Source organism: Staurois parvus, unplaced genomic scaffold (assembly GCF_062004578.1).
Source record: "Staurois parvus isolate SC_StPar_1 unplaced genomic scaffold, SC_StPar_1.0 ptg001478l, whole genome shotgun sequence".
In the NCBI taxonomy this organism is placed as follows: Eukaryota; Metazoa; Chordata; class Amphibia; order Anura; family Ranidae; genus Staurois; species Staurois parvus.
The window spans coordinates 186,516-474,873 of NW_028319274.1; the positions used below are offsets into that span (position 1 = coordinate 186,516).

The window sequence follows — 288,358 nt, forward strand, 5'->3', positions numbered from 1 at the left end:
AAAAGCTCCTAAACGTGCGTTTATCAGCCGCAGTGTACATGAGCCCCTAGTTGCTTGTTTTGCAGAGATGCCTGCAGGGTCACTTTAAGGGCGCGTTCACACTTGTCTTATTGGTTTTTAACGCTCCCCAAACGCCCTATGCGCGGTTTTGAGGCATTTGAACCGCACCACAAACACCTATAATGAAGTTAAATGGCAAACGCCTCGCAACTGCGTAGCAAACACCCAGCAAATGTCTGCCAGGCATTTGAGGAGCGGCACCATAGACTTGAATGGGAGGCTTCAACTCCTCCTGACTGGACATGAGGCGTCAGTTTTGCCGCAATGTGACACTAATGCTTCAGTGTGAACAGTGCTGTGTGCTACCATATGCAGAATTTTCATAGGCATTTGGGAAGCGTTAAAAACACTTCCCAAATGCCTGTCTGACGCCTGCTGGCAAAGCTAGTGTGAACGGAGCCTAAGCGAATTACAGGCCAATGTTTTAAACAAATTTGTTATACTTTCCTATCTATTTACTAATCCTAACCACAGAGGAATTCACAATAGTCAATGCTGACTGAGGGGGTGAAGTTCCGCTCTAACTGGTCACGGCTTGACTCTCATTCAGGGTGTCAGGCCGCACCACAGCCAAAGCATGCCTTGTTACCCTGTATTAGGATCACCATCGGAGGTGACACCATCACTCCCAAAGACTAAAGTGCCACTAGTACTGTGTGGGCATTGGGGGGGTCTTCTTCCTGATGACATCATTCTCATGAGCCTTTATTAGTCTGACTCCTTCATTGATAAATCTCCCATTCTGTCCTCTGCACTATTACTGCCCACATAGTCTTGGAGCCCTGTGTGTTCTCTCTCGTATTGTCTTCATTACCCGGCCCTGAGTCCTGGTACTGACCCAGAAGTCATATCTGTAGTCTACAGCATGGCCCAGATAAAATTCAGCACCGCACACTCCCAGCCCTGACCACATGGCCTCCTGCAAACCCACCAACCTGGCTGCCCACCCCCCAACCTGACCACTCAGCCTGCCTACACTGGCCTAGTCACATGACCTTGTACATCCTCTGGTCTGACCTCATGGCCTGCCTGCACACCTTTGTACCTGACTATACCATCTGCCTACACACTCTGCAGCCTGACCTCATGGCCTGCCTGTACACCCTCTTGCCTGACATCATGACCTACCTGCCGCCCTCTGAGCCTGACCTCATGATCTGCCTGCACACCCTCTGGCATGAGCTCATGACCTTACTTCACACCCTGTGGCCTGACCTCATGATCTGCCTGCACGCCCTCTGATCTGGCCTCTTGACCTGCCTGCACACCCTCTGGCCTGACCTCATGACCTGCCTGCACACCCTTCAGCCTGACCTCACGACCTGCCTGCACACCCTTCAGCCTGACCTCATGACCTGCCTGCACACCCTTCAGCCTGACCTCACGACCTGCCTGCATGCCCTTTGAACTTGCCTCATGACCTGCCTGCACACACTCTGGCCTGACCTCAAGCAGTGGTATATTTAGGATTTGTGCTGCCCTAGGCAACACAAAAATCACCCCCCCCCAACATTGACCAACAACACCCCTGCCCCACCACAAGAGAGCCTTCCACTACCACTACCCCCATACACCAGCCACCATCCGCCACGGCAAGACAGAGAAAGACGCTCACCTTCACAGCTCTGGATATTCATGGGAACAAGAATGGGGTAGTGCATACACCTTCATGAAACCAGCAGTCTCTCTCAGAACCCACCAGGTCCCCATGCAGCACATGTCCCTTCCAAGGGGAAGAGCTGCCCCCCTGAAAAATGCCGCCCTAGGCAAATGCCTTGTTTGCCTTGTGGTAAATACACCCCTGATCTCAAGACCTACCTGCATGCACTCTGGTCTGACCTCATGACCTGCCTGCACATCCTCTGGCCTGACCTCATGACCTGTCTGCACACCCTCTGGCCTGACCTCATGACCTGCCTACATGCCCTTTGAACTTGCTTCATGACCTGCCTGCACACCCTCTTGCCTGACCTCATGGGTTGTCTGCACACCCTCTTGCCTGACCCCACTGTATGCCTGCAAACCCTCCAGCCTGACCTTATTATCTTCTTAAACACTCTTCAGCCTGACCACATTGCCTGCCTGTGGAACATGTCCTACCAATAAGGACCACACTCTTCTCCAGGAACCAAATACTTCTTGTTATGATGATTAAAGCTTTATTCAAAATATTAGAGAACATTAAACAGAAGACAGTTCTGATCTTTACGTTGAATTCATAGGATTATAAATGAAGTCCGGTAGCATAGGTAATGAGATCCATCCCAGATTGGGTAAAGGAAGCAACCAATAGGAGATATAAGCAGTGCAGAAGATAACCAGCCACCCATCATTATTCAAGATGCTTAGCATAAGTTGATGCCTTTTTGTGGCTTTCTCTAATGTCTGAAAATGGAAAAGAAAAAGTCTATTAGTTTCATAAAGAACTGACAGGTCTTAAATAAGTATCAGTGTGTGCTGGGGGAGAAGAGGGCAACAATGTGTGTGTCTATAAGGAGATATATACTATATTGCCAAAAGTATTGCCCCCGCCCTCCCAATCATGTGATTCAGGCGTTCCAATCCCCTCCATATCATGTGATTCAGGTGTTCCAATCCCCTCCATATCATGTGATTCAGGTGTTCCAATCCCCTCCATATCATGTGATTCAGGTGCCCCAATCCCCTCCATAGCATGTGATTCAGGTGCTCCAATCCCCTCCATATCATGTGATTCAGGTGTTCCAATCCCCTCCAAGTCATGTGATTCAGATGTTCCAATCCCCTCCATATCATGTGATTCAGGTGTTCCAATCCCCTCCATGGACACAGGTGTATACAATCAAGCCCCTAGGCATGCAGACGGCTTCTACAAACATTGGTGAAAGAATGGGTCGCTCTCAGGAGCTCAGTGACTCCAAGCGTGGTCCCGTGATAGGTGGCCACCTGGGCAATAAGTCCATCCGTGACATTTACTGGCTACTAAATATTCCACGCTCAACTGTTAGTGGGATTATAACAAAGTGGAAGCAACTGGGAACAGCAGCCACTCAGCCACCGAGTGGTAGGCCACGTCACATGACAGGGCGGGGTCAGCGCATGCTGAAGCGCACAGTGCGCAGAAGTCACCAACTGTCTGCAGAGTCAATAGCTAAAGACCTCCAAACTTGGTGTGGCCTTCAGATGAGCCCAACAACAGTGCGTAGAGAGCTTCATGGAATGGGTTTCCATGGCCGAGCAGCTGCATCCAAGCCTTCCATCACCAAGTGCAATGCAAAGCGTTGGATGCCGTGGTGTAAAGCACGCCGCCACTGGACTCTAGAGCAGGGGAGACGTGTTCTCTGGAGTGACCAATCATGCTTCTCTGTCTGGCAATCCGATGGACATGTCTGGGTTTGGAGGTTGCCAGGAGAACGGTACTTGCCTGACTGCATTGTGCTGAGTGTAAAGTTCGGTGGAGGGGGGATTATGGCGTGGGGTTGTTTTTCAGAGGTTAGACTTGGCCCCCTAGTTCCAGTGAAGGGAACACTTAAGGTGACATTTTGGACAATTTCATGCCCCCAACTTTGTGGGAGCATGAAATTGAGTGATTTTATATTGTAATATTGTAAATGTAATGTAATAACAATTATTCTTAAAAATATTCCCTCCTGGCTCCTCCTACCCAGCGGTGTATTTAGGTTTTGAGCTGCCATAGGCAACACAAAGATCGAACGCTTCCTCCCTGGCGAAGAGAGCCTGACACCAACCAACACTGCCCCCCTGTGGAGAGAGCGTGACAGTGACCAACAACACCCCTGCCCCATTCCCCACCTGAGAGAGCCTATCCACTAACACCCACCCCCCCCCCCCCCCCCCGCCAGCCCCACATGGCAAAAGAGAGAAAGACACTCACCTTCACAACTCCGGACATCCCTGGGAAGGACAATCGGGCTCTGCATACACCATCAAGCAGCCCACAGCCTCTCTCGGATCCCACCTGGTCCCCATGCCACATATGACCCTTCTTCCAGGGGGCAGTGCTGACCCCTACAAATCGCCACCCTATGCAAATGCCTTGTTTGCCTTGTGGTATATACGTCCATGCTTCATAGCATGTTTACAAAAGATCTGGTTCAATGTCTTTTATAACACGTGTTGGTCCCTCACCTCCGGCTGCCCCGTGTGATGGAGCGCTCGACAATGGGTGTGAGTTCCTGTAGCCGTAACATCACCCATCGCCCCTCTGTTGCTGGAGCACCCTCTACTCCCCTGCAGCAGCCACTCTCTGACACAGGGGAGCCATAGTTGTGGGATCACGTGACCAGACTGGAGCGGATTAAGGCCCAGCTCTTCTGAACACCTTTTCTCCTGGTAGGAGAAAAGCAGCTTAAAAACCATTTAGGCGTTCATTCATTCCATTGACCAGAATATTCATTTATTAAGGCCAATGAAATGAATGAACCTCAAGCGCTAAACACTCCCAGCATGTAAGCACTTTTTTGGATCAAATGCTCCTTTGCTCGATGCGCAATCGATGCTTTTTTTTTCAGCCTATAAACGCTTCTTTTCTAATATGCCTGTAAATATCTGTGTGCACACACGGGCTAACATGGGGGGAGGGGATTTAGAGACTGAAATAAAATGCGGGTAAAAGTGCATTTTTTTACGTCCCGTGTGCATGAGGTCCGAAAATAGTGGGAGGAATTTGTAATTTTTTCAGAAAAAGCAATTGATTTGGTACAGTCACTATATCGATGACCTGTAATGGTGTAGGGTGGAGTCAAGGAGCTCTTGGATGATTTTTTTTTTTAGATTATTTAAACAAGAAGGATTGCACTTCTCATAGGAGCAGAACAGCAAACTTATTACCCTTTTTGGATGTCACTTTGAAATTTGAGGCAGGGACACAACTGGTCTCCACCACCACCATCTTTCGGAACCCCCTTGCTGGCAACTCCACACTTCTTGCATCAAGTTTCCACCCTACACATAGTTCATTCCAGCTAAAGAAAATATTTCTACACCTTCCGCGGGTCTCTCAGGCCCTTCCAGACCTCTGGGAGACCCATGTGACCATCTAGCACTTCCACCGGCTGCCCATAGACCTTAGATCATTTAAACAAGAAGGATTTAAATCTGCACTTCCAATTGGAGAAGAACAGCAAAGTTATTACCCTTTTTGGATGTCACTTTGATATGTGAGGCAGGGACACAACTGGTCTCCACCACCACCTTTAAAAACCCCAGTGCTGGCAACTCCACACTTCTAGGGTCACGTTGCCGCCCTACATAGGATGTAATCTACACCCGAGGGACAGTTAATTCCAGCTAGAAGAAATGGTTCTACACCTTCCACTGGTCTCTCAGGCCCTTCCGCCCCTCTGGGAGACTCAAGCAACCATCTAGCATTTTCACCGGCTACCCATAGACCGTAGATCATTTAAACATGAAGGATTTAAATCTGCACTTCCAATTGGAGCAGAACAGCAAAGTTATTACCCTTTTTGGATGTCACTTTGATATGTGAGGCAGGGACACAACTGGTCTCCACCACCACCTTTAGAAACCCCAGTGCTGGCAACGCCACACTTCTAGCGTCAAGTTGCCGCCCCACTCATAGGATGTAATCTACACCCATAGGAGAGTTCATTCCAGCTAGAAGAAATGGTTCTACACCTTCCACGGGTCTCTCAGGCCCTTCCGCCCCTCTGGGAGACCCATGCGACCATCTAGCACTTCCGTCGGCTGACCATAGAGGTAATCAGAGATCAGAACGGCTCCAATCACCTCAATGGTCGGAAACCGCAAGCGACGCACATTCATCACTTCCCTTTCCCAGAAGTAAGTGGCGCCATTTTTAAATTGGGAAAACATATGATCAGACCGATCTTGGTGTGATCAGATGCTGTTAAGGGCAGAGGAGACATCTGGGGTCTGATAGACCCCAGAACTCTCAGTAAAGGGTGCCTATCACTGCCTATTGCTATCACAGGATATTTACTGTAAAGTCCTAGTCCCTGTGTCAATATTGTAATAATAATAATAGTGTCATCAACTTCACCTCAGACTGACATGTCAACTTTTGCAACAATGTTTTCTGCTGGATTTGAGGATATTGTCAATATTAATCGCTTCCCTTCCACCCTATTGCAGATGTACTGCTACAGGGTGGCAGGACTGCACAAAATCACATATATATATATTTCCGGGTTGGGGGCACACGCGCCAACCATCTGCTCCACCATTGGAAGCTACAGATGTCAATCACTGGGTTCCGGCTGGAGACCCCCGCCAGCACCCAGCGATCGCAGAGTAACACTGACAGGGGAGAGACCTGCATGTAAACAACACAGGTCAATCTCCTGCCAGCAAGGACATGCTGCTTTGTATCTTTCTGCACAGCAAACAAAAACACAGCAGCATGTGTCCCTAGTAAACCACAAACAGGGCATCATGGAACACAGCACACAGGTAACCCTTTGATCGCCCCGCATGGTAACCTCTTCCTGCCCGGTGCCATTAGTACAGTGTCAGTGCTCTTTATTAGCACTGATCACTGTATTGGTGTCACTGGGGATGTCAGTGGCAGTTAGTCAGTTCCCCCCCCCAGTGTCAGAATGTCCGCCACAGTCCCACTATAAGTCGCTGATCTCCGCCATTACTTGTATAAACGAAAAAAATCCCAGTATCTATCCCGCCATTTGTAAACGCTATAACTTTCACCTAAACCAATTAATTTAAAAGGATTGGGATTTTTTTTTTGTAGCAAAGACACCGAGCAGAATACATTTTGGCCTAAATTTAGGAGGAAATTTGATTTTTTTTTTTTATTGGATATGTTTTATAGCAAAAAGTCAAATATATACTGTATGTATATATATTTTTTTTTTTTCAAAATTGTTGGTATTTTTTTGTTTCTAGCGCAAAAAAAAAACGCACAGGTTTTCAAATACCACGAAAAGAAAGCTCAATTTGTGGGGAAAAAAGGACATAAATGTAATTTGGGTGCAACGTTGCATGACCGCGTAATTGTCTATGTAACGCAGCGCCGTATTTCAAAAAATGGCCTGGTCAAGAAGGGGGGGGGGGGGGTAATCCTCTGGAGGGGTTAAGAAACATTTATTTACCTCTGGTATACTGCATGACAAAAACGTTTACAGATTGGGGAACATGGCTGCCGGGTCTCAAGCAGTAGGGCTCCCATTCTAAGAACTTTATGGTCCCCCCGTTACTACAGATCAGAAGGGAAGAGTAGAAAGACTCGGATGCACAGGGGTCTTCCTGGTGTGGACTGAATGCCTGTAGATACTGCAGAGTGCATAGGAAAGGTACGACTGTCACACCCCCCGGGATTGGGGAGAGCTTTCCCATAAAGCAATATATTATCTGTTCCACCACCAGGGTGATCTGTGTCAGTGATCGGCAATCTGCTGTATATTGGGTGTCCAACCTACCCTTTGTAGATACCTATGTCAGGGCGTTTTTGGGATGGTGTGAACTCTAAAGTGACCATCCAATGTGTCAAATCAATTCATGAAACTTCACAAGGGCAATATGTCCTTTTTTAAGTATATAAAGGGTGTGTCCTGCGGATGGGGAGGAGTTTTACATCGCATGATATTCGAGTGGATTTTCAGGCTTCACGGAGAGTCCCTCTGGGCTTGAATCACCGGGTCATTAGATTATAACTCACTATAGAACCTTCCAAGGACATTTTATAATAACATCCTCTGCCAAGTCATGGTGGCCAATGGACATATTGTCCAGTACTGTGATTTATCCCTAAATGGGGGAGGAAAAAAAAACACTTTTCCTGACTTCATGTTACGTGTGCAAGGTTGGCTTCATCCGATAGACTGAGAGGAGAAGGAAACCTTTAAGTCCTGGCAGGCAAACATATGTAATAAATAAATGTAATAAGAATATTCCTCCCACTGACACCAATGATGGGGCACTATTCCTTCCACTGACACCAATGATGGGGCACTATTCCTCCCACTGACACCAATGATGGGGCACTATTCCTTCCACTGACACCAATGATGGGGCACTATTCCTTCCACTGACACCAATGATGGGGCACTATTCCTCCCACTGATACCAATGATGGGACACTATTCCTCCCACTGACACCAATAATGGGACACTATTCCTTCCACTTACCAACAAAGGGGCACTATTCCTCCCACTGATACCAATGATGGGGCACTATTCCTCCCACTGACACCAATGATGGGGCACTATTCCTTCCACTGACACCAATGATGGGGCACTATTCCTCCCAATGATACCAATGATGGGGCAGTATTCCTCCCACTGACACCAATGATGGGGCACTATTCCTCCCACTGATACCAATGATGGGGCACTATTCCTCCCACTGACACCAATGATGGGGCACTATTCCTTCCACTGACACCAATGATGGGGAACTATTCCTTCCACTGATACCAATGATAGGGCACTATTCCTCCCACTGACACCAATGATGGGGCACTATTCCTCCCACTGATACCAATGATGGGGCAATATTCCTCCCACTGACACCAATGATGGGGCACTATTCCTTCCACTGACACCAATGATGGGGAACTATTCCTTCCACTGATACCAATGATAGGGCACTATTCCTCCCACTGACACCAATGATGGGGCACTATTCCTCCCACTGATACCAATGATGGGGCAATATTCCTCCCAATGATACCAATGATGGGGCACTATTCCTCCCACTGACACCAATGATGGGGCACTATTCCTCCCAATGATACCAATGATGGAGCACTATTCCTCCCACTGACACCAATGATGGGGCACTATTCCTCCCACTGACACCAATGATGGGGCACTATTCCTCCCACTGACACCAATGATGGGATACTATTCATCTCACTGACACCAATGATGGGGCACAATTCCTTCCATTGATACCAATGATGAGGCACTATTCCTCCCACTGACACCAATGATGGGACACTATTCCTCCCACTGATACCAATGATGGGACACTATTCCTCCCACTGACACCAATGATGGGACACTATTCCTCCCACTGACACCAATGATGAGACACTATACCTCCCACTGATACCAATGATGGGGCACTATTCCTCCCACTGATACCAACGATGGGGCACTATTCCTCCCACTGATACCAACGATGGGGCACTATTCCTCCCACTGACACCAACGATGGGGCACTATTCCTCCCACTGATACCAACGATGGGGCACTATTCCTCCCACTGACACCAACGATGGGGCACTATTCCTCCCACTGAAACCAACGATGGGGCACTATTCCTCCCACTGACACCAATGATGGGGCACTATTCCTCCCACTGACACCAATGATGGGGCACTATTCCTCCCACTGACACAAATGATGGGGCACTATTCCTCCCACTGATACCAATGATGGGGCACTATTCCTCCCACTGACACAAATGATGGGGCACTATTCCTCCCACTGACACCAATGATGGGGCTCTATCCCTTCTACTGACACCAATGATGGGACACTATTCCTCCCACTGATACCAACAATGGGGCACTATTCATCCTATTAATACCAATGATGGGGCATTGTTTACTCCCACTAACGCCAGGACATTTTTTTCTCCCGCTGGCCACAGTCTAGCCCCCTTAAAGTCTCAAGGACAGTACACTGGCCCTTTGCCTATAAAGTTTGTAGACCCCTGCCCTACATAGCTAGAGGTTCTCAGGAGATTTGCTGCCGCTACAAGCTGACAGAAGTAGCAACACCATCATCCTAACTTCTTTCAGCTTAGCTCGAGGAGTGGTGACAATCCAAATCTGGAAAGCAGAAGAGAACCAGGAGGAGGTGAGGGCTGTGCTCTCTCTCCCCTCCATCTCCTCCTCCTGCCACTGCAGAAATCCTGCAATGGGACTGTGCAGGGTTTGCTTACCCACGACCATTTCCTCTCAGCAAAGAATGTGGGTTGGGGGCAGGTAAGTAAACTCTGTAAAGTCCTGATCTTACAGTCAGCAGTGTCCCTGAGCCAAGATCCAATACCTCTGCAGCAGTGATTTGTGCTGGGGGGAGGCTTTCTGCTCATGGGGAGATTTGGGGGGAGGAGGGATTTGTGCTAGGAAGAAAACTTTTTCGCTGTGGGGGGGGGGGGGGATTTATTTTAGGAAGGGGGATTAGGGGGAGGATTTGCGCTAGTAGGGGTAATTGGGGGGGGGGGGTAAATTGTTCTAGGAGGGGGGATTTGGGGATATTTGTACTGGGGGAGGATTTGTGCTCATGGGGAAATGTGGTGGGAGGATTTAATCTTCGGATTACCAAAGATTTGTGCTGGGAGGGAGGATTTCAGCCGGTACTAGACTGCCTTGTCCTGACACTGCCCAGACATATATTTTAAAGGTACAATCTCACATCACTGACACTGTATCTTAGAGTTTTGAAAAGTTTTCTTAGAATTTGTAAGAGCTTTTTTTTCAGTCTGTATAAATCAGTAAATTATGAAATACATGACAGAGATACACACAGTACATACCCCATAAGGTCACTGTGGTGGGCTCACGCTGTCATCTTTACCATACTTTGCCCCCAGTCTTCTTATTATATCCTTGGCTTCATGCTCTTTCATTGGTGTTTTGCCCAGGAAAGGCTGTAGGACATCACAAGGAGTCAGGCTCCTCAGAAGGTGTGACATCGGGAGCTGAAGCCGTCCATTGGCAGGAAGGTGAAAGGCGACCACCAGCTCGATCCACACACAGCGAGGTTCATAGGCACGCTTTTTACGCCAGGGCTCATTTTTGCCAGAACGAGGAGGGTCCGATGGTCTCACCTTGCACCTTTCCTCTGAGATCTCCAGCTTCAGAGATCTGGAGGTGGATTCTGGCCTCCAGAACAATGTTTCTTCCATCCAATAGACAAAGGGCGGAGGTTCAGAGATGTGCTGGGCAGACGGCACAACTGGAAGGTCATTGAACTGGTCGGTGTTGGGACTGTGAACTACAATGTAGTGAGCAATCTCCTGTTTGTAGATATCGGTCCCCAGAATCCTCAGTTGAGGTTCCTCACCTCCACAATGCTGAGTCTTGTAGAAGGACAGAAGGTTGGACAACGGGAAGGAAAGCCTGAAGTTGCCGTACCGAGAAGCAGATTTATCAAATGCTGGAGAGCTGGCATATTGTTCCTTTATCTCTGTCTGGAATCTCTCGGCATTTCTTACATGTCGGACTTTGTCATAGGCCTGCTGGCGAGCGCTCTCAATGTCATCTGGATGGATGTCTGCACTCCAGAATGACAGGTCTTTAAATTCTTCTCTCTCGTGGTCTCCTCTTCCCTTAAAAGAATTTGATTCCAGAATTTTTTGTAAGGGTTCCAAATCGGTGACATGCTGCAGAGTCATGATGGGGAAGTCTATTAGTAGACGGAGAGAGAGATCGGTGCGAACACTGTCAATGTTCTCTTTCATGGTTTTCCCGACTTTCTTTATGTCATGTCCCAGAGAAGTCAGGTCTCTATAAGTCTCCTCGATGGACAGTAATTTTCCAGACTTGTAGTATCCTCGGCAGTTTCTGGAAGTTTTTATCTCCTTCAGATGGGACTGCATTGCGGCCAGGTATGTCTCAGCTCAGTATAAGCGTTCAGAACAGTTACAGATCTCTTATGTACAGAAAAAGTTTGAATTTGGTAACAGAGAACAGTCACACCCAAAATTCAATTTACAGGCAGAAAGTAAGAACTGGAGGAATCTGAACTGACTTCATTCCAGAAAATTCACAATTGCGATTCAGAAAAGAGAATGCGGATATAACTAATAACTAAAACTATATAACCAATGTGGCCAAAGGGCGATGTCCATTCAACTGGTGGATTCTGTGACATCGATGTCCATTCCACTGGTGGATTCTGTGACATCGATGTCCATTCAACTGGTGGATTCTGTGACATCGATGTCCATTCAACTGGTGGATTCTGTGACATCGATGTCCATTCAACTGGTGGATTCTGTGACATCGATGTCCATTCCACTGGTGGATTCTGTGACATCGATGTACATTCCACTGGTGGATTCTGTGACATCGATGTCCATTCAACTGGTGGATTCTGTGACATCGATGTCCATTCAACTGGTGGATTCTGTGACATCGATGTCCATTCAACTGGTGGATTCTGTGACATCGATGTCCATTCAACTGGTGGATTCTGTGACATCGATGTCCATTCAACTGGTGGATTCTGTGACATCGATGTCCATTCAACTGGTGGATTCTGTGACATCGATGTCCATTCAGCTGGTGGATTCTGTGACATCGATGTCCATTCAGCTGGTGGATTCTGTGACATCGATGTCCATTCAACTGGTGGATTCTGTGACATCGATGTCCATTCCACTGGTGGATTCTGTGACATCGATGTCCATTCAACTGGTGGATTCTGTGACATCGATGTCCATTCAACTGGTGGATTCTGTGACATCGATGTCCATTCAACTGGTGGATTCTGTGACATCGATGTCCATTCAGCTGGTGGATTCTGTGACATCGATGTCCATTCAACTGGTGGATTCTGTGACATCGATGTCCATTCAGCTGGTGGATTCTGTGACATCGATGTCCATTCAGCTGGTGGATTCTGTGACATCGATGTCCATTCAACTGGTGGATTCAGTGACATCGATGTCCATTCAAATGGTGGATTCTGTGACATCGATGTCCATTCAACTGGTGGATTCTGTGACATCGATGTCCATTCAGCTGGTGGATTCTGTGACATCGATGTCCATACAGCTGGTGGATTCTGTGACATCGATGTCCATTCAGCTGGTGGATTCTGTGACATCGATGTCCATTCAGCTGGTGGATTCTGTGACATCGATGTCCATTCAACTAGTGGATTCTGTGACATCGATGTCCATTCAATTGGTGGATTCTGTGACATCAATGTCCATTCAACTGGTGGATTCTGTGACATCAATGTCCATTCAACTGGTGGATTCTGTGATATTACTGCAAGAGGAGAACTAGAAACCTTTCCTAAAGTGTATTTAGCTACTTCAGTATCCGCAGAACGGTCTGTTGAGACACCCAACACACACACAGATCTCCGTCTGGCAGATCTGTTACCTTTGCAATCTGCATACAATCTGCCAACAGACAGTGCAATTGCATACAGATTGGCAATGAGCTTGACCGAGCGTTTAAAGGCACTAAAATACAATCCAATCTAATCTCTCCAATCTAATCTCTCTGGAGATATGAGCCCGAGTTTAAAAACACAGAAGTCACTAATTAATTTTAAGATTTAATTTCCCGAAGTGGGCAGTGCATAAAATATGTACAAAGTATAAAAAGTTACAGAAATACAAGAAGACACACAAATGACTATTCACTATAAAATAATAGGGAATAGAAGACAGAAATAAAACTTCACCAGGATTTACCCTGCGACTGGAGCAAGTCAGAAAATCAGCAATCCGTTGGTCGATCAACCAGCTCCATACGAATTACCATGTCCCAATGTCCGGGTACTCCATTTATGGGGATATGGACGTAGGCGGGACATTAGTCCTCGGCCAATTGACCCTGGGGGGCTGCTCCTGTACCCACCCACAGGATGTTCTGGGTGCTGACCTGCCCAAGTTAAATCGGACCAAGACCGCCTTGAAACACCATGTTGGGGATTAGATTTCTGACACCAGCACATCAGTCCAATCACGACAGTACCAAACACTGTTCGACTGTCGCACTCCAGCTCCACCAAACCATTTCCTGCATTTTCCTGGCCTTCTACCTAATCCACAAATATGTTTTTTTTACATCAGTGTGATGCACAGGGTGCCCTATCAGAAGGAAGCATTTCCATCTCTCTGCATTTAATATTTTAGCTGTTATGAGAGATGAAACATATTCCTTTGATCTATGTAAATACTTTCAAGCTCCCCAGACAGATCAAAGCCCCCCTGGTCATCTGCAGGGGAACTGTCTGGAGCCATTTCCTTCAAACCAGTTTCCCCAGAAGGTGACAAAACCTTATTAGCCCCAAGGTGTCACTTCCAGAGGAATCCGGGCTTTTCAGACTCTAATTGATGACCATCTGTGTCTGAGTACTTCTGACTGAATATTTCTATAATGACAAGGACTGAAACTACATCTACGATTACATTGCCATATCTTATCTACTCAAATCTTACATGTATGTTACAATTAATGTAGGCCAATATGTAGCCTGCTACATTTCGTAAAAAAAACAAAAAAAAAACAACAAATCAGTGTATATTATTTAGTCTGTAGAAAAGTTATAGACTACAAACTATGGCATATACAGTATATATATATATATATATATTTTTTTTTTTTTTTTTTTTTGAAAATTGATCAGCCCTGATGTACTTACGAATCTCACTTCTAAAATGCCAGGACAGTACAAATACCCCCAAATGACCCCTTTTTGGAAAGTAGACAGTTCAAGGTATTTAGTAAGAGGCATGCTGAGTTTTTTGAAATTGCAATTTTTTTGTTACAATTTTTTGGAAAATGAAAAATAGTTTTTTACAATTTTTTCTTTTACATACTATTACCAGTGCAGTACAATGTCGTTATGTAACTGGTGTGGCGGTGATCAGGGACACTGACTGGTGACAGTATGTAAAAAAATGTTTTTTTCAATTTTTAATATTTATTTTCTTTATTACAATTTTGTTTTTTGGGATTTTGTGACCATAGCAATACAGTATTACCATAGTAACCCTGCAATACTCTGGGGAGGTCATCAGGATTTTTTTTTTTTACTATGAGCACTTATAACAATGATAATCACTGTTATAAGCAACCATTTTTTTCTGAATGAAATCCATTCATTCAGTGTACTATTGTGATTGGCCACAGCTAATCACATGGTTCAGATTTGCTGTAATTGGCCTTACCTGTATCATGTGATCACTGTGAACAATTACACAGATCCACACAACAGCATACCTCCCAACTTTCTGAGATGGGAATGAGGAAAACCTACTAGCAAACGTACGTAGGCACCATTGATGGGACACAGTTCCTCCCAATGAAGCCAGTGATGGGGCACAATTCCCCCCAATTTACATCAACAATTGGGCACAATGACACCAATGATGGGACACAATTCCTCCCAATGAAACCAGTGATGGGGCACAATTCCCCCAATTTACATCAACAATGGGACCCAATGACACCAATGATGGGGCACAATTCCCCCCAATTTACATCAACAATGGGGCCCAATGAGACCAATGATGGGGCACAATTCCTCCCAACGAAGCCAGTGATGGGGCACAATTCCCCCCAATTTACATCAACAATGGGGCCCAATGACACCAATGATGGGGCACAATTCCCCGCAATTTACATCAACAATGGGGCCCAATGACACCAATGATGGGGCACAATTCCTCCCAATGAAGCCAGTGATGGGGCACAATTCCCCCCAATTTACATCAACAATGGGGCCCAATGACACCAATGATGGGGCACAATTCCCCCCAATTTACATCAACAATGGGGCCCAATGACACCAATGATGGGGCACAATTCCTCCTAATTTACATCAACAATGGGGTACAATGACACCAATGATGGGGCACTATTCCTCCCAATCATACAAATGATGGGACGCTATTCCTACCAATGACACCAACAATGGGGCACAATTACACCATTAATGGGAAACAATTCCTCCCAATGACACCAAGGATGGGGCATTGTTTACTCCAACTGATGCTGGGACATTTTCTACTCCCGATGGTCACAGTGTGGCCACTATAATGTCTTAAGGACAGTAAACTGGCCCTTTGTTTAAAAAGTTTGGAGACCCCTGCTATAGAACATGAATTTCACACGTGGGTAAGATGACATGTTGTTCCTCCAGCTGTAAGGAATTCAGTTCAGACTGAAATGGCAGCTCAGAGATGACATAATCTTATTAATCTCAATGCCTGCGCACTACTTTGTTGTCTTCACAAAGTCGGACACAGATCAGACCCTGCTGCAGCCTTTCCCCTTGTGACTTGCTACAATGTGCTGCTCACTGGAGGAGAGAAGACTGAGGAAATGCTACCTCCTGCCTGAAGCAATGATGATATCATCTGCGGCTAGGCAAAGTCCCCATTAAAGGATGTCTTTTTACCAGGGCTTTTTTTCAGCAGGAACATGCAGGAACGCAGTTCTGGCAACACCAGCACTGAATGTATGTAATGGCAAGGGGTGCTGGTGTGTGTTGGAAGGTCTAATGATGCTGGCTGCTGGGGGAGCTATAGTTACTAGAGGGGATTTATTTTTGCGTGGTCAATTGGTGCCGGGACGGTCTGTTGTTGCTGGTGGGGGATCTATATTTGCTGGGGGAGAATTTTTGCTGGAAGGGATCTACTGTTGAGGTAGGGTTCTGTTGTTTTTGGCTGCTGGAGAGCCTATTGATGCTGACTGCTGAGGGATTTGTTGTTACTGCTGAAGGTCTACTGTTGCTAGGATTGTATTTTGTTACAGGGGTCCATTATTGCTGAGGGAATCTATTGTGCTGAGGGAATCTATTGTTGCTGGTGGGGTCTATTGCTGCTGGCTGCAGGGGGTACATTTCTTTATGGCTTTTCTGGTTATTATTAAAAAATTCCATACAAATTCTACAAAATAATACTTGGCTCTGGGAGGTGGGTAGGGAGTGGAACCAAGGGAAGGTGCTCGGAGGTAGGTAGGGGGTGGAACCAAGGAACGGTGCTCATGGCTGGGTAGTGGGTGGAACCAAGGGATGGTGCTCAGAGGTGGGTAATGGGTGGAACCAAGGGAAGGTGCTCGGAGGTGGGTAGGGGGTGGAACCAAGGGATGATGTTCGGAGGTGGGAAGGGGTGGAACCAAGGGATGGTGTTCGGAGGTGGGTAGGGGGTGGAACCAAGGTAAGGTGCTCAGAGGTGGGTAGGGGGTGGAACCAAGGCACGATGTTCGGAGGTGGGAAGGGGTGGAACCAAGGGATGGTGTTCGGAGGTGGGAAGGGGTGGAACCAAGGGATGGTGTTCGGAGGTGGGTAGGGGGTGGAACCAAGGGACGGTGCTTGGAGGTGGGTAGGAGTAGAACCAAGGGAAGGTGCTTGGAGGTGGGTAGGGGGTGGAACCAAGGAACGGTGTTCGGGGGTGGGACGGGGTGGAACCAAGGGATGGTGTTCAGAGGTGGAAAGGGGTGGAACCAAGGGACGGTGTTCGGAGGTGGGTAGGGGGTGGAAACTAGGGACGGTGCTCGGAGGTGGGTAGGGGGTGGAACCAAGGGACGGTGCTCGGAGGTGGGTAGGGGGTGGAACCAAGGGAAGATGTTCAGAGGTGGGAGGGGTGGAACCAAGGGACGGTGTTTGGAGGTGGGAAGGGGTGGAACTAAGGGATGGTGTTCGAAAGTGGGTAGGGGGTGGAACCAAGGGACAGTGCTTGGAGGTGGGTAGGGGTAGAACCAAGGGAAGGTGCTTGGAGGTGGGTAGGGGGTGGAACCAAGGAACGGTGTTCGGGGGTGGGACGGGGTGGAACCAAGGGATGGTCCAAGGGACGATGCTCGGAGGTGGGTAGGGGGTGGAACCAAGGGACGGTGCTCGGAGGTGGGTAGGGGGTGGAACCAAGGGACGGTGCTCGGAGGTGGGTAGGGGGTGGAACCAAGGAAAGATGTTCAGAGGTGGGAGGGGTGGAACCAAGGGACGGTGTTCGGAGGTGGGAAGGAGTGGAACCAAGGGATGGTGTTCGGAGGTGGGTAGGGGGTGGAACCAAGGGAAGGTGCTCGGAGGTGGGTAGGGGGTGGAACCAAAGAACGGTGTTTGGGGGTGGGAAGGGGTGGGACTAAGGAATGGTGTTCAGAGGTGGAAAGGGGAGGATCCAAGGGACGGTGTTCGGAGGTGGGTAGGGAATGGAACAAAGGGATGGTGCTCGGAGGTGGGTAGGGGGTGGAACCAAATGACGGTGTTCGGAGGTGGGTAGGGGGCAGAGACACGAAGTAACTCAGAAGGGGGAGTTCCTGCACCTAGTTTCTGAAACAAAAAGCCCTAATAAAATTGTACATTGTCATATGTAAAAAGAACAAATACAACTTGTGTGCACCTCACAGGGTGACATAAAACCCTTCCTCACGTAGAGGGTGCAGTGACCAAGTGGTAAGGCGTTGGTCTGAATCCTGACACCTCAGCTGTGTTAACAAATGTTAATCTGACACACATCAGCTTCTGCCACAGCCTCTCACCTTGTGATGTGTTTGAACAAAGTAGCAATGTACAGTCAGATCACTGGGAGAGGAGAGACTGAGGGAATGCCACCTTCTGCCTGAAACAGACTGGTTATATCATCTGTGCCTAGGCAGAATCCCTGTAAAAGGACAGCTTTTTACTGATAAAAGAGGTGGAGCTTTTCTGGAAAATGCTACTAATGCTTTCATAACATAAAACAATTTGTCCAATAGAGGGCGTAGTGGCAGGGTGGAATCAAACAATAGATGGAAGGCTCAGTGAGCAAGGCTAGGCCCAAATATACTAGAGACAGATTGTGTTGTCATATGTAGAAAGTACAAACACCAAATACAACTTGTATGGAGGAATTGAGCTGTAATCTGAATAGAGGAAGGCCAGTGGATGTGTGTATCTGGATTTCACCAAATCATTTGATACAGTACTCCATAAATGCTTAATTTACTAATTGAGTTGTCCCTGACACTAATATAGCCCCAATCCAGCTATTTTCATTTTCTCCACTCAAAGATGAAACAGAGGGGGGGCACTCCTCCGCCGCGCACATTTCCTTGTCGATCGGCCTCCTGGGGAGTTGATCCTGTCCGCCACCTTTGTCCTCACCCTCTGCCTCCCTCCCCCCCCCCCCCGCTGTCATGGGGAAAAAAACGCGGCCTCCCGCGCCTCCAGTGCTCAGCTCCAGAGCCGACCTGCCTATGAGGCCTACTCAGCAGCTGAAGCCACGGCCTCAATTTTGGCCGCATCCCTGCCGCGGTCCTCAGGCTCCCCGGACGTCTCTTCAGACCTGGAGAGCCCCAACAGCCCCCTGTGCAGGGCACCAACCCCCCACAGCCCTCCTTGCAGGCCACGGACCACCCACGGCGCTCGGGGGCCGCAGACCACCCACAGCCCTCCATACAGGCCGCAGGTCACCCACAGCTCTCCCTGTGGGCCATAGATCACCCACAGCCTCCACTGCGGGCCGCAGACCACCCTCAGCCCTCCATGCGGGCCGTAGACCACCCACAGCCGCCCTTGCGGGATGCGGATCTCCTGGCCAGGTTTAAAACCATGCTGCAACAGGAGCTTCACACCGCTACCTCCAGACTGGCGAATCATCTCACCAAGGAAATTCGCGAATTGGGTAGCCGCACTAATGTGCTTGAAGATAAGATGGACGCCGCGGCTACGGTGATCGAAAATCACGAACAGGACCTTTCAGACTTGCAAAGAGAGCTTGACGAGGCTCTCTTGCGCTTGGAAGACTTTGAAAATAGGTCCCGTCGTGGTAATCTTCGCCTACGTGGCCTGCCCGAAGCCATCGTTGACCTCACGTCCACTGCCACCGCGCTTTTCCAAGAATTGGATCCGGCAATACCAATAGACTGTCTGGAGTTTGATCGCATTCATCGGGCCCTGGGTCCGAGGAGGTCTGAGGGTCCTCCTAGGGACATCATAATTAAATTCACTTATTACCGCACGAAAGAATCGCTACTTCGTTCTGCGCGAGACAAGCAAGATCTTCACTTTCAAGGTCATTCATACCAGCTATTTGCGGATCTATGTTTTTGATGTTGCTTATTTTTTGTTTTGCAGATTGCAACATCTTTCTATGCAATATTGATCTGTACTGTTGGTGATCCCTGATTCCCGCCGGCCCCTTACAGTCCGATTATAAGTTGAATTTTTCATTTTATCCCCCCCCCCCTTTTTTTTTTCGGTGTTATTGTACCTTTTTATATATACTGAGGGCCTCCCTGGCTCATGGTCCCATGCCTTATATGATTGGTGCCAGCTTCCGATCTAACGGGGTCGTGAACCAGGGATACCTAGTTTCTATTTTTTTGATATGTCTGTGTACCTGTTTACATTTTTTTATGTATTATGGTGTCATATTATGCATTATTAAGGTAATGTACTTGCATTGTCTTTTTGCCTGTTTTGTTCCTCCCCCCCCCTTTTTTTTTTTCTCCCTTCTTTCCTTCCCCTCCCCATGAAGGTTTTATGTAGTATGTTGGTTATGAAGCACCTCTGTGCCCAGTGGTAGAGCCACCCACCAAATAGATTTCAACACAAATTGTTTTTCACTTGCTGAAGGTGATTTCGCACCACCAACGTGGTATCCTCTTATTGCTGGGTGATTCGAATGTTGCTCTTAATTCCTCTGTCGATCGCCATTACCCGATGGCAGGGACCACTAGCCACGACCTCAGGAATCTAAATTGCGTGATACATTGCAAGCTTATGGTCTGGTTGATGTATGGCAATGCATCCTACGTCGCGGGAATACACTTTTTATTCGGCCCCACACTTGCGCTTTTGCAGAATAGATCACGTTTTCATTTCCTTTCATCATTTTTCTTTAATTCAGAATATTGTCATGTCGACCTCACCCTGGTCGGATCATGACCCACTGGTCTTTTCGCTAAGTCTTTCTGGTATGGCTCGGACCTCTTTTCGGTGGAGACTCCATGAATCCCTGCTCACCACTCGGGCTTCTTGCTCCCCGTTTCTTTCGCACATCCAATCCTATTTTACGGACAATGTGGGTTCTGTATCCTCGGCCGGCACTCTGTGGGAAGCTCAAAAGGCTACCATTAGGGGTCATCTAATTCAAATTGCCTCCTTCAGGAAACGGGCCAGAGAGAAGAAGATGCTGGAATTGACCTCGAGATTGGCCGTGGTGGATGCTACTTGGAAAGCCTGCCCAACTACGGCCAATAGGAAGGCTCAAGATGTGGTGGCTGCTGAACTTAATCTTCTTTCCACTATACGAGCTGAGAAGGCCTTACGTTGGGCCGGTCATAGGTTTTACACAAGCACCAATAAACCGGAGCCAATGTTGGCCAAGAAACGTAATTTGTTTGGTCACACGCATGGCCTCACCTCAGACCCTGTGAAAATTACTCATAGATTTGCAGATTTTTTGTCCTCTCTCTATCAAAAACCGAACACCGAACATGCTGATAGCATGCATGTTCGGCAACATGCTGTTGCCGAACATGCTGATAGCTTTTTTGCTGAGCTACGCCTACCCTCTTTATCAGACACGGCCCGAGATGCCCTGAATGCGGATATCTCTGAATCTGAACTCTACCAAGCCATCAAATCCGTAAAGGCCTCCAGATGGGTTTTCTGGGCTCTATTATAAAAAATTTGCCACCGTTCTGGTTCCTCATTTGATGGCCTTTTTCAATTCCTTGAAGCAGGGTTCCCGACTTTCCTTGGAGTCTCTTCAGGGACATATTACTATGATCCCTAAGAAAGCTGAAGATGCCTTTGACCCGCAAGCTTTCAGACCGATCTCTCTGCTAAACGTGGACTTGAAGATTCTGGGACAGATTCTGAGCACCCGAATTAACAAGTATCTAATCTCACTTATTCATCGTGATCAGGTTGGCTTCGTACAAGCTGCTGATAACAAAGTCATCCATCTCATTCATATTTTACATGGCCGCAAGATACCAGGGTTTCTTTTATCCCTAGATATTTATAAAGCGTTCGACTCACTTTCCTGCGAATATTTTACATATTTGCTGTCTAGATGGGGGTTTGGTAACACATTCCTGGCTTGGATCTCGGCCTTATATTCGTCTCCCTCGGCCTCGGTTAAATATGCAGGTTTTTTTCCCCATCCTTCTCTATTTTTAGGGGCACAAGACAGGGATGTCCATTATCACCTGCTCTTTTTGTTCTCGCTCTCGAACCTTTAGCTGCAGCCATTCGAAATCACCCGGATATTTCTGGTGTCCCCTATGCCGGCATTCAATAAAGGGCCAACTTCTATGCAGATGATGCCCTTTTGGTTTTAACCAACCCTCTCATTACTCTCCCTAATCTCCAGGCCATATTGGACCATTTCTCGACTATATCTGGCCTTTGCATCAATTTGTCTAAGACCACGGCATTGAATATTATGCTCCGTGCTGACCTGGTTGAACGGTTGCAGACTCAATTTTCCTACCGTTGGGCGTCCCATTCTCTGGCTTATCTTGGCGTTACTCTTACTCCCTCCTACTCTGCCTTATTTTTGGCCAATTATTACCCTTTACTGCGATCCATTACTTCCCTGCTTCACTCTTGGCGGTTTCCTTCTTTATCATGGATTGGCCGGATACATGCTGTTAAGATGACTGTTCTACCGAAGATCTTGTAATTTTTCCGTACTCTCCCTGTTCATGTTCCTGCATCTTTCCTTCGTGTACTACAGAGTCGGATTCTCAGTTTTATTTGGGCTCGTAAATGTCCCAGAGTGCCTAGAGCCACTTTGTATACCCATAGACTACGGGGAGGTTTGGGAGTTCCACATGTTTCTAGATACTATTTGGCGGCTCAGATTTCCCAGTTGTCTATGCTTCATGCCACAACAGATATTCCATTGTGGGTACTCTTGGAACTACCCAACTGTTCTCCGCTTTCTTTAACTACATTGCTTTGGCTCCCGCCTAAGTTGCACCCTCCGGATTTGAGCCTTATTATGCTTCACATTTTGAGAATCTGGGACTCTGTTAAATATTCGGGGAATTTAATTTCGCCATTCCTACCCCTTTTGCAGATCACTCACAATCCTTTATTTCCGCCAGGCCTAGAACATACCTCTTCTTTCTCTTGGTGGACCTCCCATGGCTTTGTTATTGTATATGATTTTCTGAACGCATCTTGGGAGTCTCTTCGAGAATCTAGGGGGGTCCCGCCGCGCTAATATTATCGGTATTTGCAATTGCGCCACTGGGTCCTATCCCTCTGTCGTACCTCTACATATCCTTACCGCAAAACGCCCTTTGAACACGCTTGTCAGCATTCCCCAGGGTCCCCTGGCCTTATTTCGGTAATATATGCCTCCCTTAACAGTAGGTCTTCTTCATCGCCTCTGTCTTATGTTTCTCAATGGGAACGAGATCTGGGTGTTTCGACTGTGGCGGAGGATTGGTGTAAGGCCTGGGATACGGTGGCGAAATGTTCATTTAATACAGTCACTCTTGAGGCAGCCTACAAAGTTCTACTTTGGTGGTACTGGGTCCCGGCTCGGACTGCTCACTTTAATCCGTCTAGCGGAGATAGGTGTTTCCGGAACTGTGGTCTACGCGGGGACGTCTTGCACATTTGGTGGTCATGCCCACAATTGATCGGCTTCTGGTCTAGGGTTTTCGGTTTGCTTCAAACGCTATTTCATATTACGGTCCATAGGGATACAAGGGTGGCCCTCCTGCATTGCCCAATTTTGGGTCTGTCTAGGTCTCAACAGAAATTGGCATCCTACCTATTCATTTCGGCTAAACATACTATAGCTCAAGCTTGGAGAACCCCTTTGGTAGCCTTCCAAGGGATGAGGACTCGGATGAATGCTATGTTGTTCAATGAGCAGATGTCTACCATTCTTCATGATTCTCATCCGAGATTCCTTAAGGTTTGGGAACCTTGGATACCCTATTCCTTGCCATCCCTGCCTCCTACTAGTTATGGCCTCCTATAGTCCCTGCTGGTGTTAGCCCCAGATCCGTGATCCCTTTAATTTCCCTTCTTTCATGTTTTCTTTCTGATTCCCTTTTGTTTTCTTTTCTTGCTATTTTCTTCTAATTTCTTTTCTTTTCCCTTTTTTCTAATATAATGTTGGATTATTGCTGCTCTTTGGCTCGGCTGTTTGCCGTCCCTTTTTGATGTCTTCGGACTTTTTTGTTATTTGACTATTACAAGGCAGCAGGATGTTCCTGTCTATGTTATTGTTCCGCTCTGCCCCTGCGAGGGCTTGATATGTTCTTAAAAATCAAAACTTTCCTAATAAAAATATTGAAACAGAAAGGAGAAACAGAGTACAGGGGCGGGGTTTCTTTTTTTGACTGATCACAATGATAGCCAATCACAGGCTACTACAGCAATCATCATCAATCAATTTGAAATGTAGACCCTAAGCCCGGGTTTACACTACAGCGGTAGCAGAAAACCCATGTGATTCGCACAGAAACCGCACCGCATTCCTGTACAAATCACATGCGATTTGTGTGCGGTGCGATTGGAGTCGTACATTTTGAATGGATCTATTCACAGCGCATTCGCACCAAGCGCACAGTGCGCAGAAGTTGCCAACTGTCTGCAGAGCCAATAGCTAAAGACTTCCAAACTTGGTGTGGCCTTCAGATGAGTCCAACAACAGTGTGTAGAGAGCTTCATGGAATGGGTTTCCATGGCCGAGCAGCTGCATCCAAGCCTACCATCACCAAGTGCAATGCAAAGCGTCAGATGCCGTGGTGTAAAGCACGCCGCCACTGGACTCTGGAGCAGGGAAGATTTGTTCTCTGGAGTGACCACTCATGCTTCTCTGTCTGGCAATCCAATGGACGTGTCTGGGTTTGGCAGTTGCCAGGAGAACGGTACTTGCCTGACTGCATTGTGCCAAGTGTAAATTTTGGTGGAGGGGGGGATTATGGTGTGGGGTTGTTTTTCATAGGTTGGGCTTGGCCCCCTAATTCCAGTGAAGGGAACTCTTAAGGTGACATTTTGGACAATTTCATGCTCCCAACTTTGTGGGAGGAGTTTGGTGATGGCCCCTTCCTTCCAACATGACTGCCCACCAGTGCACAAAGCAAGGTCCATAAAGACATGGAGGAGCCAGTTTGGGGTGGAGGAACTTGACTGGCCTGCACAGAGTCCTGACCTCAACCCCATAGAACATTTTTGGTATGAATTAGAGCGGAGACTGCGAGCCAGGCCTCCTCCCCCGAAATCAATGCCTGACCTGACAAATGTGCTTCTGGAAGAATGGTCCAACCTTCCCATAGACAACCTCCTAAACCTTGTGGACGGCATTTCTTATCTCTTCCAGTAACAGAAAATTACTAAATACTATGCTGGAATCAAACAATTGATGGAAGAATCACATTGTATTGTCAGATGTACAAATACCACATATGACTTGTCCGCATTTCTCATAGGGTGACATAAAAGAACTTCTCCTATAGAGGGCACAGTGTCCAGGTGTTTTGGACTCGGTCACCTACAGACCATTTACCGTGATCTACCAGTGAGCCAAATTAATATAGAATTACGTGCACGTGGAAGAAAGACACTGACACTGTTGCAGTTTGCCAACTTCCTAAAATTCTGTTTTATTGAGGAACTAACAGTATCATTTATAGGGCTTATGATGCAGGCAAAGCATATACATTGATTGGGTGAAAAGTCCACTGGGTTTCTGCGTGTTCTTCCATCCGTGTTGATATCTTAATTATCATCATTGTTCTGTCAACTTATATCTGATTGTTTTCTTAAGACAGTAAGGAATTTAAAGAGCAAGAAGCAGATAGTAGCAAGACTATAGAATTGTCATTTTACTGATCATCTAATAAAACGTGGCTGTCTATCACAATCCACTACAATCCCCCCTTAAAATGGCTATTTTATTCCTGACTGTCCCTATGTCTTCTGATGTCCTGACTGCCTGGTGGCCCTCCCCTTGGAACTCTTTTAAGACGCATATAGAGCCCCTGAGTGGCTAATCCATCCCTAGAGTCTCGATACGTCCTGAGAAGGCCACAGTCAGGCACTGTCTTTCCCTGCTTGTAGTTGTCTGTTGGGGGGGAAAGTTGTAGCATTCCCTCTTTTTTATAAGTCTGAAATATGATGATCAGGGGCCACGGTCTGTAAGGGAGTATAGGATTCCCTTTCTTCACAGGGGAGTTCAACATTGTTATAGTTCAGGAATGTAGGGGAGATCTCGTTCACAGCTTTCCCTATTAGCCTCTTAATGCAAGGGATCACACAGCAGGCGACTATTGCCATTAGAATGATAATACCCAGGATAACCACCCCTGCTTGGGCGAGGGCTTTCTGCCAGCCACTCAGCCATCCAAACCACTGATCCCAGGGATGTGTAATACCTGAGTTTTCCTTAAGTTCATTTGACAGGTCCTCCAACCTCTTGATGGCCAGCGTCACCTTCCCATTTGGGCCTGTGTTATCTGGGATATACGTACAGCAGGTCATGGTCTTTGGTATCATTTTACAGACCCCCCCTTTTTCAGCTAATAACATATCGAGTGTCATACGATTTTGAAAGACCATGTTAGAAGTAGCCTCCAACTGCTCTGCTATCCCCTTTAGGGCATCTCGTGTGTAATTTACAAACCGTTGTTGATTATAGTAAATGTAGTTTATCCAATCTACATTCTTGTTCTCAGTGATGAAGAGGAATAGGGATTCAAATCCTGCGGCCACCTGGTCTCTGGCCTTGAATTCATCGGGTACCCCCCTTGGGACTCCCATTGCGTCCATATAGACATAGGGGTCAAAACTCCCTTGTGGGGCACTCCGTTTCTGCTTGTTTGCATGGGGGGGGGGGTTGGGCACCCCCTTAAGTAATGGATTTGAGAGGATATGCAGTGGCATTATGGCCTTGGCAAGGGTACATTCCCCTCTCCATTTCCCTGTCAGTCAGTCCTAATCTTCTGATCACCACAGATCCAGAATATATCCCCTAATGATATGACCTGGTTCTGGGTTCGATCTGACCAGGCTGTACTATAAGCAGCGCAGAATCCCTTTGTGAAATTCCCCAGGAACCTTCCTCCTCCCTCGTAGTTGGCATAGCAGGTATAATTACCGGGATATATAGTTATCCCATTTGGCCCATTTGGGGCCTTTTCGTCTCCTTGGATTAGGGGGTAACGCTTCTTCCAGTCCTCACATAAAGACTGGTTCGTAGAGATGTTAGTATACAGGCTTAAGACACACTCCTCTATGGAATCTGGTAGGGTTAGTGACACCGTCCCCAGATGTGGTCTGGCATGCCCACACACATAGCAGTTGGACTTATTATGAGAGTTTGCATTGTATCTCATCCATTCTAACCACAGATTAGTGTCTGAGAATCCGGTCTCTACTGCCATAGTGTCCTCAAAGGATGGGCTTGCCAGAGCCACCATTTCTCCCAACTCCTGAAATTTAGGCATCAAGGGATTGGGAGAAGGGAGAGAATGATTAAGGGGGGCCAACCACTCTTTTGAAAGGTACAGTATCTTTCAGTTGGAACTCACAATGGTGGATTGTGCCACCTCCGGGGTATAACACCCCTAGAAGGTAAGTTCCCTGATCTCCTGGACTGGGGTTCTCTATGGTCAGAGTAAGGGGGATGGCTACAGTGAATTGCTTGTTCATTTTTGTGGATCACCTATCTACCTTAGGGGTGGTGAGTGAGTGTCATTCGGGAATTAGAGATTTTCCATACCGGTCAAAGTGCTCTACTGCACTTTGTGGCTTATTCCCCCAATCCGGTCCCGTTTTCCATCCCACTGATCCCCAGTAGCCACAATCTGCCCCCAATAATTATCTGTAACACATATATATATTGTGGAGGCAATGGGGACAGGTGTGTTCTTGCACAAGCTATGATTGAAGAAAAATGTTGCTACTTGTATGTTCGATGAATTATACCAAAACTGTTATCAGGCCACTCTGTTCGGGTGTCCCACCTTCCCTTGTGATTGCCATTCTTTGTCCCCCACCCATTCCCCAAAGCACATACAAAAGGATATATGCGTATACTCTCATGTTTCTAGTTGTCTTCTTGAGGTGCAGCTTTCTTGCAGTGAGAGGCGTGGATCCAGGTACTCTTTCCTTCTAACTTCACTGAGGTGGCCATCACCAGGAGCACCTGGAAAGGACCATCATATCTGGGTTCCAATGTATGTTTCCGCAGAAACTTCTTGACCAAGACCCAGTCTCCAGGTTGCAAAGTGTGCGTTCCAGTGTCCAGCTCAGGATCTGGAATGGAGGAGAAAACTTGCGCATGGATATTAGTCAACACACGTGCCAAAGATATCACATACTTTTCAATGAGTCAGACTGCAACTGTAACTGTTGAGGATAGTAGGTACCCAGTCTAGGGGCGGACCCAAACAAAATCTCATAGGGAGATAACCCATGACTCCCCCTTGGTGTGTATCTAACACTGAAAAGAGCAATAGGCAAGCTGTCCGGCCATCCTATGCCTACTTCTTGGGCCATTTTTAACATTCTTTACTTCAGGACCCCATTCAGGTGTTCTACCTTCCCACTACTCTGGGGATGATAGGGTGTGTGAAACGCAAGTGTGACCCCCAGAGCCCCCAGATCTCTTTTGTGACATTGGCAGTAAAAGCTGGTCCCTGATCGCTTTCAACCACCTCGGAAACCTCATATCTGCAGACTATCTCCGTGAGCAGCTTCTTGGCCGTGGTTCTTGCCGTCTGGTTGGTTACTGCGAACGCCTCTGGCCATCCTGAGAACATATCCACCACCACTAGGGCATATTCAAATCGTCCACTTTTCGGCATCTGGATATGGTCTATCTGGATCCTCTGAAATGGATATAGTGCCCTGGCCAGATGTTTGCTTGGAGGTTTTTCAGGTCTTCCAGGGTTGCACTTGGCACACACAACACAAGACTTACAGAATCTGTCTGTGTAAGGCATAATTCCGGGTGCCATGTAGTATTTATTGATCAAAGAGTTCATTAGCTTGGACAGGTGTGATGCCCCATGTGCCCACTGCACTGTGGCCGGATATAAGGATCTGGGAAGCAAAACCTTCTTCCCCACCACCCACAACCCTTTGTCCTCAACTGCTCCTTTCTGCATCCATTCCTTCCTTTCTTCTTCTGAAACGTTATCCTGGGCTTCCTGGAGTTGGTTGTCCTTGGGCTGATGAATTAACACAGGCACCACCTCACTGCACCTCTCTTCATCCTCTTTCTGCTCCCTGACCGCAGCTTGCTTAGCAGCCATGTCTGCCAGATGATTTCCTTTTGCTTCCATAGTGGTCAATTTACTGTGGGCCTTCACCTTCAGTATGGTCACTTGAGCTGGTAGTAAGAGTGCTTCCATAAGGTGGTTGATCGCCTTTCCATACTTTACAGGAGTCCCAGCTGCCGTGAAGAAGCCCCTCATTTTCCAGATTAGGCCAAAATCAAATGCAACCCCCAGTGCATATCTGGAGTCCGTGTAAATGTTAGCTGTCTGTCCTTTTGTTAATTCACAGGCTTTGGTGAGGGCCCTCAGTTCAGCCTCTTGTGCAGACATAAAAGGTGGAAGAGGTCTAGCTTGCAGTACCATTGTGTCAGTAGTCACAGCATATCCAGTGTGGTAGGTGCCAGCATTATCTGCAAAGCGGGATCCATCCACAAAAAGTATTAGGTCAGGATTTGATAGGGGCGTGTCATGGACTGTTGGTAGGTGTGTAGTTTCTGCCTGCATAAGTTCCAAACAGTCATGTAGCACATCCTCTGGTGCCATGTCTTCAGTGTCTTCTTCTGTTTCTTCTACCCCCCCCCCGGAAGAGAAAGAAGAGTTGCAGGGTTTATCTGGGTGCATCTGACCAGGGTGACATGATCAGGTAAAAGGAGGGAGCCTTGCAGTCGCAGATGCCTGGCGGCAGGTAGATGTTTTGGTTGGGTTTGGTTCAGTATTGCGGTAATGTCATGGGGGGCCAGAAGTGTGAGTGGATGTCCTAAGACCAAATCTGCCATTTTATCCAGGAGAAGATGAGCAGCAAAGACAGCCCTCAGACAGGAGGGACCACCTCGTGCAACCGGGTCTAGCCTGCAGGAGTAATAACCCAGGCCGGAGGCGACCCCCATGGCGTTGTGCCAGAACTCCTGTTGCATGACCCCGTCTCTCAGCCACAAAAAGTTTGAAGGGCTCATCATAATCTGGTAGACCTAGTGCAGGTGCAGTGGAAATGGCCCTTTTCAGGCGATGGAAGTCAAGTACAGCTTCTTCTGTCAGGAAGAAGGGTTCAGATTTCAGGGCATCATAAAGGGATTGCATCAAGATGGAGGCTTCTGGGATCCAGGAACGACAATAGGAAACCAACCCTAGGAAAGCATGCAGGGCTTTTGGTCCCTGAGGTATTGGGACATTCTGGATAGCCCGTACTCTATCTGCGTGAGGTGAGGAGTGGCTTGGGAAATGCAATGTCCCAAGAAGATGACAGAAGTTTGGCACCACTGTAACTTGTCCTTGGAAACCTTGCAGCCCTGTTCAGCCAGGTGGTGGAGAAGGCTCAGAGAGGTGATTTTTCCTTCAGAGTGTTTGGTGGCACATAGGAGCAAGTCGTCCACGTATTGGTGCACTATGACTTCCGGGTGTGACTGTTGCCAGGTGCTGAGGATGGTTGCCATGGCCTTTGTAAATTGGCTTGGTGAATTTTGGGCCCCTTGGGGCATAACTCTCCAGGTATACTGTCGGCCGGCATGGGTAAAGGCGAAGAGGTACATGCAGGAGGGGTCCAGTGGGACACTGAAGAAGGCATTTGCCAAGTCAATAACTGTGAACACTTGGGCTGTGGGAGGTACCCCTGCAAGCAAGGTGTGGGGGTTTGGCACAATGGGGGTTTCCAAAATAGTTGCCTCATTGACTGCTCTCAGATCTTGAACCATGCGATATTTGGTGGGCTCACTCTTTGGAGTTCTTTTCTTTACTGGGAAAAGGGGTGTATTGCATGGGGACATACAGGGAATCAATGCCCCGTTTTCCAGAAGCACACTGACTTGTTTGGAGATGGCGTCCATCTGGGCCTGCTTCAGAGGGTATTGAGGCTTCCTTGGCAATGGTGCTCCAGGCTTAAGCTGGACCAACACTGGAGTAACTTTCAGATGGCCAATATCCTCAGGGCCGGTGGACCAAAGAGTGAGTGGCAGCTCCTGTAAGACCTGTTCTACATGGTCTGGTAAGGGGCGGCCTGAAACTTCTGGTAGAGACATCATCAGTGGTAATGAACACAGAGCTGAATGGTGCCATTTGGTTGGTAGGATATAGTTGCTTGCAACCTGGATAAGACATCAGCTCCCAGTAGGTTCAACGGGCAAGTGTTTGACACCACAAAGCGAGACAGAAGATTGGGTAAGGTGCCGATATGTAGAGGTTTTGTAAGCCAACTGCGTTGTGGGCAGCCGTCCACTCCAACACAGGAAAACATCAATGTTTGAGAGGTCTGTTTCACTGGGTAGATCTTCTCTCCGCAAAACGCTTCTGGCTGCACCTGTGTCCACTAAGAATTGTGTAGGATGTCCCTCAATGGGGACAGTGACCTTTGCTAGAGGCCCACTAGCACAATGTCCCTGAGAAGAAACAGTCATAAGGGGAGAGGACACAGGCTTGCCCCTGTCCTATTGGAGAAGGTTTAGATGTTCTTGGGTAGGATCTGTCCATGTGGGTCCTGGAGGTGGTGGAGGTGGTGGCAAATCAGACTCTTCCCACCCTGAATTGTATTTATTGGGTCGCCGTGGACGTCTGGGAGCTCTGCATTCTCTTCTGAAATGTCCAGGCTTTCCACAATTGAAGCAGACGGGTGAGTTCCTTCTGGGGACTTGTTCTCCGGCTGACAACATGAGTGGTGTTGATTTCCGGGTCGTCTGGGCCACTTCCAGACCTTTTGCCACCAGCAGTAGTATATCCAGGCTTAGGGTGCGATATTCCGGGCAGGCGACTATCAAAGCCTTGCGGACAGACTCCTTTAGTCCTGATACAAACGCTGAGGCCAACATTTGGGTATGTACCTTGTTATGGACACTGAATCCCAGGTCCGTAAACACCTGTGTTAGTCTGGTATGGAATTTTTTCACCGACTCAGTCTTGTCTTGGGTAATGTCCTGCAACGTGGTGGCCTGGTCCGCCAGTCTCTCTCTGGCCCACTGCTGCAACTGGTCACAGAAGGAAATTCCCGAGGCATAAGTGGTGTCCTCATTTGGCTTTACTCTGGTGAGGTCCTTTTCCATTATAGGCCAATATGCATCCCCAGCCTTGATCTCACACAGACTGACTAAATCCCTCCAGGCTGTGGAATAGGTCTTATGGATCTGGGCTATACGCCAGTAAAAAGGCATCGGGTGTTTCTTCGGGTCCGGGAGAGTTGTGACCAGCGAAGATGCTTGGGATGGGGTGAAGGCCACATACATGATAGGGGCATCAGGTATGGGGGAAAGTAGGGGAGTGGGGGACTGAGCCATTGTGCATGTCCCCATATCAGACTCATACATAGGTAGTCTTTGCCGGGGGGAATGCGTAGTCTGGGCAAGTGGTTGGATGAGCGGCTTGGTTTCCGGACCTGGACTGCGGCCTTCCAGGGGTGGGTAGTCCTGTTGGGGGCAGATGGAGCTGGCATCATCTGCCTGTGTGACCCAGCGATCCACCGTGGCTGCTGTCACTTCTGGGGCCCTTCTATCTATTTGGGGGGTCAGGGAGTCCGGGTCAGTAAACTTCCAGTCCTTCCATGTCCTGGGCATTTTTGGTTTAAACTGGTCTGAGGTTACTACAGGCATTAGGGGTGTGTGAAGTGCCGAAGGTGGTTGGGAGCCAGAGACAGTAAGCACTGGGCAAAGGGGGGCAGCTGGCATGAGGTGTGTATGGTATATCGGTGTGCTAGGCCCAGAGACAACATGGCTTCCGGTGGCCTCACTGGGCGCCGCCATCTTTGATGAGGGCGAAAGGGGCGGGGGCGGAAATGGAGGTGACTGAGTTGGAAGCATCGGATATTGCATAGTCAGCTTCCGGTTACATCCCTTGCAAATCTCCTCCCACCCTGGATTTTTAACTGAACACCCCTTACATATCCGGAGGTTTTGACTACACGGTATGCAAAAATCTGAACTCTCGGGGTGGGGCCTTCCTGTATTTCCACATGCCTCGCACCTCCAGGACGGGCCATCATCATAGGGGGGTGGCGCCTTGCCGGGCGCGTCTCCTTTCCTGTAATCTACATATACAACTCCCCCATCCTGATGCAGCTTTTGCTCCACCCACCCCTCATGGTGTAGGGCGCGGGCCACATTAAACCAAGTTTCTGCTGTGTTTAACATGTTATGCTTCATTAGAAGCCCTTTCTTCTCTTTACACAGTTTCCTCCACCAGTTCACAAGCAAATGAACTGTTCTCTGGCTTCGTAAGTTTCTGTCCCATTTTGTTTTACTTCCCTCCCGGGGACCCTAAGGTGGACCCCAAAGCCGTCACTCTCTCTTGTTCTGAAAGTGCTCTGTCGTGAGACGGTTTAAGCAGAACCCACGCAGCACTAACCCCCCTGCTTCTCCAGTGACTTCCCTATTTTTCAGCTCCACTGAGAGTAATGTACATTAACCCTGTAAACCAATATATCAGGAGCTACGATACGAGCGTCACTGTACTACTACTTGTACTACTTTCACCAATCCCCACTCTCCTTCATGTACACCAAACACACAGCGTGACCATGACATAGTATTTCAGACACGCCTGTTGGGAGTAAAATTTTTAATTCTTCCCCACAAGACCAATCCCTGGCTGTGGTTTTTTCCCCCGTGTCGTCATTACTGCGACTGCGAGTCCCCTCTTGTCGCCATTACTGCGACTGCGAGTTCCCCGGCAGCCTCTCTCCAATCAGGGTGTATCCTGTCCACTCCTGATGAGGAATATTGTGCCGTAATTCTCCCCTCCCTCACAGGCGCATCAACAACAACCAATCACACTGGTACACACAGACAACACAAAAGACAAAACATATCACACTGGTAGATGACGTTACACAGACAGGTGGGTTCAAAGGAGCCCCGGGCAAGTACCTGTCCTTTGCTGCTGACCAACGGACAGCCAGACGGGTGAGTAGTCCCGCTGGGTGATTCCAGACTACACAGGTAAGGAATTATTAAACATAAAAATTCACTTACCGCTTTAGGAGGTGATCAGTCTCCACGTCTGGAATGCTCCACGGTCCCCCTCATCCACTCTCGGTCGGCTGGTCCAGTGTTCAGAAAACCCGGGCCCCACGCGTTGGTGCGCCAAAAAGTTTTGTACTAGGTCACCTACAGACCATTTACCGTGATCTACCAGTGAGCCAAATTAATATAGAATTACGTGCACGTGGAAGAAAGACACTGACACAGAATGCAGTTTGCCAACTTCCTAAAATTCTGTTTTATTGAGGAACTAACAGTATCATTTATAGGTCTCATGATGCAGGCAAAGCATATACATTGATTGGGTGAAAAGTCCACTGGGTTTCTGCGTGTTCTTCCATCCGTGTTGATATCTTCCAATCATTGTCCCCAAAGAGACTCATTCCCTTTTATGGGGGTTGTTTACGTTAAAGTCACCTCGGGTGAGACTCCGGATGAAGGCGCCATCTTAATTATCACCATTGTTCTGTCAACTTATATCTGATTGTTTACTTAAGAGAGTAAGGAATTTAAAGAGCAAGAAACAGAAAGTAGCGAGACTATAAAATTGTCATTTTACTGATCATCTAATAAAACGTGGACTGTCTATCACAATCCAATACACAAGTGGTAAGGTGTTGGTCTCATAAACCAAAGATCATGGGTTCAATCCCAGATCTCATGTACTGAGCACTATAAACATTGGTGATAATTTAGTGAACCACATAAACATCACTTACTGGCTAACATGATGTGTTTCCTCAGTGCAAAGAAACTAGTTCAGACTGACAGTATACCAGTTGCTAGAATAGAAAATGGAAGGAGCCATCTTTGTTCAGTCACTGTCTACTTCCTGACTGAGATGACGGCTCAGAGATGACACAGTCATAGTTACAGTGGGGCAAAAAAGTACTTAGTCAGCCACCAATTGTACAAGTTCTCCCACTTACAAAGATGACAGAGGCCTGTAATTGGCATCATAGGGAGACCTCAACTATGAGAGACAAAATGAGAAAAAAAAATCCACTCAATCACATTGGCTGATCTGGAAAGAATTTATTTGCAAATTATGGTGGAAAATAAGTATTTGGTGAATATGAAAAGTTCATGTCAATCCTTTGTTATATATCCTTTGTTGGCAATGACAGAGGTCAGACGTTTCCTGGAAGTCTTCACAAGGTTGGCACACACTGTTGCTGGTATGTTGGCCCATCCTCCATGCAGATCTCCTCTAGAGCAGTGATGTTTTGGGGCTGTCGCTGGGCCACACGGACTTTCAACTCCCTCCAAAGGTTTTCTATGGGGTTGAGATTTGGAGACTGGCTAGGCCACTCCAGGACCTTGAAATGCTTCTTACGAAGCCACTCCTTCGTTGCCCAGGCGGTATGTTTGGGATCATTGTCATGTTGGAAGACCCAGCCATGTTTCATCTTCAATGCCCTTGCTGATGGAAGGAGGTTTGCACTCAAAATCTCACAATACATGGCCCCATTCATTCTGTCCTGTACATGGATCAGTCGTCCTGGTCCCTTTGCGGAGAAACAGCCCCAAAGCATGATGTTGCCACCCCCATGCTTCACAGTAGGTATGGTGTTCTTTGGATGCAACTCAGCATTCTCTCTCCTCCAAACACGACGAGTTGTGTTTCTACCAAACAGTTCTATTTTGGTTTCATCTGACCATATGACATTCTCCCAATCCTCTTCTGGATCATCCAAATGCTCTCTAGCAAACTTCAGATGGGCCCGGACATGTACTGGCTTAAGCAGAGGGACACGTCTGGCACTGCAGGATCTGAGTCCCTGGCGGTTTAGTGTGTTACTGATGGTAGCCTTTGTTACGTTGGTCCCAGCTCTCTGCAGGTCATTCACTAGGTCCCCCCGTGTGGTCCTGGGATTTTTGCTCACCGTTCTTGTGATCATTTGGACCCCACGGGGTGAGATCTTGCGTGGAGCCCCAGATGGAGGGAGATTATCAGTGGTCTTGTATGTCTTCCATTTTCTAATTATTGCTCCCACAGTTGATTTGTTCACACCAAGCTGCTTGCCTATTGCAGATTCAGTCTTCCCAGCCTGGTGCAGGTCTACAATTTTGTTTCTGGTGTCCTTCGACAGCTCTTTGGTCTTCACCATAGTGGAGTTTGGAGTGTGACTGTTTGAGGTTGTGGACAGGTGTCTTTTATACTGATAACAAGTTCAAACAGGTGCCATTGATACAGGTAATGAGTGCAGGACAGAGGAGCCTCTTAAAGAAGAAGGTCCAGGTCTGTGAGAGCCAGAAATCTTGCTTGTTTGTAGGGGACCAAATACTTATTTTCCACCATAATTTGCAAATAAATTCTTTCCAGATCAGCCAATGTGATTGTCTGGATTTGTTTTCTCATTTTGTCTCTCATAGTTGAGGTCTCCCTATGATGCCAATTACAGGCCTCTCTCATCTTTGTAAGTGGGAGAACTTGTACAATTGGTGGCTGACTAAATACTTTTTTGCCCCACTGTACATAGTTAGTCTGGCTGAAAAAAGACAAAAGTCCATCCAGTTCAACCATAGAAAAAGAAAGTTATAATCCTACACCCACAGATGATACAGAGGAAGGCAAAAAACCCAGCAAAGCACGATCCAATTTGCTCCTGCAGGGAAAATATTCCTTCCTGATCCCCCGAGAGGCAATCGGATATTCCCTGGATCAACTTTCCCTATAAATGTTATATCCAGTTATATTCTGTGTATCCAAGAAAGAATCCAGGACTTTCCTACAGCAATCCACTGAGCTGGCCACAACCAACTCTGGAGGGAGTCTATTCCACATTCTCACCTTTTCTCTGATACTTGTGTGTCTATGACACCCCCTACATTTCGTATCCCTTCAATTCACCGAATATTACTAAATATTGTGCTTGGACTGAAACAATCGATGGAAGATTCACATTGTATCTTTAGATGTACAAATGCCAAATACAACTCGCGTACACTATTCAAATTTGATATAAAGCTGCTCTAGCTATAGAGGGCGCAGTGGCCAAGTGGTAAGGCGTTGGTCTCTAAAACCAAAGATTCATGGATTCTAATCCCCATCTGTGCCTGGTTCTGTAATCCCCAACTGATTGATTGATAGATGGCTAGTTAGTGAGCCACCAAAAATGGCTACTAACATCTATTTCCTTCAAATACAAGGTGTGATGAGAGTCACTTATGTTGGGGGGCCCATGGAACACAGCTCACTTTGGAGCTCTGTCTCAGCTCCCCATATCCCAATTATGTGTAAGTCACCCTGTGCCTGTTAGGGGTGCACCGTGAAATGTCCTGATATTGTGTAGACATGTATAGGTGGGGGGTTGTTCATTGTTTAATGCCATGTGGCTGCATCCCATTGTTCTATGCTTGGGAGCAAACTATTATGGGATGTTTGTGTATTGGCTTGGTGGGAGGTGACTGCTGTGTGTCTCTTGTTACTAAATGTATTTCCCTGCCCTGTGTATATATCCTGTGTCTGTGTTAATATAAACCAGTCCATTTCCTGTTTTAATACAAGTCTGGTGCTGTCTCATCCTGTTGTGTCAGTGGTGGTGTCCGTGGATCTGTGTTTGGACAGGAGAGTGGGAGTCTAACGGAAATGCCCAAGTGCAGTCGGGGTCCGGTTCCGTTACACAAGGAGATTAGCTCAGGCTGACCCAGCACATGCCAGTTGCAAGAATTGGACAAAGCTGGAACCATCATTGTTCAGGTGTCATCCAGAGCCACTGTCCACTTCCTTGACCAGAGGACTAAAGATGGCTTGTAAGTCCCACTAAACCAATACCTACCCCCCCATCCTTAACCTAAGTAACCACACTGACCAAAAATGGAGTTAATGGCTCAAAACCGGCCTTTTATTACAACCATCAATAAATAACATTTTGACCCTCTCCTGCCCACCATATAGTACAATGACAGGAGCAAGGCGGTTCTCTCGTTCTGGGAGGATGTCATATGATGTCCTCCCACTCTAACCGGCTCCCAGAGTGTGCAGTGCGGTGATCTGTGGTGCGCTGTGTCCTTCGGTAGGCAGGAAGGGGGTAGAAGTGCCCGGTAGGCAGGAAGGGGGTAGAAGTGTCCTGTAGGCAGGAAGGGGGTAGAAGTGCCCGGTAGGCAGGAAGGGGGTAGAAGTGCCCAGGAGCCAGGAAGGGGGTAGAAGTGCCCGGTAGTCAGGAAGGGGGTAGAAGTGCCCGGAAGGCAGGAAGGGGGTAGAAGTGCCCAGGAGGTAGGAAGGGGGTAGAAGTGCCCTGTAGGACGGAAGGGGGTAGAAGTGCCCTGTAGGCAGGAAGGGGGTAGAAGTGCCCGGAAGGCAGGAAGGGGGTAGAAGTGCCCGGTAGGCAGGAAGGGGATAGAAGTGCCCGGTAGGCAGGAAGGGGGTAGAAGTGCCCTGTAGGCAGGAAGGGGGTAGAAGTGCCCTGTAGGCAGGAAGGGGGTAGAAGTGCCCTGTAGGCAGGAAGGGGGTAGAAGTGCCCTGTAGGCAGGAAGGGGGTAGAAGTGCCCGGTAGGCAGGAAGGGGGTAGAAGTGCCCGGTCGGCAGGAAGGCGGTAGAAGTGTCCTGTAGGCAGGAAGGGGGTAGAAGTGCCCTGTAGGCAGGAAGGGGGTAGAAGTGCCCTGTAGGCAGGAAGGGGGTAGAAGTGCCCGGTAGGCAGGAAGGGGGTAGAAGTGCCCGGTCGGCAGGAAGGCGGTAGAAGTGTCCTGTAGGCAGGAAGGGGGTAGAAGTGCCCTGTAGGCAGGAAGGGGGTAGAAGTGCCCGGTAGGCAGGAAAAGGGTAGAAGTGCCCGGTAGGCAGGAAGGGGGTAGAAGTGCCCGGTAGGCAGGAAGGGGGTAGAAGTGCCCTGTAGGATGGAAGGGGGTAGAAGTGCCCTGTAGGCAGGAAGGGGGTAGAAGTGCCCTGTAGGCAGGAAGGGGGTAGAAGTGCCCGGTAGGCAGGAAGGGGGTAGAAGTGCCCAGGAGGTAGGAAGGGGGTAGAAGTGCCCTGTAGGACGGAAGGGGGTAGAAGTGCCCTGTAGGCAGGAAGGGGGTAGAAGTGCCCGGAAGGCAGGAAGGGGGTAGAAGTGCCCGGTAGGCAGGAAGGGGGTAGAAGTGCCCAGGAGGCAGGAAGGGGGTAGAAGTGCCCTGTAGGCAGGAAGGGGGTAGAAGTGCCCGGTAGGCAGGAAGGGGGTAGAAGTGCCCAGGAGGCAGGAAGGGGGTAGAAGTACCCTGTAGGCAGGAAGGGGGTGACAGTGCCCGGTAGGCAGGAAGGGGATAGAAGTGCCCGGTAGGCAGGAAGGGGGTAGAAGTGCCCGGTAGGCAGGGAGGGGGTAGATGTGCCCAGTAGGCAGGAAGGGGGTAGAAGTGCCCAGGAGCCAGGAGGGGGGTAGAAGTGCCCTGTAGGCAGGAAGGGGGTAGAAGTGCCCGGTAGGCAGGAAGGGGGTAGAAGTGTCCTGTAGGCAGGAAGGGGGTAGAAGTGCCCGGTGGGCAGGAAGGGGGTAGAAGTGTCCTGTAGGCAGGAAGGGGGTAGAAGTGCCCTGTAGGCAGGAAGGGGGTAGAAGTGCTCTGTAGGCAGGAAGGAGGTAGAAGTGCCCAGTAGGCAGGAAGGGGGTAGAAGTGCCCTGTAGGCAGGAAGGTGGTAGAAGTGCCCGGTAGGCAGGAAGGGGGTAGAAGTGCCCGGTAGGCAGGAAGGGGGTAGAAGTGCCCTGTAGGCAGGAAGGGGGTAGAAGTGCCCTGTGGGCAGGAAGGGGGTAGAAGTGCCCGGTAGGCAGGAAGGGGGTAGAAGTGCCCTGTAGGCAGGAAGGGGGTAGAAGTGCCCTGTGGGCAGGAAGGGGGTAGAAGTGCCCGGTAGGCAGGAAGGGGGTAGAAGTGCCCTGTAGGCAGGAAGGGGGTAGAAGTGCCCTGTGGGCAGGAAGGGGGTAGAAGTGCCCTGTAGGCGAGGGGTTAAATAACATAAACACAGATTAAACATATGTTCCTGCAAGGTCCCAATAGGCATCAATAAAATGAATACCTGCGTCCTGCTTAACTAGGCCTCTAGCTGCAACATCACCGACTCGGAGATACCACAGCAGATACCCCCAGTGGCACAACTGGAAGCCGTACCTCAGACGGGTTCCTACAAGGTGCCTTTTCTTGGGCCCACCTTAACCAATGAGGACCTTGCACCCCGCCGGACGTCCCCCAGCACCAACATGGCCAACCACCACCCAGACACACCATCAAACAACGGGCGGGAGGGAAGTTTGCCTTGTGAAAACTCTCTACAGACTAAAGACCCCTGCCACACCCTGTCAGACCACCGCTCCTAGCTCCCCCCACTCCTTTCTTAAAACTATTTAGACTCCCCCTTATGCTAATGGCACTCTCCCAACCACCTTTAACCCCTGTCATGCCGGCCCTTCATTCAGGTCTTCTTTCTTCTTACTCCGGGCCTTCCCGAATGGAAACACAATCATGTAAATCCTGATGTCTTATCTGTGTTGACAAATGTCTGACACAGATCAGCCACATCTTGTGACTTCCTTGAACAAAGTTACAATGTACAGTCTGTTCACTGGGGGAGGAGAGACTAAGATAAAGGTTTCGGACCGGTGACATCATCTAAGCCTCGGCAAAGTCACTGGACTGGTGACCCAAGGATGAATTGGACCTGTTGCCGTACATGTGAGATGTATTGTGTGCTTTATTACCATTCATAACACCAAAGTGTAAGATGGAAAACATGTGGAATGTCTGTGATGAAAGTGGACCTGTCATCAGATATTTGTTTCCATGATAAGTCCAAGCTGAGTGATGTGCCATTGTAACACTTCCAGCTATTTCTGACCTGCAATAAGATATGGTGCTTGGAGCCAGACAATAGATGGAAAATTCACACTGTAATGTCCTGTGTACCAAATACACATTCATCTCCTGTGCAACAGGGCAACATAAAACCACCCAACCCAACCCAAGGGCATAGTGGCCAAGTGGTAAGGCGTTGGTCTCGTAAACCAAAGATCATGGGTTCAATCCCCATCTGTGCCTGATTCTGTAATCCCCAATCATATGAGTTCTTTTAACAGTTGTGATAAAAATGGAGAAGCCTCACTTCTAGTTATGAGGACATAAGAATGAACACAACACATCCAGAGCCACCATCAACCTCCTGGACTGAGATGCTGGCTCCATCATGTGATCAGCAGCAATGTCTCGTGACTTCTGATGATTAGTATGAGACCAGGAGCTGTCACAGCTGTGTACTGACAAAACTCTGGAGCAAATATATGTAGCACCTTAAAGGGAGTGTGAGCTCGGTGTCAGCAAGTTAGGAGACCACAGAGGACAAAGCAGTGTATAACTGTCCATCAGCAGGGCGATTTCAGTGAGCAAGGCTAGGCCCAAATATACGAGAGACAGACTGCATTGTCATATGTAGAAAGTACAAATACTATGTACAACTTATGTACATTCTAAAAGACATTCATCATGGTGGGCGCAGTGGCCAAGTGGTAAGGCGTTGGTCTCGTAAACCAAAGATCATGGGTTCAATCCCCATCTGTGCCATTAACTGACATCAATAATGTCAGTGGGTGGAATAGTGCCCCTACATTTGTGTCAGTGGGAGGAAGAGTGTGCTATCATTGGTATCAGAGCTGTGCATCTCCAGCAGAAATGCTGGAGCACATATATGTTCTTACTGTTATCGGCTCAGACGTTATGAAGCACATTTAGGTTTGGACGCTTCCAGGTGGAGATGGTCGGCCAGGAATGTGGATTGTGTTGTCTGACATTGAATGGGAGTCATCTAATATGAAGTGGCCAAGACAGGAAACTCCGAGCACCAGAGAGGGCGCAGTGGCCAAGTGGTAAGGCATTGGTCTCGTAAACCAAAGATCATGGGTTCAATCCCCATCTGTGCCTGATTCTCTAATCTTATGTTCTCTTAACAGTTGTGATAAAACTGAAGAAGTATTGTAGTTATGAGGACATGAGAATGAACACAACACATCCCTCTAGACTGAAATACCATCAACCTACCAGACTGAGATGCCAGCTCAGAAATGACAAAATCATCTCAAGTCTGGTGCCATGTCTTGGCTGTGTTCACAAATGTCTGACGCAGATCAGCCCCACCTTGTTGATTTCCACAATGTACAGTCTGAAAAGAGGAGACTGAGGTAAAGGTTCCTCCTGCCTGCAGCAGACTGATGTCACCTCAGCCTAGGCAATGTCACAGGCTGAAGCACAAGGACCACTTGTGAAAAATGTACTGTTGTATATTGTGAGATGTCAGAATATTTCTAACATGCAGATTTGTAAAGTTTGATTTTGTTCAGATTGATCACGGTGACAGCCAATCACAAGCTATCACAGCAATCATGTGATCTGACTTCTGATGATTAGTATGAGACCAGGAGCTGTCACAGCTGTGTACTGACAAAACTCTGAAAGACATATATGTAGCACCTTAAAGGCAGTGTGAGGGTGCAGAGGCCAAGTGGTAAGGCGTTGGTCTTGTTAACCAAAGATAAAGATCATGGGTTCAATCCCCATCTGTGCCTGGTTCTGTAATCTTCAACATGTTTGCCCCAAGTGTGCTCAACATTAGTGTGGACCACAAAAAACATCAACCGATGTAAGCCTAACTTTTATTTTACCTACGGGGATAGAAGGTGAATGTGAGTGATATCATGTGAGGTGGTTTAGGTGCACTTGTGTTAGTGTTCTTGCACTTACATTTATTTGAACACCTCAAAAAGTGTGGGATGAATAGTGCCCCATCATTGGTGTCACTGGCACCAAAGAGGGGGCACTATTCCTCCCACTGACACCAATGACGGGGCACTATTCCTCCCACTGACACCAATGACGGGGCACTATTCCTCCCACTGATACCAATGACGGGGCACTATTCCTCCGACTGACACCAATGACGGGACACTATTCCTTCCACTGACACCAATGACGGGGCACTATTCCTTCCACCGACACCAATGACGGGGCACTATTCCTTCCACCGACACCAATGATGGGGCACTATTCCTCCCACCGACACCAATGATGGGGCACTATTCTTCCCACCGACACCAATGATGGGGCACTATTCCTCCCACTGAAACCAATGATGGGGCACTATTCCTCCCACTGACACCAATGACGGGGCACTATTTTCCCCACTGATACCAATGACGTGGCACTATTCCTCCCACTGACACCAATGATGGGGCACTATTCCTCCCACTGACACCAATGATGGGACACTATTCCTCCCACTGACACCAATGATGGGGCACTATTCCTCCCACTGATACTAATGATGGGGCACTATTCCTTCCACTGACACCAATGATGGGGCACTATTCCTCCCACTGATACTAATGATGGGGCACTATTCCTCCCACTGACACCAATGATGGGGCACTATTCCTCCCACTGACACCAATGATGGGGCACTATTCCTTCCCCCACTGACACCAATGATGGGGCACTATTCCTTCCCCCACTGACACCAATGATGGGGCACTATTCCAACCACTGACACCAATGATGGGGCACTATTCCTCCCACTGACACCAATGATGGGGCACTATTCCTCCCACTGACACCAATGATGGGACACTATTCCTCCCACTGATACCAATGATGGGGCACTATTACTCCTACTGATACCAATGATGGGGCATTATTCCTCCCACTGCCACCAATGATGGGGCACTATTCCTCCCACTGACACCAATGATGGGGCACTATTCCTCCCACTGATACCAATGATGGGGCACTATTCCCCCCACTGACACCAATGATGGGGCACTATTCCTTCCACTGATACCAATGATGGGACACTATTCCTCCCACTGACACCAATGATGGGGCACTATTCCTCCCACTGATACCTTCTAGCCCAAATCCCCTCAATCCTCTCTTCTAACACAACCCCCCATCCTATTTCCTAGCACAAATCTCCCCAATCCCCTCCTAGCACAAATTCCCTCAATCCACCTCCTAGAACAAATCCCCCCAATCCTTTCTTCTAACACAACCCCCCCCCCCATCCTTTATCCTAGAACAAATCCCCCCCAATCCTTTCTTCTAACACAACCCCCCCCATCCTTTATCCTAGCACAAATCCCCCCTCCTAACACAAATCCCCCCAGTCCTCTCTTCTAACAACCCTTCCCCATCCCTTTTCCTAGCACAAATCCCTCAATCCCCCTCCTAGCACATATCCCCCCAATGCTTTCTTCTTACACAGTTTCCCCCCCATCCTTTTTCCTAGCACAAATCCCCCCCAATCCCCCACCTAGCACAAATCTCCCAAATTCACCTCCTAGCACTTATCCCCCCCAATCCTCTCTTCTAACATAACCCCCATCCTCTTTCCTAGCACAAATCCCCCCAATCCCCCTTCCAAGCACAAATCCCCCCCTCCTAAAACAAATTCCCCTAATCCTGTCTCCTAACACAATCCCCCCATCCTCTTTCCTAGCACAAATCCCCTAATCCCCCCTCCCAGCATTACTCCTCTTCCTTTATTCCCCCCACCTAGGAAAAATTCCCCCAAATCCCTTGTCAGGGCTCCGGGTATGACCAGAGATGTGTGGACTGACCAAACCAAACCAAAACCCCCAACAGATAACAAAAGAACAATATTAAGCGTAGTCGGGCAGGCCAGGTCGGTAGCAAACGGGCAGGCAAGGTACAAAGGAGCAGGCAGAGCGTAGTCAGACGGGCCGGGTCAGGAACAATCAGGCAGACAAGGTACAAAGGAGCAGACTGGAGAGTGGTCAGGAATAGCAGCGGTAAGGACAGGCGGAGTACAATCAGAGTCAGGGATCAAGCAGGATCAGACAGGATGCAGGTACAGGGGCTCTTGGGAAACATACACCAAGGCCCTGATTGCAAGTCTGGCCATTCCTTATATGCACCTCCTATAATCAGCCTCAGGTGTTTTGGCTGACTGCAGGAGTGAGCCTCTTGTTGCTGAGAGCACCCGCTGGCCAGCCCTGGTACTGCAACCCACAAGGCAGGTGAGTCCCACCACTATTGGCAAGTCCATTCCTGACATCCCTCCTCTAGCTAAAATCCCTCCAAAATACCCTTCTCAGCATAAACCCCTCCCACCTTACCCAAATCCCCCCCCCCCTTAGCACAATTCAGAAACACAAATCAGTTGCCAGGCACAGTGTCCATGGAAAGACCAGCCTGGGGGGAGGGGCACAACTGAAATCTGCACCCTCCTAGATCCGGACATGGCGTAAAGTAGAGAAACCAGCATCGGTGGCTGCACCCCTAGGAGGCAGTGCGCCCTGGGCAGCTGCCTAGTTTGCCTAGTGGTAGCACCTGCCCTGCACATAAGTATCACTTATTGACTAACATGACGTGTGTTTCCTACCATTGCATAGCCCACCCCAGCACCCTCCTAGATCCAGGCATGGCGTAGAGTAGGGAAACCAGCAGCGGTGGCTGCACTCCTAGGAGGCTGGAACCATCAGGCATCATCCATAGTCACCATTTCCTTCCTGGACTGAGATGATGGCTCAGATGACACCCTGGTGCAGTTGTTGCTCTTGGTTGTGCTGTCAATTGTCTGACACAGATCAGCCACACCATGTGATGTGTTACAATGTAGAGTCTGATCTCTGGAGGAGAGGAGACTGAGGAAATGCTTCCTTCTGCTTGCAGCAGACTGATGACATCATCTCAGCCTATGCAAAGTCACTGCAGCTCAAGGACGGCTTGTGGAGCTTTTCTGAAAAAGTGATGGTGTTGCTGTATATTGTGAGATGTCAGTAATTTCATTGTGCAGATCAGTAAAGTGATTGAAAGTTCTACTTCCATTATAAATACGTCCATCGTTCTTTTATGGTATTCCTCCCATGGAGACTCACATTGGCCTCCTGATTTTCTAGAACAGTTTTTCTTGGTCGGGGTGCCACCTTGAGGTGGAGTGCGCACCTTGTTGGAGGAGGATAGGAAGTTGTTGGAGGAGGATAGGAGGCCATTGGAGGAGCATTGTAGGTTGTTGGAGGAGGATAGGAGACTGTTGGAGGAGGATAGGAAGTTGTTAGAGGAGGATAGGAGACTGTTGGAGGAGGATAGGAAGTTGTTAGAGGAGGATAGGAGACTGTTGAAGGAGGATAGTAGATTGTGGGAGAATAGGAGGTTGTTGGAGGAGATTAGGAGACTATTGGAGGAGGCCCTAAAACATGTTTATTATCCATAGTCAAAGTGGACCTGTCATCAGATACATTATTTGTGTCCATGCTGAGTAATGTGTCATTGTAACACTTATTTATGACCTGTCAGAGATCGCAGTGTAGGATCCATCCTCTGTGTGATACTTGTGTATCTATAACTTATCTCTTCCAGTCACAGGATAATACTAAATCCGGATCTGGAATCAATCGATGGAAGATCCACATTGTATTGTCAGATGTGCAAATACCAAATATGACTTCAGTGCATTCTCACAGCCATGACATAACACATGTGATCCTATAGAGGGCGCAGTGGCCAAGTGGTAAGGCGTTGGTCTCGTCAACCAAAGATCATGGGTTCAATCCCCACCTGTGCCTGGTTCTGTAATCCCGAATCTCACGTACTGAGCATTATAAACATTTGAAATAAACTAGTAGACCACATAAGTAGGTCTGGTGCTGGACAATTTTGTTCCCCAGGCAAGATCAGCCACCTGTACTCCCCCACCTTCCCAAAAAAAAAAACATAACCTGTGGTTCTACCTCACCCCTCCCTGGACACATCCTTTTTCCCCTCAAATTTTCCTCCTTAGCACAAATCCTCTCCCCCAAATGCCCGCCCCTAGCACAAATCCCCCTAAATCCCTCCTAGTAGAACCCCCTGCAAATTACCCTTCCCAGCACAAATCCTTCCTCCCCACTCAAATCCCCTCTCCTAGCACAAATCCCCCTCTCCTAGCACAAATCCCCCTCTCCTAGCACATCTGCTCCCAATTCATAACACAAATCCTCCCCCATCCCCCTCCCCTAGCATACATCCCCCCAATCCCCCCCCCTAACACAAATCTCCCCCAAAATCCCACATTCTAGCACAACCCACCCAATCCCCCCCTAACACAAATCCCACCAATCCTCTCTTCTAACACAACCCCCTCCATCCTTTTCCTAGCACAAACCCTACCAATCCCCCCTCTTAGCACAAATCCCCCCAATCCCCCTCCTAGCACAAATCCCCCCAGGTAGCAAAAATCCTCCCTCCTAACACAACCCCCCCAAATCCTCTCTTCTAACTCAACCCCCCATTCTTTTTCCTAGTACAAATCCCCCAAACCCCCCCCCCTTAGCACAAACAAATCCCCCCAATCCTCTCTTCTAACACAATCCCTCCCCATCCCTTTTCTTAGCACAAATCCCCCCAATCCCCCTCCTAACACAAATCCCCCTCCTAACACAAATCCCCCCAATCTCCCTCCTAGCACAAATCTCCCCAATCCCCCCCTCTTAGCACAAATCCCTCCAATTCCCTACCTAGCACAAATCCCCCCTCCCAGCATTACCCCTCTTCCTTTATTCCCCCACCAAGGAAACATTCCCCCAAATTCCTCCTCTAGCTAAAATCCCTTCAAATTACCCTTCTCAGCATAAACCCCTCCCACCTTACCCAAATCCCCCCCTTAGCACAATTCAGCAGCACAAATCAGTTGCCAGGCACAGTGTCCATGGAAAGACCAGCCTGAGGGAGGGCACAACTGAAATCTGGGTGGGCATAGCCCACCCCAGCACCCTCCTAGATCAGGATATGGCGTAGAGTAGGGAAACCAGCAGCAGTGGCTGTGCCCCTAGGAGGCAGTGCGCCCTGGGCGGCTGCCTAGTTTGCCTAGTGGTAGCACCTGCCCTGCATATAAGTATCACTTATTGACTAACATGATGTGTTTCCTACCATTGCGAGGAAGAAAGTTAAGACTGACACAATATATACCAGGAGAAGGCTGGAACCATCCGGCATCATCCAAAGTCACCATTTCCTTCCTGGACTGAGATGATGGCTCAGATGACACCCTGGTGCAGCTGTTGCTCTTGGTTGTGCTGTCAATTGTCTGACACAGATCAGCCACACCATGTGATGTGTTACAATGTAGAGTCTGATCTCTGGAGGAGAGGAGACTGAGGAAATGCTTCCTTCTGCTTGCAGCAGACTGATGACATCATCTCAGCCTATGCAAAGTCGCTGCACCTCAAGGGCGGATTGTGGAGCTTTTCAGAAAAAGTGATGGTGTTGGAGGAGGATAGGAGACTGTTGGAGGAGGATAGGAGACTGTTGGAGGAGAATAGGAGGTTGTTGGAGGAGGAGAGGAGACTGTTGGAGGATAGGAGGTTGTTGGAGGAGGATAAGAGACTGTTGGAGGAGAATAGGAGGTTGTTACAGAAGGATAGGAGGTTGTTGGAGGAGGATAAGAGACTGTTGGAGGAGAATAGGAGGTTGTTACAGAAGGATAGGTGACTGTTGGCGAAGGATAGGTGACTGTTGGAGGAGGATAGGAGATTGTTGGAGGAGGATAGGAGACCGTTGCAGGTGAATAGGAGGTTGTTGGAGGAGAATAGACTGTTGGAGGACAATAGGAGGTTGTTGAAGGAGGATAGAAGATTGTTGAAAGAGTATAGGAGGTTGTTGGAGGAATATAGGAGGTTTTTGGAGGAAGATAGGAGATTGTTGGAGGAGAATAGGAAATTGTTGGAGTAGGATAGAAGATTGTTGAAGGAGAATAGGAGATTGTTGGCACAGGATAGGATGCTTCAGAGGTGGAGAGAAGGCTGTTGGAGGAGAATAGGAGACCGAATGGAGGAGAATAGAAGAATGTTGGAGGAGGATAGGAGATTGTTGGAGGAAACTAGGAGGTTGTTGGAGGAGGATGGATGGATTTGAGGGCCACCATCTGCTCTCTAGCCCTAGGCCTGTCTGGGAGTGGGACGTGTTCTGTATAAGGCTGGCCATACACCAGTAGAATTTAGTGAATATTTGTAGTTATAAGAAGGTTTGTTGGATGATCTAATCATTAGTGGGGATAATCGGCATTTGTATCCAACCAATCATGAGAGAATACCACTAAATACAAAGATCAGATACCACTTGTGTGCGTTCTCAGAGTGTGACATAAATCAGCTTCCCCTATAGAGGGTGCAGTGGCCAAGTGGTAAGGCGTTGGTCTCGTAAACCAAAGATCATGGGTTCAATCCCCATCTGTGCCTGGTTCTGTAATCCTGGATCTCATGTACTGAGTACTATACACATTGGTGATCAGTGACCCGGATAAACGTGATTTATGGTTAGGATGACACATTTTTCTTCCAATTACATGGTCTACCAGCTCTGAGGAATAAGCGATAAGTCCATACTGACAGTCGGACACCCCGCCACACCCGTCATGTCCATCTCTACCGTTCTACAAAGCTTTACATTCATGCCATGTTTGGGAGTATGTTTTCATCCTCTTTACTTTTCCTAATCCTTGGATAATGCACCTCCTGTTTTGCGCCATGGATTTGCGCCTCCTGTTTGCTCTTTTTTCAGTTGTTGAGTTCCCTATCTGAGGAGGGCAGCATCTCCAGCAAGGACATTAGTTCAGACAGATACAATATATACCAATGGCCAGATTAGGCAAATAGGAGCCATTTTTGTTTAGGTAACACCCAGAGACGCCCGGCACTGAGATGGGGGCTCGGAGATGGCACAATTGTGTAAACCCTGGTGCCTGTCTAATTCTTATCTGTGTTCACAGATGTCTGACACAGATCAGCCCCTGCTGCAGCCTCTCACCTTGTAACTTACACTGTACAATCTGATCACTGGGGGGGCTCTGATGGGTAATAGTAAATTAGTACATAGAGCCCCCCTGTGTGTCATGTGATCTCAGTATAAATCCAGCTGTTCTGTGAAGCCCTCAGAGGTTTGTTAGAGAACATTAGTGAACAAACAGCATCATGAAGGCCAAGGAACACACCAGACAGGTCAGGGATAAAGTTGTGGAGAAGTTTAAGGCAGGGTTAGGTTATAAAAAAAATCTCCCAAGCTTTGACCATCTCACGGAGCACTGTTCAATCCATCATCCGGAAATGGGAAGAGTACGGCACAACTGCAAACCTACCAAGACATGACCGTCCACCTAAACTGACCGGCCGGGCAAGGAGAGCATTCATCAGAGAAGCAGCAAAGAGGCCCATGGGAACTCTGGAGGAGCTGCAGAAATCACAGCTCGGGTGGGGGGAATCTGTCCAACTAATAGGGCAACTATTAGTCGTGCACTCCAAAAATCTGGCCTTTATGGAAGAGTGACAAGAAGAAAGCCATTGTTGGAGGAAAGCCATAAGAAGTCCCGTTTGCAGTTCCCGAGAAGCCATGTGGGGGACACAGCAAACATGTGGAAGAAGGGGCTCTGGTCAGATGAGACCAAAACGGAACTTTTCGGCCTAAAAGTAAAACGCTATGTGTGGGGGAAAACTAACACTGCCCATCACCCTGAACACACCATCCCCACCGTGAAACATGGTGGTGGCAGCATCATGTGGTGGGGATGCTTTTCTTCAGCAGGGACAGGGAAGCTGGTCAGAGTTGATGGGAAGATGGATGGAGCCAAATACAGGGCAATCTTAAAAGAAAACCTCTTAGAGTCTGCAGAAGACCTGAGACCGGGGCGGAGGTTCACCTTCCAGCAGGACAACGACCCGAAACATCCAGCCAGAACTACAATGGAATGGTTCCGATCAAAGCACCTTCATGTGTTAGAATGGCCCAGTCACAGTCCAGACCCAAATCCACTGGAGAATCTGTGGCCAGACCTGAAAATTGCTGTTCCCAGACGCTCTCCATCCAATCTGACAGAGCTTGAGGGATTCTGCAAAGAAGAATGGGCAGAAATGTTCCTCTCTAGATGTGCAAAGAGACATCCCCCAAAAAATGCAGCTGGAATTGCAGCCAAAGGGGGTCCTACAAAGTATTGACTCCGGGGGGCCGAATACAAATGCCGCCACACTTTTCACAGATTTATTGTCACAAATGTTGGAAACCATTTCTCATTTTCCTTCCACTTCACAATTATGTGCCACTTTGTGTCGGTCCATCACATCCAATCCCAATAAATACATTGTAACATGACAACATGGGGGGGGGGGAATACATTGTAACATGACAACATGGGGGGGATACATTGTAACATAACAACATGGTGGACATTTCAGGGGGGAGGGGGAATACATTGTAACATGACAACATGGGGGACATTTCAGGGGGGAGGGGAATACATTGTAACATGACAACATGGGGGACATTTCAGAGGGAGGAAGACTTTTTCAAGGCCCTGTGTCAGCAGCAGAATTTTAGTGTCGATAACTAAATCCAGTGCTGATTGCTTTCAGTTGTCGGGTGGCTCCTATATCATGGTCCCCAGATCTCTGTGTAGGGTCAGAGTGTCATTGTGTCATATTTAACACAGTGTGGTGCAGAGTTTACACTGTGTTCTTCACCACAGGGGGGTATGTAATGAAGGTTGAGGCTGGGAGGGGTGGTCTGTAATGGGGTGGGAATCTGTACTGGGGGGTTAGGCTAGGATGGGTGATCTGTACTGGGGGGTTAGGCTAGGATGGGGAATCTGTACTGGGGGGTTAGGCTAGGATGGGTGATCTTTACTGGGGGTTAGGCTAGGATGGGGGATCTGTACTGGGGGGGGGGGTAGGTGTAGGATTGGGGATCTGTACTGGGGGTTAGGTTAAGATGGGGGATCTGTACTGAGGGTTAGGTTAGGATGGGGGATCTGTACTGGGGGGTTAGAGTAGGATGGGGGATCTGTACCGGGGGTTAGGCTAGGATGGGGGATCTGTACTGGGGGTGTAGGCTAGGATGGGGGATCTGTACGTGATTTATATCTAAGATGACATGTATTTCCTCCAATTGCAAGAAAATTAGAGACTGACAGAACACAAACCACTTACCAGAATAGGAGAAGGCCGGAACCATCTTTGCTCAGTCATCACCCAGAGTCACCGTCTACTTCCTGGCCTGAGATGTTGGCTTCGAGGTGACACAAAGACCAAATAAAACCAGTGTGTGTCCTCAGAGATGACATACATCAACAGCTCAGGTAGAGGGTGCAGTGGCCAAGTGGTAAGGCGTTGGTCTCGTAAACCAAAGATCATGGGTTCAATCCCCATCTGTGCCTGGTTCTGTAATCCCGGATCTCATGTACTGAGTACTATACACATTGGTGATCAGTGACCCGGATAAACGTGATTTATGGTTAGGATGACACATTTTTCTTCCAATTACATGGTCAACCAGCTCTGAGGAAAGGGACTCGTCCCCGAAACGTGTCAGAAAGCCGACCATACTGACAGTCGGACACCCCGCCACTGTTATGTCCATCTCTATCGTTCTACAAAGCTTTACATTCATGCCATGTTTGGGAGTATGTTTTCATCCTCTTTACTTTTCACACACCTTGGGTAATGCACTCGGGGTTTGTGTCTCCTGTTTGCTCATTTTTCAGTTGTTGAGTTCCCTATCTGAGGAGGGCAGCATCTCTGAAAGGCCATCCATAGGTGATTTTGGTCCTGGTTCCCCCCGCTTTCCTTTGGCATTTGATCCCTGGAGCGCTGGAGAGTTTATGCTGTTTAATGGTTCCCCCTGACTGCAGCAGATGGCATCATCTCAGCCTGGGGTTGGATTGGTGGGGGGTGTCTGTAATGAGCAATTAACTGGAGGGAGGGAGTCTGCACTGAAGGGTTCATCTCATGGGGGTGGGCGGAATCATCACTAAGATGGGAGGGGGGGTCTGTTTGAGGGGTTTGGCTGAGAGGGTTGGGTCTGTCCTAAAGGGTTAGGCTGGGAGGGGGTCTGTACTAAGGGGTCAGGCTGAGAGGGGGGTCTGCCCTGAGGGGTTAGGCTGGGAGGGAGGGGGGTCTGTCCTGAGGGGTTAGGCTGGTAGGGGGGTCTTCCCTTAGGGATAAGGCTGGTAGGAGGGGTCTGTACTGAGGGGTTAGGCTAGGAGGGAGGGGGGGATCTCTCCTGAGAGTTAGGCTGGGAGGGAGGGGGGTCTGTCCAGAGGAATTAGGCTGGGATGGGGGATCTGTACTGGAGGTTAGGCTAGGATGGGGAATCTGTACTGGGGGGTTAGGCTAGGATGGGGGATCTGTACTGGGGGTTAGGCTAGGATGGGGGATCTGTACTGGGGGGGTTAGGCTAGGATGGGGAATCTGTACTGGGGGGTAGGCTAGGATGGGTGATCTGTACTAGGGGGTTAGGCTAGGATGGGGGATCTGTACTGGGGGTTATAGTAGGATGGGGGATCTGTGCTGGGGGGGTTAGGCTAGGATGGGGGATCTGTACTTGGGGTTAGGCTAGGATGGGGGATCTGTACTGGGGGGGTTAGGCTAGGAAGGGGGATCTGTACTGGGGGTTATGCTAGGATGGGGGATCTGTACTGGGGGTTAGGCTAGGATGGGGGATCTGTACTGGGGGGTAGGCTAGGATGGGGGATCTGTACTGGGGGTTAGGCTAGGATGGGGGATCTATGCTGGGGGTTAGGCTAGGATGGGGGATCTGTACTGGGGGTTAGGCTAGGATGGGGGATCTGTGCTGGGGGTTAGGCTAGGATGGGGATCTGTGCTGGTGGTTAGGCTAGGATGGGGGATCTGTGCTGGGGGGTTAGGCTAGGATGGGGATCTGTGCTGGTGGTTAGGCTAGGATGGGGGATCTGTGCTAGGAGAAGGCTGGAACCATCTTTGCTCAGTCATCACCCAGAGTCACCCTCTACTTCCTGGCCTGAGATGTTGGCTCTGAGGTGACACAAAGACCAAATAAAACCAGTGTGTGTCCTCAGAGATGACATACATCAACAACTCAGGTAGATGGTGCAGTGGCCAAGTGGTAAGGCGTTGTTCTTGTAAAGCTAACATCATGGGTTCAATCCCCATCTGTCCCTGGTCCTTTAGTCCCCAACTTTATCTTTCGAGTACTATAAACATTTGTGGTAAATCAGTGGACCACATATGTATATATATGTCACTTGTATTGCCTCTGCAGTTCTTTGCTTTTGTTCACAAATATCTGACACAGATCAGCCCCTGCTGCATGTCTACAGGCTGCTATGTAGCTTTATACTTTTGTGTGTTCTCAGAATTGGACACAAAATCTCCCAGTCTTTAGAGGGCGCAGTGGCCAAGTGGTAAGGCGTTGGTCTCGTCAACCAAAGATCATGGGTTCAATCCCCATCTGTGCCTGGTTCTGTAATCCCGGATCTCATGTTCTGATTATTATGAACATTTGTGATAGACTAGGGAACCCGATAATCATGTTCATAAAAGGGAACATTTGGCTCGCAGTGACCAGAACACAACTTCAGTTCCCCAATTATCTCCAGCCCCCAGTACACCCTCCATGGACGGGAGGTACAATCAGGCTGGAGGAGGTACATATAGGTCATCCAGCCTGTGTCAGGTTAGGGGCTCACAATGTGGACACAGCAACTTCCCCCCAAATCACTCCTTTTTAGACAGTCCAAAGTATTTAGTAAGAGGCATGGAGAGTGTTATTGAAGTTTTATTTTTTGTCACAATTTTTTTGGAAAATGAAAAAATGGAAAAACAAAATTGTCCCTTTTATTTTCTACATACCATCACCAGTGATGTACGGCGTCATCATATGACTAGTATGGCGTGATCCGGGTCACTGGTGACAGGATGTAAAAACAATTGTATCCATTTTGTTCTACATTTTTTTTCTTTTTTTTTTTACATTTTGTTAACACTCTGAGCAGAACAATATCCCGTTACCATAGTTACATTGTACTACTACTGATGACTGCTTATAGGAAGGAAATTCACTTCTACAAGAAAGTATTGTTACTGAATGAAATCAATTAATTCCGTGTGTATGGTTGTGATTGGCCGTGATTGACTACAACTAATCACATGGTACAGATAGGCTGTAATTGGCCCAGTCTGTACTATGTGATCACTGTGACCAATCACAGCTATCAACACAATTGTACACAATCAATGGCATGAATCAGAAGTTTTGTGTATAAGGCCGGCCATACACCAGTAGAATTTAGTGAATATTTGTAGTTATAAGAAGGTTTGTTGGATGATCTAATCATTAGTGGGGATAATCGGCATTTGTATCCAACCAATCATGAGAGAATACCACTAAATACAAAGATCAGATACCACTTGTGTGCGTTCTCAGAGTGTGACATAAATCAGCTTCTCCTATAGAGGGTGCAGTGGCCAAGTGGTAAGGCGTTGGTCTCGTAAACCAAAGATCATGGGTTCAATCCCCATCTGTGCCTGGTTCTGTAATCCCGGATCTCATGTACTGAGTACTATACACCTTGGTGATCAGTGACCCGGATAGACATGATTTATGGGTAGGATGACACATTTTTCTTCCAATTACATTGTCTACCAGCTCTGAGGAAAGGGACTCGTCCCCGAAACGCGTCAGCAATACGTCCATACTGACAGTCGGACACCCCCCGCCACACCCGTCATGTCCATCTCTACCGTTCTACAAAGCTTTACATTCATGCCATGTTTGGGAGTATGTTTTCATCCTCTTTACTTTTCCTAATCCTTGGGTAATGCACTCGGGGTTTGTGTCTCCTGTTTGCTCTTTTTTCAGTTGTTGAGTTCCCTATCTGAGGAGGGCAGCATCTCCAGCAAGGACATTAGTTCAGACAGATACAATATATACCAATGGCCAGAATAGGCAAATAGGAGCCATTTTTGTTTAGGCAACACCCAGAGACGCCCGGCACTGAGATGGGGGCTCGGAGATGGCACAATTGTGTAAACCCTGGTGCCTGTTCAATTCTTATCTCTGTTCACAGATGTCTGACACAGATCAGCCCCTGCTGCAGCCTCTCACCTTGTAACTTACACTGTACAATCTGATCACTGGGGGGGCTCTGATGGGATGAGAAGACTCAGTTAAAGGGGGGCATCTGATGTGAAGGTGGCTTCAGATTTAAAGGGGGGCTCTAATTATATTGGCAGATGCACAAAGTACAAATGTCAAATTGTGTGCAATCTCACAGGGTGACATAGAACCATCTCTCCTATAGAGGGCGCAGTGGCCAAGTGGTAAGGCGTTGGTCTCGTAAACCAAAGATCATGGGTTCAATCCCCATCTGTGCCTGGTTCTGTAATCCCGGATCTCATGTACCAAGTATTATGAACATTTGTCACAGACTAGGGAACCCGATAATCATGTTCATAAAAGGGAACATTTGGGTTGCAGTGACCATAACACAACTTCAGGTAACCAATTATCACCCAAAGTACACCCTCCATGGACGGGAGCAGGGGCGGACTGACCTATTTGTAAACTCGGTGAGGGCACGGGGTAATTAGGGGGCCCCATGAGATGCCCCTGGTACCTTTTTCATAGGCTTTTTTGACTTTGGGCTTGGACACAGGGGCCCCATGATCCCCTATTGCCTGGTGGCCCCATGAGTTGTCAGTCCGCCCGTGGACGGGAGGTACAATCCGGCTGGATGAGGTACATGTACGTCATCCAGCCTGTCTCAGGTTAGGGGCTCGCAACATAACAGGCATGGAGAGTTTTCTTGAAGTTGTATTTTTTGTCACAATATTTTTGGAAAATGAAAAAACTAAATTTCCACTTTTTTTTAACTTTTTTTACATTCACAATCTGAGCAGAGCAATATCACGTTACCATAGTTACATTGTACTACTACTGATGACTGCTTATAGGAAGGAAATTCACTTCTACAAACAAGTATTTTTACTGAATTAAATCAATTCATTCCGTGTGTATGTCTATGATTAGCTGTGATTGGCCACAACTAATCACATGGTGCAGATAGGCTGTAATTGGCCCAGTCTGTATTATGTGATCACTGTGACCAATCACAGCTATCAACACAATTGTACACATTCAATGGCATGAATCAGAAGTTTTGTGTATAAGGCTGGCCATACACCAGTAGAATATTTGTAGTTATAAGAAGGTTTGTTGGATGATCTAATCATTAGTGGGGATAATCGGCATTTGTATGCAACCAATCATGAGAGAATACCACTAAATACAAAGATCAGATACCACTTGTGTGCGTTCTCAGAGTGTGACATAAATCAGCTTCCCCTATAGAGGGCGCAGTGGCCAAGTGGTAAGGCGTTGGTCTCGTAAACCAAAGATCATGGGTTCAATCCCCATCTGTGCCTGGTTCTGTAATCCCGGATCTCGTGTACTGAGTACTATACACATTGGGGATCAGTGACCCGGATAAACATGATTTATGGTTAGGATGACACATTTTTCTTCCAATTACATGGTCAACCAGCTCTGAGGAAAGGGACTTGTCCCCGAAATGCGTCAATTGGCAGACGCACAAAGTACAAATGTCAAATTGTGTGCAATCTCACAGGGTGACATAGAACCTTCTCTCCTATAAAGGGCGCAGTGGCCAAGTGGTAAGGCGTTGGTCTCGTAAACCAAAGATCATGGGTTCAATCCCCATCTGTGCCTGGTTCTGTAATCCCGGATCTCATGTACTGAGCATTATGAACATTTGTGATAGACTAGGGAACCTGATAATCATGTTCATAAAAGGAAACATTTGGGTGATCATAACACAACTTCAGTTCCCCAATTATCACCGGCCCCCAGTACACCCTCCATGGACGGGAGGCACAATCAGGCTGGAGGAGGTACATATAGGTCATCCAGCCTGTGTCAGGTTAGGGGCTCACAATGTAAGAGGCATGGAGAGTTTATGTGAAGTTGTGTTTTTTGGAAAATTAAAAAGCAACATTTTCACTTTTTTGTGCATAATATCACCAGTGATGTACGGCGTCATCATATGACTAGTATGGCGTGATCCGGGACACTGACTGGTGACAGGATGTAAAACAATTCTATCCTTTTTTTTCTACCTTTTTGTTTTCTTTTTTTTTTTTTACATTTTGTTAACACTCTGAGCAGAGCAATATCACGTTACCATAGTTACATTGTACTACTACTGATGACTGCCTATAGGAAGGAAATTCACTTCTACAAGAAAGTATTGTTACTGAATGAAGTCAATTAATTCCGTGTGTATGGTTGTGATTAGCTGTGATTGACTACAACTAATCACATGGTACTGATAGGCTGTAATTGGCCCAGTCTGTACTATGTGATCACTGTGACCAATCACAGCTATCAACACAAATGTACACAATCAATGTTTGTGTATAAGGCTGGCCATATACCAGTAGAATTTAGTGAATATTTTTAGTTATAAGAAGGTTTGTTGGATGATCTAATCATTAGTGGGGATAATCGGCATTTGTATCCAACCAATCATGAGAGAATACCACTAAATACAAAGATCAGATACCACTTGTGTGCGTTCTCAGAGTGTGATATAAATCAGCTTCTCCTATAGAGGGCGCAGTGGCCAAGTGGTAAGGCGTTGGTCTCTTAAACCAAAGATCATGGGTTCAATCCCCATCTGTGCCTGGTTCTGTAATCCCGGATCTCGTGTACTGAGTACTATAAACATTGGTGATCAGTGACCCGGATAAACATGATTTATGGTTCTGATGACGTGTTTCCTCCAATTACATGACATTATCTCAGACAGACACAACACATATCACTTGTCTGATTAGAAGGTTGGCGCCACCTTTGTTCTGGAAACATCATTGCCTTCAGAAGTCACCTAATTAGAGAACAGAGTCCCCCTGTGTGTCATGTGATCTCAGTATAAATCCAGCTGCTCTGTGAAGCCCTCAGAGGTTTGTTAGAGAACATTAGTGAATAAAAAGCATCATGAAGGCCAAGGAACACACCAGACAGGACAGGGATAAAGTTGTGGATAGGTTTAAGGCAGGGTTAGGTTATAAAAAAATATCCCAAGCTTTGAACATCTCATGGAGCACTGCTCAATCAATCATCTGAAAATGGAGCATATGGGAGAACTGCAAACCTACCAAGACATGGCCGTCTGCCTAAACTGACAGGCTGGGCAAGGAGAGCATTCATCAGAGAAACTAACACTGCACGTCACCCTGAACACCCCATCCCCACCGTGAAACATGGTGGTGGCAGCATCATGTTGTGGAGATGTTTTTCTTCAGCAGAGACAGGGAAGCTGGTCAGAATGGATGGGAAGATGGATGGAGCCAAATACAGGGCAATCTTAGAAGAAAACCTGTTTGAGTCTGCAAAAGACTTGAGACCGGGGCGGAGGTTCCCCTTCCAGCAGGACAACGACCCAAAACATCCAACCAGAGCTAAAATGGAATGGTTTGACCACCTCACGGAGCACTGTTCAATCCATCATTCAAAAATGGAAAGAGTACGGCACAACTGCCAAGCTACCAAGACATGGCCATCCACCTAAACTGACAGGCCGGGCAAGGAGAGCATTCATCAGAGAAGCAGCCAAGAGGCCCATGGGAACTCGGGAGGAGCTGCAGAGATCACAGCTCAGGGGGGAGAATCTGTCCTCAGGACAACTATTAGTCGTCACTCCACAAATCTGGCCTTTATGGAGGAGTGGCAAGAAGGAAGCCATTGTTGGAGGAAAGCCATAAGAAGTCCCGTTTGCAGTTTGGGAGAAGCCATGTGGGGGACACAGCAAACATGTGGAAGAAGGGGCTCTGGTCAGAGGAGACCAACATGGGACTTTCTGGCATAAAAGCAAAACAATATGTGTGGGGGAAAACTAACACTGCCCATCCCCCTGAACACACCATCCCCACCGTGAAACCGTGGCAGCATCATGTGGTGGGGATGCTTTTCTTCAGCAGGGACAGGGAAGCTGGTCAGAGTTGATGGGAAGATGGATGGAGCCAAATACAGGGCAATCTTAGAAGAAAACCTGTTAGAGTCTGCAAAAGACTTGAGACCGGGGCGGAGGTTCCCCTTCCAGCAGGACAACGACCCGAAACATCCAGCCAGAGCTACAATGGAATGGTTCCGATCAAAGCATCCTCATGTGTTAGAATGGCCCAGTCACAGTCCAGACCCAAATCCAATGGAGAATCTGTGGCCAGACCTGAAAATTGCTGTTCCCAGACGCCCTCCATCCAATCTGACAGCTTGAGGGATTCTGCAAAGAAGAACGGGCAGAAATGTCCCTCTCTAGATGTGCAAAGAGACATCCCCAAAAAGACTTGCAGCTGGAATGGCAGCCAAAGGAGGTCCTACAAAGTATTGACTCCGGGGGGGGGGGGGCCGAATACAAATGCCGCCACACTTTTCACAGATTTATTGTCACAAATGTTGGAAACCATTTCTCATTTTCCTTCCACTTCACAATTATGTGCCACTTTGTGTCGGTCCATCACATCCAATCCCGATAAATACATTGTAACATGACAACATGGGGGACATTTCAGGGGGAGGGGAATACATTGTAACAAGACAACATGGGGGACATTTTAGGGGGAGGGGGAATACATTGTAACATGACAACATGGGGGGGGAATACATTGTAACACAACAACATGGGGGCATTTCAGGGGGGAGGGGAATACATTGTAACATGACAACATGGGGGGGGGGATACATTGTAACATGACAACATGGGGGGGAATACATTGTAACATGACAACATGGGGGACATTTCAGGGGGAGGGGGAATACATTGTAACATGACAACATGGGGGACATTTCAGGGGGGGAGGGGGATACATTGTAACATGACAACATGGGGGGGAATACATTGTAACATGACAACATGGGGACATTTCAGGGGAGGGGGAATACATTGTAACATGACAACATGGGGAACATTTCAGGGGGGAGGGGAATACATTGTAACATGACAACATGGGGGACATTTCAGGGGCAGGGGGAATACATTGTAACATGACAACATGGGGGGGGAATACATTGTAACACAACAACATGGGGGCATTTCAGGGGGGAGGGGAATACATTGTAACATGACAACATGGGGGGGGATACATTGTAACATGACAACATGGGGGGGAATACATTGTAACATGACAACATGGGGGACAATTCAGGGGGAGGGGGAATACATTGTAACATGACAACATGGGGGACATTTCAGGGGGGGAGGGGGATACATTGTAACATGACAACATGGGTGACATTTCAGGGGGGAGGGGAATACATTGTAACATGACAACATGGGGGACAATTCAGGGGGGGGGGAATACATTATAACATGACAACATGGGGGACATTTCAGGGGGGGGGAGAATACATTGTAACATGACAACATGGGGGACATTTCAGGGGAGGGGGATACATTGTAACATGACAACATGAGGGACATTTCGGGGGGGGGGGGGAGGGGAATACATTGTAACATGACAACATGGGGGACATTTCAGGGGGGAGGGGAAATACATTGTAACATGACAACATGGGGGACATTTCAGGGGGGAGGGGGATACATTGTAACATGACAACATGAGGGACATTTCGGGGGGGGGGGGGGAATACATTGTAACATGACAACATGGGGGACATTTCAGGGGGGAGGGGAATACATTGTAACATGACAACATGGGGGACATTTCAGGGGGGAGGGGAATACATTGTAACATGACAACATGGGGGACATTTCAGGGGGGGGGGATACATTGTAACATGACAACATGGGGGGACATTTCAGGGGGGGGAATACATTGTAACATAACAACATGGGGGGGCATTTCAAGGGGGAGGAAGACTTTTTCAAGGCTCTGTGTCAGCAGCAGAACAATTTCAGTGTCATTAACTAAATCCAGTGCTGATTGCTTTCAGTTGTCGGGTGGCTCCTATATCATGGTCCCGAGATCTCTGTGTAGGGTCAGAGTGTCATTTTCACATATTTAAGACAGTGTGGTGCAGAGTTTACACTGTGTTCACCACAGGGGGGTATGTACTGAAGGTTTAGACTGGGAGGGGTGGTCTGGAATGGGGGGGGGATCTGTACTGGGGGTTAAGTTAGGATGGGGGATCTGTACTGGGACTTAGGCTAGGATGGGAGATCTGTACTGGGGGTTAGGCTAGGATGGGGGATCTGTACTGGGGGTTAGGCTAGAATGGGGGATCTATACTGGTGGGTTAGGATAGGATGGGGGATCTGTACTGGGGGTTAGGCTAGGATGGGGGATCTGTACTGGTGGGTTAGGATAGGATGGGGGATCTGTACTGGGGGTTAGGCTAGGATGGGGGATCTGTACTGGGGGTTAGGCTTGGATGGGGGATCTGTATTGGGGGTTAAGTTAGGATGGGGGATCTGTACTGGGGGTTAAGTTAGGATGGGGGATCTGTACTTGGGGTTAGGCTAGGATGGGTGATCATTACTGGGGGTTAGGCTAGGATGGGGGATCTGTACTGGGACTTAGGCTAGGATGGGAGATCTGTACTGGGGGTTAGGCTAGGATGGGGGATCTATACTGGTGGGTTAGGATAGGATGGGGGATCTGTACTGGTGGGTTAGGATAGGATGGGAGATCTGTACTGGGGGTTAGGCTAGGATGGGGGATCTGTACTGGTGGGTTAGGATAGGATGGGGGATCTGTACTGGGGGTTAGGCTAGGATGGGGGATCTGTACTGGTGGGTTAGGATAGGATGGGGGATCTGTACTGGTGGGTTAGGATAGGATGGGAGATCTGTACTGGGGGTTAGGCTAGGATGGGGGATCTGTACTGGTGGGTTAGGATAGGATGGGGGATCTGTACTGGGGGTTAGGCTAGGATGGGGGATCTGTACTGGTGGGTTAGGATAGGATGGGAGATCTGTACTGGGGGTTAGGCTAAGATGGGGGATCTGTACTGGGGGGGTTAGGCTAGGATGGGGGATCTGTACTGGGGGTTAGGCTAGGATGGGTGATATGTACTGGGGGGTAGGCTATGATGGGGGATCTGTGCTGGGGGGTAAGCTAGGATGGGGGATCTGTACTGGGGGGTTAGGCTAGGATGGGGGATCTGTACTGGGGGTTAAGTTAGGATGGGGGATCTGTACTGGGGGTTAGGCTAGGATGGGTGATCATTACTGGGGGTTAGGCTAGGATGGGGGATCTGTGCTGGGGGTTAGGCTAGGATGGGGGATCTGTGCTGGGGGTTAGGCTAGGATGGGGGATCTGTACTAGGGGTTAAGTTAGGATGGGGGATCTGTACTTGGGGTTAGGCTAGGATGGGTGATCATTACTGGGGGTTAGGCTAGGATGGGGGATCTGTACTTGGGGTTAGGCTAGGATGGGTGATCATTACTGGGGGTTAGGCTAGGATGGGGGATCTGTACTGGGGGTTAGGCTAGGATGGGGGATCTGTACTGGGGGTTAGGCTAGGATGGGGGATCTATACTGGTGGGTTAGGATAGGATGGGGGATCTGTACTGGTGGGTTAGGATAGAATGGGAGATCTGTACTGGGGGTTAGGCTAGGATGGGGGATCTGTACTGGTGGGTTAGGATAGGATGGGGGATCTGTACTGGGGGTTAGGCTAGGATGGGGGATCTGTACTGGGGGTTAGGCTAGGATGGGGGATCTGTATTGGGGGTTAAGTTAGGATGGGGGATCTGTACTGGGGGTTAAGTTAGGATGGGGGATCTGTACTTGGGGTTAGGCTAGGATTGGTGATCATTACTGGGGGTTAGGCTAGGATGGGGGATCTGTACTGGGACTTAGGCTAGGATGGGAGATCTGTACTGGGGGTTAGGCTAGGATGGGGGATCTATACTGGTGGGTTAGGATAGGATGGGGGATCTGTACTGGTGGGTTAGGATAGGATGGGAGATCTGTACTGGGGGTTAGGCTAGGATGGGGGATCTGTACTGGTGGGTTAGGATAGGATGGGGGATCTGTACTGGGGGTTAGGCTAGGATGGGGGATCTGTACTGGTGGGTTAGGATAGGATGGGAGATCTGTACTGGGGGGGTTAGGCTAGGATGGGGGATCTGTACTGGGGGTTAGGCTAGGATGGGTGATCTGTACTGGGGGGTAGGCTATGATGGGGGATCTGTGCTGGGGGGTAAGCTAGGATGGGGGATCTGTACTGGGGGGTTAGGCTAGGATGGGGGATCTGTACTGGGGGTTAAGTTAGGATGGGGGATCTGTACTGGGGGTTCAGTTAGGATGGGGGATCTGTACTTGGGGTTAGGCTAGGATGGGTGATCATTACTGGGGGTTAGGCTAAGATGGGGGATCTGTGCTGGGGGTTAGGCTAGGATGGGGGATCTGTGCTGGGGGTTAGGCTAGAATGGGGGATCTGTACTGGGGGGTAGGCTATGATGGGGGATCTGTGCTGGGGGGTAAGCTAGGATGGGGGATCTGTACTGGGGGGTTAGGCTAGGATGGGGGATCTGTACTGGGGGGTAGGCTATGATGGGGGATCTGTGCTGGGGGGTAAGCTAGGATGGGGGATCTGTACTGGGGGGTTAGGCTAGGATGGGGGATCTGTACTGGGGGTTAAGTTAGGATGGGGGATCTGTACTGGGGGTTAGGCTAGGATGGGTGATCATTACTGGGGGTTAGGCTAGGATGGGGGATCTGTGCTGGGGGTTAGGCTAGGATGGGGGATCTGTACTAGGGGTTAAGTTAGGATGGGGGATCTGTACTTGGGGTTAGGCTAGGATGGGTGATCATTACTGGGGGTTAGGCTAGGATGGGGGATCTGTACTGGGGGTTAGGATAGGATGGGTGATCTGTACTGGGGGTTAGGCTAAGATGGGGGATCTGTACTGGGGGGGTTAGGCTAGGATGGGGGATCTGTACTGGGGGTTAGGCTAGGATGGGTGATCTGTACTGGGGGGTAGGCTATGATGGGGGATCTGTGCTGGGGGGTAAGCTAGGATGGGGGTTCTGTGCTGGGGGGTTAGGCTAGGATGGGGGATCTGTACTGGGGGGGTTAGGCTAGGATGGGGATCTGTACTTGGGGTTAGGCTAGGATGGGGGATCTGTACTGGGGGTTAGGCTAGGATGGGGGATCTGTACTGGGGGTTAGGCTAGGATGGGGGATCTGTACTGGGGGTTAGGCTAGGATGGGGGATCTGTACTGGGGGGTTAGGCTAGGATGGGGGATCTGTACTGGGGGGTTAGAGTAGGATGGGGGATCTGTACTGGGGGGTTAGAGTAGGATGGGGGATCTGTACTGGGGGTTAGGCTAGGATGGGGGATCTGAAAATGATTTATATCTAAGATGACATGTATTTCCTCCAATTGCAAGAAAACTAGAGACTGACAGAACACAAACCACTTACCAGAATAGGAGAAGGCCGGAACCATCTTTGCTCAGTCATCACCCAGAGTCACCGTCTACTTCCTGGCCTGAGATGTTGGCTCCGAGGTGACACAAAGACCAAATAAAACCAGTGTGTGTCCTCAGAGATGACATACAGACATCTACTATATAGAGGGTGCAGTGGCCAAGTGGTAAGGTGTTGTTATTGTAAACTTGAGATCATGGGTTCAATCCCCATCTGTCGCTGGTTCTTTAGTCCCCAACTTTATCTACCAAGTGCTATAAACATTTGTGGTGAATCAGTGGACCTCATATATATATATGTCACTTGTATTTCCTCTGCAGTTCTTTGCTTTTGTTCACAAATCTCTGACACAGATCAGCCCCTGCTGCAGCCTCTCACCTTGTGACTTGTTATATTGTACAGTCCGGTCACTGGAGATGAGGAGATGGAGACTAAGGTTCCTCCTGCCTGTATCAGACTAATGACAGCATCTCAGCCTAGGCAAAGACTGACTGTTGGAGGAGAATGGAGGTGGCTGGGAATGGGATGGATTGGAGGTCTACAGGCTGCTATGTAGCTTTATACTTTTGTGTATTCTCAGAATTGGGCACAAAATCTCCCAGCCTATAGGGGGCGCAGTGGCCAAGTGGTAAGGCGTTGGTCTCGTCAACCAAAGATCATGGGTTCAATCCCCATCTGTGCCTGGTTCTGTAGTCCCCACCCTAATGTACTGATTATTATGAACATTTGTGATAGACTAGGGAACCCGATAATTATGTTCATAAAAGGGAACATTCGGGTCGCAGTGACCATAACACAACTTCAGTTCCCCAATTATCACCGGCCCCCAGTACACCCTCCATGGATGGGGGGCACAATCAGGCTGGAGGAGGTACATGTATGTCATCCAGCCTATGTCAGGTTAGGGGCTCACAATGTGGACACAGCAACTCCCATGACGATACAACTTCCCCCCAAATCACTCCATATTAGACAGTCCAAGGTATTTAGTAAGAGGCATGGAGAGTGTTATTTTTTGTCACAATTTTTTTGGAAAATGAAAAAATGGAAAACCCAAATTGTCCCTTTTTTTTCTATATACCGTCACCAGTGATGTACGGCCTCATCATATGACTAGTATGGAGTGATCCGGGACACTGACTGGTGACAGGATGTAAAAACATTGTATCCATTTTGTTCTACATTTTTTTTTTATTTTGTTAACACTCTGAGCAGAGCAATATCCCGTTACCATAGTTACATTGTACTACTACTGATGACTGCTTATAGGAAGGAAATTCACTTCTACAAGAAAGTATTGTTACTGAATGAAATCAATTCATTCCGTGTGTATGGTTGTGATTGGCCGTGATTGGCCACAACTAATCACATGGTACAGATAGGCTGTACTTGGTCTGTACTATGTGATCACTGTGACCAATCACAGCAATCAACACAATTGTACACAATCAATGGCATGAATCAGAAGTTTTCTGTATAAGGCTGGCCATACACCAGTAGAATTTAGTGAATATTTGTAGTTATAAGAAGGTTTGTTGGATGATCTAATCATTAGTGGGGATAATCGGCATTTGTATCCAACCAATAACCACCAAAGCTAATGGCCACTACTCAGTGCTCCTACTCCTTGACCTCTCCGCGGCCTTTGACACTGTTGACCACCCCCTCCTCCTTAATAAACTACTCTCCCTTGGCATCAGAGACTCCGCTCTCTCCTGGTTCTCCTCCTATCTATCCCAACGCTCCTTCAGCGTTACCTATAATGCTACCACCTCCCCCTCTCTCCCCCTCTCTGTTGGGGTCCCCCAAGGCTCTGTCCTCGGGCCCCTTCTCTTCTCCATCTACACCTCCTCCCTTGGCAAACTGATACACTCCCACGGCTTCAACTATCACCTCTATGCTGATGACACTCAAATCTATCTCTCTACCCCTCGCCTCACCCCTTCAGTCTCCCCCCGAATCACCCACCTACTGAACGATATATTGGATTGGATGTCACTCCACTTTCTCAAATTAAAACTTTCCAAAACCGAGCTCCTAATTTTCCCCCCAGCCCGTGCCCCCCCCCCCCACCCTCTCCATCACGACCAACAACACCACCATCAGTCCCACCCCGCAAGCCAAAGTCCTAGGTGTCACTCTAGACTCCAATCTATCCTTCCAACCCCATGTCCAATCTCTGACAAACTCATGCAGGCTCCACCTCCGCAACATATCCAAAATACATTCGTTTCTAACCCCAGAGACCACTAAACAACTCGTTCACTCCCTTATTATCTCACGTCTGGACTACTGCAACTCCCTCCTCCCCGGCCTACCTCATCACAGACTATCCCCGCTTCAGTCTATCCTGAACTCAGCGGCTGGACTCATCCACCTTACCAACCGCTCCGCTTCTGCCACCCCCCTCTGTCATTCCCTCCACTGGCCTCCACTCAGTGTCCTCCACCCCCCTCTGTCATTCCCTCCACTGGCCTCCACTCAGTGTCCTCCACCCCCCTCTGTCATTCCCTCCACTGGCCTCCACTCAGTGTCCTCCACCCCCCTCTGTCATTCCCTCCACTGGCTCCCGATTGCCCAACGCATTAAATTCTGAAAAACTACTAACATTGACATACAAAGCCATTCACAATGTTGCCCCAAACTACCTCACCGACCTGATACCCAAATACCACCCTACCCGTAATCTTCGCTCCTCACAAGACCTCCTACTCTCTAGCTCCCTGGTCTCCACCTCCCATGCCCGACTTCAGGACTTCTCCAGGACTTCCCCCATCCTCTGGAACTCACTACCCCAATCCATTTGACTGCCACCTACCCTCCTCACCTTTAGGCGCACCCTGAAAACCCATCTCTCCAGGGAAGCCTACCCCACCCCCTGCTAACTCCTCCACTCCTCCTATCACTCCATCCCCCACATCCACTTCCTCCTGTACCACTATCCCCTCCCTCCTAGATTGTAAGTTCCAAGGGGCAGGGCCCTCGAACCCCTCGTGTATTGTATTGCTACTGTATTGTCTCATGTTCTGTCCCCCACTATAATGTACAGCGCTGAGCAAACCTTTTTGGCGCTATATAAATCCTGTATAATAAATAAACCAATCATGAGAGAATACCACTAAATACAAAGATCAAATACCACTTGTGTGCGTTCTCAGAGTGTGACATAAATCAGCTTCTCCTATAGAGGGCGCAGTGGCCAAGTGGTAAGGCGTTGGTCTCGTAAACCAAAGATCATGGGTTCAATCCCCATCTGTGCCTGGTTCTGTAATCCCGGATCTCATGTACTGAGTACTATACACATTGGGGATCAGTGACCCGGATAGACATGATTTATGGGTAGGATGACACATTTTTCTTCCAATTACATGGTCTACCAGCTCTGAGGAAAGGGACTCGTCCCCGAAACGCATCAGAGGCCAACCATACTGACAGTCGGACACCCGCCACTGTTATGGCCATCTCTACCTGCAATGGAACCGACCCAGACTGTGCTTGAGTACTTCCGTTAGAATACAGCTTCCCCGTCCAAACACCGACAACAGACACCACAGCCGACCATACAAGACTAGACGACACCAATCTTGAAGTAAACTAGGAAGTAGACTAGTTTATTTGAACACAGATACAAGATATATACACTCAGGGGACAATCCCCCCTCCCTGCATAATGACACAGGGCGGGGCAATCTGCATTTAGTAACAAGAGATGTACAGGTATTCAAACTTCACACCAGCAGACAGTCCCATCAGGAGGGAGGGCTGCTGGAGACACCCCCCACTAAGCTAATACACATAAACACATACATCCCATAATAGTTTGCTCCCAAGCCAGACAAACAATAGAACAATGGGATGCAGCCACATGACATTAAACAATCAACAACCCCCCACCCCACCTATCTCCTAATCATGTCTACATAGTCTGAGACAAAGCCCCCCTGTGCTGGGGGATTAGGCTGGGAGGAAGGGGGGGTCTGTCCTGAGGGAAGTTAGGCTGGGAGGAAGGGGGGGTCTGTCCTGAGGGGGGTTAGGCTGGTAAGGGTGTCTGTCCTGAGGGGTTAGGGCGGGAGGGGGGTCTGTCCTGAGGGGTTAGGCTGGGAGGGGGGGTGTCTGTCCTAAGGGGTTAGGCTGGGAGGGGGGGGGTCTGTCCTGAGGGGTCAGGCTGGGAGGGGGTATGTTCTGAGGGGTTAGGGCGGGAGGGGGGTCTGTGCTGAGAGGTTAGGTTGGGAGGGGGGTATGTCCTGAGGGGTTAGGCTGGGAGGGGGGGTCTTTCCTGAGGGGTTAGGTTGGGAGGGGGGGGGTCTGTCCTGAGGGGTTAGGCTGGGAGGGGGGGCTGTCCTGAGGGGTTAGGCTGGGGGGGGGTCTGTCCTGAGGGGTTAGGCTGAGAGGGGGGTCTGTCCTGAGGGGTTAGGCTGGGAGGGGGGGTCTATCCTGAGGGGTCAGGCTGGGAGGGGGGATCTGTCCTGGGGGGTTAGGCTGGGAGGGGGGGGGTCTGTCCTGAGGGGTTAGGCTGGGAGCAGGCGTCTGTCCTGAGGGGTTAGGCTGGGAGGGGGGGGTCTGTCCTGAGGGGTTAGGCTGGGGGGGGGGGTCTGTCCTGAGGGGTTAGGCTGGGAGGGGGGGTCTGTCCTGAGGGGTTAGGCTGGGAGGGGGGGTATGTCCTGAGGGGTCAGGCTGGGGGGGGGTCTTTCCTGATGGGTTAGGCTGGGGGGGAGAAGAGAACGCAGGTCACTACAAGGACTCATAGAAGACAATTGTTACATTTTGCACATAAATGCTCCTCAACCCAATGCAGATCTATTGAGAACAGAAGATTTGTATTCCTTTGCCCCTTACATGGACCCCCAGCATTGTGTGAGATTTCCTGCATTGTAATACATGTATATATGTGAACAGCCCTTACAGGTAACCTGACGAGTATTTCCATCCAGCAAGGACATTAGTTCAGACAGATACAATATATACCAAGGGCCAGAATAGGCAAATAGGAGCCATTTTTGTTTAGGCAACACCCAGAGACGCCTGGCACTGAGATGGGGGCTCGGAGATGGCACAATTGTGTAAACCCTGGTGCCTGTTCAATTCTTATCTATGTTCACAGATGTCTGACACAGATCAGCCCCTGCTGCAGCCTCTCACCTTGTAACTTACACTGTACAATCTGATCACTGGGGGGGCTCTGATGGGATGAGAAGACTCAGTTAAAGGGGGGCATCTGAGGTAAAGGTGGCTTTAGATTTAAAGGGGGGCATTGATTATATTGGCAGACGCACAAAGTACAAATGTCAAATTGTGTGCAATCTCACAGGGTGACATAGATCCATCTCTCCTATAGAGGGCGCAGTGGCCAAGTGGTAAGGTGTTGGTCTCGTAAACCAAAGATCATGGGTTCAATCCCCATCTGTGCCTGGTTCTGTAATCCCGGATCTCATGTACTGAGCATTATGAACATTTGTGATAGACTAGGGAACCCGATAATCATGTTCTTAAAAGGGAACATTTGGGTCGCAGTGACCAGAACACAACTGCAGGTAACCAATTATCACCGGCCCCCAGTACACCCTCCATGGACGGGAGGCACAATCAGGCTGGAGGAGGTACATATAGGTCATCCAGCCTGTGTCAGGTTAGGGCTCACAATGTAAGAGGCATGGAGAGCTTTCTTGAAGTTGTATTTTTTGCCACAATTTTTTTGGAATATTAAAAAACTAAATTTTCACTTTTTTGTGCATACCGTCACCAGTGATGTACGGCGTCATCATATGACTAGTATGGCGTGATCCGGGACACTGACTGGTGACAGGATGTAAAACAATTCTATCCCTTTTTCTCTACATTTTTTTCTTTTTTTTTTTACATTTTGTTAACACTCTGAGCAGAGCAATATCCCGTTACCATAGTTACATTGTACTACTACTGATGACTGCTTATAGGAAGGAAATTCACTTCTACAAGAAAGTATTGTTACTGAATGAAGTCAATTAATTCCGTGTGTATGTTTGTAATTAGCTGTGATTGGCCACAACTAATCACATGGTACAGATAGGCTGTAATTGGCCCAGTCTGTATTATGTGATCACTGTGACCAATCACAGCTATCAACACAATTGTACACAATCAATGGCATGAATCAGAAGTTTTCTGTATAAGGCCGGCCATACACCAGTAGAATTTAGTGAATATTTGTAGTTATAAGAAGGTTTGTTGGATGATCTAATCATTAGTGGGGATAATCGGCATTTGTATCCAACCAATCATGAGAGAATACCACTAAATACAAAGATCAAATACCACTTGTGTGCGTTCTCAGAGTGTGACATAAAACAGCTTCTCCTATAGGGGGCGCAGTGGCCAAGTGGTGAGGCGTTGGTCTCGTAAACCAAAGATCATGGGTTCAATCCCCATCTGTGCCTGGTTCTGTAATCCCAGATCTCATGTACTGAGTACTATACACATTGGTGATCAGTGACCCGGATAAACATGATTTATGGTTAGGATGACACATTTTTCTTCCAATTACATTGTCTACCAGCTCTGAGGAAAGGGACTCGTCCCCGAAACGCATCAGCGGGCCAACCATACTGACAGTCGGACACCCCGCCACACCCGTCATGTCCGTCTCTACCTGCAATGGAACCGACCCAGACTGTGCTTGAGTACTTCCGTTAGAATACTGCTTCCCCGTCCAAACACCGACAACAGACACCACAGCCGACCATACAAGACTAGACGACACCAATCTTGAAGTAAACCAGGAAGTAGACTACTTTATCTGAAAACAGATACAAGATATATATTCACTCCGGGGACAATCCCCCCTCCCTGCATAATGACACAGGGCGGGCCAATCTATATTTAGTAACAAGTGACACACAGGTATTCAAACTTCACACCAGCAGACAGTCCCATCAGGAGGGAGGGCTGCTGGAAACACCCCCCCACTAATCTAATACACATAAACACATACATCCCATAATAGTTTTCTCCCAAGCCAGACACACAATAGAACAATGGGATGCAGCCACATGACATTAAACAATCAACAACCCCCACCCCACCTATCTCCTAAACATGTCTACACAGTCTGAGACAAAGTCCCCCCAATATTAGAACAGATCACCCTGTACCCCTAACAGGCACAAGGGGACTTACACATAAGAGGGATATGGGGAGCTAAGACAGAGGTCTCCCCACCTCTCCAAAGTGATTTGTGTTCCATGGACTCCCCACCCAGAGTCACTCCCATCACAGTACCGTTCTACAAAGCTTTACATTCATGCCATGTTTGGGAGTATGTTTTCATCCTCTTTACTTTTCACACACCTTGGGTAATGCACTCGGGGTTTGTGTCTCCTGTTTGCTCATTTTTCAGTTGTTGAGTTCCCTATCTGAGGAGGGCAATATCTCCGAAAGGCTATCCATAGGTGATTTTGGTCCTGGTTCCCCCGGCTTTCCTTTGGCATTTGATCCCTGGAGCGCTGGAGAGTTCATTCTGTTTAATGGTTCCCCCTGACTGCAGCAGATGGCATCATCTCAGCCTGGGGTTGGATTGGTGGGGGGTGTCTGTAATGAGCAATTAACTGGAGGGAGGGAGTCTGCATTGAAGGGTTATTCTCAGGGGGGTGGGGGGAATCATCACTAAGATGGGAGGGGGGTCTGTCCTAAGGGGTTTGGCTGGGAGGGTGGGGTCTGTCCTGAGGGGTTAGGCTGGGAGGGTGGGGTCTGTCCTGAGGGGGGTTAGGCTTGGAGAGATGGGGGTCTGTCCTGAGGGGATAGGCTGGGAGGGATGGGGGTATGTCCTGAGGGCAGTTAGGCTGGTGGGGGGTCTGTCCTGAGGGGTTAGGCTGGTAGGGGGGGGTCTGTCCTGAGGGGTTAGGATGGGAGGGGGGTTTGTCCTGAGGGGTTAGGCTGGGTGGGGGGAGGTCTGTCCTGAGGGGTTAGGCTGGCAGAGGGGGTCTATCCTGAGTGGTTAGGCTGGGAGTGGGGGTCTGTCCTGTGGGGTTGGGAAGGGGGTCTGTACTGAGGGGTTAGGCTATGGGGGGGGTTAGTCTGTTGTGAGGGGTTAGGCTGGGAGGGGGGGACTGTCCTGAGGAGTTAGGCTGGGAGGAGGGGTCTGTCCTGAGGGGTTAGGCTGGGAGAAGGAGGGGTCTGTCCTGAGGGGTTAGGCTGGGAGGGGGGGGGGTATGTCCTGAGGGGTTAGGCTGGGAGGGGGGGGGTATGTCCTGAGGGGTTAGGCTGGGAGGAGGGGGGGTCTTTCCTGAGGGGTTAGGCTGGGAGGAGGGTATGTCCTGAGAGATCAGGCTGGGAGAGGGGTATGTCCTGAGGGGGTCAGGCTGGGAGGGGGGGTATGTCCTGAGGGGTTAGGCTGGGAGGGGGGGTCTGTCCTGAGGGGTCAGGCTGGGAGGAGGGGTCTGTCCTGAGGGGTCAGGCTGGGAGGGGGGGTATGTCCTGAGGGGTCAGGCTGGGGGGGGTCTTTCCTGATGGGTTAGGCTGGGGGGGAGAAGAGAACGCAGGTCACTACAAGGACTCATAGAAGACAATTGTTACATTTTGCACATAAATGCTCCTCAACCCAATGCAGATCTATTGAGAACAGAAGATTTGTATTCCTTTGTCCCTTACATGGACCCCCAGCATTGTGTGAGATTTCCTGCATTGTAATACATGTTTCTATGTGAACTGCCCTTACAGGTAACCTGACGAGTATTTCCATCCAGCAAGGACATTAGTTCAGACAGATACAATATATACCAAGGGCCACAATAGGCAAATAGGAGCCATTTTTGTTTAGGCAACACCCAGAGACGCCCGGCACTGAGATGGGGGCTCGGAGATGGCACAATTGTGTAAACCCTGGTGCCTGTTCAATTCTTATCTATGTTCACAGATGTCTGACACAGATCAGCCCCTGCTGCAGCCTCTCACCTTGTAACTTACACTGTACAATCTGATCACTGGGGGGGCTCTGATGGGATGAGAAGACTCAGTTAAAGGGGGCATCTGATTTGAAGGTGGCTTCAGATTTAAAGGGGGGCTCCAACTGTATTGGCAGACGCACAAAGTACAAATGTCAAATTGTGTGCAATCTCACAGGGTGACATAGATCCATCTCTCCTATAGAGGGCGCAGTGGCCAAGTGGTGAGGCGTTGGTCTCGTAAACCAAAGATCATGGGTTCAATCCCCATCTGTGCCTTGCTCTGTAATCCCGGATCTCATGTACTGAGTATTATGAACATTTGTGATAGACTAGAGAACCTGATAATCATGTTCATAAAAGGGAACATTTGGGTTGCAGTGACCAGAACACAACTGCAGGTAACCAATTATCACCGGCCCCCAGTACACCCTCCATGGACGGGAGGCACAATCAGGCTGGAGGGGGTACATGTATGTCATCCAGCCTGTGTCAGGTTAGGGGCTCACAATGTAAGAGGCATGGAGAGCTTTCTTGAAGTTGTTTCTTTTGCCACAATTTTTTTGGAATATTAAAAAACTAAATTTTCACTTTTTTGTGCATACCGTCACCAGTGATGTACGGCGTCATCATATGACTAGTATGGCGTGATCCGGGACACTGACTGGTGACAGGATGTAAAACAATTCTATCCCTTTTTCTCTACATTTTTTTTCTTTTTTTTTTTACATTTTGTTAACACTCTGAGCAGAACAATATCCCGTTACCATAGTTACATTGTACTACTACTGATGACTGCCTATAGGAAGGAAATTCACTTCTACAAGAAAGTATTGTTACTGAATGAAGTCAATTGATTCCGTGTGTATGTTTGTGATTAGCTGTGATTGGCCACAACTAATCACATGGTACAGATAGGCTGTAATTGGCCCAGTGTGTACTATGTGATCACTGTAACCAATCACAGCTATCAACACAATTGTACACAATCAATGGCATGAATCAGAAGTTTTCTGTATAAGGCCGGAAACCAGTAGAATTTAGTGAATATTTGTAGTTATAAGAAGGTTTGTTGGATGATCTAATCATTAGTGGGGATAATCGGCATTTGTATCCAACCAATCATGAGAGAATACCACTAAATACAAAGATCAGATACCACTTGTGTGCGTTCTCAGAGTGTGACATAAATCAGCTTCTCCTATAGAGGGCGCAGTGGCCAAGTGGTAAGGCGTTGGTCTCGTAAACCAAAGATCATGGGTTCAATCCCCATCTGTGCCTGGTTCTGTAATCCCGGATCTCATGTACTGAGTACTATACACATTGGTGATCAGTGACCCGGATAAACATGATTTATGGTTAGGATGAAACATTTTTCTTCCAATTACATGGTCAACCAGCTCTGAGGAAAGGGACTCGTCCCCGAAACGCGTCAGTAAGCCGACCATACTGACAGTCGGACACCCCGCCACACCCGTCATGTCCGTCTCTACCTGCAATGGAACCGACCCAGACTGTGCTTGAGTACTTCCGTTAGAATACTGCTTCCCCGTCCAAACACCGACAACAGACACCACAGCCGACCATACAAGACTAGACGACACCAATCTTGAAGTAAACCAGGAAGTAGACTACTTTATCTGAAAACAGATACAAGATATATATTCACTCCGGGGACAATCCCCCCTCCCTGCATAATGACACAGGGCGGGCCAATCTATATTTAGTAACAAGTGACACACAGGTATTCAAACTTCACACCAGCAGACAGTCCCATCAGGAGGGAGGGCTGCTGGAAACACCCCCCCACTAATCTAATACACATAAACACATACATCCCATAATAGTTTTCTCCCAAGCAAGACAAACAATAGAACAATGGGATGCAACCACATGACATTAAACAATCAACAACCCCCACCCACCTATCTCCTAAACATGTCTACACAGTCTGAGACAAAGTCCCCCCAATATTAGAACAGATCATCCTGCACCCCTAACAGGCACAGGGAGACTTACACATAAGAGGGATATGGGGAGCTAAGACAGAGGTCTCCCCACCTCTCCAAAGTGATTTGTGTTCCATGGACTCCCCACCCAAAGTCACTCCCATCACAATACCGTTCTACAAAGCTTTACATTCATGCCATGTTTGGGAGTATGTTTTCATCCTCTTTACTTTTCACACACCTTGGGTAATGCACTCGGGGTTTGTGTCTCCTGTTTGCTCATTTTTCAGTTGTTGAGTTCCCTATCTGAGGAGGGCAGCATCTCTGAAAGGCTATCCGTAGGTGATTTTGGTCCTGGTTCCCCGGCTTTCCTTTGGCATTTGATCCCTGGAGCGCTGGAGAGTTCATTCTGTTTAATGGTTCCCCCTGACTGCAGCAGATGGCATCATCTCAGCCTGGGGTTGGATTGGTGGGGGGTGTCTGTAATGAGCAATTAACTGGAGGGAGGGAGTCTGCATTGAAGGGTTATTCTCAGGGGGGGGGGGGGGAATCATCACTAAGATGGGAGGGGGGTCTGTCCTAAGGGGTTTGGCTGGGAGGGTGGGGTCTGTCCTGAGGGGTTAGGCTGGGAGGGTGGGGTCTGTCCTGAGGGGGGTTAGGCTTGGAGGGATGGGGGTCTGTCCTGAGGGGATAGGCTGGGAGGGATGGGGGTATGTCCTGAGGGCAGTTAGGCTGGTGGGGGGTCTGTCCTGAGGGGTTAGGCTGGTAGGGGAGGGTCTGTCCTGAGGGGTTAGGATGGGAGGGGGGTTTGTCCTGAGGGGTTAGGCTGGGTGGGGGGAGGTCTGTCCTGAGGGGTTAGGCTGGCAGAGGGGGTCTGTCCTGAGTGGTTAGGCTGGGAGTGGGGGTCTGTCCTGTGGGGTTGGGAAGGGAGTCTGTACTGAGGGGTTAGGCTATGGGGGGGTTAGTCTGTTGTGAGGAGTTAGGCTGGGAGGAGGGATCTGTTCTGAGGTGTTAGGCTAGGAGAAGGAGGGGTCTGTCCTGAGGGGTTAGGCTGGGAGGAGGGGGGGGGGTCTTTCCTGAGGGGTTAGGGCAGGAGGGGGGTATGTCCTGAGGGGTTAGGCTGGGAGGAGGGTATGTCCTGAGAGATCAGGCTGGGAGGGGGGTATGTCCTGAGGGGGTCAGGCTGGGAGGGGGGGGGTCTGTCCTGAGGGGTTAGGCTGGGAGGGGGGGTATGTCCTGAGGGGTTAGGCTGGGAGGGGGGGTCTGTCCTGAGGGGTCAGGCTGGGAGGAGGGGTCTGTCCTGAGGGGTCAGGCTGGGAGGGGGAGTATGTCCTGAGGGGTCAGGCTGGGGGGGGTCTGTCCTGAGGGGTTAGGCTGGGAGGGGGGGCTGTCCTGAGGGGTTAGGCTGGGGGGGGTCTGTTCTGAGGGGTTAGGCTGGGAGGGGGGGTCTGTCCTGAGGGGTTAGGCTGGGAGGGGGGGTCTATCCTGAGGGGTCAGGCTGGGAGGGGGGATCTGTCCTGAGGGGTTAGGCTGGGAGGGGGGGGGGTCTGTCCTGAGGGGTTAGGCTGGGAGCAGGCGTCTGTCCTGAGGGGTTAGGCTGGGAGGGGGGGGGTCTGTCCTGAGGGGTTAGGCTGGGGGGGGGGTCTGTCCTGAGGGGTTAGGCTGGGAGGGGGGGTCTGTCCTGAGGGGTTAGGCTGGGAGGGGGGGTCTGTCCTGAGGGGTCAGGCTGGGAGGAGGGGTCTGTCCTGAGGGGTCAGGCTGGGAGGGGGAGTATGTCCTGAGGGGTCAGGCTGGGGGGGGTCTGTCCTGAGGGGTTAGGCTGGGAGGGGGGGCTGTCCTGAGGGGTTAGGCTGGGGGGGGTCTGTCCTGAGGGGTTAGGCTGGGAGGGGGGGTCTGTCCTGAGGGGTTAGGCTGGGAGGTGGGGTCTATCCTGAGGGGTCAGGCTGGGAGGGGGGATCTGTCCTGAGGGGTTAGGCTGGGAGGGGGGGTCTGTCCTGAGGGGTCAGGCTGGGAGGAGGGGTCTGTCCTGAGGGGTCAGGCTGGGAGGGGGAGTATGTCCTGAGGGGTCAGGCTGGGGGGGGTCTGTCCTGAGGGGTTAGGCTGGGAGGGGGGGTCTGTCCTGAGGGGTTAGGCTGGGAGGGGGGGTCTATCCTGAGGGGTCAGGCTGGGAGGGGGGATCTGTCCTGAGGGGTTAGGCTGGGAGGGGGGGGGGGGGTCTGTCCCGAGGGGTTAGGCTGGGAGCAGGTGTCTGTCCTGAGGGGTTAGGCTGGGAGGGGGGGGTCTGTCCTGAGGGGTTAGGCTGGGGGGGGTCTGTCCTGAGGGGTTAGGCTGGGAGGGGGGGTCTGTCCTGAGGGGTTAGGCTGGGAGGGGGGGTCTGTCCTGAGGGGTCAGGCTGGGAGGAGGGGTCTGTCCTGAGGGGTCAGGCTGGGAGGGGGGGTATGTCCTGAGGGGTCAGGCTGGGGGGGGTCTTTCCTGATGGGTTAGGCTGGGGGGGAGAAGAGAACGCAGGTCACTACAAGGACTCATAGAAGACAATTGTTACATTTTGCACATAAATGCTCCTCAACCCAATGCAGATCTATTGAGAACAGAAGATTTGTATTCCTTTGTCCCTTACATGGACCCCCAGCATTGTGTGAGATTTCCTGCATTGTAATACATGTTTCTATGTGAACAGCCCTTACAGGTAACCTGACGAGTATTTCCATCCAGCAAGGACATTAGTTCAGACAGATTCAATATATACCAAGGGCCACAATAGGCAAATAGGAGCCATTTTTGTTTAGGCAACACCCAGAGACGCCTGGCACTGAGATGGGGGCTCGGAGATGGCACAATTGTGTAAACCCTGGTGCCTGTTCAATTCTTATCTCTGTTCACAGATGTCTGACGCAGATCAGCCTCTGCTGCAGCCTCTCACCTTGTAACTTACACAGTACAATCTGATCACTGGGGGGGCTCTGATGGGATGAGAAGACTCAGTTAAAGGGGGGCATCTGAGGTAAAGGTGGCTTCAGATTTAAAGGGGGGCTCCAACTGTATTGGCAGACGCACAAAGTACAAATGTCAAATTGTGTGCAATCTCACAGGGTGACATAGAACCATCTCTCCTATAGGGGGCGCAGTGGCCAAGTGGTAAGGCGTTGGTCTCGTAAACCAAAGATCATGGGTTCAATCCCCGTCTGTGCCTGGTTCTGTAATCCCGGATCTCATGTACTGAGTATTATGAACATTTGTGATAGACTAGGGAACCTGATAATCATGTTCATAAAAGGGAACATTTGGGTCGCAGTGACCATAACACAACTTCAGTTCCCCAATTATCACCGGCCCCCAGTACACCCTCCATGGACGGGAGGCACAATCAGGCTGGAGGAGGTACATATAGGTCATCCAGCCTGTGTCAGGTTAGGGGCTCACAATGTAAGAGGCATGGAGAGCTTTCTTGAAGTTGTATTTTTTTGCCACAATTTTTTTGGAATATTAAAAAACTAAATTTTCACTTTTTTGTGCATACCGTCACCAGTGATGTACGGCGTCATCATATGACTAGTATGGCGTGATCCGGGACACTGACTGGTGACAGGATGTATAACAATTCTATCCTTTTTTTCTTTTTTTTTTCTTTTTTTTTTTACATTTTGTTAACACTCTGAGCAGAGCAATATCACGTTACCATAGTTACATTGTACTACTACTGATGACTGCCTATAGGAAGGAAATTCACTTCTACAAGAAAGTATTGTTACTGAATGAAGTCAATTAATTCCGTGTGTATGTTTGTGATTAGCTGTGATTGGCCACAACTAATCACATGGTACAGATAGGCTGTAATTGGCCCAGTCTGTACTATGTGATCACTGTAACCAATCATAGCTATCAACACAATTGTACACAATCAATGGCATGAATCAGAAGTTTTCTGTATAAGGCCGGAAACCAGTAGAATTTAGTGAATATTTGTAGTTATAAGAAGGTTTGTTGGATGATCTAATCATTAGTGGGGATAATCGGCATTTGTATCCAACCAATCATGAGAGAATACCACTAAACACAAAGATCAGATACCACTTGTGTGCGTTCTCAGAGTGTGACATAAAACAGCTTCCCCTATAGAGGGCGCAGTGGCCAAGTGGTAAGGCGTTGGTCTCGTAAACCAAAGATCATGGGTTCAATCCCCATCTGTGCCTGGTTCTGTAATCCCGGATCTCATGTACTGAGTACTATACACATTGGTGATCAGTGACCCGGATAAACATGATTTATGGTTAGGATGACACATTTTTCTTCCAATTACATTGTCTACCAGCTCTGAGGAAAGGGACTCGTCCCCGAAACGCATCAGTAAGCCGACCATACTGACAGTCGGACACCCCGCCACTGTTATGTCCATCTCTACCTGCAATGGAACCGACCCAGACTGTGCTTGAGTACTTCCGTTAGAATACTGCTTCCCCGTCCAAACACCGACAACAGACACCACAGCCGACCATACAAGACTAGACGACACCAATCTTGAAGTAAACCAGGAAGTAGACTACTTTATCTGAAAACAGATACAAAATATATATACACTCCGGGGACAATCCCCCCTCCCTGCATAATGACACAAAAAGGGCCAATCTATATTTAGTAACAAGTGACACACAGGTATTCAAACTTCACACCAGCAGACAGTCCCATCAGGAGGGAGGGCTGCTGGGGACACCCCCCCCCCACTAAGCTAATACACATAAACATATACATCCCATAATAGTTTGCTCCCAAGCCAGACACACAATAGAACAATGGGATGCGACCACATGACATTAAACAATCAACAACCCCCACCCCACCTATCTCCTAGACATGTCTACACAGTCTGAGACAAAGCCCCCCCCCCCCAATATTAGGACAGATCATCCTGCACCCCTAACAGGCACAGGGTGACTTACACATAAGAGGGATATGGAGAGCTGAGACAGGGGTCTCCCCACCTCTCCAAAGTGATTTGTGTTCCATGGGCCCCCCACCCAGAGTCACTCCCATCACAATACCGTTCTACAAAGCTTTACATTCATGCCATGTTTGGGAGTATGTTTTCATCCTCTTTACTTTTCACACACCTTGGGTAATGCACTCGGGGTTTGTGTCTCCTGTTTGCTCATTTTTCAGTTGTTGATTTCCCTATCTGAGGAGGGCAATATCTCCGAAAGGCTATCCGTAGGTGATTTTGGTCCTGGTTCCCCCGGCTTTCCTTTGGCATTTGATCCCTGGAGCGCTGGAGAGTTCATTCTGTTTAATGGTTCCCCCTGACTGCAGCAGATGGCATCATCTCAGCCTGGGGTTGGATTGGTGGGGGGTGTCTGTAATGAGCAATTAACTGGAGGGAGGGAGTCTGCATTGAAGGGTTATTCTCAGGGGGGTGGGGGGAATCATCACTAAGATGGGAGGGGGGTCTGTCCTAAGGGGTTTGGCTGGGAGGGTGGGGTCTGTCCTGAGGGGTTAGGCTGGGAGGGTGGGGTCTGTCCTGAGGGGGGTTAGGCTTGGAGAGATGGGGGTCTGTCCTGAGGGGATAGGCTGGGAGGGATGGGGGTATGTCCTGAGGGCAGTTAGGCTGGTGGGGGGTCTGTCCTGAGGGGTTAGGCTGGTAGGGGGGGGTCTGTCCTGAGGGGTTAGGATGGGAGGGGGGTTTGTCCTGAGGGGTTAGGCTGGGTGGGGGGAGGTCTGTCCTGAGGGGTTAGGCTGGCAGAGGGGGTCTATCCTGAGTGGTTAGGCTGGGAGTGGGGGTCTGTCCTGTGGGGTTGGGAAGGGGGTCTGTACTGAGGGGTTAGGCTATGGGGGGGGTTAGTCTGTTGTGAGGGGTTAGGCTGGGAGGGGGGGACTGTCCTGAGGAGTTAGGCTGGGAGGAGGGGTCTGTCCTGAGGGGTTAGGCTGGGAGAAGGAGGGGTCTGTCCTGAGGGGTTAGGCTGAGAGGAGGGGGGGTCTGTCCTGAGGGGTTAGGCTGGGAGGGGGGGGTATGTCCTGAGGGGTTAGGCTGGGAGGGGGGGTATGTCCTGAGGGGTTAGGCTGGGAGGAGGGGGGGGTCTTTCCTGAGGGGTTAGGGCAGGAGGGGGGTATGTCCTGAGGGGTTAGGCTGGGAGGAGGGTATGTCCTGAGAGATCAGGCTGGGAGGGGGGTATGTCCTGAGGGGGTCAGGCTGGGAGGGGGGGGTCTGTCCTGAGGGGTTAAGCTGGGAGGGGGGGTATGTCCTGAGGGGTTAGGCTGGGAGGGGGGGTCTGTCCTGAGGGGTCAGGCTGGGAGGAGGGGTCTGTCCTGAGGGGTTAGGCTGGGAGGGGGGGTATGTCCTGAGGGGTCAGGCTGGGGGGGGGTCTTTCCTGATGGGTTAGGCTGGGGGGGAGAAGAGAACGCAGGTCACTACAAGGACTCATAGAAGACAATTGTTACATTTTGCACATAAATGCTCCTCAACCCAATGCAGATCTATTGAGAACAGAAGATTTGTATTCCTTTGTCCCTTACATGGACCCCCAGCATTGTGTGAGATTTCCTGCATTGTAATACATGTTTCTATGTGAACAGCCCTTACAGGTAACCTGACGAGTATTTCCATCCAGCAAGGACATTAGTTCAGACAGATACAATATATACCAAGGGCCACAATAGGCAAATAGGAGCCATTTTTGTTTAGGCAACACCCAGAGACGCCCAGCACTGAGATGGGGGCTCGGAGATGGCACAATTGTGTGAACCCTGGTGCCTGTTCAATTCTTATCTATGTTCACAGATGTCTGACACAGATCAGCCCCTGCTGCAGCCTCTCACCTTGTAACTTACACTGTACAATCTGATCACTGGGGGGGCTCTGATGGGATGAGAAGACTCAGTTAAAGGGGGCATCTGATTTGAAGGTGGCTTCAGATTTAAAGGGGGGCTCCAACTGTATTGGCAGACGCACAAAGTACAAATGTCAAATTGTGTGCAATCTCACAGGGTGACATAGAACCATCTCTCCTATAGAGGGCGCAGTGGCCAAGTGGTGAGGCGTTGGTCTCGTAAACCAAAGATCATGGGTTCAATCCCCATCTGTGCCTGGTTCTGTAATCCCGGATCTCATGTACTGAGTATTATGAACATTTGTGATAGACTAGAGAACCCGATAATCATGTTCATAAAAGGGAACATTTGGGTCGCAGTGACCATAACACAACTTCAGTTCCCCAATTATCACCGGCCCCCAGTACACCCTCCATGGACGGGAGGCACAATCAGGCTGGAGGAGGTAAATATAGGTCATCCAGCCTGTGTCAGGTTAGGGGCTCACAATGTAAGAGGCATGGAGAGCTTTCTTGAAGTTGTATTTTTTGCCACAATTTTTTTGGAATATTAAAAAACTAAATTTTCACTTTTTTGTGCATACCGTCACCAGTGATGTACGGCGTCATCATATGACTAGTATGGCGTGATCCGGGACACTGACTGGTGACAGGATGTAAAACAATTCTATCCTTTTTTTCTTTTTTTTTTCTTTTTTTTTTACATTTTGTTAACACTCTGAGCAGAGCAATATCACGTTACCATAGTTACATTGTACTACTACTGATGACTGCCTATAGGAAGGAAATTCACTTCTACAAGAAAGTATTGTTACTGAATGAAGTCAATTAATTCCGTGTGTATGTTTGTGATTAGCTGTGATTGGCCACAACTAATCACATGGTACAGATAGGCTGTAATTGGCCCAGTCTGTATTATGTGATCACTGTGACCAATCACAGCTATCAACACAATTGTACACAATCAATGGCATGAATCAGAAGTTTTCTGTATAAGGCCGGCCATACACCAGTAGAATTTAGTGAATATTTGTAGTTATAAGAAGGTTTGTTGGATGATCTAATCATTAGTGGGGATAATCGGCATTTGTATCCAACCAATCATGAGAGAATACCACTAAATACAAAGATCAGATACCACTTGTGTGCGTTCTCAGAGTGTGACATAAATCAGCTTCCCCTATAGAGGGCGCAGTGGCCAAGTGGTGAGGCGTTGGTCTCGTAAACCAAAGATCATGGGTTCAATCCCCATCTGTGCCTGGTTCTGTAATCCTGGATCTCATGTACTGAGTACTATACACATTGGTGATCAGTGACCCGGATAAACATGATTTATGGGTAGGATGACACATTTTTCTTCCAATTACATTGTCTACCAGCTCTGAGGAAAGGGACTCGTCCCCGAAACGCGTCAGTGGGCCAACCATACTGACAGTCGGACACCCCGCCACACCCGTAATGTCCGTCTCTACCTGCAATGGAACCGACCCAGACTGTGCTTGAGTACTTCCGTTAGAATACTGCTTCCCCGTCCAAACACCGACAACAGACACCACAGCCGACCATACAAGACTAGACGACACCAATCTTGAAGCAAACCAGGAAGTAGACTACTTTATCTGAAAACAGATACAAGATATATATTCACTCCGGGGACAATCCCCCCTCCCTGCATAATGACACAGGGCGGGCCAATCTATATTTAGTAACAAGTGACACACAGGTATTCAAACTTCACACCAGCACACAGTCCCATCAGGAGGGAGGGCTGCTGGAAACACCCCCCCACTAATCTAATACACATAAACACATACATCCCATAATAGTTTGCTCCCAAGCAAGACAAACAATAGAACAATGGGATGCAACCACATGGCATTAAACAATCTACAACCCCCACCCCACCTATCTCCTAAACATGTCTACACAGTCTGAGACAAAGTCCCCCCAATATTAGGACAGATCACCCTGTACCCCTAACAGGCACAGGGAGACTTACACATAAGAGGGATATAGGGAGCTAAGACAGGGGTCTCCCCACCTCTCCAAAGTGATTTGTGTTCCATGGACCCCCCACCCAAAGTCACTCCCATCACAATACCGTTCTACAAAGCTTTACATTCATGCCATGTTTGGGAGTATGTTTTCATCCTCTTTACTTTTCACACACCTTGGGTAATGCACTCGGGGTTTGTGTCTCCTGTTTGCTCATTTTTCAGTTGTTGAGTTCCCTATCTGAGGAGGGCAATATCTCCGAAAGGCTATCCGTAGGTGATTTTGGTCCTGGTTCCCCCGGCTTTCCTTTGGCATTTGATCCCTGAAGCGCTGGAGAGTTTATGCTGTTTAATGGTTCCCCCTGACTGCAGCAGATGGCATCATCTCAGCCTGGGGTCAGATTGGTGGGGGGTGTCTGTAATGAGCAATTAACTGGAGGGAGGGAGTCTGCATTGAAGGGTTATTCTCAGGGGGGTGGGGGGAATCATCACTAAGATGGGAGGGGGGTCTGTCCTAAGGGGTTTGGCTGGGAGGGTGGGGTCTGTCCTGAGGGGTTAGACTGGGAGGGTGGGGTCTGTCCTGAGGGGGGTTAGGCTTGGAGGGATGGGGGTCTGTCCTGAGGGGATAGGCTGGGAGGGATGGGGGTATGTCCTGAGGGCAGTTAGGCTGGTGCGGGGTCTGTCCTGAGGGGTTAGGCTGGTAGGGGGGGGGTCTGTCCTGAGGGGTTAGGATGGGAGGGGGGTTTGTCCTGAGGGGTTAGGCTGGGTGGGGGGAGGTCTGTCCTGAGGGGTTAGGCTGGCAGAGGGGGTCTATCCTGAGTGGTTAGGCTGGGAGTGGGGGTCTGTCCTGTGGGGTTGGGAAGGGGGTCTGTACTGAGGGGTTAGGCTATGGGGGGGGGTTAGTCTGTTGTGAGGGGTTAGGCTGGGAGGGGGGGACTGTCCTGAGGAGTTAGGCTGGGAGAAGGAGGGGTCTGTCCTGAGGGGTTAGGCTGGGAGAAGGAGGGGACTGTCCTGAGGGGTTAGGCTGAGAGGAGGGGGGGTCTGTCCTGAGGGGTTAGGCTGGGAGGGGGGGGGTATGTCCTGAGGGGTTAGGCTGGGAGGGGGGGGTATGTCCTGAGGGGTTAGGCTGGGAGGAAGGGGGGGTCTTTCCTGAGGGGTTAGGGCAGGAGAGGGGTATGTCCTGAGGGGTTAGGCTGGGAGGAGGGTATGTCCTGAGAGATCAGGCTGGGAGGGGGGTATGTCCTGAGGGGGTCAGGCTGGGAGGGGGGGTCTGTCCTGAGGGGTTAGGCTGGGAGGGGGGGTATGTCCTGAGGGGTTAGGCTGGGAGGGGGGGTCTGTCCTGAGGGGTCAGGCTGAGAGGAGGGGTCTGTCCTGAGGGGTCAGGCTGGGAGGGGGGGTATGTCCTGAGGGGTCAGGCTGGGGGGGGTCTTTCCTGATGGGTTAGGCTGGGGGGGAGAAGAGAACGCAGGTCACTACATGGACTCATAGAAGACAATTGTTACATTTTGCACATAAATGCTCCTCAACCCAATGCAGATCTATTGAGAACAGAAGATTTGTATTCCTTTGCCCCTTACATGGACCCCCAGCATTGTGTGAGATTTCCTGCATTGTAATACATGTTTCTATGTGAACAGCCCTTACAGGTAACCTGACGAGTATTTCCATCCAGCAAGGACATTAGTTCAGACAGATACAATATATACCAAGGGCCACAATAGGCAAATAGGAGCCATTTTTGTTTAGGCAACACCCAGAGACGCCTGGCACTGAGATGGGGGCTCGGAGATGGCACAATTGTGTAAACCCTGGTGCCTGTTCAATTCTTATCTCTGTTCACAGATGTCTGACACAGATCAGCCTCGGCTGCAGCCTCTCACCTTGTAACTTACACAGTACAATCTGATCACTGGGGGGGCTCTGATGGGATGAGAAGACTCAGTTAAAGGGGGCATCTGAGGTAAAGGTGGCTTCAGATTTAAAGGGGGGCTCCAACTGTATTGGCAGACGCACAAAGTACAAATGTCAAATTGTGTGCAATCTCACAGGGTGACATAGAACCATCTCTCCTATAGAGGGCGCAGTGGCCAAGTGGTAAGGCGTTGGTCTCGTAAACCAAAGATCATGGGTTCAATCCCCATCTGTGCCTGGTTCTGTAATCCCGGATCTCATGTACTGAGTATTATGAACATTTGTGATAGACTAGGGAACCTGATAATCATGTTCATAAAAGGGAACATTTGGGTTGCAGTGACCATAACACAACTGCAGGTACACAATTATCACCGGCCCCCAGTACACCCTCCATGGACGGGAGGCACAATCAGGCTGGAGGAGGTACATATAGGTCATCCAGCCTGTGTCAGGTTAGGGGCTCACAATGTAAGAGGCATGGAGAGCTTTCTTGAAGTTGTATTTTTTGCCACAATTTTTTTGGAATATTAAAAAACTAAATTTTCACTTTTTTGTGCATACCGTCACCAGTGATGTACGGCGTCATCATATGACTAGTATGGCGTGATCCGGGACACTGACTGGTGACAGGATGTAAAACAATTCTATCCTTTTTTTCTTTTTTTTTTCTTTTTTTTTTACATTTTGTTAACACTCTGAGCAGAACAATATCACGTTACCATAGTTACATTGTACTACTACTGATGACTGCCTATAGGAAGGAAATTCACTTCTACAAGAAAGTATTGTTACTGAATGAAGTCAATTAATTCCGTGTGTATGTTTGTGATTAGCTGTGATTGGCCACAACTAATCACATGGTACAGATAGGCTGTAATTGGCCCAGTCTGTATTATGTGATCACTGTGACCAATCACAGCTATCAACACAAATGTACACAATCAATGGCATGAATCAGAAGTTTTCTGTATAAGGCCGGAAACCAGTAGAATTTAGTGAATATTTGTAGTTATAAGAAGGTTTGTTGGATGATCTAATCATTAGTGGGGATAATCGGCATTTGTATCCAACCAATCATGAGAGAATACCACTAAATACAAAGATCAGATACCACTTGTGTGCGTTCTCAGAGTGTGACATAAATCAGCTTCTCCTATAGAGGGCGCAGTGGCCAAGTGGTAAGGCGTTGGTCTCGTAAATCAAAGATCATGGGTTCAATCCCCATCTCTGCCTGGTTCTGTAATCCCGGATCTCATGTACTGAGTACTATACACATTGGTGATCAGTGACCCGGATAAACATGATTTATGGTTAGGATGACACATTTTTCTTCCAATTACATTGTCTACCAGCTCTGAGGAAAGGGACTCGTCCCCGAAACGCGTCAGCGGGCCAACCATACTGACAGTCGGACACCCCGCCACACCCGTCATGTCCGTCTCTACCTGCAATGGAACCGACCCAGACTGTGCTTGAGTACTTCCGTTAGAATACTGCTTCCCCGTCCAAACACCGACAACAGACACCACAGCCGACCATACAAGACTAGACGACACCAATCTTGAAGGAAACCAGGAAGTAGACTACTTTATCTGAAAACAGATACAAGATATATATACACTCCGGGGACAATCCCCCCTCCCTGCATAATGACACAAAAAGGGCCAATCTACATTTAGTAACAAGTGACACACAGGTATTCAAACTTCACACCAGCAGACAGTCCCATCAGGAGGGAGGGCTGCTGGAGACACCCCCCCCACTAAGCTAATACACATAAACACATACATCCCATAATAGTTTGCTCCCAAGCCAGACACACAATAGAACAATGGGATGCAACCACATGACATTAAACAATCAACAACCCCCACCCCACCTATCTCCTAAACACGTCTACACAGTCTGAGACAAAGCCCCCCCCCCCCCAATATTAGAACAGATCACCCTGTACCCCTAACAGGCACAGGGTGACTTACACATAAGAGGGATATGGGGAGCTGAGACAGGGGTCTCCCCACCTCTCCAAAGTGATTTGTGTTTCATGGGCCCCCCACCCAGAGTCACTCCCATCACAATACCGTTCTACAAAGCTTTACATTCATGCCATGTTTGGGAGTATGTTTTCATCCTCTTTACTTTTCACACACCTTGGGTAATGCACTCGGGGTTTGTGTCTCCTGTTTGCTCATTTTTCAGTTGTTGAGTTCCCTATCTGAGGAGGGCAGCATCTCTGAAAGGCTATCCGTAGGTGATTTTGGTCCTGGTTCCCCCGGCTTTCCTTTGGCATTTGATCCCTGGAGCGCTGGAGAGTTCATTCTGTTTAATGGTTCCCCCTGACTGCAGCAGATGGCATCATCTCAGCCTGGGGTCAGATTGGTGGGGGGTGTCTGTAATGAGCAATTAACTGGAGGGAGGGAGTCTGCATTGAAGGGTTATTCTCAGGGGGGGGGGGGGGGGAATCATCACTAAGATGGGAGGGGGGTCTGTCCTAAGGGGTTTGGCTGGGAGGGTGGGGTCTGTCCTGAGGGGTTAGGCTGGGAGGGTGGGGTCTGTCCTGAGGGGGGTTAGGCTTGGAGGGATGGGGGTCTGTCCTGAGGGGATAGGCTGGGAGGGATGGGGGTATGTCCTGAGGGCAGTTAGGCTGGTGGGGGGTCTGTCCTGAGGGGTTAGGCTGGTAGGGGGGGGTCTGTCCTGAGGGGTTAGGATGGGAGGGGGGTTTGTCCTGAGGGGTTAGGCTGGGTGGGGGGAGGTCTGTCCTGAGGGGTTAGGCTGGCAGAGGGGGTCTGTCCTGAGTGGTTAGGCTGGGAGTGGGGGTCTGTCCTGTGGGGTTGGGAAGGGGGTCTGTACTGAGGGGTTAGGCTATGGGGGGGTTAGTCTGTTGTGAGGAGTTAGGCTGGGAGGAGGGATCTGTCCTGAGGAGTTAGGCTGGGAGGAGGGGTCTGTCCTGAGGGGTTAGGCTGGGAGGAGGGGGGGGGGGGTTTTCCTGAGGGGTTAGGGCAGGAGGGGGGTTTGTCCTGAGGGGTTAGGCTGGGAGGAGGGTATGTCCTGAGGGGTTAGGCTGGGAGGGGGGGTCTGTCCTGAGGGGTCAGGCTGGGAGGGGGAGTATGTCCTGAGGGGGTCAGGCTGGGAGGGGGGGGGTCTGTCCTGAGGGGTTAGGCTGGGAGGGGGGGTATGTCCTGAGGGGTTAGGCTGGGAGGGGGGGTCTGTCCTGAGGGGTCAGGCTGGGAGGGGGAGTATGTCCTGAGGGGTCAGGCTGGGGGGGGTCTGTCCTGAGGGGTTAGGCTGGGAGGGGGGGCTGTCCTGAGGGGTTAGGCTGGGGGGGGTCTGTCCTGAGGGGTTAGGCTGGGAGGGGGGGTCTGTCCTGAGGGGTTAGGCTGGGAGGGGGGGTCTATCCTGAGGGGTCAGGCTGGGAGGGGGGATCTGTCCTGAGGGGTTAGGCTGGGAGGGGGGGGGGGGGTCTGTCCTGAGGGGTTAGGCTGGGAGCAGGCGTCTGTCCTGAGGGGTTAGGCTGGGAGGGGGGGGTCTGTCCTGAGGGGTTAGGCTGGGGGGGGGGTCTGTCCTGAGGGGTTAGGCTGGGAGGGGGGGTCTGTCCTGAGGGGTCAGGCTGGGAGGAGGGGTCTGTCCTGAGGGGTCAGGCTGGGAGGGGGAGTATGTCCTGAGGGGTCAGGCTGGGGGGGGTCTGTCCTGAGGGGTTAGGCTGGGAGGGGGGGCTGTCCTGAGGGGTTAGGCTGGGGGGGGTCTGTCCTGAGGGGTTAGGCTGGGAGGGGGGGTCTGTCCTGAGGGGTTAGGCTGGGAGGGGGGGTCTATCCTGAGGGGTCAGGCTGGGAGGGGGGATCTGTCCTGAGGGGTTAGGCTGGGAGGGGGGGTCTGTCCTGAGGGGTCAGGCTGGGAGGAGGGGTCTGTCCTGAGGGGTCAGGCTGGGAGGGGGAGTATGTCCTGAGGGGTCAGGCTGGGGGGGGTCTGTCCTGAGGGGTTAGGCTGGGAGGGGGGGCTGTCCTGAGGGGTTAGGCTGGGGGGGGTCTGTCCTGAGGGGTTAGGCTGGGAGGGGGGGTCTGTCCTGAGGGGTTAGGCTGGGAGGGGGGGTCTATCCTGAGGGGTCAGGCTGGGAGGGGGGATCTGTCCTGAGGGGTTAGGCTGGGAGGGGGGGGGGGGGTCTGTCCTGAGGGGTTAGGCTGGGAGCAGGTGTCTGTCCTGAGGGGTTAGGCTGGGGGGGGGGTCTGTCCTGAGGGGTTAGGCTGGGGGGGGGGTCTGTCCTGAGGGGTTAGGCTGGGAGGGGGGGTCTGTCCTGAGGGGTTAGGCTGGGAGGGGGGGTATGTCCTGAGGGGTCAGGCTGGGGGGGGTCTTTCCTGATGGGTTAGGCTGGGGGGGAGAAGAGAACGCAGGTCACTACAAGGACTCATAGAAGACAATTGTTACATTTTGCACATAAATGCTCCTCAACCCAATGCAGATCTATTGAGAACAGAAGATTTGTATTCCTTTGCCCCTTACATGGACCCCCAGCATTGTGTGAGATTTCCTGCATTGTAATACATGTTTCTATGTGAACAGCCCTTACAGGTAACCTGACGAGTATTTCCATCCAGCAAGGACATTAGTTCAGACAGATACAATATATACCAAGGGCCACAATAGGCAAATAGGAGCCATTTTTGTTTAGGCAACACCCAGAGACGCCCGGCACTGAGATGGGGGCTCGGAGATGGCACAATTGTGTAAACCCTGGTGCCTGTTCAATTCTTATCTCTGTTCACAGATGTCTGACACAGATCAGCCTCGGCTGCAGCCTCTCACCTTGTAACTTACACTGTACAATCTGATCACTGGGGGGGCTCTGATGGGATGAGAAGACTCAGTTAAAGGGGGCATCTGATTTGAAGGTGGCTTCAGATTTAAAGGGGGGCTCCAACTGTATTGGCAGACGCACAAAGTACAAATGTCAAATTGTGTGCAATCTCACAGGGTGACATACTACCATCTCTCCTATAGAGGGCGCAGTGGCCAAGTGGTGAGGCGTTGGTCTCGTAAACCAAAGATCATGGGTTCAATCGCCGTCTGTGCCTGGTTCTGTAATCCCGGATCTCATGTACTGAGTATTATGAACATTTGTGATAGACTAGGGAACCTGATAATCATGTTCATAAAAGGGAACATTTGGGTTGCAGTGACCATAACACAACTTCAGGTACACAATTATCACCGGCCCCCAGTACACCCTCCATGGACGGGGGGCACAATCAGGCTGGAGGGGGTACATGTATGTCATCCAGCCTATGTCAGGTTAGGGCTCACAATGTAAGAGGCATGGAGAGCTTTCTTGAAGTTGTTTTTTTTGCCACAATTTTTTTGGAATATTAAAAAACTAAATTTTCACTTTTTTGTGCATACCGTCACCAGTGATGTACGGCGTCATCATATGACTAGTATGGCGTGATCCGGGACACTGACTGGTGACAGGATGTAAAACAATTCTATCCTTTTTTTCTTTTTTTTTTACATTTTGTTAACACTCTGAGCAGAGCAATATCCCGTTACCATAGTTACATTGTACTACTACTGATGACTGCTTATAGGAAGGAAATTCACTTCTACAAGGAAGTATTGTTACTGAATGAAGTCAATTAATTCCGTGTGTATGTTTGTGATTAGCTGTGATTGGCCACAACTAATCACATGGTACAGATAGGCTGTAATTGGCCCAGTCTGTATTATGTGATCACTGTGACCAATCACAGCTATCAACACAAATGTACACAATCAATGGCATGAATCAGAAGTTTTCTGTATAAGGCTGGCCATACACCAGTAGAATTTAGTGAATATTTGTAGTTATAAGAAGGTTTGTTGGATGATCTAATCATTAGTGGGGATAATCGGCATTTGTATCCAACCAATCATGAGAGAATACCACTAAATACAAAGATCAGATACCACTTGTGTGCGTTCTCAGAGTGTGACATAAAACAGCTTCTCCTATAGGGGGCGCAGTGGCCAAGTGGTAAGGCGTTGGTCTCGTAAACCAAAGATCATGGGTTCAATCCCCATCTGTGCCTGGTTCTGTAATCCCGGATCTCATGTACTGAGTACTATACACATTGGTGATCAGTGACCCGGATAAACATGATTTATGGTTAGGATGAAACATTTTTCTTCCAATTACATGGTCTACCAGCTCTGAGGAAAGGGACTCGTCCCCGAAACGCGTCAGTAAGCCGACCATACTGACAGTCAGACACCCGCCACTGTCATGTCCGTCTCTACCTGCAATGGAACCAACCCAGACTGTGCTTGAGTACTTCCGTTAGAATACTGCTTCCCCGTCCGAACACCGACAACAGACACCACAGCCGACCATACAAGACTAGACGACACCAATCTTGAAGTAAACCAGGAAGTAGACTACTTTATCTGAAAACAGATACAAGATATATATTCACTCCGGGGACAATCCCCCCTCCCTGCATAATGACACAAAAAGGGCCAATCTATATTTAGTAACAAGTGACACACAGGTATTCAAACTTCACACCAGCAGACAGTCCCATCAGGAGGGAGGGCTGCTGGAAACACCCCCCCACTAATCTAATACACATAAACACATACATCCCATAATAGTTTTCTCCCAAGCCAGACACACAATAGAACAATGGGATGCAGCCACATGACATTAAACAATCAACAACCCCCACCCACCTATCTCCTAAACATGTCTACACAGTCTGAGACAAAGTCCCCCCAATATTAGAACAGATCACCCTGTACCCCTAACAGGCACAGGGTGACTTACACATAATAGGGATATGGGGAGCTGAGACAGGGGTCTCCCCACCTCTCCAAAGTGATTTGTGTTCCATGGACTCCCCACCCAAAGTCACTCCCATCACAATACCGTTCTACAAAGCTTTACATTCATGCCATGTTTGGGAGTATGTTTTCATCCTCTTTACTTTTCATACACCTTGGGTAATGCACTCGGGGTTTGTGTCTCCTGTTTGCTCATTTTTCAGTTGTTGAGTTCCCTATCTGAGGAGGGCAGCATCTCTGAAAGGCTATCCGTAGGTGATTTTGGTCCTGGTTCCCCCGGCTTTCCTTTGGCATTTGATCCCTGGAGCGCTGGAGAGTTTATGCTGTTTAATGGTTCCCCCTGACTGCAGCAGATGGCATCATCTCAGCCTGGGGTCAGATTGGTGGGGGGTGTCTGTAATGAGCAATTAACTGGAGGGAGTCTGCACTGAAGGGTTATTCTCAGGGGGGTGGGGGGAATCATCACTAAGATGGGAGGGGGGTCTGTCCTGAGGGGTCAGGCTGGGAGGTGGGGTCTGCCCTGAGGGGTTAGGCTGGTAGGGGGGGACTGTCCTGAGGGGTTAGGCTGGGAGGGGGGTCTGTCCTGAGGGGGGTTAGGCTGGTAGTGGGGGTCTGTCCTGAGGGGTTAGTCTAGTGGGGGGGAGTCGGTCCTTAAGGGTTAGGCTGGGAGGGGGGGGTGTTTCCTGAGGGGTTAGGCTGGGAGGGGGGGGGGTCTGTCCTGAGGGGTCAGGCTGGGAGGGGGGGGGCCATATTGAGGGGTTAGGGTGGGAGATTTTCTTTCGGCATTTGACCCATGTGTGGCCGGTTTTAGATTCTTTTTCAGCGCTGCAAAACAAAAATAATTGCACAATAAACAGAAGAATGATATTGTATTGTCATATGTACAAGTGCATTCTCATAGGCTGACATCAAATCACCTCTCATGTGTAGGGCGCAGTGGCCAAGTGGTAAGGCGTTGGTCTCGTCAGCCAAAGATCATGGGTTCAATCCCCATCTGTGCCTGGCTCTGTAATCCCGGATCTCATGTACTGAGTACTATAAACGTTGGTGATAAATTTACTCTGTATTTTATTCATGCAGATTTGTTTTACTTCCATTATATATACACGGCTCAAAAAAATGAACGGAAGACTCTGACAACCCATCAGATCCCAATGGGGAGGAATCTCCTGCTGGATCTCTATACTGACATGGACGGGGGATGGGTGATGGGGGGGGGGACGCCCCATCGTTGGATGGAAATGATCGACCTACAGAGGACTGAATTCAGAGACACCCCGAAAATCAAAGTGAAGAAATGATGCAGCAGGCGAGTCCATTTTGAAATGTCATTGCAGCAACTCAAAATGGCCCTCAGTAGTCTGTGTGGCCCCCACATGCTTGTATGCATGTCTGACCGATCCCACTCCAGCATCCACCTATCTTCCTCCAAGGGTCGCCTATCCTCTACAACAGCTGCCTATCCTGCTGTAACAACCAGTCAGCTGGCTGTTCCGAGTCTGATCTGTGGCTTGTTTGTAGTACACCACTATAGTGTTGGTTGGGCTGTTCAGTGCAGTCCTCACTTGGATCATCTTAGTTCAGCTGGCCATAGATGGATCAAAATTTGGTTGGTTTAGGTGCCCCCGACTACTTCCCAAGATGTCGGCTTAGCGATGCCACAATCATGTCTGTGCAGTTTTTTACTGTGTGCACAAATGTCTGATACAGATCAGCCCCTGCTTCAGCCTCTCACCTTATGACTTTTTACAATGTATAGTCTGATCACTGGGGGGAAGGGAGACCTCAGAGGACAGATAACATCTAAGCCTAGGAAAAGTCACTGAACTGGAGCACAAGAATAGGTCTGGAGCTTTTCTGAAATTGCTGTTGAATGTTGAGAGATGTCAGGAATGTATTCATCCAGATAGGCAGCTGTTGAATTAGAATAGATGGTGGATAGGATGCTATTGGAGGAGAATAGGAGACTATTGGAGGAGGACTGGAGACTATTGGAGGAGGACTGGAAACTATTGGAGGAGGACTGGAGACTGTTGGAGGAGGATAGGAGACTGTACTGTTGGAGGAGGACTGGAGACTGTTGGAGGAGGATAGGAGACTGTACTGTTGGAGGAGGACTGGAGACTGTTGGAGGAGGATAGGAGACTGTACTGTTGGAGGAGGACTGGAGACTGTTGGAGGAGGATAGGAGACTGTACTGTTGGAGGAGGACTGGAGACTGTTGGAGGAGGATAGGAGACTGTACTGTTGGAGGAGGACTGGAGACTGTTGGAAGAGGATAGGTAGCTGCTGGTGGATGATAGGATGCTGTTAAGCATAGATGTTGGAAGATGTTGGAGGAGGATAGTGACTGTTGCAGAGGATCGGTGGTTGTTGGAGGAGAATAGGAGGCTGTTGGAGAAGGATAGACTTTTGGAGGAGGATCTGTTGCTGTTGGAGGAGAATAGGAGGCTATTGGAGAAGGATAGGAGACTGTTGGAGGAGGATAGGAGACTATTGGAGAAGGATAGGAGACTGTTGGAGAAGGATAGGAGACAATTGGAGGAGGATATGAGACTGCTGGAGGAGGATAGGAGACTGTTGGAGGAGGATAGGTGGCTGTTGGAGAAGGATAGGAGACTGTTGGAGGAGGATAGAAGACTGTTGGAGGAGGATCAGTGGCTGTTGAGGGGGAATAGGAGGCTGTTGGAGTAGGATAGGAGACTGTTGGAGGAGGATCAGTGGCTGTTGGTTAGAAGACTGTTGGAGAATAGAAGGTTGTTGGAGAAAGAATTAGTGGCTGTTGGAGGAGGATAGGAGGCTGTTCAAGAAGGATAGGAGGCTGTTGGAGAAGGATAAGAGACTGTTGGAGGAGGATCAGTGGCTGATGAAGGGGAATACGAGGCTTTTGGAGAAGGATAGGAGACTGTTGGAGGAGGATCAGTGGCTGTGAAGGGAAATAGGAGACTGTTGTAGGAGGATAGGAGGCTGTTGGAGGAGGATAAGAGACTGTTGGAGGAGGATCAGTGGCTGTTGTAGGAAGATAGGAGGCAGTTGTAGGAGGATAGGATGCTGTTGGAAAAGGATAGGAGACTGTTGGAGGAGGATCAGTGGCTGTGAAGGGAAATAGGAGGCTGTTGGAGAAGGATAGGAGACTGCTGGAGGAGGATAAGAGACTGTTGGAGGACGATCAGTGGCTGTTGTAGGAAGATAGAAGGCGGTTGTAGGAGGATAGGAGACTGTTGGAGGATAGGAGACTGTTGAGGAGGATCAGTGGCTGTGAAGGGAAATAGGAGGCTGTTGGAGGAGGATAGGAGGCTGTTGAAGGTTAGAAGACTGTTGGAGAATAGGAGGCAGTTGGAGAAATATTTGACGGCTGATTTAGGAGGATAGGACATTCTTGGAGGGGGATCTGTGGCTGTTAGTGGAGGATTGGTGGCTGTTAGTGGAGGATTGGTGGCTGGTGAGGGACAATCGGTGGCTGGGAATGGGATAGATCGGAGGGCTGTGTGTCAGCACTATACTGTCTGAGAGAGGGAAGGTTTGTGCCTTAGGCTGGCTATACACCAGGAGAATTTATTTAAAATGTTTAGTTTAAGAATGTTCGTTTGGTTTTCTATCATTAGTGGGGTCATTTCAGCATTTTTTATTACAGTGATGAGATAATAACACAAGAATACCGACACCAAATACAACTCGCGATTTCTCAGAATGTAAAGATAAAAATAGTTGTCTTGCAGAGGGCACAGTGGCCAAGTGGTGAGGCTTTGGTCTCGTAAACCAAAGATCATGGGTTCAATCCCCATCTGGTTCTGTAATCCCCAATGTTATGTACTGAGCACTATAATTGTGTTTGATACTTTAGTGAAACATATAATCTCCTTCATAGTTCCCAGAAAATTCATGTTTAACACTCCCTTTGCTATTTGTCAGAAAAGGAGAAGGTCGGCGTCATATTTGTAGCACTATCATCCAGAGTCGCCTTCTACTTCCACAACTGCGATGGTGCATTGAGGTAGCTGTGTTCACAAAAGTCTGACACAGATCAGCCTCTGCTGCATCCTCTCACTTTTTGACATTGTTACAATGTAGAGCCTGATCACTGGGGGAGAGGAGACTGAGGAAAAGGTTCCTCCTGCCTGCAGCAGACTGATGGCGTAATCACAGTCTAGGCAAAGTCACTGGACTGGAGCTTGTAAAGCTATTCTGAAAAAAAACAATTGTTGCTGTTCATTGTGAGATGTCAGGAGTTTATTGATGCCGATTTGGATAGTTACTGAAAGTTCTACTTCCATTATAAATACGTCCAGTGGCATCCCGAGGAAGGTGCGGGGGGTGCGTGCCGCACTGGGTGACACCTACTGCACTGGGTGACACCGTACCTGCTCCATGAAAAGATAAGTTGTAAAGAAAGCCGATGATCCCTGCAGGATGGATCGGATCTGCGGATTGGGGAGGATAGTGGATCGGACTCCAATCCATTATACTCAATCCGCAGATCCAAACCATCCTGCGGGGATCGTCGGCATGCAACCTATACGGGGTGACACCGGACCAGGGGCGGACTGACCATTTGGAAACTTGGGCACTGCCTGAGGGCCCAGGGTCAGTAGGGGGCCCCATGAGATGCCCCTGGTACCTTTTTCATAGGCTTTTTTGAGTTTGGGCAAGGACACAGGGGCCCCATGATCCCGGGGGGCCCCATGAGTTGTCAGTCCGCCCCTGCACCAGACCCTCTTCATGAAAAGGTAAGTTTTAAAGAAAGCCGACGATCCCTGCAGGATGGATCGAATCTGCGGATTGGGGAGGATACTGGATCGGACTGTGATCCATTATGCTCAATCCGCAGATCCAATTCATCCTGCGGGGATCGTCGGCATGCAACCTATACGGGGTGACACCAGGACCCGCTCCACAAAAAGGTAATTTGTAAAGAAAGCCGACGATCCCCGCAGGATGGATCAGATCTGTGGATTGGGGAGGATAATGGATCGGAGTCCGATCCATTATGCTCAATCCGCAGATCTGATCTGTTCTGCGGGGATCATCGGAGGGGGTGTCACCAACCCTAGAGACACCCCTGAATACGTCCACCCTTTTTTCCTCAGGAGAAGAAGTGTCTTAGGACTACGAAAGCACCCTTCCTCCTTTCCATAACATAGGGGGAGGTGTTTTGTAGTCTACAGAGATAGTTGGTAACAGTGTAACTGCTAAGAATGCAGCATGGGCAGAGAGCCCAGAGGGTTATCAGCTCATAAGATTTCTGGCAAAAAAGGAGAAAATAATAAAAGTTCATTGTTAGGGTTTACTAACACCCCACCCACCAACCTCTGACAATAAACATGACTGTCCCTTAATCCTGAGCCGCCCATAACCTCGGCAACCCAACTAAAATAATCACAAAATTGTCAAGAAATGGCCAGGGGAGGACTGACAACTCATGGGCCCCCGGGCAATAGGGGGTCATGGGGCCCCTGTGTCCTTGCCCAAACTCAAAAAAGCCTATGAAAAAGGTACCAGGGGCATCTCATGGGGCCCCTTACTGACCCGGGCCCTCGGGAAGTGCCTGAGTTTCCAAATGGTCAGTCCGCCCCTGGAAGTGGCGAGTGAGTGACAGGATATATAAATCGCACCACATCCCTGAAATTTCAAAAAGGTTGAACTAGATAGTGTGGGATTTTCAGGGTGCAACATGAGAATGATGAACAGATTTAAAAACCACAATAAATTTTATGCAATCTTACAAAAAAAGGGAAAGAAAAAGAGTAAATAATTACAATACTGTAAAAACAAAAATTGAAGCTTGGCTGTATTGTTGCAGTGACTCCCTACATGTTTCGCCCAACAAGGGCTTCTTCAGGGAAGAGAGAGAAAAGCTTCAACCACAATACAGTCTACAATATATCAAAAAGAATAGACATAAACAACGGAGTTATGACATCCATCCACACGATGAACATAATCATCAAAAGTATAAAAGAACACGCCGGCTCACCCCGGATGTCAGGCTGACGGAGCTTCTACCGCATATCAAGATGCATATCAAAGAACTTAGTCGGTCTATGCGTCCGCGCCATTGTAGAGGATATAATAGGGATCAAATATCCATCTACACAGAGGTATAAATAAGTGAAAATCAATTAATTAAATTTTTACCAATATGAGGCAAAAAGAGAATCAGATAGAGAGAGAGAGAACACCAGGTGATGTCACATCATTGAAATAATTAAAAAGTAAAAAATAAATGAAAAATTAATTTAGCTGCAAATGATCACAATTCAGGCAATAGAAGAAACAAGAAAGCAGTTTTTGACTCAAATTGTTGATAAAATAATCACAATATATGACAAGAGTTATCATTTTTCAGAAAAGCTCTACAAGCCATCTTTGTGATCCGGTTCGGTGACTTTGCCTCGGCTGAGATGCTGCCATCAGTCTGCTGCAGGCCGGGGAGGTATCTTGGGCAAGGAAGAAGATGGGGACTCTGGGTGATGCCACACCAAAGATGGCTCCAGGATTCTCCTGTTGTGGCAATTATTGTTTTGTCTGAGCTAATTCCATGTTGATATAACCTTAGTCTTGTTTATGCAGCTCACTGACTCTTTCCAAAACACAGTACATTAATTAGAACCAGGCACAGATGGGGATCGAACCCATGATCTTTGGTTTACGAGACCAACGCCTTACCACTTGGCCACGGTGCCCTCTGTTAGGGATGAGCGTTCATGTCAAACTCTGAGAACGCACACAAGGTGTATTTGGACTTTTTGTTGTATTTTTGTGACATCTTCGTGTCACTGCTACCAAATCTGATTTTACGCCGCTAATAATTAGAATATGAAACACCCCTTCTTAAACTAAAAATCATAACTGCATTTTAAATATACTGAACCCTTGATATCTGGTTTACAAGACCAACACCTTCACACATGACTACCACACTTTTTGTAGGGGAGAGACTTTTGTGTCACCCTTTGAGAATGCATGAAAGTTATATTTGAACCTTACATCTCTTTGATTTTTTTTATAACTTTGCAGTGCTGAAAAAGATCCTAAGTGCAAAAACAGTGTGCACCAAAACCACTTCACATTAGATCCCTCACATTCTCTGCACCTCCCTCTCTAGATGAAATAAAAGTTGGGCATACACCAGTTACACCTATTACCCACTCACAAAGAAATGATCGGTCTAAAAATCAAATGTTCGGTGTATTGTAACACTGAGAGACAGAATACAACAACAAATTCAGCAGAAATGCGTCTAACAAATGATGACTGATCTGCATGTTCATGAGGGAAAGAAGGATTTGATCCTCTATCATTCAGCAGGATTTCTGGCTACCAGGTGTCTTTCATATAGGTAACAAGCTGAGATTAGAAGCAGTCTCTTAAAGGGAGTGCTGCTAATCCTATTTTGTTCCCTGTATAAAAGACACCTGTCCACAGGAGCAATCAAACCATCAGATTCCAAACTCTCCACCATGGCAAAGACCAAAGAGCTGTTCAAGGATGTCAAGGATGGCCAGCAGCAGGATAGTTTCAATGAAGGATAATAGGTGTAACTGGTGTGTGCCTAACTTTTATTCTATCTATGTGGAGAGGGAGGTGTGAAGAATGTGAGTGATATCATATAAATGGTGTAGGTACACACTGTTGTTGCACTTAGATTCTTTTTTTAGCACTGCAAAACAAAACAAATTGCACAATAGACGGAAAATTGATTTTGTATTGTCATATGTATAAGTACATTCTCATAGGCTGCCATCAAAACACCTATCATGTGTAGGGCACAGTGGCCAAGTGGTAAGGCATTGGTCTTCTGAGCCAAATGTCATGGGTTCAATCCCCATCTGTGCCTGATTATCATCTCCCCAAGCTAACGTGTCTGGACTTTATTCATGCAGATTTATAAAGTTTTACATCTATTATATATACACGGCTCAAAAAAATGAACGGAAGAGTTTGAAATCCCATCAGACCTCAATGGGGAGGAATCTCCTGCTGGATCTCTATACTGACGTGGACGGGGGATGTGTGAGGAATGTAAGGATGTCCCATCATGTGATGAAAATGATCGACCTACAGAGGATTGAATTAAAAGACGTGTATGGACCCCATGTGCTTGTATGCGTGCCTGACCGATCCCACTCCAACATCCATCTATCTTCCTCCAATTTACAACAGCTGCCTATCCTGCTGTAACAACCAGTCAGCTGGCTGTTCCGAGTGTGATCTGTTGCTCGTTTGTAGTACACCACTATAGTGTTGGTTGGGATGTTCAGTGCAGTCCTCACTTGGCTCATCTTAGTTCAGCTGGCCATAGATGGATCAAAATTTGGTTGGTTTAGGTGCCCCCGACTACTTCCCGAGATGTCGGCTTAATGATGACACAATCATGTCTCTGCAGTTTTTTACTGTGTGCACAAATGTCTGATACAGATCAGCCCCTGCTTCAGCCTCTCACCTTATGACTTTTTACAATATACACTCTGATACCTGGGGGGTAGGGAGACCTCAGCAGACAAATAACATCTTCTAAGCCTAGGAAAAGTCACTGAACTGGAGCACAAGAATAGGTCAGGAATGTATTAATTCAGATAAGCGGCTGTTGAATTAGAATAGATAGTGGATAGGATGCTATTGGAGGAGGATAGGAGACTGTTGGAAGAGAATAGGAGACTGTTGGAGGAGGATTGGAGACTGTTGGAGGAGGACAGGCGGCTGTTGGAGGGGAATAGGAGGCTGTTGGAGAAGGATAGGAGACTGTTGGAGGAGGATCAGTGGCTGTTGGAGGAGGATCAGTGGCTGCTGAAGGTTAGAAGACTGTTGGAGAATAGGAGGTTGTTGGAGAAAGATTTAGTGGCTGTTAAAGGAGGATAGGATGCTGGTTGAGCAAAATAGGAGACTGTACTGCTGGAGGAAAATTGGAGACTGTTGGAGGAGAATAGAAGACTGTACTGTTGGAGGAGGATTGGAGACTGTTGGAGGAGAATAGAAGACTGTACTGTTGGAGGAGGATTGCAGACTGTTGGAGGAGGATCGATGGCTGTTGGAAGAGGATAGGTAACTGCTGGAGAATGATTGGATGCTGTTGAAGGAGGATAGGTAGATGTTAGAAGAGGATAGGAGACTGTTCCAGAAAATTGGTGGTTGTTGGAGGAGAATAGGAGGCTATTGAAGAAGGATAGGAGACTGTTGAAGAGGGATCAGTGGCTGTTAGAGGAGAACAGGAGGCTGTTGGTGAAGGATATGAGACTGCTGGAGGAGGATAGGAGACTGCTGGAGGAGGATATGTGTCAGGAATGGACTTGCCAATAGTGGTGGGACTCACCTGCCTTGTGGGCTGCAATACCAGGGCTGGCCAGTGGGTGCTCTCAACAACCAGAGGTTCACTTCGGCAATTAGCCATCACCTGGGGCTGATTGCAGGTGTATTTAAGGGATGGCCAGACCTGCAGTCTGTGCCTTGGTGTGTGTTTTTCCATGGGCCCCTGTACCTTGTAACCTGCATTCCTGTTTCTGCCTGACTTGTTGCCGACCCTGCCTGATCCTGACCTCTGCTGACTTCTCCTGTTTGATCCCTGGCTTGTGACCCCGACCAATCTCTCCGCCTGCTCCTCCTGTACCTACCTTATCGACCCGGCCTGCCTGACTACGTTGTGCTCTATATGTGTATGTACCTGTGTATCTATATCAGTTTAGGTTTGGGTTTGTTTCACCTTGTTGTATGTATTTGTGTTAGCTTGGGGTTTGGTGCACTGCGTTTATGTTTGTATTGTTAGTCTCAATAAATTATATTATTTACTATATCTGAAGCCTGCGTTTCCCTGTGTCAGTCCACACACTTCTGGTCACACCCGCATCCCTGACAATATGAAACTGTTGGAGGAGGACAGGCAGCTGTTGGAAGGGAATAGGAGGTTGTTGGAGAAGGATAGGAGACTGTTGGAGGAGAATAGGAGACTGTTGGAGGAGGATCAGAGGCTGTTGGAGGAGGAGGATCAGATGCTGTTGAAGGTTAGAAGTCTGTTGGAGAATAGGAGGCAGTTGGAGAAAGATTTGATGGCTGTTGGAGAAGGATAGGAGGCTGTTAGAGGATAGGAGACTGCTGGAGGAGGATCAGTGGGTTGCTGGAGGTTAGAAGACTGTTGGTGAATAGGACGTTGTTGAAGGAGTGTAGGAGGCAGTTGTAGGAGAATAGAAGACTGTACTGTTTGAAGAGGATTGGAGACTGTTGGAGGAGGATCCGTGGCTGTTGGAAGAGGATAGGTAGCTGCTGGAGAATGATAGGATGCTGTTGAAGGAGGATAGGTAGATGTTAGGGGAGGATAGGAGACTGTTCCAGAGAATCGGTGGTTGTTGGAGGAGAATAGGAGGCTGTTGGAGAAGGATAGGAGACTGTTGGAGAAGGATTAGTGGCTGTTAGAGGATAATAGGAAGCTGTTGGAGAAGGATAAGAGACTGCTGGTGGAGGATATGAGACTGCTAGAGGAGGATATGAGACTGTTGAAGGAGGACAGGCGGCAGTTGGAGGGGAATAGGAGGTTGTTGGAGAAGGATAGGAGACTGTTGGAAGAGAATAGGAGACTGTTGGAGGAGGATCAGAGGCTGTTGGTGGAGGAGGATCAGTGGCTGTTGAAGGTTAGAAGACTGTTGGAGAATAGGAGGCTGTTGGAGAAGATTTAGTGGCTGTTTGAAGAGGATAGAAGGCTGTTGGAGAAAGACTGGGTGGCTGTTGGAGGAGGATAGGAGGCTGTTGGAGAAGGATAGGAGACTGCTGGAGGACGATAGGAGACTGTTGGAGGAGAATCAGTGACTTTTGAAGTTAGAAGACTGTTGGAGAATAGGAGGCAGTTGGAGAAAGATTTGATGGCTGTTGGAGGAGGATAGGAGGCTGTTAGAGGAGTATCAGTGGGTTGTTGGAAGTTAGAAGACTGTTGGAGAATAGGAGTCAGTTGGAGAAAGATTTGACAGCTGTTGGAGGAGGATAGGAGGTTGTTGGAGGATAGGAGACTGTTAGAGGAGTATCAGTGGGTGGTTGGAGGTTAGAAGACTGTTGGAGAATAGGACGCTGTTGGAGGAGTATAGGAGGCTGTTGTAGGAGGATAGGACACTCTTGGAGGGGGATCGAAGGCTGTTAGTGGAGGATTGGTGGCTGATGAGGGAATGGGATAGATCGGAGGGCTGTGTGTCAGCACTATACTGTCTGAGAGAGGGAAGGTTTGTGCCTTAGGCTGGCTATACACCAGGAGAATTTATTTAAAATGTTTAGTTTAAGAATGTTTGTTTGGTTTTCTATCATTAGTGGGGTCATTTCAGCATTTTTACCACAGTGATGAGATAATACCACAAGAATACCGACACCAAATACAACTCGTGATTTCTCAGAATTTAAAGATAAAAGTATTTATCTTGCAGAGGGCGCAGTGGCCAAGTGGTAAGGCATTGGGCTTGTTAAACCGAAGATCATGGGTGTAATCCCCAGCATAAAATACTGAGTTCTATAAATGTTTGTGATACTTTAGTTCAGGTTTAACGTTGCCCTCGCTATTTGTTTCGCCCTCAACAAGGGCTTCTTCAGGGAAGAGAGAGAAAAGCTTCAACCACAATACAGTCTACAATATATCAAAAAGAATAGACATAAACAACGGAGTTATGACATCCATCCACATGATGAACATAATCATCAAAGGTAATAAAGAACACGCCGGCTCACCATGGATGTCAGGCTCGCAGAGCTTCCACCGCATATCAAGATGCATATCAAAGAACTTAGTCGGCCTACAGTTGCAAGAAAAAGTATGTGAACCCCTTGGGATTACGTGGAGTTTTGCATGAATTGGGCATAAAATGTGCTCTGAACGTCATCTAAGTCACAACAATAGAAGAACACAGTCTGCTGAACATAATACTACACAAACATTAGATGATGCCATGATTTAATTGCACATAACATGTAAACATTCACAGTGCAGGGAGGAAAAAGTATGTGAGGCCCTAGCTTAATGACTTCTCCCAGAGCTAATTGGAGCCAGGAGTGAGCCAACCTTGACTCCAATCAGTGTGATGATATTGGATGTGTTGCTGACAGCTGTCCTTCCCTTAAAAAACACACACCTGTTCTGGGTTTACTGGTTTCAAGAAGCTCTGTCTGATGTGAACCATGCCTCGCAGAAAAGAGCTCTCAGAAGACCTACCATCAAGAATTGTTGACTTGCATGAAGCTGGAAAGGGTTACAAAAGTATCTCCAAAAGCCTTGATGTTCATGTGTCCACGGTAAGACAGACTGTATACAAATGGAGAAAGTTTAGCACTGTTGCTACTCTCCCTAGGCATGGTCGTCCTGTAAAAATGAGTGCAAGAGCACAGCGCAGAATGCTGCATGAGGTAAAGAAGAATCCCAGAGTGTCAGCTAAAGGCCTACAGAAATCTCTGGCACATGCTAGTGGTCCAAAATGACTCCAGATTGTTGTGCAGGTCTGATCTGCAACTACAGGAAACGTTTGGTTGAGGTTATTGCTGCCAAAGGAGGGTCAACCAGTTATTAAGTCCAAAGGTTCACATAATTTTTCCTCCCTGCACTGTGAATGTTTACATGTTATGTGCAATTAAACCATGGCAACATCTAATGTTTGTGTAGTATTATGTTCAGCAGACTGTGTTCTTCTATTGTTGTGACTTAGATGACGTTCAGAGCACATTTTATGCCCAATTCATGCAAAACTCCACGGAATCCCAAGGGGTTCACATACTTTTTCTTCCAACTGTATGTGTCTGCGCCATTGTAGAGGATATAATAGGGATCAAATATCCATCTATACAGAGATATAAATAAGTGAAAATGAATTAATTACATTTTTACCAATATGAGGCAAAAAGAGAATCAGATAGAGAGAGAGAGAACACCAGGTGATGTCAAATCATTGAAATAATTAAAAAGTAAAAAATAAATGAAAAATTAATTTAGCTGCAAATGATCACAATTCAGGCAATAGAAGAAACAAGAAAGCAGTTTTTGACTCAAATTGTTGATAAAATAATCACAATATATGACAAGAGTTATCATTTTTCAGAAAAGCTCTACAAGCCATCTTTGTGATCCGGTTGGTGACTTTGCCTCGGCTGAGATGCTGCCATCAGTCTGCTGCAGGCCGGGGAGGTATCTTGGGCAAGGAAGAAGATGGGGACTCTGGGTGATGCCACACCAAAGATGGCTCCAGGATTCTCCTATTCTGACAATTTTGCTTTGTTAGTCTGAACTAATTCCATTAGTTCCACTAAAACTTTAGTCATGTGTATGTGGCTCACTTAGTTTTTCCAAATCTTTATAGTACTTGGTACATTAGGTGGAAGATTAATATATAAGGCACAGACGGGGATTGAACCCATGATCTTTGGTTTACGAGACCAATGCCTTACCACTTGGCCACTGCACCCTCTATTGGAGCAAAATCCTTAATGTCAAACTCTGAGAACGTACACAAGTTGTATTTGGACTTTTTGTTGTATTTTTGTGACATTTTCATGTCACAGCTACCAAATCTGATTTTTCACCACTAATAATTAGAATATGAAACAACTCTTCTTAAACTAAAAATCATAACTGCACTTTAAATAAACTGAACCGTTGATATCCAGTTTACAAGATCAACACTTTAACACATGACCACTGCACCTTTCGTAGGGCAGAGACTTTTGTGTCACCCTATGCGAATGCATGCAAGTTATATTTGATATTTGAACCTTACATCTCTTTGATTTTTTTGTATAATTTTGCAGTGCTGAAAAAGATCCTAAGTGCAAAAACAGTGTGCACCAAAACCACTTCACATTAGATCCCTCACATTCCCCACACCTCCCTCTCTGTCCTGTTACACCACTGTATGGTCTTGGCCACCGTGCTGCAGCTCAGGGTCTCGGCAATCTTCTTATAGCCTCGGCCATCTTTATGTAGAGCAACAATTCTTTTTTTCAGATCCTCAGAGAATTCTTTGCCATGAGGTGCCATGTTGAACTTCCAGTGACCAGTATGAGAGAGTGAGAGCGATAACACCAAATGTAACCCCCCCCCCCGCTCCCCATTCACACCTGAGACCTTGTAACACTAACGAGTCACATGACACCGGAGAGGGAAAATGGCTAATTGGGCCTAATTTGGACCTTGTCACTTAGGGGTGGAGTCACTTTTGTTGATGGCGGTTTAGACATTAATGGCGGTGTGTTGAGTTATTTTGAGGGGACAGCAAATTTACATGTTATACAGGCTTCTTTTATGGAGATTGGATCACCAGAAGAATAATGTCATAAAGATCCCTTGTTTGTTGGAATATTACTTTGTCTACTGGCTTCTTCTACAAGAAGAAGACTTGGCGATGAGATTTATGGCTGTCTGGCCTTTATTCACCTTGGGGATTGAACCCATGTTCTTTTGTTGACAAGACTAATGCCTTATCACTTGGCCACCATGTCCTCTATAAGAGAGTATGTTTTATGTCACCCTGAATGAGTCATCTATGACCAGTTTGGGTCCACCTCTGCTGTGTACCTGTCACTGCAGGGGCAGGGCTCAGAGTCAATAATTGGAGGCAAGGGGAAATAATTACCCCTTGTTTGTTGGAATATTACTTTGTCTACTGGCGTCTTATACAAGGAGAACACTGATATGAGATTTATGGCTGTCTGGCCTTGACTCACCTGGTAATCTTGGGGATTGAACCCATGATCCTTGGTTGACAAGGCCAATGTCTTACCACTTTGCCACTACATCCTCTAAAAGAGTGGAGTTTCTATGTCCTGTGGCCTTTGCTCACCTGGTAATCTTGTTGGATTGGGAAGTGAAGGGAAGTTTATTAGTTGGTACAATGTTCTGTGCTATTCCGGCAAATGAAATGTGTCTCATCAGTCTGAACTAATTTTCTTGTAATTGTCATCAGAACCATAAGTGATGTTTATGTGGTTCACTAATTTATCACAAATGTTTAACCCCTTGCTCTTCCATTGATCGGTGATCCGCTGTGTCCGAGGGGCACAGCGCACCACCGATCGCCGCGTTCCCCCGGAGCCGCGCACGCTTGGAGTGAGAGGACGTCATATGACCTCCTCCCAGAATGAGAGAACCGCCTTGCGCCCGTCATTTCCTTATATGGCGGGTGGGAGGCGGCTAAAGTACTCAGTAACTTAGGGAAAGGAATATAAAAAGAGGCACAGATGGAGATTGATCTCATGATTTTTTGATCACAAGACCAATGCCTTACCACTTAGTCACTGCCTTCTCTATAAGAGAGGAGGTGTTATGTCACCCTGAACAAGTCATCTATGACCAGTTGTAGTCCTCCTCTGCTTTGTACCTGGAACCTCAGGGGCGGGGCTCAGAGTCACTGATTGGAGGCAAAGGGAAGGTCCTATGGGGAATCTCGGGGGCAGAAACCTGTTCCTTCCATCTCTTCGTTTTCTTTGTATTTACACTTCTTTTATGGAGTTTGGATCACCAGAAGAATAATGTCATGTAGCCTACTCATTTGTTGGAATATTACTTTATTACTTTTTGTTTTGTTTTTTTATAATGTACTTTTTATTGATTTTACAAACGTTTATAACAGAGTTGCATAGAAACACGATACAACAAACCAGGGGCGGACTGACAACTCATGGGGCCCCCGGGCAATAGGGGATCATGGGGCCTTGTCCTTGTCCAAACTCAAAAAAGCCTATGAAAAAGGTACCAGGAGCATCTCATGGGGCCCCCTACTGACCCCGGGCCCTCGAGCAGTGCCCGAGTTTCCAAATGGTCAGTCCGCCCCTGCAACAAACACAGAGCAGCAAAGGAACAGAGAAATAGGCTCATCGATGAGAGGTACATAGATACATACAATGTCAACATATAGCAGTGAAATAGCCATCATTTTCAGACAATTGAGTAGACAAGTCGGAACTGAAAGGATCCCACGGTTCCCAAACTGCTTCAAAAGTGGGAACAGAGTTGGCATGCAAAGCAGTGAGGTGCTCCATGGGAATATTACTTTGTCTACTGGCTTCTTCTACAAGAGTAACACTGATATGAGATGTATGGCCGCCTGGCCTTCGTTCACCTGGTAATCTTGTTGGATTGGGAAGTGAAGGGAAGCCTGTTAGTTTGGCACACTGTCCTGGGTGCACATCATGGACCTACCATGTGGCAGGAGAAGTTGACTCTGGATGAGGTTCAGCCGGGATATGGCAGGTCTTCTGTTGTGCAGAGTCATGGTATGACTCCTGGATAAGAATGTCGTGATGGAGAACTGCTGCTCGAGGTTCCTGTTGTCCTCACCATTGGGTCAATCTTCTGGAAGGACGATGGATATTGCTGCAGTCTGACAACTACGCTTACACACCACAATGATTTGGTGCCAATACAACACTGGCCTGGTCAGGTAAGTATCGACTTAAAGCAGAACTCCAGTTAGGAATGTTATTTTCCAATGCAGTGGAGCTGTGCCAGCACTGCATGGGTTAGGTGCTCATTTTGTCTAGGGGCTCAGGTAAAAGCTGCACTTACCCATTCCTCTGATCTTCCAGAAAACCTCATTCTCCCACGTCCAGCGGTGGACTGTACCGGCTGTCTTCATGTCCGGAACAGCCCGTTCACAAGACCCCTAGAGTATGGGGGGGGGGTGGAGGGCAGGAGCAGCAGGGACAGGTCTTGTTCTCTGTGGATTGGCCAATTAGATAAGTATATCTTTGCTTTCTGAGCCCCTAGACAAAAACAAGCATTTGACCCATGCAGTGCTGGCAGAGCTCCACTGCATAGGAAAGTAATAAGCTGTACTTACCCATTCCTCAGGTCCTCTGCAAAACCACACTCCCCCACGTCCATTGGTGGCTGTTCCTACTGTCCTCCCATCTGGAGCTGGCCTAGGGGCGTGGTGACGTCAAGAGCAGCCCATTCAAAAGACCCCTAGCTTACGGTAGCTTACGGGGGGGGGGGGGTAGGAGCAGCAGGGACCGGTCTTGCATGCTGAGGATCGGCCAATTAGGTAAGTATATCTTTGCTTTCTGAGCCCCTAGACAAAAACGAGCATTTAACCCATGCAGTGCTGGCACAGCCCCACTGCATGGGAATGTAATAATTTTGCCCAGATTTGTGAAAAGTTGTACTTACCCATTGTAACGGAACCGGACCCCAGACTGCACTTGGGTACTTCCGTTAGACTACCTCTTCCCTGACCGAACACCGACCACAGACACCACCGCTGACCATACAAGACTAGACGACACCAGTCCTGAAGTAAACCTGGAAATAGACTAGGTTATTTTAACACAGATACAAGATATATACATTCAAGGGAACAACCCCCCCTCCCTGCACAATGACACAGGGCGGGACAATCTACCTTTAGTAACAAGAGACACACCAACAGACAGGCCCATCAGGAGGAAGGGCTGCTGGAGACACCCCCCACCAAGCCAATACCCATAAACACATACATCCCATAATAGTTTGCTCCCAAACAAGAGACACAATAGAACAATGGGATGCAACCACATGGCATTAAACAATCCACAACCCCCACCAAAATATTAGGACAGATCACCCTGTACCCCTAACAGGCACAGGGTGACTTACACATAATAGGGATATGGGGAGCGGAGACAGGGGTCTCCCCACCTCTCAAAAGTGAGCTGGGTTCCATGGGCCCCCCACCCAAAGTGAATTCTTTCACACCCATTCCTCTGATCCTCTGGAAAACCATGCACGCCCACGTCCACCTGTGGACTGTTCCTACTGTCCTCCAGTCTGGAACTGGTCTATGGGCATGATGACGTCAGGAGCAGCCCATTCACAAGACCACTAGCGCGCAAGAGGGTAGGAGCTGCAAGGACTGGTTGGAGGATTAGGTAAGTATATCTTTGCTTTCTGAGCCCCTAGACAAAAACAAACATTTAACCCATGCAGTGCTGGCACAGCTCCACTGCATGGGAAAATACTAATTTTGCCCGGATTTCTTCTTTAATAGGTCTGGTGATTATTTTTAATTTTGGTTTAATTTGGGTTTACTAGTCTATGGGTGGCTCAGGATTAGGGAACGGTCATGTTTGTTGTCAGAGGGTGGTGGGTATGTATACCCGAACAATGAACTTTTATTATCTGCTCCTTTTTGCCAGAAATCTTATACTCTGATATTCTCTGTGCTGCATTCTTATCAGTTATCTCTGTAGACTATAAAACACCTCCACCTATGTTATGGAAAAGAGGGGGGGTGCTCTGTAGTCCTAACACACTTCCTCCCCTAGGGTAAGTAACATGGAAGTATTTATAATGGAAGTAGGACTTCCAATAATGATACAAATCTGTATCAATAAACTCCTGACATCTCACAATACATGACACCGTATGCTCCAGTTCAGTGACTTGGCCTAGGCTGAGATGATACCATCAGGCTGATGCAAACAGGAGGAACCATTATCTCAGTCTCCTCCCCTCCAGTGATCAGACTGTACATAGTAACTTTGTAGCAAATCACAAGGTGAGAGGCTGATCTGTGGCAGACTTTTGTGAACACAGTCAAGAACTGCACAGGCATCAGAATTTACATGATTGTGTCACCTCCGAGCCAACAGTAGAAGTAGACTGTGATTCTAGATGATGCGGTAACAAAGATGGCTCCAGCTTTCTCTATTTTGATAAATAATATGTGTTTTGTTAGGCTGAATGAATTTCCTTCTTATTAAGGGGAAAACATGTAATCAGAACCATAAGTGAAGTTTAATTTCCCTTCTCAGTACATATATAGTTACATAGTTACATAGTTAGTCTGGCTGAAAAAAGACAAAAGTCCATCCAGTTTAACCATAGAAAAAAAGAAAAGTTATAATCCTACACCCACAGTTGATCCAGAGGAAGGCAAAAAACCCAGCAAAGCATGAACCCAATTTGCTCCTGCAGAGGAAACATTCCTTCCTGATCCCCCGAGAGGCAATCGGATATTCCCTGGATCAACTTTCCCTATAAATGTTCTATCCAGTTATATTCTGTGTATCCAAGAAAGAATCCAGGACTTTCCTACAGCAATCCACTGAGCTGGCCACAACCAACTCTGGAGGGAGTCTATTCCACATTCTCACAGCTCTTACTGTGAAGAAACCTTTCCGTGTTTGGAGATTACATTTATTTTCCTCCAGAAGTAAAGAGCGCCCCCTTGTCCTCATGAGGTCAAAACAGAACAGATTACAGAACCAGGCACAGATGGGGATTGAACCCACGATCTTTGGTTTACGAGACCAATGCCTTACCACTTGGCCACTGCGCCCCCTATAGGACCTGCTGCTTATGCCACCCTGTAAGAAAACACAAAAGTTGTATCTGATATTCGTACCAGTGGCAGATAGTTTTTGGTCACCCTGTAGGAATGAACACAAGTTGTATTTTTTTTTTGGGGGGGGGGGCAGCTAAGTACTGCACAGGCACTTGGAGTTTCATGATTGTGTCACTTCAGTCCAGGAAGTAGACGATGGCACTGAATCAAAGATGGCTCCAACCTTCTCCTATTCTGGGAACTGGTTTGTGTTGTATCAGTCCAGACTACTGTACTTATGTAGCACCCTCCTAGTTATACTAGGGGGAGCTAGATCCAAAATGGTTCGACAGGAGCTGAATAGCAGTCCAGGTATAATAGCCAGAGGGGTCAAATTTGTGGTCAGGGCTGAGAGATTCTGCAGGCCAGCCCCTCTGGAATTTCCCCCTGCTCTGAGGATTTTGGAGGAGGGCTTTGGAGGCAGTGGGTGGATCTGAGCAGTAGCTGGCTGCACCTTTGAGGGACCTCAGCCAATCCCCAACAGGAGGCTTGGCAAGGAGCTGGACTCCCTTAAAAAGTGTTGGAGTCTGCTCAGTAGTTGGGGGTGTGGTGGGGGTGGAAGAAGGAGAAGCAGGAAGATGTGAGGCTGGAGGCCTGCTGGGATGGGGCCTGCCTGCGAGCCTGGAGCAGGAAAGGAGGAAACGTCACTCATCCCCTGAGAGAGGACCACCTGTATGGCAGGGGAGGAGCAGTCTAGCTGATAGGCCTGGTAGGAGCAGCCATTTGACAACGGTACAGGACAGGATCATATAGGGGAAGGAGCACTCTGGTGGGAAATCAGATTAGCCCACTACTACTGACTGTACACCCTATTTAAAGAGACAGGATCCAGATCCACTGCTCAGGAAGAAAGTCTCCAGATTGCTGGGTGAAGAGCAGTTCATCTAGGGTCTGGGATGGTACAACTGGAGCTTCTGGCTAGCACTCCAACAGGGACTGTGTGTCAGAGAAGGGAAGCTGTGACTAGTCGAAGGAAGTTTTCCTCAGAATTTGACACCGAGCTCACACTCCCTTTAAGGTGCTACATATATGTGCTCCAGAGTTTTGTCAGTACACAGCTGTGACAGCTCCTGGTCTCATACTAATCATCAGAAGTCAGCAGACATTGCTGCTGATCACATGATTGCTGTGATAGCTTGTGATTGGCTGTCACCGTGATCAATCTGAACAAAATCAAACTTTACAAATTTGCATGTTAGAAATATTCTGACATCTCACAATATACAACAGTACATTTTTCACAAGTGGTCCTTGTGCTTGAGCCTGTGACATTGCCTAGGCTGAGGTGACATCAGTCTGCTGCAGGCAGGAGGAACCTTTACTTCAGTCTCCTCCCTTCCAATGATCAGACTGTATATTGTGAAAATCAACAATGTGAAGCCAATCTGTGTCAGACATTTGTGAATACAGGCAAGACCTGGCTCCGGTACCAGACTTGACAAGATTTTGACATTTCTGAGCCGGCATCTCAGTCCAGGCGGTTGATGGTGGCTCTGGATGTGTTCATTCTTATGTCCTCATAACTATAAGTGAGGCTTCTCCAGTTTTCTCACAAATGTTGAGAGAACTCAGTACATAAGTTTGGGGATTACAGAACCAGGCACAGATTATTATTACTACGAGTTTATATAGCGCCAAAGGGTTTGCTCAGCGCTGTACAATAGGGGGGACAATACATGAAACAGTACAACAACAACAAACAACGTACGAGGGCCCTACTCTTACGAGCTTACAATCTAGGAGGGAGGGGGTAGTGGTACAGTAGGAGGTGGCTGAGGGGAGTGAGGGGTGGGAGGAATGAGGGAGGATGGCCGTTAGGTGAGGGTGGGGTAGGCTTCCCTGAAGAGGTGGGTTTTCAGGGAGCGCCTGAATGTGAATAGGGAAGGGGACAGTCTGATGAATTGGGGCAGTGAGTTCCAGAGGATGGGGGAGGACCTGGAGAAGTCCTGCAGTCGTGCATGGGAGGAGGAGACCAGGGAGCAGGATAGAAGGAGGTCCTGTAAGGAGCAAAGGGTACGGGTAGGGTGGTACTTGGTGATCAGGTTGGTGAGGTAGTCAGGGGCAGTGTTGTGAATGGCTTTGTAGGTCAGGGTTAGGAGTTTAAATTTGATGTGTTGGGCAATCGGGAGCCAGTGGAGGGATAGGCAGAGGGGGGTGGTGGAGGTGGATGAGTCTGGCAGCTGAGTTCAGGATGGTCTGGAGCAGGGAGAGCCTGCACTTGGGTAGGCCAGTGAGGAGGGAGTTGCAGATGGGGATTGAACCCATGATCTTTGGTTTACGAGACCAACGCCTTACCACTTGGCCACTGCGCCCTTTCTGGTGTTGAGTTTCATCTCTTGGCCACCTCACATTAGATGACTCCCATTCAATGTCAGACAACACAATCCACATTCCTGGCCGACCATCTCCACCTGGAAGAGTCCAAACCTAAATGTGCTTCATAACTTCTGAGCCGATAACAGCAAGAATACATATTCATGTACATCATATTCATTTTCCAATAACCCCCCCTCACATAAAACTATAGGTGTGACCAAATGGTGCTAGACATGTGTACTGCTCATGTCACTGTACAGAATATACCCAGAATTACCCCTCCTCCCAGTTCAATTCACCCCCCCCCCCCAAGTCCATATCCCCTACAGTACAAATCACCCCTCCCCCCAAGTCCTTATTTTTATTTCAGGTACTTATATAGCACCGTCAATTTACGCAGCACCTTACACATATATATAGTACATTCACATCAGTCCCTAACCCTCAAGGGGTATATAATATGAAGGTCCTTAAATCACATACATACACATATTAGGGCCAATTTAGACAGGTTCCAATTAACCTCCCAGCATGTCTTTGGGGTAAATGCACATAGGGAGAACATACAAACTCCAGGCAGGTGGTGCTATCGCTGGGATTTGAACCAACAATCCTAGTATTGCCAGGTGGAAGTGCTAACCATTTAGCCACTGTGCTGCCCCAGTGCAAATTTCAACCAACAGCCGCAATGTCTGTCCCAGTACAGATCTGCCCCAGAGTTTAACCCCTCCATACAGAACTCCCAGTATACAGGTGAAACTCGAAAAATGAGAATATGGTGCAAAAGTTCATTTATTTCAGTAATGTCACTTAAAAGGTGAAACTAATATATGAGATAGACTCATCACATGCAAAGCAAGATAGTTCAAGCCGTGATTTGTCATCATTGTGATGATTATGGCTTACAGCTCATGAAAACCCCAAATCCACAATCTCAGAAAATGAGAATATTGTGAAAAGGTGGAATAATCTCGGCTCAAAGTGTCCCACTCTAATCAGCTCATTAAGCCATAACACCTGCAAAGGGTTCCTGAGCCTTTAAATGGTCTCTCAGTCTGGTTCAGTAGGAATCACAATCATGGGAAAGACTGCTGACCTGACACCATCACTGACACCCTCCATAAGGAGGGAAAGCCTCAAAAGGGAATTGCAGACGAAGTTGGATGTTCCCAAATTGCTGTATCAAAGCACATTGATAGAAAGTTATGTGGAAGGGAAAAGTGTGGAAGAAAAAGGTGCACAAGCAGCAGGGATGACCGCAGCCTGGAGAGGATTGTCAGGAAAAGGCCATTCAAAAGTGTTGGGGACTTTCACAAGGAGTGGACTGAGGCTGGAGTCAGTGCATCAAGAGCCACCACACACAGACGGATCCTGGACATGGGCTTCAAATGTCGTATTCCTCTTGTCAAGCCGCTCCTGAACAACAAACAACATCAGAAGCGTCTTACCTGGGTTAAAGAAAAACAGACCTGGTCTGTCCTCAGTGGTCCAAAGTCCTCTTTTCTGATGAGAGCAAGTTTTACATCTCATTTGAAAACCAGGGACCCCGAGTATGGAGGAAGAATGGAGAGGCCCAAGGACCCCGAGTATGGAGGAAGAATGGAGAGGAACAAGGACCCCGAGTATGGAGGAAGAATGGAGAGGCACAAGGACCCCGAGTATGGAGGAAGAATGGAGAGGCCCAAGGACCCCGAGTATGGAGGAAGAATGGAGAGGCCCAAGGACCCCGAGTATGGAGGAAGAATGGAGGGGCACAAGGAGCCCGAGTATGGAGGAAGAATGGAGAGGCACAAGGACCCCGTGTATGGAGGAAGAATGGAGAGGCACAAGGACCCCGTGTATGGAGGAAGAATGGAGGGGCACAAGGACCCCGTGTATGGAGGAAGAATGGAGAGGCACAAGGACCCCGTGTATGGAGGAAGAATGGAGAGGCACAAGGACCCCGAGTATGGAGGAAGAATGGAGAGGCCCAAGGACCCCGAGTATGGAGGAAGAATGGAGAGGCCCAAGGACCCTGAGTATGGAGGAAGAATGGAGGGGCACAAGGAGCCCGAGTATGGAGGAAGAATGGAGAGGCCCAAGGACCTCAAGTATAGAGGAAGAATGGAGAGGCACAAGGATCCCGAGTATGGAGGAAGAATGGAGAGGCACAAGGACCCCGAGTATGGAGGAAGAATGGAGAGGCCCAAGGACCCCGAGTATGGAGGAAGAATGGAGAGGCCCAAGGACCCTGAGTATGGAGGAAGAATGGAGGGGCACAAGGACCCCGAGTATGGAGGAAGAATGGAGAGGCACAAGGACCCCGTGTATGGAGGAAGAATGGAGAGGCACAAGGACCCCGTGTATGGAGGAAGAATGGAGGGGCACAAGGACCCCGAGTATGGAGGAAGAATGGAGAGGCACAAGGACCCCGTGTATGGAGGAAGAATGGAGAGGCACAAGGACCCCGAGTATGGAGGAAGAATGGAGAGGCCCAAGGACCCCGAGTATGGAGGAAGAATGGAGAGGCCCAAGGACCCTGAGTATGGAGGAAGAATGGAGGGGCACAAGGAGCCCGAGTATGGAGGAAGAATGGAGAGGCCCAAGGACCTCAAGTATAGAGGAAGAATGGAGAGGCACAAGGATCCCGAGTATGGAGGAAGAATGGAGAGGCACAAGGACCCAGAGTATGGAGGAAGAATGGAGAGGCCCAAGGACCTCGAGTATAGAGGAAGAATGGAGAGGCACAAGGATCCCGAGTATGGAGGAAGAATGGAGAGGCACAAGGACCCCGAGTATGGAGGAAGAATGGAGAGGCCCAAGGACCCCGAGTATGGAGGAAGAATGGAGAGGCCCAAGGACCCTGAGTATGGAGGAAGAATGGAGGGGCACAAGGAGCCCGAGTATGGAGGAAGAATGGAGAGGCCCAAGGACCTCAAGTATAGAGGAAGAATGGAGAGGCACAAGGATCCCGAGTATGGAGGAAGAATGGAGAGGCACAAGGACCCAGAGTATGGAGGAAGAATGGAGAGGCCCAAGGACCTCGAGTATAGAGGAAGAATGGAGAGGCACAAGGACCCCGAGTATGGAGGAAGAATGGAGAGGCACAAGGACCCCGAGTATGGAGGAAGAATGGAGAGGCCCAAGGACCCCGAGTATGGAGGAAGAATGGAGAGGCACAAGGACCCCGAGTATGGAGGAAGAATGGAGAGGCACAAGGACCCCGAATATGGAGGAAGAATGGAGAGGCACACACTGCAAGATGCTTGAAGTCCAGTGTGAAGTTTCCACAGTCTGTGTTGATTTGGGGAGCCATGTCATCTGCTGGTGTTGGTCCACTGTGCTTCATTAAGTCCAGGGTTAACGCAGCCGTCTACCAGGAGATTCTGGAGCACTTCATGCTTCCTTCCGCAGACGAGGTTTATGGGGAGGCTGACTTCATTTTCCAGCAGGGCTTGGCTCCGCCCACACTGCCAAAAGCACCAAAACCTGGTTCAATGACCGTGGGATTACTGTGCTTGATTGGCCAGCAAACTAAATGTCATTTTAACCATATTTACATTTTTCACCAATGTTTACAGAACCAGGGATAGATGGGGATTGACCAACGGCTTACCACTTGGCCACAGCACCCTCTGTGAGGAAGCCTTTTAGAATGTACATAAGTTGTACACGGTATTTGTATTTCCTACATATGACAATACAATCTGTCTCTAGTATATTTGGGCCTAGCCTTGCTCACGGAAATCATCCTGCTGATGGACAGTCTTACACTGCTTTGTCCTCTGTGGTCTCCTAACTTGCTGACACCGAGCTCACACTCCCTTTAAGGTGCTACATATATGTGCTCCAGAGTTTTGTCAGTAAATAGCTGTGACAGCTCCTGGTCTCATACTAATCATTATAAGTCACGAGACATTGCTGCTGATCGCATGATTGCTGTGATAGCTTGTGATTGGCTGTCACCATGATCAATCTGAACAAAATCAAACTTTACAAATTTGCATGTTAGAAATATTCTGACATCTCACAATATACAACAGTACATTTTTCACAAGTGGTCCTTGTGCTTGAGCCTGTGACATTGCCTAGGCTGAGGTGACATCAGTCTGCTGCAGGCAGGAGGAACCTTTACCTCAGTCTAATCCCCTCCAATGATCAGATTGTATATTGTGAAAATCAACAATGTGAGGCTGATCTGTGTCAGACATTTGTGAATACAGCCAAGACCTGGCTCTGGTACCAGACTTGACATGATTTTGTCATTTCTGAGCCGGCATCTCAGTCCAGGAGGTTGATGGTGGCTCTGGATGTGTTCATTCTTATGTCCTCATAACTATAAGTGAGGCTTCTCCAGTTTTCTCACAAATGTTGAGAGAACTCAGTACATAAAATTGGGGATTACAGAACCAGGCACAGATGGGGATTGAACCCATGATCTTTGGTTTACGAGACCAACGCCTTACCACTTGGCCACTGCGCCCTTTCTGGTGTTGAGTTTCATCTCTTGGCCACCTCACATTAGATGACTCCCATTCAATGTCAGACAACACAATCCACATTCCTGGCCGACCATCTCCACCTGGAAGAGTCCAAACCTAAATGTGCTTCACAACTTCCCAGTCTAACCCTCAACACAGACCCCTCAGTGCAAACACGTCCTCCTAGCCTACTCCCACAGTACGAATCCCCCCAGGACAGAACCCCTTCTCAACCTAACCCCTCAGTACAGACCACAATGATCAGACTGTACATTGTAACTTTGTAGCAACACACAAGGGGAGAGGTTGCAACAGGGGCTGATCAGTGCCAGACATTTCTAACACAACCAAGAACTGCACAGACACCAAGGTTTAAGAAATCGTGTTGTTTCTGTCCAGGAAGTAGATGGTGATGATAACTGAACAAAGATGGCTCTGACCTCCTCCTATTCTGGTCAGTGGTATGTGTTCTGTCTGTCTCTAAATTCCATGCAGTTGAGGGAACTAAATGTCATCTTCACCATAAATCAAGTTTATATGATTTACCTATTTTTACAGAACCAGGCACAGATGGGGATTGAACCCACAATCTTTAATTTACAAGACAAACTACTTACCACTTGGCCACTGCACCCTCTACAGTTTGTTCATTACATCTGAGTCATCTCCCTGTACATACACTCCTCCCAGCATAACCCATCGTTACAGCCCCTCCAGTCAAGACCCCCTTCCCAGTCTAACCCTCAACACAGACCCCCCAGTACAAACACGTCCTCCTAGCCTACCCCCTCAGAACAGACCACAATGATCTTGTACATTGTAACAAACCACAAGGTGAAAGGCTACAACAGGGACTGATCTGTGTAAAACATTTCTAACACAACAAAGAACTGCACGGACACCAAGGTTTACAAGATCGCATCATTTTGGTCCAGGAAGTAGATGGTGATGATGACTGAACAAAGATGGCTCCGACCTCCTCCTATTCTGGTCAGTGGTATGTGTTCTGTCTGTCTCTAAATTCCATGCAGTTGAGGGAACTAAATGGCATGTTAACCATAAATGACGTAGCAGCAATTTTTACAGAATCAGGCACAGAGGGGGAGTGAACACATGATCTTTGGTTTATGAAACCAACACCTTACCACTTGGCCACAGCACCCTCTGTGAGAAGTAACGTTGACAATGCACATAAATTGTACATGGTATTTGTATTTCCTACATATGACAATACAATCTGTCTCTAGTATATTTGGGCTTAGCCTTGCTCACTGAAATAGTCCTGCTGATGGACAGTTATACACTGCTTTGTCCTCTGTGGTCTCCTAACTTGCTGACACCGAGCTCACACTCCCTATAAGGTGTTACATATATGTGCTCCAGAGTTTTGTCAGTACACAGCTGTGACAGCTCCTGGACTCATACTAATCATCTGAAGTCACGAGACATTGCTGCTGATCACATGATTGCTGTGATAGCTTGTGATTGGCTGTCACCACGATCAATCTGAACAAAATCAAACTTTACAAATTTGCATGTAAAAAATATTCTGACATCTCACAATATACAACCGTAAATTTTTCACAAGTGGTCCTTGTGCTTCAGCCTGTGACATTGCCTAGGCTGAGGTGACATCAGTCTGCTGCAGGCAGGAGGAACCTTTACCTCAGTCTCCTCCCCTCCAATGATCAGACTGTACATTGTGAAAATCAACAATGTGAGGATGATCTGTGTCAGACATTTGTGAATACAACCAAGACCTGGCTCTGGTACCAGACTTGACATGATTTTGACATTTTTGAGCCGGCATCTCAGTCCAGGAGGTTGATGGTGGCTCTGGATGTGTTCATTCTTATGTTCTCATAATTATAAGTGAGGCTTCTCCAGTTTTCTCACAAATGTTGAGAGAACTCAGTACATAAAATTGGGGATTACAGAACCAGGCACAGAGGGGGATTGAACCCATGATCTTGGCCACTGCGCCCTTTCTGGTGTTGAGTTTCTTCTCTTGGCCACCTCACATTAGATGACTCCCATTCAATGTCAGACAACAACATCCACATTCCTGGCCGACCATCTCCACCTGGAAGAGTCCAAACCTAAATGTGCTTCATAACTTCTGAGCCGATAACAGCAAGAATACATATTCATGGACATCATATTCATATACATGATGCTATGCTGGGTTTGGTGGTGTGAGTGTTCATAAAGCAGAATGTTGGTTACATAAAGGTGAATGATGTCCATTTATTCCATAGAAGAGTTGGAATAACTTATTCTGATATATATTCCTCAGAGGAGGTCTCATCGCTGTTGGGGGCTCATTTCTGTATTTTTATTATATGTTGATAGATCCAGCAGCAGGCCCAGTTTATCAGACATATGGAGACGTTCATTTTCCAATAACCCCCCCTCACATAAAATTATAGGTGTGACCAAATGGTGCTAGACATGCATACTGCTCATGTCACTGTACAGAATATACCGAGATTTACCCCCCAATTCCATATCCCCCACAGTACAAATCACCCCTCCAAGTCCATATTTTTATTTCAGGTACTTATATAGCACCATCAAATTATACAGCACTTTACACATATATAGTACATTCACATCAGTCCCTAACCCTCAAGGGGTGTACAATCTAAAGTCCCTAACTTTCATACACATATTAGGACCAATTTACCTACCACATGTCTTTGGAATAAACCTATGCAGGCACAGGGAGAAGATATAAACTCCAGGAAGGTGGTGCCATGGCTGGGATACAAACCAACGATACTATTACTGCTAGGTGAAAGTGCTAATCATTTAGCCACTGTGCTGCCACAGTGTGAATCCCAACCAACAGCCCCAATGTATGACCCAGTACAGATCTGCCCCAGAGTTTAACCCCTCCATACAGAATAGATCCCCATCCTTGGCTAACCCCTCAGTATAGATCCCCCAGTACAGACCCTCCTCCCAGCCTAACCCCTTAGTACAGACCTCCCAGTACAGAACCTCCTCCCAGCCTAACCCCTTAGTATAGACCGCCCAGTACAGACCCTCCTCCCAGCCTAACCCCTAAATACAGACCCCCCTCAGTACAGATCCTCCTCCCAGCCTAACCCCTTAGTACAGACCTCCCAGTACAGAACCTCCTCCCAGCCTAACCCCTTAGTATACACCGCCCAGTACAGACCATCCTCCCAGCCTAACCCCTAAATACAGACCCCCCTCAGTACAGACCCTCCTCCCAGCCTAACCCCTTAGTACAGATCCCCCAGTACAGAACCTTCTCCCAGCCTAACCACTCAGTACAGACCACCCAGTACAGACCAATCTCCCAGCCTAACCCCTCAGTACAGATCCCCCAGTAGAGACCATCCTCCCAGCCTAACCCCTTAGTACAGATTCCTCAGTACAGATCCTCCTCCCAGCCTAACCCCTTAGTACAGACCCCCCCAGTACAGACCCTCCTCCCAGCCTAAATCCTTAATACAGACCCCCCCCCAGTGTAATCCCTCAGTACAGACCTCCTAGTACAGACCCTCCTCCCAGCCTAACCCCTTAGTACAGATCCCCCAGTACAGACCCTCCTCCCAGCCTAACCCCTTAGGACAGACCCCCCCAGTACAGACCCTCCTCCCAGCCTAAATCCTTAATACAGACCCCCCCCCCCAGTGTAATCCCTCAGTACAGACCTCCTAGTACAGACCCTCCTCCCAGCCTAACCCCTTAGTACAGATCCCCCAGTACAGACCCTCCTCCCAGCCTAACCCCTTAGGACAGACCCCCCAGTACAAACCCACCTCCCAGCCTAACCCCTCAGTACAGACCCCCCAGTACAGACCATCCTCCCAGCCTAACCCCTTAGTACAGATCCCCCAGTACAGAACCTTCTCCCAGCCTAACCACTCAGTACAGACCACCCAGTACAGACCAATCTCCCAGCCTAACCCCTCAGTACAGATCCCCCAGTAGAGACCATCCTCCCAGCCTAACCCCTTAGTACAGATCCCCCAGTACAGATCCTCCTCCCAGCCTAACCCCTTAGTACAGACCCCCCTAGTACAGACCCTCCTCCCAGCCTAAATCCTTAATACAGACCCCCCCCCCCCCCCAGTGTAATCCCTCAGTACAGACCTCCTAGTACAGACCCTCCTCCCAGCCTAACCCCTTAGTACAGATCCCCCAGTACAGACCCTCCTCCCAGCCTAACCCCTTAGTACAGACCCCCCCCCAGTACAGACCCTCCTCCCTGCCTAAATCCTAATACAGACCCCCCCCCAGTGTAATCCCTCAGTACAGACCTCCCAGTACAGACCCTCCTCCCAGCCTAACCCCTCAGTACAGACCTCCCAGTACAGACCCTCCTCCCAGCCTAACCCCTTAGTACAGACCCTCCTCCCAGCCTAACCCCTCAGTACAGAACCCCTGGTGATAGATACCCATCCTTGGCTAACCCCTTAATACAGCCCCTCCAGTCAAGATCCCCTTCCCAGTCGAACCTTCAACACAGACCCCTCAGTGCAAACACGTCCTCCTAGCCTACTCCCACAGTACGAATCCCCTCTCAACCTAACCCCTCAGTACAGACCACAATGATCAGGCTGTACATTGCAACTTTTAGCAACACACAAGGGGAGAGGTTGCAACAGGGGCTGATCTGTGCCAGACATTTCTAACACAACCAAGAACTGCACAGACACCAAGGTTTACAAAATCGTGTTGTTTCTGTCCAGGAAGTAGATGGTGGTAATAACTGAACAAAGATGGCTCTGACCTCCTCCTATTCTGGTCAGTGGTATGTGTTTTCTTTGTCTCTAAATTCCATGCAGTTGAGGGAACTAAATGTCATCTTAACCATAAATCGAGTTTATATGTTTTACCATTTTTCATAGAATCAGGCACAGATGGGGATTGAACCCATGATCTTTGGTTTACGAGACCAACGCCTTACCACTTGGCCACTGCGCCCTCTATGAGAAATAAAGTTGAGAATGCACATAAGTTGTACGTGGTATTTGTACTTTCTACATATGACAATACAATCTGTCTCTAGTATATTTTGGGCCTAGCCTTGCTCACTGAAATCGTCCTGCTGATGGACAGTTATACACTGCTTTGTCCTCTGTGGTCTCCTAACTTGCTGACACCGAGCTCACACTCCCTATAAAGTGCTACATATATGTGCTCCAGAGTTTTGTCAGTACACAGCTGTGACAGCTCCTGGTCTCATACTAATCATCAGAAGTCACGAGACATTGCTGCTGATCACATGATTGCTGTGATAGCTTGTGATTGGCTGTCACCATGATCAATCTGAACAAAATCAAACTTTACAAATCTGCATGTTAGAAATATTCTGACATCTCACAATATACAACAGTACATTTTTCACAAGTGGTCCTTGTGCTTCAGCCTGTGACATTGCCTAGGCTGAGGTGACATCAGTCTGCTGCAGGCAGGAGGAACCTTTACCTCAGTCTCCTCCCCTCCAATGATCAGACTGTACATTGTGAAAATCAATAATGTGAGGCTGATCAGTGTCATACATTTGTGAACACAGCCAAGGCCTGGCCCTGGTACCAGACTTGAGATGATTTTGTCAATTCTGAGCCAGCATCTCAGTCCAGGAGGTTGATGGGGGCTCTGGATGTGTTCATTCTTATGTCCTAATAACTATAAGTGAGGCTTCTCTTGTTTTCTCACAAATGTTGAGAGAACTCAGTACATAAGGTTGGAGATTAGAGAACCAGGCACAGATGGGGATTGAACCCATGATCTTTGGCTTACGAGACCAACGCCTTACCACTTGGCCACTGCACCCTTTCTGGTGTTGAGCTTCATCTCTTGGCCACCTCACATTAGATGACTCCCATTCAATGTCAGACAACACAATCCACATTCCTGGCCGACCATCTCCACCTGGAAGAGTCCAAACCTAAATGTGCTTCATAACTTCTGAGCCGATAACAGCAAGAATACATATTCATGTACATCATATTCATATACATGATGCTATGCTGGGTTTGGTGGTGTGAGTGTTAATAAAGCAGAATGTTGGTTACATAAAGGTGAATGATGTCCATTTATTCCATAGAAGAGTTGGAATAAATTATTCTGATATATATTCCTCAGAGGAGGTCTCATCGCTGTTGGGGGCTCATTTCTGTATTTTTATTATATGTTGATAGATCCAGCAGCAGGCCCAGCTTATCAGACATATGGAGACGTTCATTTTCCAATAACCCCCCCTCACATAAAATGATGGGTGTGACTATGTCAGGAATGGACTCAGCACTGGTGGTGGGACTCACCTGCCGTGTGGGCTGCACTACCAGGGCTGACCAGCAGGTGCTCTCAGCAGCCAGAAGCTCACTGCTGCAGTCAGCCAACACCTGGGGCTGATTGCAGGAAGTGTATTTAAGGAATGACCAGGCCTGTGATCAGGGCCTTGGTGTATGTTTCCCATGAGCCCCTGTACCTTGCATCCTGTGTTCCTGTTCCTCTGCCTATCTGATTTGTTGCCGACTCTGCATTGTTCCTGACCTCTGCTGACCGTCTCCTGTTTAACCCCTGGCTTGCCTGACCATCCTTCTGCCTGATCCTCTGTACTGCGCTGCCGGTGAGTTCCTGAACCCGGCTTGTGACCCTGACTATTCTCTTCCTGCTCCTTCAGTACCTTGCTGCCCGCACGTTGCTGACCTGGCCTGCCTGACTACGCCTTACGCTACCCAGATGATCCATCCATCACGCACCGATCCAGTCACTACTGTCCAAACCTGCCAGCCCCTTCACATCAGGCTTTCCCCCGGTACATACCCTTGGCGGACCCCTCTACCACAGTTGGGTGCACTCAGGGGCCGCGACCTGGTCTCAGTCCTGTGCCAAGTCCATCCCCACCATCAGGGGCTCTGGTGAAAAGGCAGACTGGGGCTTAGACTCCGCGCCCTGGGGAATCCTGGTCTGTGGGTCACTAGAGATCCTGCTGGGCGGTGCCTGACAATACCTTACGGCCCGCCTGACCAATTCCACTTCTCCAGCCCTGAATACGCCTGTGTTCCTGAAGCCTGCTACTTCCCTGTGTCAGTCCACACATTTCTGGTCACACCCCGATCTTTGACAGACCAAATGGTGCTAACAGTGGGAGTGGCTTAAAGGGGCGTGGTTAAACAAAACCTGAGCCAACTCACTGCATACATATGTCACAGTACTAGTACCAACACTGTCAGGAGTGCATAGTACAGAGTGCGGGGCTCAGACATGTGTACTGCTCACATCACTGTACAGAATATACCCAGAATTACCCCTCCTCCCAGTACAAATCACCCCTCCCCCCAACTCCATATCCCCCACAGTACAAATCACCCCCCCAAGTCCATATCCCCCACAGTACAAATCACCCCCCCCCCGCAAGTCCATATCCCCCACAGTACAAATCACTCCCCCTCCCAAATCCATATCCCCCACAGTACAAATCCACCCCCCAAGTCCATATCCCCCACAGTAAAAGTCACCCCCCCAAGTCCATATCCCCCACAGTACAAATCACCCCCCCCCCAAGTCCATATCCCCCACAGTACAAATCTCAACCAACAGCCCCAATGTCTGCCCAGTACAGATCTGCCCCAGAGTTTAACCCCTCCATACAGAACTCCCGGTATAGATCCTCATCTTTGGCTAACCCCTCAGTATAGATCCCCCAGTACAGACCCACCTCCCAGCCTAACCCCTCAGTACAGATCCCCCAGTACAGACCCTCCTCCCAGCCTAACCCCTTAGTACAGACCCCCAGTACAGACTCTCCTCCTAGCCTAAACCCTTAATACAGACACCCCCCTCAGTACAGACCATCCTCCCAGCCTAACCTCTAAGTACAGGCCCCCCAGTACAGACCCTCCTCCCAGCCTAAACCCTTAATACAGACCCCCCTCAGTACAGACCCTCCTCCCAGCCTATACCCTTAATACAGACCCCCCTCAGTACAGACCCTCCTCCAAGCCTAACCCCTTAGTACAGATCCCCCCAGTACAGACCCTCCTCCCAGCCTAACCTCTTAGTACAGATCCCCCAGTACAAACCCTCCTTCCAGCCTAACCCCTCAGCACAGACCCCCCAGTACAGACCATCCTCCCAGCCTAACCCCTTAGTACAGACCCCCCTCAGTACAGACCCTCCTCCCAGCCTAACCCCTTGGTACAGTTCCCCCTCCCCCAGTACAGACCCTCCTCCCAGTGTAATCCCTCAGTACAGACCTCCCAGTACAGACCCTCCACCCAGCCTAACCCCTCAGTACAGAACCCCCGGTACAGACACCCATCCTTGGCTAACCCCTCAATACAGACCCCTCCTCCTAGCCTAACCCCTCATTACAGCCCCTCCAGTCAAGACCCCCTTCCCAGTCTAACCCTCAACACAGACCCCCCAGTACAAATACGTCCTCCTAACCTACCCCCTCAGTACAGAACCCCTTCTCAACCTAACCCCTCAGTACAGACCACAATGATCAGACTGTACATTGTAACTTTATTGCAAAACACAAGGTAAGGGGTTGCAACAGGGGCTGATCTGTGTCAGACATTTTTAACACAATCAAGAACTGCACAGACACCAAGGTTTACAAGATCGTGTCATATTGGTCCAGGAAGTAGATGGTGATGATGACTGAACAAAGATAGCTCCGACCTCCTCCTATTCTGGTCAGTGGTATGTGTTCTGTCTGTCTCTAAATTCCATGCAGTTGAGGGAAGTAAATGTCATCTTAACCATAAATCATGTTTATATGTTCCTCCAATGTGTATAGAACCAGGCACAGATGGGGATTGAACCCATGATCTTTGGTTTACAAGACCAACGCCTTACCACTTGGCCACTGTACCCTCCATGAGGAAGCTTTTTAGAATGTGGTACATGGTATTTGTACTTCCTACATATGACAATACAATCTGTCTCTGGTATATTTGGGCCTAGCCTTGCTCACTGAAATCGTCCTGCTGATGGACAGTTATATACTGCTTTGTCCTCTGTGATCTCCTAACTTGCTGACACCGAGCTCACACTCCCTTTAAGGTGCTACATATATGTGCTCCAGAGTTTTGTCAGTACACAGCTGTGACAGCTCCTGGTCTCATACTAATCATCAGAAGTCACAAGACATTGCTGCTGATCACATGATTGCTGTGATAGCTTGTGATTGGCTGTCACCACGATCAATCTGAACAAAATCAAACTTTACAAATCTGCATGTTAGAAATATTCTGACATCTCACAATATACAACAGTACATTTTTCACAAGTGGTCCTTGTGCTTCAGCCTGTGACATTGCCTAGGCTGAGGTGACATCAGTCTGCTGCAGGCAGGAGGAACCTTTACCTCAGTCTCCTCTCAGACTGTATATTGTGGAAAGCAATAAGGTGAGGCTGATCTGTGTCAGACATTTGTGAACACAGCCAAGGCCTGGCCCAGACTTGACATGATTTTGTCATTTCTGAGCCAGCATCTCAGTCCAGGAGGTTGATGGCGGCTCTGGATGTGTTGTGTTCATTCCTATGTCCTCATAACTAGAAGTGACGGTTCTCTAGTTTTCTCACAAATGTTGAGAGAACTCAGTACATAAAACTGGTAATTAGAGAACAAGGCACAGATGGGGATTGAACCCATGATCTTTGGTTTACGAGACCAACGCCTTACCACTTGGCCACTGCGCCCTCTGTGAGAAATTAAGTTGAGAATGCACATAAGTTGTACATGGTATTTGTACTTTCTACATATGACAATACAATCTGTCTCTTGTATATTTGGGCCAAGCCTTGCTCACTGAAATCGTCCTGCTGATGGACAGTTATACACTGCTTTGTCCTCTGTGGTCTCCTAACTTGCTGACACCGAGCTCACACTCCCTTTAAGGTGCTACATATATGTGTTGTGTTCATTCTTATGTCCTCATAACTAGAAGTGACGCTTGTCTAGTTTTCTCACAACTGTTGAGAAAACTCAGTACATAAGATCGGTGATTAGAGAACCAGGCACAGATGGGGAGTGAACCCATGATCTTAGGTTTACGAGACGAACGCCTTACCACTTGGCCACTGCGCCCTTTCTGGTGTTGAGTTTCATCTCTTGGCCACCTCACATTAGATGACTCCCTTTCAATGTCAGACAACGCAATCCACATTCCTGGCCGACCATCTCCACCTGGAAGAGTCCAAACCTAAATGTGCTTCATAACTTCTGAGCCGATAACAGCAAGAATATATATTCATGGACATCATATTCATATACATGATGCTATGCTGGATTTGGTGGTGTGAGTGTTAATAAAGCAGAATGTTGGTTACATAAAGGTGAATGATGTCCATTTATTCCATAGAAGAGTTGGAATAAATTATTCTGATATATATTCCTCAGAGGAGGTCTCATCGCTGTTGGGGGCTCATTTCTGTATTTTTAGTATATGTTGATAGATCCAGCAGCAGGCCCAGCTTATCAGACATATGGAGACGTTCATTTTCCAATAACCCCCCCTCACATAAAATGATGGGTGTGACCATGTCAGGAATGGACTCAGCACTGGTGGTGGGACTCACCTGCCGTGTGGGCTGCAGTACCAGGGCTGACCAGCGGGTGCTCTCAGCAGCCAGAAGCTCACTCCTGCAGTCAGCCAACACCTGGGGCTGATTGCAGGAGGTGTATTTAAGGAATGACCAGGCCTGTGATCAGGGCCTTGGTGTATGTTTCCCATGAGCCCCTGTACCTTGTATCCTGTGTTCCTGTTCCTCTGCCTATCTGATTTGTTGCCGACTCTGCATTGTTCCTGACCTCTGCTGACCGTCTCCTGTTTAACCCCTGGCTTGCCTGACCATCCTTCTGCCTGATCCTCTGTACCGCGCTGCCTGTGAGTTCCTGAACCCGGCTTGTGACCCTGACTATTCTCAGCCTGCTCCTTCAGTACCTCGCTGCCCGCACGTTGCTGACCTGGCCTGCCTGACTACGCCTTAAGCAACCCAGACGATCCATCCATCCCGCACGGATCCAGTCACTACTGTCCAAACTTTCCAGCCCCTTCACATCAGGCTTTCCCCCGGTACATACCCTCGGCGGACCCCTCTACCACAGTTGGGTGCACTCAGGGGCCGCGACCTGGTCTCAGTCCTGCGCCAAGTCCATCCCCACCATCAGGGGCTCTGGTGAAAAGGCAGACTGGGGCTTAGACTCCGCGCCCTGGGGAATCCTGGTCTGTGGGTCACTAGAGATCCCGCTGGGCGGTGCCTGACCGTACCTTACGGCCCGCCTGACCATTCCAACTCTCCAGCCCTGACTACGCCTGTGTTCCTGAAGCCTTCTACTTCCCTGTGTCAGTCCACACATTTCTGGTCACACCCCGATCTCTGACAGACCAAATGGTGCTAACAGTGGGAGTGGCTTAAAGGGGCGTGGTTAAACAAAACTTAAGCCAACTCACTGCATACATATGTCACAGTACTAGTACCAACACTGTCAGGAGTGCAAATCACCCCTCCTCCCATGTCCATATCCCCCACAGTACAAATCACCCTCCCAAGTTCATATCCCCCACAGTACAAATCTCAACCAACAGCCCCAATGTCTGCCCAGTACAGATGTGCCCCAGAGTTTAACCCCTCCATACAGAACTCCCGATATAGATCCTCATCTTTGGCTAACTTTGACCCTCCTCCCAGCCTAACCCCTCAGTACAGATCCCCCAGTATAGAATCTCCTCCCAGCCTAACCCCATAGTACAGACCCCCCAGTACAGACCCACCTCCCAGCCTAACCCCTTAGTACAGACCCCCCAGTACAAACCCTCCTCCCAGCCTAAACCCTTAATACAGACCCCCCTCAGTACAGACCCACCTCCCAGCCTAACCCCTTAGTACAGACCCCCCAGTACAGACCCTCCTCCCAGCCTAACCTCTTAGTATAGATCCCCCAGTACAAACCCTCCTCCCAGCCTACCCCTCAGTACAGACCCCGCAGTACAGAGCATCCTCCCAGCCTAACCCCTTAGTACAGACCCCCCTCAGTACAGACCCTCCTCCCAGCCTGAACCCATAGTATAGATCCCCCAGTACAGACCCTCCTCCCAGCCTAACCCCTTAGTAAAGACCCCCCAGTACAGAACCTTCTCCTAACCTAACCCCTTTGTACAGATCCCCCAGTACAGACCCTCCTCCCAGCCTAACCTCTTAGTACAGATCCCCCATTACAGACCCCCTTCCCAGTCTAACCCTCAACACAGACCCCCCAGTACAAACACGACCTCCTAATTTACCCCCTCAGTACAAATCCCCCCAGTACAGAACCACTTCTCAACCTAAACCCTCAGTACAGATCACAATGATCAGTCTGTACATTGTAACTTTATTGCAAAACACAAGGTGAGAGGTTGCAACAGGGGCTGATCTGTGTCAGACATTTTTAACACAACCAAGAACTGCACAGATTTACAAGATCGTGTCATATTGGTCCAGGAAGTAGATGGTGGTGATGACTGAACAAAGATAGCTCCGACCTCCTCCTATTCTGGTCAGTGGTATGTGTTCTGTCTGTATCTAAATTCCATGCAGTTGAGGAAACTAAATGTCATCTTATCCATAAATCATGTTTATATGTTCCTCCAACGTGTATAGAATCAGGCACAGATGGGGATTGAACCCATGATCTTTGGTTTACGAGACCAACGCCTTACCACTTGGCCACTGCACCCTCCATGAGGATGCCTTTTAGAATGTACATACTATAAGTTGTACATGGTATTTGTACTTCCTACATATGACAGTACAATCTTTCTTACCACTTGGCCACTGCGCCCTTTCTGGTGTTGAATGTCATCTCTTGGCCACCTCACATTAGATGACTGCCATTCAATGTCAGACCACAACATCCACATTCCTGGCCGACCATCTCCACCTGGAAGAGTCCAAACCTAAATGTGCTTCATAACTTCAGAGCCGATAACAGCAAGAATACATATTCATGGACATCATATTCATATACATGATGCTATGCTGGGTTTGGTGGTGTGAGTGTTCATAAAGCAGAATGTTGGTTACATAAAGGTGAATGATGTCCATTTATTCCATAGAAGAGTTGGAATAAATCATTCTGATATATATTCCTCAGAGGAGGTCTCATCGCTGTTGGGGGCTCATTTCTGTATTTTTATTATATGTTGATAGATCCAGCAGCAGGCCCAGTTTATCAGACATATGGAGACGTTCATTTTCCAATAACCCCCCCTCACATAAAATTATAGGTGTGACCAAATGGTGCTAGACATGCGTATTGCTCATGTCACTGTACAGAATATACCCAGAATTACCCCTCCTCCCAGTACAAACCCCCCAGTACAGACTATCCTCCCAGCCTAACCTCTTAGCACAGACCCTCCTCCCAGCCTAAACCCTTAATAGAGACCCCCCCTCCTCAGTGCAGACCCTCCTCCCAGCCTAACCCCTTGGTACAGTTCCCCCTCCCCCAGTACAGACCCTCCTCCCAGTGTAACCCCTCAGTACAGACCTCCCAGTACAGACCCTCCTCCCAGCCTAACCCTCAGTACAGAACCCCCGGTACAGAAACCCATCCTTGGCTAACCCCTCAATACAGACCCCTCCTCCTAGCCTAACCCCTCATTACAGCCCCTCCAGTCAAGACCCCCTTCCCAGTCTAACCGTCAACACAGACCCCCCAGTACAAACACGTCCTCCTAACTTACCCCGTCAGTACAAATCCCCCTAGTACAGAACCCCTTCTCAACCTAACCCCTCAGTACAGACCACAATGATCAGACTGTATATTGTAACTTTATTGCAAAACACAAGGTGAGAGGTTGCAACAGGGGCTGATCTGTGTCAGACATTTTTAACACAACCAAGAACTGAACAGACACCAAGGTTTACAAGATCGCATCATTTCAGTCCAGGAGGTAGATGGTGATGATGACTGAACAAAGATAGCTCTGACCTCCTCCTATTCTGGTCAGTGGTATGTGTTCTGTCAGTCTCTAAATTCCATGTAATTGGGTGAACTAAATGTCATTTTTACCATAAATCATGTTTATATGTTTCACCAATGTGTATAGAATCAGGCACAGATGGGGATTGAACCCATGATCTTTGGTTTACGAGACCAACGCCTTACCACTTGGCCACTGCACCCTCTGTGAAACTGAATGTTTAGAATGTACATAAATTGTATTTGGTATTGTACTTTCTACATATGACAATACAATCTGTCTCTGGTATATTTGGGCCTAGCCTTGCTCACTGAAATCGTCCTGCTGATGGACAGTCTTACACTGCTTTGTCCTCTGTGGTCTCCTTACTTGCTGACACCGAGCTCACACTCCCTTTAAGGTGCTACATATATGTGCTCCAGAGTTTTGTAAGTACACAGCTGTGACAGCTCCTGGTCTCATACTAATCATCAGAAGTCACGAGACATTGCTGCTGACCACATGATTGCTGTGATAGCCTGTGATTGGCTGTCACCATGATCAATCTGAACAAAATCAAACTTTACAAATTTGCATGTTTGAAATATTCTGACATCTCACAATATACAACCGTACATTTTTCACAAGTGGTCCTTGTGCTTCAGCCTGTGACATTGCCTAGGCTGAGGTGACATCAGTCTGCTGCAGGCAGGAGGAACCTTTACCTCAGTCTCCTCCCCTCCAATGATCAGACTGTATATTGTGAAAATCAATAATGTTAATCTGATCTGTGTCAGATATTTGTGAATACAGCAAAGACCTGGCTCTGGTAACAGACCTGACATGATTTTGACATTCCTGAGCCGGCATCTCAGTCCAGGAGGTTGATGGTGGCTCTGGATGTGTTCATTCTTATGTCCTCATAACTATAAGTGAGGCCTCTCCAGTTTTCTCACAAATGTTGAGAGAACTCAGTACATTGGGGATTATAGAAATAGGCACAGATGGGGATTGAACCCATGATCTTTGGTTTACGAGACCAACGCCTTACCACTTGGCCACTGCGCCCCTCCTGGTGTTGAATGTCATCTCTTGGCCACCTCACATTAGATGACTCCCATTCAATGTCAGACCACAACATCCACATTCCTGGCCGACCATCTCCACCTGGAAGAGTCCAAACCTAAATGTGCTTCATAACTTCTGAGCCGATAACAGCAAGAATACATATTCATGTACATCATATTCATATACATGATGCTATGCTGGGTTTGGTGGTGTGAGTGTTCATAAAGCAGAATGTTGGTTACATAAAGGTGAATGATGTCCATTTATTCCATAGAAGAGTTGGAATAAATTATTCTGATATAAATTCCTCAGAGGAGGTCTCATCGCTGTTGGGGGCTCATTTCTGTATTTTTATTATATGTTGATAGATCCAGCAGCAGGCCTAGCTTATCAGACATATGGAGACGTTCATTTTCCAATAACCCCCCCTCACATAAAATTATAGGTGTGACCAAATGGTGCTAGACATGCGTACTGCTCATGTCACTGTACAGAATATACCCAGAATTACCCCTCCTCCCAGTACAAACCCCCCAGTACAGACTATCCTCCCAGCCTAACCTCTTAGCACAGACCCTCCTCCCAGCCTAAACCCTTAATACAGACCCCCCCTCCTCAGTGCAGACCCTCCTCCCAGCCTAACCCCTTGGTACAGACCCTCCTCCCAGTGTAACCCCTCAGTACAGACCTCCCAGTACAGACCCTCCTCCCAGCCTAACCCTCAGTACAGAACCCCCGGTACAGAAACCCATCCTTGGATAACCCCTCAATACAGACCCCTCCTCCTAGCCTAACCCCTCATTACAGCCCCTCCAGTCAAGACCCCCTTCCCAGTCTAACCATCAACACAGACCCCCCAGTACAAACACGTCCTCCTAACTTACCCCGTCAGTACAAATCCCCGCAGTACAGAACCCCTTCTCAACCACAATGATCAGACTGTATATTGTAACTTTATTGCAAAACACAAGGTGAGAGGTTGCAACAGGGGCTGATCTGTGTCAGACATTTTTAACACAACCAAGAACTGAACAGACACCAAGGTTTACAAGATCGCATCATTTCAGTCCAGGAAGTAGATGGTGATGATGACTGAACAAAGATAGCTCTGACCTCCTCCTATTCTGGTCAGTGGTATGTGTTCTGTCAGTCTCTAAATTCCATGTAATTGGGTGAACTAAATGTCATTTTTACCATAAATCATGTTTATATGTTTCACCAACGTGTATAGAATCAGGCACAGATGGGGATTGAACCCATGATCTTTGGTTTACGAGACCAACGCCTTACCACTTGGCCACTGCACCCTCTGTGAGAATGAATGTTTAGAATGTACATAAGTTGTATTTGGTATTGTACTTTCTACATATGACAATACAATCTGTCTCTGGTATATTTGGGCCTAGCCTTGCTCACTGAAATCGTCCTGCTGATGGACAGTCTTACACTGCTTTGTCCTCTGTGGTCTCCTAACTTGCTGACACCGAGCTCACACTCCCTTTAAGGTGCTACATATATGTGCTCCAGAGTTTTGTCAGTACACAGCTGTGACAGCTCCTGGTCTCATACTAATCATCAGAAATTACGAGACATTGCTGCTGATCACATGATTGCTGTGATAGCTTGTGATTGGCTGTCACCATGATCAATCTGAACAAAATCAAACTTTACAAATTTGCATGTTTGAAATATTCTGACATCTCACAATATACAACAGTACATTTTTCACAAGTGGTCCTGTGCTTCAGCCTGTGACATTGCCTAGGCTGAGGTGACATCAGTCTGCTGCAGGCAGGAGGAACCTTTACTTCAGTCTCCTCCCCTCCAATGATCAGACTGTATATTGTGAAAATCAATAATGTGAGTCTGATCTGTGTCAGACATTTGTGAATACAGCAAAGATCTGGCTCTGGTGCCAGACTTGACATTTCTGAGCTGGCATCTCAGTCCAGGAGGTTGATGGTGGCTCTGGATGTGTTCATTCTTATGTCCTCATAACTATAAGTGAGGCCTCTCCAGTTTTCTCATAAATGTTGAGAGAACTCAGTACATAACATTGCAGACTACAGAACAAGGCACAGATGGGGATTGAACCCATGATCTTTGGTTTACGAGACCAACGCCTTACCACTTGGCCACTGCACCCTTTCTGGTGTTGAGTTTTATCTCTTGGCCACCTCACATTAGATGACTCCCATTCAATGTCAGACAACACCATCCACATTCCTGGCCGACCATCTCCACCTGGAAGAGTCCAAACCTAAATGTGCTTCATAACTTCTGAGCCGATAACAGCAAGAATACATATTCATGTACATCATATTCATATACATGATGCTATGCTGGGTTTGGTGGTGTGAGTGTTCATAAAGCAGAATGTTGGTTACATAAAGGTGAATGATGTCCATTTATTCCATAGAAGAGTTGGAATAAATGATTCTGATATATATTCCTCAGAGGAGGTCTCATCGCTGTTGGGGGCTCATTTCTGTATTTTTATTATATGTTGATAGATCCAGCAGCAGGCCCAGCTTATCAGACATATGGAGACGTTCATTTTCCAATAACCCCCCTCACATAAAATTGTGGGTGTGACCAAATGATGCTAGACATGCGTACTGCTCATGTCACTGTACAGAATATACCCAGAATTACCCCTAATCCCAGTACAAAGCCCCCACAGTACAAATCACCGCTCCAAGTCCATATTTTTATTTCAGTTACTTATATAGCACCATCAAATTACACAGCACTTTACATATATATAATACATTCATATCAGTCCCTAACCCTCAAGGGGTGTACAATCTAAAGTCCCTAACTTTCATTCACACACATATTAGGACCAATCTAGACAAGTTCCAATTAACCCACCACATGTCTTTAGAAGAAACCTATGCAGGCACAGAGAGAACATCTAAACCCAAGGCAGGTGGTGCCATGGCTGGGATTCAAACCAACGATCCTATTACTGCTAGGTGGAAGGGCTAACCATTTAGCCACCATGCTTTCACAGTGCAAATCCCAACCAACAGCCCCAATGTCTGATCCAGTACAGATCTCCCCAGAGTTTAACCCCTCCATACAGAACTCCCAGTAGAGATCTCCATCCTTGGTTAACCCCTCAGTATAGATCCCCCAGTACAGACCCTCCTCCCAGCCTAACCCCTAAATACAGACCCCCCTCAGTACAGACCCTCCTCCCAGCCTAACCCCTCAGTACAGACCCCCCAGTACAGACCCACCTCCCAGCCTAACCCCTTAATAGAGACCCCCTCAGTACAGACCCTCCTCCCAGCCTAACCCCTTAGTACAGACCCCCTAGTACAGACCCTCCTCCCAGCCTAACCTCTTAGTACAGACCCCCCAGTACAGACCCTCCTCCCAGCCTGAACCCATAGTACAGATCCCCCAGTACAGACCCTCCTCCCAGCCTAACCCCTTAGTACAGACCCCCCAGTACAGAACCTTCTCCTAACCTAACCCCTTTGTACAGACCCCCCAGTACAGACCCTCCTCCCAGCCTAACCCCTTAGTACAGACCCCCTAGTACAGATCCTTCTCCTAGACCAACCCCATAGTACAAACCCCCCAGTACAGACTATCCTCCCAGCCTAACCCCTTAGCACAGACCCTCCTCCCAGCCTAAACCCTTAATACAGACCCCCCCTCAGTGCAGACCCTCCTCCCAGCCTAACCCCTTGGTACAGTTCCCCCTCCCCCAGTACATACCCTCCTCCCAGTGTAACCCCTCAGTACAGACCTCCCAGTACAGACCCTCCTCCCAGCCTAACCCTCAGTACAGAACCCCCGGTACAGAAACCCATCCTTGGCTAACCCCTCAATACAGACCCCTCCTCCTAGCCTAACCCCTCATTACATCCCCTCCAGTCAAGACACCCTTCCCAGTCTAACCGTCAACACAGACCCCCCAGTACAAACACGTCCTCCTAACTTACCCCGTCAGTACAAATCCCCCCAGTACAGAACCCCTTCTCAACCTAACCCCTCAGTACAGACCACAATGATCAGACTGTATATTGTAACTTTATTGCAAAACACAAGGTGAGAGGTTGCAACAGGGGCTGATCTGTGTCAGACATTTTTAACACAACCAAGAACTGAACAGACACCAAGGTTTACAAGATCGCATCATTTCAGTCCAGGAAGTAGATGGTGATGATGACTGAACAAAGATAGCTCTGACCTCCTCCTATTCTGGTCAGTGGTATGTGTTCTGTCAGTCTCTAAATTCCATGTAATTGGGTGAACTAAATGTCATTTTTACCATAAATCACATTTATATGTTTCACCAATGTGTATAGAATCAGGCACAGATGGGGATTGAACCCATGATCTTTGGTTTACGAGACCAACGCCTTACCACTTGGCCACTGCACCCTCTGTGAGTATCAATGTTTAGAATGTACATAAGTTGTATTTGGTATTGTACTTTCTACATATGACAATACAATCTGTCTCTGGTATATTTGGGCTTAGCCTTGCTCACTGAAATCGTCCTGCTGATGGACAGTCTTACACTGCTTTGTCCTCTGTGGTCTCCTAACTTGCTGACACCGAGCTCACACTCCCTTTAAGGTGCTACATATATGTGCTCCAGAGTTTTGTCAGTACACAGCTGTGACAGCTCCTGGTCTCATACTTATCATCAGAAGTCACGAGACATTGCTGCTGATCACATGATTGCTGTGATAGCTTGTGATTGGCTGTCACCACGATCAATCTGAACAAAATCAAACTTTACAAATTTGCATGTTAGAAATATTCTGACATCTCACAATATACAACAGTACATTTTTCACAAGTGGTCCTTGTGCTTCAGCCTGTGACATTGCCTAGGCTGAGGTGACATCAGTCTGCTGCAGGCAGGAGGAACCTTTACTTCAGTCTCCTCCCCTCCAATGATCAGACTGTATATTGTGAAAATCAATAATGTGAGTCTGATCTGTGTCAGACATTTGTGAATACAGCAAAGACCTGGCTCTGGTACCAGACTTGACATTTCTGAGCTGGCATCTCAGTCCAGGAGGTTGATGGTGGCTCTGGATGTGTTCATTCTTATGTCCTCATAACTATAAGTGAGGCCTCTCCAGTTTTCTCATAAGTGTTGAGAGAACTCAGTACATAACATTGCGGACTATAGAACAAGGCACAGATGGGGATTGAACCCATGATCTTTGGTTTACGAGACCAACGCCTTACCACTTGGCCACTGCACCCTTTCTGGTGTTGAGTTTCAACTCTTGGCCACCTCACATTAGATGACTCCCATTCAATGTCAGACAACACCATCCACATTCCTGGCCGACCATCTCCACCTGGAAGAGTCCAAACCTAAATGTGCTTCATAACTTCTGAGCCGATAACAGCAAGAATACATATTCATGTACATCATATTCATATACATGATGCTATGCTGGGTTTGGTGGTGTGAGTGTTCATAAAGCAGAATGTTGGTTACATAAAGGTGAATGATGTCCATTTATTCGATATAAGAGTTGGAATAACTTATTCTGATATATATTCTTCAGAGGAGGTCTCATCGCTGTTGGGGGCTCATTTCTGTATTTTTATTATATGTTGATAGATCCAGCAGCAGGCCTAGCTTATCAGACATATGGAGACGTTCATTTTCCAAACCCCCCCTTACATAAAATTATGGGTGTGACCAAATGGTGCTAGACATGCATACTGATCATGTCACTGTACAGAATATACCCAGAATTACCCCTCCTCCCAGTACAAATCCCCCCCAATGTACAAATCACCCCTCCAAGTCCATATTTTTATTTCAGGTACTTATATAGCACCATCAAATTACACAGCACTTTACACATATATATAGTACATTCACATCAGTCCCTAACCCTCAAGGGGTGTACAATCTAAAGTCCCTAACTTTCATTCACACACATATTAGGACCAATTTAGACAGGTTCCAATTAACCTACCACATGTCTTTGGAGGAAACCTATACAGGAACAGGCAGAACATATAAACTCCAGGCAGGTGGTGCCATGGCTGGGATTCAAACCAACGATCCTATTACTGCTAGGTGGAAGGGCTAACCATTTAGCCACTGTGCTGCCACAGTGCAACACCCAACAGCCCCAATGTCTGACCTAGTACAGATCTCTCCAGAGTTTAACCCCTCCATACAGAACTCCCAGTAGAGATCTCCATGCTTGGCTAACCCCTCAGTATAGACCCCCCAGTACAGACCCTCCTCCCAGCCTAACCCCTTAGTACAGACCTCCCAGTACAGACCCTCCTCCCAGCCTAACCCCTTAGTATAGACCTCCCAGTACAGACCTTCCTCCCAGCCTAACCCCTAAATACAGACCCCCTCAGTACAGACCCTCTTCCCAGCCTAACCCCTTAGTACAGATCCCCCAGTACGGAATCTTCTTCCAGCCTAACCCTTCAGTACAGACCCCCCAGTACAGACCCACCTCCCAGCCTAACCCCTCAATACAGATCCCCCAGTACGGATCCTCCTCCCAGCCTAACCTCTTAGTACAGATACCACAGTACAGATCCACCTCCCAGCCTAATCCCTCAATACAGATCCCCCAGTACAGATCCTCCTCCCAGCCTAACCCCTTAGTACAGATCCCCCAGTACAGACCATCCTCCCAGCCTAACCTCTTAGTACAGATCCCCCAGTACAGAGCTTGCTCCCAGCCTAACCCCTTAGTACAGACCCCCCCAGTACAGACCCTCCTCCCAGCCTTAATCCTTAACACAGACCCCCCCCAGTGTAATCCCTCAGTACAGACCTCCCAGTACAGACCCTCCTCCCAGCCTAACCCCTTAGTACAGATCCCCCAGTAAAGAGCATGCTCCCAGCCTAACCTCTTAGTATAGATCCCCCAGTACAGACCCTCCTCCCAGCCTAACCCCTTAGTACAGACCCCCCAGTATAAACCCACCTCCCAGCCTAACCCCTCAGTACAGATCCCCCAGTACAGATCCTCCTCCCAGCCTAAGCCCTTAGTACAGACCCCCCAGTACAGACCATCCTCCCAGCCTAACGTCTTAGTACAGATCCCCCAGTACAGACCTTCCTCCCAGCCTAACCCCTTAGTACAGACCCCCCCCCCAGTGTAATCCCTCTGTACAGACCCTCCTCCCAGCCTAACCCCTCAGTACAGAACCCTTGGTAATAGACACCCATCCTTGGCTAACCCCTCATTACAGCCCCTCCAGTCAAGATCCCCTTCCCAGTCTAACCCTCAACACTGACCCCTCAGTGCAAACACGTCTTCCTAGCCTACTCCCACAGTACGAATCCCCCCAGGACAGAACCCCTTCTCAACCTAACCCCTCAGTACAGACCACAATGATCAGGCTGTACATTGTAAACTTTGTAGCAACACACAAGGTGAGAGGTTGCAACAGGGGCTGATCTGTGCCAGACATTTCTAACACAACCAAGAACTGCACAGACACCAAGGTTTACGAAATCGTGTTGTTTCTGTCCAGGAAGTAGATGGTGATGATAACTGAACAAAGATGGCTCTGATCTCCTCCTATTCTGGTCAGTGGTATGTGTTCTGTCTGTCTCTAAATTTCATGCAATTGGGGGAACTAAATGTCATCTTAACCATAAATCAAGTTAATATGTTTCACCATTTTTTATAGAAACAGGCACAGATGGGGATTGAACCCATGATCTTTGGTTTACAAGACCAACGCCTTACCACTTGGCCACTGCGCCCTCTATGAGAAACAAGGTTGAGAATGCACATAAGTTGTACATAGTATTTGTATTTCCTACATATGACAATACAATCTGTCTCTAGTATATTTTGGGCCTAGCCTTGCTCACTGAAATCGTCCTGCTGATGGACAGTTATACACTGCTTTGTCCTCTGTGGTCTCCTAACTTGCTGACACCGAGCTCACACTCCCTTTAAGGTGCTACATAGCCAAGGCCTGGCCCCGGTACCAGACTTGAGATGATTTTGTCATTTCTGAGCCGGCATCTCAGTCCAGGAGGTTGATGGTGGCTCTGGATGTGTTGTGTTCATTCTTATGTCCTCATAACTATAAGTGAGGCTTCTCTTGTTTTCTCACAACTGTTGAGAGAACTCAGTACATAAGATAGGAGATTAGAGAACCAGGCACAGATGGGGATTGAACCCATCATCTTTGGTTTACGAGACCAACGCCTTACCACTTGGCCACTGCACCTCCTCTGGTGTGCTAATTTTCATGTCTTGGCCAACTCACATTAGATGACTGCCATTCAATGTCAGACAACACAATCCACATTCCTGGCCGACCATTTCCACCTGGAAGAGTCCAAACCTAAATGTGCTTCATAACTTCTGAGCCGATAACAGCAAGAATACATATTCATGTACATCATATTCATATACATGATGCTATGCTGGGTTTGGTGGTGTGAGTGTTAATAAAGCAGAATGTTGGTTACATAAAGGTGAATGATGTCCATTTATTCCATAGAAGAGTTGGAATAACTTATTCTGATATATATTCCTCAGAGGAGGTCTCATCGCTGTTGGGGGCTCATTTCTGTATTTTTATTATATGTTGATAGATCCAGCAGCAGGCCCAGCTTATCAGACATATGGAGACGTTCATTTTCCAATAACCCCCCCTCACATAAAATGATGGGTGTGACCATGTCAGGAATGGACTCAGCACTGGTGGTGGGACTCACCTGCCGTGTGGGCTGCAGTACCAGGGCTGACCAGCGGGTGCTCTCAGCAGCCTGAAGCTCACTCCTGCAGTCAGCCAACACCTGGGGCTGATTGCAGGAGGTGTATTTAAGGAATGACCAGGCCTGTGATCAGGGCCTTAGTGTATGTTTCCCATGAGCCCCTGTACCTTGTATCCTGTGTTCCTGTTCCTCTGCCTATCTGATTTGTTGCCAACTCTGCATTGTTCCTGACCTCTGCTGACCGTCTCCTGTTTAACCCCTGGCTTGCCTGACCATCCTTCTGCCTGATCCTCTGTACCGCGCTGCCCGTGAGTTCCTGAACCCGGCTTGTGACCCTGACTATTCTCTGCCTGCTCCTCCGGTACCTCGCTGCCCGCACGTTGCTGACCTGGCCTGCTTGACTACGCCTTACGCAACCCAGACGATCCATCCATCCCGCACGGATCCAGTCACTACTGTCCAAACCTTCCAGCCCCTTCACATCAGGCTTTCCCCTGGTACATACCCTCGGCGGACCCCTCTACCACAGTTGGGTGCACTCAGGGGCCGCGACCTGGTCTCAGTCCTGCGCCAAGTCCATCCTCACCATCAGGGGCTCTGGTGAAAAGGCAGACTGGGGCTTAGACTCCGCGCCCTGGGGAATCCTGGTCTGTGGGTCACTAGAGATCCCACTGGGCGGTGCCTGACAGTACCTTACGGCCCGCCTGACCATTCCACCTCTCCAGCCCTGACTACGCCTGTGTTCCTGAAGCCTGCTACTTCCCTGTGTCAGTCCACACATTTCTGGTCACACCCCGATCTCTGACAGACCAAATGGTGCTAACAGTGGGAGTGGCTTAAAGGGGAGTGGTTAAACAAAACTTAAGCCAACTCACTGCATACATATGTCACAGTACTAGTACCAACACTGTCAGGAGTGCAAATCACCACTCCTCCCATGTCCATATCCCCCACAGTACAAATCACCCCCCCCCAAGTTCATATCCCCCACAGTACAAATCACTCCCCCCCGCAAGTCCATATCCCCCACAGTACAAATCCACCCCCCCCAAGTCCATATCCCCCACAAAACAAATCTCAACCAACAGCCCCAATGTCTGCCCAGTACAAATGTGCCCCAGAGTTTAACCCCTCCATACCGAAATCCCGATATAGATCCTCATCTTTGGCTAACTTTGACCCTCCTCCCAGCCTAACCCCTCAGTACAGATACCCCAGTACAGAACCTTCTCCTAGCCTAACCCCTCAGTACAGACCCCCCAGTACAGACCCTCCTCCCAGCCTAACCCCTTAGTACAGACCCCCCAGTACAGACCCACCTCCCAACCTAACCCCTTAGTACAGACCCCCCCCCCCTCAGTACAGGCCCTTCTCCCAGCCTAACCTCTTAGTACAGACCCCCCAGTACAGACCCTCCTCCCAGCCTAAACCCTTAATACAGACCCCCCTCAGTACAGACCCTCCTCCCAGCCTAACCCCTTAGTACAGACCCCACAGTACAGACCCTCCTCCCAGCCTAACCTCTTAGTACAGATCCCCCAGTACAAACCCTCCTCCCAGCCTACCCCTCAGTACAGACCCCGCAGTACAGACCATCCTCCCAGCCTAACCCCTTAGTACAGACCCTCCTCCCAGCCTAACCCCTTAGTACAGACCCCCCAGTACAGAACCTTCTCCTAGCCTAACCCCTTAGTACAAACCCCCAAGTAGAGACTATCCTCCCAGCCTAACCTCTTAGTACAGATCCCCCATTACAGGCCCCCTTCCCAGTCTAACCCTCAACACAGACCCCCCAGTACAAACACGTCCTCCTAACCTACCCCCTCAGTACAAATCCCCCCAGTACAGAACCCCTTCTCAACCTAAACCCTCAGTACAGATCACAATGATCAGTCTGTACTTTGTAACTTTATTGCAAAACACAAGGTGATCAGTCTGTACTTTGTAACTTTATTGCAAAAAGGTGAGAGGTTGCAACAGGGGCTGATCTGTGTCAGACATTTTTAACACAACCAAGAACTGCACAGATTTACAAGATAGCGTCATATTGGTCCTGGAAGTAGATGGTGGTGATGACTGAACAAAGATAGCTCCAACCTCCTCCTATTCTGGTCAGTGGTATGTGTTCTGTCTGTATCTAAATTCCATGCAGTTGAGGGAAGGAAATGTCATCTTATCCATAAATCGTGTTTATATGTTCCTCCAATGTGTATAGAATCAGGCACAGATGGGGATTGAACCCATGATCTTTGGGTTACGAGACCAACGCCTTACCACTTGGCCACTGTACCCTCCATGAGGACACCTTTTAGAATGTACATACTGTAAGTTGTACATGGTATTTGTACTTCCTACATATGACAGTACAATCTGTCTCTAGTATATTTGGGCCTAGCCTTGCTCACTGAAATCGTCCTGCTGATGGACAGTTATACACTGTTTTGTCCTCTGTGGTCTCCTAACTTGCTGACACCGAGCTCACACTCCCTTTAAGGTGCTACATATATGTGCTCCAGAGTTTTGTAAGTACACAGCTGTGACAGCTCCTGGTCTCATACTAATCATCAGAAGTCACGAGACATTGCTGCTGATCACATGATTGCTGTGATAGCTTGTGATTGGCTGTCACCGTGATCAATCTGAACAAAATCAAACTTTACAAATTTGCATGTTAGAAATATTCTGACATCTCACAATATACAACAGTACATTTTTCACAAGTGGTCCTTGTGGTTCAGCCTGTGACATTGCCTAGGCTGAGGTGACATCAGTCTGCTGCAGGCAGGAGGAACATTTACTTCAGTCTACTCCCCTCCAATGATCAGACTGTATATTGTGAAAATCAATAATGTGAGTCTGATCTGTATCAGACATTTGTGAATACAGCAAAGACCTGGCTCTGGTACCAGACTTGACATTTCTGAGCTGGCATCTCAGTCCAGGAGGTTGATGGTGGCTCTGGATGTGTTCATTCTTATGTCCTCATAACTATAAGTGAGGCCTCTCCAGTTTTCTCATAAGTGTTGAGAGAACTCAGTACATAACATTGCGGACTATAGAACAAGGCACAGATGGGGATTGAACCCATGATCTTTGGTTTACGAGACCAACGCCTTACCACTTGGCCACTGCACCCTTTCTGGTGTTGAGTTTCAACTCTTAGCCACCTCACATTAGATGACTCCCATTCAATGTCAGACAACACCATCCACATTCCTGGCCGACCATCTCCACCTGGAAGAGTCCAAACCTAAATGTGCTCCAAAACTTCTGAGCCGATAACAGCAAGAATACATATTCATGTACATCATATTCATATACATGATGCTATGCTGGGTTTGGTGGTGTGAGTGTTCATAAAGCAGAATGTTGGTTACATAAAGGTGAATGATGTCCATTTATTCCATAGAAGAGTTGGAATAAATTATTCTGATATATATTCCTCAGAGGAGGTCTCATCGCTGTTGGGGGCTCATTTCTGTATTTTTATTATATGTTGATAGATCCAGCAGCAGGCCCAGTTTATCAGACATATGGAGATGTTCATTTTCCAATAACCCCCCCTCACATAAAATTATAGGTGTGACCAAATGGTGCTAGACATGCGTACTGCTCATGTCACTGTACAGAATATACCCAGAATTACCCCTCCTCCCAGTACAAACCTCCCAGTACAGACTATCCTCCCAGCCTAACCTCTTAGCACAGACCCTCCTCCCAGCCTAAACCCTTAATACAGACCCCCCCTCCTCAGTGCAGACCCTCCTCCCAGCCTAACCTCTTGGTACAGTTCCCCCTCCCCCAGTACAGACCCTCCTCCCAGTGTAACCCCTCAGTACAGACCTCCCAGTACAGACCCCTCTCCCAGCCTAACCCTCAGTACAGAACCCCCGGTACAGAAACCCATCCTTGGCTAACCCCTCAATACAGACCCCTCCTCCTAGCCTAACCCCTCATTACAGCCCCTCCAGTCAAGACCCCCTTCCCAGTCTAACACTCAACACAGACCCCCAGTACAAACACGTCCTCCTAACTTACCCCGTCAGTACAAATCCCCCCAGTACAGAACCCCTTCTCAACCTAACCCCTCAGTACAGACCACAATGATCAGACTGTATATTGTAACTTTATTGCAAAACACAAGGTGAGAGGTTGCAACAGGGGCTGATCTGTGTCAGACATTTTTAACACAACCAAGAACTGAACAGACACCAAAGTTTACAAGATCGCATCATTTCAGTCCAGGAAGTAGATGGTGATGATGACTGAACAAAGATAGCTCCGACCTCCTCCTATTCTGGTCAGTGGTATGTGTTCTGTCAGTCTCTAAATTCCATGTAATTGGGTGAACTAAATGTCATTTTTACCATAAATCACGTTTATATGTTTCACCAATGTGTATAGAATCAGGCACAGATGGGAGTTGAACCCATGATCTCTGGTTGACGAGACCAACGTCTTACCTCAGTCTCCTTCCCTCCAATGATCGGACTGTATATTGTGAAAATCAATAATGTGAGTCTGATCTGTGTCAGACATTTGTGAATACAGCAAAGATCTGGCTCTGGTACCAGACTTGACATTTCTGAGCCAGCATCTCAGTCCAGGAGGTTGATGGTGGCTCTGGATGTGTTCATTCTTATGTCCTCATGACTATAAGTGAGGCCTCTCCAGCTTTCTCATAAATGTTGAGAGAACTCAGTACATAACATTGGGGACTACAAAACAAGGCACAGATGAGGATTGAACCCATGATCTTTGGTTTACGAGACCAACGCCTTACCACTTGGCCACTGCGCCCTTTCTGGTGTTGAGTTTCATCTCTTGGCCACCTCACATTAGATGACTCCCATTCAATGTCAGACAACACCATCCACATTCCTGGCCGACCATCTCCACCTGGAAGAGTCCAAACCTAAATGTACTTCATAACTTCTGAGCCGATAACAGCAAGAATACATATTCATGTACATCATATTCATATACAGTCAGGTCCATAAATATTGGGACATGGACACAATTCTAACATTTTTGGCTCTATACACCCCCACAATGGATTTGAAATGAAACCAACAAGATGTGCTTTAACTGCAGACTGTCAGCTTTAATTTGAGGGTATTTACATCCAAATCAGGTGAACGGTGTAGGAATGACAACAGTTTGCATATGTGCCTCCCACTTATTAAGGGACCAAAAGTAATGGGACAGAATAATAATCGTAAATCAAACTTTCACTTTTTAATACTTGGTTGCAAATCCTTTGCAGTCAATTACAGCCTGAAGTGTGGAACGCATAGACATCACCAGACGCTGGGTGTCATCCCTGGAGATGCTCTGCCAGGCCTTTACTGCAACTGTCTTCAGTTCCTGCTTGTTCTTGGGGCATTTTCCCTTCAGTTTTGTCTTCAGCAAGTGAAATGCTCAATTGGATTCAGGTCAGGTGATGGACTTGGCCATTGCAGAACATTCCACTTCTTTGGTGTCTTTTGCAGTCTGCTTTGGGTCATTGTCCATCTGCACTGTGAAGCGTCCAATGAGTTGTGAAGCATTTGGCTGAATATGAGCAGATAATATTCCCGAAACACTTCAGAATTCATCCGGCTGCTTCTGTCAGCAGTCACATCATCAATAAATACAAGAGAAGCAGTTCCATTGGCAGCCATACATGCCCACGCCATGACACTACCACCACCATGCTTCACTGGTGAGGTGGTATGCGACGGATCATGAGCAGTTCCTTCTCCATCCTCTTCTCTTCCCATCACTCTGGTACAAGTTGATGTCGGTCTCATCTGTCCATAGGATGTTGTTCCAGAACTGTGAAGGCTTTTTTACATGTCGTTTGGCAAACTCTAATCTGGCCTTCCTGTTTTTGAGGCTCACCAATGGTTTCCATCTTGTGGTGAACCCTCTGTATTCACTCTGGTGAAGTCTTCTCTTGATTGGTGACTTTGACACACATACACCTACCTCCTGGAGAGTGTTCTTGATCTGGCCAACTGTTGTGAAGGGTGTTTTCTTCACCAGGGAAAGAATTCTTCGGTCATCCACCACAGTTGTTTTCCGTGGTCTTCCGGGTCTGTTGGTGTTGCTGAGCTCACCAGTGCGTTCCTTCTTTTTAAGGACGTTCCAAACAGTTGTTTTGGCCACGCCTAATGTTTTTGATATCTCTCTGATGGGTTTGTTTTGTATTTTCAGCCTAATGATGGCTTCACTGAGAGTGACAGCTCTTTGGATCTCATCTTGAGAGTTGACAGCAACAGATTCCAAATGCAAATAGCACACTTGAAATGAACTCTGGACCTTTTATCTGCTCATTGTAATTGGGATAATGAGGGAATAACACACACCTGGCCATGGAACAGCTGAAAAGCCAATTGTCCCATTACTTTTGGTCCCTTAACAAGTGGGAGGCACATATGCAAACTGTTGTAATTCCTACACCGTTCACCTGATTTGGATGTAAATACCCTCAAATTAAAGCTGACAGTCTGCAGTTAAAGCACGTTTTGTTTGTTTCATTTCAAATCCATTATGGTGGTGTATAGAGCCAAAAATGTTAGAATTGTGTCAATGTCCCAATATTTATGGACCTGACTGTACATGATGCTATGCTGGGTTTGGTGGTGTGAGTGTTAATAAAGCAGAATGTTGGTTACATAAAGGTGAATGATGTCCATTTATTCCATAGAAGAGTTGGAATAAATCATTCTGATATATATTCCTCAGAGGAGGTCTCATCGCTGTTGGGGGCTCATTTCTGTATTTTTATTATATGTTGATAGATCCAGCAGCAGGCCCAGCTTATCAGACATATGGAGACGTTCATTTTCCAATAACCCCCCCTCACCCCCCCCTCACATAAAATTATAGGTGTGACCAAATGGTGCTAGACATGCATACTGATCATGTCACTGTACAGAATATACCCAGAATTACCCCTCCTCCCAGTACAAATCAACCCCCCAAAATCCCCCACAGTACAAATCACCCCTCCAAGTCCATATTTTTATTTCAGGTACTTATATAGCACCATCAAATTACACAGCACTTTACATATATATAGTACATTCACATCAGTCCCTAACCCTCAAGGGGTGTACAATCTAAAGTCCCTATCTTTCATCCATACACATATTAGGACCAATCTAGACAGGTTCCAATTAACCTACCACATGTCTTTAGAGGAAACCTATGCAGGCACAGAGAGAACATGTAAACCCAAGGCAGGTGGTGCCATGGCTGGGATTCAAACCAGCAATCCTATTACTGCTAGGTGGAAAGGCTAACCGTTTAGCCACCATGCTTTCACAGTGCAAATCCCAACCAACAGCCCCAATGTCTGATCCAGTACAGATCTCCCCAGAGTTTAACCCCTCCATACAGAACTCCCAGTAGAGATCCCCATCCTTGGTTAACCCCTCAGTATAGATCCCCCAGTACAGACCCTCCTCCCAGTCTAACCCCTAAATACAGACCCCCCTCAGTACAGACCCTCCTCCCAGCCTAACCCCTCAGTACAGATCCCCCAGTACAGACCCACCTCCCAGCCTAACCCCTTAATACAGACCCCCTCAGTACAGACCCTCCTCCCAGCCTAAGCCCTTAGTACAGACCCCCTAGTACAGACCCTCCTCCCAGCCTAACCTCTTAGTACAGACCCCCCAGTACAGACCCTCCTCCCAGCCTGAACCCATAGTACAGATCCCCCAGTACAGACCCTCCTCCCAGCCTAACCCCTTAGTACAGACCCCCCAGTACAGAACCTTCTCCTAACCTAACCCCTTTGTACAGACCCCCCAGTACAGACCCTCCTCCCAGCCTAACCCCTTAGTACAGACCCCCTAGTACAGATCCTTCTCCTAGCCTAACCCCATAGTACAAACCCCCCAGTACAGACTATCCTCCCAGCCTAACCTCTTAGCACAGACCCTCCTCCCAGCCTAAACCCTTAATACAGACCCCCCCCCCCTCAGTGCAGACCCTCCTCCCAGCCTAACCCCTTGGTACAGTTCCCCCTCCCGCAGTACATACCCTCCTCCCAGTGTAAACCCTCAGTACAGACCTCCCAGTACAGACCCTCCTCCCAGCCTAACCCTCAGTACAGAACCCCCGGTACAGAAACCCATCCTTGGCTAACCCCTCAATACAGACCCCTCCTCCTAGCCTAACCCCTCATTACATCCCCTCCAGTCAAGACCCCCTTCCCTGTCTAACCCTCAACACAGACCCCCCAGTACAAACACGTCCTCCTAACTTACCCCGTCAGTACAAATCCCCCCAGTACAGAACCCCTTCTCAACCTAACCCCTCAGTAAAGACCACAATGATCAGACTGTATATTGTAACTTTATTGCAAAACACAAGGTGAGAGGTTGCAACAGGGGCTGATCTGTGTCAGACATTTTTAACACAAGCAAGAACTGAACAGACACCAAGGTTTACAAGATCGCATCATTTCAGTCCAGGAAGTAGATGGTGATGATGACTGAACAAAGATAGCTCCGACCTCCTCCTATTCTGGTCAGTGATATGTGTTCTGTCAGTCTCTAAATTCCATGTAATTGGGTGAACTAAATGTCATTTTTACCATAAATCACGTTTATATGTTTTACCAATGTGTATAGAATCAGGCACAGATGGGGATTGAACCCATGATCTTTGGGTTATGAGACCAAAGCCTTACCACTTGGCCACAGCACCCTCTGTGAGACTGAATGTTTAGAATGTACATAAGTTGTATTTGGTATTGTACTTTCTACATATGACAATACAATCTGTCTCTGGTATATTTGGGCCTAGCCTTGCTCACTGAAATCGTCCTGCTGATGGACAATTATACATTGTTTTGTCCTCTGTGGTCTCCTAACTTGCTGACACCGAGCTCACACTCCCTTTAAGGTGCTACATATATGTGCTCCAGAGTTTTGTAAGTACACAGCTGTGACAGCTCCTGGTCTCATACTAATCATCAGAAGTCACGAGACATTGCTGCTGATCACATGATTGCTGTGATAGCTTGTGATTGGCTGTCACCGTGATCAATCTGAACAAAATCAAACTTTACAAATTTGCATGTTAGAAATATTCTGACATCTCACAATATACAACAGTACATTTTTCACAAGTGGTCCTGTGCTTCAGCCTGTGACATTGCCTAGGCTGAGGTGACATCAGTCTGCTGCAGGCAGGAGGAACCTTTACCTCAGTCTCCTCCCCTCCAATGATCAGACTGTATATTGTGAAAATCAATAATGTGAGTCTGATCTGTGTCAGACATTTGTGAATACAGCAAAGACCTGGCTCTGGTACCAGACTTGACATTTCTGAGCTGGCATCTCAGTCCAGGAGGTTGATGGTGGCTCTGGATGTGTTCATTCTTATGTCCTCATAACTATAAGTGAGTCCTCTCCAGTTTTCTCATAAATGTTGAGAGAACTCAGTACATAACATTGCGGACTATAGAACAAGGCACAAATGGGGATTGAACCCATGATCTTTGGTTTACGAGACCAACGCCTTACCACTTGGCCACTGCACCCTTTCTGGTGTTGAGTTTCAACTCTTGGCCACCTCACATTAGATGACTCCCATTCAATGTCAGACAACACCATCCACATTCCTGGCCGACCATCTCCACCTGGAAGAGTCCAAACCTTAATGTGCTTCATAACTTCTGAGCCAATAACAGCAAGAATACATATTCATGTACATCATATTCATATACATGATGCTATGCTGGGTTTGGTGGTGTGAGTGTTCATAAAGCAGAATGTTGGTTACATAAAGGTGAATGATGTCCGTTTATTCCATAGAAGAGTTGGAAGAAATCATCCTGATATATATTCCTCAGAGGAGGTCTCATCGCTGTTGGGGGCTCATTTCTGTATTTTTATTATATGTTGATAGATCCAGCAGCAGGCCTAGCTTATCGGACATATGGAGACGTTCATTTTCCAAACCCCCCCTTACATAAAATTATGGGTGTTACCAAATGGTGCTAGACATGCATACTGATCATGTCACTGTACAGAATATACCCAGAATTACCCCTCCTCCCAGTACAAATCCCCCCCCAAGTCCATATTTTTATTTCAGGTACTTATATAGCACCATCAAATTACACAGCACTTTACACATATATATAGTACATTCACATCAGTCCCTAACCCTCAAGGGGTGTACAATCTAAAGCCCTAACTTTCATTCATACACATATTAGGACCAATTTAGACAGGTTCCAAATAACCTACCACATGTCTTTGGAGGAAACCTATACAGGAACAGGCAGAACATATAAACTCCAGGCAGGTGGTGCCATGGCTGGGATTCAAACCAACGATCCTATTACTGCTAGGTGGAAGGGCTAGCCATTTAGCCACTGTGCTGCCACAGTGCAACACCCAACCAACAGCCCCAATGTCTGACCTAGTACAGATCTCCCCAGAGTTTAACCCCTCCATACAGAACTCCCAGTAGAGATCTCCATGCTTGGCTAACCCCTCAGTATAGACCCCCCAGTACAGACCCTCCTCCCAGCCTAACCCCTTAGTACAGACCTCCCAGTACAGACCCTCCTCCCAGCCTAACCCCTTAGTATAGACCTCCCAGTACAGACCTTCCTCCCAGCCTAACCCCTAAATACAGACCCCCTCAGTACAGACCCTCTTCCCAGCCTAACCCCTTAGTACAGATCCCCCAGTACGGAATCTTCTTCCAGCCTAACCCTTCAGTACAGACCCACCTCCCAGCCTAACCCCTCAATACAGATCCCCCAGTACGGATCCTCCTCCCAGCCTAACCTCTTAGTACAGATACCACAGTACAGACCCACCTCCCAGCCTAATCCCTCAATACAGATCCCCCAGTACAGATCCTCCTCCCAGCCTAACCCCTTAGTACAGATCACAATGATCAGGCTGTACATTGTAAACTTTGTAGCAACACACAAGGTGAGAGGTTGCAACAGGGGCTGATCTGTGCCAGACATTTCTAACACAACCAAGAACTGCACAGACACCAAGGTTTACAAAATCGTGTTGTTTCTGTCCAGGAAGTAGATGGTGATGATAACTGAACAAAGATGGCTCTGATCTCCTCCTATTCTGGTCAGTGGTATGTGTTCTGTCTGTCTCTAAATTTCATGCAATTGGGGGAACTAAATGTCATCTTAACCATAAATCAAGTTAATATGTTTCACCATTTTTTATAGAGACAGGCACAGATGGGGATTGAGCCCATGATCTTTGGTTTACAAGACCAACGCCTTACCACTTGGCCACTGAGCCCTCTATGAGAAACAAGGTTGAGAATGCACATAAGTTGTACATAGTATTTGTATTTCCTACATATGACAATACAATCTGTCTCTAGTATATTTTGGGCCTAGCCTTGCTCACTGAAATCGTCCTGCTGATGGAAAGTTATACACTGCTTTGTCCTCTGTGGTCTCCTAACTTGCTGACACCGAGCTCACACTCCCTTTAAGGTGCTACATAGCCAAGGCCTGGCCCCGGTACCAGACTTGAGATGATTTTGTCATTTCTGAGCCAGCATCTCAGTCCAGGAGGTTGATGGTGGCTCTGGATGTGTTGTGTTCATTCTTATGTCCTCATAACTATAAGTGAGGCTTCTCTTGTTTTCTCACAACTGTTGAGAGAACTCAGTACATAAAATAGGAGATTAGAGAACCAGGCACAGATGGGGATTGAACCCATGATCTTTGGTTTACGAGACCAACGCCTTACCACTTGGCCACTGCACCTCCTCTGGTGTGCTAATTTTCATGTCTTGGCCAACTCACATTAGATGACTGCCATTCAATGTCAGACAACACAATCCACATTCCTGGCCGACCATCTCCACCTGGAAGAGTCCAAACCTAAATGTGCTTCATAACTTCTGAGCCAATAACAGCAAGAATATATATTCATGTACATCATATTCATATACATGATGCTATGCTCGGTTTGGTGGTGTGAGTGTTAATAAAGCGGAATGTTGGTTACATAAAGGTGAATGATGTCCATTTATTCCATAGAAGAGTTGGAATAACTTATTCTGATATATATTCCTCAGAGGAGGTCTCATCGCTGTTGGGGGCTCATTTCTGTATTTTTATTATATGTTGATAGATCCAGCAGCAGGCCCAGCTTATCATATGGAGACGTTCATTTTCCAATAACCCCCCCCTCACATAAAATGATGGGTGTGACCATGTCAGGAATGGACTCAGCACTGGTGGTGGGACTCACCTGCCGTGTGGGCTGCAGTACCAGGGCTGACCAGCGGGTGCTCTCAGCAGCCTGAAGCTCACTCCTGCAGTCAGCCAACACCTGGGGCTGATTGCAGGAGGTGTATTTAAGGAATGACCAGGCCTGTGATCAGGGCCTTAGTGTATGTTTCCCATGAGCCCCTGTACCTTGTATCCTGTGTTCCTGTTCCTCTGCCTATCTGATTTGTTGCCGACTCTGCATTGTTCCTGACCTCTGCTGACCGTCTCCTGTTTAACCCCTGGCTTGCCTGACCATCCTTCTGCCTGATCCTCTGTACCATGCTGCCCGTGAGTTCCTGAACCCGGCTTGTGACCCTGACTATTCTCTGCCTGCTCCTCCGGTACCTCGCTGCCCGCACGTTGCTGACCTGGCCTGCCTGACTACGCCTTACGCAACCCAGACGATCCATCCATCCCGCACGGATCCAGTCACTACTGTCCAAACCTTCCAGCCCCTTCACATCAGGCTTTCCCCTGGTACATACCCTCGGCGGACCCCTCTACCACAGTTGGGTGCACTCAGGGGCCGCGACCTGGTCTCAGTCCTCACATTTCTGGTCACACCCCAATCTCTGACAGACCAAATGGTGCTAACAGTGGGAGTGGCTTAAAGGGGAGTGGTTAAACAAAACTTAAGCCAACTCACTGCATACATATGTCACAGTACTAGTACCAACACTGTCAGGAGTGCAAATCACCACTCCTCCCATGTCCATATCCCCCACAGTACAAATCACCCCCCCAAGTTCATATCCCCCACAGTACAAATCACTCCCCCCCCCGCAAGTCCATATCCCCCACAGTACAAATCCACCCCCCCCCAAGTCCATATCCCTCACAGAACAAATCTCAACCAACAGCCCCAATGTCTGCCCAGTACAAATGTGCCCCAGAGTTTAACCCCTCCATACCGAACTCCCGATATAGATCCTCATCTTTGGCTAACTTTGACCCTCCTCCCAGCCTAACCCCTCAGTACAGATCCCCCAGTACAGACCCTCCTCCCAGCCTAACCACTTAGTACAGATACCCCAGTACAGAACATTCTCCTAGCATAACACCTCAGTACAGACCTCCCAGTACAGACCCTTCTCCCAGCCTAACCCCTTAGTACAGATCCCCCAGTACAGACCCACCTCCCAGCCTAACCCCTTAGTACAGACCCCCCAGTACAGACCCTCCTCCCAGCCTAAACCCTTAATACAGACCCCCCCCTCAGTACAGGCCCTTCTCCCAGCCTAACCTCTTAGTACAGACCCCCCAGTACAGACCCTTCTCCCAGCCTAAACCCTTATTACAGACCCCCCTCAGTACAGACCCTCCTCCCAGCCTAACCCCTTAGTACAGACCCCACAGTACAGACCCTCCTCCCAGCCTAACCTCTTAGTACAGATCCCCCAGTACAAACCCTCCTCCCAGCCTACCCCTCAGTACAGACCCCGCAGTACAGACCATCCTCCCAGCCTAACCCCTTAGTACAGACCCTCCTCCCAGCCTAACCCCTTAGTACAGACCCCCCAGTACAGAACCTTCTCCTAGCCTAATCCCTTAGTACAAACCCCCAAGTAGAGACTATCCTCCCAGCCTAACCTCTTAGTACAGATCCCCCATTACAGGCCCCCTTCCCAGTCTAACCCTCAACACAGACCCCCCAGTACAAACACGTCCTCCTAACCTACCCCCTCAGTACAAATCCCCCCAGTACAGAACCCCTTCTCAACCTAAACCCTCAGTACAGATCACAATGATCAGTCTGTACTTTGTAACTTTATTGCAAAACACAAGGTGAGAGGTTGCAACAGGGGCTGATCTGTGTCAGACATTTTTAACACAACCAAGAACTGCACAGATTTACAAGATAGCGTCATATTGGTCCTGGAAGTAGATGGTGGTGATGACTGAACAAAGATAGCTCCGACCTCCTCCTATTCTGGTCAGTGGTATGTGTTCTGTCTGTATCTAAATTCCATGCAGTTGAGGGAAGGAAATGTCATCTTATCCATAAATCGTGTTTATATGTTCTGCTGATGGACAGTTATACACTGTTTTGTCCTCTGTGGTCTCCTAACTTGCTGACACCGAGCTCACACTCCCTTTAAGGTGCTACATATATGTGCTCCAGAGTTTTGTCAGTACACAGCTGTGACAGCTCCTGGTCTCATACTAATCATCAGAAGTCACGAGACATTGCTGCTGATCACATGATTGCTGTGATAGCTTGTGATTGGCTGTCACCGTGATCAATCTGAACAAAATCAAACTTTACAAATTTGCATGTTAGAAATATTCTGACATCTCACAATATACAACAGTACATTTTTCACAAGTGGTCCTTGTGCTTCAGCCTGTGACATTGCCTAGGCTGAGGTGACATCAGTCTGCTGCAGGTCGGAGGAACCTTTACCTCAGTTTCCTCTTTTCAGACTGTACATTGTGTAAATCAACAAGGTGGGGCTGATCTGTGCCAGACATTTGTGAACACAGCCAAGACCTGGCACCAGACCTGGCACCAGACCTGAGATGATTTTGTCATTTCTGAGCTGGCATCTCAGTCTAGAAGGGATGTGTTGTGTTCATTCTTATGTCCTCATAACTACAATAATTCTTAAATTTTATCACAACTGTTAAGAGAACATAAGATTAAAGAACCAGGCACTGATGGGGATTGAACCCATGATCTTTGGTTTACGAGACCAACGCCTTACCACTTGGCCACTGCACCATTCTGGTGCACTGTGTTTCATCTCCTGGACACTTCACATTAGATGACTCCCATTCAATGTCAGACAACACAATCCACATTCCTGGCCGACCATCTCCACCTGGAAGAGTCCAAACCTAAATGTGCTTCATAACTTCTGAGCTGATAACAGCAAGAACACTGTAAGAACATATATGTGCTCCAGCATTTCTGCCTGGAGGCGCACTCCCTAGTGCACAGCTCTGACACCAATGATGGGGCACTATTCCTCCCACTGACACCAATGATGGGGCACTATTCCTCCCACTGACACCAATGATGGGGCACTATTCCTCCCACTGAAACCAATGATGGGGCACTATTCCTCCCACTAATACCAATGTTGGGGTACTATTCCTCCCACTGACACCAATGATGGGGCACTATTCCTCCCACTGATACCAATGATGGAGCCTTCTTCATCCCACTGACACCACCGATGGGGCACTATTCCTCCCACTGACACCAATGATGGGGCACTATTCCTCCCACTGATACCAATGATGGGGCACTATTCCTCCCACTGATGCTAATGATGGGGCACTATTCCTCCCACTGATACCAATGTTGGGGCACTATTCCTCCCACTGACACCAATGATGGAGTACTATTCCTTCCACTGACACCAATGATGGGGCACTATTCCTCCCACTGACATTAATGATGGGGCACTATTCCTCCCACTGATACCAATGATGGGGCATTATTCCTCCCACTGACACCAATGATGGGGCACTATTTCTCCTATTGATACCAATGAAGGGGCACTATTCCTCCCACTAACACCAATGATGGGGCACTATTCCTCCCACTGATACCAATGCTGGGGCACAATTGAATTAAAGCTGTGTGGAAAATACTAACTGACTGGCTGTGCGGGACTATAGATGGACCCAAATTCATCAGCAATCCCTAAAAACAGTGTGCACCAAAACTACTTCACATTAGATCCCTCACATTCTCTGTACCTCCCTCTTTAGATTAAATAAAAGTTGGGCATGCACCAGTTACACCTATTATCCCTGATTAAAACTGCTGCTTGCCACATTTATATTGCTGTATCCTCTGCAGTATCTGACTTCTTGATGTAAAGCCCCGGCCTGTACTCTTTCTCTCCAGTACATTTGGGCCTAGCCTTGCTCATCAATATTGTCCTGTTGCTGACCAAGTGTACACTGCTGTGTCATCTGCGGTCCCATAATTCTTGTAGTATGAAGCCAAGCTCACACATATACAATATGTGGCATCTGAGACGTGGATCTTCTTAAAAGGTGTGGCATGTATGCGTTCCGGGGTTTCTGCAGGAAGAACACTCCATAGCACAGAGACTGAGCTGTCAGCAACAGATCCTGGTTTCATACTAATAATCATGAGCTGGGACACGCCCTATAATCACATGATCACTGATAGTCTGTGACAAGTCAATAAACCCCACCCCCATACTCTGTTTCTCCTCTGAATGAAGTGCTAAGAAATATAAGTAGAGTTTGTCACGGTTCACCCCACACGCCACGCCCACAGCGACTAGCTAACCGAGGCGTGCACGTGCGGCCGTGACTTGAGGTAAGAGGGAATGAGGGGGACTTAACTTTGAATATATAAAACCGTATATAAGACCAGACTTGATATACTTTCACAGCCCGCACTACCACTTGGCCACCACCGGAGGCAGACTCCACTCCAATCCAGCTGGTCGACCACACACGGGCAGATACAAATCTTATATACAATCTGGTGCACACTAAGGGTTGAGGAGCAGCCTAGCAATTGGCACACCCTTCTAGGATTCCTCCGGCTATCCTACGAGCCAGAACCCCGATGTTAATCACTCTTCCACTGTCCACACACCCCCACACCAGACACACCACAAAAGGTAGCCTGCCACCACCCAGCAGACCGTTCTGCGGACAAACTGTTTGGTGTTTGTCCACAGAACGGTCTGCTGGGACACCCCACACACACAGATCTCCGTCTGCAGATCTGTTACCTTTACAATCTGCACGCAATCTGCCAACACACAGTGCAATTGCATACAGATTGGCAATGAGCTTGACCGAGCATATAAAGACACTAAAATACAATACAATCTCTCCGGAGATATGAGCCCGAGCTTAAGTACCCAGAAGTCACTTATTCATTTTATGATTTAATATCCCGAAAGTGGGCGGTGCATAAAATATGTACAAAGTATAAAAGTTACAGAAAATACAAAAAATACTAGAAGACACACAATTGGCTATTGACTATAATATAAAAGGGAATAAAAAAACAGAAATAAAACTTTTACCAAGATTTACCCTGCGACTGGAGCAAGTCAGGGAGAGTCAGCAATCCGTCAGTCAATAAGGACGGGCTCCATACGAATTACACAGTCCCATATCCAGGGTCCTCAATTTATTGGAATATGGACGTAGGCGGGACATTAGTTCTTAGACAATTGACTCTGGGGGGTGTTCCTGTACCAGCCTACAGGACATTCTGGGTACTGGAATGCCCAAAGTCGATTAAACCAGGAACGGTTTGAATCACCAAGTCAGGGGTTAAATCTCCGACACCAGCGCATCAGTCCAATTGCAACAGTACCAATCACTGTTCAGCTGTCGTGATCCAGCGCCACATAACCATTTCCTGCATTTTTCTGGCACTCTGCATAGTCCACAAATACAGTTTTTACATGCTGATGTAGCCTACAGAGTGTCCCAGCAGAAGGAAGTATTTTCATCTCTCTGCAACTAATATTTTAGCTTTTATGAGGGATGAAACATACTCCTTTGATCTATGTATATATTTTAGAGCTCCCCAGACAGATCAGGGCCCCCTGGTGTCATGAAGCCGAAACGTCTGTGTTCCTCTTTTAAACTTCAGGAAGGTGGCAAAGTCTGATTCCATATAGGTGACAAAGTCTTATTAGCACCCAGGTGCCACTTACTTCCAGCCTGAAGAAGCTCTGTCTATTTTCAGATGCTAATGGGTGACCATCTGTCTCTGAGTGCCTATGACTGAATATTTCTTTATTGACAAGGAATGGGACTACATTTACAAATACATATTGCTACAGGTCACATCTCAGCTACTCAAATCTGTACATTTATATCACAGAGTTAAAGACCGAAAGTACTACATGATTATGGAGAAGCAGATCGCTGTATATGGAGACTCACCAACACATTGTAGAGAATATTTGGGGGTTTTTATATTGAAGAGAAGGGAGGTTATCAGATAATATAGACCAGTAGTCTCCAAACTGCGGCCTGGAGGCCGAATGTGGCCCTTTGCTTGCCTTTATCTGGCCATGGAGCACTATTCCACCAACTGACACCAATGATGGGGCACCATTCCTCCCACTGACACCATAAATGGGGCACTATACATCTCATTGATATCAACAATGGGATATTATTCCTCCCATTAAACCCAATGATGGCGCACTGTATCAGGGCATTCTCTTCTTCCACTGGCCACAGTCTGGCCCTCCTAAAGCCCAAACGTCAGTAAACTGGCCCGTGCTTGGAAAGTTTGGGGACCCCTGATATAGACAATGAGGAATCCAATATGAACCCATTCCATTGGAGAAATACAAAGGACAACATAAGTGTTATGTAGGAATTTGTTATCAAAGTAGAATTTTCATTATCTGTACAAGTCTGCATTGATACATTCCTGAGCTCCACCTATTATCAGTAAAAGCCATCTGCAAGTTTCAGTCAATGACTTTGCCTGGGCTGAGATGATGTCTGCTGTAGGTAGAAGGAAGCATTTCTTCAGTCACTCCCCATCATTTCAAGTGATCAGATAGCTCAACCATTGCAGCTTGCTACCTCATGTACGTGGCTATGGATTGGGGTTATTGGTCTGCTGCAGGCAGCATTTTGTCAGTCTTTTACAGTGATCAGACAGTACATTGAATGTTCCTGGCACAAACATTACAGCATATAATGGCACACCATAAACTTGGGACACACAGTAAATTTTGCTGGAGAGTATAGAATCAAGCATAGACGGGGATTGAACCCATGATCTTTGGTTTATCAGACCAATGCCTTACCACTTGGCCACTGCACCCTCTACAGCTTCCTCCTTACATCTGTTGTTTGATTCCAAGTATGACATTTAGTGATATTCTGCTACTGGAAGGGATAGGAAATATCGGGGTATTATAATGACACAATTACTAAGCTTGGACTTATCATGAGCACAAATATCTGATGACAGGTCCACTTTAATCATGGATAATCAACATGGCCGCCTTACATGTCTTACATGATGCTATGCTGGGTTTGGTGGTGTGAGTGTTAATAAGGCAGAATGTTGGTTACATAAAGGTGAATGATGTCCGTTTATTCCATAGAAGAGTTGGAATAAATCATTCTGATATATATTCCTCAGAGGAGGTCTCATCACTGTTGGGGGCTCATTTCTGTATTTTTATTATATGTTGATAGATCCAGCAGCAGGCCCAGCTTATCAGACATATAGAGACGTTCATTTCAAGACCCCCTTCCCAGTCTAACCCTCAACACAGACCCCTCAGTACAAACACATCCTCCTAGCCTACCCCCTCAGTACAGACCACAATGATCACACTGCACATTGTAACTTTGTAGCAACACACAAGGTAAGAGGCTGATCTGTGTCAGACATTTCTAACACAACCAAGAACTGCACAGACACCAAGGTTTACAAGATCGTGTCATTTCGGTCCAGGAGGTAGATGGTGATGATGACTGAACAAAGATGGCTCCGACCTCCTCCTATTCTGGTCAGTGGTATGTGTTCTGTCAGTCTCTAAATTTCATGCAATTGGGGGAACTAAATGTCATCTTAACCATAAATCAAGTTTAAATGTTTCACCAATGTGTATAGAGCCAGGCACAGATGGGGATTGAACCCATAATCTTTGGTTGACAAGACCAACGCCTTACCACTTGGCCACTGCACTCTCGCACTGCCTTTAAGGCGCTACATATATGTCTTTCAGAGTTTTGTCAGTACACAGCTGTGACAGCTCCTGGTCTCATACTAATCATCAGAAGTCAGATCACATGATTGCTGTGATAGCTTGTGATTGGCTGTCACCGTGATCAATCTGAACAAAATCAAACTTTACAAATCTGCATGTTAGAAATATTCTGACATCTCACAATATACAACAGTACATTTTTCACAAGTGGTCCTTGTGCTTCAGCCTGTGACATTGCCTAGGTTGAGGTGACATCAGTCTGCTGCAGGCAGGAGGAACCTTTACCTCAGTCTCCTCTTTTCAGACTGTACATTGTGGAAATCAACAAGGTGGGGCTGATCTGTGTAAGACATTTGTGAAAACAGCCAAGACATGGCACCAGACTTGACATGATTTTGTCATTTCTGAGCTGGCATCTCAGTCTGGTAGGTTGATGGTATTTCAGTCTAGAGGGATGTGTTGTGTTCATTCTCATGTCCTCATAACTACAATACTTCTTCAGTTTTATCACAACTGTTAAGAGAACATAAGATTAGAGAATCAGGCACTGATGGGGATTGAACCCATTGACCACCTCATATTAGATGACTCCCATTCAATGTCAGACAACACAACCCACATTCCTGGCCGACCATCTCCACCTGGAAGAGTCCAAACCTAAATGTGCTTCATAACGTCTGAGCAGATAACAGTAAGAACATATATGTGCTCCAGCATTTCTGCTGGAGACGCACTGCCTAGCGCACAGCTCTGACACCAATGATAGCGCACTCTTCCTCCCACTGACACTAATGTTGGGGCACTATTCCACCCACTGACATTATTGATGTCAGTTAATAGCACAGAGGGGGATTGAACTCATAATCTTTGGTTTACGAGACCAACGCCTTACCACTTGGCCACTGCGCCCTCCATGGTGAATGTCTTTTAGAATGTACATAAGTTGTACATAGTATTTGTACTTTCTACATATGACAATGCAGTCTGTCTCTCGTATATTTGGGCCTAGCCTTGCTCACTGAAATCGTCCTGCTGATGGACAGTTATACACTGCTTTGTCCTCTGTGGTCTCCTAACTTGCTGACACCGAGCTCACACTCCCTTTATGGTGCTACATATATGTGCTCCAGAGTTTTGTCAGTACACAGCTGTGACAGCTCCTGGTCTCATACTAATCATCAGAAGTCATGAGACATTGCTGCTGATCACATGATGGAGCCAGCATCTCAGTCCAGGAGGTTGATGGTGGCTCTGGATGTGTTGTATTCATTCTTATGTCCTCATAACTAGAAGTGAGGCTTCTCCATTTTTATCACAACTGTTAAAAGAACTCATATGATTGGGGATTACAGAACCAGGCACAGATGGGGATTGAACCCATGATCTTTGGTTTACAAGACCAACGCCTTACCACTTGGCCACTGTGCCCCCTCTGGTGCTCTGTGTTTCATCTCTTGGCCACCTCACATTAGATGACTCCCATTCAATGTCAGACAACACAATCCACATTCCTGGCCGACCATCTCCACCTGGAAGAGTCCAAACCTAAATGTGCTTCATAACTTCTGAGCCGATAACAGCAAGAATATATATTCATGGACATCATATTCATATACATGATGCTATGCTCGGTTCTGAGCCGATAACAGCAAGAACACTGTAAGAACATATATCCTGCTGGAGGCGCATTCCCTAGTGCACAGCTCTGACAGCTCCTGATCAGTAGTACCAATGATGGGGCACTATTCCTCCCACTGACACCAATGATGGGGCACTATTCCTCCCACTAATACAAATGATGGGGCACTATTCCTCCCACTGACACCAATGATGGGGCACTATTCCTCCCACTAATACAAATGATGGGGCACTATTCCTCCCACTGACACCAATGATGGGGCACTATTCCTCCCACTGACACCAATGATGGGGCACTATTCCTCCCACTGATACCAATGATGGGACACTATTCCTCCCACTGATACCAATGATGGGGCACTATTCCTCCCACTGACACCAATGATGTGGCACTATTCCTCCCACTGATACCAATGATGGGGCACTATTCCTCCCACTGACACCAATGATGTGGCACTATTCCTCCCACTGACACCAATGATGGGACACTATTCCTCCCACTGATACCAATGATGGGGCACTATTCCTCCCACTGATACCAATGATGGGGCATTATTCCTCCCACTGACACCAATGATGGGGCACTATTCCTCCCACTGACACCAATGATGGGGCACTATTCCTCCCACTGACACCAATGATGGGGCAGGAATGGAAGGAATAGCTCCTTCCACTGACATCAATGATGGGGCGCTATTCCTTCCACTGACACCGATGATGGGGCACTATTCTTCCCACTGACACCAATGATGGGGCACTATTGCTCCCACTGACACCATTGATGGGGTACTATTCCTCCGCCTGACACCAATGATGGGGCACTATTCCTCCCACTGACACCAATGATGGGGCACTATTCCTCCCACTGATACCAATGATGGGGCATTATTCCTCCCACTGACACCAATGATGGGGCACTATTCCTCCCACTGATACCAATGATGGGACACTATTCCTCCCACTGACCCCCAATGATGGGGCACTATTCCTCCCACTGACACCAACAATGGGGGCTATTTCTCAGAGGTTCTTTCAGCACAGAGGACTGGGAGTGGAAGTGGGTCTCCCTCCGAGGTGATGCATTTCTGCTGGAGGCGCGCTCCATAGTGCACGGCTCTGGCAGCTCCTGGTTAGTAGTCGGGAGGCCTGGCTCCTATGATTGGCTATTACTGCGATCAATCAATAAGACCCGCCCCTGTTCTCTGTTTCTCCTTTGAATGGTGAAAATGAAACATTGCATCCTAGCCTGAGATGATGTCATTTGTCTGCTGTAGGTAGAAGGAACCTTTACTTCAGTCTCCCCTCCCCCAGGGATCAGAATGTACATTGTAAGAAGTCACAAAGCAAATGTTTGCAGGGGCTGATCTGTGTCAGACATTTGTGAACACAGCTAAGAACTGCAGAGGCACCTGGATTTAGTCCTCTCAGTCTATGAATTCAGTGGTGGCCCTGAATGATGACTGAACAAAGATGGCCCCGACCTCCTCCTATCCTGGTAGGTCAGTGTGAACTAATTTGCTCATAAATTAAATACATGTCATCAGAACCATGAGTGATTTCTATATAGTTCACTAATTGATCACAAATGTATATAGCACATCAGGGAGGAGATTAGAGAACCAGGCACAGATGGGGATTGAACCCATGATCTTTGGTTGACGAGACCAACACCTTACCACTTGGCCACTGCGCCCTCTATAGGATCACGTGTGTTATGTCATGGCTGTGAGAATGCACACACGCTACAACGCTGCACCCCAATGAAATTTATGTCCTTTTTTTCCCCACAAATAGAACTTTTGTAGTCAGGCTGTTGCTGCTTTAGACAGAAAACTCCTTTAAATCAGCCAAAGATAATAAATATATCACACCGTCCAACCAGCACTGGACTAGAAGACCAACCCCTACGGCCCACTAAAAAACATGGCGGCTACAATTCTGTCATTAGGGAAGTGAAGGTGGGGGAGCTGCTCCAATGGTCTCCTTGCTGTGGTCTGAGGCCTTAGTGCAGGGGGGGGGTAGGTGCAGTACATCTGACCTGAAGCTGAAAAGCCCACCATAAAGTGGGCCAATCAGAATCCTGTATTTGTGGAACACAAGCACCCCGTAAAACATTCGGTGACACCTTAAATTAAGGGAAAGAAACAAAACTGCACCCCATTCCTTCCAATAAGGGACCCCATTTGTAGCAATTGTACGTACAGAGATGGACGCAGTCATCCATCTTGCTAAGGATCCTCCATCTTGTATCATTCCCTCTCCCTCCAATCTCCCCTCCCTCAGGAATGTGGTCTGTATGTATGCTGAGATCACCAGCATCAGGCCCAGCGGGGTAGATTCATGGTTATAAACCCCAATTAGCCTGGGCCCAGCATGTCTGTGAGATTCTTGCTTGGAGGTGATCGTAAAGCCATAAACCAGTCCTTCACTGGACTTCAAACGCATTTCGGGATAGCCGTAAAACAGACATTATTATTATACAGTATTTATATAGCGCCAATGGGTATGCTCAGCGCTGTACAGTAGCAAGGGGGACAGAACATGAGACAAGACAGTAACAATACAATACACGAGGGGTTCGAGGGCCCTGCTCTTTCGAGCTTACAATCTAGGAGGGAGGGGAAGGTGGTACAGGAGGAAATGGCTGTGGGGGATGGAGTGCCGGGAGGAGTGGAGGAGGTTAGTTGTTAGGTGAGGTCGGGTGTTAGGTGAGGTTGGGGTAGTCTTTCCTGAAGAGGAGGGTTTTCAGGGTGCACCTGAAGGTGAGGAGGGAAGGCAACAGTCTGATGGATTGGGGTAGGGAGTTCCAGAGGATGGGGGAAGTCCTAGAGAAGTCCTGCAATCGGGCGTGGGAGGAGGAGACCAGGGAGCTAGAGAGTAGGAGGTCCTGTGAGGAGCGGAGGGCACGGGCAGGGTAGTATTTGGGTATCAGGTCAGTTATGTAGTTCGGGGCGGCATTGTGAGTGGCCTTCTAGGTAAGGGTTAGCAGCTTGAACTTGATGCGTTGGGCAATTGGGAGCCAATGAAGGGATTGGCAGAGGGGGGAGGCAGATGTGGAGCGGTTGGTGAGGTGGATGAGTCTCGCCACTAATTCAGGATAGACTGGAGTGGGGATAGTGTTCGTTTGGGTAGGCCGGTGAGAAGGGAGTTGCAGTAGTCCAAGCGTGAGATGAGGGAGTGTACGAGTTGTTTGGTGGTGTCTGGGGTGAGGAATGTGCGTATCTTGGAGATGTTGCGGAGGTGGAGCCTGCAAGATCTAGATAGCAGTTGGATGTGGGGTAGGAAGGAGAGGTGGGAGTCCAGGGTGACACCCAGGACTTTGGCGTGTGGGGTGGGAGAGATGGTGGTGTTGTTAGTAGTGATGGAGAAGATGGGGGGGGGGGGGAAGACCAGGAGCTCGGTTTTGGAGAGGTTAAGTTTGAGGAAATGGAGCGACATCCAGTCTGATATGTCGTTTAGGAGGTGGGCGATGCGGGCAGAGAATGAAGGGGTGAGGTGGGGGGTGGAGAGGTAAATTTGGGTGTCGTCGGCATAGAGGTGGTAGTTGAAGCCGTGGGAGTGAATAAGTTTGCCAAGGGAGGAGGTATAGATGGAGAAGAGGAGGGGCCAGAGGACAGAGCCTTGGGGGACCCCAACAGAGAGGGGGAGGGAGGGGGAGGTGGCAGTGTTGTAGGTGACGCTGAAGGAGCGTTGGGAAAGGTAGGAGGAGAACCAGGAGAGAGCAGCGTCCTTGATGCCAAGGGAGTGCAGTTTGGCAAGGAGGAGAGGGTGGTCAACAGTGTTGAAGGCCGCGGAGAGGTCGAGGAGCAGGAGACATCACATTTAAAACCCACTTTTCCATATCATGTCATATCTGGAGATAGGAAATAATTACAATAAAGCAAAGCATATATTCGGATAGCTCAGTTTAATGTGAGTCGTCTGATATCTTACACCCCTAGTTGAAGTCTACAGGAGAGCAGAAAGCCATATAGTTCTAGCTGAAATAGTGAGATATGGCATATTTGATGTCGGGACGTTCAGGATATCATTCTGCATATTAATCTACTAGTGGCTAGGCTGCTACATGCACCTAGGGAAGGTTATTGACCATGATATAAACTGGGAGGGATTTGGTCATAGCCTGAGTTCTCCCACCTAAACACCCCTCCCCAAATGAGGAGATTGGTTCTCTGCTGTAAGGAGACACCCTGCTGGGTTCCTAGAAAAAGGCTGGTATGCTTGGGGAAGGAAGTTGAAGAGTTCTCCCTTTTAACACCAGGAGCCAACTTTGGGAGAACGGTACCCTTTCTCTCTGACCCTTGAAGCCGCTTAAACCAAGGCTGACGGCGAGTACTCTACCTCTCTAAACTTCTTTCTGTTATCTCTTTGCTGTGCTGTTGTTCTCTGTATTTTTATATATATATTGGCTACATCTTTTTCTGTAAATATTTTTATTGCACCCTTTTGACCTTTTTAGTAACAAATCCTATTATCTGAAAGGTGCTGAACTGTTTCTAAAGATCTTTAATGCAAACTAAAAATCCCTGTCTCTGAAGAGCGCTACTGTGTGTTTTAGCCCTCTATATACCCTGCCTGCGATGACCCACTAACAATCGCTCAGGCTGGCGGTACATAGATTGTGGTCCATCAGCTGGAAAATCGTTGTGCAGGGTGCAGCTGGGCGTGGCATTGTTACGCACGTGACAGCGCGGTTTTAGATTTGCTAGTCCTTCGGTCACAAGTTTGGTGAGAAGGGCTGGGGTCTGACGCCGCGATCATCACACCACTATATGGTGGAACCCTCGTCATTTGGGCTCAGGAGTCTCCTGATCACTTCCACCTGCCCACAGTGTGACTGCTGTGGGCCCTGAAGGCTGAAGACCAGTTTAGGATGGAGAGTGGAGAACTTCCATTCATTGATCTCCTCTACTTAAGCACTTTCAAGTTCAGAACTTCAGAATCTTACCAACACCAACTGGGTGGGCAGCAGATAGGGGAGTGCTCAAGCCTGCTGGAGGCATAAGTTAGACATTTGATATTGCAAAAAAGACCACCAGGTCTCAGAATATCAGGTGGTTCTGTATCTTGTGATCAACAAAACAGCCATTCTTCGGGATTACTAGATGTTTGCATTCTCAGGCCATAGGCCGGCATGTGAAGGAGCCGCCGGCAACAGTAGTGAGTCTTCAGGTCCACGGCACAGCCTGCATGGGTCCTGCTTCTGTTCCTCACGACTGAGAAGAAGAGACCCGAACTGACCATACTAGGATGGATCTGCTTCTGTCTGGAGAAGGGTGTCAGTAGTAGACAGGAAGGGGAAATTTGCTCGGAGGACTGGCAGGATCCACCGGTAGGTCATGACTTTAGAAGATCTTTTAGAGAATGCTGAGCTGGCTGTGAGACCACAGAGGGACCACGAGGAGTGCACCCAACATTTTCATTGAAGGTCACCATACAAAGACCAGTACTGTTCAGAGCCTGGGGTTGAACTCGAATGGAAAATTACCAGTTAAACCAGAATATGAGCTGAGCTGTGTCCGTTCTGATGAACCGTGGTGTTTCGTAATAATGGGAAGTCCCATCTTTATGGTCACATGAGGCCCTTCCTTCCCCATTCTAAATCCTCACAGATCATTATAGCAGAGTCAGCTCTTCTTCTCCTGCACCCCAATACTGACCCGTCCCTGGATGATCCCCCTCAAATCCCTGTTCATGGGGGTGTTGAGGGGCAGCTGGACCTCAAGTGAGAATTTCTATGTAGAATTCTACTAACTGCAATCTATAGATGATGTGAGTGTATGGGCTGCCATAGAAGGACGACAGACATTATTTGGGTGGAGGTTAGAAAGGTCACCAATCCCTCTCCGGATGTAAAATTAGGGGCGATTGCTGTCACGGCGTGAGGAGGTCAGTCATTTTGTGGAAGTTACACATTCAGGTTCTGTTCACTTTCTGTTTCTCTGCTGAGTCACTGAAGAGGGTGTGGGAAGTAACATCATCCTGTGACTACTGTTGTAGCGTCATTGTAACTCAAGGGACGGTCTTTGCTGAATCAGGGCCCTGTATGTGGAATAGTGGGGTCCCTGCTGTGTAGGTGGGGCATGTGGTAAAATGAGATTCCTGGTAAATACAGAAGGAAAGGGACCAGAGAGAGAGACCCCAGAAAGAGACCACTGCTTCCACAGAGACAGACCACAGAAAGAGACCACTGTTTTCACAGAGAGAGAGGCCACTGGTTCCACAGAGAGAGACCACAGAGAGAGAGACCACTGCCTCCACAGAGAGAGACCACAGAGAGAGAGAGAGACCACTGTTTCCAAAGAGAGAGACCACAGAGAGAGACCACTGTTTGCACAGAGAGCACAGAGAAAGAACATTGCTTCCACGGAGAGAGACCACTTCTTCCACAGAGAGAGACCACAGAGAGACCACTGCTCCCACAGAGAGAGACACCAAAGAGAGACCACTGCTTCCTCAGAGAGAAACCACTGCTTGTACAGAGAGAGACCACAGAGAGAGACCACTGCTTCAATGGAGAGAGACCATAGAGAGAGAGAGAGAACATTGCTTTCACAGAGACCACAGAGAGAGACCACTGCTTCCACAGGTAGAGACCACAGATAGAGAACACTGCTTACACAGAGAGAGACCAGAGAGAGAGAGAGAGACCACTGCTTCCACGGGGAGAGACCACAGAGAGAGAACACTGCTTCCACAGGGAGAGACTATAGAGAGAAACCACTGCTTCCGCAGAGAAAGACTATAGAGACCACTGCTCCCACAGAGAGAGACCACAGAGAGAGACCACTGCTTCCACAGGTAGAGACCACAGATAGAGAACACTGCTTACACAGAGAGAGACCAGAGAGAGAGACCACTGCTTCCACGGGGAGAGACCACAGAGAGAGAACACTGCTTCCACAGGGAGAGACTATAGAGAGAAACCACTGCTTCCGCAGAGAAAGACTATAGAGACCACTGCTCCCACAGAGAGAGACCACAGAGAGAGACCACTGCTTCCACAGAGAGAGACCACAGAGAGAGACCACTGCTTCCACAGAGAGATACTATAGAGAGGGACCACTGTTTCCACAGATAGATACTATAGAGAAGGACCACTGTTTCCACAGAGAGACCATAGAGAAGGACCACTGCTTCCACAGAGAGAGACCAGTGCTTCCACAGAGAGACCACAGAGAGAGACCACTGCTTCCACAGAGATAGACCACAGAGGGAGACCACTGATACCACATAGAGAGACCACTGCTTCCATAGAGAGAGACCACAGAGAGAGACCATTGCTTCCACAGAGAGAGACCACTGCTTCCACAGAGACCACAGAGAGAGACCACTGCTTCCACAGAGAGACACCAGAGAGAGAGAGACCTCTGCTTCCACACAGAGAGACCACAGAGAAAGACCACTGCTTCCACAGAGAGAGACACCAGAGAGAGACCACTGCTTCCACAGAGACAGACCACAGAGAGAGACCACTGCTTCCACAGAGAGAGACCACAGAGAGAGACCACTGCTTCCACAGAGAGAGACACCAGAGAGAGAACACTGCTTCCACAGAGACAGACCACAGAGAGAGACCACTGCTTACACAGAGACAGACCACAGAGAGAGACCACTGCTTCCACAGAGAGTGACCTCTGCTTCCACAAGGGAGAACAAGGGTCCTTCTCTGCAGCATGGTGGCAGGGGACAGACCTTTCTACTCAGGCTGTGGTAGGACATTGCACTCCTTTTGCTTTGATGGAATATATTTAGTTAACATATATTGAAGGTTCAGTTGGGCTTTAAGGTTTGGGCCAAATTATGAACCAGATAGACATCAATATATGGGATCACCCAGCAGCACTAGACATCTGCCACTGCAGGATTCTCAGGTCACACAGCCCCCTTCACTATATGGACAGGAATCTCTGGCCATGTCATCAAAGGAGCCAGGGATCATTAATAGGAAAAAATGGTTTGGGGGGTCACCATAGTTAATTCAAGGCCCATTTGGGCTTGGTATGCATTTTATGGGGTACCCCACACAATCAAAACAGTGTAAGGTACCCCCCCCCCCCCAAACTCCACACTAGATCCCTATCCAAATGTACAGTCTAGCTGTCCAAAAAAGTGTGTGTGGGGGGGAGGGTGAGCATGTAGCCCCCCATTGAACCATACCAGGCCACATGGTGACCATGATAGGAGAGCACCTCCTGGCGAAGCACCTTGTCCCCATGTTGATAAGGACAAGGGCCTCTTCCCTACAAATCTGGCTTGATGGCTGTGGGGTCTGCAGGAGGGGGAGGGGTATCGGGATTTGGAAGCCACCTTTAACAATAAGGGGGCCTCCAGATACCCCCCCCCCCCCCAATGTGAATGAGTTGGGGTACTACATAGTATTCACAAAGTAATGTAAACAGTAAAAACAAACACACATTTTCCGACAAGTCCATTAACCACTTCCCGCCAGCCGTGGCCATATGTGGCCTCAGTAATGCCGAGCGGCCACCTATATACGCCCTTATGTGCGCTCCCAGCACAGCAACCAATCAGGATCATGTGACTGGCAATCGCAGCGGTCACATGATCAGAATGCTTACCTCCTCCCCCCAGCCTTTAGAACTTCTAAAAAGGTATGAAGGGGTTATCTCATGATATACATCCATCACTGATCACATGGTTCCACCATGCCGATCCACGTGTTTGCTGCTAAATCCGTGACCACACTGCGCAGATCTCTGGCGAATGGTCAGGAACCAATCAGCGTGATACTTGATCATGTGATCACACAAACAGCCAATCACGGGAATTGCAAGACGTTTGTTTACAAATTTGTTTGTAAACAGACCTCTGCTCTAATTGATGTCACAGCCCCTCCCCCGCCCCTCTCACTGCACACAGTACAGACAAAGAAGATACAATGTTATAAAATGTCACATGATGTATACGTGTAGACTTCTACTTCTGGGGAAATCCTGGACAGATTCCTGGTGGAATGTTCTTCATTGTGATTATGATTGATAACATATATATAATTATTCAGAGTGTGACGTATGAAGCATGAAGTCCACGTATGAAGTCCACGTATGAAGGCCACGTATGAAGGCCACGTATGAAGGCCACGTATGAAGGCCACGTATGAAGGCCACGTATGAAGGCCACGTATGTGCCGATGTAATGGGATGAAGATTGTTTCTTGGTGTGCAAAGCCGTTCAAAATTTGTTGTTGGGGAGCACAGCAATACGGCCTGGACCTGGTCAGGAAAGTCTTGGTTGTCCCTGGTCAGGAAGGGGTTAGGAAGCCGGGGGTTGGACTGGTATGGAAAATTCCCAGCTACACCCATGTATGTACACATTGAACATGTGATGCGCACCCTTCATCACCACCCATTTCCTGCGGGCTGTGTAGACATATTAACCCCATCAGTGTCTGTATGTATGGGTGTGTTTCTGTATAATACGTGTGTGTGTATGTATGTATGTATGTTTGTGTATAATACGTGTGTGTGTATGTATGTATGTTTCTGTATAATACGTGTGTGTGTATGTATGTATGTTTCTGTATAATACGTGTGTGTGTATGTATGTATGTTTGTGTATAATACGTGTGTGTGTATGTATGTATGTTTCTGTATAATACGTGTGTGTGTATGTATGTATGTTTCTGTATAATACGTGTGTGTATGTATGTATATATGTTTGTGTATAATACGTGTGTGTGTATGGGTGTGCTCGTGTGTGTATAATATGTATGTGTATATGTATTTTTTTCATATATGTATGTTTCTGTAATATCTCTGTGTGTTTTGTATAATACGTGTGTCTTCATATGTGCATGTTTGTGTATGACATTATATGTTTGTATATGTATGCTTGTGTTCATGTGTGTTTGTGTATTTTATGTATGTATGTATATGTATGTATATGTATGTGTAAATGTGTGTGCATATGCATCTTCATATGTGCATTATATGTGTATGTGTTTGTATTATGTGTATGCATGTGTGTATTATGATTATGTGTGTGTTATATGTATGCGTGTATTATGAGTATGCGTGTGTGTTTGTGTGTGTATTATGTGTATGTGTGTGTGTTTGTGTGTGTATTATGTGTATGTGTGTATTATGTGTATGTGTGTGTGTTGTGTGTGTATTATGTGTATGCGTGTGTGTTTGTGTGTGTATTATGTGTATGCGTGTGTGTTTGTGTGTGTATTATGTGTATGTGTGTGTGTTTGTGTGTGTATTATGTGTATGTGTGTGTGTTTGTGTGTGTATTATGAGTATACATGTGTGTTTGTGTGTGTATTATTAGTATGCGTGTGTGTTTGTGTGTGTATTATGAGTATACATGTGTGTTTGTATTATTAGTATGCGTGTGTGTTTGTGTGTGTATTATGAGTATACATGTGTGTTTGTGTGTGTATTATGTGTATGTGTGTGTGTTTGTGTGTGTATTATGTGTATGTGTGTGTGTTTGTGTGTGTATTATGAGTATGCGTGTGTGTTGTGTGTGTATTATTAGTATGCGTGTGTGTGTTGTGTGTGTATTATGAGTATACATGTGTGTTTGTGTGTGTATTATGTGTATGTGTGTGTATTATGAGTATACATGTGTGTTTGTGTGTGTATTATGTGTATGTGTGTTTGTGTGTGTATTATGAGTATGCGTGTGTGTTTGTGTGTGTATTATGAGTATGCGTGTGTGTTTGTGTGTGTATTATGTGTATGCGTGTGTGTTGTGTGTGTATTATGAGTATGTGTGTGTATTATGAGTATACATGTGTGTTTGTGCGTGTATTATGAGTATGTGTGTGTATTATGAGTATACATGTGTGTTTGTGTGTGTATTATGTGTATGTGTGTATGTTTGTGTGTGTATTATGAGTATGCGTGTGTGTTTGTGTGTGTATTATGAGTATGCGTGTGTGTTTGTGTGTGTATTATGTGTATGCGCGTGTGTTTGTGTGTGTATTATGAGTATGCGTGTGTGTTTGTGTGTGTATTATGTGTATGTGTGTGTGTGTTGTGTGTGTATTATGAGTATACATGTGTGTTTGTGCGTGTATTATGAGTATGTGTGTGTATTATGAGTATACATGTGTGTTTGTGTGTGTATTATGTGTATGTGTGTGTGTTTGTGTGTGTATTATGTGTATGCGTGTGTGTTTGTGTGTGTATTATGAGTATGTGTGTATGTTTGTGTGTGTATTATGAGTATGCGTGTGTGTTTGTGTGTGTATTATGAGTATGCGTGTGTGTTTGTGTGTGTATTATGTGTATGTGTGTGTTGTGTGTGTATTATGAGTATACATGTGTGTTTGTGTGTGTATTATGTGTATGTGTGTGTGTGTTGTGTGTGTATTATGAGTATACATGTGTGTTTGTGTGTGTATTATGAGTATGTGTGTGTGTGTTGTGTGTGTATTATGAGTATGCATGTGTGTTGTGTGTGTATTATGTGTATGTGTGTTTGTGTGTGTATTATGAGTATACATGTGTGTTTGTGTGTGTATTATGTGTATGTGTGTGTGTGTGTGTGTATTATGAGTATACATGTGTGTTGTGTGTGTATTATGAGTATGTGTGTGTGTGTGTGTATTATGAGTATGTGTGTGTATTATGTGTATGTGTGTGTGTTTGTGTGTGTATTATGAGTATACATGTGTGTTTGTGTGTGTATTATGTGTATGTGTGTGTGTTGTGTGTGTATTATGTGTATGTGTGTGTGTTGTATGTGTATTATGTGTATGCGTGTGTGTGTTTGTGTGTGTATTATGAGTATGTGTGTGTGTTTGTGTGTGTATTATGAGTATGTGTGTGTGTTGTGTGTGTATTATGTGTATGCGTGTGTGTGTTTGTGTGTGTATTATGTGTATGTGTGTGTGTTTGTGTGTGTATTATGTGTATGTGTGTGTGTTTGTGTGTGTATTATGAGTATACATGTGTGTGTTGTGTGTGTATTATGAGTATGTGTGTGTGTGTTTCTGTGTGTATTATGAGTATGCGTGTGTGTTTGTGTGTGTATTATGTGTATGTGTGTGTGTTGTGTGTGTATTATGAGTATACATGTGTGTTTGTGTGTGTATTATGTGTATGTGTGTGTGTTGTGTGTGTATTATGTGTATGTGTGTGTATGTGTGTGTATTATGTGTATGTGTGTGTGTTGTGTGTGTATTATGTGTATGTGTGTGTGTTGTGTGTGTATTATGTGTATGTGTGTGTTTGTGTATGTATTATGTGTATGTGTGTGTGTTGTGTGTGTATTATGTGTATGTGTGTGTGTTGTGTGTGTATTATGAGTATGCGTGTGTGTTTGTGTGTGTATTATGTGTATGTGTGTGTTTGTGTGTGTATTATGAGTATACATGTGTGTTTGTGTGTGTATTATGTGTATGCGTGTGTGTTTGTGTGTGTATTATGTGTATGTGTGTGTGTTTGTGTGTGTATTATGAGTATACATGTGTGTTTGTGTGTGTATTATGTGTATGTGTGTGTGTTGTGTGTGTATTATGTGTATGTGTGTGTGTTGTGTGTGTATTATGTGTATGCGTGTGTGTTTGTGTGTGTATTATGAGTATGCGTGTGTGTTTGTGTGTGTATTATGAGTATGCGTGTGTGTTTGTGTGTGTATTATGAGTATACATGTGTGTTTGTGTGTGTATTATGTGTATGCGTGTGTGTTTGTGTGTGTATTATGAGTATGCGTGTGTGTTTGTGTGTGTATTATGTGTATGTGTGTGTGTTGTGTGTGTATTATGTGTATGCGTGTGTGTTTGTGTGTGTATTATGAGTATACATGTGTGTTTGTGTGTGTATTATGTGTATGCGTGTGTGTTTGTGTGTGTATTATGAGTATGTGTTTGTGTGTGTATTATGAGTATACATGTGTGTTTGTGTGTGTATTATGTGTGTGTGTTGTGTGTGTATTATGAGTATACATGTGTGTTTGTGTGTGTATTATGTGTGTATGTTTGTGTGTGTATTATGAGTATGTGTATTATGTGTATGCGTGTGTGTTTGTGTGTGTATTATGTGTATGTGTGTGTGTTGTGTGTGTATTATGTGTATGTGTGTGTGTTGTGTGTGTATTATGTGTATGCGTGTGTGTTTGTGTGTGTATTATGTGTATGCGTGTGTGTTTGTGTGTGTATTATGAGTATGTGTATTATGTGTATGCGTGTGTGTTTGTGTGTGTATTATGTGTATGTGTTGTGTGTGTATTATGTGTATGCGTGTGTGTTGTGTGTGTATTATGAGTATACATGTGTGTTTGTGTGTGTATTATGTGTATGTGTGTGTGTGTTGTGTGTGTATTATGAGTATACATGTGTGTTTGTGTGTGTATTATGTGTGTGTGTTTGTGTGTGTATTATGAGTATGCGTGTGTGTTTGTGTGTGTATTATGAGTATACATGTGTGTTGTGTGTGTATTATGTGTATGTGTGTGTGTTGTGTGTGTATTATGTGTATGCGTGTGTGTTTGTGTGTGTATTATGTGTATGCGTGTGTGTTTGTGTGTGTATTATGTGTATGTGTTGTGTGTGTATTATGAGTATACATGTGTGTTTGTGTGTGTATTATGTGTATGCGTGTGTGTTTGTGTGTGTATTATGAGTATGTGTATTATGTGTATGCGTGTGTGTTTGTGTGTGTATTATGTGTATGCGTGTGTGTTTGTGTGTGTATTATGAGTATACATGTGTGTTTGTGTGTGTATTATGTGTATGTGTGTATGTTTGTGTGTGTATTATGAGTATGTGTGTTGTGTGTGTATTATGTGTATGTGTGTGTGTTTGTGTGTGTATTATGTGTGTTGTGTGTGTATTATGTGTATGTGTATTATGTGTATGCGTGTGTGTTTGTGTGTGTATTATGTGTATGTGTTGTGTGTGTATTATGTGTATGCGTGTGTGTTTGTGTGTGTATTATGAGTATGTGTTTGTGTGTGTATTATGAGTATACATGTGTGTTTGTGTGTGTATTATGTGTATGTGTGTGTGTTGTGTGTGTATTATGAGTATACATGTGTGTTTGTGTGTGTATTATGTGTATGTGTTGTGTGTGTATTATGAGTATACATGTGTGTTTGTGTGTGTATTATGTGTGTATGTTTGTGTGTGTATTATGAGTATGCGTGTGTGTTTGTGTGTGTATTATGAGTATACATGTGTTTGTGTGTGTATTATGTGTATGTGTGTGTGTTTGTGTGTGTATTATGAGTATGTGTATTATGTGTATGCGTGTGTGTTTGTGTGTGTATTATGTGTATGTGTTGTGTGTGTATTATGTGTATACATGTGTGTTTGTGTGTGTATTATGTGTATGCGTGTGTGTTTGTGTGTGTATTATGAGTATACATGTATGTGTGTGTGTGTGTATTATGTGTATGTGTGTGTATTATGTGTATGTGTGTGTGTGTGTGTCTTATGTGTATGTGTGTGTGTGTGTGTATTATGAGTATGTGTGTGTGTGTTGTGTGTGTATTATGAGTATGTGTTTGTGTGTTGTGTGTGTATTATGAGTATACATGTGTGTTTGTGTGTGTATTATGTGGGTGTGTTTGTGTGTGTATTATGTGTATGTGTGTGTGTGTTGTGTGTGTATTATGAGTATGTGTTTGTGTGTTGTGTGTGTATTATGAGTATACATGTGTGTTTGTGTGTGTATTATGTGGGTGTGTTTGTGTGTGTATTATGTGTATGTGTGTGTGTGTTGTGTGTGTATTATGAGTATACATGTGTGTTTGTGTGTGTATTATGTGGGTGTGTTTGTGTGTGTATTATGAGTATACATGTGTGTTTGTGTGTGTAATTTGAGTATGTTTGTGTATTATGAGTATGTGTGTGTGTTTGTGTGTGTATTATGAGTATGTTTGTGTGAACCTGTTAGCAAGTCCTGGCCCAAAATTCATGGCTGGGACCTGCTGATCAGCAGTGTCCAATCACAGCCCAGAGCTCTGTGTTGGTAAACAACACAAAGTTCTGTACAGGGGGAGCGAGCTGTCTGTTTCTCATCCCTGCAAAGCAGGGATGAGAAACTAAGGGATCTCCTAGTAAAAGCAGCACACATTACACATAAATAGGCACACATTTAACCCCTTGATTGCCTGAGATGTTAACCCCTTCCCGGCCGCTGTCATTAGTACAATGTCCGTGTATAGTATTATCACCCATCACTCTATTAACCGCTTCTGCACCGTCCTATAGTAAAAATACTGCTAAAGGGCGGCACGGGTGCGCAAAATCAAGTATATATACGTGATTTTGCAGCACTGGGTGGGGGGCACACTTGAGCTGTGCACACGCCTTACCAGCGCCGCCATTTGCGGCCTCAGCTGTCAATCACCGTGTCCCAGCTGGTAATTTCTTGGCAGCACCTGGTGCTCGCCAAGTATCTCCAATCGGGGAGAGATCTGTGTATAAACAACCCAGATCCCTCCCCTGTCAGCTCTTGCACACTGCTTTGTATGGCTCTGCATAGCAGCATGCTCACAGTGAAACACACACAGCACACAATTAACCCTTTGACGGCCCCAGATATTAACCCCTTCCTGCCCGGTGCCATTAGAACAGTGTCAGTGATTTTTATTAGCACTGATCACTGTAATGGTGTCACTGGGGATGTCAGTGACACCAAGTCAGTCCCCCCCCCCCATGTCAGAATGTCCACCGCAGTCTCACTATAATTTGCCGATCGCCGCCTTTACTAATAAAAAAGAAATCCCAGTATCTATACCGCCATTTGTAAACGCTATAACTTTCACATAAACCAATTAATTTCCACGTATTGGGATTTTTTTAGCGAAGACACGGAGCGGAATACATTTATGATGGAATTTTATTTATTATTTTTTTTATTGGACATGTTTAATAGCAAAAAGTCCAAAATATTGTTTTTTTCTCAAAATTATCCATCTTGTTTTGTTTATAGCGCAAAAAATGAAAAACCGCACAGGCGATCAAATACCCCCAAAAGAAAGCTCTATTTGTGGAAAAGAAAGGATGTAAATTTAATTTGGGTGCAGCGTTGTACGACTGCGCAATTGTCAGTTAAAATAACGCAGCGCCTTATCACAAAAAATGGCCTGGTCATGGGGGGGGGGGGGAGTCCTCTGGAGGGTGAGGGGTTAATAACCACTTGAGATCCAGAAGGTTTTACCCCCTTCGTGACCAGGCCGTTTTTTGCTATATCACACTGCGCTACTTTAGCTGTCAATTGCGCGGTCATGCAACACTGCACCCAAAATAAATGTGTATCTTTTTTATGAAAATTATTATTATTATTATTCAGGATTTCTATGGCGCCAACAGTCTGTGCAGCGCTGTACAACGTGAGCTCAGACAGTACAGTTACATTACAAATGAACACAGGAGGGATCAGCTCGTTAGAATCTAAGAGAGCTTTCTTTTGGTTGTATTTGATCAACAATGGTTTTTTTTTTTTTTTTTTAATTCTTGCGACATGAACAAAAAAAAACTGAAAATTAAAAAAAATAAAAAAATAAAAAATACTTTCTGCTATAAACTATATCCAATAAAAAGATTTTAAAAAATCAAATTTCTTCATAAAATTTGGCCAAAATGTATTCCAGGTATTACATTTGATGCTGCTACATGTCTTCGGTAAAACAAAAACAAACAAAAAACCTCAATAAGTGTCTTCTGATTGGTTATAGCGTCTACGAACTCTGGCGTATATACGGGAACTTTTGTTATACTGCTAATGGCGGTGATCGGGGACTTATAATGGAGTTGTGGAAGTGTGGCGGGCAATCTGACACTAGTTGACACTGATTGACTGCCACTGATATCACCAGAGACATTATTAATAGTAGTAGCGTGCAGAGTCATGTAAGTGAACATGTGACAGTATTCTGCTGGAGGCGCAGAGTTCTTGTCTATTAATTGGCCGCCAGCAACAGCAGATGTTACCATAGCAATCAGATCACATCCCGGCTCTCCCCTCCTCCATTCTCTCCTCACATTCCCAGTCAATGAGATTGCATCAGGTGGGGGTGTCTCCTGGCCTCCCTCCCATCACCCTGCATTCCCTCAGTTGCTGCAATCTCTGTGGTTGCATCAACAGCATCTGTGGATCTCTCTGCAGAGTCCCCCCCCCCCCCATCTCTACACCATGAAGACCCTCCTGATCCTCCTGATATCCCTGACCATCCTCTGTACAGATACAGGTGAGAGCTGCCAGTGTGGGGGGGGGGCAAGGCATGGTCTGCTGGGGGCAATCAGATCTGTGTTGGGGGGTAACTGATAGTGGGCAATGAACTTTATTTAGGGAGCTGAGGATCTCTGATGAGGGGGATTCATCTCTAGGTTGGGGGGGGGGGGTCTATGTTGGGAACAATACCAGCCTTGTGGGAAGTTACTGGCTGAAGTTAAAATATTTCTGTTTAAAGTTCTCTGCTGGGGAGGAACTGACTTTAGTAAATACAGGGAAATGCAGCACAAAATGTTACAATGTATCAAGTCATAGCCAATAGTAGCCAATCATGTATGAAGTCGTAGCCAAGCATGTATGAAGTCGTAGCCAATCATGTATGAAGTCGTAGCCAAGCATGTATGAAGTCGTAGCCAATCATGTATGAAGTCGTAGCCAAGCATGTATGAAGTCGTAGCCAAGCATGTATGAAGTCGTAGCCAAGCATGTATGAAGTCGTAGCCAAGCATGTATGAAGTCGTAGCCAAGCATGTATGAAGTCGTAGCCAATCATGTATGAAGTCGTAGCCAATCATGTAGGAAGTCGTAGCCAATCATGTAGGAAGTCGTAGCCAATCATGTAGGAAGTCGTAGCCAATCATGTATGAAGTCGTAGCCAATCATGTATGAAGTCGTAGCCAAGCATGTATGAGGTCGTAGCCAATCATGTATGAAGTCGTAGCCAAGCATGTATGAAGTCGTAGCCAATCATGTATGAGGTCGTAGCCAATCATGTATGAAGTCGTAGCCAATCATGTATGAAGTCGTAGCCAAGCATGTATGAAGTCGTAGCCAAGCATGTATGAAGTCGTAGCCAATCATGTATGAAGTCATAAAACTTTAGAAAGTCAGAGGAAGTTTGTAGACAGTAAATGAGGCTCAGCTGTGCTGCTGTAGAAATGAAAATCCCACCACGCTCAGACTGGCCATGCTGGAACTTGTAGTTCTACAGCAGCAGAGTCCACTTACTGTTGCGTAGTATATTGTTGTGTCATGTGATTTAAATGTCTCCCGTGTCATATGACAGTTGTAGAAGTGTGTGCACGAGTGCGATGACGTCATCGGAATTCCCGCATTCCTTGGCCCCTCCCCCCAGGCTTTGCTCCTTATATTTAGAACTTATAATATAATATTACTAATACTAATATTTCCTATGATGTCATCAATGGCGATCGGCTTTATCTGATGCGATACACTTTGTATAGGAAGTATTATAGAGCTCCATAGTGTCCATTCTGGTGTATAATATATATTGCACAATACAGGGGATTTCCACCTCCATGGTCACATGGGCTCCCCCCTCCCCCCCCCCCCCCCGCCATCTATACTTCATCATTACATCCCTGCTGCAGCTGAGTGGAATCAGTTCTCCTCCTCCTGCACCCCAATAATCACCAATCCCAGGATGATCCCCCTCATATTCCTGTTTACACTGGTGCTGAGAGCCAGCTGGACCTCAGGTGAGAATTGTACAGTAAATCCCATTAACTGCAATCTTTATATAGTATGTTCTATAGACGGCTGTAGAGGAACTCCAAGTCCCAGAATTATTCAAAACTCTTTCCATAGTTTTTATATTTTAGTGTATTATTTGGGTGGAGGTTGGAAAGTTCACCGATCCCTCTCCGGATCTGTAAGGGTATAAATTCAGGGCAATTAGGGTCACATCAGTACAACACGAGGACGTCATTTTGTTTTTGTTTTTAGTTGGCCCATTCAGTTTCTTTCTGAAACTTTCTGTTTCCCTATTGAGTCACTTGACGTGAGTGTGGGAAGATTTAGTCATTTCAGTTTGTGATGAAGTCATTGCAGGTCAGGACATGGACGTAGAGTAGTGGGGTCCCTGCTGTATACGTTGGGGGTATGGGGAAATGGGATTCCTGGTGACTACAGGAGAAACTTCAGGAACTGAAGTCTGGAGGAAAGAAAAGAAAGGAGACACATGGTTGATACCTTTTAATATATCAGGAATAAGGTTCGGTAGGGCAGGATTTTCAATATGAAGCCAAGATCAAGAACATGACCTCAAACTAGCAGGAGGAAAGTTCAAAACTAATCTTAGAGCGTATTATTTTACAGAAAGAGTAGTTGGTGCTTGGAATGGACTTCCAGCAGAGACACAAACAAATCTTAACAAAGTACCAAACAAAAACCCCCTTTATAAATTCAAAAATAAATGTAGGGCAGACTCAGCAGACCACGTGGTCTTTTTTCTGCCATTGCTCTTCTATGTTTTATATATAAATACACTAATGCAGAAGGTTCTAAGAAATGAGAAGGGCTGTATGGAGTCTTGGGGGGGGGGGGGGTCTGTAGAATGGAAGGCTTTTAGAGAATAGAGAGTTTCATAGAGCACAGAAGGGTTGTAGGTAGTGAGAAGGGCTGTATGGAGTCTTGGGGGGGGGGGGGGGTTCTGTAGAACGGAGGGCTTTTAGATAATAGAGAGTTTCATAGAGCACAGAAGGGTTGTAGGTAGTGAGGGGGCTGTATGGAGTCTTGGGGGGTTCTGTAGAACGGAGGGCTTTTAGATAATAGAGAGTTTCATAGAGCACAGAAGGGTTGTAGGCAGTGAGGGGGCTGTATGGAGTCTTGGGGGGTTCTGTAGAACGGAGGGCTTTTAGATAATAGAGTTTCGTAGAGCACAGAAGGGTTGTAGATAGTGAGGGGCAGGGGCGGACTGATCATTTGGAAACTCGGTCACTGCCCGAGGGCCCGGGGTCAGTAGGGGGCCCCATGAGATGCCCCTGGTACCTTTTTCATAGGCTTTTTTGAGTTTGGGCAAGGACACAGGGGCCCCATGATCCCCTATTGCCCGGGAGCCCCATAAGTTGTCAGTCCGCCCCTGGTGAGGGGGCTGTATGGAGTCTTGGGGGGTTCTGTAGAATGGAAGGCTTTTAGATAAGAGAGTTTCGTAGAGCACAGAATGGTTGTAGGTAGTGAGGGGGCTGTATGGAGTCTAGGGGGGGTTCTGTAGAATGGAGGGCTTTTAGCTAATAGAGATAGTTCCTTAGAGCACAGAAGGGTTGTAGGTAGTGAGGGGGCTATATGGAGCCTGGGAAGGTTGGCCGGTAGAATGCGGGGGTTCTAGATAATAATATTAATGGCTCTTTGTGGAGCAATGAAGTGTCTTCAGATGGGTTTACAGTTGGTGGCCTTACCTCATGGTGAGCTTTATGGCTATCTACACCAGAACACGTAGCTAAGCCTCCACTCTGTTTTGTGACACTTCCAAACCATTGTGGTCTGCTGGCAGACTGACTAACACTGCTATGGTCCCCTGCTTAGAAGGTGCTAGAGATCTAGAGAACAGAACCTGCCTGACTGAAAGCTGCCCCATTACATGGATAATGCTGTGGGCTAGAGCAGTGGTATCCAAACTGTGGCCCACGGGCCACATGCGGCCATTTGCTTACCTTTTTAAGCATCATTCCTTCCCACTAACACCAATGGTGAGGCACCATTCCGTCCCACTGACACCAGCAATGAGGCACCATTCCTTTCCACTGACACCAACGATGGGGCATTATTCCTCCCCACTGACATCAACGATGAGGCATTGACACCAATGATGGGGCACCATTCCTTCCACTGAAACAAACGATGAGGCACCATTCCTTCCACTGACACCAATGATGGGGCACCATTCCTTCCACTGACACCAACGATGGGGCACCATTCCTTCCACTGAAACCAATGATGAGGCACGATTCCTTCCCACTGATACCAATGATGGGTCACCATTCCTTCTACTGATACCAGTGATGGGGCACTATTCCTCCCACTGACACCAATGATGGGGCACTATTCCTCCCAATGACACCAATAATGGGGCACTATTCCTCCCACTGACACCAATGATGGGGCACGATTCCTTCCACTGACACCAATGATGGGGCACTATACCTTCCACGGTCCCCAGTGATGGGGCACCATTCCTTCCACTGATACAGATACAAATGATGGGACACTATTCCTCCTCCTACTGACCTCAGGTGCTATGTAATTTTCTTACTCCCTCTGACCACCAAGCCTGAAGCACTAGTTAATTCCATTGACACTGGACACAATCCGGTCCCCCTAAAGTCTGAAGGACAGTAATCTAGGCCTCTGTTAAGAAAGTTTGTAGACCCCTGGGCTAGAGACCAGCTGAAACATGGTCTGACTAAAATCCACTCTATCACTGGAAGAGTGATGTGGGCTAGAAGCCAGCTAGATTGTGGGCCTTACTAAAATCTGCCCCATTATTGAGGCACTGCTGTTGGCTAGAGGACAACTAGAATGTGGCTTGACTAAAATTCACCCAGTCATTGGGGCAGTGATGTGGGCTAGAGGCCAGTTGTAATGTGATCTGCCCAATCTGTGCATTGTTCTGGGCTAGAGGGAGGCCAAAATATGGCCTGACTAAAACCCATGCTATCAATGGGGAACCACTATGGGCTAGAGGCCAACTGGAATGTGGACTGACTAAAATCCATCCTATACCTGGGGCACCACTGTAGGCATGAAGCGACCTGGAACATGGCCTGACTAAAATCTGCCCTATCCCTGGGGTACTGATGTAGGCTGGAGGCCAGTTGTAATGTGGCATGGTAAAATTCCTGAGACCAAGTAGATGGAAGAATAGGATTTTGGAGGGGGGGGCTGTAGCTATTCAGATATGCCATCTCTACATGTGATGGGTAAAAAGCTGGATGATTCTTGAGGGCCATAAAGGACAATTTTTCTGTAAGATCCAGAGGCTGAGGATTGTATAGAACCCGAAAGAAGACCTGTTGTAGAGTCCTGGCCACATAGGCTAACCATATTTCCTCCAGCTCCTAGCAGTTAAAACATGTTCAGTTGATCGCAAGATAGGTAGTTCGGGCGCTCCCACTCTCATCCCAATTTGTGATGAAAAAAATGGACAATTAGTATAGAAACAGGATTTGGACTCATCTTGACTCCAGCAATAAAAGTCCCGGGTAGATTGTGTCCAGCTGTTCCTTTGGTGTGAGGCCTCCTTGGGTGCCATTTTGTCCTCTTGACCATAATTTTATCAATTCCCTTCATAGCTTCACCAGCAACAACCAGTTAATGCCAATAAAGCATTAATAATCCAGATTAGAAGTAAATCATTTTTAAGGGAGCCACCAGAGTTGGGGTGGCTGTAGTCATCCAGATGTTCCATTACGATGTGTTTTGGGTATAAAGCTGGTTGGTTCTTGAGGGTTACGAAGGATGCAGATGCCGAAAAAACACCATAAATCCATTAGAACAATTTTTCTATGAGATCCAGAGGCTGAGAATGGTATTGGGCTCCATAGAGGACCAGTTGTAGAATCCCTGACAGATGATGATGCTGGTGATCCATGGGGTAGGTTTGCTGCTCTGCTGTGAAGCAGAATTCAGGTTTTCTGTAGTCGTTTCTCTTCGTTTCCCAGAATGTTTGCTGCATGTCAGGGACTTTCCAGCCTTGCTGTACTTCACCCTCTGCAAAGAACACATCTTTGAACAGGAAGTCGCCAACACCCATCTGATCTCATCACATGACTGAGCCGTGTAATAGGATCTGAATATCAAGTATCCTTTCTGTAAGGGAGAAAGATTCCGACCCCAAATCCATGGAAAATGTGGAGCCTGTATCTGGTCACACTTCCTCCATGGGGTCAGTCCACCGACATTTCAGTTATAGACGTAGTCTGGTGGTGTCCTGTAATGTTTGATGAAGATGTAAATCCTGTCTGAATGATGTTAGTTTGCTAAAGCGCTGTGTATAATAAACTATTGTGTGACCTAAATGTAAGATTTGGGTAGTTGGGATGTCGTGTGATCAGTAGAAATATGTCATTGTAGATCTAGTTTCATTCCGTGTTATCAATGATAAGTAGTATTCAGCAGTGGCGTCCCGAGGCAGGTGCGGGGGGTGTGCGCCACACTGGGTGACACCTACCGCATGGGGTGACACCGGGACCCGCTCCACGAAAAGGTAAGTTGTAAAGCAAGCTGATGATCCCCGCAGGATGGATCTGATCCATCCTGCAGGGATCATCGGCTGTCTTTACAACTTACCATTTCATGGAGCGGGTCCGGTGTCACCCCGTATAGGTTGCATGCCGATGATCCCCGCAGGATGGATCAGATCTGCGGATTGGGGAGCATAATGGATCGGAGTCCAATCCATTATGCTCAGTCTGCAGATCTGATCCATCCTGCGGGGATCGTCGGCTTTCTTTACAACTTACCTTTTCGTGGAGCGGGTCCGGTGTCACCCCCGTATAGGTTGCATGCTGATGATCCACGCAGGATGGATCGGATCTGCGGATTGGGGAGCATAATGGATCGGAGTCCGATCCATTATGCTCAGTCTGCAGATCTGATCCAACCTGCGGGGATCGTCGGCTTTCTTTACAACTTACCTTTTCGTGGAGCGGGTCCGGTGTCACCCCGTATAGGTTGCATGCCGACGATCCCCACAGGATGGATTGGATCTGCGGATTGGGGAGCATAATGGATTGGACTCTGATTCATTATGCTCAATCTGCAGATCCGATCCATCCTGTGGGGATCGTTGGAGGGGGTGTCACCAAGTGTTCTCGCACCGGGTGACACCAACCCTAGAGACGCCCCTGGTATTCAGTCAGAGACACATGTTCACCAATCAGCATCTGAAAGGCCAGAGCATCTTCTAGGCTAGAGGTGACACCTAGATGGCAACAAAATGTAGTCACCTATGTAGCCAGAGTTTGCCACTTTCTTGAACCTAAAAGAAGAATCCTAGTCAAATTAGCTACAAGAACCAGCAGGAGACCGATAAAAAAGGCTCCAAAAGGTCTGCCAGCTATGACTTATATCCACAGATCAGAGGAATCATATTCATCTCTCATAAAAGCTAAAACATTATTTGCAGAGAGATGAAAATCCTTCCTTCTGATTGGACACTCTGTCGGCTACATCTGCATGTAAAAGTGTATTTGTAGCCTATGTAGAATCCCAGAGAAACACATAAAATGGTTATATGGCACCTGATTGGGACAGCTGAGCAATGATTGGTACTGTTGCGATCAGACTGATGCGCTGGTGTCGGAAATCCTATCCCTGACTTGGTGATCTGAACCGTTTCTGGTTCAATCGAGATTGGGCACTTCAGAACACAGAACGTCCTGTGGGCTGGTACAGGAACCCCCCCCCCCCCCCACAGGGTTGATTGACCAAAGTCTATAGTCCAGCCCACATGCATATTTCAATAAATTGAGGACCCTGAGATATGGAAGTTGTGATTCGTACAGAGCCAGTTCTATTTGACTGATGAATCGTGGACTTTCTCTGGCTTGGTCCAGTTGCAGGATAAATCTTGGTAAAAGTTTTATTTCAGTTTTTATTTCCTTTTTATTTCATAGTGAAAAGCTAATTGTGTCTTTTTGTCTTTTTTGTATTTTCTGTAACTCATATTTTATGCTCCGCCCACTTTCAAGAGTATAAATCATAAATTTAATAAGTGACTTCTGTGTACTAAGCTCGGGTTCATATCTCCGGCGAGATTGTTGTATTGCAGTGTCTATGTGCTCGGTCCAAGTTCATTGCCTATCTGTATGCAATTGCACTGCGTGTTGGCAGATTGCATGCAGATTGTAAAGTAGTAGATCTGCCAGACGGAGATCTGTGTGTGTGTGTGGTGGCCCAACAGACCAGTCTGCGGACAAACTGTTGGGTGGTGGCAAGCTACCGTTTGTGGTGTGTCTGGTGTGTGGACGGTGGAAGAGTGATTAACACCGGGGTTCTAGCTTGTAGGATAGCTGGAGGAATCCTAGAAGGGTGTGTCGATTGCTAGGCTGCTCCCCAACCCTTGTATGTAAGATTCGTATCTGCCTGTGTGTGGTCAGCCAGCTCCCTCTAGTGGTGGTCAGAGGTAGTGCGGGCTGTGAAAGTGTATCAAGACCAGTCTTATATGCTCAAAGTCCCCCTCATTCCCTCTTTACCCCAGTCATGGACGGACCACGGCTCGGTTAGCTAGTCGCTGTGGGCGTGCGTTTTGATTCGTGACATATTGACTTTTATAATAATATACTGTAACATTTGTTCCTTTTTTTGTTGTATCATACAACTGCTGTTCTCTAGCAGCCTCTCCTGTCTGCATGCACTCCAGAGATGGACACGTGGCATTTCTCAGGGCGGTTTGCCTGATGGTGACAACAGTGGATAACGCTTGAGTAACGTGTCTCAGTTGGAGAGATTTACTAAAGCTGGTTCACTGGTGCAGCTGTGCATGGTAGCCAATCAGCTTCTAACCTCAGCTTGTTCAATTGAGCTTTAGGAATAAATCCTGGAAGCGAACCAGAATAGTAAATAAACCCTTGTGGTCTCCATCGGAAGCTCATGTGATATGGTGACAATGCAGGAGCACACTCAGGAGGCAGGGACAGCATGTTGTCTCCTTATAACAGGAAGTACCCGAACAAGGACCTATATGGCAGAATCGCCAGGGATCATTTTAATGAACGCTTTGAATGCAAAAGATTAAAAATGAGTTGTTAAATGATGCTAACTTGTTAAAGTGATATTAAAGGTAGATTTCATGCTATGCTTGCCTGCTGTGGTGCAATTGTCCTTCTCTTCGTGGGTCCCCCACTGGCGTTCCTGGCCCCTCCCTCCTGCTCAATCCTCCATTGCAAGCAGCTCTCTCTGGGGGCACCTGAGCAAAATCGCTCCAGAGCTGCTGCTCTGTGTGTCGATTTGCACCAAACACAGCTCGGCCCAACCCCTGATCTCTCCTCATTGGCTCACTGGCTGTGATTGACAGTAGCAGGAGCCAAAGGCTCCCACTGCTATCTTAGCCAATGAGAATGAAGAGACCTGGGAAAGCCGCTGCCCTCGTGCACATCGCTGGATTGAGGGGGGCTTAGGTAAATGCTGGGTGGGGGGTCTGTTGCAATCATAAGGTTTTGTACCTACTTGCTTGGAATGCATGAAGGTAAAAAAACCTTCAGCCTTTACAACCATTTTAAGGAAAGTTCTTGTGATTAGGTTCACATATTTTTTAAACGCAGTGAGAGCCATATGGCCACCCAGTCCACAGAACTCTGGGCCGGTGGCCTGCTATCTTGTGTCAGCTTCCTGGGGGTTCAGACTTATCTCAGTTCAGAATGTATTGACAGGTATATTTGGCTTCAGTGGACCTCCTTGCAGGTCAACCTGAATATCACCTCCTTCATAGACTTGTTCGGGATTTCACAACCCTATGACAATACTCAACAGAGGTCCTTTTATCTGTTTATTTTTGCAGGGATTGAAGGTACGAAGACTCTCCATTTATATGAAGCAGTCGGCTCATCTGTATTCTTCCCCGGGGAGAAGATTGATAATTTCACATTTTATGACTTTAGAAAAGGGTCACTGCTCATAGTGACATGTCATCATGGGTGCAGGGTACGGGATCCGTACAACAAGCGTGGTGACTTCTTCCAACATAATGGAACATTTCTACTGAATGAGCTAAGAGTGGAGGACAGCGGGATCTTTGAATACGAAATGAATTTCACGATGAAGAGACAGATCCATCTCCATGTGATGGGTGAGTGTGGTATATGAGTCATGACATATGGGGGGTGGTTGGCAAGGGACAAAAATAGGAGCCAAAGAACTCCAATCCGGGACTGGTACTGTAGAAGGTGCTCTCTTTTGGGTGCCTTGATTTTAATGAAGGACAACTGGATCCTATAGTCTACCTTCAGTCTCCACACCACCCCCAGACTTTCTCCCCCTTCTTCCCCTGTAGGCCCCCCAATGTGTTATTTGTTTTAATACCTTTTCTATAGCCTTCAGGCAAGTCATGGGTCCCCCTCCACTTGCCCTCTTCTCCAGGGTAGGCAACCTAATGGATGCAGGGGTGACCTTGGCACCACTCTCTGCACCAGTACAATGTAAATGAAGGGCATAGTGGTGACATCTCTTCAGCAAGCATACCCACTATGCCCTGATTTTACAGTAGAACCCTTAGTCTTCTAAATGAAGTGCCTCTGGGTGCCATTTAACCCCAAGGACCAAAGACTAAGATCTAATGGAGAAGCAGTACGGCAAGGGATGTCTCCAGGCTGTAGGCGAGTAGTCTGAGCTGCTTTTCATGTTCCTATCACAGACTATAGATGCACATATCTGAAGCAGCTCTACTTGTGCCTGACCTTCTGCTTTGCCCAAATGCCAGTCGTTCTGGATGGGCAAAGATCAAACCCTTCCCGGTAGTGATGGACCATCACAAACCCCTTCCACCTTCACCAACTCCTACTGGCCCAGCATTTTAATGGGCTGTATTACTAGCCTATAGGAATTTTGGGAATGTCAGAGGGGACAGCAAAGCCCCATCACTATTAGTTCATGACCACTGGCCTTTGGACAAAGCTGGCACATGGAGTATACTGCAAGTATGTTGGTAGATAGGATTATGATACCAGTACATAGAGACATGAGGAGTAATCTGCAGGTATGTAAGATATATAGGGAATATCGTATACGTACCTATAAGTAGGCAGGGTTATGCAGTAAGTAGGTAAATAAGGATTATCCTGTAGTAATGTAGGTAGTAGAAGTACTCTGTAGTTGTTGGTGGGAGGCACCTGTCTACGTCACAGCTCCCTGCCCAGATCTTTGAAGAGCATTATATGAAAGAACAAATCCCCGGCATCCATTTAGCTTTTCAGGCTCCTCCCTGTTGCCCACTGGGTTCTGCATTACTGTGCAATCTGCTGATCAGGCGGTTGAGCATGCACATCTATAGGGATCCCATGGATGTGTTCTTTTATATAATTCTTGATTGATGGCAGAGATAGATAATATTTCTGAGAGGTGGACAGTGACTGTATGGATCAGGAGGAAAGGAGAATGATGACTGAAGTCATGTTCTAAATTGACTGAAGGCAGTCTGAAGTCTAGTTTACTGCAGCTTCAAATGGTTTTTATTGTAGAGATGCAAGATTGCAGGGCAATGGGAGTAATTCATTTCAACACAGGATACATTCGACAAGTGTGGGGAAAAAAGTAAGTCTTGTGTTCTGTTAATAAGGAGTATTCTGTAGGTAGGTAGGATTACGCTGCAGGTATGTAGGTAGATAAGAAGTATACTACAGGTATGTGGATAGGTAGGTGGGATTACACAGCCAGTATGTAGGTAGATAAAGAGTATCCAGTAGGTAGGTAGATAAGACGTATCCTGTAGGTAGGTAGATAAGAAGTATCCTGCAGGTATGTAGGTAGATAAAGAGTATCCTGTAGGTAGGTAGATAAGAAGTATCCTGTAGGTACTGTATGTAGGTAGAAGAAGTATGCTACAGGTATGTAGGTAGTTAAGGAGCATCCTGCAGGTATTGTAGGTAGTATGCGTATGCTGCAGGTATGTATGTATATAAGAATTATCCTACACATATGTAGATAGCTGGGACTGCTGCAGGTATGTAGGTAGATAAAGAGTATCCTGTAGGTAGGTAGATAAGAAGTATCCTGTAGGTACTGTATGTAGGTAGAAGTATGCTACAGGTATGTATGTAGATAAGAAGTATACTACAGGTATGTGGATAGGTAAGTGGGATTACAGAGCCAGTATGTAGGTAGATAAAGAGTATCCAGTAGGTAGGTAGATAAGAAATATCCTGTAGGTAGAAGAAGTATGCTGCAGGTATGTAGGTAGATATGAAATAATCTGCAGGCATGTAGCTAGGTAGGTGCACATTGCAGGTTTGTAGGCATATAAGAAGTTTCCATGCAGGTATGTATGTAGATAAGAAGTACTGTATATTGCAGATATGTTGGTAGTCATGGAGGTGGGTAGGAGAACGCTGCAAGTATGCAGATGGATAGGGAGTATCCCACACGTATGTACGAAGGTGGAAGAGCAATGTAGGTATGTAGTTAGATAAGGAGCATCCAGCAGGTATGTAGTTAGGAGAGTGCTGCAAGTATGTAGGTAAATAGGAAGTATCCTGAAGGTATGGGGGTAGGTAGAATAATGCGGCAGGTATGTAGGTAGGCAGAGGAACACTGCAGGGATGCAGGTAGGTGGAAGAAAGTAGCAGTATGGAGGTAGATTGGAGAAACGTGCAGAACTGTAGGTAGGTGGCAGAAAGTTGTAGGTATGTAAATAGGTGAAGGGACGCTGCAGGATTATAGGTAGGTGGGAGAAAGTTAGATATGTAGGTAGATTGGAGAACGTTGTAGGTATGTAGGTAGGTGGGAGAAAGTTGCAGGTATATAGATAGATTGGAGGAAGTAGCAGGTATGTAGGTAGGTGGTAGAACGTTGCAGGTATGTAGGTAGATTGGGGAAAGTTGCAGGTATGTAGATAGGTGGTAGAAAGTTGCAGGTATGTAGGTAGATTTGGGAAAGTTGCAGATAGGTAGGTGGCAGAAAGTTGCAAGTATGTAGGTAGATCAAAGAAAGTTGCAGGTAGGTAGGTTGGTAGGTGGCAGAAAGTTGCAGGTATGTAGGTAAATTGAAGAAAGTTGCAGGTATGTAGGTAGGTCAGAGAAAGTTGCAGGTATGTAGGTAGGTCAGAGCAAGTTGTAGGTAGATTGGAGAAAGTTGCAGGAATGTAGGTAGGTGGGAGAAAGTTGCAGGAATGTAGGTAGGTGGGAGAAAGTTGCAGGAATGTAGGTAGGTGAATTGATGCTGCAGGTAGGTAGGTTGGTAGGTGGGAGAAAGTTACAGATATGTAGGTAGATTGTAGAAGGTTGCAGGTATGTAGGTAGGTGGTAGAAAGTTGCAGGTATGTAGGTAGAGTGGAGATGGTGGCAGGTATGTAGGTAGGTGGCAGGAAGTTGCAGGTTCCAACTTTTCAGGCACGGAACGTTCAGCTCGGGCTCCAGGCAGGGAACGTTCAGCTCGGGCTCTTGGCTGGGAACGTTCAGCTCGGGCTCTTGGCTGGGAACGTTCAGCTCGGGCTCCAGGCTGGGAACGTTCAGCTCGGGCTCCAGGCTGGGAACGTTCAGCTCGGGCTCCAGGCTGGGAACGTTCAGCTCGGGCTCCAGGCTGGGAACGTTCAGCTCGGGCTCTTGGCTGGGAACGTTCAGCTCGGGCTCTTGGCTGGGAACGTTCAGCTCGGGCTCTTGGCTGGGAACGTTCAGCTCGGGCTCTTGGCTGGGAACGTTCAGCTCGGGCTCCAGGCTGGGAACGTTCAGCTCGGGCTCCAGGCTGGGAACGTTCAGCTCGGGCTCCAGGCTGGGAACGTTCAGCTCGGGCTCCAGGCTGGGAACGTTCAGCTCGGGCTCCAGGCAGGGAATGTTCCTAGGACTTGCCGGTAATAAGATTTGTGTTTTTGTTCTCTGCAGCTCCGGTGATGGAACCGGTCTTGTTGTTGAAGGAAAATAGAAGCCATTGTCTGGTCATCTTCACATGCCGAGCGGAGGGAGGCGGTCCATTGAACTTCACATTTATGAGGAATGACAATGAGATAGTAGAGAACGCCGTCAGCCTAGACAACTCCATCTCTCTGTCTATGGATGGCAGCGATCCAAAAACATCCGGAAGATTCTCCTGTATTGTGAGAAATATGATCAGCTCCCAGACATCTCCAGCTGTAGAACTGCTGCCTCCAGGTAAATGATTCCTACTGTAAGATAGAAACTGGCTGCTTACTTCAGCACAGGCCCTAAAGTGTAGTTTACACCTATAATACCTTCCCTTGTAAACCCCCTCCCCCCTCCCCTTCATCAACAGGCAATTACAATTCTTCTGTCAAATCATTTTGTTTTTAAGAAATACCTCTTTTGAGGCCAAAAGAGGTAATCACTATGTCTGTCTGCCACTCTTTGCTCTAAGTTTGGTGGGAGGGACCCATAAACAAAAACACATTCCCAGCATCCATGCAGGCTCCTCACTGCTGGCTACTGGGTGCTGCAGACTTTACATGTGCAATCTGCTGATCAGTTGGTTGACCATGCACAGAGTTGTACTGTGCAGATGTAAGTTTGCAAGGAATTAGGAGTAATCAGTTCCAGCACAGGAGAGGAAATACTACATGGCTCAGACAAATGAAAGGAAGACTTTGTAATCCGAGTCTGGCATCAAGTCCATGACACTCCTGGGATATGGATCTGGTCAGGTAAGTAGCAGAGGGGGGTGGTAATAAGTTTCAGCTGGTTTGGTGTTCATGAAATTAACAACAGGTGCACTAGATGGGCAACAATGAGACAACCCCCAAAACAGGAATGGTGTTAGGGATCCGGGTATGACCAGAAATGTGTGGACTGACACAGGGAAACGCAGACTTCAGGTATAGTAAACAATATAATTTATTAAAGGTACAACAAATACAAACGCACAATATAACAAAACCAACTGAGAACAGAATGTACACAGACAAGGGCAGTCAGGGCTGATGAGGTGGAGTGGTCAGGCAGGCCGAGCCCACAGCACGGATTTCCTCAGGGCGCGGGGTCTAAGTCCCAGCCTGCTGTTCACCAGGGCCCCTGATGGTGGGGATGGACTTAGTGCAGACTGGAACCAGGTCGTGACCCCTGAGTGCGTCCGGCTGTGGTAGAGAGTACTGGCAGGGGAGTGCGGGAACGGAGTCTGATGGGAAGAGGCAGGCAGACTTACTGAAGTGATCCGTGCGGGATGGATGGATGGTCGGGTTTAGTGAGTGTAGTCAGGCAGGCCGGGTCGATATCGTGCGGGCAGCAAGGTACAAGGAGCAGGCGGAAGCGTAGTCAGGAATAGCCGAGGTCAGGACAGGCAGAGTTCATGCAGAATCAGGATCAGGCAGCAGCAGACAGGATGCAGGTACAGGGGCTCATGGGAAACAAACACCAAGGCCCTGAACACACTAGTGTGAATGTCTCTGACCAAACAATCAGAAACAGACTTCATGAGGGTGGCCTGAGGGCCCGACATCCTCTAGTTGGCCCTGTGCTCACCATAGAGCTGGATTGGCATTGGCCATTGAACCCCAGAATTGGCAGGTCCACCACTGGCGCCCTGTGCTTTTCACAGAGGAGAGCAGGTTCCCCCTCACAGATGAGAGCAGGTTCCCCCTGAGCACATGTGACAGACGTGAAAGGGTCTGGAGAAGCCGTGGAGAACGTTCTGCTGCCTGTAACATGGTTCGGCATGACCGTTGTGGTGGTGGGTCAGTGATGGTCTGGGGGGGCATATCCATGGAGGGACACAGAGACCTCTACAGGCTAGACCAGGGGTGGGCAACTGTGGCCCTCCAGCTGTTGTAGAACTACAAGTCCCATGAGGCATTGCAAAACTGACAGTTACAAGCATGACTCCCAAAGGCAGAGGCATGATGGGACTTGTAGTTCATCAACAGCTGGAGGGCCACAGTTGCCCACCCCTGGGCTAGACAATGGCACCCTGACTGCCATTAGGTATTGTAACGGAACCGAACCCATACTGTGCTTGGGTATTTCTGTTAGAATACCGCTTCCCCGTCTGAACACCGACAACAGACACCACCGCTGACCATACAAGACTAGATGACACCAGTCTTGAAGTAAACCAGGAGGTAGACTACTTTATCTGAACACAGATACAAGATATATACACTCAGGGGACAACCCCCCCCCCTGCATAATGACACAGGGCGGGGCAATCTACATTTAGTAACAAGAGACACACAAACAGACAGTCCCATCAGGAGGGAGGGCTGCTGGTGACACCCCCCACTAAGCTAATACACACAAACACATACATCCCATAATAGTTTGCTCCCAAGCAAGACACACAATAGAACAATGGGATGCAACCGCATGGCATTAAACAATGAACAACCCCCCACCCCAATATTAGGACAGAACACCCTGTACCCCTAACAGGCACAGGGTGACTTACACATAAGAGGGCTATGGGGAGCTGAGACAGGGGTCTCCCCACCTCTCCAAATTGAGCTGTGTTCCATGGGCCCCCAACTCAAAGTGACTCCCGTCACAGGTATTGGGATGAAATCCTTGGACCCATTGTCAGACCTTATGCTGGTGCAGTGGGTCTTGGGTTCCTCCTGGTGCGGTGGGTCTTGGGTTCCTCCTGGTGCGGTGGGTCTTGGGTTCCTCCTGGTGCGGTGGGTCTTGGGTTCCTCCTGGTGCGGTGGGTCCTGGGTTCCTCCTGGTGCGGTGGGTCCTGGGTTCCTCATGGTGCAGTGGGTCCTGGGTTCCTCCTGGTGCAGACAATGCCCGGCCTCATGTGGGGAGAGTACGCAGGCAGTTCTTGGAGGATGAAGGAATTGATACCATTGAGTGGCCCCCACACTCACCTGACCTAAATCCAATAGAACCCCTCTGGGATGTCATGTTTCGGTCCATCCGACGCCCTCAGGTTGCACCTCAGACTATCCAGGAGCTCAGTGATGCCCTGGTCCAGATCTGGGAGGAAATACCCCAGGACACCATCCGTGGTCTCATTAGGAGCTTCCCCCGACGTTGTCAGGCATGCATACAAGCACGTGGGGGCCACACAGACTACTGAGGACCATTCTGAGTTGCTGCAATGACATCTCAGCACAATGGACTCGCCTGCTGCATCATTTCTTCACTTTGATTTTCGGGGTGTCTGTGAATTCAGTCCTCTGTAGGTCGATCATTTCCATCCAACGATGGGGCGTCCTTACGTTCCTCACCCATCCCCCGTCCATGTCAATATAGAGATCCAGCAGGAGATTCCTCCCCATTGAGGTCTGATGGGTTTTCAGAGTCTTCCTTTCATGTTTGTGAGCCGTGTAGAAGCAAGGCAGGGCTGCAGTATACAGATGGGTCTGTCTTCTATGGAAGGCTACAGAGCACCAATGATGGACAAACTCCTCTAAAATATGAATTATAAAGTCTTTGTAGTCATTTTTGTTTATGTTATATATATGTTGTTTCGATATCTAAAATTGTTGTTTTACAAATGAACATTTAATTCAGGGCATGTCCATAGCCAGGGCTGCTGTTTGAAACCACAGGGCCCCATACAGACAACCTGGGAAGGCCCCCTAAAGAAAACACAGTTTACTTTTGCTTAAGTTACGAATGAACACAGTGAGTACTGGGTACTGATTACTCATTGGTTCATTCAGGAAAGGAAGGGGCTGACAAATGTGAAATATTTACCGGACCCTTCCCCCGCTCTCCATCCTGAAGGATCATATTGTGTGCTTGCAGCTGCCAATGGGAGAGGAGAGAAGCCGGCAGCACTGTGGGGGTGGGGCACACAGGGAATTGTATGGTGCACAGGGAGGGAGTGTATGATGGGGGGGGGGGCAATTACTGGAACCGATCCCAGTATGACTTTCTCTGCAGCAGCTGAAAGCCGACAGGAGGGAGAGGAGAAGAACCCAGGGGAGTGGTTCAAGTAATTGCCCCCTTCCCCCACAGTGCCGATCACCCTCCCTGCCCACATCCAATTCACCCAGCTGCCTGGGCCCCCCTTCTGGCCTGGGCCCCGTACAGGAGGACAGGCGGTAGCCCCTTAGCCACAGCCCTTTCCATAGCACTGGTGTCACAGCAGGAAAGTAAACATGCAGATGATACCCTTCATTGGCTAACTGGATATCGTCTAAAGTTGCTCTCTTGGCATGACCCCTCCATCCGCCCTTTGCCCCCGCCATGCACCAAACTGCTGCTGGGGCCCCCATCCAGGGTGTGATAGAGCTGGCAACGTACTTTTATCCAGTGTTGATGAGGGTAAGGGCCTCTTCCCTGCGACCCCAACTCGGTGCTTGTGGGGATCTGTGAGCGGGGAATGAGAATCTAAAAACCTCTCTTTAAAAAATAAGGGGTATATCGGCCCATCATTGGTATTACTGGGGGGCTACAATTTGGAGACCCCTGGATCTGATCTTCTCAAAATAATTGCCAAATAAATGGTTGTACGTGGTATTCTGTTTTCTAAAAAATTGTAAAAAGGTGTAGTTTTGACCTGTGTTAATCTGTCCTTTGGAGTATACACTCACCGGCCACTTTATTAGGTCCACCTTGCTAGTGCCAAGAAAATCTTCCCCACACCATGACACCACCAGCCTGAATTGTTGATACAAGGCAGGATGGATCCCCCACACCATGACACCACCACCAGCCTGAACCATTGATACAAGACAGGATGGATCCCCCACACCATGACACCTCCACCACCAGCCTGAACCATTGATACAAGGCAGGATGGATCCCCCACACCATGACACCTCCACCACCAGCCTGAACCATTGATACAAGGCAGGATGAATCCCCCACACCATGACACCTCCACCACCAGCCTGAACCATTGATACAAGGCAGGATGGATCCCCCACACCATGACCCCATCACCACCAGCCTGAACCATTGATACAAGGCTGGATGGATCCACCACACCATGACACCACCACCCTGAACCGCTGATACAAGGCAGGATGGATCCCCCACACCATGACACCACCACCAGCCTGAACCATTGATACAAGGCAGGATGAATCCACTGCACCATGACACCACCACCCTGAACCGTTGATACAAGGCTGGATGGATCCACCACACCATGACACCACCAGCCTGCACTGTTGACACAAGGCAGGATGGATCCACCACACCATGAGACCACCATCACCATCCTGAACCGTTGATCTAAGGCTGGATGGATCACCCACACCATGACACCACCACCAGCCTGAACCGGTGACACAAGGCAGGATGGATCCAACACACCATGACTCCACCACCACCAGCCTGAACCATTGATACAAGGCTGGATGGATCCACCACACCATGACACCACCACCATCAGCCTGAACCGGTGACACAATGCTCGATGGATCCCCCACACCATGACACCACCACCACCAGCCTGAACCGTTGCTACAAGGCTGGATGGATCCCCCACACCATGACACCACCACCACCAGCCTGAACCGTTGCTACAAGGCTGGATGGATCCATGCTTTCATGTTGTTTACACCAAATTCTAACCCTACCATCTGAATGTCGCAGCAACCAGTCTGCCCATTCTCCTCTGACCTCTGACATCAACAAAGCATTTTCCTCCACACAACTGCCGCTCACTGGGTATTTTCTCTTTTTCGGACCATTCTCTGTAAACCCCAGAGATGGTTGTGCGGGAAATCCCAGGAGATCAGCAGTTTTTGAAATACTCAGACCAGCCCGCCTGGCACCAACAACCATGCCACATTCAAAGTCACTTTCTTCCCCATTCCCATGATCAGTTTGAATTTCAGCAAGTGGTCTCCACCAGGTCCAGATGCCTAAATGCATTAGGTTGCTGCCATGTGATTTGTGTTACCGAGCAATTGGACAGGTGGGCCTAATAAAGTGGTCGATGGGAGTAAAGCCCCACTGAGTCTTTGCTTTTGTTGTGTTCCTCTGTAGTGACCCTGAAGTTGAGGATTATGAGGCTCTTTGTGATCGGTTTCCTGTGTCACTGGATCTCCGCCGTGTGCATCCTATGTATGAAATACATCTGCAAGAAGTGGAGGAAAGAGAATCAGGAAGAGGAGGAAATTATCGATGGACCAAAGACTCTACAGAGCCAAGCTGACCAACATAAAGGTCCCCGATACCGAGACACAGGTAACAGCGACTCACATGTCATCTGCTGCCCGTCTGGGTGGAGGTGCCCAAATCACACCCCTTCTACAGGTTGGTTCCATGCAAGCCCTGCCTCTAAGTATGTAGGGGCCACACATTCGGGACCCTGATCCATACGATTTATGCTTTCTGAACGACTGTGAATGAACAGTATATGTCAGAGCTATATAAATGTATAATAATAATATTGCGTGACTGTGGGGGAGGGGACATTAGAGTGTAAGCTCCTCTGGTGCAGAGACTGATGTGACTGGTTCAGTGATCTCTGTACAGCGCTGTGGTATATGCCAGAGCTATATAAATGTATAATAATAATAGTGTGTGACTGTGGGGGAGGGGACATTAGAGTGTAAGCTCCTCTGGTACAGAGACTGATGGGACTGTGGGGGAGGGGACATTAGAGCGTAAGCCCCTCTGGTACAGAGACTGATGTGACTGTGGGGGAGGGGACATTAGAGTGTCAGCTCCTCTGGTACAGAGACTGATGTGACTGTGGGGGAGGGGACATTAGAGTGTAAGCTCCTCTGGTACAGAGACTGATGGGACTGTGGGGGAAGGGACATTAGAGTGTAAGCTCCTCTGGTACAGAGACTGATGGGACTTTGGGGGAGGGGATGCTAGAGTGTAAGCTCCTCTGGTACAGAGACTGATGGGACTGTGGGGGAGGGGACATTAGAGAGTAAGTTCCTCTGGTACAGAGACTGATGGGACTTTGGGGAGGGGACATTAGAGTGTAAGCTCCTCTGGTACAGAGACTGATGGGACTTTGGGGAGGGGACATTAGAGTGTAAGCTCCTCTGGTACAGAGACTGATGTGACTGGCTCAGTGATCTCTGTACAGCGCTGCGGTATATGTCAGAGCTATGCACTGTAAATGTATAATAATATTGTGATCCGGAATATATTTCTTCAGATCAGATGTTGCATTTCATTAAAGCTCATTCTCACTCTCTCTGTGTTTTAGTGAACAAGGACAGGACTCTCAGTCTGGTCAGCAGAACCTTCAGTATTGTGGACCGTCTTCTCGGGTTCTTGAAGGAACTTGCTGTGCTGGTCATCTGTGTGGATGGTAAGGAACATTCGTCTGTCACAGCCTTGCAATGGCTCCAGGGAGAGTCAGAACATTTCTGCTCCGTCATGTGAGGTCAGTGCAAGGATCTTCCTTCATAGAGACGTCGGAGATACATGTGTATCCTGAAAGATCGGTCCTGTGCAGCATTGTACTTCCTATACCTGTATTACCTGTGTCCCCGTCCTCCTGCATCTGCACCATGGTAGCCACTTCATTATATACTGTATATACACGGCTCCAAAAAATTAAAGGAAGACTCTGAGAACCCATCAGACCTCAATGGGGAGTAATCTCCTGCTGGATCTCTATACTGACATGGACGGGGGATGGGTGAGGAACGTAAGGACGCCCCATCGTTGGATGGAAATGATCGACCTACAGAGGACTGAATTCAAAGACACCCCGAAAATCAAAGTGAAGAAATGATGCAGCAGGCGAGTCCATATTGGTGAAATGTCATTGCAGCAACTCAGAATGGTCCTCAGTAGTCTGTGTGGCCCCCACGTGCTTGTATGCATGCCTGACAACGTCGGGGGAGGCTCCTAATGAGACCACGGATGGTGTCCTGGGGGATTTCCTCCCAGATCTGGACCAGGGTATCACTGAGCTCCTGGACAGTCTGAGGTGCAACCTGAGGGCGTCGGATGGACCGAAACATGACATCCCAGAGGGGTTCTATTGGGTTAAGGTCAGGCGAGCGTGGGGGCCATTCAATGGTATCAATTCCTTCATCCTCCAGGAACTGCCTGCATACTCTCCCCACATGAGGCCGGACATTGTCCTGCACTAGGAGGAACCCAGGACCCACTGCACCAGAAGGAACCCAGGACCCACTGCACCAGGAGGAACCCAGGACCCACTGCACCAGGAGGAACCCAGGACCCACCGCACCAGTGTAGGATCTGACAATGGGTCCAAGGATTTCATCCCGATACCTAATGGCAGTCAGGGTGCCATTGTCTAGCCTGTAGAGGTCTGTGTGTCCCTCCATGAATATGCCTCCACTGACCATCATTGACCCACCATCATAATGGTCATACTGAACCATGTTACAGGCAGCAGAACGTTCTCCACGGCTTCTCCAGACCCTTTCATGTCTGTCACATGTGCTCAGGGTGAACCTGCTCTCATCTGTGAAAAGCACAGGGTGCCAGTGGTGGACCTGCCAATTCTGGGGTTCAATGGCAAATGCCAATCCAGCTCTATGGTGCCGGGCAGTGAGCACAGGGCCCACTAGAGGACGTTGGGCCCTCAGGCCACCCTCATGAAGTCTGTTTCTGATTGTTTGGTCAGAGACATTCACACCAGTGGCCTGCTGGAGGTCATTTTGTAGGGCTCTGGCAGGGCTCATCCTGTTCCTCCTTCCACAAAGGAGCAGATACCGGTCCTGCTGATGGGTTAAGGACCTCCTATGGCCCTGTCCAGCTCTCCTAGAGGAACTGCCTGTCTCCTGGAATCTCCTCCATGCTCTTGAGACTGTGCTGGGAGTCACAGCAAACCTTCTGGCAATGGCATGTATTGATGTACCATCCTGGAGGAGTTGGACTGCCTGTGCAACCTCTGTAGGGTCCAGGTATGGCCTCATGCTACCAGTAGTGACACTGACCCTAGTCTAATGCAAAACGAGGGAAAAACAGTCAGAAAAGATGAGTAGGGAAAAAACTTTCAGCGGCCTCCACCTGTAAAACCATTCCTGTTTTGGGGGTCATCTCATTGTTGCCCATCTAGTGCACCTGTTGTTAATTTCATGAACACCAAAGCAGCTGAAACTGATGAACAACCCCCTCTGCTACTTACCTGACCAGATCCATATCCCAGGAGTGTCACTGACTTGATGCCAGACTCGGATTACAAAGTCTTCCTTCCATTTGTTTGAGCCGTGTGTATTTGTGTGTGTGTGTATATATATATATACACTATATTGGCCTCAGTATTGGTCGGCCGGCCTTTCCCCACACATGACCTTTTTAATGCCCCCCCAGTCTTAGTCCGTAGGGTTCAATATTGAGTTGGCCCCGCCCTTCCCACACACATGACCTGTAATGGCCCCCCCAGTCTTAGTCCGTAGGGTTCAGTATTGAGTTGGCCCCGCCCTTTGCAGCTATAACAGCTTCAACTCTTCTGGGAAGGCCGTCCACAAGGTTTAGGAGGGTGTCTATGGGAAGGTTGGACCATTCTTCCAGAAGCACATTTTGTCAGGTCAGGCACTGATGTCGGGGGAGGGGGCCTGGCTCGCAGTCTCCGCTCTAATTCATCCCAAAGGTGTTCTATGGGGTTGAGGTCAGGACTCTGTGCAGGACAGTCAAGTTCCTCCACCTCAAACTGGCTCCTCCATGTCTTTATGGACCTTGCTTTGTGCACTGGTGTGCAGTCATGTTGGAACAGGAAGGGGCCATCCCCAAACTCTTCCCGCAAAGTATTGCACTCCTGAACCCTGCACCCTGTGTGTATCACACTCCTGAACCCTGCCACTCTGTCTTATAAACTCCTGAACCCTGCACGCCGTGTGTACGGTGCTCCTGAACCCTGTACCCTGTGTGTATGGCACTCCTGAACCCTGCACCCTGTGTGTATGGCACTCCTGAACCCTGCACCCTGTGTGTATGGCACTCCAGAACCCTGCACCCTGTGTGTATGGCACTCCTGAACCCTGCACCCTGTGTGTATGGCACTCCTGAACCCTGCACCCTCTGTGTATGGCACTCCTGAACCCTGCACCCTCTGTGTATGGCACTCCTGAACCCTGCACCCTCTGTGTATGGCACTCCTGAACCCTGCACCCTCTGTGTATGGCACTCCTGAACCCTGCACCCTGTGTGTATGGCACTCCTGAACCCTGCACCCTGTGTGTATGGCACTCCTGAACCCTGCACCCTGTGTGTATGGCACTCCTGAACCCTGCACCCTGTGTGTATGGCACTCCTGAACCCTGCACCCTGTGTGTATGGCACTCCTGAACCCTGCACCCTGTGTGTATAGCACTCCTGAACCCTGCACCCTGTGTGTATGACACTCCTGAACCCTGCACCCTGTGTGTATGGCACTCCAGAACCCTGCACCCTGTGTGTATGGCACTCCTGAACCCTGCACCCTGTGTGTATGGCACTCCTGAACCCTGCACCCTGTGTGTATGGCACTCCTGAACCCTGCACCCTGTGTGTATGGCACTCCTGAACCCTGCACCCTGTGTGTATGGCACTCCTGAACCCTGCACCCTGTGTGTATGGCACTCCTGAACCCTGCACCCTGTGTGTATGGCACTCCTGAACCCTGCACCCTGTGTGTATGGCACTCCTGAACCCTGCACCCTGTGTGTATGGCACTCCTGAACCCTGCACCCTGTGTGTATGGCACTCCTGAACCCTGCACCCTGTGTGTATGGCACTCCTGAACCCTGCACCCTGTGTGTATGGCACTCCTGAACCCTGCACCCTGTGTGTATGGCACTCCTGAACCCTGCACCCTGTGTGTATGGCACTCCTGAACCCTGCACCCTGTGTGTATAGCACTCCTGAACCCTGCAATGGCACTCCTGAACCCTGCACCCTGTGTGTATAGCACTCCTGAACCCTGCACCCTGTGTGTATGGCACTCCTGAACCCTGCACCCTGTGTGTATGGCACTCCTGAACCCTGCACCCTGTGTGTATAGCACTCCTGAACCCTGCACCCTGTGTGTATGGCACTCCTGAACCCTGCACCCTGTGTGTATAGCACTCCTGAACCCTGCACCCTGTGTGTATAGCACTCCTGAACCCTGCACCCTGTGTGTATAGCACTCCTGAACCCTGCACCCTGTGTGTATGGCACTCCTGAACCCTGCACCCTGTCTGTATGGCACTCCTGAACCCTGCACCCTGTGTGTATAGCACTCCTGAACCCTGCACCCTGTGTGTATGGCACTCCTGAACCCTGCACCCTGTGTGTATGGCACTCCTGAACCCTGCACCCTGTGTGTATAGCACTCCTGAACCCTGCACCCTGTGTGTATAGCACTCCTGAACCCTGCACCCTGTGTGTATAGCACTCCTGAACCCTGCACCCTGTGTGTATAGCACTCCTGAACCCTGCACCCTGTGTGTATAGCACTCCTGAACCCTGCACCCTGTGTGTATAGCACTCCTGAACCCTGCACCCTGTGTGTATAGCACTCCTGAACCCTGCACCCTGTGTGTATGGCACTCCTGAACCCTGCACCCTCTGTGTATGGCACTCCTGAACCCTGCACCCTGTGTGTATAGCACTCCTGAACCCTGCACCCTGTGTGTATAGCACTCCTGAACCCTGCACCCTGTGTGTATAGCACTCCTGAACCCTGCACCCTGTGTGTATAGCACTCCTGAACCCTGCACCCTGTGTGTATAGCACTCCTGAACCCTGCTACAATATGCGTTATGCACTCCTACACTGTATACACTTTAGTGTACATTTCATACTGCTGTCCACTGCACTGTGTACATGGCATACTCCTTACCACTGGACACTTAATGCTGTATTTTCCATTACATACCTATGAAGTGTTTATTGTCATAACCGTTGCTGATTGCTATGGAATAACTGCAGGGTCGGATCTAACCTGTCTGATTTGGGGGTGCTGTAATAATGTCGGGGGGGGGGGGCAGAGGATGCAAGGTCAGCAGGGCAGTGTATAAGAGCAGCGTACAGGGGGTCAGGAGTTTGTAGGGCAGTGTACAAGGGTCAGCATGGCAGAGGACAGGTGTCAGCATGGCAGAGGACAGGGATCAACAGGACAGAAGACAGGGGTCAGCAGGGCAGAGGACAGGGATCAACAGGACAGAAGACAGGGGTCAGCAGGGCAGAGGACGGGGGTCAGCATGGCAGAGGACAGGGATCAACAGGACAGAAGACAGGGATCAGCAGGGCAGAGGACGGGGGTCAGCAGGGCAGAGGACGGGGGTCAGCAGGGCAGAGGACGGGGATCAACAGGACAGAAGACAGGGGTCAGCAGGGCAGAAGACGGGGGTCAGCATGGCAGAGGACAGGGATCAACAGGACAGAAGACGGGGGTCAGCAGGGCAGAGGACGGGGGTCAGCATGGCAGAGGACAGGGATCAACAGGACAGAAGACGGGGATCAGCAGGGCAGAGGACGGGGGTCAGCAGGGCAGAGGACGGGGATCAACAGGACAGAAGACAGGGATCAACAGGACAGAAGACGGGGGTCAGCATGGCAGAGGACAGGGATCAACAGGACAGAAGACAGGGGTCAGCAGGGCAGAGGACGGGGGTCAGTATACCTGAGATCAGTACCCCTCCACACAGTGTGTAGCCAGCTACTGCAGCTGCCAATCCAAACAGGAAATTTCACAATCAGAACTGCAACTGCAGCCAGCTACACATTGTGTGGAGGGGTACTGATCTCCGCTATGTGTCATGTGTGAGGAGGAGATCTGTGGAGTGCCTTGTGTGCAGTGCAGGCAGTGCCAGGACAAGGTCGCCTAGCATTCAAGGTGATGGTGACAAACTGTGCCCCCCCTGAAAAGCACTAATCAACACACTTACCCCCTAAGCATAAACACAGTTTAACACCCCCCCCCCCCTCCAGTATAAATCTTTGCTCCCAATCCCACCTTCCAGCTCAAATACCCCCAATCCTGAACAAATCTTCCATGTCGCAAAAATCGCCCCTATTTTTACTTCCAAATCCCCCCTCCTAGTACAAACCCTCTCCCCCTAATCCCCCCTCCTAGTATAAACCCTCTCCCCCAAATCCCCCCTCCTAGTACATACCCTCTCCCCCAAATCCCCCCTCCTAGTACAAACCCTCTCCCCCAAATCCCCCCTCGTAGTACAAACCCTCTCCCCCAAATCCCCCCTCCTAGTACAAACCCTCTCCCCCAAATCCCCCCTCCTAGTACAAACCCTCTCCCCCAAATCCCCCCTCATAGTAAAAACCCTCTCCCCCAAATCCTCCCTCCTAGTACAAACCCTCTCCCCCAAATCCTCCCTCCTAGTACAAACCCTCTCCCCCAAATCCTCCCTCCTAGTACAAACCCTCTCCCCTAATCCCCCCTCCTAGTACAAACCCTCTCCCCCAAATCCCCCCTCCTAGTACAAACCCTCTCCCCCAAATCCCCCCTCCTAGTACAAACCCTCTCCCCCAAATCCCCCCTCCTAGTACAAACCCTCTCCCCCAAATCCTCCCTCCTAGTACAAACCCTCTCCCCCAAATCCCCCCTCCTAGTACAAACCCTCTCCCCCAAATCCCCCCTCATAGTACAAACCCTCTCCCCCAAATCCCCCCTCATAGTACAAACCCTCTCCCCCAAATCCCCCCTCATAGTACAAACCCTCTCCCCCTAATCCCCCCTCCTAGTACAAACCCTCTCCCCCAAATCCCGACTCCTAGCGTAAATCATCTCCTCACATCCCCCTCCTAGCACAAATATTCCCTTGAGTACAAATCCCCCTCCCAACAAAAAAAATAATATCTTCTAGTACAAATCCCCCCCCCCATCCCCCCCCTACTAGTACAAATCCTCCCCCCCAAACCTCCCTAGTGCAAATCCCTCCAATCCCCCATCCTAGTACAAATTCCCCCCCCCCCCCCCTCATCCTCCCGTCTAGTACAAATACCCCATTCTATTCTTTTCTATTCTATTCTAATTCTATTGTATTCTGTGTTATTTGATTCTAATCAGTTCTATTGTATTCTGTTTTATTACATTCTAACCTTCAGTTTATTTTATTCTATTCTATTCTGTTCTATTCTGTTCTTGTTGAAGTCAAATCCATTAAAAAGGATTGAAAAAAGAAATATCTGGCGTTATTTATGGAAGTTTCTTTTTCTCCCGATGTTGCAGTTTATGACGTCCTTCTCTGTCTATTGTTTTGTGTTTCAGGAGAGATTATCCCGGTGTGGGTCTGCTTCCTGCCGGTAATCTTTCTGCTCTGTAGAGTGTTCTACTGGATCTTCTTCTTCATCAACAAATCCAGAAAATTGAGTGAGTGTTGCTAAAGATCGCTGTCCTGACTGTGTGCTGTACGGTTGTGGCCAATAGGGGGCAATCCATACAGAGGAATTGGCATGTTTTGTGGTGTTTACTGTATCGTGACCCGGGGTCATTGATCGTGAGCTGCCCCGGCCGCGTGTCGGTGTACGAGGCGGCATCAAAACGTTTCGAGACTGGTTTTGTAACAGGCCAACAGATTGCAGCACGAGGCTGCACGCACAGTCACAGGGAGCACGACCTGTGCAAGTCAGTGTGCCAAAAGACATGGTCCTGTGTACATCGGGAGCTGTGCCACTGGTGCTGTTCTGACCACGTGTGTCTGCTATTTCATCATGGACAGCATGTTAGAATGAAGAGCAAACGTGAAATTCTGCGTGAAACCGGGCAAGTCGCTGGATCTCGCCAATGTTGTCACACGGCGACCTTTGAGCCGGATCTCCATCTTCGGGAAGAGGGCATTTTTGGGGGGTGGAGCTTGTTGAAGGTCTTCCTGATCTCTGGTCATCTTCCGGTGATGCTCTTCCGCTCTTGAAGCGTGCGTCCCGCTCCAAACACCTCAAACGACTCATCGCAGCGTCGCCGTAAACTCACCAGGTCATGTGCGGCAGATTTGCCCAATTTCACGCAGAATTTCTTGCTGCCCATGATGAAATAGCAGACGGGGTAACACACGTGGTCAGAAGGGCACCAGTGGCACAGCTCCCGATGTACACAGGACCATGTTTTTTGGCACACTGATTTGCACAGGTCGTGCTCCCTGTGACTGTGAGTGCAGCCTCGTGTTGCCATCTGTTGGCGTGTTACAAAACTAGTCTCGAAACGTTTTGATGCCGCCTCGTACACCGACACGCGGCCAGGGCAGCTCACGATCAATGACCCCGGGTCACGACCATGTTTTTTGGCACACTGACTTATGCAGGTGGGTGCTCCCTGTGACTGTGCGTGCAGCCTCGTGCTGCCATCTGTTGGCGTATTACAAAACTAGTCTCGAAACGTTTGGATGCTGCCTCGAACACCGACACGCGGCCAGGGCAGCTCACGACCAATGACCCCGGGTCACGACCATGTTTTTTGGCACACTGACTTATGCAGGTGGGTGCTCCCTGTGACTGTGCGTGCAGCCTCGTGCTGCCATCTGTTGGTGTGGTACAAAACTAGACGATCTCCTAATCTAAATTTTTCACCTTTTTGGGGAAGAACGCACATGTGTTTTTTTTTTTGGTACATTCTTTTTATTTAACCCCTTGGCGCCGGCGCTTCCCGGCCCTTTAACCACTTGCCGCCCAGCCACTGTAGATATACTGCGGCAGGGCGGCACTCGCAGGCAAAACCACATTTTAAAACGTGTGTTTTGTAAACAGATAGGGGGCGCGCGCGAGGCGCGCCGCCGCCCTATCTGTCCCGCCAATCACAGCCGCAGATGTGAGTCGCCGGATCACAGCCGATCCTTACCGGCTGTTTCCCAGCGATCAGCGGCAAACAGTGACAGAGAGCACAGCTGCAGTAGCTGTGCTGTCTGTCACTTCCCTGTCCGCTCGAGGATGAGCTGATCGAGAGAGAATAGTTTCTCTTTCTCGATCAGCCTTGTCCCGCCCAGTACACACCCCCGCCCCGCCCCGCCCCCTAGTAAAACACTCCCCCTCACGCCTATAACCCTTCCCTGCAAAATAAAGTTAACCCCTTCCTCCCCAGTGCCATTAGTACAGTGTCAGTGTTTTTTTTTTTTTGCACTGATCACTGTATTGGTGTCACTGGGGATGTCAGTGACCCCAAGTCAGTACCCCCCAATGTCAGAATGTCCGCCGCAGTCCCGCCATAAGTCCCTGATCGCCGCCATAAGTCGCTGGTCGCCGCCATTATTGGTATTAAAAAAAAAACTAAAAATCCCAGTATCTTTCCCGCCATTTGTAAACGCTATAACTTTCACGTAAACTAATTAATTTACACGTATTGGGATTTTTGTAGCAAAGACATGTCGCAGAATGCATTTTGGCAGAAATTTATGACTAAATTTGATTTTTGCATTTTTTTTTTTTAACTGGACATGTTTTATAGCAAAATGTCCAAAATATTGTTTTTTTTTTTCCTCAAAATTGTCAGCCTTTTTTTTTATAGCGCAAAAAATAAAAAGCGCACAGGTGATCAAATACCACCGAAAGAAAGTTCAATTTGTGTGAAAAAAAGGACGTACATTTTGTTTGGGTGCAGCATTGCATGACCGCGCAATTATCAGTTGAATTAGTGCAGCGCCGAGTAGCAAAAAGAGGCGTGGTCATTAAGGGGGGTAAATCCTCTGGAGGTCAAGTGGTTAAGAGTTTCAGAAGCTGGAAGGCGGGGCGGGGTTTAGGGTCATGTGACCGCCATGATTCACCATCACGGCGGTCACATGATTGGAAAAGGTCCCGGTCGAAAGGGGAGATCGGGACCTTTCCGTGAGTTACGGACATATGTGCTGGGAGCGCGCAGGGCGCACATGTATTTTCTAATGGCGCGCAAATATGCGGCCGCTCGGCATCAAGGCCCAGACGTTGAGAGGCCTCCTGTTTGCGGCCGCTCGGCAACAAGTAGTTAAAACAATAAAAAAAGGGTAACAAATGCAAGACAGGAAATTGTCTAGTTTTGTAACACGCCAGCAGATGGCAGCACAAGGCTGCACGCACGGTCACAGGGAGCACCCGCCTTCATAAGTCAGTGTACATCGGGAGCCTCGTACAGGCAGGCAGTTACTGAATGGCAGGAAGGATGAACTACAGCTAAATATCGGATCTCTGCAAAAGAAGACGTAACTAAACTCACCTCTCCGGTGGCCCATGACCTCCATCCATGCGGCAGCCTCGGTCGGCACTTCCTGGAGTGTCGGATTCCTGTGTCCCCTTCCATGCCACAGTCCCATCCCCCACCCCCTACAACACAGCTGGACCCTGTAAGGGGCCGGAGGACAAAATCCAAAAGGGACTCAATCATCCAACAATCCCAGAAGTGACAGATAAGTGCCGGCCGTTCCTTTTCTAATGAAAATTTGAACAAAATTTATGTCATTCACAGATTCAAATGTATCCGAATTTCAACGAATCCCAAAAAAAAAAAAATTATGAAACAAATGATCTGAATTTAAATAAAAAAATGAATTAGCATTTGAAAATAAATTAGAATTAAAAAAAAAAAAAAGGAATTTGAAATGGAAACATTTTGCAATAAACACAGTGAGGAATAAAAGTACAATAAGGTAATGATTCCTACTTAGACTGCTTTTTAAAATGGAATAGACTAGAATAGAATGGAAAACGAAAGAACAGAGCAGAATAAAATAAAGCAGAATAGAACAGAATACACTGGAAATTAAAAAATACAATAGAACAGGATAGAATAAGGTAACACAGAATAGAAAAGTAGATAAAGGAATAGAATAGAACAGAATAAAGCAGACTAGAATAGAATAGAAAATAAAGGAACAGAATAAAACAGAATAGAAAATAAAGGAACAGAATAGAGTAAAATAAACTAGAATAGAAAAAAATAATAGAATAGAATAAAGCATAGTAGAATAGAACATAAAGGAATAAAACAGAATAGACTATAACAAAGCATTAAAAAATACAATAGAACAGGATAGAATAAGGTAACAGAGAATAGAAAAGTAAATAAAGGAATAGAATAGAATAAAGCAGACTAGAATAGAATATAAAATAAAGGAACAGAATAGAATAGACTAGAATAGAGTAAAATAAACTATAATAGAAAAAAGCAGAATAGAAAAAATAATAGAATAGAATAAAGCATAGTAGAATAGAACATAAAGAAAGAGAACAGAACAAAACAGAATAGAATAGAAAATAAAAGAATAGAAAATAATAGAATCGAATAAAGGTGAATAGAATAGAAAATAATATAGAATAGAATAAAACAGTAGAATAGACTAGAATAGAATATAAAACAGAATACAATATAATAAAGCAGAGCAGAATAGAAAATAAAGGAAGAGAACAGATTAAACAGAACAGAATAGAACAGAAAATACAAGAATAGAATCGAATAAAGGTGAATACAATAGAAACTAAAGGAATAAAACAGAACAGGATAGACTAAAAATAGAATAGTATAAAAAAGAATAGAATAGAAAGGAATAGTCTTTTTTTGGAGTTTTTTTATAATGTATGTTCTAGTTGTGTCCATGGCAATGATGGAAGTCACGTGGAAATCATCCGTCCAATCCAATTCATGAGATCGTTGTCTTTGTTTATCGATCGTTCCTCAGATATAAGAGCCCCTCATGTTGTGGAAGTCGCCATGACCGTCTCCAATCTGATTGTGGTTCCTGCGTTCTGCATGGCAGTCCTGGTGATCCTCTTCGTACGCTGTGAGTAGACGGGGAGTATCGTGGCTCTTTGTTCGGTTTTCTCTCTGTTGGGGGGGTTGGGCACATCCGCAGGCTGACCACGTCTGTCTTCTCCACCCGCGTGGCTGAAGGACCGGCCCCAACCTGCCTGCCGGATGTTCGCTGGATGCCGGCCAATGGCGGTACCTTGTTGTGGACGGACACAATACAGAGGACGGCTCTTTGCCCCGCCCATGTGTGGCCTCTGCTGGCCAATGTGGCTCGGGGTCGTCAGCCGCCAGTATTTAGGCTGATTACAGACGGTCCATAAATATCTGCTACAGACAGCGGCAGCTCAGACCATGGCTGGTGTGTGGACTGCGCATGCACAGATCCGAAGCCAAGAGAGCTTGGGCGGGGCTTTGGCGGGGGGCGGGCATCATGGCACCACTTGGTACCTTTAATGAATTACAGCAGGACTGGAGAGGGAGCCCCCCCTTACAGAGTTCCCCTTTACATCAGAGTCTTCAGGATTCCCCCTTACAGTACAAGGGCAATTCTGCAGACCCTGATGTACGGGGGAACTCTGATGTACGGGGGAACTCTGCAGACTCTGATGTACGGGGGAACTCTGCAGACTCTGATGTACGGGGGAACTCTGCAGACTCTGATGTAGGGGGGAACTCTGCAGACTCTGATGTAAAGGGGAACTCTGCAGACTCTGCTGTAAAGGGCAGTGCTGCGGACCCTGATGTAAAGGGCAACTCTGCGGACTCTGGTGTACAGGGGAACTCTGCAGACTCTGCTGTAAAGGGAAATTCTGCAGACTTTGCTGTAAAGGGCAATTCTGTGGACTCTGATGTAAAGGGGAACTCTGCAGACTCTGATGTATGGGGGAACTCTGCACACTCTGATTTGCTGGCTGACAAGTGCAGGTTGTTATGCTTTGTGTCATTAAGTTCGATGAGTGACCGATCGCTCGGCACGTCTGATGGTTACATTGTACACGTATGTGGTGTTCTCATGTCACCCGTGTCTTACAGATCGCTCTGCTTGTGGGACGATGGACATATTGCTGGTTGTTCTATTCCATGTCTGTGCTCTGATCTTCATCTTCTACTTATGTAAGTGAATATTTATCGGTGAATAAACATTGATTCTAATAAACTCTATTCTGTTCTGTTTTGTTCAAGTCTAATTCTGTTCTATTCTGATTTATTCTATTCTATTCCATTTGATTCTATTCTGTTTTATTTGATTCTAATTAATTCTATTGTATTCTGTTATATTCTGCTCTATTCTATTCTTTTGTATTCTATTAAGTTTGTTTTACTCTTCGGAAGTGTTTCAGATTCACGTTAAATGAGGTTTGAGTAGAGCTCTGCATGACAGCAACATTTGTTTTGTTTTGCTTCGGATTCGTCCCTTAAGTAAAAAATTTGGTTTCATCATATTCGTTATGTTGGAATGATTCGTTTTTCAGAATTTGTCTCACACTTGGATTCGATAGTTATTTTCCAATCCTTTTGAAATCCGTTCAAATTACTAAAAAAAAGGCTATATTCAGTCTATTTTATTCTAATTTATTCTGTTTTATTCTATTGTAATCTATTGTCTTGTTCTATTCTGTTTTATTCTAATTTATTATATTCTAATCTATTCTGTTTTGTTTTATTCTATTCCGTTTTATTCAATTATAATAAATTCTATTCTGTTTTATTCTATTGTAATGTATTCTGTTTTATTCTTTTCTGTTTTATTCTATTTTAATCTATTCTGTTTTATTCTAATCTTTTCTGTTTTATTTTATTCTGTTCTGTTCTATTCCATTCTGATTTATTTGATTCTAAAAAAAATTCTATTGTATTCTGTTTTATTTTATTCTATTCTGTTTTATTCTAATCTATTCTGTTTTGTTTTATTCTATTGTGTTTTATTGTAATCTATTCTGTTTTTTTATTCTATTTTATTCTATTCTAATATATTCTGTTTTGTTTTATTCTATTTAAATAAATTCTATTCTGTTTTTATTCTGTTCTATTCCATTCTGTTTTATTTGATTCTAAAAAAAATTGTATTCTGTTTTATTTTATTTTATTCTATTATATTATAATATATTCTGTTCTAATACATATTTTTTGTGTTCAATTTTTTTCTATTCTATTTTATTCTGTTTTACTTATAAAAATTGCAACGCACTTCAGCAAAAACGCTTCAGTAGGCAGGAAAAGTTCATGCTTTTTTTTTGCGATGGAGCAGCGTGAGAGCAGCCTAAGTAGGAATCATCGTCTCATGTCACTTTTATACCTGGCTGGATTTATTGCCGTAAATTTCCATTTCAAATTTGAATTAATTTTCAAATTCAAATTCATCTTCAGATCTGAATTTGGATCATTTGTCGTTACGTTATTTTGTGTCGTTAGGATTTATTTCTAATTCATTGAAATTCGTTAATCTGGTGATTCGGAGATTCGGATACATCTACATTTCTGATCGACCAAAATTTCATCTTGAATTTCGTAAGAAAGCAAATTGGACACGCCCCGGTGTGGGGACACGCCCCGGTGTGGGGACACGCCCCGGTGTGAGTGACAGGGATCACATCTATTCTGTGCAAGTCACAATGCTGCGGAGCGCCCTCTGCTGCATTGTAAACAGACGACTGTGGGCTCAGAGGGCTCCGTGGGCTCAGAGGGTTCCGTGGGCTCAGAGGGCTCCGTGGGCTCAGAGGGCTCCGTGGGCTCAGAGGGCTCCGTGGGCTCAGAGGGTTCCATATGAGCTCCATAACACAGCCTGCATTTTATGAATGGGCTGAAAGATGCAATAATGTTGCAAAGTATAAAGGAGAACTAACAGCGATACATTGTAACATGACAACATGGGGGACATTTCAGGGGGGAGGGGAATACATTGTAACATGACAACATGGGGGACATTTTAGGGGGGAGGGGAATACATTGTAACATGACAACATGGGGGACATTTCAGGGGGGGGGGAATACATTGTAACATGACAACATGGGGGACATTTCAGGGGGGAGGGGAATACATTGTAACATGACAACATGGGGGACATTTCAGGGGGGAGGGGAATACATTGTAACATGACAACATGGGGGACATTTCAGGGGGGAGGGGAATACATTGTAACATGACAACATGGGGGACATTTCAGGGGGGAGGGGGAATACATTGTAACATGACAACATGGGGGACATTTCAGGGGGGGATACATTGTAACATGACAACATGGGGGACATTTCACGGGGGGATACATTGTAACATGACAACATGGGGGACATTTCAGGGGGGAGGGGGAATACATTGTAACATGACAACATGGGGGACATTTCAGGGGGGAGGGGGGAATACATTTTAACATGACAACATGGGGGACATTTCAGGGGGGGATACATTGTAACATGACAACATGGGGGACATTTCAGGGGGGGGGATACATTGTAACATGACAACATGGGGGACATTTCAGGGGGGAGGGGAATACATTGTAACATGACAACATGGGGGACATTTCAGGGGGGAGGGGAATACATGACAACATGGGGGACATTTCAGGGGGGGAGGGGGAATACATGACAACATGGGGGACATTTCAGGGGGGGAGGGGGAATACATTGTAACATGACAACATGGGGGACATTTTAGGGGGGGAGGGGGATACATTGTAACATGACAACATGGGGGACATTTTGTGGGGGGGGGGGAATACATTGTAACATGACAACATGGGGGACATTTCAGGGGGGAGGGGAAATACATTGTAACATGACAACATGGGGGACATTTCAGGGGGGGGAGGGGGATACATTGTAACATGACAACATGGGGGACATTTCAGGGGGGAGGGGAATACATTGTAACATGACAACATGGGGGACATTTCAGGGGGGAGGGGGAATACATTGTAACATGACAACATGGGGGACATTTCAGGGGGGAGGGGGAATACATTGTAACATGACAACATGGGGGACATTTCAGGGGGGAGGGGGGAATACATTTTAACATGACAACATGGGGGACATTTCAGGGGGGGATACATTGTAACATGACAACATGGGGGACATTTCAGGGGGGGGGATACATTGTAACATGACAACATGGGGGACATTTCAGGGGGGAGGGGAATACATTGTAACATGACAACATGGGGGACATTTCAGGGGGGGGGGGAATACATTGTAACATGACAACATGGGGGACATTTCAGGGGGGGAGGGGGAATACATGACAACATGGGGGACATTTCAGGGGGGGAGGGGGAATACATTGTAACATGACAACATGGGGGACATTTTAGGGGGGGAGGGGGATACATTGTAACATGACAACATGGGGGACATTTTGTGGGGGGGGGGGGAATACATTGTAACATGACAACATGGGGGACATTTCAGGGGGGAGGGGAAATACATTGTAACATGACAACATGGGGGACATTTCAGGGGGGGGAGGGGGATACATTGTAACATGACAACATGGGGGACATTTCAGGGGGGAGGGGAATACATTGTAACATGACAACATGGGGGACATTTCAGGGGGGAGGGGGAATACATTGTAACATGACAACATGGGGGACATTTCAGGGGGGAGGGGAATACATTGTAACATGACAACATGGGGGACATTTCAGGGGGGGATACATTGTAACATGACAACATGGGGGACATTTCACGGGGGGATACATTGTAACATGACAACATGGGGGACATTTCAGGGGGGAGGGGATACATTGTAACATGACAACAATGGGGGACATTTCAGGGGGGAGGGGGAATACATTGTAACATGACAACATGGGGGACATTTCAGGGGGGAGGGGGGAATACATTTTAACATGACAACATGGGGGACATTTCAGGGGGGGATACATTGTAACATGACAACATGGGGGACATTTCAGGGGGGGGGGGATACATTGTAACATGACAACATGGGGGACATTTCAGGGGGGAGGGGAATACATTGTAACATGACAACATGGGGGACATTTCAGGGGGGGGGGGGAATACATTGTAACATGACAACATGGGGGACATTTCAGGGGGGGAGGGGGAATACATGACAACATGGGGGACATTTCAGGGGGGGAGGGGGAATACATTGTAACATGACAACATGGGGGACATTTTAGGGGGGGAGGGGGATACATTGTAACATGACAACATGGGGGACATTTCGGGGGGGGGGGGAATACATTGTAACATGACAACATGGGGGACATTTCAGGGGGGAGGGGGAATACATTGTAACATGACAACATGGGGGACATTTCAGGGGGGAGGGAATACATTGTAACATGACAACATGGGGGACATTTCAGGGGGGAGGGGAATACATTGTAACATGACAACATGGGGGACATTTCAGGGGGGGGGAATACATTGTAACATGACAACATGGGGGACATTTCAGGGGGGGGGAATACATTGTAACATGACAACATGGGGAACATTTCTAGTGGGAGGGGAATACATTGTAACATGACAACATGGGGGACATTTCAGGGGGGAGGGGAATACATTGTAACATGACAACATGGGGGACATTTCATGAGGGAGGAAGACTTTTTCAAGGCACTTTATAACTTCCCTTCTGATTGATCTAGACTTGAATCTGATCAGATTTGGTCCAATGGAGTTGATCGGCCGGGGAGGAGAATTATCAATAGTTTCACATAGGTTGTCAGCACTGGGATACTTTGTTCATGAATGTGATCATATGTCCATGTATGGAGATAGAGAGAACATTGGATCATAACTTATGGTTGTATCTTAGGTATCGATCAAAATCCATCTCCCCAGGTGTGGCATATTGATCAAAAAAGCTGTCGACTATAGAGCAAATTTTTTTTTCCTGTCGGGAGATTGTTAGAAAAAAATGATTATTTATCAAAGCCTGTATGGGCCACCATAAGTTGGCTTGAACCAAGTAAAATCATTTTTAATCAGTTGTTTCTGCCTACAGGGATGAAATCAAAAGTCAAAGGAAAACTCTACATCCCAGGGCAACAAGGTCAACCAGAATCTCAACAGCTAGTAAACATGCCTAACGGTGATAAAGGACCATCAGGAAGCAACGGTGTCATTCGAAGCCCAGAGGACAACGGTGTCATTCGAAGCCCAGAGGACAACGGTAACATTGGAAGCCCAAAGGACATCAGGAACCCTAATTGTGAAGGACCTGTTCCTCCTGGCATCGTAGAGAATCCAAACCTTGATCAAGAAGCCCCGGTGCAAAGTGAGGTCTTCGCGGAGGAACACTCAGAAGACCAAATGATCCCTGACCCAGAGAAAGGTCAACCTAAAGTGCCCAAAGAGGTTCCATGTAACAGTCATGTGACTGACCTGACTATTGACATGGAGGTAGAGGTGGACAAGGGACCAGTAGCGAATGGTTAATGAAGATCGAGAGGTTTTTTTTTTCAGGTCTGCTAAATGGAAGAATTCTGAACCTTCCCTAGGAAATATATCGACTCTGCAGCCGTGCAGAGACACCAGGACAAGATGAACCTGGTGAGGAAGAGTAGAGACAGGAAGAGGAAATTCTGTATGTGTAATGAATTGATGTCCATGTTCCTTCATCCTGGTTTACGTATGAACCCGTACCTATGTACAGATACCACGGCTGTCATGGTGATGGAAGGCGCACTGCCATTCCACATTTTTCTGGCATTTACAGTAACGGTTCTTTGTACGGCATGTTTCGGCATTGCCATCCAGTTGCTGTGACAAGTTTACGGTCCGATATCACCAAAAAAAATTGTATTCTATTAAGTGGACATGGTAAATACATGTAGTATCCAATATATGAATTGTTTTTTATTTCATATATTTACAAATTTATATGCAGGTCAAGCTGACCAAAAAAAAGATATATATATATATATATATATTCAGGGGTTCCAGGGGCAAACCATGACATTGCCAGGGGGAGCTGGTATTCATGTCTATTCTAGGTCTTCCTTTGACCACTTCCTGCTTCATGTCAAAGAAGAAATCCGGGCAAAATGACTATTTCCCCATGTAGTGGGGCTGTGCCAGCAATGCATGGGTTAAATGCCAGTTTTTATGCCCGGTAGGCAGGAAGGGGGTAGAAGTGCCCTGTAGGCAGGAAGGGGGTAGAAGTGCCCTGTAGGCAGGAAGGGGGTAGAAGTGCCCGGTAGGCAGGAAGGGGGTAGAAGTGCCCGGTGGGCAGGAAGATGGGTAGAAGTGCCCTGTGTGCAGGAAGGGGGTAGAAGTGCCCTGTAGGCAGGAAGGGGGTAAAAGTGCCCTGTAGGCAGGAAGGGGGTAGAAGTGCCCGGTGGGCAGGAAGGGGGTAGAAGTGCCCGGTGGGCAGGAAGGGGGTAGAAGTGCCCTGTAGGCAGGAAGGGGGTAAAAGTGCCCTGTGGGCAGGAAGGGGGTAGAAGTGCCCTGTGGGCAGGAAGGGGGTAGAAGTGCCCGGTAGGCAGGAAGGGGGTAGAAGTGCCCTGTAGGCAGGAAGGGGGTAGAAGTGTCCGGGGGGCAGGAAGGGAGTAGAAGTGCCCTGTAGGCAGGAAGGAGGTAGAAGTGCCCGGTGGGCAGGAAGGGGGTAGAAGTGTCCTGTAGGCAGGAAGGGGGTAGAAGTGCCCGGTGGGCAGGAAGGGGGTAGAAGTGTCCTGTAGGCAGGAAGGGGGTAGAAGTGTCCTGTAGGCAGGAAGGGGGTAGAAGTGCCCGGTGGGCAGGAAGGGGGTAGAAGTGCCCTGTAGGCAGGAAGGGGGTAGAAGTGCCCGGTGGGCAGGAAGGGGGTAGAAGTGCCCGGGAGGTGAGGGGTTAAACCTGATTGGGACAGGCATAAATCTATAATCAGAAAATAAAAGTAATAAAAATTAAAGGGGCGTTTTTTATATATTACAAAATTGTATGAAAAATATTTTTAAAAATATATATTTTTTAAATATATTCTTCAGAATTTTTTTTAACATATACAAAAAAGTCATTTTTACGTATATTTGTTGCATTTCCAAAAATGTAGAATTGTATTTTTAAAGACATACAGTATATTTGAAATGTATTGTTCATAAAATGTTTCATATATTTTGTGATAAAAACACATTTCAACATGCAGTATACATATATATATATATATTTCATACGGTCAAAATTGTAGCATTTCAAATATATGTCAATATATTTGGGAAGAGTATTTTTAAAATATATTTCAAATATATTTTTCTTCCATGGGGGAATAAACCGGGAAATCTGTACCATTTGTGAGGTTCATACAATTCCATCTTCCTGTTTGCTCTATGAACTCGAGGAGTCCATTTCAGTTGTCTTCTCTAATGAAGTCAGGAACATGTATTGTGGGACAGGGATCCCTCTCTAGGTTCTCTGTAAGATATTTTATTTACTACTGTAGACCTCTCATTTTATTCCACCTTATTTAAATGAGAACTCCTGTCAGGTTGTAGACCATCAATACTCGTATCAGAATGTGGACGGTTCTTTTCTTGCCCAGCTGAAAGTTACAGTAGAACTTCAGTTGAAGGTTTCATTTTAGTTTTGGAGACTGGAATGGAATGGTTAAAGCCTGTGTTATGAGAAAGAGAATAATGATGATATGCTTTAATAAACATGAAATGACTTTAGTGCTTATATGCTAATGTCAGGTTCTTTATATACAGTAACAGCAGGTTAGAATGGCTTTGCAGAAAAATGTTGTTGGAATTCTTGGAGTGTCTTGTTGTGAGGGATTTGGAGGTCTGAAGGTCAGTCAAGTTAATGTGGTATTCCAAGAGAACAGAAATGAATGTCTCTTAATGATGTGTTGCGAATTCTTCCATTAATAATTTATTATATAAAATGTTCAGGGTTGGTACGGTCCTACGTGGTGATTGCCCAGGATTGAAGCTTAAGTCCTCCTTTATCATCAAGAGGTCAGGACCTTGGCACTTTTGCGGTGTCTGAGGATCCCCACACATGTTAAAGACCACCATGACACATTTTATAAATGCACCCACAAGGACAAAATGAAAGATGTACATGTATTGAAATTTTACATTGAAGCCTGCAGACACATTCCAACCAGGATCAGTGGATCGTGGGGCAATGTACGGGCTCCGGTATTATTTACCCCAGCCTGAGGACCTTCTAGAAATAGGAACCTTCTGTTATCTGGATCTGGAGGAAGTACGATGGACCACCAGTACGGTGATGGCACCACACTTGTGCCGCCTTTGTCTGTTCACCCCTGGTAGCCTACATTGAAGCCTACAGAGCATTCCAAACAGGATCAGTGGATCGTGGGGCAATGTACGGGCTCCGGTATTATTTACCCCAGCCTGAGGACCTTCTAGAAATAGGAACCTTCTGTTATCTGGATCTGGAGGAAGTACGATGGACCACCAGTACGGTGATGGCACCACACTTGTGCCGCCTTCATCTGTTCACCCCTGGTAGCCTACATTGAAGCCTACAGAGCATTCCAACCAGGATCAGTGGATCGTGGGGCAATGTACGGGCTCCGGTATTATTTACCCCAGCCTGAGGACCTTCTAGAAATAGGAACCTTCTGTTATCTGGATCTGGAGGAAGTACGATGGACCACCAGTACGGTGATGGCACCACACTTGTGCCGCCTTCATCTGTTCACCCCTGGTAGCCTACATTGAAGCCTACAGAGCATTCCAACCAGGATCAGTGGATCGTGGGGCAATGTACGGGCTCCGGTATTATTTACCCCAGCCTGAGGACCTTCTAGAAATAGGAACCTTCTGTTATCTGGATCTGGAGGAAGTACAGTGGACCACCAGTACGGTGATGGCACCACACTTGTGCCGCCTTCGTCTGTTCAACCCTTGTAGTTTTCCCATCCATTGTGATCTTCACTGTCCTGAGCAGTTAAAAAAAATAGACTTAGGTCTTCATCTGGAGTTCTCATTTAAATATATAATGGGGGGTAATTTTTTAATATGTGACCTGGAAAAAAAAACAAAACATCCTACCATTCGCTGAGAAGAATGAAAGACGGTGAGAGTGTGTGTTGTGAACAGTAACATTCTGTAGACACTGTGATGGGTGAGGATCTGTGATATCAGAAAGGTTTGTATGGAAGAAGAGGTTCTGAGTGTGTCCAGGAGAGGTCTGCCCACCCGATGTGCTTACCCCCCCCCCCCCCATCTCCTGGAGGGTTGTGTGTCCCAATATTCCCTGTTGGGTTAAATGCTATGTAGGAGCAGCACAGAGTGTTTCAGGTGTTCTTATTGTCCAGCAGGGGGCGTCCTCTCCATCTATGATTGTGGAAACACATGGGTGGTACTCTCAGGGGCTTTGTGGTCATAAGTGAGCCACTGAATATGACACCACCCTGGCCTGTGAGAGTGCCATACACCTAATCATGTGGAGGTATCTGATGGATCCAGACACCCTGTGATAACAATGTATCTTTGTATCTTTATCTTGATATACAATATATTCAACTTATTGTCAATTGTATCTTTATGTGAAACAAATACAGGGGCGGACTGACCATTTGGAAACTCGGGCACTGCCTGAGGGCCGGGGTCAGTAGGGGGCCCCATGAGATGCCCCTGGTACCTTTTTCATAGGCTTTTTTGAGCAAGGACACAGGGGCCCCATGATCCCCTATTGCCTGGGGGCCCCATGAGTTGTCAGTCCGCCCCTGAACAAATATCAACATATTTAATGTTCTTAGATGTTGTATCTGGATTCAGTGATGATGAGAACTGTATTGATTTTGATAATTATCCTTGATCACCTCTAATTATATACATGATCATATGTTACTGACGGATGCAGCGCAGTCTGGAGGACGGATGTATTGTTACTCTGATACAAAATCTGTTACAATAAAAATTCTTCGTTTCTAACCACACAGTGTGTGTTATGATATTATATCAGAATTCTATCCAGTAGATTTAACCACTTGACCTCCAGAAGGTTTTACCCCCTTGATGACCAGGGCATGTTTGATATTCAGCACTGCGCTACTTTAACTGGTGATTGTGCGGTCGTGCAGCACTGTACCCAAATTAAACGGATATAATTTTTTTCATACATATAGAGATTTTGAATATAAAGAATTCAAATAAAGAAGAAATTAATTTGAAATGAAGACTTTCGGAAAACACCTGTAATACGCCTTCAGTCTTGCTCCTCTCTCTCTCCACGTGGTGGGTGTAGTGGGCGGTTTTTAGGCAGGCCTATGGGTGTGAATTTTGGCGTGCTGATGGCTGTGCCCATGCCCCTTCCCTTGACTGTTTGGCACCAGCCAGTCTGCCAGGAAGGAATCTTCCCACGTTAGCGGTAACCCCTGGTTTTCCAGGCAGAAGCAAACTGAGTGTATTTACCACAAGGCAGGGGCGGACTGACCATTTGTAAACTCGGGCACTGCCCGAGGGCCCGGTGTCAGTAAGGGGCCCCATGAGATGCCCCCGGTACCTTTTTCATAGGCTTTTTTGAGTTTGAGCAAAGACACAGGGGCCCCATGATCCCCTATTGCCCGGGGGCCCCATGAGTTGTCAGTCCGCCCCTGCCACAAGGCAAACAAGGCAGTTGCCTAGGGTGGAATTTTTCAGGGGGGCAGTGCTGCCCCCTGGAAGAAGGAATACTTGTGTCATGGGGACAAGCTGCAGACTACTTGATGCTGTATGCACGGCCCGACTCACGTTCCCAGGGATGTCCGGAGCTGTGAAAGTGAGTGACTTTCTCTTTGGGGGGGGATGTCTGTTAGTGGAAGGCTCTTTTGGGTGGGTGGGGACAGGGGTGTTGTTGGTCAATGTCAGGCTCTTCCTGCGGGGGGGGGGCAATTTTTGTCTTCCCAAGGGCAGCACAAATCCTAAATACACCCCTGGTAATGATGATCCGCTGTGGTTGCTATGGACAGCAGCGGGGCATGAAGCGCACCCCCCACTGAACATGCTTGCACAAAGTCTCTGAGCCCAACTAGTATAAAGAAAGCAGGAATTTGTAACCCACAAGCTAGCAGGCTGCTTCGGTTGCCCCGGACAAGGACAAGCCAGGACAGGTGGTAGACACTGACATTTGCAGGCAGTAATGAGCCGGGCAGAACACAGTCTTTTGTTGTAGCCGCCTGTTGAGCAGCAAAAAGACTTGAGAACGCTGATGGGCCGGCCCGTTTGTTCCGGGCAACGACTTGCAAAGAGGTGATAGTCCATTTACTGGCGTCTGCAAACACACAGCGTACATATGTAACGGAACCGGACCCCGTCTGCACTAGGGTATTTCTGTTAGACTCCCGCTTCCCTGTCCGAACACAGATCCCCGGACCCCACCGCTGATCATGCAGGAAATAAGACAGCACCAGGCTCTTATTAAGACAGGAAGTCAACTGCTTTATTGTAACACAGACACAAGATATATACATTCAAGGGAACAACCCCCCTCCCTGCATAATGGCACAGGGCGGGGCAAACCAAATCTAGCAACCAGAGACACATCCCAACAGACAGTCCCATCAGGAGGGCTGCTGGAAACACCCCCCACCAAGCCAATACACAAACACATAATAGAACAATGAGACCACATGGCAGTAAACAATGAACAACCCCCACACCCCACCTATACATGTCTATACAATATCAGGGCAGACCACCCTGTACCCCTAACAGGCACAGGGTGGGCTACACACAAGAGGAACAACAGGGGTCCCCCCACCCCAAAAAGTCACTCCCGTCACAACATAGTCTCTTATAGAAGCCAACTGTTGAGCAGCAAAAAGACACTTAGGACTGAATAGGCCGTTGTGGTTGCTCCGGGCAACGGCAATAACGACAATAACACATTGTTCTGGCGTGAACCGATGAATAGAAAGTACAGTCCTTTCCACCAGCCACCTGAATGGGTGACAGCAGTAATCAGCATCACTTTCTTGGCTTGTCAGTTGCTAAGGGAAATGGCAGGCAGGTTGCTATAGGAAGATCACGGAATTATGTGCCCCCACATGTAGCACTACCCCTTTAGGGGCTGCTAGAGTTTTGGGTCCCCCTATAGTCCTGCACAGCCAGGCGTCACACATCTTCACCAAGACTTGCATCCAGAGTCAGAAGTCAGTCCTTGAACTTTGGTTTTGTTGTTTTTATTAAAGGGATTGGAATTGGGATGGGGTGAGGGGTGCACAGGGTGCCCAAAGTGAATTGATGGACTGAGGACAACTTCCTGGAACTACTTACAATCCTTCACTGCAACATAGTCCTTGTTGGAGAGCTAGCCATCCTCTCCTGATGTACCACCCCAGATCCTAGATGAACTTCTCTTCTTCACCCAGCAATCTGGAGGTATCCCTGAGCAGGAGATCCGGTTCCTGTCACTTCCAGAGATGAACAGTCACTGGTGGGGGCTAATATGGTTTCCCACAAGAGTGCTCCTTCCAGTGGTTTTGTGCTGCCCTAAGTAGCACCAAAATTGGGGCCCCCCAATGGAGAGAACCTAACATTGACCAACAATACCCCTGCTCACCCCCCACCTGAGAGAGCCTTCCACCATCACCCCCCCCTTTCAAGAAAGACACTCATCTTCACAATTCCGGTCATCCCCGGGAACAAGAGTTGGGCTTTGCATACGCCTTCAACATCTCTCGGATCCCACCTGGTCCCCATGCCGCATCTGTCCCTTCTTCCATCCCTTCTTCCGGAGGGCGGTACTGCCCCCCTGAAAAATTGAGCCCTAGGCAAATGCCTTGTTTGCCTTGTGGTAATATGCCCCTGGCTCCTTCCCCTATCCGCCCAGAGGGTGCAGGGGTACTCACACAGATCTTCTCCTGGTGGGTCAATGGCTGCTACCAGGCCTATCAGCTGGGCTGTTCTTTCCCTGCCATACAGGTGGCCCTCGTACTGGGGGAAAGTGAGCTCTGAGCTTTCCTCCTTTCCATTTCCCGGCCTGCATGCAGGTCCTATCCTACTTGGCCTCCTCGCAGGCTGCCTTCCTTCAGCCTCACATCTTCCTCAGTGTCTTGCACCTGAACTCCCCTGCAACTGAGAAGTCTCCAACACTTTTAAGGGTGTTCCAGCCTCTTGCCAAGCCTTCTGTTTGGGATTTGCTAGGATACCTCAAGAGTGCAAGCCAACCACTCCTCAGATCCACCCAAAGCCCTAGAGCAGGATGAAATTCCCGAGCGACTGGTCTGCAGAGCCTCTCAGCTCCTGACCACAGTTTGACCTTCTGACTATCACACCCAGGCTGCTACTCAGCCCTTCTCTCTATCAATGAACACTAGCTCCCCCTAGCTAACTAGGATGGTGCTACACTTGTTTCCTCCTTACGCTATCATTTAGAGATCTCATTGATTGAACCAAAATGCACAATCATCTCTTTCTCATGAACCTGATTGGATGGAACCCAAGCTACCTATTATGTGCTGGCATTAAAAATTTTGCTAACTAATAAAAATTTTACCCATTCAAATCAAAGACAGGAATTCTAGCACATGATTTGAAGATCTTCAAGTTCGTTAAACTCCTGATATCACACATGGACATTTGGATAAACCAAAGCATCTCCTTCATGGCCTTCACGGAGCGTATTACCTGTGTTCTGTTCCAAGCACCGCTTTACACATCGACATACCTCCTTTAGATCACATTGACATACCTCCTTTAGATCACATTGACATGCCTCCTTTAGATCACATTGACATACATCCTTCAGATCACAGTCAAACCGGTCAGTATGGTCACGCGATGAGTAATCGTCCTCCACAGACAGCTCAACTCCCCAATAACACACACGGGGCTATTTTCTCCCCATGTTGGATTATTCTCATAAGAATAGCATGAATCAGGAAAATACCACATTATGGCCACTAGATGGAGCTGATGACCATGGTAAATAGGTAACACCTAACCCTTTCTTATGCTATCCAAACATTTTAAAAAGACACTCTCAGGCTTGTATTGCTGTCTGTGTTCCCGCTAGGTAGGTAAAGTGATACCAAACATATAATGTTTAATTGCCATCATCCCTTCTACAGTATTTATGTATAAAGATAATGTCACTAAATTCAATTTAATTTCATGTAAAAAATATGAAATAAGTACCTTATTGAATCATTGCTGTTCAGGGGTCACATGCCATTTCCCAGGTCTTTCCTGTCCTCAAGGAAAGTACAGAGGGAAGGGTTACTAGTACACTGCTGATGTACAGTGAAGGAAATGTGTATTTGCTCCCCTGCTGATGTTGAATGTTCGCCCCTCACACAGAAATGATCGGTCTAACAATGGAATGTTCGCCCCTCACACAGAAATGATCGGTCTAACAATGGAATGTTCGGTGTAACACTGAGAGACAGAATACAACAACAAATTCAGCAGAAATGCGTCTAACAAATGATGACTGATCTGCATGTTCATGAAGGAAAGAAGGATTTGATCCCCTTCACAAAACATGACTTAGTACTTGGTGGCCAATCCCTTGTTGGCAATCACAGAGGTCAGACGTCTCCTGGAGTTGGCCCCCAGGTTCGCACACATCTCAGGAGGGATTTTCGCCCACTCCTCTTGGCTGATCCTCTCCAAGTCATTAAGGTTTGGTGCCTGACTTTTGGCAACTCGAACTTTCAGCTCCCTCCACAGATTTTCAATCGGATGAAGGTCTGGAGACTGGTTAGGCCACTCCAGGACCTTAATGTGCTTCTTCTTGAGCCGCTCCTTTGTTGCCTTGGCCGTGTGTTTTGGGTCAATGTCATGCTGGAACACCCATCCACGACCCATTTTCAATGCCCTGGCTGAGGGAAGAAGGTTCTCATCATTGATTTGATGGTACATTGCCCCGTCCATCGTCCCTTTGATGCGGCGCAGTTGTCCTGTTCCCTTAGCAGAAAAACACCCCCAAAGCAGAATGTTTCCTCCACCATGTTTCACAGTTGGGATGGTGTTCTTGGGGTCATAGGCAGCATTCCTCCTCCTCCAAACACAGCGAGTTGAGTTGATGCCAAAGAGCTGGATTTTGGTCTCATCTGACCACAACACTTCCCACCAGTCCTCCTCTGCATCATTCAGATGTTCAGTGGCAGACTTCAGACGGGTCTGGACATGTGCTTTCTTGAGCAGAGGGACCTTGCGGGCACTGCAGGATTTCAGTCCTTGTCGGCGTAGTGTGTTACCAATTGTTTTCTTGGTGACTGTGGTCCCAGCTGCCTGGAGATCATTGACAAGATCCTCACGTGTAGTTCTGGGATGATTCCTCACTGTTCTCATGATCATTGACACTCCACGAGGTGAGATCTTGCATGGTGCACCAGACCTAGGGAGACTGACACTTGTTTTGTGTTTCTTCCATTTGTGAATGATTGCACCAACTGTTGTCACCTTCTCACCAAGCTGCTTGGCCATAGTTTGGTAGCCCAGTCCAGCCTTGTGTAGGTCTACCATCTTGTCCCTGACATCCTTGGACAGCTCTTTGGTCTTTGCCATGGTGGAGAGTTTGGAATCTGATGGTTTGATTGCTCCTGTGGACAGGTGTCTTTTATACAGGTAACACAATGAGATTAGCAGCACTCCCTTTAAGAGACTGCTTGTAATCTCAGCTTGTTACCTGTATGAAAGACACCTGGGAGCCAGAAACCCTGCTGAATGATAAGGGATCAAATCCTTCTTTCCCTCATGAACATGCAGATCAGTCATCATTTGTTAGATGCATTTCTGCTGAATTTGTTGATGTATTCTGTCTCTCAGTGTTACAATACAACGAACATTCCATTTTTCTTTGTGAGTGGGCAAACATTAAAAATCAGCAAGGGTCAAATACACATTTCTTTCACTGTAGCATTGTAAGGGAAATTTACTATATTGCCAAAAGTACTGCCCCCCCCTCCAAATCATGTGATTCAGGTGTTCCAATCCCCTCCATATCATGTGATTCAGGTGTTCCAATCCCCTCCATGGACACAGGTGTATACAATCCATCCCCTAGGCATGCAGACTGCTTCTACAAACATTGGTGAAAGAATGGGTCGCTCTCAGGAGCTCAGTGACTCCAAGCGTGGTCCCGTGATAGGTGGCCACCTGGGCAATAAGTCCATCCGTGACATTTCCTGGCTACTAAATATTCTACGCTCAACTGTTAGTGGGATTATAATAAAGTGGAAGCAACTGGGAACAACAGCCACTCAGCCACCAAGTGGTAGGCCACGTCACATGACAGAGCGGGGTCAGCGCATGCTGAAGCGCACAGTGCGCAGAAATCGCCAACTGTCTGCAGAGTCAATAGCTAAAGACCTCCAAACTGGGTGTGGCCTTCAGATGAGCCCAACAACAGTGCATAGAGAGCTTCATGGAATGGGTTTCCATGGCCGAGCAGCTGCATCCAAGCCTTCCATCACCAAGTGCAATGCAAAGCGTCGGATGACGTGGTGTAAAGCAAGTCACCACTGGACTCTAGAGCAGTGGAGATGTGTTCTCTGGAGTGACCAATCACAATTCTCTGTCTGGCAATCCAATAGACGTGTCTGGGTTTGGCGGTTGCCAGGAGAACGGTACTTTCCTGACTGCATTGTGCCAAGTGTAAAGTTTGGTGGAGGGGGATTATGGTGTGGGGTTGTTTTTCTGGGGTTGGGCTTGGCCCCCTAGTTCCAGTGAAGGGAACTCTTAAGGCGTCAGCATACTGAGACATTTTGGACAATTTCATGCTCCCAACTTTGTGGGAAGAGTTTGGGGATGGCCCCTTCCTGTTCCAACATGACTGCGCACCAGTCACAAAGCAAGGTCCATAAAGACATGGAGGAGCCAGTTTGGGGTGGAGGAACTTGACTGGCCTGCACAGAGTCCTGACCTCAACCCCATAGAACACCTTTGGGATGAATTAGAGCGGAGACTGCGAGCCAGGCCTCCTCCCCCGACATCAGTGCCTGACCTGACAAATGTGCTTCTGGAAGAATGGTCCAACCTTCCCATAGACACCCTCCTAAACCTTGTGGGGGGCCTTCCCAGAAGAGTTGAAGCTGTTATAGCTGCAAAGGGCGGGGCCAACTCAATATTGAACCCTACGGACTAAGACTGGGGGGCCATTAAAGGTCATGTGTGTGGAAAGGGCGGGGCCAACTCAATATTGAACCCTATGGACTAAGACTGGGGGGCCATTAAAGGTCAGGTGAGTGGAAAGGGCGGGGCCAACTCAATATTGAACCCTACAGACTAAGACTGGGGGGCCATTAAAGGTCATATGCATATAAAAGCAGGCGGCCCAATACTTTTGGCAATATAATTTAATTTTGATGTGCTTTTGCCGTGCTGGATAGGTGCCTTCTAGAGCGGCAGAAGCGCATTGGTGTGAGAGGACCCTTAAAACGGATATTTACTGCATTTGCGCACCACAAACCAAAAACACTATTTAATTCATTCATCTGCCCTTACCTCAAGCATGCATGCAGGAGGGTGTGCTTAGCTAAGAAAACCCCTCCCCCTCTCCTGAAGACTGCTGGGATGTATTACACCATTTTCCTAGGCAAGAAACCAGGAAGCAAATGAAGAAATGTATAAAAAAACCCTTTTCTGTATATTTACTGATGCTAGCAGCACAAGGATTAAAAACAATGTTGATGGAGAGAATGAAGTTCCATTCAAGCGGAACTATACCCACCAATTTAAGTGTTTCTCAAAACATTTACATTCCGGGCATGCCTTGAATATGAAATGTTAGGCCCCTTTCACACTGCTCTGCTGCAGTTTACCTGCAGCGTGGGTGAAGTGCAGCGTACCCAAGTTCATGTCTGTGCTGGTTGCCTGTGCTTCACCATAGACTTTTTGATAGATATTTTGGGCCTACAATCATTTTTAATATTATTGAGAATTTCTGATAGGGGGTCTCAATTCCTGTACCTTATTTACCATCTGTTGCATCACCTCAACACCCCCCCTTAGGTTTCCTGTAGAGGCAGTGGTGTATTTAGGTTTCATGCTGCCCATAGCAACACAGAAATTGGCTCCCCCCCATTGACCAACAACACCCCAGTTTCCCCCACCCGAGAGAGCCTTCCATTACCACCGCTCCCCATACACTGGCAACTCCCCACCCCGACAAGAGATAAGACACTCACCTTCACAGCTCCAGACATCGTGGGAACAAGAGTCAGGCTCTGCATACAGCCTCTCTCAGATCCCACCTGGTCCTCGTGCTGCGTGTGTCCCTTCATTCCTTTCCTTCTTTCGGGAGATAGCGCTGCCCCCTTGAAAAATGCCGCCCTAGGCAAATGCCTTGTTTGCCTTGTGGTAAATACACCCCTGTGTAGAGGCCCTCGAGCCGTCATTTCTAACACCTCCTAGGGAGTAACTGGCTTCAAAGGAGGTATGGTTCCTGGACATTGGCCCTTCCTAAATTCCATCTGGTGAACTACAGTTGGCCAATGTCTTTCACAAATCACAGAGCCCCCTTTGAACAGAAATGGCAAAATACTGGAACCTATTGAAGGGTGGGACTACCTGGAAGGGAGGGGGAAGTTCTGCCTCTATGTCCCTTTGTTCTCTTCAGGAGCCCAGACCTCAGAACATCAGGATGTCTGTGTAATGTATCAGCATTGCTCTATTTCTTTTCTGTATTTTGTCTTTTAGTCATCTTTGTATTGGTAACATTCTGTATTTGCATCGTAATATTACTAATTTTAAAGTTATACCGGCTACTATTTATTTTGTCATAATTGATTAGTAGTCAGCTTCTTTGCTGTGTAAATAAATTAGATCTTTATTATTTGCACCAACACAAATGGTGCCCCTTGGTGAGGAAGTCTGAATGTTTAGGTAAATGTTACTTCTTGTGTGGAATAGATAATTATATACAGTGGGGCAAAAAAGTATTTAGTCCCCACCAATTGTACAAGTTCTCCCACTTACAGAGATGAGAGAGGCCTGTAATTGGCATCATAGGGAGACCTCAACTATGAGAGACAAAATGAGAAAACAAATCCAGACAATCACATTGGCTGATCTGGAAAGAATTTATTTGCAAATTATGGTGGAAAATAAGTATTTGGTCGCCTACAAACAAGCAAGATTTCTGGCTCTCACAGACCTGTACCTTCTTCTTTAAGAGGCTCCTCTGTCCTGCACTCATTACCTGTATCAATGGCACCTGTTTGAACTTGTTATCAGTATAAAAGACACCTGTCCACAACCTCAAACAGTCACACTCCAAACTCCACTATGGTGAAGACCAAAGAGCTGTCGAAGGACACCAGTAACAAAATTGTAGACCTGCACCAGGCTGGGAAGACTGAATCTGCAATAGGCAAGCAGCTTGGTGTGAACAAATCAACTGTGGGAGCAATAATTAGAAAATGGAAGACATACAAGACCACTGATAATCTCCCTCCATCTGGGGCTCCACGCAAGATCTCACCCCGTGGGGTCAAAATGATCACAAGAACGGTGAGCAAAAATCCCAGGACCACACGGTGGGACCTAGTGAAGGACCTGCAGAGAGCTGGGACCAACGTAACAAAGGCTACCATCAGTAACACACTACGCCGCCAGGGACTCAGATCCTGCAGTGCCAGACGGGAAATTATTCCAGGGTCCGGTATCCGTAAGGATGGGTAACAGTATCAACTCAAGGAAGGCGTCAAAGTATGGTAAACCTTACCAACTGACCCCAAGGGAAGAGATGATCGGTAAATATGGACCCTGGGTGGTAAAATATAAACAGTACATGATTGGGAGCACTGGACTGGAATTACGTTTTCTAAAAGAGGTACTTTTAAACCTAAGACCTGGGAAGAGCTCTGGTATGATCATCGTAAAAGGTTGACACGCCCAAATGAAAGAGAGGCTTGGAGTATATGGCTGTTAGAGTCAATGAGTAGGGAGGCAGGGAATGTTTTTAATAGGGAATCTAAAGAGAAATCATTCTAAACAACACTTGAAAGTAGATATATGAAGGAACAGTCACAAAAGTCTAATCCCCAGAATTGTGGCAATGATGGACAGGGGGACAATGAGCAACCCTCGGGACTGGGGCCTTATGCAGTTACCCAGTCCTTGGCAGTGGAATTCTCAAGCACTGATATGGACTGTTATCAGTTGATGAACAGGGAGAGCCACAAGGTAAGGCCAAAAGACTGTGAGGAACAGGATAAGAATGAGAAAAACCGAGCAGTTAGTCAGGGAAAGGCCAGACTGGAGTTAGAAGAAGATACAAAATCAAAGCCTAGCGGGAAAAGTTGTAGTAAGCGTGCGGGAAAGCCTTCACTGATCTTTGCTGCCTGTTGGATGGCTAAAGAATATGAGCATCTGAAGTTGCAAAACGAATCCCTAAAGGAAGCTCTTGAAATATCAAAAAGTGACTTGAGTAGTTTGAAAATTTCTGTAACTAATTCTGATGCTAGCCACCAACAGCTAACAAGAGATAACAAAAGATTACAGGAGGAAATTGATCAGTTAGTAGAAAGATTGAAGAACACAGAAAGTGAATTGAATGAATTCTCTGTGGACTGCCAGAAGCAGATCGCTCATTTTCCCGTTAGAGTAGATGATAAAAAAACTGATTTAAGTATTTGTGAATTCAGTGAATCCTCCACCCCTCGTGTATGTGACAACATCTGCAATCTCTGGATGGTGGGAGCGATTGTAAAGCTGCCCCTTCATCTTGTACACAGCCAGGAAACATTGCTATTCAGGTATCAGTCACTGAATATTCTCCGTCTAAAACAGGGGTGGGCAAACTTTTTGACTTGAGGGCCGCAATGGGTTCATATATTGGACCCGGGGGCCGGACCAAGAGTAGATGAATGATGTGTATGTGTCATCCATAGTAAGTATAGTAATATTCCCCCATAGTAAGCATAGTAATTAATCCCTCATATAGTAATTCATCCCCCATAGTAATTCACCCCCCATATAGTAATTCATCCCCCATATAGTAATTCATCCCCCATATAGTAATTCATCCCCCATAGTAATTCATCCCCCATAGTAATTCATCCCCCATATAGTAATTCATCCCCCATATAGTAATTCATCCCCCATATAGTAATACATCCCCCATATAGTAATTCATCCCCCATATAGTAATTCATCCCCCATATAGTAATTCATCCCCCATAGTAATTCATCCCCCATAGTAATTCATCCCCCATATAGGTATTCATTCCCCATATTGTAATTCATCCCCCATATAGTAATTCATCCCCCATATAGTAATTCATCCCCCATAGTAATTCATCCCCCCTATAGTAATTCATCCCCCATAGTAATTCATCCCCCATATAGTAATTCATCCCCCATAGTAATTCATCCCCCATATAGTAATTCATCCCCCATAGTAATTCATCCCCCATATAGTAATTCATCCCCCATAGTAATTCATCCCCCATATAGTAATTCATTCCCCATATTCTCCTGTGTCAATTTACTTACCTTTGCTCCGCGCACTCCTCTCGCCGTGTTCCCGCGCCGTTCCGGTCTTCAGGGCGGACTGTGAGAGGAGCGTAGCTCCGCTATTATATTTAACATTAACCATTAGCCGCCCGGCCAATAGCCGTATGGCGGGCAGAAAAATGCACTAGACTTCTGGGATGGACACCATTTGGTGTACTCCCACATATGCGCAGTTTGCGGTAATGCAGAGCCTCGCAGTGGCGCGATCTGTCAACGGCCGTGTACCTCGGACACGGCCGATGACAGATCTGAGTACTGCCCCCGTTGCCGCTACCATGTGACCTGCTGTGACCAATCACAGCAGGTCACATGACAGTTGTATACAATGGATGGCTTCCTTTCATGCCATCCATTGTATACTAGTGTCTAGCTGTGAATGGTCACAGCTAATCACATGCACATGTCATGTGATTAGCCAAATCACAGCTAAGCACAAAAAAAAACAAACAAACCTGAATGAATCCATGTCATTCAGGTAAATGCTTGCTATAAGCAAATTGTGTAAAAAAAAAATACTGATCACTTCCCCAAAGTAGTACAATGTTACTATGGTAACATTGTACTACTTTGGACATAGTAAAATATGAAAATAAAATCTTAAAAAAAAGAAAAACTGTAATAAAAAATTTAAAATAATAAAAAACATTAAAAAAAAATTTTTTTTTTTCACGCTGTCACCAGACAGTGTCCCTGTTCACCACCATGCCAGTTATATGAAGATGCTGTACTGCACTGGTGACAGGATGTAAAAAGAAATTAGTGAAAATAATTGTTTTTGTTTTTTCATTTTCCGAAAAATTATGACAAAAAAAACACAACTTCAAAAAACTTGCCATTCCTCTTCTGAAGTACGTCTGACTGTCTACTCTGCAAAAAGGGGTCATTTGGGGGATATCTGTCCTGTCCTGACATTTGGGGGATATCTGTACTGTCCTGACATTTGGGGGATATCTGTACTGTCCTGACATTTTGGGGGATATCTGTACTGTTCTGACATTTGGGGGATATCTGTACTGTTCTGACATTTGGGGGATATCTGTACCGTCCTGACATTTGGGGGATATCTGTACTGTTCTGACATTTGGGGGATATCTGTACCGTCCTGACATTTGGGGAATATCTGTACCGTCCTGACATTTGGGGGATATCTGTACTGTTCTGACATTTGGGGGATATCTGTACTGTCCTGACATTTGGGGGATATCTGTACCGTTCTGACATTTGGGGGATATCTGTACTGTTCTGACATTTGGGGGATATCTGTACTGTCCTGACATTTGGGGGATATCTGTACCGTCCTGACATTTGGGGGATATCTGTACCGTCCTGACATTTGGGGGATATCTGTCCTGTCCTGACATTTGGGGGATATCTGTACTGTCCTGACATTTGGGGGGATCTGTACCGTCCTGACATTTGCGGGATATCTGTACTGTCCTGACATTTGGGGGATATCTGTACCGTCCTGACATTTGGAGGATATCTGTACTGTCCTGACTAGAGATGAGCGAAGTATTCAAAAATTCGATTCGACTGATTCGGCGAATTCGTGGAAAATATTAGATTCGAGTCGAATATATTCGCTGTGAATTTAACTTAAAAAAGGGTGTAATCTGCCAGCAACCTATGACAAAATGGAAAACCGCAGGAGTGTGAGGAGACCTCAAAGTGGCACATGGCAGAGTGGGAGCAATGGGAGGCCGTACAGGGACCCATGTCACACTGTGGACCCAGCAGCAGCGTGACCAGGCGGTACGGGGGCCCATGGCAGATTTGGGGCCTGGCAGCACCTATGGGAGGCCTGTAATCTGCCAGCAACTTATGACAAAATGGAAAACCGCAGGAGTGTGAGGAGACCTCAAAGTGGCACATGGCAGAGTGGGAGCAATGGGAGGCGGTACAGGGACCCATGACACACTGTGGACCTTGCAGCAGCGTGAGGAGGCGGTACAGGGGCCCATGGCAGATTAGGGGCCTGGCAGCAGCTATGGGAGGCCCGTAATCTGCCAGCACCCTATGACAAAATGGAACCCAGCAGCAGTGTGCGGAGACCTGAAAGTGGCACATGTTTGGGGCATGATTCATGGCGGATTTAGTCAGTTGTGTCAGGAACTGGTGGTTTGAAATCCAGACTAATCCACGCCTGATTCATTTTCACAAACGTGAGTCTCTCCACACTTTGGGTGGACAGTCGTGTCCTCCGCGGAGTTACAATACCTCCTGCCGCACTAAACACGCGCTCCGATGCCACGCTACTGGCCGGGCATGACAGCCTTTCAAGGGCAAATTCAGCTAGTTGGGGCCAAAGGTCAAGTTTCGTTGCCCAGTAGTCAAGGGGATTGTCTACCTCGGTTGGCAGGGTGCTGTCCAAGTAGGCCCAAGCCTGTTGTTTGAGGTCCTGCTCCAGGTCCACCTGATGCTGCTGCTGCTGCTGCTGCTGCTGCTGCGGCTGGTTAGTAGTTTCCTCACTGCGCTGGTGAAGAAAGCTACTCATCATCGACTGCAGACTGAGGCAGCCGCTGCTGGTGGAGCTGCCACTGCTCCTACCACCCCACCCCTCCCCTGCTGCCATGGCAGCGGAACGCGAGCGCACAGGGCCCACAGTGTCTGAGGATGGACGTTGGCGCAGAAAGGCAGAGACCAACTGACTACATAGGTGGTTTTTATAGTACGTAATTTTGGCCTCCCTCTCAGCAGGTGTGAAAAAGGCCACCATTTTGGAACGGTAGCGTGGGTCCAACAAGGTGGACAGCCAAAAGTCATCCCTCTGTCTGATGGTTATTATTCGGCTGTCGCTATGCAAGCAACCGAGCATGCTATGGGCCATTTGTGCCAAGGAATGCGAGGGACTCCCTGCCTCCATCTCCACAGCATACTGTCACGGTGCGTCTGGGTCCTCTGTCTCCTCCTCCTCCTCCTCTACCAGATGCTCCTGCTCCTCCACTCCTGTCCGCTGAGTGGAAAAACCACCCATTTCACTCAATAATTCCTGAGCACAAATGTCCTCCTCTACCTCCTCCTCTTCTTCCTGTCCTGCCCCCACAGGGGTCATGTGGCGTTGAGATCTGTGCGCCACGTCTACCGCACCCTGACCAGCCATTGTTAACAGCATTTGTTCCAGGACGTGCAACAGAGGAATGACGTCGTTCATCCCATAGTCCTGCCGACTCACGAATAGCGTGGCCTCCTCAAAGGGCCTGAGCAAGCGGCAGGTGTCACGCATGAGCTGCCAATGGCTGACATCGAAGTTATACACGGGAGTACCTTTATCCGCTTGTAACATCAGGAAATCGGTGATGGCCTTTCGCTGTTCGTAAAGGCGGTCTAACATATGTAGGGTTGAATTCCACCTTGTTGCAACGTCGCAGATCAGGCGATGCTGTGGAATTCCGTTCTGCCGCTGCAGCTCAAGGAGGGTGTGCTTTGCGGTGTAGGAATGGCTGAAATGCATGCAAAGTTTACGTGACATTTTAAGGATGTCTTGCAGTGGGATGGTGGATTTTAGGAACCGCTTGACAACCAGATTGAACACGTGAGCCATGCATGGCGCATGGCACAACCTTCCTTGACGCAGAGCAGACACCATGTTCTTTCCGTTGTCGGTCAACATGGTTTCGATTTTCAGTTTGCGCGGAGACAGCCATCTGTCGATTTCTCTGTTCATTACACTCAGAAGTTCCTCCCCTGTGTGACTACGTTCGCCAAGGCATACCAGGTGCAGCACAGCGTGACACCGTTGCGCCCTGCACATGTGATATGCCGGTCGGGTAATGGGACTTGGCACGGGGGTGGCGGCTGAGGACACGGCGGAAGAAGAGGTGGTAGAGGCGGACATGTTTGCTGGACCAAGGACGTGCAAACGTGGAGGCAAAAGCGGCGTGACCTGTCCAAGTTGCTGGTGCGGCTGTGCCGGCACCACGTTCACCCAGTGGGCCGTAAATGACATGTACTGTCCCTGACCGTAGTTACAGCTCCACACGTCGGCGCTGCCGTGCACTTTGGCAGAGACCGACATGCTCAAAGACTGGCCCACCATCTCTTCTACATGTGAATGCAGGGCTGGCACTGCCTTTATGGCGAAGAAATGACGGCTTGGCACTCTCCACCGCGGCGCGGCACAAGCCATCATTTCTCGGAAAGGTGCTGAGTCCACCAGTTGGAAAGGGAGGGACTGCAGCACCAGCAACTTGGACAGGAGGACGTTCAGCTTTTGCACCGTCGGGTGCGTGCTCATAAACTGTTGTCTCTTGGAAACGGATTCCAAGAAAGACTGTTGACGGAATCCGAGAAGAGGAGTAGCAGGAGAAGGAGCATCTGAACGAGCGGAAGATGCCAACGAGCGACAACTCCCCTCAGCAGAGGTGTTGGAGCCTTGACTGGCTGATAGAGGGCGATTGACGTCGGGTGACGGAGCAAGTAACGGAGCGGGTGATGGAGCGGGGGCTGGGGCAGGCAGAACCGCCGTATCTTTATCACGGTTTTCCCAGGCCACCGAATGGCGACGCTGCATATGCTGACGCAACGCTGTAGTCCCAACATGGGCCCCCTGGCCACGCTTGACTTTCTGGCCACATAGTCGACATACGGCTACGTTTACTTCCTCGGGCGGCTTGACGAAAAATTGCCACACCACCGAGTAGGAAACTTTGCCCCCGCTACTCTTCACTGGCTGACTGCTACTTCCTCCGTGCACACCGGCACCACTACTGGCCGTGGTGGTAGGCTGCAGTGGAGCTGGTGCTCTACTCCGTGGCCGTTTGGCTCCACTGACACTGCTGCGACCCTGCTGCCTCCTGGGCAACCCACCGACTGTTTCGCTCGCTGCCAAGCTGGCACCCTCTTCTCCTGATGATGCGGAAGAAATTGCCTGATGACGACGAGGCTGCCAAGTGCGATCAACCTCCTCATCATCAAGTAGGGTCTCCGCCTCACTACTAGCCCCCTCGGCTGCGTCTGGGTCAGGAGACAGACCTGTCTCTAGACCGGCTACCGAGCCACTCTCCTTGCCAGTACTTCTTCGCCTGGCTGCTGAAAAGGCGGATGTCTCCCCCCGTTCCTGACCGCCCTCTGTTAGCTCTTCCTCACTGTACAGTGGGGCTGAGCCCACAGCATGAGATATTTTGCTTGGTGAGGGAACACCAAAGGACAGGGGCAGGTAGAGGACACGTGATTTCAGTGGGCTTGGTCCCGGGCCATGCCAACTAACGGTTGTGTCTGACGTACCCACCGACCGTTGGCTGTAGGTGTCAGAGGTGACCTGGGAAGAGGAAGACGACCGAGCCAACCAATCGATGACGGCAGGGTTGTTGGTGGAGACACGACCGCTGGATGACACCGGGAGCACTGGCCTCTGGCTGCGACTAGTGCTGCCTCGACCCCTTCCTCTGCTGCCACGTCTGCTCGCTCCTAAAACATTGCCTCCTCTGCCACTCCTCTGCATGTTGTCTGACATAATCTTTAATTCAACAATTCTGTGTCCCTGAGTAACAATTCTGTGTCCCTGAGTAACAATTCTGTGTCTGTCCCTGAGTAACAATTCTGTGGCCCTGAGTAACAATTCTGTGTCCCTCAGTAACAATTCTGTGTCCCTGAGTAACGTTTCTGTGGCCCTAAGTAACGGTTCTGTGGCCCTCAGTAACAATTCTGTGGCCCTCAATAACAATTCTGTGTCTGTCCCTGAGTAACAATTCTGTGGCCCTAACTAACGTTTCTGTGGCCCTAAGTAACGGTTCTGTGGCCCTCAGTAACAATTCTGTGTCCCTCAGTAACAATTCTGTGTCTGTCCCTGAGTAACAATTCTGTGGCCCTAAGTAACGGTTCTGTGGCCCTCAGTAACAATTCTGTGTCCCTGAGTAACGTTTCTGTGGCCCTAAGTAACGGTTCTGTGGCCCTCAGTAACAATTCTGTGGCCCTCAGTACCAATTCTGTGTCTGTCCCTGAGTAACAATTCTGTGGCCCTAAGTAACGGTTCTGTGGCCCTCAGTAACAATTCTGTGTCCCTGAGTAACAATTCTGTGGCCCTAAGTAACGGTTCTGTGGCCCTCAGTAACAATTCTGTGTCCCTCAGTAACAATTCTGTGTCTGTCCCTGAGTAACAATTCTGTGGCCCTAAGTAACGGTTCTGTGGCCCTCAGTAACAATTCTGTGTCCCTGAGTAACGTTTCTGTGGCCCTAAGTAACGGTTCTGTGGCCCTCAGTAACAATTCTGTGTCCCTGAGTAACAATTCTGTGGCCCTAAGTAACGGTTCTGTGGCCCTCAGTAACAATTCTGTGTCCCTGAGTAACATTTCTGTGGCCCTAAGTAACGGTTCTGTGGCCCTCAGTAACAATTCTGTGTCCCTGAGTAACAATTCTGTGTCTGTCCCTGAGTAACAATTCTGTGGCCCTAAGTAACGGTTCTGTGGCCCTCAGTAACTATTCTGTGTCCCTGAGTAACGTTTCTGTGGCCCTAAGTAACGGTTCTGTGGCCCTCAGTAACAATTCTGTGGCCGAGTAACAATTCTGTGGCCCTAAGTAACGGTTCTTTGACCCTCAGTAACAATTCTGTGTCCCTCAGTAACAATTCTGTGTCTGTCCCTGAGTAACAATTCTGTGGCCCTAAGTAACGGTTCTGTGGCCCTCAGTAACAATTCTGTGTCCCTGAGTAACGTTTCTGTGGCCCTAAGTAACGGTTCTGTGGCCCTCAGTAACAATTCTGTGTCCCTGAGTAACAATTCTGTGTCTGTCCCTGAGTAACAATTCTGTGGCCCTAAGTAACGGTTCTGTGGCCCTCAGTAACAATTCTGTGTCCCTGAGTAACAATTCTGTGGCCCTAAGTAACGGTTCTGTGGCCCTCAGTAACAATTCTGTGTCCCTGAGTAACATTTCTGTGGCCCTAAGTAACGGTTCTGTGGCCCTCAGTAACAATTCTGTGTCCCTGAGTAACAATTCTGTGTCTGTCCCTCAGTAACAATTCTGTGGCCCTAAGTAACGGTTCTGTGGCCCTCAGTAACAATTCTGTGTCCCTGAGTAACGTTTCTGTGGCCCTAAGTAACGGTTCTGTGGCCCTCAGTAACAATTCTGTGGCCGAGTAACAATTCTGTGGCCCTAAGTAACGGTTCTTTGACCCTCAGTAACAATTCTGTGTCCCTCAGTAACAATTCTGTGTCTGTCCCTGAGTAACAATTCTGTGGCCCTAAGTAACGGTTCTGTGGCCCTCAGTAACAATTCTGTGTCCCTGAGTAACAATTCTGTGGCCCTAAGTAACGGTTCTGTGGCCCTCAGTAACAATTCTGTGTCCCTGAGTAACGTTTCTGTGGCCCTAAGTAACGGTTCTGTGGCCCTCAGTAACAATTCTGTGGCCCTCAGTAACAATTATGTGTCTGTCCCTGAGTAACAATTCTGTGTCCCTGAGTAACGTTTCTGTGGCCCTAAGTAACGGTTCTGTGGCCCTCAGTAACAATTCTGTGGCCCTCAGTAACAATTCTGTGTCTGTCCCTGAGTAACAATTCTGTGTCCCTGAGTAACGTTTCTGTGGCCCTAAGTAACGGTTCTGTGGCCCTCAGTAACAATTCTGTGTCCCTGAGTAACAATTCTGTGTCTGTCCCTGAGTAACAATTCTGTGGCCCTAAGTAACGGTTCTGTGGCCCTCAGTAACAATTCTGTGTCCTTGAGTAACAATTCTGTGGCCCTAAGTAACGGTTCTGTGGCCCTCAGTAACAATTCTGTGTCCCTGAGTAACATTTCTGTGGCCCTAAGTAACGGTTCTGTGGCCCTCAGTAACAATTCTGTGTCCCTGAGTAACAATTCTGTGTCTGTCCCTGAGTAACAATTCTGTGGCCCTAAGTAACGGTTCTGTGGCCCTCAGTAACTATTCTGTGTCCCTGAGTAACGTTTCTGTGGCCCTAAGTAACGGTTCTGTGGCCCTCAGTAACAATTCTGTGGCCGAGTAACAATTCTGTGGCCCTAAGTAACGGTTCTTTGACCCTCAGTAACAATTCTGTGTCCCTCAGTAACAATTCTGTGTCTGTCCCTGAGTAACAATTCTGTGGCCCTAAGTAACGGTTCTGTGGCCCTCAGTAACAATTCTGTGTCCCTGAGTAACGTTTCTGTGGCCCTAAGTAACGGTTCTGTGGCCCTCAGTAACAATTCTGTGTCCCTGAGTAACAATTCTGTGTCTGTCCCTGAGTAACAATTCTGTGGCCCTAAGTAACGGTTCTGTGGCCCTCAGTAACAATTCTGTGTCCCTGAGTAACAATTCTGTGGCCCTAAGTAATGGTTCTGTGGCCCTCAGTAACAATTCTGTGTCCCTGAGTAACATTTCTGTGGCCCTAAGTAACGGTTCTGTGGCCCTCAGTAACAATTCTGTGTCCCTGAGTAACAATTCTGTGTCTGTCCCTCAGTAACAATTCTGTGGCCCTAAGTAACGGTTCTGTGGCCCTCAGTAACAATTCTGTGTCCCTGAGTAACGTTTCTGTGGCCCTAAGTAACGGTTCTGTGGCCCTCAGTAACAATTCTGTGGCCGAGTAACAATTCTGTGGCCCTAAGTAACGGTTCTTTGACCCTCAGTAACAATTCTGTGTCCCTCAGTAACAATTCTGTGTCTGTCCCTGAGTAACAATTCTGTGGCCCTAAGTAACGGTTCTGTGGCCCTCAGTAACAATTCTGTGTCCCTGAGTAACAATTCTGTGGCCCTAAGTAACGGTTCTGTGGCCCTCAGTAACAATTCTGTGTCCCTGAGTAACGTTTCTGTGGCCCTAAGTAACGGTTCTGTGGCCCTCAGTAACAATTCTGTGGCCCTCAGTAACAATTCTGTGTCTGTCCCTGAGTAACAATTCTGTGTCCCTGAGTAACGTTTCTGTGGCCCTAAGTAACGGTTCTGTGGCCCTCAGTAACAATTCTGTGTCCCTGAGTAACAATTCTGTGTCTGTCCCTGAGTAACAATTCTGTGGCCCTAAGTAACGGTTCTGTGGCCCTCAGTAACAATTCTGTGTCCCTGAGTAACAATTCTGTGGCCCTAAGTAACGGTTCTGTGGCCCTCAGTAACAATTCTGTGTCCCTGAGTAACATTTCTGTGGCCCTAAGTAACGGTTCTGTGGCCCTCAGTAACAATTCTGTGTCCCTGAGTAACAATTCTGTGTCTGTCCCTGAGTAACAATTCTGTGGCCCTAAGTAACGGTTCTGTGGCCCTCAGTAACTATTCTGTGTCCCTGAGTAACGTTTCTGTGGCCCTAAGTAACGGTTCTGTGGCCCTCAGTAACAATTCTGTGGCCGAGTAACAATTCTGTGGCCCTAAGTAACGGTTCTTTGACCCTCAGTAACAATTCTGTGTCCCTCAGTAACAATTCTGTGTCTGTCCCTGAGTAACAATTCTGTGGCCCTAAGTAACGGTTCTGTGGCCCTCAGTAACAATTCTGTGTCCCTGAGTAACAATTCTGTGGCCCTAAGTAACGGTTCTGTGGCCCTCAGTAACAATTCTGTGTCCCTGAGTAACGTTTCTGTGGCCCTAAGTAACGGTTCTGTGGCCCTCAGTAACAATTCTGTGGCCCTCAGTAACAATTCTGTGTCTGTCCCTGAGTAACAATTCTGTGTCCCTGAGTAACGTTTCTGTGGCCCTAAGTAACGGTTCTGTGGCCCTCAGTAACAATTCTGTGTCCCTGAGTAACAATTCTGTGTCTGTCCCTGAGTAACAATTCTGTGGCCCTAAGTAACGGTTCTGTGGCCCTCAGTAACAATTCTGTGTCCCTGAGTAACAATTCTGTGGCCCTAAGTAACGGTTCTGTGGCCCTCAGTAACAATTCTGTGTCCCTGAGTAACATTTCTGTGGCCCTAAGTAACGGTTCTGTGGCCCTCAGTAACAATTCTGTGTCCCTGAGTAACAATTCTGTGTCTGTCCCTGAGTAACAATTCTGTGGCCCTAAGTAACGGTTCTGTGGCCCTCAGTAACTATTCTGTGTCCCTGAGTAACGTTTCTGTGGCCCTAAGTAACGGTTCTGTGGCCCTCAGTAACAATTCTGTGGCCGAGTAACAATTCTGTGGCCCTAAGTAACGGTTCTTTGACCCTCAGTAACAATTCTGTGTCCCTCAGTAACAATTCTGTGTCTGTCCCTGAGTAACAATTCTGTGGCCCTAAGTAACGGTTCTGTGGCCCTCAGTAACAATTCTGTGTCCCTGAGTAACGTTTCTGTGGCCCTAAGTAACGGTTCTGTGGCCCTCAGTAACAATTCTGTGTCCCTGAGTAACAATTCTGTGTCTGTCCCTGAGTAACAATTCTGTGGCCCTAAGTAACGGTTCTGTGGCCCTCAGTAACAATTCTGTGTCCCTGAGTAACAATTCTGTGGCCCTAAGTAACGGTTCTGTGGCCCTCAGTAACAATTCTGTGTCCCTGAGTAACATTTCTGTGGCCCTAAGTAACGGTTCTGTGGCCCTCAGTAACAATTCTGTGTCCCTGAGTAACAATTCTGTGTCTGTCCCTCAGTAACAATTCTGTGGCCCTAAGTAACGGTTCTGTGGCCCTCAGTAACAATTCTGTGTCCCTGAGTAACGTTTCTGTGGCCCTAAGTAACGGTTCTGTGGCCCTCAGTAACAATTCTGTGGCCGAGTAACAATTCTGTGGCCCTAAGTAACGGTTCTTTGACCCTCAGTAACAATTCTGTGTCCCTCAGTAACAATTCTGTGTCTGTCCCTGAGTAACAATTCTGTGGCCCTAAGTAACGGTTCTGTGGCCCTCAGTAACAATTCTGTGTCCCTGAGTAACAATTCTGTGGCCCTAAGTAACGGTTCTGTGGCCCTCAGTAACAATTCTGTGTCCCTGAGTAACGTTTCTGTGGCCCTAAGTAACGGTTCTGTGGCCCTCAGTAACAATTCTGTGGCCCTCAGTAACAATTCTGTGTCTGTCCCTGAGTAACAATTCTGTGTCCCTGAGTAACGTTTCTGTGGCCCTAAGTAACGGTTCTGTGGCCCTCAGTAACAATTCTGTGTCCCTGAGTAACAATTCTGTGTCTGTCCCTGAGTAACAATTCTGTGGCCCTAAGTAACGGTTCTGTGGCCCTCAGTAACAATTCTGTGTCCCTGAGTAACAATTCTGTGGCCCTAAGTAACGGTTCTGTGGCCCTCAGTAACAATTCTGTGTCCCTGAGTAACATTTCTGTGGCCCTAAGTAACGGTTCTGTGGCCCTCAGTAACAATTCTGTGTCCCTGAGTAACAATTCTGTGTCTGTCCCTGAGTAACAATTCTGTGGCCCTAAGTAACGGTTCTGTGGCCCTCAGTAACTATTCTGTGTCCCTGAGTAACGTTTCTGTGGCCCTAAGTAACGGTTCTGTGGCCCTCAGTAACAATTCTGTGGCCGAGTAACAATTCTGTGGCCCTAAGTAACGGTTCTTTGACCCTCAGTAACAATTCTGTGTCCCTCAGTAACAATTCTGTGTCTGTCCCTGAGTAACAATTCTGTGGCCCTAAGTAACGGTTCTGTGGCCCTCAGTAACAATTCTGTGTCCCTGAGTAACGTTTCTGTGGCCCTAAGTAACGGTTCTGTGGCCCTCAGTAACAATTCTGTGTCCCTGAGTAACAATTCTGTGTCTGTCCCTGAGTAACAATTCTGTGGCCCTAAGTAACGGTTCTGTGGCCCTCAGTAACAATTCTGTGTCCCTGAGTAACAATTCTGTGGCCCTAAGTAACGGTTCTGTGGCCCTCAGTAACAATTCTGTGTCCCTGAGTAACATTTCTGTGGCCCTAAGTAACGGTTCTGTGGCCCTCAGTAACAATTCTGTGTCCCTGAGTAACAATTCTGTGTCTGTCCCTCAGTAACAATTCTGTGGCACTAAGTAACGGTTCTGTGGCCCTCAGTAACAATTCTGTGTCCCTGAGTAACGTTTCTGTGGCCCTAAGTAACGGTTCTGTGGCCCTCAGTAACAATTCTGTGGCCGAGTAACAATTCTGTGGCCCTAAGTAACGGTTCTTTGACCCTCAGTAACAATTCTGTGTCCCTCAGTAACAATTCTGTGTCTGTCCCTGAGTAACAATTCTGTGGCCCTAAGTAACGGTTCTGTGGCCCTCAGTAACAATTCTGTGTCCCTGAGTAACAATTCTGTGGCCCTAAGTAACGGTTCTGTGGCCCTCAGTAACAATTCTGTGTCCCTGAGTAACGTTTCTGTGGCCCTAAGTAACGGTTCTGTGGCCCTCAGTAACAATTCTGTGGCCCTCAGTAACAATTCTGTGTCTGTCCCTGAGTAACAATTCTGTGTCCCTGAGTAACGTTTCTGTGGCCCTAAGTAACGGTTCTGTGGCCCTCAGTAACAATTCTGTGTCCCTGAGTAACAATTCTGTGTCTGTCCCTGAGTAACAATTCTGTGGCCCTAAGTAACGGTTCTGTGGCCCTCAGTAACAATTCTGTGTCCCTGAGTAACAATTCTGTGGCCCTAAGTAACGGTTCTGTGGCCCTCAGTAACAATTCTGTGTCCCTGAGTAACATTTCTGTGGCCCTAAGTAACGGTTCTGTGGCCCTCAGTAACAATTCTGTGTCCCTGAGTAACAATTCTGTGTCTGTCCCTGAGTAACAATTCTGTGGCCCTAAGTAACGGTTCTGTGGCCCTCAGTAACTATTCTGTGTCCCTGAGTAACGTTTCTGTGGCCCTAAGTAACGGTTCTGTGGCCCTCAGTAACAATTCTGTGGCCGAGTAACAATTCTGTGGCCCTAAGTAACGGTTCTTTGACCCTCAGTAACAATTCTGTGTCCCTCAGTAACAATTCTGTGTCTGTCCCTGAGTAACAATTCTGTGGCCCTAAGTAACGGTTCTGTGGCCCTCAGTAACAATTCTGTGTCCCTGAGTAACGTTTCTGTGGCCCTAAGTAACGGTTCTGTGGCCCTCAGTAACAATTCTGTGTCCCTGAGTAACAATTCTGTGTCTGTCCCTGAGTAACAATTCTGTGGCCCTAAGTAACGGTTCTGTGGCCCTCAGTAACAATTCTGTGTCCCTGAGTAACAATTCTGTGGCCCTAAGTAACGGTTCTGTGGCCCTCAGTAACAATTCTGTGTCCCTGAGTAACATTTCTGTGGCCCTAAGTAACGGTTCTGTGGCCCTCAGTAACAATTCTGTGTCCCTGAGTAACAATTCTGTGTCTGTCCCTCAGTAACAATTCTGTGGCCCTAAGTAACGGTTCTGTGGCCCTCAGTAACAATTCTGTGTCCCTGAGTAACGTTTCTGTGGCCCTAAGTAACGGTTCTGTGGCCCTCAGTAACAATTCTGTGGCCGAGTAACAATTCTGTGGCCCTAAGTAACGGTTCTTTGACCCTCAGTAACAATTCTGTGTCCCTCAGTAACAATTCTGTGTCTGTCCCTGAGTAACAATTCTGTGGCCCTAAGTAACGGTTCTGTGGCCCTCAGTAACAATTCTGTGTCCCTGAGTAACAATTCTGTGGCCCTAAGTAACGGTTCTGTGGCCCTCAGTAACAATTCTGTGTCCCTGAGTAACGTTTCTGTGGCCCTAAGTAACGGTTCTGTGGCCCTCAGTAACAATTCTGTGGCCCTCAGTAACAATTCTGTGTCTGTCCCTGAGTAACAATTCTGTGTCCCTGAGTAACGTTTCTGTGGCCCTAAGTAACGGTTCTGTGGCCCTCAGTAACAATTCTGTGTCCCTGAGTAACAATTCTGTGTCTGTCCCTGAGTAACAATTCTGTGGCCCTAAGTAACGGTTCTGTGGCCCTCAGTAACAATTCTGTGTCCCTGAGTAACAATTCTGTGGCCCTAAGTAACGGTTCTGTGGCCCTCAGTAACAATTCTGTGTCCCTGAGTAACATTTCTGTGGCCCTAAGTAACGGTTCTGTGGCCCTCAGTAACAATTCTGTGTCCCTGAGTAACAATTCTGTGTCTGTCCCTGAGTAACAATTCTGTGGCCCTAAGTAACGGTTCTGTGGCCCTCAGTAACTATTCTGTGTCCCTGAGTAACGTTTCTGTGGCCCTAAGTAACGGTTCTGTGGCCCTCAGTAACAATTCTGTGGCCGAGTAACAATTCTGTGGCCCTAAGTAACGGTTCTTTGACCCTCAGTAACAATTCTGTGTCCCTCAGTAACAATTCTGTGTCTGTCCCTGAGTAACAATTCTGTGGCCCTAAGTAACGGTTCTGTGGCCCTCAGTAACAATTCTGTGTCCCTGAGTAACGTTTCTGTGGCCCTAAGTAACGGTTCTGTGGCCCTCAGTAACAATTCTGTGTCCCTGAGTAACAATTCTGTGTCTGTCCCTGAGTAACAATTCTGTGGCCCTAAGTAACGGTTCTGTGGCCCTCAGTAACAATTCTGTGTCCCTGAGTAACAATTCTGTGGCCCTAAGTAACGGTTCTGTGGCCCTCAGTAACAATTCTGTGTCCCTGAGTAACATTTCTGTGGCCCTAAGTAACGGTTCTGTGGCCCTCAGTAACAATTCTGTGTCCCTGAGTAACAATTCTGTGTCTGTCCCTCAGTAACAATTCTGTGGCCCTAAGTAACGGTTCTGTGGCCCTCAGTAACAATTCTGTGTCCCTGAGTAACGTTTCTGTGGCCCTAAGTAACGGTTCTGTGGCCCTCAGTAACAATTCTGTGGCCGAGTAACAATTCTGTGGCCCTAAGTAACGGTTCTTTGACCCTCAGTAACAATTCTGTGTCCCTCAGTAACAATTCTGTGTCTGTCCCTGAGTAACAATTCTGTGGCCCTAAGTAACGGTTCTGTGGCCCTCAGTAACAATTCTGTCTCCCTGAGTAACAATTCTGTGGCCCTAAGTAACGGTTCTGTGGCCCTCAGTAACAATTCTGTGTCCCTGAGTAACGTTTCTGTGGCCCTAAGTAACGGTTCTGTGGCCCTCAGTAACAATTCTGTGGCCCTCAGTAACAATTCTGTGTCTGTCCCTGAGTAACAATTCTGTGTCCCTGAGTAACGTTTCTGTGGCCCTAAGTAACGGTTCTGTGGCCCTCAGTAACAATTCTGTGTCCCTGAGTAACAATTCTGTGTCTGTCCCTGAGTAACAATTCTGTGGCCCTAAGTAACGGTTCTGTGGCCCTCAGTAACAATTCTGTGTCCCTGAGTAACAATTCTGTGGCCCTAAGTAACGGTTCTGTGGCCCTCAGTAACAATTCTGTGTCCCTGAGTAACGTTTCTGTGGCCCTAAGTAACGGTTCTGTGGCCCTCAGTAAAAATTCTGTGTCCCTGAGTAACAATTCTGTGTCTGTCCCTGAGTAACAATTCTGTGGCCCTAAGTAACGGTTCTGTGGCCCTCAGTAACAATTCTGTGTCCCTGAGTAACGTTTCTGTGGCCCTAAGTAACGGTTCTGTGGCCCTCAGTAACAATTCTGTGTCCCTGAGTAACGTTTCTGTGGCCCTCAGTAACAATTCTGTGGCCCTCAGTAACAATTCTGTGTCCGAGTAACAATTCTGTGTCTGTCCCTGAGTAACAATTCGGTGGCCCTAAGTAACGGTTCTGTGGCCCTCAGTAACAATTCTGTGTCCCTGAGTAACAATTCTGTGGCCCTAAGTAACGGTTCTGTGTTTCTGAGTAACGTTTCCCTGTCCCTAGTACAGAGCGGTCTGCCTCTCTTGAATGACTGCAGGCAAATGGAGAATTCTAAAATGGCCGCCATTTATAGCTCGACCATTACACAGTGCTGGCTGGCTGGCTGCTGATTGGCTAATGCGATCACATGTCATTAAGGAATGCATTATGGGTCAGCGCGCCTTGTCTGCGCGCCTTCCTAGACATCCCCGCTCCGTCGCCACACACGTCGCCGCCATTTTAGGAAAAATTTCGATTCGCGCATCCGAAGTATGATATTTTTCGGATTCGGCGCGAATCAAAAATTTTCCAATATTCGAAACGAATTCCACTTCGCCTACTTCGATTCGCTCATCTCTAGTCCTGACATTTGGGGGATATCTGTACTGTTCTGACATTTTGGGGGATATCTGTACTGTCCTGACATTTGGGGGGATATCTGTCCTGTCCTGACATTTGGGGGATATCTGTCCTGTCCTGACATTTGGGGGATATCTGTACTGTCCTGACATTTGGGGGATATCTGTACCATCCTGACATTTGGGGGATATCTGTACCGTCCTGACATTTGGGGGATATCTGTACCGTCCTGACATTTGGGGGATATCTGTACCGTCCTGACATTTGGGGGATATCTGTACTGTCCTGACATTCTTGGACCTCAAGAAATTAGATTGGCTGTCAGTACTTCAGGATTGATCAATTTTCAGATCTATCCCATAGTTTGTGAACTCTATAACTTTCCTACAAACTAAATAATACATCCTAATTTGGGTTATTTTCACCAAAGACATGGAGCAGAATACATCTCGGCCTAAATTTACGAAGAACAATTATTTATTTGCAAACTTTTATAACAGAAACAAAGAGAACGTGTTTTTTTCAAAATTTTCGGTCTTTTTTTGTTAATTTAGCAAAAAATAAAAACCCCGGCGGTGATTAAATACCTCCAAAAGAAAGCTCTAGTTGTGTGAAGAAAATGATAACATTTTAGTTTGGGTACAATGTTGTATGACCGCGCAATTGTCATTCAAAGTGTGAGAGCGCTGAAACCTGAAAAATGGCCTGGGGGGCAGGAGGGGGGTAAAAGTGCCCGGTATTGAATTGGTTAAAGAGGAAGAAATAGAATATGAATAAGAAGAAGAAAAAGAAGAAATAGAATATGAATAATAAGAAGAAAAGGAGGAAATAGAATATGAAGAAGAATTTCAGTCCGATATTATATTTGACATTTAAAAGTATAGCAACATTCTATCTATTTGTATCTGAATAAAAACATCTGTATCTGAAATAGATACAATGTTGCTATACTTTTAAATGTCAAATATAATATCGGACTGAAATTCTTCTTCATATTCTATTTCCTCCTTTTCTTCTTATTATTCATATTCTATTTCTTCTGTTTTCTTCTTCTTATTTATATTCTATTTCCTCCTTTTCTTCTTATTATTCATATTCTATTTCTTCTGTTTTCTTCTTCTTATTTATATTCTATTTCCTCCTTTTCTTCTTATTATTCATATTCTATTTCTTCTTCTTATTCATATTCTATTTCTTCCTTTTCTTTTTCTTCTTCATATTCTATTTCTTCCTTTTCTTCATATTCTATTTCTACTTTTTCCTTTTCTTCTTTTCCTTCTTGCAGGTCACGGCTCATGTGCATTTTTTAAAATTGGTAAAAAGATTCACCGATTTGTCCATCATTGCCATGAAAATTGGCAGAATAACAAATTTGGCAGATTTTTTTCCAACATCACGGATAAAAAAAAGTCTCAAAATCACGAAAAATGGCCGACCAATTACCCCACTAACGATCCAAAAATCTGCCGATTTTGTTTTTCGTCCGAAAATTCAGCCAATTTTTGACCCATCTATGGCCCCGCATTACTGTTCAGGTCTAGGCGTGTGTTGTATGTTCTAATCTAATTGCCTTGCTGTAACTATGTGATCGTTCATTAAAACTTTTGGCCCCATGTTAGTGATCCTCGGTGTGCTGGTGACAACCTCCCTTGCTGATTCTGTTCGGTTCCAGCCGACGATCGCTGCAGCACCCACTTCTACACACCGCCATTAGTAATGCTGGAACGTGTGCGTTTGGATTGTACACTTGTATGTTCTAATCTGCCCCACACCCTTCTTTTATGCTGCAGGGAGCCTTACTGTATATTCTGCAGGGACAGCGCTGACTTACTTGGCAGATTGGCAGATTTCTACTCAGATTTATTAGCAATAAAAACTGTCAGGGGTTCTGATCCTTCTCCGCTGTATACATCTAACTGGATTTCACCGCATGGGTTCGGGAGTAAAATACCTCACATTTTTGTTGAAATAACTCATGCTTTATTTTGGTAGCGTTGTTTTGTGAATTGCAAAAAAAATGTTTGAAAAACAGCTTTGAGTTATTTTATCTCAGATTTCTATAGGAAAATTGGTCTTCGTGAATTGAGCCCAGTGTGGGGACTTCTACACCCCTGGGACCTACAGGGGAGAGGGCTGCTGGGTGCAATACTTAACCAGCTCTTCCTGGGACAGGGCTGCATGTCTGTCTTGGAATCTCTTGCTTCAGGGTACTCTTCAAAAGACAGCCAGGTGGATGGGCATTTCCTAGCTGAGGTCTGAAGAGGGTTCACTTAGAGCAGATCAGGTGCTCCTCACAGAGATTGTGCAATTCGAATACAAAGTTCAGGATCTTTTTTTGTACATAATCAGGAATCTGTCCTCAGAGTTATTACTGCGACTCAACTTGGGCATCCCATACACCCCTAGACCCTACCCATGGACTGGTCACTGTGCCCTCCTTCGGGGGTGAGCACCACACTTCGGTGCCTTCTGACATCATCAAGACAGCATAGACCTGCACTGGGTATGAGGAAGCAGAGGAACACTCCAATACTGGAGCATAGGGATGTGGAGGGATGTGGAGGGATGTGGAGGGATGTGCTGGCAAGTAAGTACAATCGGGTACATAAAATTGGCCTAGACTGAAATGTCCATTGAACCCTTGCAGTGCAGGGGCAGCCCCACTACATGGGAGGATTCCTACTCTTCCCAGAGTTGGGTTTCAACTACATCAGCTCTCTGGGGGTACATAGTGCGGTTAGGGTTGGTTTAGGGTTTATTCAACAGTCTCCCAACTTTAATGGAAATGTGATCCAGTTAGCCGTATAATTGCCTGATCACTTTTACTCTGGCCCCTCCTCTCTCTACTTATCAGGCTCTCCCACTCCTCCAGAGGCCCAATAAATGTGTTCAGGATGAGTGGGATTGGCTTGGGGAATGTGACAGACCCAATCAGGACAGTGGCGTTTGGAGGGGATTGCAGTCTAGCCACTGACCATGGGCCCTGGCATTTGGGGGCTCTATTCTTTTGGAGGTGTGTGCCTGGGGGGGACCTTTGGAGTAGTTTTATTTCAGATTTAGGTCCATGTCTCCCTGAAACATACAGACTCTGAGAACTGGAGGAGCAGGATACAGATTTGAGGTGTCTTTGCCCAAACCAGCATTGACTTCCTGGAGTGGGACTTCAACTACTTCAGCTCTTTGGATGTACATAGTGCGGTTCGGGTTGGTTTAGGGTTGGGTTAGTAGATCGTGTTCTACCAGTAGATTGCGGCCAGGTGTCTGGTGGATCTCGGTCTGGGCTTGCTGATCTGCCATCCCAGAACATCAGAGTGCAATGCAGAGGGACTACGTGTAACGTTGGATCTGTAGTAGGCAGCAAGAGCGGCATAAGTTGATGTCTCCTCCGTAGTGCCGGCTCCTACGCCCCTTCATGGTTGGTGGAAGTAGCACCAGCCAAGCATGAGGCACTCAAGTGAATGAGGCCACTCTGCAAGTGCCCTGCAACCTTGTGCAGTACAGCAAATGAGGGGTTAAACAGGCAGCAGCATGTGGCTTTTTCACCCCCTGCTTTAATCTCCTCGGACCCCGCAGAAGCATGCAGTTGTGGGCTGGTTGCCGAGTGGCCCCATTTACTTGAAAGGGTCTCGAGTGACTACTGACTCAGCAGCTAAAGGGGGTGGGGATTGGGGGCTGTAAAACCATGACTAAACTGCAGGGTTTTACCACCCCCTCCCCCCAACTTTACATGTGAATGAGCCCTAGGAGTGTTGCTGCCAGCTGCAACAAAGTGCTCCTTCACAAGTGCTGCAAACAATGCTGCTCCTCTGCAAACTGATCCATGTGTGTGACAGGTGGTGAGGGGCCAATATGTTGCCTCCTCATCCCCTGATTTAAACCCATGATTGCCTTGCGATGCGTGTGATTGTGACATGGTAGCATGGCAGTCATGGGTTTAAATCGGGTGTGAGGAGGTGACACTGGCCAACACTGCTCCCTGTGATCTTTTGTCTTCTCCTGTGTTGTTCAGGTAGATCTCCACCTCTTCAAGGTTTCTTCCCCTGGGTTAGGGTTTCTGCAGCAGATTCCCAACTTTATGGCTTTATAGCCGCCTGATCACTTTTGCCCCAGCCTCTCCTGTGTATGCTTACCAGGATCTTCCTGAAGCCCAAAAATGTGTTCAGGATGAGTGGGAGAAGCTTAGAGAACATCCAGGAAGAGTGGGCACTTTGGGAGGGAGGTCTGTCATATGCTGTGCATACTTGTACATGATGGCAAGAGCCCTGCTGACCCCCAGTTGTGGCCCCCAGTGGCACAGGTTTGCTTGTAGCGCAGGTTATAGTGGTGCCTAGACAGAACTTTCCTCTCCATTTTGAAGACAGTAAAAAAAATGGTTAAAGGAGAAGTTCACCTTTGTGAACATGTTCCATGTTCCATCCATCAGCGCCTGCTGCCCCCCCCCCCCCGACAGATAATACAGAAAGAAGTTCCCCTGTACTATCTGTCCAATTTGAAAACAGAGCGGTCATGTAGAGTTCCGCCCACACCGCCACACCATTCATTTACAGACTTCCATTAATGAATGAACTGCAGGTCCCAGCAGCCTTAGCGGCCGTCAGCTTGTAGTTTCCAATGAACTACCAAGGTGCTGTGGAGCTCTATGGTAGTTAATTGATGCTTCCTGTCAGAATATATGCTTGGCCACACATCCCATACATCCCATACACCCCGTACATCCTGTACATCCCATACACCCCGTACATCCCATACACCCCGTACATCCCATACACCCCATACATCCCATACACCCCATACATCCCATACAACCTGTACATCCCATGCACCCTGTACATCCCATGCACCCTGTACATCCTGTACATCCCATACAACCTATACATCCCGTACACCCCCTACACCCTGTACATCCCCATACACCCCCTACACCCCATACATCCCATACACCCCATACATCCCATACACCCCGTACATCCCATACACCCCATACATCCCATACACCTCGTACATCCCATACACCCCGTACATCCCATACACCCCGTACACCCCCTACACCCCGTACACCCCATATAACCTGTACATCCCATACACCCCCTACACCCCATACATCCCATACAACCTGTACATCCCATGCACCCCGTACACCCTGTACATCCCATACAACCTATACACCCCATACATCCTGTACACCCCCTACACCCTGTACATCCCCATACACCCCGTACATCCCGTACACTCTGTACACCCAGTACATCCTATACATCCCGTACATCCTATACACCCCGTACATCTCATACACCCTGTACCTCCTGTACACCCCCTACACCCTGTACATCCTGTACACCCCATACATTCCATACATCCCATACACCCTATACATCCCGTACACCCTATACATCCTGTACACCTTGTACACCCCGTACTTCCCGTACACCCTATACATCCCGTACACCCTATACATCCTGTACACCTTGTACACCCCGTACTTCCCATACACCTCATACATCCCATACATCCTATACATCCCATACACCCTGTACATTCCATACACCCCCTACACCCCATACATCCCATACATACTGTATACCTCGTACACCCCATACATCCCATAGAATTTTATTTATTTAATATATTTCTAACTGCCCTCTTGGGGGGAGGGGATTTGTTGAAATATCAGGGCTCTAAACAGTTGCCTGATGTCTCACTTTTGAGACCAAGAAAGGGAGTGAGGACAGATATTCCCTCACAGATATTGCCTCAGCTGCATTGGACAGTGAATGAATGGGAAGTGCTCGGTGCTGAACACGGTTTACTGTGCTTCAGTGATGAATGGGTGCAGGAGCTATTGCTCCTGATCACTTACTGTGTTCATTCAGGAAAGGTAGAGGCCAGTATTTGGACTTATTTACTGCCCCCCCCCAGCTCTCCATCCTGAACCTGATCCTCCTGTGCCCTGCAGCAGCTGCCAGAGGGAGAGGAGGGATTCCGGTGGCGCTGCGGGGGAGGAAGGACACACTGGGGGGCCCAGTCAGCAGGGGGAGGGTGCAGATACTAATTTCCCTACAGTGGAGCCAGAGGCAGAAAAAGGAAAAGGGGAAGCCACAAGAGTACCTCCTGCTCAGCAGATGCCTGGGCCCCCCTTTTGAACTGATGGGGCTTGGACAGAAGGGCCGGCTTTGTTGCCTAATTAGCAGCCCTGCTGTACCTACTTGTACCTGATAGCAAGAGCTCTGGGCACCTACAGCAGCACAGTTCTGATTTAAGCTATCCTGTATGCATAGACAAAACTTTTTTCTTCATTTTGGATAAAGTAGGAACAGGATAAAACTCCTGCCAGGTTGTCCCTGTCCCCACAAGGGAGATTCACCTTCTCCATCCTGGCAATCATTGTCACAAATACAAAAAGTAATGTAAAAGCTAAAGATTTACAGTTGTCACCAGAAAAAAAGGTGGGGGGGGGGGTGGGATCTACCTCTTTATCCAGTCTTCTTTCTGTTGACAGCTTCCTAAGAAGGGCATTTCCATTACTTTTGGAGATTTCGTCTAACTTCTTGTTGCTTCTCCAGAAAGTAAAGAGAAATCTTCCCAACAGGATGCAGACAACAAAAAATAACTACCAGTGGCTTCAACCCTTCCTGCACTATTCAAAACTAAAAAAAAAAAAAAAATACTAAAAAAAACACTACTTGCCATTCCTAAGTCATTATAAATTAATATAAGTCATATGTTGTCCCATTGAAGTTGATAAAAATAAAATTTTTGGCAAGACAGACACATATACAAAGAGACAATGCATTGGATGATTCCTTTACTAAACATTGCTGGTTAAACATGGTAAACGGGGTATCAATTCAACATGCGGATTATCTTCCCTTGGTCTAGGTAAATTTTAGGTAAATTGAGTTTTAAAAAAATCATTCAAATGATCTAAATAACAATTATATAAGAGAAATGATAGAAATGACTGTAATGTAATCTAAAAAGTTGTCATTAACTGAGATCTGGAACCTGCTCGTCCTCGTGGTGGCCGGTGTTTCCCCCAGGAGTTTGGGCTTAGCTGCATGCAGTTGGGGTGCAGTAGAGGATTCTGCAAAGTCTGTGCATGTAGGTGACCTTCATCAGGGCTGCATGTATACAGCAAAGATGCAACAGAGTCTGTGGGTGGTGCTCAGGTGCAGGGGAGGCTGTATGCTCAGCAAAGATGCAGCAAAGTCCAATGGTGTAGGTGAGATTCAGCAAGGCTGTGGGTGCTGCTGGGGTACAGTGGCGGCTTGGGTGGATCAGAGATGCATCAAAGTCCAAGGCCGAGAGTGAGATACAGCAGAGTGGTGTGTGCAGTGAAATGCAATATTGTCTGGTTGCTGCTGGAGTTCAGTGGAGGCTTTGGGTTCAGCAAAGAGTCAGCAAAATCCAAAGGTGTAGGTGATATGCAGCAGGGTTGTGTGTGCAGCATATATGCAACAGAGTCTTTGGGTGCTGCTAGGGTGCAGCAAAGTTTCAGGTGCAGTGAAGTTGCAGCAAAGTCCAAAGGTGTAGGTGAGATTCAGGAAGGCTGCACGTGCAGCAGAGTCCGTGGGTGCTGCTGGGGTACAGTGGCGACTTGGGTGGAGCAAAGATGCATCAAAGTCCAAGGCCGTAGGTGAGATGCAGCGAGGACGCAGGTGCAGCAGAAATGCATTAATGTCTGCGGATGCTGCAGGAGTGCAGTGGAGGCTTCAGGTGCAGGAGAGGTTCAGCAGAGGTACAAGCAATCTATGGGTGCTGCAGGACTAATCATCGGGCACTGCAGGGGCTAGGCACAGGTATTACTCAGAAAGCATAGGTAGCTCAGGGGAACAAGAGTAATATACACTTTAGTCACTCAAGACTGTGGAGGCTCCTAGCTCAAGTGGTGACAGTGCATCCTACTCAGATATAATTTTGGGAAGTCTCATGCCACGTTTCATATAGCACTTTATGTTATTCAACACTGACTTGACTTCTGTCTCACTAGTAGAATTGATTACAGTGTTCGGATCCTTCACAATATCTACGTACTTCTGTGCCTCACATTTGGTTAGGCATTCGTATTTGTTTCAGCAAAGATGCAGCAAAGTCCAATGGTGTAGGTGAGATTCAGCAAGGCTATGGGTGCTGCTGGGGTACAGTGGCGGCTTGGGTGGATCAGAGATGCATCAAAGTCCAAGGCCGAGAGTGAGATACAGCAGAGTGGTGTGTGCAGTGAAATGCAATATTGTCTGGTTGCTGCTGGAGTTCAGTGGAGGCTTTGGGTTCAGCAAAGATTCAGCAAAATCCAAAGGTGTAGGTGATATGCAGCAGGGTTGTGTGTGCAGCATATATGCAACAGAGTCTTTGGGTGCTGCTAGGGTGCAGCAAAGTTTCAAGTGCAGTGAAGTTGCAGCAAAGTCCAATGGTGTAGGTGAGATTCAGCAAGGCTGTGGGTGCTGCTGGGGTAGAGTGGCAACTTGGGTGGAGCAAAGATGCATCAAAGTCCAAGGCCGTAGGTGAGATGCAGCGAGGACGCAGGTGCAGCAGAAATGCATTAATGTCTGCGGATGCTGCAGGAGTGCAGTGGAGGCTTCAGGTGCAGGAGAGGTTCAGCAGAGGTACAAGCAATCTATGGGTGCTGCAGGACTAATCATCGGGCACTGCAGGGGCTAGGCACAGGTATTACTCAGAAAGCATAGGTAGCTCAGGGGAACAAGAGTAATATACACTTTAGTCACTCAAGACTGTGGAGGCTCCACGCTCAAGTGGTGACAGCGCATCCTACTCAGATATAATTTTGGGAAGTCTCATGCCACGTTTCATATAGTACTTTATGTTATTCAACACTGTATTGTATGTAACCTTGACTTTTGTCTCACTAGTAGAATTGATTACAGTGTTCGGATCCTTCACAATATCTACGTACTTCTGTGCCTCACATTTGGTTAGGCATTCGTATTTGTTTCCCAAATATGGTTCGTCACCATCACAAGCAGTCAGATTTCCCTGAAGATCTTTTATAGGGATCTCCAGCCGACCTTCATCAGGAAGATGGAATGCAAATATCACATGGTTCCACACACTGAAGATTTTATGAACGCAGTAGCCATCTCTGATATAATAGTCACAGCTTTTGTAACATTGTTTCCTGACATGGCCATCTTCAAGAATTTCCACACTGAGAGTATCGGAGGTGGACTCTGGTCTCCAGTATAATGTGCCATCCATCCAGTACACAAAGGGCAGAGGATCAGAGCTTCCCTGGACAATGGGCACATCTGGGAAATCATTGAACTTGCTTGTAGAAGGACTGTGGACTACAATATAATGGGCAATCTCCTGCTTAAAGATTTCAGTTTTCAGAATCTTCAGCTGTGGCTCTTCACCCCCGCAGTGCTGATCTTTGTAAATTCCCAGAAGGTCGGACAATTGGAAAGAGAACCTGAAGTTGCCAAAACGGGAAGCTTCCCTAAAAGCTGGCGAGTTGGCAAACGTTTCCTTTATTTCTGTTTCAAATCTCTGAGCATCTGAAGGGGAAGTCATCCTTACATTATCGTATGCCTCGCCGTTTGCAATCTCTGTGTCATTTGAAGAAATTTTCGCACTCCAGAATATTAGGTCATCAAATTTTTTTCCAGGGCTAGATTCTTCAGGCTCTAGACTGACATTTCCTTGGTTATTGTCCCCAGCGTTGGCTTTAAAACCTTCTTCACAAATTTTAAACACTGAGAACAAACTGGTGACATGCTGTAGTTCAGAGATTGGCATTGATACCTGCATATGCTGAAAATGATGATCTTTCACCCTCTCGAGTGTTTCTTTTAGCTTTTTCTCATGAACTTTGAGCCGATTAGCAGTCAATTTGGTGGAAATATCGTTAATAGACAAAAACTGTCCGAGTACAAAAGAGCAATCTATTCCTTTTGAGCTCTTGCCTGCCTGCAGCTCTACATTCTCAATGTTCATAGAAACTGGTGCCTCTGCCGTAACTGGTGCCTCTGCCGTAACTGGTGCCTCTGCCGTAGCTGGTGCCTCTGCCATAACTGGTGCCTATGCCATAGCTGGTGCCTCTGCCGTAGCTGGTGCCTCTGCCATAACTGGTGCCTCTGCCATAACTGGTGCCTCTGCCATAGCTGGTGCCTCTGCCGTAGCTGGTGCCTCTGCCATAACTGGTGCCTCTGCCGTAGCTGGTGCCTCTGCCGTAACTGGTGCCTCTGCCGTAGCTGGTGCCTCTGCCATAACTGGTGCCTCTGCCATAACTGGTGCCTCTGCCGTAGCTGGTGCCTCTGCCATAACTGGTGCCTCTGCCGTAACTGGTGCCTCTGCCGTAGCTGGTGCCTCTGCCATAACTGGTGCCTCTGCCGTAGCTGGTGCCTCTGCCGTAACTGGTGCCTCTGCCGTAGCTGGTGCCTCTGCCGTAACTGGTGCCTCTGCCGTAGCTGGTGCCTCTGCCGTAGCTGGTGCCTCTGCCGTAGCTGGTGCCTGTGCCGTAGCTGGTGCCTGTGCCGTAGCTGGTGCCTCTGCCGTAGCTGATGCCTCCACACTCCAGAGTCTGTTCCTTGTCCTTCCTTTCTTTAGAGTGTTAGAGCTGTAGGCAGTGCGATGGAATATAAATGATGATAGGAAGGCCAACCCTACACCCAGGTTTCCACAACAGAAACACAACTGAAAGTAAGATAACATACTTCAGAGCTTCTCCAGAAGATAATGAGTGTCTACCATTGGAGGAAATATATCCCATGACTCGCTTAACCCCTCGCTCTCCAGAGGATTTACCCCCGGTCCTGACCAGGCCATTTTTTGCGTCACGGCACTGCGCTAGTTTAACTGAAAATTGCATGGTCATGCAATACTGTTTATCAATTAAATATATGTCCTTTTTTCCACACCAATAGAGCTTTCTTTTGGTGGTATTTGATCACTTCCAGGGTTTTTTTTGCACTATAAACAAAAAAAAAGACAGAACATTTTGAAAAAATTTATATTTTCTAATTTCTGTCATAAAAAATATCCAATAAACTCAAATGTGGGCATACATTTAGGCCAAAATTTATTTTTCTACATGTCTTTGGTAAAAAAAAATCCAAATAACTGCATACTAATTGGTCTGTGTGAAAGTTATAGCATCTACAAACTATGGTATAGATACTGGATTTTAGTTTCTTTTTAGTTTGCTTTTACTTTCTGACTGCCTATCACATTTCTTGAGGTGCTAAAATACCAGGACAGTACAAACACCCCCAAATACCAGGATAGTACAAACACCCCCAAATACCAGGATAGTACAAACACCCCCAAATACCAGGATAGTACAAACACCCCCAAATACCAGGACAGTACAAACACCCCCAAATACCAGGACAGTACAAACACCCCCAAATACCAGGACAGTACAAACACCTCCAAATACCAGGATAGTACAAACACCCCCAAATACCAGGACAGTACAAACACCCCCCCAAATACCAGGATAGTACAAACACCCCCAAATACCAGGACAGTACAAACACCCCCAAATACCAGGACAGTACAAACACCCCCAAATACCAGGACAGTACAAACACCCCCAAATACCAGGACAGTACAAACACCTCCAAATACCAGGATAGTACAAACACCCCCAAATACCAGGACAGTACAAACACCCCCCCAAATACCAGGATAGTACAAACACCCCCAAATACCAGGACAGTACAAACACCCCCCCAAATACCAGGATAGTACAAACACCCCCAAATACCAGGACAGTACAAACACCCCCAAATACCAGGACAGTACAAACACCCCCAAATACCAGGATAGTACAAACACCCCCAAATACCAGGACAGTACAAACACCCCCAAATACCAGGACAGTACAAACACCCCCAAATACCAGGACAGTACAGACACCCCCAAATACCAGGACAGTACAAACACCCCCAAATACCAGGATAGTACAAACACCCCCAAATACCAGGACAGTACAAACACCCCCAAATACCAGGATAGTACAAACACCCCCAAATTACCCCTTTTTGGAAAGTAGACACCCTAAGCTATCTGCTGAGAGGCATATTGAGTCCATGGAAGGTTTTTTTTTTTTTTTTTTCAGTGATTGAAATATGCCAAAAACATTTTTTTGTTACACAAAGTTGTCACTTAAATGATATATTGCTCACACAGGCCATGGATATATGTGGAATTACACCCCAAAATACATTCTGCTACTTCTACCGAGTATGGGGATACCACATGTGTGAGACTTTTTGGGACCCTAGCCACATACAGCGGCCCGGAATCCAATTACCACTTTGAAAGCCTGAAGATGTGTAACTTCCTCATTTCACTTCCTCACTACCTATCACAGTTTTGGTGACCCTGAAATGCCAGGATAGCTCCAGCACCCCCCCATGACCCCTTTTTGGAAAGTAGACACCCCAAAGACTTTATTGACTTTTTTCATGTGCACTCCTGAACGCCCGATCGGTGTGCAACAAGCTTACCGCCATCCACGACCTCTTTGTTTCCCGCTCCCTCAACCTCCTAGCGATTACGGAAACCTGGATCCAGCCCACTGACTCTACCTCCCCTGCTGCACTCTCCTTCGGTGGTCTCACCTGGACCCACTCACCCAGGCCTAACGGTCGTAAAGGTGGTGGGGTTGGTCTGCTCCTGTCACCGCAGAGCACCTTCCGAGTCCTCCCAAACCCCCCCTCCCTATCCTTCTGTTCCTTCGAGGCCCACTGTGTCCGACTATTCTCCCCAACCCCCCCGAAGATTGCTGTGATATACCGGCCTCCTGGATCCATATCCCACTTCCTGGATGACTTTTCCTCCTGGCTACCCTTCTTCCTCTCCTCTGAGCTACCCACCATCATCCTTGGAGATTTCAACATCCCTGTCAACCTCTACAACCAGGACACATCCCATCTCCTCCACTTAACCTCCTCCTTTGCACTTGCACAGTGCATACAATCCACCACCCACTCTGACGGTAATATCCTTGATCTTGTCTTCTCCAACCGCTGCGCTCCCCACAACCTCACTAACACCCCCTTCCCTCTCTCTGACCACAACCTGTTTACCTTCTCTATCTCCTCGTCCTCCAACGCCTACCCCTCCAAATGTCACACTACTACCAGCCGTAACCTCCGCAATCTTAACCCTGCCCCCCTCCACTCTACAGCTGATCAACTCCATGACCGCATCCTCCCCCTGTCCTGCCCCGACTTGGCTATGACTGCCTACAACAACTCGCTGTCAACAGCCCTTGACTCACTAGCGCCTTTAACCACACGCAACATCAGACCCCGACCGCTCCAACCCTGGCAGACTGATCACACCAAAACCCTCAAACGACACAGTCGTGCCCTGGAGCGACTATGGCGCAAAACCAAATCCCAACAAGCCTTCACCCGCTACAAATCTGCCTTCCACACCTACACCTCCTCCCTCCACGCTGCCAAACAAGTCTACTTCCTGACCCTCATCAAGACCCTCTCCTTCAATCCTCGCCAACTCTTCTCCACCTTCAACTCTCTACTCTCGCCACCCCCACCTCCACCCAGCACCTCACTCACCGCCCTTGAGATTGCCAATCACTTCAAAAACAAGATTGACACAATTCGCAAGGACATCGCCGCAACTCACATGCCCTCTCAACCCGTCCCCTCTCACACAGCTACCCCCTCATCCCCCCTCCCCCTCGACATAACCCGCAGGGACTTCGTCACTGCTCAAACTCCCTGCAACGCCGTTCCCCCTCACTCAGCTACCCCCTCATCACCCCTCTCCCATGGCCCCACCACTGCACTGATCTCCACTTTCACCCCACCCTTCATTCCTCATACTAAAGCCCCCCCAACACTTCACACCTTTGACCTTACTACCATCGAGGAGGTCTCCAAGATCCTCTCTGATGCCCGCCTCACCACCTGCCCCCTCAACCCTATCCCCTCACAACTCCTACAACCTCCCTCCCCCTCCATCCTACGCTCCCTCACCCACATCATTAATCTCTCCCTCTCCTCCAGCACTTTCCCCTCCCCTCTGAAACATGCACACATCACTCCCATACTTAAAAAGCCCTCCCCGGACCCCAATGACTCGAACAACCTCAGACCCATCTCCCTGCTCCCATTTACATCTAAACTCCTCGAGCGCCTAGTCTACACCCGCCTATGCTCTCACCTCAATGACAACAACCTCCTCGATCCCCTACAGTCCGGCTTCCGTCCCCTACACTCCACCGAAACCGCCTTACTCAAACTCCAACGACCAGCTAACCGCCAAAGCTAATGGCCACTATTCAGTGCTCCTACTCCTTGACCTCTCTGCGGCCTTCGACACAGTCGACCACCCCCTCTTCCTCAAAAACTACACTCCCTCGGCCTCAGAGATTCTGCTCTCTCCTGGCTCTCATCCTACCTGTCACAACGCTCCTTCAGCGTTACCTATAATGCTACCACCTCCCCCTCACTCCCCCTCTCTGTTGGGGTCCCTCAAGGCTGTGTCCTTGGGCCCCTTCTCTTCTCCATCTACACCTCCTCCCTTGGCCAACTCATACACTCTCACGGCTTCAACTACCACCTCTATGCCGACGACACACAAATCTATCTCTCAACCCCCCACCTCACCCCCTCGGTCTCCGCCCGAATCACACACCTACTGAGCGACATATCAGACTGGATGTCACTCCACTTCCTTAAACTGAACCTCTCCAAAACCGAGTTACTTGTCTTCCCCCCAGCCCGGACACCACCCCCCATTGACTTCTCCATCACATCCAACAACGCCACCATCAAACCCGTCCCGCAGGCCAGAGTACTTGGTGTCATTCTGGACTCCAACCTATCCTTCCAGCCCCAAGTCCAATCTTTAACAAACTCGTGCCGCCTCCACCTCCGCAACATCGGCAAAATCTGCACGTTCCTAACTCCAGAAACCACTAAACAGCTCATCCACTCCCTCATCATATCACGACTCGACTCACCGCTGGCTATCCCCACTTCAGTCCATCCTGAATACGACTGCCAGACTCATTCACCTTTCCAACCGCTCCATTTCCGCCACCCCCCTCTGCCAATCCCTCCACTGGCTTCCGATTCCGCAACGAATCAAATTCAAAATCCTAACACTGACGTACAAAGCTGTCCACCATACTGCCCCGAACTACATCACCGACCTAATATCCAAGTACCGCCCAACACGCACACTCCGCTCCTCACAAGACCTCCTTCTCTCTAGTTCCCTGGTCTCCTCCTCCCATGCCCGCCTCCAGGACTTCTGCAGGGTGTCACCCATCCTCTGGAACTCCCTGCCCCAACCCATCAGATTATCACCTACTCTCCTCTCCTTTAGGCGCACCCTGAAAACCCATCTCTTCAGGGAAGCCTACCCCACCCCCTGCTAACTTGCCGACCTCCTCCACTCTTCCTACCACTCCATCCCCCACTCTTCCTACCACTCCATCCCCCACAGCTTTCTCCTCCTGTGCCACCATCCCCTCCCTCCTAGATTGTAAGCTCCAAGGAGCAGGGCCCTCGATCCCCTCATGTTTTGCATTGTATTGGTATTGTTCTGTCACATGTTCTGTCCCCCTTTGTAATGTACAGCGCTGAGCGAACCATTGGCACTTTATAAATACTGTATAATAATAATAATAAAGACCCAAAGGTTCCAGAAAAACCTCTATCCTCTGCAGATCATACAAATGAGTATGTTCAGAACCTTACTGATGTACATACAGTTGTGTTCAAAATAATAGCAGTGTGATGAAAGAAGTGAATAAAGCTGCAAATCCTTCTAATCCTTTTATTTCCATCCATACAAATGCATTGGGAACACGACACATTCTATTCCAAATCACAACATGAAGAAAAATACATCAAATTTGTGTTGTTCCTGTAAAAAAACTGAAGAAAAGTGAATATTAGACGGTTCAAAAAAATGGCCGTGTTTGTATTCTTCTTTACAAACTCAAACATTCACTATATAAACTGAGAAATGTTTGAAGATTTTGCTTTCCTTTGAATGACTTCATGAATATTTGGTTGTAGTCGCACTGTTTCTGAGAACTGCTGTACATCTGTGTTGCATGGAGTCCCCCAACTTCTGGCCCCTGTGATCAGGTATTCCAGCCCAGGATGATTGGACCACATTCCACAGTTCTTCTCTATTTCTTGGTTTGGCCTCAGAAACGGCATTTTTGATGTCACCCCACAAGTTTTCTATTGGATGAAGATCCGGGGATTGGGCTGGCCACTCCATAACGTCCATCTTGTTGGTCTGGAACCAAGATGTTGCACGTTTACTGGTGTGTTTGGGGTCGTTGTCTTGTTGGAACACCCATTTCAAGGGCATTTCCTCTTCAGCATAAGGCAGCATGACCTCTTCAAGTATTCTGATGGATTCAAACTGATCCCTGATCCCTGGTATGCGATAAATAGGCCCAACACCGTAGTATGAGAAACATCCCCATATCATGATGCTTGCACCACCATGCTTCACGGTCTTCACAGTGTACTGTGGCTTGAATTCAGTGTTTGGGGGTCGTCTGACAAACTGTCTCCGCCCACTAGACCCAAAAAGAACAATCTTACTTTCATCAGCCCACAAAATGTTGGGCCATTTCTCTTTAGGCCGGTCAATGTGCTCTTTGGCAGATTGTAACCTCTTCAGCACACGTCTTTTTCCCAACAGTGGGACTTTGCGGGGACTTCTTGCAGATAGCTTGGCTTCACATCGGCGTCTTCTAATTGTAACAGTCCTCACAGGGAACGTCACACCTTCTTTCATCTTCCTGGAGCTGATTGTTGGCTGAGTCCTCACAGGGAACGTCACACCTTCTTTCATCTTCCTGGAGCTGATTGTTGGCTGAGTCCACGCCATTTTGGCTATTCTTCTATCCATTCCAATGGTAGTTTTTCGCTTTCTTCCACGTCTTTCAGGTTTTGGTTGCCATTTTAAAGCATTTGCCATCATTTTAGCTGAGCAGCCGATCATTTTCTGCACTTCTTTATATGTTTTCCCCTCTACAATCAACTTTGTAATCAAGGTACGCTGTTCTTCTGAACAATGTCTGGAACGACCCATTTTCCTCAGAATTTCAGAGAGAAATGCACTGTAACCAACATGTCCAACATTTGCTGCCTTCCTTCCTTAAATAAGGGCAATAATTGCCATCTGTTTATCAAAGAATGAATGACGTCACTAATAGAACTCCACACTGCTATTATATTGAACACGCCCCTTTCAATGAGTGATTCAATGACACAGAATCAGCAGCATGCATGTCATGACTGTTGGATTTCTATGACTCTACTACACCTGCTAGGAAATTATTTGCCATGTAGAAATATAATTTCTACCAAAAACAGTGACTGATCCGGTTAGTGATGTCTGACTGCTATTATTTTGAACACAACTGTACAAAGGAACAGTCTCTTAAACCTGAAGCAAAGGAATTCATGCCAAGATCTGCAGACCCCCTGGGCAGGCCCAATCAACCACAAGGGGTCAGTGGCCACCAGCAAACCAAAAATAAAGTGCCAGAATCCCCTAGGAACAAAAAACAAGTGTTCCCGCCACCTCAACCTAAAGATTCCATGTGCGAACAACAATGTGCAGTGGATGTCACCAAATATCTCATCCGCAAAGAAATGTTCAGCTCAGGCTTTCTACAATTCGATGACTGTCCTGAAAACTATTGGGCATGGAAAGCTTCATTTCTAAATGCCACTGGAGGTCTGAACTTATCACCAGCAGAAATGCTTGATTTAATGATAAAATGGCTTGGTACCGAGTCAGCAGAGCATGCAAAGAGGATGAGAAGAGCAAACCTGTTCAACCCTGCAGCAGGACTCAACATGACCTGGAAAAGACTAGAAGAAACGTATGGATCCCCAGAGGTAATTGAAGGAGCATTGTTGAAAAAACGAAGTCTTTCCTAAGGTGGGCTACAGAGACAACGTGCGGCTACAAGAACTGAGTGATCTTCTGCTAGAGATAGAATATGCCAAAGAGGATGGCTACTTGCCAGGGCTTTCATATCTAGATACGGCCAGAGGCACTAATCCCATTGTAGAGAAACTACCTTCAAATCTGCAAGACAAGTGGATGTGTGTGGGAGGTAAATTCAAAGAAGATTATGGAATCGCTTTTCCTCCTTTCTCTGTGTCTCTAGGTTTGTCCGACAGCAAGCGAAAATCCAAAGTGATCCCAGTTTTGCCTTCACCACCAGCGGCAATCAATCGCAAAGACCTCACAGACCTCACGGTAAGACCTCTGTATCCACACACAAAACAGTTGTACCTTCAGAAGTCACAGACAGTCAAAGCACCCATAAGGTACATACAATAGAAAACCCAGATAGACATTGCCCAATACACAAAAAACCACATCCACTAAAGAAATGCGAAGGCTTTAGAAGCAATTTAGAACCTATTGCAGAGCGGATGTCCTTCCTTAAACAAAACGGCATCTGATGTAAGTGCTGCGGATCTACTTACCACATTGCCAAAGACTGTAAAATACCAGTGGAATGTACAGAATGTGGCAGTGAGAGACATATTGCAGCTTTGCACCCTGGCCCTGCTCCTGCACCACTAGAGACTGTAGAACCCATGAAAGATCAGGGCAGGGAGAAACAAGAGACCCCACTCTCTTCAGTAATGTTGAATTGCACTGAAGTATGTGGACAGGGCAAGAGTCCACGATCATGCTCTAAAATCTGTTTAGTGACTGTATATCCCACTGGCAAGAGAGAAAGGGCAGTGAAAATATATGCAGTGCTGGATGAACAAAGCAACAGATCCCTTGCAAAGTCAGACTTCTTTGATACCTTTAACCTTAAGGCAAGTGCAGTTCCATACACCCTAAGGACATGTGCGGGGACAATTGAAACCGCAGGGAGAAGAGCTACTGGCTTTACCATTGAATCCTTCAATAAGAAAGTGCAGTTCCCACTTCCTACCCTAATAGAGTGTGGCATGATACCTGATGACAAAACAGAGATTCCCTCTCCAGACATAGCCCATCATCACCCTCACTTTCGTTCAATTGCCCACCGTATCCCAGCTGTTCAGCCAGATGTTTCTATCCTACTTCTTGGAAGAGACATCCTTCAGGTACACAAGGTGCGCCAGCAAATCAATGGACCTTACAATGCCCCCTATGCACAGAGACTGGACCTGGGCTGTGTCATTGTAGGAGAAGTTTGCCTGGGGACAGTGCACCAGCCTGACAACATTAGTATTTTGAAGACATCTGTGTTAACAAATGGACGCACATCTCTTCTCAGTCCCTGTCACAACAGCTGTCAAGGAAAGCTTTGGCAGGTCAGCACAACACTGGGACTCTTCTACACCATATGGCAAAGAAGAAGTCTTTATTGCTTTCTTGTCAGAGAAGACCATAGAGACTTTCTACATTTTCTCTGGTATGAAGATAATGACATAGACAAGGAAATTGTCGAGTATAGAATGAAAGTGCCCGTATTTGGCAACAGGCCCTCTCCTGCTGTCGCTATATACTGCATGCAAAAGGCTGCCCAGAAAAATGCGGAGTTCGATGGACAAGAAGCCAAACACTTTGTATTGAGGCATTTCTATGTGGATGATGGACTCGCTTCTGCTAGCACGCCTGAAGATACAATTTCCATCCTCAGTAAAGCAAAGCAAATGCTGGCAGAATCCAATCTGCGTCTTAATAAAATAGCTTCCAACAGCCAAAGAGTGATGGAAGCCTTCCCTGTAGCAGACGGAGCCAAGGACCTTAAAGATCTTTGCCTAGGTACGGATACCCTTCCTCTGCAGAGAAGCCTAGGCCTGAGTTAGGATCTAGAAACAGATAGTTTTGTTTTCAGAGTTTCTTCAGAGGAAAAGCCCTTTACACGTAGAGGAATTCTATCCACCGTAAATAGCCTCTATGATCCCCTAGGGTTTGTGTCACCTGTGACAATAAAAGGTAAGGCCTTAGTTCGGGAACTTTTCATCTGGGAAAAGTGAATGGGATGCATTGCTTCCAGAAGGGAGACTATGTGAGTGGGTTCAATGGACTGAATCCTTGCAAGCGTTAGAGAACCTAAAGATAAACAGATGTTATGTTCCCATATCTCTATCAACAGCTCGCAGGAAAGAACTGTACATTTTCTCAGATGCATCCACCATAGCGATAGGTGCAGTGGCTTATTTGAAAGTAATTGATGCAGAAAATGTGTGCCATGTTGGATTTGTTATACGAAAGTCCAAATTAAGCCCTAAACCAGCCCACACGATTCCTCGTTTAGAGTTGTGTGCTGCTGTACTTGCAGTCGAAATGTCTGAGCTAATCGCTTATGAACTAGACACTGACTTTGATGCTGGGAAATTCTTCACTGATAGCAAGACTGTCCTGGGGTACATTTGCAACACCACAAGGAGATTCTATCTGTATGTCTCCAACAGAGTGAATAGAATCCGGCAATCAACACACCCAGATCAGTGGTTCTATGTACCTACAGAGCAAAACCCTGCAGATTTTGCCACTAGAACTACTCAAGCAGCATGCCTGCAGGACTCTATATGGTTCTCAGGCCCATCCTTTCTGTACCAACCACACTGAGGATATAGACACTGCTAATGTTTATCTGCTCATAGAGCCCAAAGCTGACCCTGAAATCAGATCGGAAATTACTAGGTTCAGTACCAAGGCTTCTGAAACACTTCATTCACATTGCTTTGAGAGATTTTCTTGCTGGAAGATATACTATACATGGAGATCATATCCCCCCATATGTATTATACATGGAGATCATATCCCCCCTTATGTATTATACATGGAGATCATATCCCCCCTTATATATTATACATGGAGATCATATCCCCCCTTATGTATTATACATGGAGATCATATCCCCCTTATGTATTATACATGGAGATCATATCCCCCCTTATGTATTATACATGGAGATCATATCCCCCCTTATGTATTATACATGGAGATCATACCCCCTTATGTATTATACATGGAGATCATATCCCCCCTTATGTATTATACATGGAGATCATATCCCCCTTATGTATTATACATGGAGATCATATCCCCCCTTATGTATTATACATGGTGATCATATCCCCCCTTATGTATTTATACATGGAGATCATATCCCCCCTTATGTATTATACATGGTGATCATATCCCCCTTATGTATTATACATGGAGATCATATCCCCCCTTATGTATTATACATGGAGATCATATCCCCCCCTTATGTATTATACATGGAGATCATATCCCCCTTATGTATTATACATGGAGATCATATCCCCCCTTATGTATTATACATGGAGATCATATCCCCCCTTATGTATTATACATGGAGATCATAACCCCCCTTATGTATTATACATGGAGATCATATCCCCCCTTATGTATTATACATGGAGATCATATCCCCCCTTATGTAATATACATGGAGATCATATCCCCCCCTTATGTATTATACATGGAGATCATATCCCCCCCCTTATGTATTATACATGGAGATCATACCCCCTTATGTATTATACATGGAGATCATATCCCTCCTTATGTATTATACATGGAGATCATATCCCCCCTTATGTATTATACATGGAGATCATATCCCCCCTTATGTATTATACATGGAGATCATATCCCCTCCTTATGTATTATACATGGAGATCATATCCCCCTTATGTATTATACATGGAGATCATATCCCCCTCTTATGTATTATACATGGAGATCATATCCCCCCTTATGTATTATACATGGAGATCATATCCCCCCTTATGTATTATACATGGAGATCATATCCCCCTTATGTATTATACATGGAGATCATATCCCCCTCTTATGTATTATACATGGAGATCATATCCCCCCTTATGTATTATACATGGAGATCATATCCCCCTTATGTATTATACATGGAGATCATATCCCCCTTATATATTATACATGGAGATCATATCCCCCCTTATGTATTATACATGGAGATCATATCCCTCCTTATATATTATACATGGAGATCATATCCCAACCTTATGTATTATACATGGAGATCATATCCCCCCTTATGTATTATACATGGAGATCATATCCCCCCTTATGTATTATACATGGAGATCATATCCCCCTTATGTATTATACATGGAGATCATATCCCCCCCTTATTATACATGGAGATCATATCCCCCCTTATGTATTATACATGGAGATCATATCCCCCTTATATATTATACATGGAGATCATATCCCAACCTTATGTATTATACATGGAGATCATATCCCCCCTTATGTATTATACATGGAGATCATATCCCCCCTTATGTATTATACATGGAGATCATATCCCCTCTTATGTATTATACATGGAGATCATATCCCCCCCTTTATGTATTATACATGGAGATCATATCCCCCCTTATGTATTATACATGGTGATCATATTCCCCTTATGTATTATACATGGAGATCATATCCCCCCTTATGTATTATACATGGAGATCATATCCCCCTTATGTATTATACATGGAGATCATATCCACCCTTATGTATTATACATGGAGATCCTATCCCCCCTTATGTATTATACATGGAGATCATATCCCCCCTTATCTATTATAAATGGAGATCATATCCCCCCTTATGTATTATACATGGAGATCATATCCCCCCTTATCTATTATACATGGAGTTCATATCCACCCTTATGTATTATACATGGAGATCATATCCCCCCTTATGTATTATACATGGAGATCATATCCCCCCTTATGTATTATACATGGAGATCATACCCCCCCTTATGTATTATACATGGAGATCATATCCCCCTTATGTATTATACATGGAGATCATATCCCCCCTTATTTATTATACATGGAGATCATATCCCAACCTTATGTATTATACATGGAGATCATATCCCCCCTTATGTATTATACATGGAGATCATATCCCCCTTATATATTAAACATGGTGATCATATCCCCCTTATGTATTATACATGGAGATCATATCCCCCCTTATGTATTATACAAGGAGATCATATCCCCCCTTATGTATTATACATGGAGATCATATCCCCCCTTATGTATTATACATGGAGATCATATCCCCCCTTATGAATTATACATGGAGATCATATCCACCTTATGTATTATACATGGAGATCATATCCCCCCCTTATGTATTATACATGGAGATCATATCCCCCCTTATGTATTATACATGGAGATCATATCCCCCCCTTATGTATTATACATGGAGATCATATCCCCCCTTATGTATTATACATGGAGATCATATCCCCCTTATGTAATATACATGGAGATCATATCCTTCCTTATGTATTATACATGGAGATCATATCCCCCTTATGTATTATACATGGAGATCATATCCCCCCTTATGTATTATACATGGAGATCATATCCCCCTTATGTATTATACATGGAGATCATATCCCCCTTATGTATTATACATGGAGATCATATCCCCCCTTATGTATTATACATGGAGATCATATCCCAACCTTATGTATTATACATGGAGATCATATCCCCCCTTATGTATTATACATGGAGATCATATCCCCCCTTATGTATTATACATGGAGATCATATCCCCCTTATGTATTATACATGGAGATCATATCCCCCCTTATGTATTATATATGGAGATCATATCCCCCCCTTATGTATTATACATGGAGATCATATCCCCCCTTATGTATTATACATGGAGATCATATCCCCCCCTATATATTATACATGGAGATCATATCCCCCCTCATGTATTATACATGGAGATCATATCCCCCCTTATATATTATACATGGAGATAATATCCCCCCCTTATGTATTATACATGGAGATCATATCCCCCCTTATGAATTATACATGGAGATCATATCCCTCTTATGTATTATACATGGAGATCATATCCCCCTTATGTATTATACATGGAGATCCTATCCCCCTTATGTATTATACATGGAGATCATATCCCCCCTTATGTATTATACATGGAGATCATATCCCCCCTTATGTATTATACATGGAGATCATATCCCCCCTTATGTATTATACATGGAGATCATATCCCCCTTATGTATTATACATGGAGATCATATCCCCCTTATGTATTATACATGGAGATCATATCCATCTTATGTATTATACATGGTGATCATATCCCCCCTTATGTATTATACATGGAGATCATATCCCCCCTTATGTATTATACATGGAGATCATATCCCCCTTATGTAATATACATGGAGATCATATCCCCCCTTATGTATTATACATGGAGATCATATCCCCCTTATGTATTATACATGGAGATCATATCCCCCCTTATGTATTATTCATGGCGATCATATCCCCCCTTATGTATTATACATGGAGATCATATCCCCCTTATGTATTATACATGGAGATCATATCCCCCCTTATGTATTATACATGGAGATCATATCCCCCCCTTATGTATTATACATGGAGATCATATCCCCCTTATGTATTATACATGGAGATCATATCCCCCTTATGTATTATACATGGAGATCATATCCCCCCTTATGTATTATACATGGAGATTATATCCCCTTTATGTATTATACATGGAGATCAAATCCCCCATTATATATTATACATGGTGATCATATCCCCCTTATGTATTATACATGGAGATCATATCCCCCCTTATGTATTATTCATGGCGATCATATCCCCCTTATGTATTATACATGGAGATCATATCCCCCCTTATGTATTATACATGGAGATCATATCCCCCTTATGTATTATACATGGAGATCATATCCCCCCCTTATGTATTATACATGGAGATCATATCCCCCTTATGTATTATACATGGAGATCATATCCCCCTTATGTATTATACATGGAGATCATATCCCCCCTTATGTATTATACATGGAGATCATACCCCCTTATGTATTATACATGGAGATCATATCCCCCCTTATGTATTATGCATGGAGATCATATCCCCCTTATGTATTATACATGGAGATCATATCCCCCTTATGTATAATACATGGAGATCATATCCCCCCTTATGTATTATACATGGAGATCATATCCCCCCTTATGTATTATACATGGAGATCATATCCCCCTTATGTATTATACATGGAGATCATATCCCCCTTATGTATTATACGTGGAGATCATATCCCCCTTATGTATTATACGTGGAGATCATATCCCCCCTTATGTATTATATATGGAGATCATATCCCCCCTTATGTATTATACATGGAGATCATATCCCCCCTTATGTATTATATATGGAGATCATATCCCCCCTTATGTATTATACATGGAGATCATATCCCAACCTTATGTATTATACATGGAGATCATATCCCCCCCCTTATGTATTATACATGGAGATCATATCCCCCCTTATGTATTATACATGGAGATCATATCCCCCCTTATGTATTATACATGGAGATCATATCCCCCCTTATGTATTATACATGGAGATCATATCCCCCCTTATGTATTATACATGGAGATCATATCCCAACCTTATGTATTATACATGGAGATCATATCCCCCTTATGTAATATACAAGGAGATCATATCCCCCCTTATGTATTATACATGGAGATCGTATCCCCCTTATGTATTATACATGGAGATCATATCCCAACCTTATGTATTATACATGGAGATCATATCCCCCGTTATGTATTATACATGGAGATCATATCCCCCGTTATGTATTATACATGGAGATCATATCCCCCCTTATGTATTATACATGGAGATCATATCCCCCCTTATGTATTATACATGGAGATCATATCCCCCCTTATGTAATATATATGGAGATCATATCCCCCCTTATGTATTATACATGGAGATCATATCCCCCCTTATGTATTATACATGGAGATCATATCCCCCCTTATGTATTATACATGGAGATCATATCCCCCCTTATGTATTATACATGGAGATCATATCCCCCTTATGTATTATACATGGAGATCATATCCCCCCTTATGTATTATACATGGAAATCATATCCCAACCTTATGTATTATACATGGAGATCATATCCCCCCTTATGTATTATACATGGTGATCCTTTCCCCCCTTATGTATTATATATGGAGATCATATCCCCCTTATGTATTATACATGGAGATCATATCCCCCTTATGTATTATACATGGAGATCATATCCCCCCTTATGTATTATATATGGAGATCATATCCCCCCCTTATGTATTATACATGGAGATCATATCCCCGCTTATGTATTATACATGGAGATCATATCCCCCCCCCTATATATTATACATGGAGATCATATCCCCCTTATGTATTATACATGGAGATCATATCCCCCCTTATGTATTATACATGGAGATCATATCCCCCCCCCTATATATTATACATGGAGATCATATCCCCCCTTATGTATTATACATGGAGATCATATCCCCCCTTATTTATTATACATGGAGATCTTATCCCCCCTTATGTATTATACATGGAGATCATATCCCCCCTTATGTATTATACATGGAGATCATATCCCCCTTATGTATTATACATGGAGATCATATCCCCCCTTATGTATTATACATGGAGATCATATCCCCCCCTTATGTATTATACATGGAGATCATATCCCACCCCTATATATTATACATGGAGATCATATCCCCCTTATGTATTATACATGGAGATCATATCCCCCCTTATGTATTATACATGGAGATAATATCCCCCCCTTATGTATTATACATGGAGATCATATCCCCCCTTATGAATTATACATGGAGATCATATCCCCCTTATGTATTATACATGGAGATCATATCCCCCTTATGTATTATACATGGAGATCATATCCCCCCTTATGTATTATACATGGAGATCATATCCCACTTATGTATTATACATGGACATCATATCCCCTCATATGTATTATACATGGAGATCATATCCCCCCCTTATGTATTATACATGGAGATCATATCCCCCCCTTATGTATTATACATGGAGATCATACCCCCTTATGTATTATACATGGAGATCATACCCCCTTATGTATTATACATGGAGATCATATCCCTCCTTATGTATTATACATGGAGATCATATCCCCCCTTATGTATTATACATGGAGATCATATCCCCCCTTATGTATTATACATGGAGATCATATCCCCCTCTTATGTATTATACATGGAGATCATATCCCCCCTTATGTATTATACATGGAGATCATATCCCCCCTTATGTATTATACATGGAGATCATATCCCCCTTATGTATTATACATGGAGATCATATCCCCCTCTTATGTATTATACATGGAGATCATATCCCCCCTTATGTATTATACATGGAGATCATATCCCCCTTATGTATTATACATGGAGATCATATCCCCCTTATATATTATACATGGAGATCATATCCCCCCTTATGTATTATACATGGAGATCATATCCCTCCTTATATATTATACATGGAGATCATATCCCAACCTTATGTATTATACATGGAGATCATATCCCCCCTTATGTATTATACATGGAGATCATATCCCCCCTTAAGTATTATACATGGAGATCATATCCCCCCTTATGTATTATACATGGAGATCATATCCCAACCTTATGTATTATACATGGAGATCATATCCCCCTTATGTAATATACAAGGAGATCATATCCCCCCTTATGTATTATACATGGAGATCGTATCCCCCTTATGTATTATACATGGAGATCATATCCCAACCTTATGTATTATAGATGGAGATCATATCCCCCGTTATGTATTATACATGGAGATCATATCCCCCCTTATGTATTATACATGGAGATCATATCCCCCCTTATGTATTATACATGGAGATCATATCCCCCCTTATGTAATATATATGGAGATCATATCCCCCCTTATGTATTATACATGGAGATCATATCCCCCCTTATGTATTATACATGGAGATCATATCCCCCCTTATGTATTATACATGGAGATCATATCCCCCCTTATGTATTATACATGGAGATCATATCCCCCTTATGTATTATACATGGAGATCATATCCCCCCTTATGTATTATACATGGAAATCATATCCCAACCTTATGTATTATACATGGAGATCATATCCCCCCTTATGTATTATACATGGTGATCCTATCCCCCCTTATGTATTATATATGGAGATCATATCCCCCTTATGTATTATACATGGAGATCATATCCCCCTTATGTATTATACATGGAGATCATATCCCCCCTTATGTATTATATATGGAGATCATATCCCCCCCTTATGTATTATACATGGAGATCATATCCCCGCTTATGTATTATACATGGAGATCATATCCCCCCCCCCTATATATTATACATGGAGATCATATCCCCCCTTATGTATTATACATGGAGATCATATCCCCCCTTATGTATTATACATGGAGATCATATCCCCCCCCCTATATATTATACATGGAGATCATATCCCCCCTTATGTATTATACATGGAGATCATATCCCCCCTTATTTATTATACATGGAGATCCTATCCCCCCTTATGTATTATACATGGAGATCATATCCCCCCTTATGTATTATACATGGAGATCATATCCCCCTTATGTATTATACATGGAGATCATATCCCCCCTTATGTATTATACATGGAGATCATATCCCCCCCTTATGTATTATACATGGAGATCATATCCCACCCCTATATATTATACATGGAGATCATATCCCCCCTTATGTATTATACATGGAGATCATATCCCCCCTTATGTATTATACATGGAGATAATATCCCCCCCTTATGTATTATACATGGAGATCATATCCCCCCTTATGAATTATACATGGAGATCATATCCCCCTTATGTATTATACATGGAGATCATATCCCCCTTATGTATTATACATGGAGATCATATCCCCCCTTATGTATTATACATGGAGATCATATCCCCCTTATATATTATACATGGAGATCATATCCCAACCTTATGTATTATACATGGAGATCATATCCCCCCTTATGTATTATACATTGAGATCATATCCCCCCTTATGTATTATATATGGAGATCATATCCCCTCTTATGTATTATACATGGAGATCATATCCCCCCTTATGTATTATACATGAAGATCATATCCCCCTTATGTATTATACATGGAAATCATATCCCCCCTTATGTATTATACATGGAGATCATATCCCCCCCTTTATGTATTATACATGGAGATCATATCCCCCCTTATGTATTATACATGGTGATCATATTCCCCTTATGTATTATACATGGAGATCATATCCCCCCTTATGTATTATACATGGAGATCATATCCCCCTTATGTATTATACATGGAGATCATATCCACCCTTATGTATTATACATGGAGATCCTATCCCCCCTTATGTATTATACATGGAGATCATATCCCCCCTTATCTATTATAAATGGAGATCATATCCCCCCTTATGTATTATACATGGAGATCATATCCCCCCTTATCTATTATACATGGAGTTCATATCCACCCTTATGTATTATACATGGAGATCATATCCCCCCTTATGTATTATACATGGAGATCATATCCCCCCTTATGTATTATACATGGAGATCATACCCCCCCCTTATGTATTATACATGGAGATCATATCCCCCTTATGTATTATACATGGAGATCATATCCCCCCTTATTTATTATACATGGAGATCATATCCCAACCTTATGTATTATACATGGAGATCATATCCCCCCTTATGTATTATACATGGAGATCATATCCCCCTTATATATTAAACATGGTGATCATATCCCCCTTATGTATTATACATGGAGATCATATCCCCCCTTATGTATTATACAAGGAGATCATATCCCCCCTTATGTATTATACATGGAGATCATATCCCCCCTTATGTATTATACATGGAGATCATATCCCCCCTCATGAATTATACATGGAGATCATATCCACCTTATGTATTATACATGGAGATCATATCCCCCCCTTATGTATTATACATGGAGATCATATCCCCCCTTATGTATTATACATGGAGATCATATCCCCCCCTTATGTATTATACATGGAGATCATATCCCCCCTTATGTATTATACATGGAGATCATATCCCCCTTATGTAATATACATGGAGATCATATCCTTCCTTATGTATTATACATGGAGATCATATCCCCCTTATGTATTATACATGGAGATCATATCCCCCCTTATGTATTATACATGGAGATCATATCCCCCTTATGTATTATACATGGAGATCATATCCCCCTTATGTATTATACATGGAGATCATATCCCCCCTTATGTATTATACATGGAGATCATATCCCAACCTTATGTATTATACATGGAGATCATATCCCCCCTTATGTATTATACATGGAGATCCTATCCCCCCTTATGTATTATACATGGAGATCATATCCCCCCTTATGTATTATACATGGAGATCATATCCCCCTTATGTATTATACATGGAGATCATATCCCCCCTTATGTATTATATATGGAGATCATATCCCCCCCTTATGTATTATACATGGAGATCATATCCCCCCTTATGTATTATACATGGAGATCATATCCCCCCCTATATATTATACATGGAGATCATATCCCCCCTCATGTATTATACATGGAGATCATATCCCCCCTTATGTATTATACATGGAGATAATATCCCCCCCTTATGTATTATACATGGAGATCATATCCCCCCTTATGAATTATACATGGAGATCATATCCCTCTTATGTATTATACATGGAGATCATATCCCCCTTATGTATTATACATGGAGATCCTATCCCCCTTATGTATTATACATGGAGATCATATCCCCCCTTATGTATTATACATGGAGATCATATCCCCCCTTATGTATTATACATGGAGATCATATCCCCCCTTATGTATTATACATGGAGATCATATCCCCCTTATGTATTATACATGGAGATCATATCCCACTTATGTATTATACATGGAAATCATATCCCCTCATATGTATTATACATGGAGATCATATCCCCCTTATGTATTATACATGGAGATCATATCCCCCTTATGTATTATACATGGAGATCATATCCATCTTATGTATTATACATGGTGATCATATCCCCCCTTATGTATTATACATGGAGATCATATCCCCCCTTATGTATTATACATGGAGATCATATCCCCCTTATGTAATATACATGGAGATCATATCCCCCCTTATGTATTATACATGGAGATCATATCCCCCCTTATGTATTATACATGGTGATCATATCCCCCCTTATGTATTATTCATGGCGATCATATCCCCCCTTATGTATTATACATGGAGATCATATCCCCCTTATGTATTATACATGGAGATCATATCCCCCCTTATGTATTATACATGGAGATCATATCCCCCCCTTATGTATTATACATGGAGATCATATCCCCCTTATGTATTATACATGGAGATCATATCCCCCTTATGTATTATACATGGAGATCATATCCCCCCTTATGTATTATACATGGAGATCATATCCCCCTTATGTATTATACGTGGAGATCATATCCCCCTTATGTATTATACGTGGAGATCATATCCCCCCTTATGTATTATATATGGAGATCATATCCCCCCTTATGTATTATACATGGAGATCATATCCCCCCTTATGTATTATATATGGAGATCATATCCCCCCTTATGTATTATATATGGAGATCATATCCCCCCTTATGTATTATACATGGAGATCATATCCCCCCTTATGTATTATATATGGAGATCATATCCCCCCTTATGTATTATACATGGAGATCATATCCCAACCTTATGTATTATACATGGAGATCATATCCCCCCCCTTATGTATTATACATGGAGATCATATCCCCCCTTATGTATTATACATGGAGATCATATCCCCCCTTATGTATTATACATGGAGATCATATCCCCCCTTATGTATTATTCATGGCGATCATATCCCCCCTTATGTATTATACATGGAGATCATATCCCCCTTATGTATTATACATGGAGATCATATCCCCCCTTATGTATTATACATGGAGATCATATCCCCCCCTTATGTATTATACATGGAGATCATATCCCCCCTTATGTATTATACATGGAGATCATATCCCAACCTTATGTATTATACATGGAGATCATATCCCCCCTTATGTATTATACATGGAGATCCTATCCCCCCTTATGTATTATACATGGAGATCATATCCCCCCTTATGTATTATACATGGAGATCATATCCCCCTTATGTATTATACATGGAGATCATATCCCCCCTTATGTATTATATATGGAGATCATATCCCCCCCTTATGTATTATACATGGAGATCATATCCCCCCTTATGTATTATACATGGAGATCATATCCCCCCCTATATATTATACATGGAGATCATATCCCCCCTCATGTATTATACATGGAGATCATATCCCCCCTTATGTATTATACATGGAGATAATATCCCCCCCTTATGTATTATACATGGAGATCATATCCCCCCTTATGAATTATACATGGAGATCATATCCCTCTTATGTATTATACATGGAGATCATATCCCCCTTATGTATTATACATGGAGATCCTATCCCCCTTATGTATTATACATGGAGATCATATCCCCCCTTATGTATTATACATGGAGATCATATCCCCCCTTATGTATTATACATGGAGATCATATCCCCCCTTATGTATTATACATGGAGATCATATCCCCCTTATGTATTATACATGGAGATCATATCCCACTTATGTATTATACATGGAAATCATATCCCCTCATATGTATTATACATGGAGATCATATCCCCCTTATGTATTATACATGGAGATCATATCCCCCTTATGTATTATACATGGAGATCATATCCATCTTATGTATTATACATGGTGATCATATCCCCCCTTATGTATTATACATGGAGATCATATCCCCCCTTATGTTTTATACATGGAGATCATATCCCCCTTATGTAATATACATGGAGATCATATCCCCCCTTATGTATTATACATGGAGATCATATCCCCCCTTATGTATTATACATGGTGATCATATCCCCCCTTATGTATTATTCATGGCGATCATATCCCCCCTTATGTATTATACATGGAGATCATATCCCCCTTATGTATTATACATGGAGATCATATCCCCCCTTATGTATTATACATGGAGATCATATCCCCCCCTTATGTATTATACATGGAGATCATATCCCCCTTATGTATTATACATGGAGATCATACCCCCCTTATGTATTATATATGGAGATCATATCCCCCCCTTATGTATTATACATGGAGATCATATCCCCCTTATGTATTATACATGGAGATCATATCCCCCCTTATGTATTATATATGGAGATCATATCCCCCCCTTATGTATTATACATGGAGATCATATCCCCGCTTATGTATTATACATGGAGATCATATCCCCCCCCCCTATATATTATACATGGAGATCATATCCCCCTTATGTATTATACATGGAGATCATATCCCCCCTTATGTATTATACATGGAGATCATATCCCCCCCCCCTATATATTATACATGGAGATCATATCCCCCCTTATGTATTATACATGGAGATCATATCCCCCCTTATTTATTATACATGGAGATCTTATCCCCCCTTATGTATTATACATGGAGATCATATCCCCCCTTATGTATTATACATGGAGATCATATCCCCCTTATGTATTATACATGGAGATCATATCCCCCCTTATGTATTATACATGGAGATCATATCCCCCCCTTATGTATTATACATGGAGATCATATCCCACCCCTATATATTATACATGGAGATCATATCCCCCCTTATGTATTATACATGGAGATCATATCCCCCCTTATGTATTATACATGGAGATCATATCCCCCCTTATGTATTATACATGGAGATAATATCCCCCCCTTATGTATTATACATGGAGATCATATCCCCCCTTATGAATTATACATGGAGATCATATCCCCCTTATGTATTATACATGGAGATCATATCCCCCTTATGTATTATACATGGAGATCATATCCCCCCTTATGTATTATACATGGAGATCATATCCCACTTATGTATTATACATGGACATCATATCCCCTCATATGTATTATACATGGAGATCATATCCCCCCCTTATGTATTATACATGGAGATAATATCCCCCCCTTATGTATTATACATGGAGATCATACCCCCTTATGTATTATACATGGAGATCATACCCCCTTATGTATTATACATGGAGATCATATCCCTCCTTATGTATTATACATGGAGATCATATCCCCCCTTATGTATTATACATGGAGATCATATCCCCCCTTATGTATTATACATGGAGATCATATCCCCCTCTTATGTATTATACATGGAGATCATATCCCCCCTTATGTATTATACATGGAGATCATATCCCCCCTTATGTATTATACATGGAGATCATATCCCCCTTATGTATTATACATGGAGATCATATCCCCCTCTTATGTATTATACATGGAGATCATATCCCCCCTTATGTATTATACATGGAGATCATATCCCCCTTATGTATTATACATGGAGATCATATCCCCCTTATATATTATACATGGAGATCATATCCCCCCTTATGTATTATACATGGAGATCATATCCCTCCTTATATATTATACATGGAGATCATATCCCAACCTTATGTATTATACATGGAGATCATATCCCCCCTTATGTATTATACATGGAGATCATATCCCCCCTTATGTATTATACATGGAGATCATATCCCCCCTTATGTATTATACATGGAGATCATATCCCAACCTTATGTATTATACATGGAGATCATATCCCCCTTATGTAATATACAAGGAGATCATATCCCCCCTTATGTATTATACATGGAGATCGTATCCCCCTTATGTATTATACATGGAGATCATATCCCAACCTTATGTATTATAGATGGAGATCATATCCCCCGTTATGTATTATACATGGAGATCATATCCCCCCTTATGTATTATACATGGAGATCATATCCCCCCTTATGTATTATACATGGAGATCATATCCCCCCTTATGTAATATATATGGAGATCATATCCCCCCTTATGTATTATACATGGAGATCATATCCCCCCTTATGTATTATACATGGAGATCATATCCCCCCTTATGTATTATACATGGAGATCATATCCCCCCTTATGTATTATACATGGAGATCATATCCCCCTTATGTATTATACATGGAGATCATATCCCCCCTTATGTATTATACATGGAAATCATATCCCAACCTTATGTATTATACATGGAGATCATATCCCCCCTTATGTATTATACATGGTGATCCTATCCCCCCTTATGTATTATATATGGAGATCATATCCCCCTTATGTATTATACATGGAGATCATATCCCCCTTATGTATTATACATGGAGATCATATCCCCCCTTATGTATTATACATGGAGATCATATCCCCCCCCTATATATTATACATGGAGATCATATCCCCCCTTATGTATTATACATGGAGATCATATCCCCCCTTATGTATTATACATGGAGATCATATCCCCCCCTTATGTATTATACATGGAGATCATATCCCACCCCTATATATTATACATGGAGATCATATCCCCCCTTATGTATTATACATGGAGATCATATCCCCCCTTATGTATTATACATGGAGATAATATCCCCCCCTTATGTATTATACATGGAGATCATATCCCCCCTTATGAATTATACATGGAGATCATATCCCCCTTATGTATTATACATGGAGATCATATCCCCCTTATGTATTATACATGGAGATCATATCCCCCCTTATGTATTATACATGGAGATCATATCCCACTTATGTATTATACATGGACATCATATCCCCTCATATGTATTATACATGGAGATCATATCCCCCCTTATGTATTATACATGGAGATCATATCCCCCCTTATGTATTATACATGGAGATCATATCCCCCTTATGTATTATACATGGAGATCATATCCCCCTTATGTATTATACATGGAGATCATATCCCCCCTTATGTATTATACATGGAG

At 47.1% G+C, this 288,358-nt stretch overlaps 3 protein-coding genes, 1 long non-coding RNA gene and 57 other non-coding genes across 63 annotated transcripts; 29 read left to right on the plus strand and 32 right to left on the minus strand.

The window, feature by feature from the left end:
• Nucleotides 1-2,196: 2,196 nt before the first annotated feature.
• LOC149435704 (uncharacterized) lies at nt 2,197-11,671 on the minus strand. The gene is made up of 2 exons (XM_089662456.1): nt 10,544-11,671; nt 2,197-2,445 (listed from the first exon to the last, which is right to left on the minus strand). Exon 1 carries the CDS (start codon nt 11,606-11,608, stop codon nt 10,553-10,555), a length of 1,056 nt encoding a protein of 351 aa, XP_089518582.1. The 5' UTR covers nt 11,609-11,671; the 3' UTR covers nt 2,197-2,445; nt 10,544-10,552.
• A 13,611-nt stretch (nt 11,672-25,282) lies between these two features.
• On the minus strand, nt 25,283-34,104 carry LOC149435705 (uncharacterized). The gene is made up of 2 exons (XR_016308372.1): nt 33,878-34,104; nt 25,283-27,966 (listed from the first exon to the last, which is right to left on the minus strand). It is a non-coding gene; the product is annotated as an uncharacterized LOC149435705 (long non-coding RNA).
• A 6,703-nt stretch (nt 34,105-40,807) lies between these two features.
• On the plus strand, nt 40,808-40,879 carry TRNAT-CGU (transfer RNA threonine (anticodon CGU)). Its single transcript has one exon. It is a non-coding gene; the product is annotated as a tRNA-Thr (tRNA).
• A 447-nt stretch (nt 40,880-41,326) lies between these two features.
• On the plus strand, nt 41,327-41,398 carry TRNAT-CGU (transfer RNA threonine (anticodon CGU)). Its single transcript has one exon. It is a non-coding gene; the product is annotated as a tRNA-Thr (tRNA).
• Nucleotides 41,399-41,683: 285 nt separating this feature from the next.
• On the plus strand, nt 41,684-41,755 carry TRNAT-CGU (transfer RNA threonine (anticodon CGU)). The gene has a single exon. It is a non-coding gene; the product is annotated as a tRNA-Thr (tRNA).
• A 4,583-nt stretch (nt 41,756-46,338) lies between these two features.
• On the plus strand, nt 46,339-46,410 carry TRNAT-CGU (transfer RNA threonine (anticodon CGU)). The gene has a single exon. It is a non-coding gene; the product is annotated as a tRNA-Thr (tRNA).
• Nucleotides 46,411-48,987: 2,577 nt separating this feature from the next.
• TRNAT-CGU (transfer RNA threonine (anticodon CGU)) lies at nt 48,988-49,059 on the plus strand. Its single transcript has one exon. It is a non-coding gene; the product is annotated as a tRNA-Thr (tRNA).
• Nucleotides 49,060-51,950: 2,891 nt separating this feature from the next.
• Nucleotides 51,951-52,022, plus strand: TRNAT-CGU (transfer RNA threonine (anticodon CGU)). Its single transcript has one exon. It is a non-coding gene; the product is annotated as a tRNA-Thr (tRNA).
• A 1,987-nt stretch (nt 52,023-54,009) lies between these two features.
• Nucleotides 54,010-54,081, plus strand: TRNAT-CGU (transfer RNA threonine (anticodon CGU)). Its single transcript has one exon. It is a non-coding gene; the product is annotated as a tRNA-Thr (tRNA).
• A 998-nt stretch (nt 54,082-55,079) lies between these two features.
• TRNAT-CGU (transfer RNA threonine (anticodon CGU)) lies at nt 55,080-55,151 on the plus strand. The gene has a single exon. It is a non-coding gene; the product is annotated as a tRNA-Thr (tRNA).
• Nucleotides 55,152-55,927: 776 nt separating this feature from the next.
• On the plus strand, nt 55,928-55,999 carry TRNAT-CGU (transfer RNA threonine (anticodon CGU)). Its single transcript has one exon. It is a non-coding gene; the product is annotated as a tRNA-Thr (tRNA).
• Nucleotides 56,000-56,976: 977 nt separating this feature from the next.
• TRNAT-CGU (transfer RNA threonine (anticodon CGU)) lies at nt 56,977-57,048 on the plus strand. Its single transcript has one exon. It is a non-coding gene; the product is annotated as a tRNA-Thr (tRNA).
• Nucleotides 57,049-57,280: 232 nt separating this feature from the next.
• Nucleotides 57,281-57,352, plus strand: TRNAT-CGU (transfer RNA threonine (anticodon CGU)). The gene has a single exon. It is a non-coding gene; the product is annotated as a tRNA-Thr (tRNA).
• Nucleotides 57,353-65,653: 8,301 nt separating this feature from the next.
• TRNAT-CGU (transfer RNA threonine (anticodon CGU)) lies at nt 65,654-65,725 on the plus strand. Its single transcript has one exon. It is a non-coding gene; the product is annotated as a tRNA-Thr (tRNA).
• Nucleotides 65,726-68,231: 2,506 nt separating this feature from the next.
• Nucleotides 68,232-68,303, plus strand: TRNAT-CGU (transfer RNA threonine (anticodon CGU)). The gene has a single exon. It is a non-coding gene; the product is annotated as a tRNA-Thr (tRNA).
• Nucleotides 68,304-70,379: 2,076 nt separating this feature from the next.
• TRNAT-CGU (transfer RNA threonine (anticodon CGU)) lies at nt 70,380-70,451 on the plus strand. Its single transcript has one exon. It is a non-coding gene; the product is annotated as a tRNA-Thr (tRNA).
• A 932-nt stretch (nt 70,452-71,383) lies between these two features.
• Nucleotides 71,384-71,455, plus strand: TRNAT-CGU (transfer RNA threonine (anticodon CGU)). The gene has a single exon. It is a non-coding gene; the product is annotated as a tRNA-Thr (tRNA).
• Nucleotides 71,456-74,164: 2,709 nt separating this feature from the next.
• Nucleotides 74,165-74,236, plus strand: TRNAT-CGU (transfer RNA threonine (anticodon CGU)). Its single transcript has one exon. It is a non-coding gene; the product is annotated as a tRNA-Thr (tRNA).
• Nucleotides 74,237-75,166: 930 nt separating this feature from the next.
• Nucleotides 75,167-75,238, plus strand: TRNAT-CGU (transfer RNA threonine (anticodon CGU)). Its single transcript has one exon. It is a non-coding gene; the product is annotated as a tRNA-Thr (tRNA).
• Nucleotides 75,239-79,024: 3,786 nt separating this feature from the next.
• Nucleotides 79,025-79,096, plus strand: TRNAT-CGU (transfer RNA threonine (anticodon CGU)). Its single transcript has one exon. It is a non-coding gene; the product is annotated as a tRNA-Thr (tRNA).
• A 928-nt stretch (nt 79,097-80,024) lies between these two features.
• On the plus strand, nt 80,025-80,096 carry TRNAT-CGU (transfer RNA threonine (anticodon CGU)). The gene has a single exon. It is a non-coding gene; the product is annotated as a tRNA-Thr (tRNA).
• A 2,811-nt stretch (nt 80,097-82,907) lies between these two features.
• TRNAT-CGU (transfer RNA threonine (anticodon CGU)) lies at nt 82,908-82,979 on the plus strand. Its single transcript has one exon. It is a non-coding gene; the product is annotated as a tRNA-Thr (tRNA).
• A 930-nt stretch (nt 82,980-83,909) lies between these two features.
• Nucleotides 83,910-83,981, plus strand: TRNAT-CGU (transfer RNA threonine (anticodon CGU)). The gene has a single exon. It is a non-coding gene; the product is annotated as a tRNA-Thr (tRNA).
• Nucleotides 83,982-86,792: 2,811 nt separating this feature from the next.
• Nucleotides 86,793-86,864, plus strand: TRNAT-CGU (transfer RNA threonine (anticodon CGU)). Its single transcript has one exon. It is a non-coding gene; the product is annotated as a tRNA-Thr (tRNA).
• A 926-nt stretch (nt 86,865-87,790) lies between these two features.
• On the plus strand, nt 87,791-87,862 carry TRNAT-CGU (transfer RNA threonine (anticodon CGU)). The gene has a single exon. It is a non-coding gene; the product is annotated as a tRNA-Thr (tRNA).
• Nucleotides 87,863-91,623: 3,761 nt separating this feature from the next.
• TRNAT-CGU (transfer RNA threonine (anticodon CGU)) lies at nt 91,624-91,695 on the plus strand. The gene has a single exon. It is a non-coding gene; the product is annotated as a tRNA-Thr (tRNA).
• Nucleotides 91,696-92,613: 918 nt separating this feature from the next.
• On the plus strand, nt 92,614-92,685 carry TRNAT-CGU (transfer RNA threonine (anticodon CGU)). Its single transcript has one exon. It is a non-coding gene; the product is annotated as a tRNA-Thr (tRNA).
• Nucleotides 92,686-94,366: 1,681 nt separating this feature from the next.
• On the plus strand, nt 94,367-94,438 carry TRNAT-CGU (transfer RNA threonine (anticodon CGU)). Its single transcript has one exon. It is a non-coding gene; the product is annotated as a tRNA-Thr (tRNA).
• Nucleotides 94,439-97,156: 2,718 nt separating this feature from the next.
• TRNAT-CGU (transfer RNA threonine (anticodon CGU)) lies at nt 97,157-97,229 on the plus strand. The gene has a single exon. It is a non-coding gene; the product is annotated as a tRNA-Thr (tRNA).
• A 2,818-nt stretch (nt 97,230-100,047) lies between these two features.
• Nucleotides 100,048-100,119, minus strand: TRNAT-CGU (transfer RNA threonine (anticodon CGU)). Its single transcript has one exon. It is a non-coding gene; the product is annotated as a tRNA-Thr (tRNA).
• Nucleotides 100,120-101,201: 1,082 nt separating this feature from the next.
• TRNAR-UCU (transfer RNA arginine (anticodon UCU)) lies at nt 101,202-101,273 on the plus strand. Its single transcript has one exon. It is a non-coding gene; the product is annotated as a tRNA-Arg (tRNA).
• Nucleotides 101,274-106,779: 5,506 nt separating this feature from the next.
• TRNAT-CGU (transfer RNA threonine (anticodon CGU)) lies at nt 106,780-106,851 on the minus strand. The gene has a single exon. It is a non-coding gene; the product is annotated as a tRNA-Thr (tRNA).
• Nucleotides 106,852-112,629: 5,778 nt separating this feature from the next.
• TRNAT-CGU (transfer RNA threonine (anticodon CGU)) lies at nt 112,630-112,701 on the minus strand. The gene has a single exon. It is a non-coding gene; the product is annotated as a tRNA-Thr (tRNA).
• Nucleotides 112,702-114,986: 2,285 nt separating this feature from the next.
• On the minus strand, nt 114,987-115,057 carry TRNAT-CGU (transfer RNA threonine (anticodon CGU)). The gene has a single exon. It is a non-coding gene; the product is annotated as a tRNA-Thr (tRNA).
• A 4,395-nt stretch (nt 115,058-119,452) lies between these two features.
• On the minus strand, nt 119,453-119,524 carry TRNAT-CGU (transfer RNA threonine (anticodon CGU)). Its single transcript has one exon. It is a non-coding gene; the product is annotated as a tRNA-Thr (tRNA).
• Nucleotides 119,525-124,412: 4,888 nt separating this feature from the next.
• TRNAT-CGU (transfer RNA threonine (anticodon CGU)) lies at nt 124,413-124,484 on the minus strand. The gene has a single exon. It is a non-coding gene; the product is annotated as a tRNA-Thr (tRNA).
• A 780-nt stretch (nt 124,485-125,264) lies between these two features.
• Nucleotides 125,265-125,336, minus strand: TRNAT-CGU (transfer RNA threonine (anticodon CGU)). The gene has a single exon. It is a non-coding gene; the product is annotated as a tRNA-Thr (tRNA).
• A 2,981-nt stretch (nt 125,337-128,317) lies between these two features.
• TRNAT-UGU (transfer RNA threonine (anticodon UGU)) lies at nt 128,318-128,389 on the minus strand. The gene has a single exon. It is a non-coding gene; the product is annotated as a tRNA-Thr (tRNA).
• Nucleotides 128,390-129,146: 757 nt separating this feature from the next.
• On the minus strand, nt 129,147-129,218 carry TRNAT-CGU (transfer RNA threonine (anticodon CGU)). Its single transcript has one exon. It is a non-coding gene; the product is annotated as a tRNA-Thr (tRNA).
• Nucleotides 129,219-132,165: 2,947 nt separating this feature from the next.
• Nucleotides 132,166-132,237, minus strand: TRNAT-CGU (transfer RNA threonine (anticodon CGU)). Its single transcript has one exon. It is a non-coding gene; the product is annotated as a tRNA-Thr (tRNA).
• A 1,379-nt stretch (nt 132,238-133,616) lies between these two features.
• TRNAT-CGU (transfer RNA threonine (anticodon CGU)) lies at nt 133,617-133,688 on the minus strand. The gene has a single exon. It is a non-coding gene; the product is annotated as a tRNA-Thr (tRNA).
• A 773-nt stretch (nt 133,689-134,461) lies between these two features.
• On the minus strand, nt 134,462-134,533 carry TRNAT-CGU (transfer RNA threonine (anticodon CGU)). The gene has a single exon. It is a non-coding gene; the product is annotated as a tRNA-Thr (tRNA).
• A 1,235-nt stretch (nt 134,534-135,768) lies between these two features.
• TRNAT-CGU (transfer RNA threonine (anticodon CGU)) lies at nt 135,769-135,840 on the minus strand. Its single transcript has one exon. It is a non-coding gene; the product is annotated as a tRNA-Thr (tRNA).
• A 766-nt stretch (nt 135,841-136,606) lies between these two features.
• On the minus strand, nt 136,607-136,678 carry TRNAT-CGU (transfer RNA threonine (anticodon CGU)). The gene has a single exon. It is a non-coding gene; the product is annotated as a tRNA-Thr (tRNA).
• Nucleotides 136,679-138,862: 2,184 nt separating this feature from the next.
• Nucleotides 138,863-138,934, minus strand: TRNAT-CGU (transfer RNA threonine (anticodon CGU)). The gene has a single exon. It is a non-coding gene; the product is annotated as a tRNA-Thr (tRNA).
• A 767-nt stretch (nt 138,935-139,701) lies between these two features.
• Nucleotides 139,702-139,773, minus strand: TRNAT-CGU (transfer RNA threonine (anticodon CGU)). The gene has a single exon. It is a non-coding gene; the product is annotated as a tRNA-Thr (tRNA).
• A 2,429-nt stretch (nt 139,774-142,202) lies between these two features.
• TRNAT-UGU (transfer RNA threonine (anticodon UGU)) lies at nt 142,203-142,274 on the minus strand. Its single transcript has one exon. It is a non-coding gene; the product is annotated as a tRNA-Thr (tRNA).
• Nucleotides 142,275-142,678: 404 nt separating this feature from the next.
• TRNAT-CGU (transfer RNA threonine (anticodon CGU)) lies at nt 142,679-142,750 on the minus strand. Its single transcript has one exon. It is a non-coding gene; the product is annotated as a tRNA-Thr (tRNA).
• A 2,712-nt stretch (nt 142,751-145,462) lies between these two features.
• On the minus strand, nt 145,463-145,534 carry TRNAT-CGU (transfer RNA threonine (anticodon CGU)). Its single transcript has one exon. It is a non-coding gene; the product is annotated as a tRNA-Thr (tRNA).
• A 772-nt stretch (nt 145,535-146,306) lies between these two features.
• TRNAT-CGU (transfer RNA threonine (anticodon CGU)) lies at nt 146,307-146,378 on the minus strand. The gene has a single exon. It is a non-coding gene; the product is annotated as a tRNA-Thr (tRNA).
• A 1,593-nt stretch (nt 146,379-147,971) lies between these two features.
• On the minus strand, nt 147,972-148,043 carry TRNAT-CGU (transfer RNA threonine (anticodon CGU)). Its single transcript has one exon. It is a non-coding gene; the product is annotated as a tRNA-Thr (tRNA).
• A 4,669-nt stretch (nt 148,044-152,712) lies between these two features.
• On the minus strand, nt 152,713-152,784 carry TRNAT-CGU (transfer RNA threonine (anticodon CGU)). The gene has a single exon. It is a non-coding gene; the product is annotated as a tRNA-Thr (tRNA).
• A 1,675-nt stretch (nt 152,785-154,459) lies between these two features.
• Nucleotides 154,460-154,531, minus strand: TRNAT-UGU (transfer RNA threonine (anticodon UGU)). Its single transcript has one exon. It is a non-coding gene; the product is annotated as a tRNA-Thr (tRNA).
• A 404-nt stretch (nt 154,532-154,935) lies between these two features.
• TRNAT-CGU (transfer RNA threonine (anticodon CGU)) lies at nt 154,936-155,007 on the minus strand. Its single transcript has one exon. It is a non-coding gene; the product is annotated as a tRNA-Thr (tRNA).
• A 3,160-nt stretch (nt 155,008-158,167) lies between these two features.
• TRNAT-CGU (transfer RNA threonine (anticodon CGU)) lies at nt 158,168-158,239 on the minus strand. Its single transcript has one exon. It is a non-coding gene; the product is annotated as a tRNA-Thr (tRNA).
• A 4,008-nt stretch (nt 158,240-162,247) lies between these two features.
• Nucleotides 162,248-162,319, minus strand: TRNAI-GAU (transfer RNA isoleucine (anticodon GAU)). Its single transcript has one exon. It is a non-coding gene; the product is annotated as a tRNA-Ile (tRNA).
• A 1,735-nt stretch (nt 162,320-164,054) lies between these two features.
• TRNAT-CGU (transfer RNA threonine (anticodon CGU)) lies at nt 164,055-164,126 on the minus strand. The gene has a single exon. It is a non-coding gene; the product is annotated as a tRNA-Thr (tRNA).
• Nucleotides 164,127-164,573: 447 nt separating this feature from the next.
• On the minus strand, nt 164,574-164,645 carry TRNAT-UGU (transfer RNA threonine (anticodon UGU)). Its single transcript has one exon. It is a non-coding gene; the product is annotated as a tRNA-Thr (tRNA).
• A 1,831-nt stretch (nt 164,646-166,476) lies between these two features.
• On the minus strand, nt 166,477-166,548 carry TRNAT-CGU (transfer RNA threonine (anticodon CGU)). Its single transcript has one exon. It is a non-coding gene; the product is annotated as a tRNA-Thr (tRNA).
• Nucleotides 166,549-181,837: 15,289 nt separating this feature from the next.
• LOC149435763 (uncharacterized) lies at nt 181,838-220,756 on the plus strand. Of its 3 annotated transcripts, none has more exons than XM_089662461.1 (9): nt 181,838-182,027; nt 191,310-191,597; nt 195,340-195,606; nt 201,349-201,549; nt 202,532-202,636; nt 209,501-209,602; nt 213,867-213,968; nt 214,970-215,050; nt 219,918-220,756. In XM_089662461.1, exons 1-9 carry the CDS (start codon nt 181,973-181,975, stop codon nt 220,349-220,351), a joined length of 1,635 nt encoding a protein of 544 aa, XP_089518587.1. In that variant the 5' UTR covers nt 181,838-181,972; the 3' UTR covers nt 220,352-220,756. The 3 variants fall into 3 exon arrangements, with proteins under 3 accessions (XP_089518587.1, XP_089518588.1, XP_089518589.1); XM_089662462.1 differs by lacking the exon at nt 181,838-182,027 and adding an exon at nt 183,408-183,510; XM_089662463.1 differs by lacking the exon at nt 181,838-182,027 and adding an exon at nt 187,581-187,694.
• A 38,199-nt stretch (nt 220,757-258,955) lies between these two features.
• On the minus strand, nt 258,956-262,735 carry LOC149435764 (uncharacterized). Its single transcript, XM_089662457.1, has one exon. It carries the CDS (start codon nt 262,187-262,189, stop codon nt 260,930-260,932), a length of 1,260 nt encoding a protein of 419 aa, XP_089518583.1. The 5' UTR covers nt 262,190-262,735; the 3' UTR covers nt 258,956-260,929.
• Between the last annotated feature and the right edge of the window lie 25,623 nt (nt 262,736-288,358).

Coding starts and splice junctions, on each gene's coding strand:
- LOC149435704 (XM_089662456.1), bottom strand. CDS start 11,608: ATGCAGTCCCATCTGAAGGAGATAAAAACTTCCAGAAACTGCCGAGGA.
- LOC149435763 (XM_089662461.1), top strand. CDS start 181,973: ATGAAGACCCTCCTGATCCTCCTGATATCCCTGACCATCCTCTGTACA. Junction 182,028..191,309: donor CATCCTCTGTACAGATACAG/GTGAGAGCTGCC, acceptor TTATTTTTGCAG/GGATTGAAGGTACGAAGACT. Junction 191,598..195,339: donor GATCCATCTCCATGTGATGG/GTGAGTGTGGTA, acceptor TGTTCTCTGCAG/CTCCGGTGATGGAACCGGTC.
- LOC149435764 (XM_089662457.1), bottom strand. CDS start 262,189: ATGGCAGAGGCACCAGCTACGGCAGAGGCACCAGTTACGGCAGAGGCA.